A 288358-nucleotide genomic window follows, 5' to 3' on the forward strand; every position below is an offset into this window, starting at 1 on the left:
GGCGTTCGATACAGTTCCTCACTGTCGCCTGATAAACAAAGTAAGAGCCTACGGAATATCAGACCAGCTGTGTGGCTGGATTGAAGAGTTTTTAGCAAACAGAACACAGCATGTTGTTATCAATGGAGAGACGTGATGCTGTAGTATACAGAGAAGTTGCAGCATTAGAAAATTGCAGCGAAATGCAGGAAGATCTGCAGCAGATAGACACTTGGTGCAGGGAGTGGCAACTGACCATTAACATAGACAAATGTAATGTATTGCGAATTGATAGAAAGAAGGATCCTTTATTGTATGATTATATGATAGTGGAACAAACACTGGTAGCAGTTACTTCTGTAAAATATCTGGAAGTATGCGTGCGGAACGATTTAAAGTGGAATGATCATATAAAATTAATTGTTGGTAAGGCGTGTGCCAGGTTGAGATTCATTGGGAGAGTCCTTAGAAAATGTAGTCCATCAACAAAGGAGGTGGCTTACAAAACACTCGTTCGACCTATACTTGAGTATTGCTCATCAGTGTGGGATCCATACCAGATCGGGTTGACGGAGGAGATAGAGAAGATTCAAAGAAGAGCAGCGCGTTTCGCCACAGGGTTATTTGGTAACTATGATAGTGTTACGGAGATGTTTAGCAAACTCAAGTGGCAGACTCTGCAAGAGAGGCGCTCTGCATCGCGGTGTAGCTTGCTTGCCAGGTTTTGAGAGGGTGCGTTTCTGGGTGAGGTATTGAATATATTGCTTCCACTTTCTTATACCTCCCGAGGAGATCACGAATGTAAAATTAGAGAGATACGAGGGCGCACGGAGGCTTTCAGACAGTCGTTCTTCCCGCGAACCATACGTGACTGGAACAGAAAAGGGAGGTAATGACAGTGGCATGTAAAGTGCCCTGTGCCGCACACCGATGGGTGGCTCGCGGAGTATAAATGTAGATGTAGATCCTTAACAGATAGGAATGATGCAGGGCATAAAAAAATTCAAAGGGCAGCTTGTTTTGAATTTTTACAAAATAGAGAAGAGTCTATAATAGATATTGTAAGAGAGTGAGGGTGGTAATCATTAAAACAAAGGAATTTTTCATTGTAACAAGATCTTTTCATGAAATTTCAATCCCCAACTGTCTTTTCCAAATGCCAAAATATTTTGTTGACATAGGAAGAAGTCACATCTCACACAGAAAGATTTAGGTGTTAATTTTTCACATGCTCTACTTGAGGGTGGAAGGCTAGTAGAGAAATAGTCAAAAAGTGGTTCTGTGCTCCCTCTACCCACTTAAATGTAAACCACAGAGTAATCATGCATATGTAGATTATTTTCCACTTTGTTCACTTTTGGAGTAAATTTCTCCCTTGTGTAACACAAATATATAAAAAAAGGAATAGAACAGGCTTCCATCACAACAGATATTTGGGAAAGCCATGAAAGTAAGAGAAACTAAAGTTTTACAGTCTGTATCCCACTTTTTAATAATTTAACTACCTTCTGCATTTGATACTTTCATCAGCATGTGGGGCTGGTATGAATTTAAAATTGTTTACCAAGTATTACACAATAAAAGCTGCAACACACTGACTGAATGCTAGTCTGGTTTTACCCAATATTCAATGGCCACATTTTCCTGAGACACTGCATTGGAAATATTTTGGTGTGTCTGTGAAAGATCTTTATTTTAACTTCATAACCCTTCTACAGTGTCTGTTGCCATATATTGATGGGATGGAAGTTAAGAGACAGGAATTTAATAATGTGTAGAACATTCTCTGACTTCAATTACAGAAACTCTGCATGACATTTGAAAAAGGGGGCACACACGGCAGGAGGTGGAAACATGTAATGCATCCAGGAACATTGTCAAATATGACTGTTTTGGTGGTCGACATTTTATAGTGTGAGGAGGCATAATGTTGGATGGGTGTACTGATCTCCAAATCTTTGAACACTGCACACTCACTGGTCAAAATTATTGTGACACTGTACTCCATTCTCATGTACATGTTTGCAGGGGTGCATTTGACCCCAATTACATTTTTACAGATTACAATGCATAACTGCATCAAATAATGCAGGCAGAACAGCTCTTTGAAGTAGCCAGTCTGTTCCCCCCAAGTTAATCTCATCAAGCATGTGTGGGATGTGTTGGGGGGTCTATTGCAGCAAATCCACATGCACCAATGACATACACCAATTGTCAACAGCATTGGTGGAGGATGGAATGACTTACTAAAAGGTCTCTTTATCAACCTTGTCACCAGCCTGGGAGCACGTTACAGAGCTTGCATTGCCATCTGTGGTAATCACATCCCCTACTATGAACCATGTCCCATCCTTTGTAATGTCCAGGGTACTGAATTGCAGTGGCTTAATTGTAATTATTGTCATTGAAAAAAAAGTATCATTTCTGTTTGTTTCTTTACATATTTCTTTCTGTTTCATTTTGTACTCTACTGTAGATGTTCTTTCCATGTGCTGTACAAGTTATTCGGCAGTGGCACATCACACAAAAGCTTCTTTCATCCTTAAGTTTTGCATACCAGTGTATTTAGCCAATTTTTGTTGGCTGAACCTAACACCTGCGCCATTGCTTTCAGCTATCAAAACTGCATTAAGGTGATGAATTTCCAAGCAGGCTTTTTAACAGTTAACACCATCTAGTATGAGTAGAAAGGTCGTTAGAGGCAATTTATGCCTCAAGAAACTATTAAGCACCTTGAATGCCTCAGTGACAAACATAATTTATGTTCTCATACAATTTAAATTCCATTATCAGCTCAAAAAAAGGTAATGAGTTATTTTATATTGGGAAATACAATGAGTCCTATTCTGAGGCTTTAGGAGATGCACTTTGGTGGAGCATACCCAACCAAAGTTCAAAAAACTTGATTAATACTCAATGTGAATTGTGAATTGTGTTTTATTCATCTCATGATGTACATTTGCAGTCCATGTGGTTTGCATACAGGAGACATGTCAAAAATTTATAAAACAATTACAATGATTTTTACATTAATAAATAATAGCACCATAATAAATAATGACATTATACGGATTACACATTGTACCCAGCTCAAGTTTCCAGTTTGTCCTGCATAAATTCATCCACTGAGTAATAACACTTCAGTGTTTGTACCTCACATAGCTTCCTTTTAAGTGAACCTAAATTCATCTGTATCAATTTGTTCCCTTTTAATTTATTACAAATTTTCATTCCCATGTATTGAGGTCCCTGGGCATACAGTCTGAGGCAGTGGGTGTGGGGAGCATAAAATTTTCTTTGTTTCTGGTATCACGTGAATGGACAAAATGGTTTCCCTCAAATAATTCATGTCTGGTGTACAAAAATATAATAATCTCAGAAATGTATAAAGATGGCAGAGTTAATATTTTAAGATTTCCAAATAATGGTCAATGTGGTTCTTTGTGATTTGCAGTGCACATATTTCGTATGATTTTTTTCTATATTTTTAGTATCCGCACTATATTTGTCGAGTTACCCCAAAAAACAGTACCATACCTAATAATGGATTCGAAGTAGCTTGTATATGCTACTTTTTGTGTGTCCATGTCAGTTGCAGTTGACAATATTTGCATTGCAAATGTAAAGCTGCTCAGTTTGTTTGCCAGATATTCAATGTGTGCCTGCCAGCTCAAATTTTTATCTACATTTAAACCTAAGAATTTGACTGGGTCATCTTCTTCTATACCTTGATTGTTTTTTACAATCTTAATCTGCTCACATTTTGACTAAATGGTTCTGAACTGCATCATGTGAGTCTTAGATATGTTTAAATTCAACCCATTTAGCTGAAACCAAGTTTCTAAGATACTGAGGGTACTGATCACAGTTTTGGGAATCTAACACAGAGGTATCATCTGTGAACAGAACTGATGGGGAGTTGATACTTAATGGTAAGTCATTAACATAAAAGAGTAACAGGACTGGGCCTAATATGGATCCTTGTGGAACACCATGAGATATTTTTTTCCAGTCAGAAAAATAATATGTGCTACTTGCAGAAATGCTAACTCTTTGCTTTCTGTTGGATAAGTAGGATTTAATCCATTGTAGGGCACTGCCGCTAATGCCATACTTTTCAAGTTTATAAACAAGCAGTGCATGGTTTACGGAATCAAACGTCTTTGTGAGGTCACAGAAAATTCCTGCCACCTTATTTAATTTGTCTAATGATGTACTTATTTTCTCATTGAAACTGTTTACTGCATTGATGGTGTTTTTACCCTGCTGAAAACGAAATTGATTGTTTAGAATAACAGAATATTTTGCAATAAAGTTTTGGATATGTGCAACAGCAAATTTTTCAAATATTTTAGATAGGACTGGGAGAATCGAGATAGGAGAATAATTTCCCATGATCTCTCTTGACCCTTCTTGAAGACTGGTTTGACTTAAGCATATTTCAGTAGCTCTGGGAAACAGCCCTCTTCAAAACATTGATTTATCATCTGAGCTAGTGGGTTTGCAATTCTATTGTGTACTACTTTAATAACTTTGGTAGGTATTCCATCCCAACCTGCAGATTTTCTGTTTCTTAATGTTAGAATAACATTTTCTACACCCTCCACAGAAACTTTTGAGAATTTTGTAAAGTTTTCAGAGTTTTGGTTCAAATGGCTCTGAGCCATAAGGGACTTAACATCTGAGGTCATCAGTCCCCTAGAACTTAGCACTATTTAAACCTAATTAACCTAAGGACATCACACACATCCATGCCCGAGGCAGGATTCGAACCTGCGACTGTAGTAGTCACGTGGTTCAGGACTGAAGTGCCTAGAACCGCTCGGCCACCACAGCCGGCTTCAGAGTTTTTGCCTAGGCCAAAGGGATTTACTTTGTTGTGATAATCTGTTGCATTTACATCAGACTTTGCTACATTTGTAAAGAATTCATTAAAGTACTCTGGTATTTGAGTTGGATTTCCAATAGTACTTCAATGTCAACTTTTGGAATTTCTTGGTTACAGGCTTTAACACCTAACTCAGATTTAATGACTGACCACACAGCCTTTGTCTTATTTTTATGATTTAAAATTATCCTGTTATTTGCCAGTTGTTTTGCTTCTTCAACAACTCTTTTAAATATGGTTTTATAGAGTCTAACATATTTAATGAAATCAATATCTTTATCATATTTTAGTTCTCTGTGCAGTTGCCTTTTCCTTACACTGGAAATTTTTATGCCATGGGTAATCCACTTTACTGTATTTGTTATTTAATTGCTGCAGAGTCTAGGTGGAAATGTTTCATTAAAGTCTCCAAGAAAACTATTTAGGAATTTCTCAAGCTTTTTGTCACTTGAGTTACAATAATCAAAAGGCCATGTTTTATCTCTTTGCTTCTCACTAAATGTTAGCAAGTTTTCTTTGCTAAAGTTCCTGCTCATATGGGTTCTCATACGTGAAATGTTCCTGTCTGTCTGTGGCAGCTCAATGAACAATGCACAATGATCTAAAATACCTAGATCTAGACAAAATTTATACACATCTTCATGCACATAATTAGTTAGAACATTGTCAATGCATGTTGGTGATTGCCCATTGTCTCTGGTAGATTCAAAGAAATTAAATTTGAAACCATATTTCTTTAGTAAGTCAGTGAAACTTGAAGCATGACTACTATCACATGTGGTATCAATATTAAAATCAGCAGCTATTACAACTTTTTTTCTTTTTTTTCTCTGCAAAGGTCTTCTAGTATAATTTGAAGCTTAAATTAGAATAGTTCTGTTGTTGATGTTCCTGGAATTCTGTATATTGAGATTATTATAGCATTTGCTAGTGAGTCCACTATTTCTACACAACACCTCTCAAACACACATTCTTCATTTAAATAATTAAAACAGTTTCTGATCTCATAATTTATATCACTATGTAGAAGTATACATGAGCCTCCATGTGACTTGTTTCTTCTACAAAAGCTACTTGCTAATCTGAAGTTCCCTATTTCGTTTGGAATTTTAATTGTGTCTTCATAAACCAGTGCTCATTTAAACAAACAAATTTAATATTTGCACATTGTAACAGAACGATTTCTAATTCATCTATTTATGAGTTTTTATTGTTAGAAGCATCAGTGTTTAAGCCATTTATATTCCAATGGATAACATACCTACTTTGACTACCACTTACAGGCTTTAGCACATTTCCTGCCAGATAATGGTTTGGTTCTGTCTTTCTTAATGCTACACAAGTTTTTTCACACCCATCACTACTTATAAGTTTCCCTTATTTTTTATGATCTGACAAGTATCTATGAAAATCTTACTGAATATTTTTGAGCCCAACCTATTCAGATGTAGACCATCTTTGACAAGACATTTTGTTCTTAGAAATTTGTTGGGATCAATGAAAATGACTCCTAGTTTATTGCACTGTTCTTCAATATTGCTGCTTATTCTCTGCACATAGCTGTCACTCACTGATCTTCTGTACACAATGCCACTTATTATTAATATGTATGTTTTTGGATAGGGTCTGCCTTTAGCAAAACACAATTTTGTTTTTTTAACCCAAACATGTTTCACTGCAGTTGCAGCATCTTCAGTGGGCGTTTATTTTCCATTTGTTAAAGATAATGAGTGTTCTTTGTTGTTTGTATACATGTAGCTATTAGTTTTTAAATTGTAATTACAGATATTTGAAAAAACACATAAATTATGAATTCACACTATTTACCACATGGTGTGGTAAAGGTATGAATTCATAATTTATGTGTTTTTTCAAAAAGGTATGAATTCGTAATGTATGTGTTTTTTTAAATATCTGTCATTATGATTTAAAAATTAATAGCTACATGTATACGAACAACAAAGAACACTCTTTATCTTTAATAGATGGAAAATAGAAGCCCACTGAAGATGCTGCAACTGCAGTGAAACATGTTTGGGTTAAAAAACAAAATTGTGTTTTGCTAAAGGCGGACCCTATCCAGAAACATACGTATTGTTAAAGCAAACATATGAGAAAAGAGCTTCAACCCCAAGATGGCCACTTATTATTATTCTGGAATTCAGGTAGAGTCTTCTGGCCAGTCGGATGAGGTTCCTTGTGTGGTATACAATTTCTTCCTTGTTGTTTTGAAGCAAATTTCTTCCCACATGGATAAAAACACCTTTTAGATTTCTGCTATGTTTAACTGCTGTGTTCTCTCTTGAGTTTGAGACTTCGTTTAGGTGCTGTCAAGTAAACTTCCCATAACTCCAGGACTTACATATAATTTGTATTTAATTGGTGAAAGAAGAAGATATAAAGATGCAGGAAATGAAAAATTGCTTAATTAAGCAATTAATAATTTTTCTTCAAAAGTAACAAACTTTTAAGATTAACAGTCCCAAGTACTTGCTCTCTCCTGCTCAAATTTTCAGGTTGTCATTTATGAATTCTACTGAATAGTAACATTTCCGCACTAGGATCTCAGATAAGGTTTTTTGTTTTTCAGTGTTTCTACATTTATGCTGAGCAATTCTCTTCCTTTCGCTTTGTTATAAATTTTCATACCCACATAATGTGAAGATTGAGCATAAAGTTTTAAATGGTAGGTGGGCAGCATAAAATGATTTTGATTTCTGGTGTTGTAATTATATCGAAAATGATTTGCTAAAAATAAATCACGGTTACTGTGTACAAAGATAATCAGTTCATATATGTATAATGAGGGAACACTTAGTATACTCAGATATTTTAAGAGTAAATGACATGATTTTATTCACCGTACATTGTGCATATTTATAATGACAGTTTTCTGAAGTTTTAGTATTCGACACACATGGTTCAAGTTACCCCAAAATACAATTGCATAACTTATTACTGACTCAAAGTTGCTGTGATATACTACTATTCTTATGCCCATACTGGTAGCATTGTATAATATTCTCATTGCATATGCTAGGCTATTTAATTTATTTGCAAGATACTGTATGTGTAACCCCCATGATATATTTTTAGCTAGTTGCATTCCTAGGAATTTCGCACAGCTAGCTTCCTGCAAATCCTGGTTTCTGTGACTGATCTGAATATCATTTAATTTTGCTTGTTTTGTTTTAAATTGCATTAACTGAGTCTTTTTGTTGTTTAATTTTATCCCATTTAAGTCAAACCAGTTATCCAAGTTTTCTAAAGTATTTAATACAGTTTGTGGAATTTGATCTGTAATGTTACTTTCACTGATTAAAGATGTCATATCTGCAAATAAAACTGAGTGACACTCAATATTAAGTGGCAGATCATTTATATGAAACAAAAAACAGAATGGGACCTAATACAGAATTTGGGGTTACTCCGTGTGAATTGGTTTTCCATTTTGAAGTATAAGTTCCTCTCTCTGATGTTATAACCACTCTTTGCCTTCGGTTGGTTAGACAGGATTTAAACCACCCCTAATTCCATACTTTTCCAGTTTACAGAGTAGCAAGGAGCGATTCACACTATCAAAGGCCTTTGATAGGTAACAAAAAATTCCTGTGGCATGCAATGAGTTGTCTTGAGACGAACTAATTTTATCAACAAAATTATTTATAGCAGACATTGTGGTTTTGCCTTTTTGAAATCCATAGTGATTTTTTGAGGTTATTTTAAATTTTTCTATGAACTTTTGAACTCGTATGGTGACTACATTCTCAAGTGTTTTTGACAGTGATGGAAGAAGAGAGACTGGATGATAGTTTCCCATGTGTTCTTTTGTGCCTTTTTTGAATAATGGCTTAACTACTGCGTACTTCAGTGTGCCTGGGAAATAACCTTCTTGAAGGGACTGGTTAACTATTGTAGTTAGTGTCTGGGCAATAATTTTAGAGACTGTTTTTAACACTTTTGTTGGTATCCCATCCCATCCTGCTGATGATTTACTTTTTAGTGACAGTATCACATTTTCTATATCTTTTAGAGTAGTTTTTGTAAATGTACCTAAACATTCACCGTCAAGTTGCTCACCATTGAAGAAATGTACCTTCCTCAACAAAAAGATGCTTTTCTTCCATAATTTGTAGTGGCACTCTTGTAACAAAAGACATAGAAAAAAATCATATTTTGAGACAAAGTTTTGCTCGTGTTTCTCCACATTATCATGTTGCGCAATATGAGATCGGAATCCACTGTCAACTGAAAAAGTGCTTTTATGCAATGTGCAAATTAACTTCTTAATTTGTTATTCTAGTTTCAGACATGGAAACTCAGCTTTAATTTCATCAGTAAATGTACACTTTCTTTTTGGGATTTCTGTGAAAAGTTTGCACTATATCACATCAAGAAATGTAACCTATCATTCTACCAGCCTAAACCTACACTTCCAAATCTGATGACCGGAAGCAATAGGCAATGCACAAAGAAAATGCTTGTGACAAACTGCTCATCATGTGAAAATGTTATGTAGTACCAATCAATGGACTTCAAAAATTGTGCCTCATTTAATTTTGTTTAGACACAAAATGTACTTCCATTAGTCATTGGATATTTCAAAATTTTACTTATGCTACACTTTGCTTACATACACGTGGCTCGACTGAAACTAGCAGGCGATATAAAAGTATATGTGATGCGGCACAAGAAATTGTGAAATACTCAATCTTTCCAGGATTTGCAGTGACTAGTGGATCATTAAGAAAGAAAGAAAGAAAGAAAGAAAACATCTTGATACTACTGGAAACAACTTAGAGGGGTAACTCAGAAATGGTAATCTGTCGAGAGCTCTGTGGATTGCATAAAGAAAAGAAATAATTAATACATATGAATTGCTACATGATGAAAACGACAATTTTGCGGGAGGCAGAACAAAGACCACTGAATGCATTTTTGTGGGGCTTGCCTCCTGAGGTGTCACATATAGTGTACATAGAGTTTCCACAAACTTAAAACAAGATTGTAACAGCCAAAGCAGTTTTGGCTGAGACTGATGCAGTGACCAAGCTGAGAGAGAGGAAGTAGTTTTTAATGCTGAGACTGTGTGTTACAAATGTTGTCAGCTGGGACACATTCTACAGTCTTGTAGGAAGTCGTAATGTAATAAATGTAAACAGGTTGGCACTCCAAATGGGATTGCCAGCAAGGAACATGTAAATACAAGGGTGGGGCTCACAGGACAGATATCTCACAGCAATGTTAAATGAAAGAGGGAGCAGTGTAGCCACAGTGCACAGTTTCCAGCGGATATTAGCTCTCTGTGTCCCCTTGTAGAATCAGACAGTCTATTGTTTAAATGACTATTTTGGAGGAAGACAAATTTTTTGCTACATACCACATTTTAAGTGTCTGAAGCCAATTAGGGTGTACTCCATATAAGGAATTTGTACCCACCTAATTGTAAGCTAAGTTGTGTAGGTGGAGGCATTATTCACTTGCTTTGTTCAGCATTATTGGGTTTATGATGGGGGGGGGGGGGGGGGGGGGCTCCCAGGCTTGCACCGAAGTTCTTTCTAGCATGGCTCTAAGCTGTGACATCATACTTGGGCTCAATTTCCTGACTAAACATCACGCCAAAGTTGATCTACAACAGCACATAGTTTAACTGGATGGGACATTGTTCCGTCTCAGTTTTACTGCTGACAGTACCGAACAGATGCAAGGCACACCCAAGATACTAGGGAAGCCAATGAAACTCCATATAAAGTCTCTTAGATTCAAGTCGTGAGATGTAATACTGAAAGGTATAGGAGATAGACTGGGTGGATGTAGGAGTGGACAAGCCAGTTAGTATCTTGTGTGTGTACAGTTGAGCTCTTGACAGAAAATGAAGAACTGGCTAAGGCATAGTGTCTTATTCACCAAGATTATACCACATACAAGAGGCAGACAGCAATCGTGTCTTAGTTTGCTAGACCATCCAGTGACCTTAGGGCATATCCATATGTCACTATAATCACTGAGGTATCTCGTTTCTTTCGCTCTTCCTTACCATTTCCCACTTCGCTTTCAAAGGTGCTGCTGGCAACTGAGACTGTGCTTCATGGCTGTCTTTTAATGGGCAGAATCACTCTGCACGTACAACTATGGTGCAAGTCAGGAGTTGCAGTGTTATAAACTTTATTTCAACCACGCAAAGACTTCTTCACATTCCATAATCCATTAAATCTGCAGCCCCTTCCTTAAATGTGTTGGGTGTGTGTGATGTCACCTTACACTCAACCCCTCTAGCCTTCCTGGACCAGATACTACCCTCTCATCATTGCCATGGGAACTGCCATGTTGATGCCATTCAGCATTTTAGTGACCGTAGGCACTGTTTATTGTAGGCACTGTGTGTTGCCTGCCACTGTGAGGCTGTCAGTGTTGTTCTGCTATCTCGACGGGATCTCAAACTGAGATTCAGCCACAGCCTGGATGAGCTAATGTCCTGAGCCACTGTAGTTCAACCATACCAGCCACTGCTCTCTAGTCACTGGCCCTGTGTCCTGACCCTTGGCTACCGACAAGGCCACAAACTAAATTGTTCTGACTGCAGTTATGAGAACAGAGTCACGGCCACAGAACCCAACAATGAGGTACAATGACGCACTGATAAGCTCGCCACTGAGCCATTCCGACAAAAAGGATGCATCCCCACCAGGCCGTGCTGGCCCAAGCTCACCAAACTTCACTGCCGCCTCTGGGTGTTGTATTTACACCTGTCCAACTTATTTTCCAAAATAATAAGGCATGGTGTACAAACAAAATAGATTTATTTACTTTACAATAAGTTAAGACATTGAGCTCCCTACTTACTTACTTACTGAAGAAAAAATAATTCTTCATGTTATCCACTGTTGTTGCTATAAAATAAAAAAAATTAAGATAACTTCTTTGTTAAAAGATTTACCTAGGTTGTCTGGAAAATGTTTGCAGAATATTATGCACAGAAGATTTAAAGAAACACCCTCACAAATCAAACACATCAATTCAAAAAATAAAAATAGGTTAACTAATTATTACAAGTGGTTGTAAAAATGGTGAACCACACAACAGTTCTAAAAATGTACATATTATACTTAGTTGGTGTTTTGCTTACCATAATAATATACTTTGATGTTTGTTGCATAAAAGGAACAGGTGACAACACAAGGTAACACAAAAAAAGGCGGCCTATGATTCAAATAACTCTGTTTATTCACTCCGTGGTGCAAGACAAGTTCCTGCTTTTGCACATTTCCATTAAAGTTTAGAATAGGCGACAGTTGTCATGGGCAGTATGATTGTAACCAAGTTATTAACTGTTTTTCTCATGTGGTGGCTTCCACAAAATTGATTCAAGGATCATTACTTCATAGTCATGAAATCAGACACACACTCAGTATGAACACATGAAACATAAAAAGCCAAACTAAATACTGTTGTTTCACTTTTTTTTTGTCTTTTACTAAATGCAAAGTTATTTTGAAGCTTCCAAATTAAAATGGAAGTGATTAACTGATACCAGCACCAACTCATAACAGTTGCAAGAAATGTATACATATATGTACGTACATAAATATTTATCAAAGACTGTCTCAGTATATGGTTCTTATATGTCTTAAAACATTAATAATAATAATTTTATTATTATTATTATAATAAATTATTTTTGAGGAAATCATGGATTCACAATATACAAAACAACACTAACACAAATTTTAAATACAAATGAAAAGAGCTGCAACAGTCACGACGATGATTGATGATGATGATGATGATGATGATAATATAATAATAATAATAATAATAATAATAATAATAATAATAATAATACCAAGCCTAGTCATTTAAATTTTTATTACTATTTTGAATTAGTGAAGTTCCCACAGTAGAAATAACTTGACACAAATAACAGAGTCAAGGTAACAGGAATAAAACATCCCATCTCCAGTTTAATGATGGCTGTCCTTTTATCACAAGATCCTCAAACAATTTTTGTGCCATGTAGCAGCTGTACAATTCTTTGTTCAGTTTGCATCTTACGATCTCAAAAAGGAATCTTTAAATTTATATTCAAAAATACTGCAGAATAAAAATAATGATTGCACCATGAATAACTTTTGCTACTTTAGGAACTTTCCACATAAAATGTCAATACCATTTGAAAGTTTTCATATCCGTGTTCTAGTTATGGATCACAAATTTTTGTAGCAGTTATTAATTTTGGTCATCTTCGAACCTGCATGCACATAATTTTTTTAATCACAAAGTGTCAGTATATATAAAAATGGTGCAGTAAAACTAATAAGCAAGACAAGCTTAGTCATATTTATATAAAATGTAAGATGCTTCGTAGAGACAACATATCCTGCTAGAACTATGTATGCGGTACTTAGATTTTATACAAAATTGGCAAAACTTATTTTAGCTATTAATTTCACTGTGGCATTTTTACATACACTGACATGATCTGATTAGAAAAGTTTGTGTACTGAGATCTGAAAATGGTGATTAGTCACAAACTAATAACCTGGTATAAAATTTTTGAGAAGTGTATAACAATGCTTGAAATATTAAATGGCATGGTGCCTATCCCTATTTTTCTGCAGAGAGAATTTAAAATAAAGGAACAGACAATATTCCTTTCGGAACAAGGTATATGTATAAAGTGCCACTATAAAAAGCAAATTTAAGCTTAAAGCCTTAAGAGGAAATAATAGCGCAAAACCAAGTTTGGGGTGGAGAGGTACTAGCAAGAGAGGAATTTGTAAACATTTGTAGTGTATGTCTTAACCACATCAAGATAATGTAACTATTTATACTGAGTTATTTATGTTCCTCTTCATTTTATGAAATCTGTGGCTCATGAACTACCATGTTTTAAGCTAAATTGTGTGTGTGTGTGTGTGTGTGTGTGGGGGGGGGGGGGGGGGGTGGCGGCAGAGAATGAGGGAGTGTATGCACATCATCTGTTATCAATTCACAATTTTTAAAGCACATTTAGTCCTTTCAGGTATGCTATGTACAGCCCGTGCATGAAGTGCTCAAAACCTTAACTATAACAAAGACGGTTTCATAAAGCAGTTTATTATATGCACAGTCAAAGAATGAATGAATGAATGAATGAATGAATGAATTGGTAGTTGTTTGCGAACACTACTTTACATCTGGTGTTACTTATTATTAGTGTTCAAAGATGTAAATATTTTTGTTCTTACATTGCACTTTTGATAAGAAAGTCAATAAAATGGTAAGTGCACCAATTACAATTTCATGTGGGAAATTTTTACTGCATGACAAGACACTGTGAATGTTTTAAATAAAATTTGGAGTTTTAAAATCTTCACTGAACCATACCACTGAGTTTGCTCTGGGAACATAAACATAATATCAGACACGGAAATGAAGAGCTATAGATTTACTAACTAACTGTGTTTCAAAACCCTAGTTCTGAAATTACCTATAATGCTCACTGTCATAAGAAACTGGGTATCATGACATTTTACAGTGTAGCACATCATTTTCAATTTGTTCCAAATGAATGCACATATTTGAAAATTAAATAATGTGAAATTCAAACTGAATTATACCTGTTCACATGCACGTTGCCACCCCCCCCCCCCCCCCCCCCACATGCACACACACGAAAACAGACTGTCTATTCCACAGCCCCCAAACACGTAAAGTGATATTTAATGAGAAATGTTGATTGTTACTTCAAAATGGTACAGAATTAAACAATACACTAACTGTTTGCAAAGAAAAAATGCAACCATGAAAGGTTTTTGCTGTACATAGATGTAAACAAAGTAATGACCAAGTAAATAGTTTTTAAGCATTTGCTATGCTCCACATGAAAATTATCATAACCATAGCCAGTGTTTGCTGAGTAAGAATTCAGGAAGTACATTTTTGCAGCATAAATGTCTCTTATATTTTCAAAAATTAGCCATTATTACATACATTTTCTTCTGTGATAGGACCTGCCTCATTGAACAGTCACAAACAATACATAACATCACAAGGAATATACAACAGAGCTCAAAATAATGCCAAGTAAAATACCCAAAATGCAAAGAAACAAACAACATTGTAACCTGTGCAGTATATGTTTGTGCTCTAATTAATTAATATTTCAAATAATTAACACAAACATAACAGCTTGCCATCTCTGACTTTTTTTACTTGTATCAGCTTGTTCAAGTTTAATAAATCATCTCTCACTTCCCTGACCAAGCAATTCTTGGCTTTCAAAGCCAAGATACTTTAGTTACTGTTTCATTCAGCCATAGTTCTCACTAGAGTTACAAACAAGATTGATTACTCCATTAAACACTTCATTTTTGCACAAAGTCTGCTCAAGTGCTGGAAGTGAGAGAATGTTAAACAAAAATGTCCACCACTTAATTACTTACAAAATTATCGAAGACATAGTTATACCCATGAGTTGTTATTTACAATTTTGATTAAGGAAATGGCAAAATCATGACACCTTATTTGAGAGACTATACATGAAGATGGTTTTAAAGCAGTGATAGCTTCTGCATGATCTGGAAAAGATACCAGCTGTTTACAGTGAAGTGTGTAACATGAACACACAACATTGAAATTGGAGGGCTACATTAAATGTTGATGCTGCAGATGAATACAAAAATCACTTTACAGACATTTAGCAATTTCTTTGAAGAGCCTGAGCAATACAGTTTATACACTAATATCTTTCCGTGCACCACAGGCAAGGTTCCAGCAACTACAGTACTTTAAACGATACTATTCCTCTGAACCAAACAACCTTCTTTGAAGTCAAGCACTTTGGGCTGAATGTGTGACTCTTCACAGAATGTTTCTTCCTAATGAAATCACTTTCAGAACCTTTGATGTCACTTTGGTTTTAAGTGGTTCAATACATCTGCAATCTCTTGTAGGTAAATATAAAAGTAAAAGTTATTGATGATGAACCATCAAAAAATTCTTAATTAAATGTCCAAAACTGATTTCACTTTATAAAAGTAGCAATACTGGGTACACACCGCCAGTGCAATTCAATATGAATCATAGAACAATGTTAAGTGTAATATGGTATATATTGGAACAATGGCCCAGGTATTGACTGAAGTGAGGGATTTCCTTTTATATTGAAAGCATTAGGGTCATTAGGCTCAAATTGATTTTATACATATTCTTTTAATTGGAGAGGTTAAAGTGCATTGATGAAATATTTGTATAACTAACCTCCAGACTTTGTAATCACTTAAAAGTATGGATAAGTTACTTTGGTGACAGCTAATTGTAAAAAAAAAAAAAAAAAAAAAAAAAAAAAAAAAAAAAAAAAATAATCACCTACAGTATCCATAGTGACTTAGATCATAACTACAGTTAAGTAATCATGATCAACAATTGGAAAGATATGAAATTATTGTGCTAGGAAAGGATGATATGCTAATTCTTAGAAATGTAAGAAACTACTGTGAATGGACAGTCCCAGATCTTGTTTTATTTAAAACATAATTATCTACCACAGCTACTGGCACAGGAGATCTCAGGAAAGCACACACATATTTATAACTAAGATATGGGGTAGATACAAAGAATGACAGTTACACTCTTTCTGTTAGCTGAAAGTAGAACTGAATGGTCAGGTTCACTGTTCACAATAAACTCCCAAGTAAAAACTTTGGAAACAACAGTCACGTAGGTTCAAATGATCATGTTTATTTGAAGCTGATAGTGTCATCTGGGAATTCTTAAATTATGGTAAAGTACTACCAGTTTTAGAATGGCTATCGATTAAAGTAAGTATAGCAATAGCAATAGCAAGCAAGGCAAACAGAAGACCTGGAATCACTTATCTATACTACACTCTGTAGTACAGGGATACACAATGGATTTCACTAGTAATGTATTGCATAACTAATGTTGACATTGTTTGCAAATGCTGCCATTGTGAGCATACTGTTAGTTTGGTGGAAAAGGGAAGAAGATCAATAATGATTGCCAGGATAGTGAATTACCTGTTACGTGTCTTGAACAAAGCTAATTTCCAAATGTTGCAGAGAGCACCTGCAATGAAGATACTGGAAAAATGCTGTAATTGTCTATGTGCCTTCAGGCAAATCAGTATTAAAATGCTCTGGCTTGCTTAATGAAAGCCGCAGATCTGTTAGAACTCTAATGACAAGCAAACACTTTGGTAGTTGGACATGATGCGATTTGAAAGCATTGAAAGTTTCACTTATGCAAGGTGATCCATGATTTTTCCATTTCTTTACAGCAAAAGTGAACATTTTCTTATGATAATTTCATGTATATAATAAACACATTCATATTAATGGAAAAGGTTACAAAAAACGTCAAGGAAACGCAGGAGGCTATGTAAAATAATTTGAAGTTGTTAGCCTGAATCATCTCTTAGGAAAACAAAAATAGCTCAGATTCATTTCTTACATTTTATTGAAGCAAAACAGAACCTAGATTGTGTGTTTTACCTCTCAGTTAATGACTCAAAACAATTATAATTATGACTTTATGTTTCTAAATAACTATCACAAATATTACACAAAAAAGGGAAAAAAGCATTAATTATCAATAAAATACTACTTGTTTTGCGAGTCTCATTTTCTTATGTTGCACAAACCTAGAGGCTATGTAACTTAAAATTAAAGTGGTCACAGATGAAATTTAGCTACATGAAGTAGCCCAAAAATCAGACACACAGTGTGAAGAACATACCATCATTTTCTTTGCTGAGCATTCTTCAAAATACCAAGAAAATAATTACAGCCACAGAAAATATGTTATAATTATTGACAGAACAAAGCGAAACATGCATGTCGATTTTGTAATTCACTTATACAATGGGGAAATTAATTATTTACAGGTAAATACAAAAAGGTTTGATCTGTATACAAATAAATGTCTGAACGTAAAAAGAGTTCAAACAAAATTACCAGCACAGTTGCAATAATTAGATTCAGGTTTTATTATATAATTTCGTTTTGTGTGAAGAGCAATTTGACTGTGGTATAGCAAATCAAACTGCTAGGTTACTAAGTACAATCTGTACCACAACAAACATCACAATATAACACCAGTTACCAAATTACAAAATACAATATGCAAACAAAGTCGAACGTATGTGGTAACAGAAAGGACGAAAGTCACAGGAAGATGTCACAGTTTAGACAATTATAAAAATAAACCTCACGTTGCACAAATCACTTTAACTATAAAAGACAGTAATCACTCTCTCACAGTTATGACTATACTGTTTAACAACCTTAACGCATAAGCTGTAAATAAAATGTCACTAGAAACAGTGCAAAAGTATTTTATAACACAATTATATCAACATATAGAAATTACTTAATTTATTAAAGTTCCACATTAACTCAAACAGTTGCTTTGTACATTGAATAACAGAACAGGTATCTGAAACTGCCTGCAGTTGCAGAGAGAGGTGTAAAACTTAGTTTTACAAATCTGTGAAATTCTTCAATGTGTACAAATATTTAATTTAATTTTGAGGGCCTTAATTAACATACGGTACAAAGTAAAAACAGATATTTAGAAGAACTGAAAAGAATGACAACATTTCAAGAATCTTATTTTCACAAGGAACAGAGCCCAATAAGATCATGAATTTCCTGCTAACGAACAAATTCACAGTCTTTCTTATGTCTCTTACAGTATGTACCAAAAAATAGAGTGTTGCAATTTTGATATCAGAAACAAATCCATTCTGTCATTACTTACAAAGCATTACAATGAAGCACCAACAAGTCATTACAGCACTGTATCAAATAAAATTAAATATCCTTTTACACTGTTTCTTTGTGACATGTACAATTCTTGATGTTCGATTAACACTGGTACACTTTCTTAATATCTACTTCTGTCAGATAACTTGCACTGCTAATTAACATATCACTTTCAAAATATCTGAGCAAAATAAAATTTAATAACTTAAGGAAAAAGTATATGCCTCTTCAAAGTATCTGAGCAAAAGAAAATTTATAACTGAAGAAAATATGCCAAAAAACAAATGGAACAGTTGCAGTTACCCATTTATTTCATTCGGAACAGAATAAATGTACATAGATTAATAAGGCACTTCACCAAGTGATCTGGCAAAGCAAGAGTTGTTCTTTGGTAAACTATTTTGAAATTTTAACATTCTTGGTAAGAAAAATATAGAAAGAAAAGAAACAATTGGACAATGTGGTACCATGCCACAGAAACAAGATGGTGTATCAAGAAAACTTCTGTTTGTCACACACACACACACACACACACACACACACACACACACACACACACACACACACACACACACACACAGAGAGAGAGAGAGAGAGAGAGAGAGAGAGAGAGAGAGAGAGAGAGAGAGAGAGAGAGAGAGAGAGAGAGGGGGGGGGGGGAGAATTTCATTTTTTACTTTTGTAAAGGTCACAAAAGTTATCAAAATCAATCACAGGAGCTATTATGTTACTTTTTCAATTTCTCAACTTTCTCCCAAAAACAGTCTTTTCTTAGAGAGTACATGAAAGCCAACACACAATTCTTTTAAACTCTGGAAACATTATTGCTTTTTTTAAAAATATGTAATGATATATTAGTGCATTTTGATCTCACACACAGTCTTGGTAATCCTGAGCAGCACACAAGCATAAATACTGTAAAACAAAAATCATAATCCAGTTCCTAGATATATGCAAGCAGCTACCAAAGCAGCACCTCAAATGGCATGCACTTCGTTGTACTCACAGCCCATTTTCAACCTAAAACAGCAAATGGGTATAAATGAGAATAATTTACTTTGACTAAATGGAAGAATAACATTAAAAACAATTTCTTAACACTGAGGTGGACAATCAACAGAACATTGGGTGATGTGTGTTTTCTAAAGAAACTATACTGAATGACACTGTGTTGTTTTGTGTAAGTTGATTTTTGTTTAAATGGTGGCAGGATGTGTCCTCTGACACTGTCAAACAAAAATTAAACACAAGAAATACCTATGACTGACTGAATGTGTAACAGTCAATGATATAAAAGCTACTTACTTTCAACTCTTTGAAACCTCATGCAGTGGTGATTTGCTGCTGTGATTTCTTGTGACATGTCGGTGCCCAAACCCAGGTGGTGGTGGAGGTACAGGCTGCGACATGGAGCTCCAGTCCGAAGGGGCTGGAGGCAGAGGCGGAGGTGGAGGAGCAGAAGTATAGACAGGAACATTCTGCACCCATGATTGACCATGATTTGAACTGCCTGGCCGTGATGATGTTACTATTGCAGGGTCTAGAGCATCCCAATCTGATCCCGTCCACCCTAAAAAACACCAGGAATGTGCATTTACCTGTTTAGCAAGTTCTAAACAATTTATATTGGAGTATGACTGTGGAGCTTTTAGAGGTAGCAAGCAATAATAAAAAAGTTCTTGGGGCATAAACCACATTAAATTGAAGTTAAAAATTGAGCTTATGAGGATAATAGCCATTTTTTCTCACCATCATATAAAATCAAACTGTCCCCTCTAATATTCACACTGGCTTTTGATATCATGTGTGGCTTTCACAAAATGTTTGGAAAGTGGCCAATCAGTAATCATCAATTGTGTTCACATCTGGCTTGAGGGAATTGATATTTACGTCAAGGTGGGAGCAGGGAGGCTTGTAATTATGCTACTGCATCTACGTTGTCCTCTATTTCAATGTTCAACGGCCTTTTGGAGTGAGGAATTTGAGTAAGCAAAGACACATGTGTCTTACAAATATATATCACACACACAAAATGGCTGTATCCCAAGTTTGACGATGACAGGATCTATGCAGTAGAATAACAGCAGAGAAGTCAACGTCAACACCTGAAGTGTTTGTGGTGGCTAGACTCCAACCTTAACTTCATGTAAGTGACCACAGTTGGGCAGAGACATAACAGTCCATTTCTGGGAAACATTTTGACTGGCTATTGCAGAAAACCTACAAGTAACAGCAGAAGTTCTTTCAAATATAAGGTAGTCAAATAAAGTGGACATATTTTTAGCTCTCGACAATGGTGAACATGGATATGATACCCAGAAATTTGAGTTTTAACTTTTTAGTAAAGTTGTCAGTGCATTAAGTCAAAGGAAACCAACAATTTACAATTATTTACATAATCAGATATTTTCTGTACAAATTACAAAGGCAAATGTATGAAATAACAAATGCAAAAAATTATTTTAACTGTCCAATACACAAACAACACTGGAAAATAAAGGTTTTTCCCTTCTCACAAAATCAAATGGCTACCCACAGCTGTAGATACTTAATATTCCATGTGACTGCATCACAGTGTTTCACGTTGTTATTTAACAGTTTCTCTTTAATCAAATGAAAATTTAATGTGTTATGGAGTACATGCAAGACTTTTCAGCAAACATAAATTTTGAACACTCTTAGTGTGTGTTGTCATTCTCTACATCTTCATTGACACACAAGTCGCTGAAGTGCCGTCAAATAGAAAGAGATGCATCAGGTGGCCAAACAATCCCAGATGGGGTCTCCTAGCGAATAATGGCATACAATAATTTCATTTTTTTGTAGCTATGTAATTTAAATCAAAATTATTGTCTTTCCTCATTGAAATTTGGGATTGTTTCTCAATAGTCAAGTGGATGTCAGACTACAAATCCAAAGATTCAGTGCTATACCCATGGTCAGTCAAAGGAATTTTTTTATCCGTCACTTCACAATACTTTCGTATCTGGCAATGATTTGTATGTGTGGAAAAAGTCACTAGCGTTCAGATTCAGTGTGCATCACTAACTGGATATGTCAATACAAAGGTCATAGAAAGACAAGTACACACACCATTCCTTCCATGGACCTGTGCCCAACAAAACTGTGGCATTACAACCAGTCTTCAAGCTGAGGACAGTATTACTTACTGCAGTTTAAAAGAGTGTATACAAAGTATATCTACATTTTCCTTTTCTCTAAATAGGGTGTTTATGCATAATTGTATATACAGGGTGTTTCAATATGTTTGTCTCTCTAAGTTACAAAATAACTGAATGGATTATTTATTTAGAAAGGTAAACATAAGAAATGTTACTTTTTCTGCAGGGTTGTGAACATAGTTTATTTAGTTATTTCCTGAGAGGTATAACAATGAGTAATAAATTTTTAAATAAAACATTATTTTCTTCTATAACATAGCTGATGTATTTAAATCAACTGTGCATCAATCAGTTTAAATCATATTTCTGTCAGTTTTAGTTACAGAGATGGAAACATTTAAAGTTTTAGGAGGGGATGTAAAATGCTGTACACAACTGAGTGTGTTCCAGTGGCGGACTGTTCATTTAACTGAAGTGTTCAAATGGATGCCCAATTTTCTTGAATGCACAACTCAATGTGCTTTCTAAAATACCTGTGGACAAGATGTGCAGAACTTGCCAGCATCATAGAACAACAAGTTTCCTGGATGTGCTGTTTTAAGTCATCTGGGATTGTGGTTTCGGTGACAAAAATGATTTTTTAGATATCCCAACAAAGAAAAATCTTGTGGTGTTAAGTCATGCAACCTTGTGGTCTATTCCTAGGGAGTACTTATGTCCTAACCATTTTCCAGGAAATATTTGATCAGTTTTTGTGCAACATCATCCATAGAATCAACTAGGTGAGCATTGTGTTGAATCTACATGTTGCCTCCAATGTCTAAATTTTCAACATGAGCATCTAAATTGTTGATGGCAAAAGCTTGATATAGCTCACCTCTCAGGGTACGCTTGAAGGAGCTGATGATTTCATCTCTAAGAATTCCATACCACAAATTAATAGACCACCTTCTCTTATCAGCAACATGACAAACCCACCTACGGTTTTCTGTGCCTCACATTAGCATATATGATGATGATTCAGCACACAATAATTCATGAACGTAGGTTTCCTCAAAGGACACTATACTTCATGAAGCTTCTAGAGTGAAATTATTCATGGTTCCAGAATGAAATTTTCACTCTGCACCAGAGTGTGCACTGCTATCAAACTTCCTGGCAGATTAAAACTGTGTACTGGTCTGAGAGCACTTCTCCACAAAAGGTCGAGGTCCCCGGTTTGAGTCTTGGTCTGGCACACAGTTTTAATCTGCCCGGAAGTTTCATATTCATGGCTTATTCACAGAGAGAAACTGATTGAACTGATTTTCGTTCACCTCCTGTCTCAGTGACAGGTGGTAGGGATGTAACTTAGAACCATATAATAACTGCCACACAGAAGTTGGGCTGATACCAGTGGCTGCAGCAACTTCTCATAAGCTGAAATGAAGACTGTATTGTACTGCAGTTAAATAAACATTTTGATATCCTCACTTCTTGCTGCTCTTTGTCTGCTAGCCTCTTACATTCTCAAACTACTTGTACACTTATTAGTAGACATTACATATACATCTACATCTACACCGATACTCTGCAAATCACATTTAAGTGCCTGGCAGAAGGTTCAAACGAACCACCTTCACAATTCTCTATTATTCCAATCTTGTATAGTGCGTGGAAAGAATGAACACCTATATCTTTCCGTACAAGCTCTGATTTCCCTTCTTTTATCTTGGTGGTCGTTCCTCCCTACGTAGGTCGGTGCCAAAAAAATATTTTCGCGTTCGGAGGAGAAAGTTGGTGATTGGAATTTCGTGAGAAGATTCCGTTGCAACATAAAACGCCTTTCTTTTAATGATGTTCAGCCCAAATCCTGTATCATTTCTGTGACTCTCTCTTGCACATTTTGCGATAATACAAAACGTGCTGCCTTTCTTTGAACTTTTTCGATGTACTCCATCAGTCCTATCTGGAAAGTATCCCATGCCGCGCAGCAGTATTCTAAAAGAAGACGGACAAGTTTAGTGTAGGCAGTCTCCTTAGTAGGTCTGTTACATTTTCTAAGTGTCCTGCCAATAAAATGCAGTCTTTGGTTAGCCTCCCGCACAACATTTTCTATGTGTTCTTTCCAATTTAAGTTGTTCGTAATTGTAGTACCTAGGTATTTAGTTGAATTTACGGCTTTTAAATTAGACTGATTTATAGTGTAACTGAAGTTTAAAGAGTTCCTTTTAGCACTCATGTGGATGACCTCACACTTTTCGTTATTTAGAGTCAACTGCCACTTTTCACACCATTCGGATATTTTTTTAATATGGGATACATCCACCCTTCACTGTTATGTTGGCTTTAAGTCTGTTGGGGAGGAATGGCAGCCCACTGTTCCTCAAGAGCCAAAACCAGAGTAGGTAGTGAGGCTGGATGCTGCGGTCTGGAACTAAGTCAACATTCCAACTCATCCCAAAGGTGTTCCAACAGAGTTCAGGTTGGGGCTCTGGGCAGGCCAGTCCATTTCAGGAATGTTACTGCCCACAAACCATTGCTTCACAAATGCTGCTTCACGAAAGGGTGTCATAAAAATACAATCACCATCTTCATATAGTTTCTCTACTGTACACAGTACACAATGCAGTAAATCGCATTCACACCCTTCCACATTTAGCATTTCATAAGTGCAATGAGGAAACCACACCATAACCACCACAGCAGCGCCATACCAAACCACTACCTCTTCTGTTCTTCACTGTTTACACATGATGTCATGTAACATTGTTAAGGCATTTTCCAAACTCAAAGCCTTCCATCAGATTACCACAGTGTATAGCATAATTCATCACTCCACATAACTCATTTGCAGTCATGTACTGTTTACTGGCATCACTATGTACACTACCTCAAACGTTGCTTAGTGTTGGCTACAGGAATGTGTGGATCACAAGGGCCAGCTAGACTATTTTTAACCACCTATGCAGAGTCACTGTGCTAGCTGGGCTGCTGGTATCACTTTGGAACTGAAAAATATTCCTTTTGTTGATTATATGCAATTTTTTAATACCAGCCTCTGCAATACTCGACAATACCTGGCCGGCAATACATGAGGTTTGTCTGGGTTTGCTTTAGCTATGGTTCGTCCTTCATGTTTTTAGCTCACAATCAGATCACAAACAGTTGAGTTTGGCTGCTTTTGAAGGGTTGAAATTTGCCTATTGGATTTAGTACATAGGTAAAATAGAATGACTAATCCACGTTCGAAGTCTCTGAGCTCTCCTGGCTGACCCACTCTGCTGCTGCTGCTGCTGCTGCTGCTGCAGCTGCGGGTCTACTGACACGATACTCCTGTCTGCCTTTTATACTGGTGGGTTCATCTCTCATGACATCTAGTCAATACATAGGTGTGTCCAGATATTTTTTATCAGGTAGTGTGTTTTCATAATTCTGCAGAAAGAGTAACATTTCTTACATTCACCTTGTCCACTTATTATTTTGTAAGTTACAGAGAAATGTATTTCTAAAACAGTCTGCACATGGAATTATGAAACCTTTCACATAGCATGTCCCACCTCTACTAATTTGACATAGTATCTTATCTCACCAATTCATATTGGTCATCTCTTGAATTTTGGCTGTTAAATACATATTCTACTTCATTATACATAAAAAAAACTTCTCTGTTGTTTGAAAATAGTTTTGAAGAAGAAAATTACAAAATGTGCGTAAGAGTTATTGGAGTAATGGCACTCTATTCAAATTTCACAGGAAAATTATGATGCTACTGAAGGTTTTACACTAGCTGTCATTGGGTGAAAGCTAAAATACTTTTTAGGGCAATATTTAAATGTAAAACAATACAGGTACAAATGAAGAAACAAAACAAGGAATGTTGAAGAGATCTGGAAAAGTAAAAAATACAAAAGCACTAACAAACAATACAGAATGACAAATTTTTTCTGAAGGTCCATGACAGAATTGTATCACTTTACATTTGAAGGCCCTTTTTAGGTTCTCCACACTGAATTACTCTGCAACAGTATTTAAGCACTTGTGTGACCTCCTCATACAGCGAATTGGACAGCGGGCTAGCTTCCAGGACAGGAAGGTGAGCCAGACCCGTACTGAATCCACAGTGCAGATTAGCGACCATGGCTGGGGCACTGGCCAGTGTGGTTTTTGGGCAGCTTTCCATGGTCATTTACATAAGTATTGGGCTGGTCTCCACTTTCCGCCTCAGAAAATATGAAACACAAACAGCTAAAACATAATCAAATGAAGTTCACACAGCTGGCACACATGACTTCCCTCCCTTAGGTAACTGATGACTGCAATAACAGAAAGATCATCCAGCCGCAAAGTTTAAAAATGTATTTGTCAAAACTCTAGTATAGTAGAGCCTTGACTAGGTAAAAAAGAAGTTGTATTTGAACTCTTGTGTAGTGAGTGCACTAGCAGTGATGGTCTACATTGCTGAGTGACAATATCTGTTCAATCAACTGCAGTAGAATTACAAATGTCTGCAGATACACAATAATAAGCAAAGTAAAATCATAACAACAATGCTAGGTGCAACAATGCTTGTCCTTTGATGGTCTGTAGAATCCGGAAGAAGTTCCATTTAAAACAAAATGTCTCATGGTGTAACAGTGGATGATGTAAATATGTAATTTTAGCCATTATTGCAGTTTACTAGGGCCACTGGCAAGTCATAATACTCATATACCAACTTCTGGCTAATACAGTGGCTGCTATTGGCTGATCTGTATCGATTAACACAGTAAACAGATACTTTATGGGTGTGGAAACCAGAATTAAGAATTAAACAAAATAATCACCTTCGAAGCTCCTACAGGAGCCAGGCACGCAGACTAAGTTATGGGAACTGGGTTCAATCTAATATTGGAAAAAAAAGTTGTGTTTCCCACACATATTACGTCAGGGTCAATCGATATGAAGTGACCGTTTTTAACCCTTTCACGGCTACGGGCATACATGTATGCCCGGCAGTTAGAAGACCAGACGGCTACGGGCGTAGATGTATGCCCAGCCGGCGGGAAGTCCAGGCGGCTACGGGCATACATCTACGCCCGGCAGGCGGGAATACCAGACGGCTAATGGCATACCTATACGCCCGGGCTCGGGAACAGGTAAACGTTCACAATAGAGCGGCTGCTGGCTGTTGTCCACTTTTTCAGACAACACTTTCATTGTCTGGTCTTCTTTGTAAAGTGAGAAAGCACTTTAGTTTTCCCCTCCCCTGCACACTTTCTGCTTACGAGTCTAACAATCGGCCAGTCCGTTTTTCGCTTCTGGTGAGACGACAGCGTTCGCGTGTGTAGACTTTGCCATGTCGGGACACAGTTTATCGGACAAGGAAATCATGGATATCCTCATGAATAGCAGTGACGAAGATTGTAGTGATACTTCGGAGCTTTCTTCCGATGAAGAGTTGGATGCTCCTGGACTTATTGCTGAATCCTCGGTATCACGAACAGAAGATTCTTCCTCTGAAGACGGAAAAGAAGATAGAGTAAGTGAAACTTCGTCAGGAAAAAGAAAGTATGACTGGACGGAGAATCATCCTGTGACGAAACGACACCGTTTTGTGAACACATTTAGCGGGTTAAAGGTGGACTTCGAAGAGTCAGCAAGTCATTTAGATTTCTTTTTGTACTTCATGTCCATGGAATTTGTTTCTGCCATTTGTACACAGATCAATAATTATTATAAATTTATTACTGAAAAAATGACGACAGTGCCCAGTAGATTAGCACGCTGGAAGCATATAGAGCCATCAGAATTTTATTGTTTCCTAGCATGTTCTCTGCTTATGCCTAGAAGTAAAAAGTTAGAAGTGAATGAATATTGGTCGACAGATTCTTTGCTTCAGACACCAATATTTTCTAACATAATGGCCAGGGACCGGTACAAATTGATTCTGCGTTTATTGCACTTCTGTGACAATTCCACCGCGTCTCAAGATATTCTTGTAAAGATACGTCTCATTGTAGGTCACACAAGAAATAAATTCCGCGAGGCAGTAGTACCCTTTGAAAACCTAGTGATCGACGAAAGTTTGCTACTTTTCAAGGGAAGGCTCCGATTCAAGCAGTACATACCAAATAAACGTAGTCGTTTTGGCATTAAAATTTTCGTCCTTTGTGACGTAGAAACGAATTATATTCTGGATTATATTATCTACACTGGTGCTGCCACGGAAATAGAATCTGGAAATTCTGATTGGGGAAAATTAGGCGATGTTGTTGTGAGTTTGTTATTGCCATACCTCAACAAAGGTCATACCATTTATTTGGACAATTGGTACTCGAGCCCAGAATTATTTCTATGGCTCCACAAAAAATGTACAAACGCCGTCGGAACAGTACGAAAAAACAGGAAACATCTACCACCGTTACCAGACAAGCTGAAAAAAGGGGAAGTACAGTTCAAATCTTGTGGAACATTAATGGCACTAAAATGGATGGACAAGAAAGAAGTGTGGATGCTTTCGACCGTAAATGGACCAGAGTTTGTGGAGACACAGAAGAAAGAACATAGAACAGGCCAAAACAAATTGAAACCCACCTGTGTCGTCAGCTATAATAAGTCAATGGGTGCAGTGGATAAGACAGACATGCTATTATCTTCTGTACAGTGCATCCGAAAGACACTGAAGTGGTACAAGAAAGTATTCTTTCATTTGATTGACTTGTGTGTGCTGAACGCAAAAACTGTTTTTGAAATACAAAAGCAACAGAAGATACCACTAGCGAAATACCACTTGGAGCTAATCCGTCAATTGCTTGACAGATTTCATAGTCAAACGTGTAAAAGTGCGATCCCACGGACAACCAAAGAAGAAAGCCCTTTCCGACTGCAGAATAAAGAGGGACATTATCCAGGGTTCCTCGTAGCAACGGAGAAAAAGGAGATTCCCCAGAGACGCTGTGTAGTATGCACTGCTCATTCACAACGAAAAATGACACGCATAAGATGCAAAAAGTGCGATGTGGCTCTCCGCATGGTGCCATGTTTCGAAAATTACCACACGCTAAAGAAATATTAGCACGTTTTAGTAACTTTGTACGTTTCAAATAGATAAAAGTAAAAAATAAAAAAATAAAAATAAAAAGCAGATGATGATGATGAGTCCCATACTCCGTTTACCGAGCGTAGGGGAGCGACGCGGGAGACCCGCGCCGCCATACTAGGCAAGGTCCTAGTGGAGGTGGTTTGCCATTGCCTTCCTCCGACCGTAATGGGGATGATTGATGATGATGATGAAGACGACACAAACACCCAGTCATCACGAGGCAGGTGAAAAATCCCTGACCCCGCCGGGAATCGAACCCGGGACCCCGTGCTCGGGAAGCGAGAACGCTACCGCGAGACCACGAGCTGCGGACAAAAAAAAGCAGATAAAAGTAAAAAAAATGGTTTTTAACTCAGCCAGCGGCAGTCCAAAGCCTGCGTCGAAAATGAGGATGGGAAACCATTAAAGTAAACCGTACTGAACGTGACGGGCTGAAAAAGAAGACAGCGAGCTAGAAGAAGGTAGGCGTTTACTATCCAATTTCTTACTGTGGAGAATCGACTTTAGGTTTTAATTACAAACGAAGGCAAGGGCCTATCGCAAAATGAGTTATGCAGATATATTCCTTGTTTAACTTTTAGTCCGATTGCATGACAAAATTAGGTTTTAAATTTCTGTAATTATTATCTATTTAAGACCGTAGTAAGAATATTGTTCGAGATTTGGGCGTTTTCGCTACGCACAACTCTATTTAAAACTATATATCTTGAAATACATTCATGTGATGATAGTGGAATTTTAATATGTTTTAGGCACATACATCGACGGTGTAAATCTCTAGTTAGAGGATTTTGGAATTACTATTAAAAAAGTTCCTATCATTTTTCTAAACCAACCATTTTTCAGCCCATAATAAACATATAACTGAAAGTGTTGGCTATTTTCGAAGCTCTCTTTCGTTGTTATCAGAAACTATAACCAAAGTGACCATACAGAGTATAGTGTTTTTTTAAGGCGCTGCTGAACAGTGGTTCTGTGCACGCGGCAACACGCGGGAAGCCTGCGGCGGCCGTAGCCTGCAGCGGCCACAGGGCTGCGACAGCCGCCGCCGGCCAGGCGCGCAGTGCGCTCGTCCCTGTCACCCGGCCAGGCAGGCAGGACGCTCAGCCTTCCAGCCGCGAAAGGGTTAAATATTTTAATTTTTTTATATGTGATTGTCCTATATTTGAGGAGTTCAAAACAGTTTTTTTAAATAATTTATCTAGCACCTTTCCTGGATGGCAGCAATTTTTATTTGTAGGCGCGTAATGATTTTTCAGTCTGAAGACATTAGCGAAAATTTGAGTATATCTGCAATGGGTTAAGTTACAACACTGCAATTGACATGATTGTTTTTAGAAAAGTGTCCTCTACAACATTGTCTATTACACAAAATACCCTAAATTCAAAAATAAACAGTCAAAATGACCTCAAAAATGTAGTATCAAATTTTTCAAAAATCCACTTTTTAGGCCCAAAAATAACAAACAAGGAGTGAGTTATGAGAGTATTTTTTTCCTATAGTTAGATACACACTACTAGCCTCATATAGAGCAATAACTCTTACAAATGTTTCCTTAATTTTTTATGAATTTTTGAAACTTGAAAATTTTCATTTTTTAAAGTTAGGGGTTAGTTATCTCAGGTGAGACTGGATATATAAAATATGATTTTTTCACAGCTTGTACACCTATATGATAGCAATGTACTGCAAAAATTTCAACGCTCTTATCTGACTGTGAACAAAGATTTGAAGTTTTGAAAATGAGGAAATAGTTCACATTACTCTACAGCTGATCTTATGGCTGTTGCCTATTTAAATGGTTTATTGTTTTATTGTCAAAATTTAATTGTGACGCATATTTAGTTAACACTATCACCCTATATTCATTTAATTTATTTATTTTTAATATGCAATATTAAAAAATAGTAGCTTTTGCTTTGGTTCTATGGTAATAAAAATACTCATCTGCATTTAAGTTTATTGTCAATAAAGAAGTACATTACTGCTGGGTGTGGCATTGTTGTAATCAGTCTGTTCTGAAACCTCTGTTAGAGTGGATGTACATACTTCATCGAGAGTGTAAAAGGTGGTATCTGCTTTGTTCTGTGTGTAATTAGTAATTAATTTTGAGAGATTAACTGGAATGCAATAACATGGATGAACAGTGCTCTGTTTGACAGATAGCAAGTGAAGTGTATCACAAAACAGTTTATGGTTCAGTTTCAAAAACTTTGATGAAGTTAGACAAACTTTGTTTAAATTTCGAGTAATTTCTTCTGTAACATCAGTGTGCGAGTATCATGAGAAGAAATATATTCTGAGGTACAACCACATTTTTGGAAGAAAGTGCTGTGGTCCACTTGAAGTTCATAAAAAGCCTATTACTAAAGGTTTGAGGGAACTAAAACTTGAACATTTGTCCTTGTTATGTGAGAGTGAAACAGCTTCCCCAGTGATACACAATGTGATTCCTGGGAATTTCCTGTGCCCAAATTGTTACTAAAAAATATTTGTTGTGAAATCCAGAACCAGAATCCTCTAACCTTGTTAATGACATTTATATTCCTAATGAGGAAGCTGTTAGCATATTGGGTTATGCTTGTTCTAAGGTAGACCTATCTCCAGCTTTGAAAATAATAAAATTAAGTACCAGAAAAAGAAAAGCAGCTATTAAAAATAAGGCGCAACAAATTTCAGACAAAATTAGAAAAGACTGACTCATGCTTTAATAATACAGATACCAACATTATTTCTAAAGAAGAAGAAAATCTACCACCAGCATCAACTGACACTGAATATTTGAGCTTAATAGATAAATTAAAAATTAAATGTTCTGTGACATCTAAAGAGGAAAAATTTAAAATTTTGAGTTTGCTACCTTACTCATGATCAAGAGAAAAAATAGTTAATGAATTCAACATTTCTCATCATTTGGTTAAACTAACCCGAAACTTAGTGAAAGAGCAAGGCATTCTTCCAGTTTTAGGAAAGAAGAAAGGAGTAGGTATAAGTGAAGAAACAATTAAAAAGATAAAAGCAGTTTTCCAAGATGATGAAAACATTAGAATGTGCCCAGGTTGCAAAGATAGCTAAAGAGTTGTTATAAATGGAGTTAAAGAAGAAAGCAGAAATGACTAGTGCTGTCAAATTTAAATGAACTTTATGTAGCTTTCACAATTGTCATTCTGAATGCAAAATTGGAAGGTCAAAATTTTGTGACCTTCGCCCTAAGTGGTTTTATTTTGGCTGGATCCTCGGGGACAAACTCTGTATGTGTTTGTTTATATCATAATGATGTCAAACTGATGATTGTGGGTGCATTTTTACCAACCTGCTGGTCCAAGAAAATCATTCAAGAAATCTGCTAGTGACAAAGTTTGAATACCAATGAAAAATGTTTTAAGGAAACTTTCAGTGCTTGAACTTACCACAGCAACTGGGAGGTCTTATTCTATGTCACAGAAGCTGTCTGAATAAATAAGTGTTCTTAAAATTCACCACCAGGTTTAGGAACAGTCGCATCTCTAAGGATGTTAATTGAAAATATTTATTATAAGTATGTCAAGATAATATAAATGTTAATTTCACTGATGTTTAAACTTTTTGTATATAATTCAGTACCTTGCTTTAATAATAATTGATTACATCCTGCAAATATCACACATGAATAGGCAACAGCCTAAGATCAGTTGTAGAGTAATGTAAATACTCTCCTCATTTTCAAAAATTCATATCTTTGTTCACAGTCAGATATCAGTGTTGAAATTTTTACAGTACATCACTCTCATATAGGTGTACAAATTGTGCAAAAATCATATTTTTATATTGAGTCCAAACTTCACAAAAATGAAAATTTTAAAATTTTAAAAATTCATACAAAATTAAGGAAACATTTGTAAGGGTTCTTGCTCTATATGAAGCTAGTAGGGTATGATATCTAACTATAGGAAAAAAAAACAGACTTTCATAACTCAATCCTCGCTTGTTATTTTTGGGCCTAAAAAGTGGGTTTTTGTAAATTTGGATACTACATTTTTGAGGTCTTTTGACTGGTTACTTTTTAATTTAGTGTATTTTGTGTAATAGACAATGTTGTAGAGGACACTTTTCTAAAAACAATCATGTCAATTGCAGTGTTGTAACTTAACCCATTGCAGATATACCCAAATTTTCGCTAATGTCTCCAGAAAAAAAAAAAAAAATTTAAAAATGGTCAAGCAACCAACTTAATTTTTACTGGACCACTTCATTTGGATTGAACCATCACATTTGTGCTATCATCAGTGGGTCATATTTTATTCAGTGTCTAGAAGGGCACATTTTTAAGGACTTTCTTTTAAATGGTCACACACCTTGCCAGACAAAAATAGTACATCCTTTTAGAGATTTCAAATTCACTCAAGATTTATTGTTGCAACAGTGCATATCGAGAATATGAAATGATTAAATGTACAGATCAATAGCACAAGAGGTTCTGAAGTACCAGGTATCAAACTATGCTGAAAAACCCATATTAGTACACAGTGTACAGCCTCCACGGGCAGCAATGTAGGCACTGACGGGCATCCAGTTGATCATACAGATGGGGGATACTGTCCTGGGATATGTTATACCACTCCTGCTCGACCTGCTCACATAGTTCTGTAAGAGTTGTTGGCTGAGGAGTCGCATGAGTCACTTTTTGTCCCATTGTATCCCATACATGTTCTACAGGACACAAGTCTGGGGATTGTGCTGGCCACAGAAGTTGCTGCACATTCAGTTTCATGAGCAATGTGTGGGCAAGCATTATCCTGTTGGAACAACAAATGATCTTCCTGTTGCAGAAACAGCAAAAGAATGGGCCTAACAACATTCTGCACATACCAAGCACTGTAGCGTCCCCTCCAGAACCACCAAAGTTGAAAGAGAGTTGTAGCAACACACCTCAGACCATAAGGCCTGGATGAATGTACTCTAAACAGACAGCGCTCGCCGGGTCTATGTCGCACAGCAAACACCCGTCCAGGCAGAAACTGCTTTCATTGCTGAAGACACGGGTGTGCCATTCAGCCTTCTAAATGATCCTCTGACAGCACCAGTTAGTCCATGTGCATCGATGCTCTGGAGTAGTGGAAGATTGGCTAGAGATGTGCATGCCCATAATCGCACGAGTAATAACCGGTTCACAACAGTTCATGTTGGCACATCTGGGCTCACAAACCCTCTTATCTGAACTGTGAATCTGTACAACCTGCCACAGCTGCCCTTACAATACGAAGATCCTGATGGGCGTCTGTGCTGCATGGGTGTACAGAACCTCGTCTATGGTTGAAAAAATGTTCATGTGATCAATGATACCAGCAGTGTTGCACAACTGACGCAGCACATCCAGCTTGTGTGGCAATTCTCTGACAGGACCACCCTGCCACTTGGAAGGCCACAATTTGACCCTTTTCAAACTCTCTCAGTTTGCTGTAGGAAACGTGTGTGTGTGTGTGTGTGTGTGTGTGTGTGTGTGTGTGTGTGTGTGTGTGTGTGTGTGTGTGTGTGGCATGGTTGCCTGCTTGCTTCTTAGATTTGCATCATCCTAAGCCTTCTGACAGAGCACTTGCTATTGAAGGGTAGACATAAACAGTGTTCTGGTAGCTATGCCACTACACTATCTGTTGGCGGATGATGCAGAAACCCTTGTCAGTGCATCTACTATCCCCCCAGGAGGCATACGCCATCATCGTACCAAAATCGATCTTGTCTTCCCAGGCACGATTTTTTTTTCAGGCAGTGTAGTTTTTCTCATTGTTCTAGTCTTCATACATATGCTCTTCTCTAGCACACAGTGTCCCAGAAACATGACAGATTATTTTAGTGAACACACTCAAAACCAGAGCTGATTCATGGTCATGTCGATTCCACAGTACTCTGATGGACTGTGGGGCCTCTATTTAACAAATAGCATTAGCATTTTTTAACGTGGCTTTAGTTCCACATAATATATGTGGATAATATTTAATGACAGTTATTTTACTACACTAAAAGGTAACTTTGATTTTTTTAAAGCGTTATCTGACCAACACAATAAATATAACGAAGACATTTAAAACCCAAAAATCTCAACTGACTTTATTAATTCCTTTCATGTAGCAAGGAAAAACCTAAGTAAGTTAAATTTCACCATGTGTTTCATGTTCCTCCCTAATTAGGAAATGTTACCCCTCTAATGTGGTTATACAGTAACCCGTAAGGTGTCAGGATTGTCAGATCACAAAGGCCAGTGGTATCTCAAGTTGACCACAGCTCAGTCTGCCACAGAGTGGTTTTCTGGTGATTACCTGCACACACATGCTGATCAACCAGAACATTATGACCACCAACCTACTACTGATATAAACCCACTCAGGTGATAGCAGCATCACCTACTAGTCACACACAACACACAATGCATGTAATATCACTGAGCACGTTGTCCTTTTGTAAAATTGGGAAGGCACGTGATCTATCCGAGTTTGACAGAGAGCACATTGTGATGGCCCAGAGACTCAGCACGAGCAGTTTGGAAACTGTATGACCTGTCAGGTGTTCTAGGAGTGCTGTGGTGAGTGTCTTCAACATGTGGTGAAACCATGATTTTAATCATACCAAACATTTTCAGCACTGTGTTTATCAATATACAACATTTCTGTAAATGCTGAAGAAAACTACCGTTTTTGCTCACCCCTTTTTTCAGTTTTATCAGCACTGACAACCTGCCAAAAATTTTTTTTCAGCATGCCTTTCAGGAACAATAATTATCTACATCATAAAACTGAAACAATAATTTATGGCGACTACCTGTTACTTCAACTTACACTATGTATACACAGAAAAAGGCCTACAGACAAGGGAATTCTTACTTCCATTTTCTCCAAGTGTGAAGAGTAAAGTAACCAATGTTGCATGTTTATACAATTGCTGGAATTACTGGCAGGCAAAAACAGTCACTGTAGGTGCTAATTTGTCCAGATTGGATCAGAGAAATATCACTAAGTGAGAAAGAATATCACTAAGTGAGAAAGAATATCACTAAGTGAGAAAGAATATCACTAACCTTAATTCAAATGAATAGTTGTCAGACTTAAGGATTATTCTGGTAGGTTTTTTTTTTTTTTTCACTTAGTGGCCTATCATTTGACATGTGGGGGGAATCGTAAATGGTTTTTAAGTGAGCTTACTTAAGAGTGTCAAGCGAACTTTCTCTGTCAACAATATTGTGATTCAAAAGACAATAATGCACTGTAGACCAGACTGGAAAAGAAAATGTTAATAAAATTCTTGTGACAATTTGTTACACATACCATGTTGTTTAACAAAGTAGAACTACAACAAATGTATTCTTCAAATGTTAAAACAATACACACAATTTGGTGTATATGATTTGTTACTTCCAGAGCTTTAAAAATACTGTATAATCATGCACACACACGATCCAAAATAATAGTATATCCAATTCAGAACTACTACCGCCTAATTCTTCCCTATAAAAAAGGTTAGTGAGATTGCAGGGCCCAACCTATAGCTCGTGTTACATTTCCATTAAGTTCTCTATTTCAGCTTGTGTGTAATGTCCACTAAAACAACATGTATTCATGTTTCTATTCCTGTATATGCACAGGAGGAAAAATGTGGACAAGAGAAACTATTAGAAGTTATATGACCATTTAATATGTGTCCTACGAATCCTAACCTTCAAGACATTAAGACTAGAATAAAACGTGACCCACTGATTAAGACACACTGTGCAGACACATGTTTTGTTGTTCACATAATCAAGCAGAAGCCAATACCCATAAGTGAATGAACCATGTAGGGTTGAGAAGTATGTGTTTATATGTAAACTGGTCCCAAGAGCAATGGCTGTGAAGTCTCCACAAATATTTTGGTATATATGTGGTGTAGAATTACAACATAAAAATTAGAATCAAGTTAGGAGCAAAAAACAACAGGATATTCTGCTGTTAAATAACAGTTCTGAGAGCGATGCAGTTTAGTAAGAAATGCAATTATATCAAATTTTGTACAGTTGAGTGTTCAATAAAATAAAGTGACAAAAGACACAACGGAAATAGACCCACTGAGAAATTAGTTTGGCAAAGAGGACATAGTGATGATAGAATGTGATGCTGGAAATGGTCAGGATATGGATATATTGGAGAAAGCCAACCTATGAGAGTTTAAATTATGGTTTCAACTTAACACTAAATCCACAAGCAGGTCCACTGGACATTTCCACACTTCTGTGTTTATAACACAGTTCCCATTAATAAATCAGTGTCATTGCAAAATTTGCACTATGTGTCCCGCAATCATCACAAGTTTCAAGCACACAAATAAAGAATGTACATGATGATAAACTATGTAGGAAAGAACTGTCATCAAACTGATAGCCTGCTTTTTCAGGACAATAATTCAAGCATGTCAGAGCCAAAAGACAACTATATAAAATAAGAAAGGCAATGTTGTGTGTGTCCAATAGGAAGGAAGGAAGATTAGAATTTAACATCCCACTGGTGATGTCATTACAGATGGAGCACTACCTCAGATTGGACAAGGATGGAGAAAAAAACTGATAGCACATTTTTCAAAGGAACCATTTCAATGTTCGCCTTAAATGATTTGGGGAAGCCATAGAAAATGCAAATCAGGATGGGTGGACCAAGATTTTACCCTGTGCCAACTGAATGAGAGTCCACTGTTAACAACACACACAAGGATCAAATATGAAGTCAATCGAAAGTTCCAGGAATGATTTTAGTTATGGAAAGACTACATGTACAGGACAGAAACACTGTACATGTAAAAGCAGACCACCAAACAAAAGATTTTAATGCACTGAAGAGAACAGTGTGTGTGTGTGTGTGTGTGTGTGTGGGGGGGGGGGGGGGGGGGGGGGGGGAGGGAACCCAGTAAGATCCATGTTTCTCAATTTTAACAGCCATAGCCACCTACAGGCTTATGTCCTTGATAACAAAAATGGATATACTGTACTTTTAGTGGCTAAAATGCATAAATTGTCTCTTATTCATGACAGTTAATTTCCATCATCACATAAGAGTGATAGATGGTGAAGAGGATATAACTCACACCTTTGAAGATTGAACTTTTTCTAAAGAGATTGCTCTAAATTATCTCCCATGTTGGATATCAAGATCATAAGTTACTACTGTTCTTCACAATTACAGATGTTTTACAGACAGTATTAATCTTTTCACATGTGGTTGTAATAGGATATTGCAGAAAACAACGAATCTTCAGGGTGAAACTTCCTGGCAGATTAAAACAGTGTGCTAGACTGAGAATCTAACTCAGAACCTACACCTTTCATGGGCAAATGTTCTACTGAATGAGCTACCCAAGCCCGACTGATGACCTTTCCTCACAGTTTTACTTCTGCCAGCAGCTTGTCTCCTACTTTCCAAACTTCATAGAAGCTCTCCTGTGAAACTTGCAAGACTAGCACTGCTGGAAGAAAGACTATTGCAGGGACATGGCTTAGCCACAGCCTTGGGGATGTCTCCAGAATAAAATTTTTACACTGCAGCAGAGTGTAATTCTGTGAAGTTTGGAAGGCAGAAGCAAAGCTGTGAGGAAGGTTTGTGAGTCGTGCTTGTACAGGTCAGGCAGTACAACACTTGCCTTCAAAAGGCAAAGGTGCCAAGTTCAAGTCTCAGTCCAGCACACAGTTTTAATCTGCCATGAAGTTTCACGAATGTGCATACTCTACTGCAGAGTGATAATTTCATTATGGTATCTTTAGGGCATTACTCAAAAATAACTACCATCTTGAAAAATTACTACTATCTCCACAGCACTCATCCAAGATGAGACCAAATTCTTCAGTCAACACACAGTATTCTGTTCATCTTCAATTCAAATGAACAGTACTGAATAAAACTGATAACTGAAGTTGATGTAGGAAGAAACAGGCAGAAGGCCCAGAATCTTAAGATACCTGAGAAAGAGGCTTTTCAAAACTGATATTCATCATGAAGCCACATCAAACAGCACATAGCCTGAGCCTTTCACAGTAAATAAAATGGACCTGACAAAAACAAGAATACAAAAGCAGTTGACCCTGATGTTCTACAGATGGTATAGGTCAAACACTTTGGTCAGAGTTAGATGCTGATTGATGACCTGTTGAACAGCTGACTTAAATGTTATCACAGTCATAAAAACTAGAGAAAAGCAAGTGTTGCATCTATTTCAAAAGAAGGGAAGACTGTAGCGACCTTAAAAGTTATAAACTATTGCCTTGCTCAGCCATCATTATAAATTTTAGCAGTCTCATTTTGCAGAAGATGGCAGAAAAAAACCACTTACGATTCTATAATGATCTGTATTCACGAAAGGGAAAACTCTATACTTTAAACTTAAATTACCTGAACTCATATGGACTGTCTTTGAAGAGAAATCATATCTCAAGAGCTGAAGAGTAGATTCCTCAGTAACTTACGACATTATGGAGCTCTGAAATAAGATAAATGACCATGACCCCTACAAAAACAAACATAAAACAACAACAGTATCATGTTGGGATAGCATCTTGCATGCCTCTTCAGAAATCTTTTTTAGTATAAGATTTTCTTGGTTACTTGCGAGAGCAAAGAAGAAGATGACAGAAGAATGAACTACTTCATGTGAGTACAATGCCTCCTTACTGTTCAACATGTAAGTGAATGATCATCCTCTACCAGGAGGTATAGAGATTGGTCAAGCATGTCAATAACTGTGATATTACCACTGAAGCAAGGAGTTTTTAAATGGTTGAATAGAAGCTGCCCAAAGGACTAGATGTCTTTGCTGCTTTTATTGTAAAAACATATTATATACCTACAGCTTCGAAGATCACCTCTGAAAGAACCCGCTGAGTACTTAAGTATGGTAAATTGTATGGGTGTTACTCAAGACTTAGAGCTGTTAAGGAAAAAAAAAGAGTTGCTAAAAATAAAATTGTGTGAAAAATGACTGAAAAATTGCAAATCGTGATATGGAGCACTGTGTGTCTAGTAAATGTATTAAGAACAGAAAGACCCACCATGCTTTAACAAGAAAATTTGTAAGATGCTGAGGAAGCAAAGGCTGTTGCACTAATGGTTCAAAAGAGGATACGCAAAGGTAGTAGAGATTCGGACATGTTTGAAAAGATCCATGCATGAAGCATAGAACAACTGCCACAATCATGCCTTAGCAAAAGATCTGGGTGGGAACCCAAGGAAATTCTGGTCCTACATAAAACTGCTAAGCAGGTCTAAGGCTTCCATCCACTCATTCATTGACCAGTCTGGTGTGGCAGTTGAAGACAGCAAATGAAAGCTAAATTTTAAAATTCACATTTAAGAACTTTTTCATGCGGCAGAATTGTACAAAACTTACAATTGTTTGTACCATCAAACAGACTCCCATATGAATGACACAGTAATAAGCACCTCTGGCATAGACAGACAACTGAAAGAGTTGAAAACAAGTAAGCCACCAGGTAAAGATGAAATCCCAAATTGGTTTTACAAGGGGTACTCTATGGCATTTGTCCCTTACTTCGCTTGCATTTATTGTTAATCTCTCATCCAGCGAAAAGTCCCAGGCAACTGGAAAAAAGCGCAGGTGGCTCCTGTATATAAGAGGGGTAAAAGAATGGACCCGAAAAATACAGACCAATAGCCGTGACACTGGTTTGCTGCACAATCCTTGAATATAGTCTCAGTTTCAATATAATAAATTTTCTTGAGACCGAGAGCCTTATGTCTGCAAATAAGCACGGTGTTAGAAAACCTCACCTGTCTGAAACTCGGGTTACCCTTTTCTCACATGATATACTCCAAACTATGGGTGATGGCCAACAGGCAGATTTCATATTTCTAAATTTTCAGGAAGTATTTGATATGGTGCCCCAATGCAGACTGTTAACGAAGTTATAAACACTTGAAACAGGTTCCTAGAGATGTGAGTGGCTCGAAGACTTCTGAAGTAACAGAACCCAGTATGTTGTTCTCAAAGGCAAGTGTTCATACCATCTGGAGTGACCCAGGGAAGTGTGACAGGATCCCTCTTGTTTTCTATAAATGAACAGAGCGGGCGAGTGGCATTCTGTGACTTTTTGTTGACAGCACTGTAGTATATGGGAAAGTATTGTCACTGAGTGACTGTAGAAGGCTATGGGATGACTTAAGAAAGAATTTCTACTTGGGGTGATGAATGGCAGCTTGCTATAAATGTATAAAAATATAGGTTTTGTGGGTGAGTGGGACAGAGAAACTCATAATGTTCGGATACAGCATTAGTGGGGCCTGCTTGACACAGTCACGTTGTTTAAATATCTGGGCATAAAGTTGCAAAGTGATACAAAAAGGAATAAACATGTGAGGATTGTGGTAAGGGAGATAAATGGTTGAGCTTGGTTTGTAGAGAAAATTTTGGGAAAGTGTTGTTCATCTGTGGAGACCACATTTAGGAACAGCAGCATGACTTATTCCTGAGTACTGCTTGAGTTTTTGGGATCCATACCAGGTCAGATTAAAGGAAGACATCAAAGCAATCCAAAGGCGGTAGGTACAAGCAACTTGCAACTGTTATGGAGATGCTTCATGAACTTAAATGGGAATCCCTGGAGGGAAGGTGAAATTCTTTTCAAGGAACACTACTGAGGAAATTTAGAGAAGCAGCATTTGAAGCTGATTCCACAAAGACTGCAATGCTGCCAATATACATTTCGCTTAAGGGCCATGAAGATACGAGAAATTGGAGCTCATACGATGGCATATAGACAGTTGTGTTTACCTCGTTTTATTTGCAAATGTATAGGGAAGGATATGACTAGTAGTGGTACAGGGTGCCCTCTGGAAAGCACCGTACAGTGGCTTGCGGAGTGTGTGTGTGTTTGTGTTTGTGTGTGTTTGTGTGTGTGTGTGTGTGTGTGTGTGTGTGTGTGTGTGTGTAGATGTATATGTATAGCCTGGGGATCATGACCAGACACAGTAAGGATATTAGTCCTTGCTCTCTGTTACTCTGAAATAGAATACACTGTATTTACCAGACTATAAAATGCCCCTGAATATAAGATGACCCTGAATACATGGCAACTTGCTCTTTTTTTCCCCTAACAAGGCTCCTTGAGAAAAAAATGGTTTTGACATATTCTTACTGATCAATCTTAGAAACTGTTGTATTGACATTAAATATCTGCCAAAAAGTTAACATTACATCTGCTCTAAACTTACGTCATTTATTAATTGTTTACATTTCAATAATACTACGACAAATAAAATAAACAAAAAGAAATGGTTTATATTAATTTTCAGACCTTTTATATTCTACCTTTTTTGTTTACTAACCCTGTAGGTCTGTGATATCACTATCAATCATATATCTTAGTTGTCACAAATATTTGACTGTTTCATTTAAACACAATACTATTTCTGTGGCTGTCTTTCAAGTGGTACCTGAGAACATAGCCGTTTTTTTTTCCGAATGCATATCAGATTTCATTTCTACACTGCCATGTCAATGTTAAAAAGTCTTGTATGTCATGGCAAATATCAACAACATCGCAGCAAGAAACATGTATGTACAGCATTGACATCAATCTAGACTTTTACCATCTCCTGCAGAAATGAAAGCTATTGTTGAGTATTTGTCCATTTTTGAAGTCAGTTTGACTACGATTACGTATTGATTTGGCAAACTGCAGTTTAAATGTGGTTGATGTTGATAAAAAGTACGTGGTATAGATTCGCATGGTTGGCAACGTGATGAAATTTGCTGCTTCCTCACCGCTCTCCTCCCAGCAATCACTCTATTTCTCTGTCAAACTGGTGTCTCTGTTCCCCCTCCATCTCTTCTGTAGTGCTGTGCTCGAGCAACTGTGAAAAACTGACTGCAATATCTTCTAGTTTACAGCTAACAAATCCAACTAATACATAAACAAAGGATCACAATTACGGTTCAGTCCCACTCTCGAATTTTCACTCATCCCAAGATCTAGTGATGACTTGCTACTACCTCCATGACGGGTCTTGCTGCTGAAATTTACCCTCACGATAACAATTATAGTCAGTTCAATATGATTTATTTCCTTTGTTAGATATTTAATTTTGGATTAAGAATCCTTCTTGTTTGATCTGAATGTCACCATCATGTTCTCAAGCTAGTAACTTTTTACCCGGTATTCTAATATGTGAACAGTGACCGACTTCGACATTTGCAATCCACTTAGTAAAACATTGCAGTCTCTCATAACCAAATAAAATATTGGTCTGGATTCTGAATCAACTAATGTTTCTTGAAGGACATTTCCCTTTTTGAAAGTTACCTTTTCTTAAAAAGTGGCATTAATGTTTGTACTGGGCCCCACAAGCCTACATGTATGAGAATGTTTATTGAAAACCAGTTAAAATACAAAAAACGTTTTTAGATGATGGAATTTAATACTATTTCCTCCATTGTTTCACAAAATTGTCATATTTGAATCAGAGCATTAGACTGTTGTAGTGACTAGTGCATAGTTTCTCACGTATCTCTTGCACTAGCACTGTGTGACTCAATGTCACATGAGTTTTCAAGCAATGTCAATACTGTATCAAGTGCTTCGGCATATCAGGAAATCTTGAGCCTGATGGAGCACTGATATCATTTGCTGAGCCCTGCTCTTTCGAATTCTTCAAAATAATTCTGCCTGTGACCTCAACAGCCAAATTTTCATCTCCAAATATAAGAAAACCCATATAAATGTGAGACTACTCATATATACTCTACTAAACAACATACAAATGTTGACCTCAGCAGCAATAGTTTAATCTGTGAATATAAGATAACCTTATATCTTTATAATGATGAATTTGAGGAATAAACCTCACCATCTAATTGGGTGAAAACGGCACATGCTCAATGTAGACACAACCTTACACTTTTTATGAAGTACATCTGGAGGACCAGCAGTAATATTTCTACAACACTCAATACTTCCAGATAAACTGGCTATAATATTAGTATGTAAAACAAGCTTTCGAGCATCACATAACTGAGTCATGTGTCTTCCAATACAGCAAAGCTGTACAGAGCAGACACCTTGCCTGTCCACTATTCAAAACAGTATAAAATGAAACTTACTCTATCATTATCCTGGTACACACACAGGTTCAACCATATGTTATTTCAATCATAAACAATATACTCCAGATCCTGTCCAATTAACTCTTTCCTGGTCATGTCCCTTGCAGCTGCCATGAACTTTTCCATGTTTGTGAATCCAGGTACTTCCTTTTGCCTTGCTATTTCATCATTAATCTGAGAGTGGACTTGTTTTCGTTTCTTTGCCTGTTCACTGTTATATAATGGCTGTCACTATCATTTTCCTTTTTGTAAAAAATGTCTTATTTGAGTTGCCTGGTCACAGATACTAAGTCTACTTATGCAAAGCCTGGGTCAGTCGATAGTTAATTACACACTAGACTATTAAATTTGATCCTCATATTATAGCAGAATAAGCAAAACACACACATCATATGCAAATTCACTTCAACAAAGGTGATCTTAGCACAATACCCTCTTTGTTTCAAATGCTGCACACTTCATATTAACATGCAAGAAATATATGCTGTGTTGACAATGAGTAAGATATATGTTGCACAAAAGTAAACTCCTTCAGAAAAAGTACATGTTATCCTCTGTCATTGAGAATGGACTGCACAAATGAGAGAGCGCACCCAACATTTTACTCTCTTTACCTGCTGTGAAACAGCATGTAAGGTCGATAAAGGCATGCAAATGCTACTGTCCTTAAAGAATTTAAATACTTTCTATCTTTACTTTATACATAAATACAGGAATGTATACTTTGAAGAAAGCTTGTGTTAAGATTAATGGTACTTTTTTCCTTCAAAATAGCCAGTAAACCAAAACCAATAACCATCTTCACATTCTTGCTTCCTGCATGTAAATATTGCCTACTTCACAAATTCCTTATTCAAGTTCACATTCATCACATTATGACACGGCTCCCTGACACAAGACGATATCAAAGAGCCTTTCTCGACTTCAATGTACGGATGTACCTATCAGTTCGAAGTAGTGTGTTTCATATTGCAACGAAATTATTCAGTTGTTTAGGCACCTACTGTGACTGTTTGTTTATAATGTTGAAGTCATTCCACCAAACAACAACAGAAGAATAAACTAAAATGTCCGTAGATGCACAAAAAATAAGCAATGCACTGAATAACAGCATTAAATTCACGAGTTGCACTAATTACTACACATACCTTTTGAAGTATTGTTCTTTGTATTTGTGGCACTAGGAAAAACTGGTGGATGTGTTGGACTTCCATGTTCTGACCATTCATGTGTATTGTAGCAGTCCTCCAGTCCAAAGGAGTTAGAGTTGTCTGGAGCAGGTGGACCAGATGCCTGGCCACTGTTGCACGTGCTGCTGCTACTGCTGCTGCTGCTGCTACTGCTGGTGGTGGTGGTGGTGGTCGTCGTCGTGGTCGTGCTGGTGGTGGTTGAGCTGCTGCCACCACTGCCACCATTGTTGCCACCACCACCACTGCTGCTGGTGGTGCTTGTGCTGCTGCTACTGCTGCTGCTGCTGCTACTGCTACTGCTGGCACCGCCACCACCATTGGCACTGCTATTACTCAGTCCCATGAATGGCAGAATTTTGCTACCTAGAATATTAATTTAAGATTGTAAGGCTATGTTTAACTTCACTTGCCAGTGTTTAAAGTGATGTCTGCATTTTGCAGAAAGTTTTTGAATTATTTATGCAAGACATGTTATTGACAAATTCAAGCTGTAACATGCAGTAGTACAAAAAATGTTACACTGCTACACGCTGAAATGTGTGTTGTTCAAACATGTTAGGAAAGAAAGGCAACTGTAAAAGAAACTTAATATTACATAACTTTTGTTTCTCCTATTAACATTTTCCTTCCTTTCTATTCATTTCTATTATTCTTTCACTAAGACACTGTACATCACTACTCATTTCTAGTCAGCCTTCGTCCGCAATCACAGTGTGAACAATCTACCATATTCTTCCTTACAGAGTGACAGTAACTAGCAGCACATTGAACACATTTTGTAAACATACTATCTCTGTCAACATACAATAAATGTTATCCCCGCCACTCACCCACCAACCTACCCTGCCTCCCACCCACCCAGCCACCCTCCTACCCATCCAGTCTGTTACAGGACTCTTTGAATTTTCATTTTTTGTAGTTACTTTATAATAAGCTAATTTCTGGTTCTAGTGGTCTCAAACAGTGTTGTTTACTGTTCATCTCTCATCATGATCATCCACTTATCACTAACATAATAGTTCAATCTACATCATCTATTTTGTAGATGCATGTGAAGGGCACAAAAAGATGAAATGGCATACCTGTTAAGAAATGGGCTTATAAATGAACATATGTCAATCCTTGAAATGTTTACAATGTCGAAAGAGCAATAATACGTAGAAGTTACAAAACACTAGTTCTTTGACATTAAAACAGGGAACAGACAGTAGTGATTTCCTGTCTCTGGTTATCTACAACTGCATTTTGGAGAAGATCACCCACATATAGGAAAAAGAAGTAAACAAGAAAGGGTTGCTCAATCAAGTATGCAATGGAGGAACCAGAAGCAGTACCATGGTCAACTACCTGGCATTTGCAATACTATCTAACACTAACACAGCTTCCAAAAGAACAGGCAGACAAAGCTGGAATCTAAACTTACTTGAGAGAGAGAGAGAGAGAGAGAGAGAGAGAGAGAGAGAGAGAGAGACACGAAATCCGCCCCTTCCCATTACCCAGAAAACTGCACAGAGTAACATGAAAAGAATTGACTGCTTTAAATATATTGAGCAAATTGGACAATTGAAAAATTGCTTTCCAAAGAAAACAATTATTAAAATTTTACATCTTTATTGCTCATGCCTCCATATTTGCAGTCCTCTGCCACAAGAGGGCTCCAAATTTTAGTAGTCATAACATGTATCCCTTCTGTAGCATCTTCTCCATTTCAAAGACAAAAAAATGCGATAGAGAGAAAAATTTTATAAAAATTATAAATCATGGTCCAGCCTCAGTTGTGCACTTGTGGTTGGGTAACTACACTGGTGTCCAAAATTAAAACAATAAATAACTATTTCCCCATCCTTTGTCCAATTTACGATATAGCAACACACACTGTCAACAGATGTCCCTACGACCATATTCTGCTCTTAAGATGGTCTGCACTTAAGATGGCATTCTGGTCTACGGACAACCATGCCACTGGAGATGTCAGGCCACCAATTAACTTTGGTAGTGATTATTTTCACGGGTGGGCAGCCGGGTTCCATCGTCCTGACGACAACACGATATTTCGGCGCACCATATGCCCGCCATCTTCAGGTGAGATTGAGTGCACAAGCACACCAGAACTGAAGAGACCTCAGATTCGGCAACTCCTTTATATCGCGGGTACTGGCCGTTGCGAGTGCGCAAGCAATGGAAGAGCTGCCCTCTGTGAGGCGAAGAATTGCAGCGGCGCCAGCGGCAACGTCAACAGCAGATTTTTCCGGATGGAGGAGATGTGTATGCCGTTGATGTTCCACACATCGATCTTGAACTGTACGAATAGTCTGTCCAATGTAGGCCTTGCCGCAGTGACAAGGAATCTTGTGTAACCCAGGCTTCCTCAGTCCCAAATCATCTTTCACCAATCCAAGAAGGGATCTAGTTTTGGCCAAAGGCATAAGGACGCTTTTAATATCATATTTCCTGAGGATCCTTGAAATTTTCGAAGAAATGCTTACCACTAAGTGTAGAAAAGCTACAGATTTGGAAGTGTCTACCATTGGTTCTCGTGAAGGTCCAAATTGAAAAGCATGAGTAACTTGGTGATCAGAATGTCTTAATACATAAGAAAGAAAATGGGACTTTCGGCCACAGTGTATACTGAAAACCTACGCATACGGTCTGCTACCTCCATGCCACAAGTTGTCATCCACAACATCAACGCTTGGGTGTTTTACGCACACTGGTCAAGAGGGCTTATGCTGTTTCGGATTCCGATAACTTTAAACAGGAGTTGGATCACCTCAAGGTTGTCTTCAGGCAGAATGGGTATTCTGATCACCAAATTACTCATGCTTTTCAATTTGGACCCCCATGAGAACCAACAGTTGAAACTTCCAAATCTGTTGCTTTTTTACCCTTCGTGGGAAGTATTTCTTCGAAAATTTCAAGGATCCTCAGGAAATATATTAAAAGCGTCCTTATGCCTTTGGCCAAAACTAGATCCCTTCTTGGATCGGTGAAAGATGATTTGGGACTGAGGAAGCTTGGGGTATACAAGATTCGATCTATGTGTGGAACATCAACGGCATACACGTCTGCCCCAGCCGGAAAAGTCAGCCGTTGCCGAACACTGTCTTAATGAAGGGCACAATATATCCTTCAAAGAGACGCAAATTACTGCCTCGGCTTTCCGTTACTGGGACTGTGTATTGAAAGAATCAATTGAAATAAGTCTGTCTGATGATATTATTAATAGAGACAAAGGTTTTCCTTTAAGCAAGACGTGGAATCCTATTTTATCACAGATTAAACAACAACGGTCTGGTTTTCGACCGGCTGCATTTTAATTTTGCGATTCCTCACTTTTGACAGTTTTCACCGCTGGTGCCGCTGCAATTCTTCGTCTCACAGAGGGCAGCTCTTTTCACAGATGACTTCCAATTCAGTCTAGAGAGTGATTCCCAATGAATTTGCATATGGAAGGAATGTGGAACACAATTTCACAACCCAAGCATTGTGAAAAAAGCCTGATATCGAAGATGCTTCCTAATGGTATGGGCAGAGATTACATTGACCACTCTAAGGTTTAACTGCTATCAGGTATCATGATGAGCTCTTCAGACCTCGTGTGTGATTGTTGCGAGCTACTATGGGCAACTTCTTATTGATGGAAGATGATGCTCGACCTCATATAGCACGGGTGGTTGATGGTTTTTATGAAATCGAAAATATTGCATGCGTGGTGTGGCCCTCTCCAAGGCTTTCGAGCAGCTCTTCAGGAAGAATGAGCATTACTGCCGCAATATGAGATTGATGACATCATTCACAGCATGCCCCATCATTGTCAGTCCTATTGCTGCCACAGGTGGTCACACACAATACTAAGCACATTAAACAGTTGTCAGAACATGTTGCAAATCCATTAAGTTCAGGGTGTGGGGGAAAAGAGAAGAGAGAGAGAGAGAGAGAGAGAGAGAGAGAGAGAGAGAGAGAGAGAGAGAGAGAGAGAGTGTCATTTTTGTCTACTGTTAAGCATTCTGTATCTATATTGTTGCAGAAGAAGCTGAGAAGCACAGTCACTGTGGTGTAGTGGTTATGATACTAGACTGTTGGGTGGAGGATCATGAGTTCAAAACTCACCTGAACTGTACAATTTTATTTTCTATATTCAGTTTGAGTCCATTGTAGAAGTATCCACAAATGTCAAGAATCATTGTACCGTAACGATCTGTAACTCTATATATACTGGCTGTGTTCTGGCCGCAGGCCAGGCATCTGGTGGAGACGCTGGGTATTGGAACATAGGATAGTGCAAATTGTCGACGTCACAGTGGCTCCCATCAGGCCACGACAGAGCTGCTGTTAATGTGGTGAAAAACCTGAGTTAGAGGCATATTCAACAGATCGCAATCTATTGGAGACAGAAGAAGAAGAAGAAGAAGAAGAAGAAGACGACGACATTACGATGACAGAAATGGTGTACCATCACATGACACATCTGTCTAGGTTGTCTGGTGACGATGGCCAAGATCCAAACAAGTGGCTGAAGGTATATGAGCGTGTAGCCAAATTTATCAAATGGGATGACACTGTGCGTTTGGCTAATGTATTTTTCTACTTTGAGGGCACTGTCAAGCAATGGTATGAGAACAATAAAGAGAAGTTCACAAGCTGGGAAGTATTCCAGGCTGAACTGCGCAAGTATTTCGGCGACACACAATGACAGACGTGCAAGGCTGAAGACAAATTATAGTGCAGGGCACAGCGTCCAGGAGAAACTACAGCATCCTACATTCAAGACATCTTAGAGCTGTGTAAAATAGTAGATCCTAGAATGGAGGAGGAAGATAAGGTTGCACATCTCATGAAGGGTGTTGCTGAGGAAATGTATCAAGCTCTACTCCTAAAGGAGGTTTCGACAGCAGGTGACTTCATAAAATGGTGCCAGTATATCGAGACAATGCATCAAAAAAGAATTACTAGCAAGAAGTTTGAACAGCTGCCAAACATTGTATCAATGTCTGTGATGGAGGAAGAAACTCGTTTCACACGTGTTCGTCAGATAGTGAGAGGAACATCAGAAGGCACCTGGATTGCACGGTGAGCAAAAGACTGAGATGCATCAAGAGGTCATAAGGGAGGAAGTGGAACAGACAATGAAGCCACTCTTTAGTCCTTCATTTCCCTTTAAAGCAGTGAAAAAGTCAAGACCCAGGTGGAGTTATGTTCCTACTATGCCACATGAGGACCCCGTTTGGGCACCAAGGAAGACTGGCATCTGGAGGACTCAGGATAACCAACCAGTATGTTTTCACTGCAGACAACCGGGACATGTGGTGCACTATTGTTGAGAAAGGTGGTGGATATTTGATGACGCCCGTGTCATAAGACAGTAGATCACCCTTAGCAAACGCCAACTCTGGGATGACGAAGATGAGCAAGATGTGGATGAAGGACGACGTAGGGCACCATCGCTGCAAGCTAGGTGCTGGAGAGGACACTCCCCAACATGCCGATCAAGGTCTTCACAAGTTCCAACCAATCACCTAGCCGCCGCAACCTGAAAAACTATAGGGTGCAACCTTCCTTGGAAATGAGGCCACCGAAGAGAAAATTACTCCACCATCGATCACTACAAAAACAATAGGAAACTATATCGATATCCTCATGGATGGCCAACCAGCCCAAGCTCTTGTGGACTCGCATCATATTCAGTCATTTTGGAGAAGTACTGTCGCCAGTTGCAGAAAACCGTATTCGTCAACAACGAAACATCTCTGCTGAAGGTGGCGAATGGGAAATATGTAAAACCTATAGGAAGATGTGTCTTTCGTGTGGGTGTAAGTGGCCATACACAGCCCTTACAATTCATTGTCTTACAAGAGTGTAGTCATGACATCATTCACAGATGGGACTTTTTGAAAGCCTCTCAGGCAATTATAGATTGTGATTGCTAAACATTATGCTAGACGAGATGAGATACTGTGAACAGGAAGATGCGCATCCAAGTGCATGGAGACTGTGTGTGCTGGATGAAGTGATCATTACTGCAGTCAGCGCTAAAAAGGTAACTGTTATGTATCATGCCATGCATCAACCCATGGATCTTGTAGTGAAATGTAAGAGAAGCATATCACTGAAGAATACCTTGGTCATCCCAGACTCTGTTGTCTCGTTTATGAACAGATTCAGTGAATTTTGGATAGTTAACTGTCACCGAGAACCGCAGAGTTCCTTCTATGGTGCGAATGCATAGCAAATGCTAAGCTGTTAATTGCAGAACAGCTGAGCGTCACAGAAATCTCCCATGCCAATTCTGTGGGCGAAATTGGCACCAACCACTACGAGATAAGATCTTCTAGCTTGACTATCACCAGACCCCACAAAGGAACAACATAAGAAGCTACTTGCCATTCTTCGAGAGTTCTCTGAATGCTTCAATCCACAGGTGAAGAGCAAATTAGACAAATCGATGGTGAAGCACCGGATTAGCACTGGAGATCATCAACCAATAAGCCAGAGAGCATACCATGTGTCAGCAACAGAACGTCGAATAATTTATGATGAGATAGAGAAAATGATGAAGAATGACATCATTCAGCCTTCACAGAGCCCATCGTTGTCACCAATGGTTCTCATCAAGAAGAAGGATGGCAGTCGGCGTTTTTGTGTTGATTACAGGAAGCTTAATAAGATAACTAAAAAGGACGTTTACCCTCTTCCACGAATTGACAATACGAATTGACAATACACTAGATTGTCTGAAAGTGGCTAAGTGTTTCTCAATCATGGACATGTACTCTGGATATTGGCAAATCAAAGTACATGAGGCTGATCGTGAGAAAACTGCATTCATCACCCCTGAGGGCCTGTATGAGTTTACGGTAATGCCGTTTGGTTTGTGTAATGCACCAGCAACTTTTGGCCGGATCATGGATAATCTTCTAGGGCACCTGAAGTGGACGATGTGTCTTTGTTATTTAGATGACATCACAGTGTTCTCAGAGACATTTGATGAACGTATAAAAAGACTTAGGGCCATTCGTAAGTATCTCCAACAAGGTGGACTAAAACTCAATCCAAGAAAGTCTCTCTTCGAAACAAAAGAAATCAAAATACTTTGACACCTTGTGTCAAATGAAGGTGTGCGGCCAGACCCAGAAAAGGTGAGATCTATAATGGAATTTTCTATTCCAAAAAGTAGTAGAGATGTGAGAAGCTTCCTTGGATTATGTTCTTATTACTGTCGTTTTATCAAAGATTTTTGTACCAAATCCAGGCCACTCCAAGAGTTGTTAAATGCTGATGCTAAATTTATGTGGGGTGGTGCTTAACAAGATTCTTTCGATGTGCTGCGAAAAGCTCTGACGACTGAACCTGTACTTGGTCTGTTGAGAGTTCAAAAATCACCTGAACTGTACAATTTTAATTTCTATATTCGGTTTGATTACATTCTAGAAGTATCCACAAATGTCAAGAATTATTGTACTGGAATGTTCTGTAACTGTATGTATACTGTATGTGTTATGATCAGAGGCAGTTCGCTTTGCGCTCTTGTATGCACAAGTGCTGAATAAACTTTCGTTATGTGAAGTCAGTATTCGTCATTCATCTAATTACACCTTCTTCTATGTGACAACATTGTTTCTACATTATCATCACCCGTCCCAACTGTTTTGTGGCAAAATAAATCCAACCTTGCAAAATCTCCATTTGTTTCTTTGCTTTAGTTTTGGACACCAATATACATGTGAAAGACAATAAATTTAAGACAAAATTTTAAAATAAACATCCTTATGCACCAATAACAATAGGAGTTAAGGCAAAAACTCTACTCATATAGCTGAGGTATTACAAAGAGGCACCCCCCCCCCCCCCCCCCCCACCACACACGCACACACAGGGGGGAGAGAGGGAGAGAGAGAGAGAGAGAGAGAGAGAGAGAGAGAGAGAGAGAGAGAGAGAGAGAGAGAGAGAGAGAGATCACACAGGACTTTCTTTTCTTATGTTCTTATATAGCAATAATTAAGTTCACATGTACAAGGCACCAAGTTATGAGCCTTGGAATAAATAACTGAATGATCTTAAATGCACTGACATTCTTAAGTTTTGGATGCAGCTCTCTTCTGAAAATGACCTAAACTTGTATAAAATTAGTTTGCTTAGTTTTATGTCGCACAGACCATTTTGCATGATAAATCTTAACGATGTGGAACAAGTCATTATACATTCACATCACAAATTAATTTGTGAATATGGCTACATGCTGAACATTTAAATTTTTTAAAATATATGGATGTGAGTCATTAATTCAAACACATCACCATTTACACATTGCAATAACAAAAATTGTTCTATGGAATAGGAGTAGTCACCAAGGAGAAACTTTTTTGGTTTGTTTTCAATTTTACTTTGCTATCTATCAGAAATTTTATATCACTTGATAAGTGATAAAAAATTTTATTTGCACAATTGTGCATCCTTTTTGTGCTAAAGACAACCTTAATGTGGAGTAATTAATGTCTTTTTCCTTCTGGTATTATAATTATTTATATCATTGTTCCTTTTTAACTGCAGTGGATTATTTAAAATGAACTTCATGAGGAAATAAATATACTGTGAATCGGGAGTCAAAATGCCCAACTCCTTAGACAGGCATCTGCAAGGTGATCATTAGTGAGCACCACATTACAGCATGATTCTGAGAAATGAAAGCTTTTTTTCCTTAAAGATGAGTTACCCCAGCACATCATTTCATCAAAATGTGTCAACTTATTGACGCATCTGTCTGCAGGACCTCAATAAATCTAAGTGCAAATGTGGCTGCACTAAGCTGTTTTGGGAGTTAAAAATGTGTTGTTTTTTTCAGTTTAAAATCTCATCAAAATCTCATCAATATGGACACCTAAGAATTTTGAAGTTTCCACTCTATTTATTATTTCCTCATCACGGGTTACAGTTACCATTGGTGTTACACTTAGCATAGGTGTAGTACTTCTAGATTTTGATAACTGAATATGTTGTGTCTTTTTAAAATTGGGGGTGAGATCATTTGCAGAAAACCAGTCAGTGATACTTTAAAAAATATTGTTTACCATTTCCTCTATTCTACATCTACATCCACATCCATACTCCGCAAGCCACCTGACGGTGTGTGGCGGAGGGTACCCTGAGTACCTCTATCGGTTCTCCCTTCTATTTCTGTACGTACCCTTGGATTGATTACAATACTAGTGTCACATGCAAAAATTACTCATTCTACTTGTTTTATATTAGATGGAAGCTTGTTTTCATATATGAAGAACAATAGTGGACCTAAGACTGAGCCTTTGGGAGCCCCATACATGACTTTTCCCTAGTGGGAATGATGTCCCTGTGCCACATTCTCTCAATTACTAAGTAAACCTTTCTGCATGCTTTTGGTTAGATATGACATTATCTATTGTTTGGCTATACCAAAATCCCATAAAACTGCAATTTGTCTAGGAGAATACCGAGATTTACAGACTCAAGTTGCTGAAAATGCCAACTGGCACTGTTTTATTACTTAATGCTTGTGAAATTTGTTCAATGAGTACATAAATGGCATTCTCATTACAGTAACTCTTCTGAAAGCCAAACTGTGATTTGTTGAGGATATTATTGTCACTCAGGTGACATACTATTCTAGAGTTCGTCACCTTCTCAAAAATTCTGTAAAATGGTGTCAGCTGTGAAACACATCAGTAGTTATTGATATCTCCCCTATCACCTTTCTTAAATAGGGATTTGAAAAAAGCATATTTCAGTCTCTCTGGAAAAGTGCCCCGAGTTAGTGATTATTATATATTTCAGGTAAGATCAGTCTGGCTTATTATACAGTAACAAATCTTTATTACTGTATTGGAAACACCATCAAAACCAGATGAACTTTCATTTTTGAGTGAATATATAATTTTCTTGATTTTAGAAGGAGAAGTTGGTGATACATTTATACTATGGAATTTTTTGAGAATTGCTTTTTCAACATACCGTTGAGATTTCTCTCTTTAACTGTTCATACCCAAACTTTTTAATATATTTAAGAAATTATTATTAAATATATTTTCTATCTGTGGCTTATCATTTATAGCCCTCCCATTCTATAACTACAATGATACTCTGCAAGCCACTTTTTGGTGAGTGGTGGAGGGGATCCTGTACCACTACTTGTCATTTCCTTTCCTGTTCCACTCACAAATAGCGAGAGAAAAATGACTGTCTATATGCCTTCATGTGAGCCCTAATTTCTCGTATCTTATTTTTGTGGTCCTTACGCACAGTGTATGCTGGTGGCAGTAGAATCATTTGGCAGTCAGCTTCAAATGTCCCATTCGAGTTCCCAAAGCATCGTCACAACACTTACACATTGTTCGAACCTATCGGTAACAAATGTAGCAGCCTGCCTCTGAATTGCTTCCCTGTCTACCTTCACTCCGACCTGGTATGGATCCCAAACACTCGAACGGTACTCAAGAATAGGTTCCACCAGCATCCTATATGTGGCTTCCTTTACAGGTGAGCCACTCTTTCCTAAAATTCTCCCAATAAAATGAAGTCTACCACTGACCTCCTCTAACACAGTTCTCACATGCTCGTTCCATCTTTTATCGCTTTGCAACCTTACGTCCAAATATTTAAATGACTTGACTGTGTCAAGCAGGACGCTACTAATACTGTTTCCGAACATTACAGGTTAAATATGTTGTTATCCTGTTTGTGGTTGTTTGTTTTGTCTTGTTTCACTACATTCCATATAGTCTTAAGTCTGATGGCAGTATTACTGATTTCTGACATTATGCGCTTGTGCCTTGATTTTTTAAAATAATTTTTCTTAGTAATTCTGAGTAGTGTATGTTGTGTGCAACTACTGCAGTATATCTACTTGTTCTTGCCAACACACATTTTGCTTTTGCTTTCACAAGATACTTTAATCTCTCTAATGACCCTCTTTTCTTTTACATGGCTGTTTAATGTCCTTACTCATAAGCTTATGCAGAAAGCTATTTTCAAATATGATTCAAATTTATCATGGAATAGATTAAATTTTATGTTAGCATTTGGTCCAATATAAATTTCACATCAGGTCGTGTCTTACTATTCTTAAAAACATCTGTCCTGGATCATTAATTATTGCAACTTATTCCCACTGCGGAGTATCCATCCTGTAAGGCATTTTGTTAGTTATCCAAACCAACTATGCATTGTGATCAGGTAGAGCATTTGTTACTGGGTGAGCAGTTATTTTCTTGCTTTGAGCTTTACTAAAGGAAACATGATCAATTAGGGTCCTACTGTCTTTATCCACCCGCATTAGAAAGTTAGCTACTGAAATCAAATTATAGGATCCAAATTAGGTTTCCATATATTTTTTCTATCAAAATCCTTTACAGAATCTATTCTGATGTCACCAAGACTATTAACTACTTGCTGATGTATGACCGATAGCATAGTAAGGCATCCAAGATTCCTCAAACAGTTCAAAATTTTCCTGTGGGGATCTATATAAAGTTACAATTGAAAGTGGCCTATTTTTCAGTATCAATTCACAAGCACACACTTCTGTGTGTTGATCACTATAAAATGTACTTGTCTGAATGGTTCTGAACTTGAGTTCTTTCTTAATATGTGTAACAACACCTCCCCTTCCTATATTAATGCTGTGTGAGTAAGCTGCTGGAGAGAAATGGGTCTAGTTATTTCCAAACTTCGGTGGACAGTTCTCTCTTTAACTCATTAATGACAGCTAAAACATAAGTTGTGAGATCATTGCTAGTTCTTTATAACAGTGACCTTTGAAACCTATGACAAGGTATCTAATAAGTCTCCAGTACAATACAGGCAGTAGATTGAAGCAGTGGACATTAAGCAGAAGTTAAAAAAGAATTAATTAATTAATTCATGAGAGAGAGAGAGAGAGAGAGAGAGAGAGAGAGAGAGAGAGAGAGAGAGAGAGAGAGAGAGAATTGCTTTTCCCCCTACTGACGTAAGTATTTGGAATCCATCACCAATGAACACACCAGTGAGTGAGTGACAGGAGTCAAGAAGTTTTCAGAGTTGCACTATGTTCTGTAAATGTCTCTAAAGAAACATGACATGTTAAAAAGATGAAACTTCTAATAATTTGATATAAGAGCTTCAATGCATTAAAAATAATGGCCAACCAATTGCAAAATACAGGTTTATTAAACCTTGACCATGGTTTCAACAGTTTTAAAACTATCTCTATTTGTGGAAATACAACTATATATACTATGTCACTTGAAGGATTTGTATAAAATAGACATTTAAATATAAAACACGGCATCAGATTCTATACAGCATCAATATGTCATGTTCAGAGCTAGCAACATGCACTGACTGGCTGAAGAGTAGAGGCACTAGCCTGAAGTTATCTCTGGTAGGTGCTGCTCCTGTAATCAGTGGTGTGTGAGATTCCACTTGTACACATTATTAAAAGAATTAACAGATTAACTAAATAGTTGAGAAGAGGGAGAGGAGAGGACGTAAAAAAAAGAGTATAATTACAAGGAGCCCGCAGGCTCAGGTAAACAGAGCAGACTCTTTACAAAATGAGCAGACCACACAAGAAGCACTTGGGCGTGAATACGCAACCATAATAATATCATGCTACAAGGAGTGGTTGTACTGATAAAGCACGCTATATGAACAAATATACTACAAAGTGGGGACAACAAAATAACCAGAAAAATAGTGAACAAAGCCTCACTAGCCAGTGTATATGCATAGAAATCACAATATTATAGATAGAATTAAACACACTAGAAATTAACAGAATGTGGGGATTACATTATGAAACAACAAGAAATGTATTCTTACTGAACACAGAATTTTTTGGAAGACAAACACTATGTGGAGGCCAGCACTGAGTTGTCAACTCGGCTACTTGGCCAGAAGTAGAGGCTTAAAGGCTTCCAGGAAATGTCTACCTGCAAGTTGAAGGCAATTGTAGTCATTGTTTTTCTCTATGTATTCGAAAATTTCAATCTCTTCCCATAAATCTAGTCTATACCATTTTACTTCTTTGTGTAAAATTACAGTATCCTCTAAACCGTGCAGAATACGACCAGCAATGAACAAATGCTCTGCGAAAGTGGAATTGTGTACTATCTTTCTTCCCCGATAGGCGTTCTTTATATCTCACCTTGATTGCTCTACCAGTTTGTGTGATATAGTAACTACGACAATTACTGTAGATCATTTTGTAAATGCCAGAATCTGAGAACAGAGCCTCAGCATTTTTGATACCATGCCCAAGATGCTTCTTTAGGTTATTATTAATAGAGAAAGTTACCTTGCATTTATATTTATTCACCAAAAGGCATTTAATCTTATGGGACACGTTGCCTAAAAATGGGATGGAAATGAATTTATTATTTCCTCTTTCCTGTAAGTGGGTCTGTTACCTTCTAGAGCTGAAAATCTTTTGGTGGTTTTGTTACTGAGGATACAATCTGCTCCATCTTGCTTATTTCCATTGTTAGTAGCAATGGATTTTATCACATTAATTTCATTTTGTACATTACTAAGGGACAGAGGCATTGTTATGGCACGACTGATAGCGGAAGAGAATTGCTAATTTGTGCGCTTGTGGATGAGAAGAATTATCTGGGATAATTTTATCTGAATAAGTTGGTTTACAGGAAACATTAAAGCTGAAGCGGTTATGTACTATAAATATTTTAAGATCAAGGAAGTGTAGCTCCACATTTTTCATTGTGAATTTCTTTTGTGAAGCATATTTTATCGTGGAAACTATTGAATATGCAGAACAAGTGTTCTCATTATTGGTCATCGCTGCCAATGACAATAATTCTATGCCTACATAATGAGAATAAAAGTGTATTTTTCTTTATAATTCTGAGTGAGAAATTCACAGATTCACAAAGTTAGCTATGATTCCAGTGAGAGGACTACCCATTGCTAGGCCATATGATTGTATGTAAAATTTACTATTTAATGTGAAATAATTATATTTAAGTACCATCTCTAACAAATTAATAAGCTCAGTAATTTTTATCGCAGTTAATTTTTTATACTGTAATAAATTCTTCTCGATAAAGCTGAGAGTCAAATCAGTAGGTACATTCGTGCAAAGACCTTCTGTGTCAAACGAGACCAATCTAGTGACTGGTATACATTGTCGTGTTTTTATTTTGTTGACTAAGTCAGCTCTATTTTTGACTGAAAAGTTGCATTTGAAAATGAACAAGTCTTTGATTTTGTAACGAAGCTGCCTAGTTTAACTGTAGCATGCGTTCCCTATGCTGTTGACTAAAGGACGGATCAAGTGGTTTTGTTTATGTAATTTAAACTGAGTCCTACAAACTGGTGGCTTCAGATTCATGTTGACAAGGCACTTCTTTTGACACTTCTGAAACATGCTATTAGTGTTAGCTAAATAGTGCCATATTTCCTTTTGCAGGTTAACAGTAGGATTCATGGTGACCTAAACAATGTTGTTTTGTCCAAAAACCTTCACAGGTTTGTCTATATATTCTTTTATGTAGGCAGTAACAACAGAGTTACCTTTGTCACACTTAGTTATTAAAGCATCATTTTCTTTCAATTTGAGATTAATACCGACAATAAGTTTTCGTTCTTTTGTACAAAAGTTGGCTTTTAATTTCTTTTTCTATAATATTATTATACCCATGTGCAATCTTGGCCTGTTTGGCCTTGTCAAATCTGAAGGCATCTACACCTCTTTTGAAATTGATAACAAAATTGTTAACAACGGACAGATTATTAAGATTGGAGGGGGGGGGGGGCAACACTGTACTTGATACTTTTAAGTAACATTGTATTTTCCTCTTGAGGAAACTAATTTCAATTTTGTTTAATATTCTGTCAAAAAATGATGCTTAATACTAGTATCTGCAGTAATCTTAATGTTATTAATAACCTGTGTCCTGCTTTTAAATATTGACATTTCTATTGATATCTAATTTGTGACTTATGATTATAAGGCCATTCATTTGTACCATTCTAGATGAAGTCAATTTGATAATTGAATAGTTCTTTAAATGCTTCTGTTAGAAAAGGCATGAACAGTACGCTTCCACATTCAAACTTTCTTTTTTCTTATGGCATTCTATGGCCCCATCTGATATGATTTGCTGGACTAATTTCTTCGTAATGGAAAGCATTTTGTTGCACTGTTTTATATTTATGTAAGATTTCACATAATCTGGCATTATGGCCAGTTTTAAACACTGTGTTAAAATTGATGGCCATCCCTGTTTTCACGATTTTCAGCTTAAGGTTCATATACAGGGTGTTACAAAAAGGTACGGCCAAACTTTCAGGAAACATTCCTCACACACAAATAAAGAAAAGATGTTATGTGGGCATGGGTCCGGAAATGCTTAATTTCCATGTTAGAGCTCATTTTAGTTTTGTCAGTATGTACTGTACTTCCTCGATTCGTCGCCAGTTGGCCCAATTGAAAGAAGGTAATGTTGACTTCGGTGCTTGTGTTGACATGCAACTCATTGCTCTACAGTACTAGCATCAAGCACATCAGTACGTAGCATCAACAGGTTAGTGTTCAGCATGAACGTGGTTTTGCAGTCAGTGCAATGTTTACAAATGCGGGGTTGGCAGATGCCCATTTGATGTATGGATTAGCACGGGGCAATAGCCGTTGCGTGGTACGTTTGTATCGAGACAGATGTGCAAAACAAAGGTGTCCCGACAGGAAGACATTCAAAGCAATTGATCGGCGTCTTAGGGAGCATGGAACATTCCAGCCTATGACTTGCAACTGGGGAAGACCTAGAATGACGAGGACACCTGCAATGGATGAGGCAATTCTTCGTGTAGTTGACGATAACACTAATGTCAGCATCAGAGAAGATGCTGCTGTACAAGGTAACGTTGACCACCTTACTGTATGGAGAGTGCTACGGGAGAACCAGTTGTTTCCGTACCATGTACTGCGTGTGCAGGCACTATCAGCAGCTGATTGGCCTCCACGGGTACACTTCTGCGAATGGTTCATCCAACAATTTGTCAATCCTCATTTCAGTGCAAATGTTCTCTTTACGGATGAGGCTTCAGTCCAACGTGATCAAATTGTAAATTTTCACAATCAACATGTTTGGGCTGACGAGAATCCGCACACAACTGTGCAATCATGTCATCAACACAGATTTTCTGTGAACGTTTGGGCAGGCATTGTTGGTGACGTGTTGACTGGGCCCCATGTTCTTCCACCTACGCTCAATGGAGCACGATTTCATGATTTAATATTGGATACTCTACCTGTGCTGCTAGAATATGTGCCTTTACAAGTACGACATGACATGTGGTTCATGCATGATGTACCTCCTGCACATTTCAGTCGAAGTGTTCGTACGTTTCTCAACAACAGATTCGGTGACCGATGGATTGGTAGAGGCGGACCAATTCCATGGGCTCCACGCTCTCCTGACCTAAACCCTCTTGACTTTCATTTATGGGGGCATTTGAAAGCTCTTGTCTGCGCAACCCCGGTACCAAATGTAGAGACTCTTCGTGCACATATTGGAGACGGCTGTGATACAATACGCCATTCTGCAGGACTGCATCAGCACATCAGGGATTCCATGCTACGGAGGGTGGATGCATGTATCCTCACTAACGGAGGACATTTTGAACATTTCCTGTAACAAAGTGTTACTGGTACGTTCTGTTGCTGTGTGTTTCCATTCGATGATTAATGTGATTTGAAGAGGAGTAATAAAATGAGCTCTAACATGGAAAGTAAGTGTTTCTGGACACATGTCCACATTACATATTTTCTTTCTTTGCGTGTGAGGAATGTTTCCTGAAAGTTTGGCCATACCTTTTTGTAACACCCTGTATTTAGATGCAGCTCTGGATACCTGGGCAGGCATAAATTTCAAGATTTTGAACACGGCTGCATTTCAGCAGATGTACATGCAAGAGCTTCAATGCATTAGAAATAAAATCCAACCTGTTGCAAAATGCAGTTTTTAATAAACCTTGACTATAGGTTTGACAGTTTTAAAACAGTTTTCTTCAAAAAAATGTAGGACATAAAATCACATTATCCATAGTCAATGTTGGAGTCATTGAGACAGTCTAGTGCATGTCATCCACTTAATCACCATTTAAAACTAGTAGCCATCTAACGTAGTGCTTTGTCCAAAATGAACTGAAGCTCTTGTATGCCCAGTTGCTGAAGTGCAGCCATGAACAAAACCTTTTAAAATTAAATCTCGTGATTGTACATAACTGCATGTTCAATCATTACAAGGACATATTGTAATGCACGGTATTTCTGGAGGGATAGTAAATATTTTAAGAGGTGGTAGTGTAGACGAACTAAAATAGAACATTCCACATTGCATGTTTCCTACTTTTATTAGTTACAGAGACAAGTTTTCATTTTGCATATTGGTAATCCAGTTACTATGACCTTATTTATTGATTGTTATTTTTGTTCTGAAGCAGTGTGCTTCAGTTTACATGATTGAATATTTCAACTGTGACTGATCTATTGGCCAATTCTACTGTATAATTTCAGCATGCCAAACATATTTACAAATGACAGATATGCTTATATGGCATTTGTGTATGGCTTTTGTAATGAAAACACTGCTGCCTGAAGAGAATATGGCAGATGATTACAGAGTGCCATATTCCAGAATGTGTACTAATGTTTTCACTAAACTGTGTTGAGACTGATGCTGTGCCCATCAGTCATATTTCATCTGAAAATGCAAATAAATACAGTGTGGACGAAGTAGAAGACATCATTCAGTTGGTATAATATAGTCTCAACAAGTACACGAAAAATTTCTATACCTATCTGTGTTCCATAAGAGTGTATGGTGGACATTAAGAAAGCACATGATCTATCCGTATCATTTATGAAGTGGGTTAAACACCGCTGAGAAAGAGATGATGCAAGACGGTTTGAATTTTGTCATCAGCTAGTTACGAATCTCCCAGTAATCCCAGTACTACTGTTTACTGATGAAGCCATTTTCACTTGTGACAGTATATAACAATGTTAACTTACACTGGTGGTCTGATGAAAACCCATATGCATTTGTAAAGACACGGTTTCAAGAACATTTTTCTGTTAATGTGTGGTGTGGTATGATAGACAATTTGTTTATTGGGACTGTTGTGTTATCATGCCATTTTATAGGACACTTTTATGATAAACGTGTCTTGAAAATGAATCATTTTTAGAGGAGGTTTCTTTGGCTATGATAATGGTATGTTCTTCCAGCATGACAGGGTGCCTACACAATATAGTCATCAAGTGACACTTCACCTAACCTAGTCTTTTCTGAATGATGTACTGGTAAAAACAGTCATGAGTCTCAGCCACCAAGGTATCCGAAACTAACGTTTCGGATTTTTGCCATTGGGGATGGATGAGAGGCAAAGTCTACAAAGAAAATGTAAACACAAGAGAAGAAATCACCATCTCGATCGATTATGGATTATGAATAATGCTGCCCTCATAAATGAATACCAAGACTACCCTAGCAGAGCTATATGTGATGATGTCAAGAGATTTCAAATGTGTGTTGAAGTTGGAGGAGGAAATTATGAAAATCAACTGAGAGCTTAATCATTTGCCTTTGCTTATCATCATCATCATCATCATCATCATCATCATCATCATCATCATCATCATCATCAGTTAATATTTATTTGGGTTAGAATGTAAGAGATGTTTGTAACCAGCAAAAACTAAACACACATTTATGTAACATTTTATTCAAATTAGTCTATACTACCACCTCCTCAACAATTTTTCTTCTTTAGGGCCAGCAGTATAATATATGTCTGATAACGACATGATTATTAGAATAGATGCAGCAAAATAGCTGCTTGTAATAACAAATCTTTATTTACGACAGACTGTTTCGGTATTTATCGCCATTGTCAAGTATGTCTAGTCTGATGTGATATCAATATTGTGTAGTTAGTGAATTGTCTTATATCTCTCACCGTTTTAATAGGGTGGTGAATGACATAAATGTTAATAATGTTAATAATGATGTGACAGTACTTTAACAGAAGAGTGGAACTGTCAAACTACTGTCACATCAAAATCAACGTTTTACTTCCGATACATTACTATTTATCACTTTAATAAAACAGTGACAGTTATACGACAGTTCACCGAAGTCTAGACGTATTTGAAAACAGCGATAAATGTTGAAACAGCGTGTCAAAAATAAAGATTTGTTATTACAAGCACCTATGTTGTTGCATCTATTCTAATAACCACCTAAACAACATATCAGTTCTCCTGAAACACTCTGTATATATCCAGAAACGGTTCCAGACTTGGAATGCAAGCTTTTTCTTCACCAGCTGACATAACTTCCTTTTCATTAATTTTTATCTTATCAAAAGAATGGATGTAGTAGCAATCAATATGACATGTGACAGTATTACAAGCTGTCTACAACCACCCATCTGGAGAAGTTATATTAGCCTTATTGAAATTTCTCCTATTGAGATTTCATGGGAAGTAGCAGCTACCAACAACATGACCAAAGCCGAATATCCAACATTTTTCCTCAGTTTGCTTGTCAGTAAGCATGTTTATGACTGAAGTTGAGAGAGAGTTATCTTACAGCATGCAAGATCCTTACAGCACTACCAGAGTAAAAACAAACAGGGTGCATTAGAATACTTCACCTGGAAATATGACTGATGCATGAAGAACTCCATCACAGTCATACAGGAGAGGCGGCTACCTAGAAGTCACTCGACCAAATCCTTTCTGGAGCATAAGGAATAAAATCAGTCGCCAGAGGTGGGGTTTCAGTGTGGAGTTTGTTCTTTTGACTGTAAGGTTAAACATACCTCACAATGTCACTTATGTCCACCATGGGAGACTTCGTAAAAGTTACTATCAGTGCTATGGAAGTTGCCAAATTCTGGCCTGTGGCTGTCTGAGATCTACAGTCTTTATATTCTGATTTTAGTTATATGTGTACAACTGTGTTTCATGTGGTTTGCTTCTGAAACCACAAGCCATAACTGAAAACAAATGTTTCCACAATATGAAGCAAGGAAGAATAATGGCATTAAAGCCTATCAAACTACATAAACAGCTGATGTAAAACCCACCACTCCTGCTGAAATAAAATTTTTTCACAAGAAAGCAAAACTACTTCAGTTATGACTGAACTGATTTATTTAGAAATATACAAACCTGATGTCGTGGGAGCGCGAGGGATCCCAAGACCAAAGGCATTCATATGATTGGGTCCAGCTGAGAAGCCTGGAGGAGGCAGCCTTGCATTGGTGTTACTTCTAGCAGGAGAATTTTGTGAAACCCTGAAAAGCAAGTTATTTAAATTGGCCTGAGCTGACACAAATTTTCACTTGCAAAAAAAGTTGGTAATAATCAGTTCAAATACTTAATACAAACTTTTTTTCTCAAATATACCCTAAGAAAAAACTGTTGCACTGCGAAGTAGTTACACAAATTGGTCACAAATTGAAATTCATACAGGTATCAACAGAAAATGCAGAACTGTAAACTTTGGCAGCTGATGGATAAATGTGTGTGACTGCAGTGCAATTTCACTGTGCAGCTGGCAAAGATCATAAACAGAGGACATGGTGATACCAGGGCATAAAGTCTTCGCAAATTTCTTTCTGTATACCCCAGTGGACAGTATGAGATAACAGGTGACAGTATGAGATAACAGGTGACAGTATGAGATAACAGGTGACAGTATGAGATAACAGGTGACAGTGTTATGTAATGTGACAGCTTCGACAATGACTGTGCTGTGTCATCTCTTGTTGAGCAGTAAATGTAGATGGCGAGAGCGGGCCAACCTGAAGTTGCTGGGAATTTCTGATTAGGGGGAGGGGGGGGAACTGAAGAACTGCCAAGCTACATCGTGTTAAAATGAAGAGATTTTGACTGGATTTGAAGCTGAAACACAAAAACATAAAATAGTAAAATCACATGATAAAAACAGTCCCTAGAAAAATCACCATGTTTGCACCAATTTACAGAATAAGCTGTTAACAACTGTTTATAAAAAGAATCGCCTGACAACTATAATGATACACAACACCACATTGCTCATGCACGAGAAATAGCAAGTGTCTAGCATGAAATCCTCTAACAAATGAATGTTTGGCATAAAGATAAATACAACTACTGATTAACTATAAATAAAATTCTTTGATTAAGACAGGTGTGTGCCCAAAACAAAATTATCCACATGTATGAAACATAGCGCCTCTTTGTGGACAATTGACACTCATATTTATTTTTATGGGTTTATTTGATGATAAATTTTCATATTAATATTTGTAAGAAAAGATTTAAGTATTGTAGCTTGGAAATGGTGAAAATAAAGGAGCACGCCTGACTAATAATGGCTGTTCATATTTGTCCAATGTTGAAAATGAAATAAGAAAGTGAATTATAGGACAAAGTGTAATCCAATGTTGAAAATGAAATAAGAAAGTGAATTATAGGACAAAGTGTAATCCAATGTTGAAAATGAAATAAGAAAGTGAATTATAGGACAAAGTGTTCTCATTTGTTTGTGTGTACATGTGCATCACATCTACTGATTTCCATCTCATTCAGACAATTCCTTAGCGGTGTGTCTTTTTCTCATTTGTTTTAGAGTGTATCTAAGTGGCAGTGATATATAACAACCCTGAAACACAAGAAGCAATTGTTGTTGTTGATAATAATAATAATAATAATAATAATAATAATAATAATAATAATAATAATAATACAAAGAAGGCCAGTTCAGCAAGTGAAGCTGATTACTTCAAAATTCAAAGAAGTGTTCCATGTTAAAAGAATGGAAATTTGAATTGCCCACAATGGACCCATGGAAAATAAGACAGAAGCACATTATTTTTAGTGATGTGTTGCTACTGAGATCATCAGCAATTGAATAAATTAGGAAGTCAATAACTGTGGGTTTGTCTGAAGAAGCGTTCTTGTTGACTGACTTTGGAAAATTATGGAAAACACTGTCAGGATTCCATTGTTAACTGAACTGACAAAATTGGCACTGGAGAATGAGACGAGAAAAGTGGCTACAGATAATATAAAAGAATACACCACCTAAAAACATAACCAAATAGAACTCGTCCTGTCAAATTTAGATTTTCTCAAGGAAATTAGCTTACACATCCATGCAAAGAGAAGAATAAGCCTGCCTGCTTGGCTAAAGATTTGATATGATTTACTATGGGTGGTAACATGACTATTAATAAAAGTTCACGTAGTCTATTAATAATCTCTCTCTCGTCACAAATGCAGCTAAGTATATCCTAGAAATGTACTCTCTACGTAAACACTGATGTCTAGAAGTTCAAAAGCATGAATCCATTCAGTTACCTTGACACGTAGATTTCAGGATCTCATGTGTGAAGAATGAGAGTTGGGGGTTCAAAAGATTTATTTTTTTAGAAACTACATTAATTCTATGTTTGGCAATTTTTAACTAATTGGGCCCTTTTGTTTCATCACAAAATAAATTTCAGTGTTCTGCAGCAGATAGAAATCTGTGATGCTGGGCAGCAATTATGTGGTACGTTCTGCTGTTGGTCTTTCAGGCAGCTGTGACTTTTATTGTCCTGCAATCACAGGGACAAAATTTACTTTTCTAATCATCTGTAGTAAATTTTATTTACAAGTGACACTAATGCACCTATCACATCTGTGTAAAATGTGACACAAATTGCATTGGGCCTTTGGGGCATTGTTGAGTTGTCAGCTTTCATTTTACTTGTGTATTATTAAGTATGTACTATTGGCTGCCTCAAAACTACAACTTTCATTGAAGACATATTGTACTTCTGACAGACAGACATGTTTCGATAAACTGATTGCGTTTAGGCACTTTTACGCTACAATTCTCCACTTTCCTTCAAAACCTTTATGCAACAATCACTATTCCTTTTGGAGCTTTGTACACTGTCCTTGTGCTGTGGAGGGTCTTCATCATTTTTAGCTGTTCCACCTGTTTTTCTATAAGACTCAAGCTATTTTCCAAAACTTGATTGAGGCCACCTTGGTTATTGCCACAGTGAAATGTTTAAGCTTTTGTTTGAGAAGGCTTGGCTGGCAACATGCCCAGTTTGCTGGACATGAAGATGTTTTATGTACCCTACATAAAGTTCTGCATTCTGGCCCTAGACGGGTCAGTTGGGCGACTGACTGCCCTGACAACATCTGTCAATGGCATCATCACATGCGGTATGAAGGAGCATGTGGTCAGCACACAGCTAATCTGGTTGCTGTCATGTTTCTTGAGCATGTAATCATTACCAATTGGTTAAGAAGCTCCTCACTTGGACTTGAGAGGATGACTGCACACCCTGTACCAGTCCTCCCACCATGGAAAAATCCCTGGCAATACCAGGAATCGAATCCAGGTCCCTGGCATGGCTGTCAGTATTGCTAACTATTCAGCTCCCATGGCAGATAGTTGTCCTTCATATCATGGAAATAATTTTTTCTACAACTGCCTCGCAATCTCTTAGTCCAGTGTTGGTGTAAATGGCTTCAAAGATGGGAGTTATATTTTACACTAGTAAAACTATCCTACTGCTCAGAAAATCTTAAGTGTTTTCATGTCAGATAGACTTTCAAACTAATTCTCAAAGTAGTTGGCTGGTAATGCTTTTAGAACAGAGTAAATTTTGTCTTGTGTGTCACTTGTATAACTGTAAAGTTCCTAGTCCACTGTTGGGTGGTTGCAACTTTCAACTAGAATGTTACAGCTGATAAACATGTGCACAAGGGAACTGGATGTTTTCGTAAGTGTGCATTTATTTCTCTGGTTATACCATATGGTGATAGAGTGTTTCATTTCACTCTCAACAGTCAGTCTCATTGTAAAACCTCTTTTGTAGACTGACATTCTACTTAAGTGGATCAAGTTTCTTGTAACTATCGTTCTGTTAACTATAATTTTGACAAACTGTATTTTATCAAAGATCTCACTACTGCTGAATTTAGTTGACTTACATTTGCTATTGTGTGAATTCCACAGTGGTTCTAAAGTGTGCAATTTTCATCACCTTTAGTGGTTCACTCAAAAGTGGTACATGAAATCAGACAAAATAAAAATGAACTATAGATGATCTAACCCGGGCTTCAATTGATCAATGTATTAACAGAACAGCACATAAGATTTATTTATTGAAAGATTTTACTTTTATTGTGAGTTCGCCATAGAAAAAATAGCAGTTTTCAAGATGTTAACTGAACAATACTACACTACTGGCCATTAAAATTGCTACACCACAAAGATTATGTGCTACAGATGCGAAATCTAACAGACAGGAAGAAGATGCTGTGATATGCAAATGATTAGCTTTTCAGAGCATTCACACAAGGCTGGCACTGGTGGCAACAACGTGCTGACATGAGGAAAGTTTCTGACCGATTTCTCACACACAAACAGTAGTTGACCGGCGCTGCCTGGTGAAACGTAGTTGTGATGCCTCATATAAGGAGGAGAAATGCGTACCATCATGTTTCCAACTTTGATAAAGGTCAAATTGTAGCCTATCGCGATTGCGGTTTATCGTATCGCGACACTGCTGCTTGCGTTGGTCGAGATCCAGTGATTGTTAGCACAATATGGAATTGGTAGGTTCAGTAGGGTAATACGGAACACCGTGCTGGATCCTAACGGCCTCATATCACTAGCAGTCGAGATGACAGACATCTTATTTGCGTGGCTGTAACAGATCGTGCAGACACGTCTCGATCCCTGAGTCAACAGATGGGGACCGTTGCAAGACAATAATTACCCGCACAAACAGTTCGATGACGTTTGCAGCAGCACGGACTATCAGCTCGGAGACCGTGGCTGCGATTACCCTTGATGCTGCATCACAGACAGGAGCGCTTGCGATGGTGTACTCAACGACGAACCTGGGTGCACGAATGGCAAAACTTCATTTTTTCAGACGAATCCAGGTTCTGTTTACAGCATCATGATGGTCGCATCCGTGTTTGGCGACATCACGGTGAACGCACAGTGGAAGCATGTATTCGTCATCGCCATACTGGCGTATCACCCAGCGTGATGGTACGGAGTGGCGTGGGTTACACGTCTCAGTCACCTCTTGTTCGCATTGATGGCTCTTTGAACAGTGGTCATTACATTTCAGATGTGTTACGACCTGTGGTTCTTCCCGTCATTCGATCCCTGCGAAACACTACATTTCAGCAGGATAATGCACGACCACATATTGCAGGCCCTGCACGGGCCTTTCTGGATACAGAAAATGTTCAACTGCTGCCCTGGATAGCACATTCTCCAGATCTCTCACCAACTGAAAACGTCTGGTCAATGGTGGCTGAGTAAATGGCTCATCACAATACGCCAGTCACTACTCTTGATGAACTGTGGTATCGTGTTCAAACTGCATGGGCAGCTGTACCTGTACACGCCATCCAATCTCTGACTCAATGCCCAGGCGTATCAAAGTCGTTATTACGGTCAGAGGTGGTTGTTCTGGTTACTGATTTCTCAGGATCAATGCACCCAAATTGCGTGAAAATGTAATCACATTTCAGTTCTAGTATAATATATTTGTCCAGTGAATACCCGTTTATCATCTGCATTTCTTCTTGGTGTAGCAATTTTAATGGCCAGTAGTGTATAATACTTAAAAGAGAACCACTGACATTTTAATCTACACACTAATACTGAAAGATACCTTTTAGGTTCACAGTAGTGGCATTGATCACATAACTGACATGACTTGTTTGATATTGTACCATTACACTATATAGGAAACAATGAAGATCTTTATAAACAATGTCACAGAAGTCAGGCAGTTTATGGAAAGTAATGACAAATATGGTGTAAACAAATAAAGAGACACTGCTGTTTGCCTATTTTTTTGTGTGTGCTGATAAGATGATGAAATAGGAAATATGGTGTAAACAGAATGGAGCTGAAGGAAAGTTATTAAACCTAAGTGATTGGCTAAACTGAAATTGACTGCTGCAATACCTGTGGCACAGGACAAATGCATTGAGAAACAAAGAGCAGAATGAGGGCAGTTAACCAAACAATTATTATTATTATTATTATTATTATTATTATTATTATTATTATTGATGATGATTTAAAATCCTGAAGAGTGGTGTAAAGAGCAATTTTAAGATAATAGTACAACACAGGTTTATCAGAATGTACTTCAAGGGTTATAATTAAATTGTGTCATGAAACTAGTTGGCTGATTTCTTCATGCTTTCCAAAATGATGATGATGATGATGATGATGACAATGATGATGACAATGACGACAATAATTTCACAGAAGAACAGTTGCACCAAGTTGTGCAGCTAAACATTTTTGCAGTATGCTATACTTCGATTAAAATTACTTTACGACTTACAGAATGCACTGGTGTGAAGCATAGTTGCCAACTCATGCAACATGCCACGTGCTCATGTGATCAACAGTTGCACAAGCACCAAAAGAGAAATAAGTTGTTTGTTTACAGACTGCTGCTAATGTCTTAGTAGGTAGTGGGGAAGGCAGTGGTGGGAAGTGCTGCTGCTGTAGGACCAGCAATGTGTAATGACACAATAAGCACATGTTATATGTGAATAACAGCAAAAAGATTTGCATTCGGCCACACATGTCACGAAGTACCCAATAATTTAAGTACAATACACTAAAATGAATGCAGCATTGCGCATATGGACAATTTTGACTTTGGTGCTAAGCATTATACAGCAACCATGTACATTTTGTGTACTCCACATTGCAGTGAGATATGGCCTTCCTTCCACTATAAAGTGTTTGTTTATGAATGGCTGTTAAAGACTGTGAATTTGACATTGCTCTTTTATATATTTATGTGCAGAAACTAAAATGTTTATCTGAGAACTAAATTCAGCAGTACATACAGTTTTGTCTTATTTGCAAATTCTATTTTTGTAGTGGCACTACAAAACACGTAAAAAATCACTACATATTAGGCAGTACCCCCCCCCCCCCCCCCCCCCCTACGCTTCCAGTCTGTCCTGCCAGCCTCTCCCAACTCCTGCAGTCCACATCACCTGGCAAGACTTGTATCTTCAGAACAGGCAATACAATGAGCATGTGGAGCCCAAGATCACTGTGTGTGATTTTATAATGGACAAGATCTGCAAGCAACAATGCAGCAAAACAGAACAGATTTGGTCATGAACAATTAATTTCAAGAAATTAATGGCATTTGTCACAGCCTGAATAAAATAATAAATTCTGTGTAACAGAATTTAAAACAACAGAAAATACTATGTGGAATACAAACAATTGTCTGAGACAAAACAACCACTCAGCATACTGAAAATTTGTTGAAAACTAGCCATGTACAGTAATACTGTACTGTGCACTAAAGGCCAATTCATACTGGCTGTCACATCATGTCAAAACATTCTGCAACTCATTTCAAATAGCAGCAATCTGTGCTGGCCATCATGTCATATCACTGTCAAGGTTTCTCGGGAAAGAAGTTATGATGGCCAATGTTATCATCCGTTGTTGATCCTGTAACCCCCAACTTCATCTCCTCCTGATACACAGCCACGGACTCATCTCCATATTTTGTTTCTTCGTGGTTTTTGGGTTGACATCACTTATTATTTTTAGTGTTTGTATTTTGTTGGTTATAATTTTTTTTGTTTTATTATTTCTTTTGTTGAAATTTATAATTTTATAATCAATCACAAAAGATTGATAAAAGCAGTCAGGCAGCAATCTGAACCATACGACTTGACTACACTAAATTACTTGCCCTTTATTACATTTATAAAGTGGGTTTTTATACATACCAGTGCCGTATTTAATATTCTACAATGAAATGGATTGCAATATGGCTGCAATTTGAAGTGAAAAAAACTACTGTGGGCAGAATAAAATTGACAAGTAAGTGGAATTTATTTCTATTTTCTCAGGTATTTGTAATGTTTCACACAGAAATGGAATATCACCTTCAGAAACTGTAACAGTGGCAAAATGCTTGTTTTGAAGTAGTACCCATCAAGTAATGTACATTATGTGATTAAAAGTATCTGCTACACGCTCTGAAACAATCTGCCACATCTCACCTTTATTTCCGACCACAGCGCTCTCTGGCTGCAGTTGTTGGTACACTGTGATCAGAAGTATCCTGACACCTGGCTGAAAATGACTTACATGTTCGTGGCACCCTCCATCGGTAATGCAGGAATTCATTGTGGTGTTGGCCCACCTTTAGCCTTGATGACAGCTTCTACTCTCACAGGCATAGGTTCAATCAGGTGCAGGAAGGTTTCTTGGGGAATAGCAGCCCATTCTTCACTGAGTGCTACACTGAGGAGAGGTACTGACGTCGATCGGTGAGGCCTGGCACGAAGTTGGCTCTTCAAAACATGCCAAACGTGTTCTATACGATTCAGGTCATGACTTTGTGCAAGCCAGTCCATTACAGGAATGTTATTGTCATGTAACCTCTCCATCACACGCCATGCATTAAGAACAGGTGCTCAATCATGTTGAAAGATGCAATCGCCATCCTCGAATTGCTCTTCAACTGTGGAAAGCAAGAAGATGCTTAAAATATTAGTGTAGGCCTATGCTGTGATAGTGCCATGCAAAACAAAAAGGGGTGCAAGTTCCCTTCGTGGAAAACACGACCACACCATAACACCACCGCCTCTGAATTTTACTGACGGCACTACTCATGCTGGCAGATAACGTTCACCGAGCATTCACCATGCCCACACCCTGCCATCGGATAGCCACATTGTGTACCGTGATTTGTCACTCCACATAATGTTTTTCCACTGTTCAATTCCCCAATGTTTACACTCCCTACACACCAGGCGAGGCGTCATTTGGCATTTACTGGCGCGATGTGTGAGTTATGAGCAGCCGCTCAACCATGAAATCCCAGATTTCTCACCTCCCGCCAAACTGTCTTAATACTTGCAGTGGATCCTGGTGCAGTTTGGAATTCCTGTGTGATGGTCTGGATAGATGTCTGGCTATTACACATTACGACCCTCTTCAACTGTCAGCGGTCTCTGTCAGTCAGAAGATGAGGTCGACCTGTACGCTTTAGTGCTGTATGTGTCCCTTCACGTTTCCATTCACTATCACATAAGAAACAGTGGACCTACAGATGTTTAGGAGTGTGTAAATCTCGCATGCAGTAATATGACGCAAGTGACACCCAATCACTTGACCACGTTCGAAGTCCGTGAGTTCCGTGCAGCACCCCATTCTGCTCTGACGATGTCGATTGACTACTGAGGTCACTGAGATGGAGTACCTGCCAGTAGGTGGCAGCAAAATGCACCTAATGTGAAAAATGTATGTTTTTGGGAGTGTCCAGGTACTAGTGTAATAGTCACCTAGTGTAATAGAGTTGTTCATTTCAATGTGTGTTTGTGGTAGGCTTATTTATTGTGTTTTAGCCCTCTGGATTGCGTGTGAAACAGCTTTGCAAGCCCCAATGGTCAATAATTATTCGATTTCCCTAGCTAACCCCAGCACAGTAAGGCACTTTTAACTATTAACACTAAGTGTCAAGCCTGTAGATTCTATGCACCGTGCATCCTTCCAAAAGCACCAAGCCCGTAGGTTCTACGCGTGTGTACTGTGTTGATTAAAAAGCACTGTGTGTTGTTTTCACACTTCTGACTATTGATATATGATGTTTATACTGTAGTTACTAGTTGTGCGGTCAGATGACATGAATGTGTATCATGTTTTCATGCTACTTCATTCATTATGAGTTTTATTTTCGACTGAGAATAGAGCACATTATTAGTATACTTTGTAACAGATGCAGCATGTTTTGGTTTATCTGATGAAGAAATTGTCAATTTGCTGAATTTTGGTGACATTCTCTATATTCTTAATGCTGAAGATGACTTGGGTGTCTTCTGGAGTATGTTTTTTGTAAAATTCTACAACAAAACATTTTTACTGCATTTGACAAAAGTAGATAAATAGCATGTGTAAGTTCACAAAATTAGTATTTTTTATGTCTCTTCCCATTTTTTTAGTTGAAGAATCAGCCGAAAGCAGTTCATAAGAAAACTATAGTAGTGATAATGACATTACATATGGTGCTACTGTTTCTTCCATGTCAGAAATTGGTGAATGAAGTGAATGTGAGGTTGCTCCAGAAATACCACTGAACACCTGAGTTCGAGTTCAGTGCTAGTTTTGTAAGCGTATTTACATAACTGACAAGGATACGAAATGACTGAAGTCTCAAACAAATCTCTATGCATCACAAACAATTCAAAGAAAGATCTGGAAAAATAAACCGAAACCGCAATCAGTACTCAGTTCCTGGAAGCCAGTATCTCTAGCTGAAATTAGATGGCTTTTTGAGCATTGTGCTTCATGTGTGTGTGTGTGTGTGTGTGTGTGTGTGTGTGTGTGTGTGTGTGTGTGTGTGTGTGTGTCACATAGGCCAAAATTATCAGATCACTGGAGCACTAACAATGTAGTCGGTCGTAATTTTTGTCTGCAAATAATGAGTCATTTACATTTCCTGCAAATGTTTTTATATCATCATACTGTTGATAACACTGACCAAAAGAAACCAGCAGAAGAAGGCTTTCATCCACTTTTCAAAGTGCTTCCTCACTACAGTAATTTGAAAGAGCAATACGTTCAAGCTTATGGCTTTCTGAAAAATTGATCAATGTATATGCCCATTCTGTGGCCATGTCAGTTTTCATATTTACATGCAAAATAAACCACAGAAGTATGGACTGAAGTTATACATGCTGACACTAACAGTAGCTATGTTGCAAACTTAAAAGTTTATACGGGAAAGCACAACAATGACAATTCATCATCAGCAGTTGTTATAAGGTTGCTTTCTAGTAGCAGTTGCTTGAATGAGGACATGCTATTTAGTTATTCGATAGATCCTATTCTAGTCCAGAAGTCTTTGAGCAGTTATCTCGCGAAGGTAATGCTGTTGTAGGACTGTAAATAAGAAGAGAGAGTCAGTGCCTGAACATTTGATTACAGCTAAATTGAAGAAGGGCGAAATGACAAACAGACAAAAAGTAAATGTCCTGGCAATGGAGTGGAAGGACAAAAAGGATGCACATTCATTGTTCACAAGACATGTCGCCCCTTCACATCTTAATTAATTGAAGTGAACACGGCTGGAGTGGACCTTGGAGACCAGTGACTGCAGTACAGTGAGTTCAGGCGCAGAACTGTAAAATGGTGGTGGAAGCTGTATTTTCATTTGCTCCTTCTACGAGTCTAAAATGCATTTTGGTTACACAGTTCATTACAGACCAAGAAAATTATAGTAACTGATTTCATTACCAATCTTGCTATGAAGATGGCTCAAGATCATGTGCAATCAGCTCCAAATACCAGAAACAGATCTGTAGGCAGACTGACACACAGACATTTCCTGAAACATTTACCATCCACAAGAAAAAAGTATGCCTCTCATGTGTCATGTTCCTTTTTTCGAAATCAATGGAAATGGGAAAGCATATCGCAAGGAGACAAAGTATCAATATGGACAGAGCTGTGTGGGGTTATGTATGGAACCCTGTTTTAAAATATTCCATACCAAAATGGAGTAAGATTCCATGCAACAAGTGATATTGCATTTAAATTCTACATTCAGCACTGATCATCATGTATTTATGAACTCATTTACTCTACTTATACGAATGTATGACTCTTAATTTTACAAAAACAATGTTATTTAAATAATATAATTTGTCCATGTCATACCAGACTGGATTATGTTCATAGACAAACTGGGCTTAAACTGTTGTTAATTTTGTGTTTATACATTTACATGTTTACAACTTTCCAAGACATAATTTTTAGGACACAGCTAAAATTGCCTGGATTCTGCAAACATTGACAAGTATTGGGGCTGTACTGAGAATGCTGAAAGCCAAAAATAAGATGTAAAGAAAACTTATAAATCTTGAAGGGAAAGATATTGAGAGAGATTTCACTACGGCAGCCCATAACACTGTCTTCCTTGTAGTAATTATGGGTGCAATTTGACTTAACAAATGAAAAAGATTTGACTTTCTCAAATATTTATAAAACATAGATTCTTCCTCCTCGAGCTTCTTGTATAATGTGTGAAATTTCCCTTCTGTAATGATATTTTTCAGTCCCACACTCTTTTTTTGCATTGTTCTGCACTTCTGTCTTCCTTCTCTAATATACAAGATAAGTCTGCAAGCTGCAAAACACTTGAGTCCAATAAATGCCACTTTTGCTCAGATGTGGTCTCCAGCATACACATATATACACTGAGGTGACAAAAACCATGGGAGACCTTGTAATACCATGTCAGACCTCCTTTTCCCTGGCATAGTGCAGCAGCTCGACATGGCATGGACTCAACAAGTTGTTGGAAATTTCCTGCAGAAATACTGAGCCATGCTGCCTCTATAGCCATCCATAATTGTGAAAGTACTGCAGGTGCAGGATTTTGTCCATAAACTAGCCTCTCAATATGTCCCATAATTATTCAATGGGATTCATGTCAGGCAGTCAGGGGGCCAAATCATTCACTCAAATTGTCCAGAATGTTCTTCAAGTCAATTAAATTCCATTGCTCTTTGGGAACAAGAAGTCCACGAATGGCTGCAAATCGTCTCCAAGTGGGCGAACATAACCATTTTGAGTCAATGATTAGTTCAGTTGATGGAGTCACCATTAGCTTGCACAGTGCCTTGTTGACAACTTAGGTCAACGGCTTCAAGGGGTCTATGCCGCACTCTAACCCTACCATCAGCTCTTAACAACTGAGATCAGGACTCATCTGACCAGGCCATGGTTTTCCAGTCATCTAGGGTCCAACCAATATGGTCACAAGCCCAGGAGAGGCACTGCTGGTGACAACGTGCTTTTAGCAAAGGCACTTTTACACATCATCTGCTGACGTAGCCTGTTAAAGCCAAATTTCACTGGACTGTCCTAACAGATATGTTTGCCATATGTCCCACATTGATTTCTGTGATTATTTCAATCACTGTTGCTTCTCTGTTAGTACTGCCAACTCTATGCAAACACCACTGCTCTCAGCTCGTAAATGAAGGCTGTTGGCCACTGCACTACCTGTGGTGAGAGGTAGTGACTGAAATTCGGTATTGTCAGCACACTCTTGACACTGTGGATCATGGAGTATTGAATTTCCTAATTATTTCCAAAGTGGAAGGTTCCATGAATCTAGCTCCAACTACCATTCTGTGTACAAAGATTGTTAACTTTTCACATGAATCACCTGAGTACAAATGACAGCTCTGCCAATGCACTGTCCTTTTATACCTTGTGTAGGTGACACTATCGCCATCTGTATATGTGCATATTGCTATCCCATGACTTTCACCTTAGCGTAAGCTATTGCTTTTTGTGTGTGCACTTTGCACATAGAAACAGTTGAAAGTAATCTCGCGAAGATAGCAACTCGCACAAAAAAACAGTTGAGGACAGCCATGTGTATTGATATCACATGACTTTAATTGACTTTACACACTGTGATGTGACTGACAGTGTGAATACACCTTGACGAGATGGTGCCATGTCCTGGCGGCCAATGTGAATTGGCCTTAACTTGGATATCCAACTTGTGTGCTTCACTTCAGTGGTTGTGCGTTTATTTAGTGCTCAGCCTTTTCTGCATTTCAATTAACAGCAATAAGTTCTCAAAAGTGCAAAGTTATACAAAATTACATATAAAAAAATCTCTATTTCTTTTACCTTTGATTATGAAGGAGATATGAACTTGCACCATTAGTGTATGGTGGAAGTATCTTCCCTCCATACAGAAACTGCTGTTGTGCACTGGCTGATCCATGGAAACTGTGTCCCCCATGCTGGTAATGTTGTTGTTGCTGCTGCTGTTGATGATGTTGATGTTGCTGCTGCTGGTGTTGTTGGTGGTGGTGTTGCCGTTGCTGCTGTTGTTGCTGCTGGTGGTGGTGGTGGCTATGGTGGTGGTGATGGTGGTGGTGATGGTGGTGGTGGTGGTAGTGGTGATGCTGTTGTTGGTGGTGTTGCCGCTGATGCTGTTTCAGATGGATGTGCTGCACTTGGTCATTCCCACAACTTTCCTGCTGCCTAACAGACAACATCATTGTCTCTTTCTCAATCATTTCTGCCAAGGCCTTCTGGGTTTCATGGAAAGGATCGAAGTCCAGTTCATCATCTGGGGCACGTATATTGTCTTCTTGTCTGATTTCTTCTTTGACCCTTTCACAAAACTCATCCTCTCTATCTACATCCCCGCAGCTGTCTGAAGAGTCATTACCGTTTCTCTGTCTTTCCGAGCCACCGTAGCTTGAAAAACGATCATCTTCCAAAGAAGAATCATTCGTGTCACAACTGTGGTGTGGCAGTTCACTAACCGTAGCACTATGATTGTTCTTCCTAGATTGTTTCACAACTCCTCTGTTACTATTAGACACACAACCTTGCTTTTCTTTACGGTGTTCCCGCCTCCTGTGAATATCGGGGTAACGTTTGTCTACACTCTTTGAAGAGAATCCATTGCGCACATGTTGCATCGAGCCATTCTGGAGACCTGAGAATTCATGACGACTGCTACCTATCACATATACTGTTGGATCTTCAACAAACCCATTAGAAAGCACCTTGTGGAAAACATACCCATTTCCTGAAGCAATTTTTGTAGTTTCACAGTTAACAATAACACTGCTGTCCACACCATTTACTTCACTGAAAGGGAGCTTGTGCATTTTGCGTATAATATGTTCAATATTATTAATTCTGTAGCCCCCTTGCATATTTTTAAATCGTTCTGAAGCAATTCTTACTGATCTTTCACCATTTTCACCCCCCTCCTCCTCCTCCTCATCCTCTTCCTCCTCCTCCTCCTCCTCTTCTTCTTCTTCTTCCTCTTCATCTTCCACCTCCTCATCTTCATCCTCTTCCTCCTCTTCTTCCTCTTCCTCCTCATCATCATCATCGTCATCCATACTATCTTCACGGACACACTTATCTTGTGAAGTTGTGGTTTCTTTTGTCCGGTTTGAAAATCCAAATGCTGCTTGCCAGTCTTCTGAAGAGTGTACCGGAGGCAGCACATCTGGTATGTGTGCCACAGAAAGCCCATTAGAGGACCAATCCGAACCCCCTGAAAATCATGAAGTTACTGTCTGTTCATTAATAGTTTTTACATGAGCTGAATATAAAGAATAAACACTATCTCTGCAAACATAATTACAGTTCTCTGTGTTCACTGTTCATAATATCTATAAGGGTGAGGTTACCAAGGTGCTCCTCAACAATAAACTTAACCATGAAACAGTCACCAATGCCCACACAGTAAATAATAAAAATATTAAAATTAAAATGGTGAACAGTGCTGCTGACAAACTGACTACCCTATTGTGTAATAGTCTGCCTCAAGATTAAACTTTCCGCTGTTATCAGTATGCAAGTAATTTTTGAAAGGAATTTTGCAAACAGAGACCATAGTTGCAGTAAGACAACTCATTGCTCCTTCAGCAAAACAGGATATCTGCTCACTTCTAAACTTCAATTCATGAGTTTTGTGCTTAAAAAAAGTTGACTGTCTTCTCCTAGGCACTTTCCGTGACTTTCCCCTTGATCCAAAATTAATACTGGTGTGAAAGGACACTACTTAGAAACTTTTATGATATTAAGGAGTGTCCATAATGGGCCCTTGAGAAAATTCCAAAAGAAGTTTTGGCAAAACTGCATAACCAAGTGGACACACTGCTAAGACAATGTGCGCATAACGTGTACATGCTACATGTACAGACAGATTGGGATGAAAAAATCTCAAAATGGTATGGGTTAAACTGAGTTTAATATAACTGCCAGAGTTACGAGTATTAAGTGTATAACCAAAAGAACATACAATGCTTGGATTTAACAAAGCTACAAGCCTAAAATCTACAGGCTAAGAACATGATCCCATTTTTCTCCTCATATTCATAATCACATTGTTACTGGTTATGAGTGCAGTGAAATGCGGAAACAACCTTGTCTACAGTATGAGCATAATGATCCTGCAGAGATGGTAAGCGGTTAATGCTACACGAATATGGCAGTACCTGTTATGATCTTTTGACTGATTTTCAGAGTAGGGTTGTACATGCTGGTATTGGTAATACTGAATCTTTTACAAGCAACTGACAAATGTTGATAACTGTAGGATTGTTATGGCACAGGTAACAAAATCCTGCATTACACCAGGCTGTCATGTATGGATTGAGCCAAACTTGGGGGGAAAGAAGGAAAGAGGGGGGGACGGGGGGAGGGGAGGGGAACTGGTAGTAAAGGGCAGTGGAGATAAAGATGCATAGGCTGTACTACTAGTCACCTTCACCAATACAGTTCTATCCTAGTCTACAAATTCACTTGATAATACATGCAAATCATTGCAGTACTGTGAAGCCTTTTTACATATGTGTATCAGCAATTTTCTGAGATTGTCTGACTAGAATATGTCAGTGTCTAGGGAGGTGAGGAATACTACTCATCATTAACGTTGTACCGCCAGGGAGAGCAAACTGCCCCAACCATCACCAATGCCAACACTGACTGTACTGCTGATGGCTGCCCATGTTAGATTAAGTCCACAGCTTAGTCTTTTTAACAGTACAAAAATAATTTTAACAATGTCAGGATGATAGTTAAGTAGAGTATGTTACCAAGAGGGGGCTAAAAAACTACAGGCAAGAAGATGGAGTAAATATATCATCTCATAACACCTATTATTAAAGAATAAATTTACAGTAAAAAAAAAATACTAAAATTACACCACAAACTAGTGTAGCATGTTGATTGTCAATGAAAGCCAGTACATGTGCCAGACGAAGACAGTCATACACTGGATGATAACAACAAACCTGCCAAAAGTGGGGTATTGCGAACATTAGAGAAGCATTCTCTCCTTTTGAGAAGGTGAGAGGAAGAAGGCAGGAAGTAAGACTGGTGTTTAACACATCACCAATCATGACGTTACTAGAAATGGAGCACATGCTCAGTTTGGACATAAATGGGATGGGAAATAATCAATGTTGTCTTTGCAGGAACCATCCGAGCACTCTCTTTAACTCATTCAGGAAAACCCTGCCCATCCCCCCCCCCCCCCCTCCCAAAAAAAAGGAAGGGGCCAAGATGATGATTATTTTAAAATCACACTTAAGTATACAAAATTTTCAAATAATAGAGATAAATTTATGTAGAAATTGTTTCAAACGACCAGTACTCTTCTAACAAAGGGAGGACACGATGTTTGGAATGCGGATTTACTGCGAACTTCGTACACACTTAGTACTCCATGAGGACAACAAAATGTGTAAGCATTAGCACGTACTTCTCAAGCATTATTGAGACTATCGCAAGATAATTTCGCTCATCAAATATATACCTGTGTGTGGCACTTTATTCCATGAAGCGGTGGGAGCCGAATGGTTAGCATTCAAGCCCCGTGATCGCTGGATCGAGTCCCATTGGTCAGATTTTTTTTTTTTAATTTATTTTCAGCACAGTCATTTTCTTTAATATTTATATTACAATTGATATAATGGGAAAAATACTTGTAATCGTATGAACTTTTGATAAATTTACAATGTTACTTGGCAGTCTGCATATTTTTATTGTCACAAATAATATAATATTCATAACTACCGACTCATAAATGACCAAACGCATGAAGTGATACTGAAAATGTATTCTTGTCCGTGATTTAAGAAATCCCTTATACCGGGAAGGAGCCCGAAACAACTTGTTACCTGCAAGTTTTGACCAGCACAGATGGCTTGTGAAAGACTTACAATTAATAGTCGCTTTCCACATTACGAGTACAAGTTGCAGGATGACATTTTTCGTAACAACATGGAAAACATAAAGTTAAACGGCACCAGTTGCATCGAATAAATGCTATGTTTCTGCATATGCAAGGTCTTTTGAGGTTTTCCGTGGAAAAACAAACACTGTTAACATTTTTAAAAACATCTCTTTCAGCTGATAATTTGGAAGCAAACCATGCATAGCGGGGTACTTCCTTAAATATTGGCACTGATAATTGGTCATGCAGTATCGAGTGTATTTTAATAGCGTCTTCACGAGAAGCAATTTCTCCTTCTCTTTCAATTAAATACGAACAATTTTGAAGACACGGACAAGCATACATTTTCAGTATCACTTTATGCGCATGGTCGTTTACTAGTTTATAGTTATAAATATTATATTATTTGTGATAATAAAAATTTGTAGACTGCCAAATAACGTCGTAAATTGAATAAAAGTCCATCCGATTACACGTATTTTTCCCATTATATCAATTGTAATGGAAAAAAAAGGACACTGTTAAAAACTGACGAACGGGACTCGATCCCGCCATTACGGGGTTTGAACGCTGAAAACTTTTTTGTTGTTGATATTATTTTGTTCTATATTGTTCGTTGAATTTGTTCATGGCGGACGTCCAATGACACTTGTTCAGGCTGTTCGTTGATCCGTTCACAAAGTTTTTTTTTTTTTATATTACAGAGGGTAGCTCAACCGTCTGACTAAACACGCTGAGCTACCGTGCCGGCTTCCACTTAGCTGCCGCCGCTTCATGGTAAAAATGGTCACACACAGGTATATATTTGACGACCAAAATTATCTTGCGATTTTCTCAATAACACTTGAGAAGTACACGCTACTGCTTACACATTTTGTTTTGCTAATGGAGTACTACGAGTGTTCGGAGTCTGAAGTAAATCCGTGTTTCAAACATCGTGGCCTCCCCTTGTAAGAACAACATTAAACTAAATATTCATAAAATATAACTCAGGACATCATTAAACTAAATATTCATAAAATATAAGTCAGAACCTACAACAAATCCCATCCACCATTAAGTTTTTCCTGGATGAGGACACGCAATACTTCACACTCTCTCTCTCTCTCTCTCTCTCTCTCTCACACACACACACACACACACACACACACACACACACACACACACACACACACACACACACACACACACACACACACACATTTTCTAAGGAAATTAACTGTAATTTTATTTTATATTTGACACACCTAAAGAGAATACTTTTAAATGTCATCTGCAAACATACCACTTTTACTTTTCAGGCATTTTAATGGCCTGTAATATACATCTGCAACCTATTATATGCACTAAGTATGTGAAGACTTTATTCTGAAGTTTATTTAACATGATGATTTTTAGTGATAACCTCTTTTCCAGGTTATAAACAACTCTTGGTATGCTGATGTAATATAGCCATTCTAAATTGTATTCCACATATCTATAAAACACAGTACACTGACAAAAATTATATATATAGCAACCCCAAGGAGGAGTTGTGTGACAAATGAATGTTAGTAGGCATGTTTCTACATCTGAAAGATGATATCTATTCCAATTTCGCACTAGTTGCATAAGATAGGTGCTAGTAGTGCCATGGCGAGGATGTAAATCAGGTTTGCTTCAAAAACACAATGCAATGGTTGTGAGCATTAGTTACCTTTGAGACTGGGCGTGGTGAGTTGATGTTAGTCAGTGATGCCTTTAAGGCAAAAAATATGCCATTCTCAACACTTCATTGAATTTGAACAAGGTCGTGTAATATAGCTACGATAAGCTAGATGTTCCTTTGAGAAGTGTCAGTTTTTTGTTCCTCAAGCTGAGTATTTGGGACATATCTTCAGTGCTGCATGTATCTGGCTGATGCTGGAATATGTCCAGGCTATGCAGAACTTGCTACCTTGGACAAATGCGAATCAACTTCAGTCCATATTAGGCCAACTGAATTACTGTATTAAATTCATCCACCATGCTGCCACAATTGCAGAATCACTGCACTGTCTCATACGTAAAAATATGGCATGGAATTTGGACAACACCTTCCTGGACCTTAAACAGTTGTTACTTCCACCCATGTCTGATGGCTCACATTCCCTTGCTCACTGTGGCTATTGCAGCAGACGAATCTGATTATGGATTAGAATCTATCCTCCCTCATATCATTGATGGCGCGGAACAGTCTGTCGCTTTTGTCTCAAAAACATTGAGATCGTTGCAGTGCAACTATGGACAACTATGGACACATTGAAAAGGAGGCTCTGGGTATGTTCTTCACTTTACAAATTCCACGACTACGTGTATAGGCGTCATTTTATTCTGTTGACAGACCATATGACCTTATTTCAATCTGACATGAACAATCCCACAGAATCGGCTTGTCACCTTCAACTATGGGCTTTGTTTCTCGCCAGTTATTCCTACGATATCCAGTCCCATTCTATGTATTATCATGTCAATGCTGACTTACTTTTAAGATTGCCTGTGGGTCAGGACTTCTCTTTTGATTCCAATCCAGATTTATGCTGCCACCATTATGAAGAAGTCATTGTCTCCTATTGATGCTAAACTGGTGGCTCAGCATTTGGCAGAAGACTCAATTCTTCGCGAGCTGCTCCTCATGGCCCAACAGGGATGGCCGTCAGAACACTGGAAGGTGCTCAACCCAGGTGTTCAATGTTCTTGGCATTGCAGGTACGAATTCTCTGTCCTCAATGGTATCGTGCTGCTCTGGGGCGAAAATGGCTGGACTTGGATCATAATTCCAACTTCTCTCCAGCACTGTCTGTATCTTACACCTGCCTCACCTTGGCCGTTGAGGAATCATGCTAATTTAAGGCCTGGCATGTCAACAATCGTATTTGAAAGGGATTGAAGCAGATATTGTCAACATGGTGGCAGCCTACACATACTGGCAAAGCAAATAAGCAGTCCCATGGCTGGAAGTATCAACATGGAAGTCGCAGCTCCATTTGGATATCATGGGTCTTTTCCTGGGCCATTAGTGGTTCACTGTGTTTGATGCCAGAGTTGGTTTTCTCTATGTCTCTCTGATGTTCTTTATGTAATCAATGCATGTGATCCAAGCCATGATATGGGTATTTGTGACTGAAGGTCTTCCCTAAACAACTCGGACAGATAACAGACCTCAATTTATGTCTGCCGAGTTTAAATCCTTTTGTGTGTCCAACGGAATCTTTCTTGTGCACACAGCACACATGCCACCACACGTCCAATGGTCTGGCAAAGCGTTTGGTCCTAACATTTAAACATCAGCTGTCTAAGCTCCATCATCACCACACTGAACAATGCACTCTCCATCTTTCTGGTCTCTTCTCAGGCAACCCCATAGGAGAGGGGCCGGTTCAGCTGAACGACCCAGTGATCAAAGATCTTCCTTCTACACCCATGCTGGTGGCCGGAGTCTCCTCCATGGGGTCATGAGCACTATTTTTCTATCCACAATGATATCTGGGTCCTGAAATTCTCTCAATGCGGTCAGAGTCTGGCTGGAGTCACCACCATGGGATTTCGGACCTCTCCAACGTTGCCTCTGAGAAGCTGCTGTTGAGTAAACTCTCCTTCCTTCCCGTGGGAAACTTTTTGTTGGATTAGTCCTTACATCCCTTCACCTTAATTAACTTTTTTTCCCAGGTAAACACCTGACAGAAGTCCCTGAAAGTTTGGTATTAACTTTCGTAGGAGGGGCGTTTGAAAATTCTGCGCAAAGTCCGAGAGATGGCACCACCAGTACATATCGCGGTCATGTTTAGTTAGTATCATCTTTTGAAAGAATGCGCACCAAGTTTCAGTCATATTGGTCTATTTCTTTGTGTTTGGCATTCGTGTGAATCAAGGAAGTCGAAGGATTGTCAAAAAATGAACAAAAAAAGAGTTTCGTGTGGTGATTAAACGTTACTTTATGAAAGGCAAAATGCCTCACGAGACTAAAGAGAAGCTTGATAAACATTATGGTGACTCTGCACCTTCGATTAGAGCTGTTTATAAGTGGTTTCAAACTTTTCGGAGTGGCCATTTGGGCACAAGTGATGCTGAACATTCTGGACACCCTGAGGAGGTTACAACTCCAAAAATCATTGATAAAAATCCATGATATGGCGACCTATGACAGAAGAGTTAAGGTGCCTGAGATTGCTAGTACTGTGGGCATCTCAAATGAATGGGTACATAACATTTTGCATAAACACTTGGACACGAGAAAGCTATCCATAAGATGGATTCCGTGATTGCTTGACCATAAACAGAATCGTGTGAAGTGTTGCAGTGATGGTTTGCAACTGTTCAGGAAGAATCCGCAGGGCCTTTAAGCATTGTTTCATCACTGTGGATGAAACATGGATACATTCCTGAGAACAAACAACAATCTAAATAATGGATTACCAAGGGAGAATCTGCACCAAAAAAGGCGAAGACCATTCCTTCGGCCGGAAAGGTTATGGTGACTGTCTTTTGGGATTCACAAGGGATACTCCTCATTGACTATCTGGAAAAGGGTAAAACTATTACAGGTGCATATTATTCATCGTTATTGGACTGTCTGAAAACTGAGCTGCATGAAAAACGCTGGCGATTGGACTGCAAAAAAAGTCCTTTTCTATCACAACAATGTACCAGCACACACCTCAGCAGTTGTGGTTGCAAAATTAATGGAAATAGGATTCCAACTCATTTCACCCCCCCCCCCCCCCCCCCCCCCTATTCTTCAGACTTGGCTTCCTTGGACTGCTATTTGTTCCTAAATTTGAAGAAATGGCTGGCAGGATGAAGATTTTATTCAAACAAGGAGGTGATTGCAGCAACTAATAACTATTTTGCAGACTTGTACAATTCCTATTATTCAGAAGCGATCGACAAATTAGAACAGTGTTGGATGAAGTGCATATGTCTAAAAGGAGACTATGTTGAAAAATAAGAAAGGTTTACCCCAAACACGTAAGTAGTTTTTATTTTTGCATGGACTTTTCAAATGCCCCTCGTAAGTAGTTTTTGTTTAGCTAATATCCTGTTGTGTTGTACTAAACCTCTCTCTTACAGATTTTGGACATTGTTTCTCAGATATCTCACGACATGAGATATAGCATTAATCACTTAAATATGTTACCTAAACAAATGTATTCCAGAAATTTCATCATTGTACATTAATTTGGTGTTGCAATTATTTTTCCACAAGTGTAGGAACATGTATCACAGACCAATGAAATACTTTAACAGTAAAAAGAAGTGAAATGCACATGGCTAACATTTTAAGAGACTTTTGTTTGGTTGCACAGAGGGACCAAATGTAAAAGACAATCTCAGTTAGTTTCGGCCAACTAAATCTCTCATAGCAAACATACAATATGGTGACACAAAGTACACCTTGAAAGTAACTGTAAAAAAAAATTTAGTCAGATGCAACCACATTATTGGCTATGTACTAAAATTTAGATACAAATTTATGTTTTTACCTGTGCCAGAAACTGTTGTGGACACTTTGGTGAATGTATTCGATGAAAAGAAAGAGTTGTTATCTTGCTCAAACAAGGCCGCAGCTCTCACAGCAGGCAATCTACCAGAATTCTTGTGGAACCTTCCTGCTGGCAAATTACTAGGCACATCATTAGCTGAACTACAGCTCACACCACCACTATTTCTTTCTTTGGACCGTGTACGACATGCGCGATTGAAATTTACTGATGATTTTCGAGATGGGTCCTTAGATACACCATTGGCAGGGCGTTCACTATTTGATGAGTTTATCTTGCTACGAGTCGGTTTGCTTTGGCGATCCTCTCCAGTTGCATTCTGAAGTTTATCACGCAGTCTCCTATCAACAAGAAAAGAAAGTAATACATATTACAAAAACAACATATATATCTATTACCAAACTGAACAAAGCATTAACAATGAAATATTCTACACATGCCATTTGATAACCTATTGTGCAAAAGGTGTGTTTTTCTTCTTACTACTATGGTTTGATGCCTGAGATGCAAGTAACCAAAGTCCCATTCTCCAAGACCAAAAACATCATCAGTAAAGAAAGAGTAAAACGTGAGGGCACAGTCATAAATTGACATAGTATCTGTTTTCATGGCAACGGCCAAACCATTACTATTTGCATATCATGTCATACAGCACAATGTTGTCAACTGCCATTTTCGTCCAACCTCCAAAGTTTGATTACACGATGAGCAGAAAAATATATTATACTGGCATCTAAACAGTTGACACTGTGTGCCACCACCAAAAGGTGTCAAGCGCAAACAGATCAAGGGACTTCGCTTTCCTATGTCCTACCAACATAAGTAACTGAAAACACACTGTTAGAAATAATGGAATAAATTCTGGGAGATTTCTTCTTGTTCATCAATTTTATAAATATGACAGAACTCCATAATGTAATGATTCACTTGCCATCTTTTACCTAATCACATTTCTCTCTGACTCCAAACAATACCACACAGCAAATACACTGCCCGACAAAAGAAGTGACGCACTCAAAAGGAAAGGAGGAATCGAAATGAAACTTGAGAGGGTCTGTGATGATATGTCAGTGATTACAAAACAGAGTCCTATTCACAGCAAACTTGGCAGTGTGAGCCCATTTATCAGCATGATGTTGCACTTCCTTTGGTATGGATCCATACACTGATTCAAATGGGAAAAGTGTCAAAGCCATTGCACCCTCTTCTTAAGTGAGCTGGCCCAGTTTCGTGGCATCACTCCAAACACAGCTGTTTGTGGTGTGGCAGTAATTCCCTAGTATGGCAGCTGCTAGTCTCTGACTAAAGGGGTGGGATGACACAGAATGTTGCATAGAGTCCACTGCTTGTTCTCTGTTGGCAGCCACAAATGTGAATGGGTGACGATGTGCTCGATGCACAATACAGTTATTCTCGCAGTGGTCGGACGCAGTTGTATGCCCTGCCCTCACCTTCCCATGCAGTTCGACATCGGAACACTGTCACATCTGAATGCCCAACAAATCTGGAATTGCACGATTCAATCAGCTGGTCAAATGGAAACCCATGACGATGCCCCTTTTAGACTCTTGTCTGGTGTCTCACACAAGAACATGGAATTCCGTGTCCTTCACAGTTAACAGTCAACATTTGACGCCACTCTAGCCTCTTATATACCCTATCGAGCATGGTAACGACACTGTTTGTCATTCTGCCCATTACAAAGAATTGCAACTTTTATCATTTATATACCTGCTGACAGTGTATATGTGTACAAAGTTTCATTGACATCTGAATATGTCATCTGGCTGATTCACAGTTTTCATTAGGCAGAGTATACAGTTATAAATATGCGTGACATACTGCCTATGTTGAGATTTATATAGACAGAGAACTTTTTCATTTTGAGAATTATGAAGCACAGATTGGGCCACGATCTTGTTTAACAAGCAGTATTGCGTTTACCTTTCCAGGATCTGGCAGAAACAAAAGTGACAGAGTGTCTCCCAGGCCATTGATAGAAAACAAAAACTCTCTTCAGTCCTGCTTTGTTCCTACTTTTTTAACTACAGTACTAGTACTTACTTATCTAAAATTGGAACTGTGGAAGCCATGGTGTTTATTAGATTAATCCTATGCTAGTGTGTGTCAGAAGTCTTATCTGCAAAGGGTACATTCTCTTTCTTATCTAGTCTTACACTGACACAAACATGCAGTGTGGGCAGAAACAAGTACTGGATACGTCTAGTTACGAAAAGCAGCATTGCAGCCTGTCAATTCAGCATTAAGATTTGAGTGAAATCAGCACCAAACCTACAATAAGTTAAGCTAATTATCTGCACTATTATTTAACGTGCCACAATTGACACATCATCATCATCATCATCATCATCATCATCATCATAGGTCATCGTCGTCATCATTTCCATTATCGTTTCTGGATATACTGGGTATATTGGACAGAAACCATGATGACAGGTTAAATGGCTGGTAATGTACTCAAAGCATGTGCAATCAATCTGCAATTATGTGCAGTCCCATTCATGCTTCAAATTTTCTAGTACTGTTCCATAATTAAAGGTGAGACTAGTTGCAGTTATCCTCCTGTCTTTAAATACTGTGACTTCCAATTTAATTGGTTTTTATCTTATCACTGCCTGTGGCCTTTTTACTACCATTCTCACCAATAAATACTTCCCACAATGTCTAATTTTATTTTGGATCATTAAAATTGTTGTCACTATTGCTTACTTTATTGATAATCCCTGTAGTTCTCAGCACATCCAAACTTGTGCTAGTACGTATAGTTTTTTTTACACAATTCTAATATTAACATGGAATCCATCTTTGTGTAGCTTTTTGTTTTTAATCTTGTTACAGACAGCATTAAAGTAGCATTAATATTTTACAAATACTATTATTATTATCATTATCATTATTATTATTATTATTATTAGTGCTCTGAGGAGGTAGTGTCTGAAATAGATATTTCTTCCTCAGTCTCCCTTAGTGGGTGCTCAGTCACATTGTTCTTAGTAAGGACCTGACTTCTCTTTTCATCTGGTTCCACCCTACTACTGATCTGAAGAAAGTGCTTCCAATGAGCAGAAATTTCAATAAGAAAAGTGCTACCTCATCTGAATTTCTAATTTGTTGGTGACTTTTGTTAAGTTATCAAGCAGAATTTCTGTAAGGTCACTATCCCCTTAACACCCATTATTGATAGGGAAGATGAAGAGAGAATAAAATGAACTGATCATTAGCATGAATACCCAAAATACTGTTGAGCATATAAATATATAATTTCATAAATCTGCTTATCAACTATTAACTGTCAACAAACATTAATGAACTTGACTCAGTAAACAAGGATGCAAACAGTCATTGACAAAAATGTCATTTCAGAACTATGCTAACAAAAGCTTCATCACAGTTTTTATGCTGATGGAAAATTACCACAATGTTGTTTTTTTTTGACCAAATTGCTGAGGTCAACGGTCCCTAGACTTACACACTACTTAATCTAACTTAAAATAACTTAGGCTAAGGACAACACACACACACACACACACACACACACGCACACGAGGGAGGATTCTAACCAGGGGGTTTTGCAAACTATCAATATGTAACAACAATTTTAAAGTTAGAAAATAAAAAAATAACCCACTGAAGAGGCACAAAAAGTGCTGGAACATGTCTGGGTAAAACAAAACAGAAAAAAAAGGTATTTTGCAATAAGGCATAATTCCTGGTCCTATTTGAACTTTAATCATCTGATCTTACTAGTGATTTATGTACTCGGATTGCAATTTACGCTTTCCGCCCCCCCCCCCCCCCCTCTCTCTCTCTCTCTCTCTCTCTCTCTCTCTGTCTGTCTGTCTGTCTGTCTGTCTGTCTGTCTGTCTCTGTGTGTGTGTGTGTGTGTGTTTTCCCTCCTTTTCTGAAAAAGGCTTTGACTAAAAGCTAATTTGTTAGTGTTGCAATTTGCAGAGCCTCTGCTTGTATTAGTGTTACTCTTAAAAGAAATTGATACACCCCTAGCTTTGGTTATCAACAGAATTGAAACATTTCACAGCTCAGCATATCTTCTAGTACCCAATTTCTAACATGTCAGTGTCCCTTGGCTAGCTGTGTAAACTCCTTTTTCCATTTGATAAAAACATCATTTCTTTACATGGATGATGTTCCGTGAACCCCTCATGCGTATGTCTGTAAGGAGTGGAAAGAACTTGTACCTTTATTCAAATGTGACATAACTAAATGATTAAATTTATGAAATTTTATAACATTAATTAAACTATAGCCTAACAATAATTTTAAGATTGTGTGTGAAAATGCTCCTTAGCCTCAAAGTGCAAATCTGTAATTACATTTTATCGCAGCTGGAGGATGGGTGGACCATAGCTGTAAATCAGAAATGTGAAAATTCCAGCATCAAGTTGTTAACAATAGCCAACACTTTCCCTCATGCTACCTTGTAAGTCACCCATTGCCAACTGACAAGCTGTTTCAAGCTTCCTGCAGCTTCTCTTATTTCATGTCTCCATCAGACACAGTGCATCTCATTTAGAAAAGTTTTTTAAAGCTTGATATGAAAATGCATTTTATAGAAGTATGTGATTTAATTGCAAAAGGTTTTACACACAAATAGTTTTACATGGGAGTGTCCTGGTTGAGTGTTTTACTTCATGGACATTACTGTGACGGAAAGAAAGCATTTATTGTTTTGCCACCTTTATCTTTTATACTCTCCCCTTTACTTTCATGACCTATGGTCGCTCAACACTGCACTCTCTCATGATTTTTCAAAATATAGGCAGAGTTTTTGAAAAATCATGAGAAAGAATAGCTCACAAAATCAGCCTATTCACTTCGCCAACAACGTATGAGGAAACACCACAATATCAAAACCATAAGTTACACGTAAAAAACGTGATATATGCTCACTTTCATTTGTAAATGCATAAGCAGGGTGTATATGTGGACAATGGAAAAAAAAAAAAATTATGGATTTTTCCTGGATTTCCCGGTTAAAATACACAAACTCCCGGATGAAAATACACTTATTCTGTGTTAAGTGAAAGTATACTCTTCCTCGGCACTGAATAACACGTCAATCCTTTGGTTGCTTATGGTTTCATATACCGACGTAGAATTTCCTGGCACTTCAGAAAACTAAACTTGAGGGGGGGGGGGGGGGGGGGGGAGGAGTTTTGAAAGACCTTTGATGTGCAGCAACATGTACACTGCATATGTTCGCATTATGAAGGTATAAATTCGGATTCCACCAAACACCGCATGTTACTTTCTGAAGCACTGAAATCGAGATTGTGCTGCGCTTTTGTAAGCCACCCATAGCTCATGTCACTTGATCTTGTCAGCTCATGACAGCACACAACACGTGATGTAGTCAGCCAATAGCAACATCGCTCTTAAGTAGCATGAACACACACACATAAGAAAAGTTAATGGTTTAAATTCATATACATAGCATTCACATATAATATTGGTCTCTAAGATTAATAAGCTGCAAGAGAAGCTAAGCTTGCACATATAACGTTGATCATCTTTGCGCGTGTTACACTTAAAGACACATCACACAAATGTGCCAGTAAAATTTTTAATAATGACCTAAATGTCTGATTTTCTGGGCTTGAAGTTCTTCTAAATGGTCCTCCTCAAAGAGTTGATTTTTAAATGAGAGTCAAACGCTTTGTGATTTAGGAAATTCATCGTACATTCTCGCACATAGTTCATCTTGCGTAAAAGGAAATTTGCTTTGAATGTAACGCTTTTCAAACCACCATTCGCAATATTTTCCCGTGACCTGTTAGAAATAGGTTCGTTTTGGCAGTTGGCAGAGAGCGCCAAACAACAGGCGTCACCGCGCTTGTGCAGCTACGATGACGCAGGAAGCCCAATGTTTCTACATATAAAACATTAAAGATCTTACATTATGTCATAAAGGAAACAAGACATCAGAGGATACTTCAAGAGCATCGGAATTTGGTGCACCATACTAAAATGCATAATTCGGCTTAAAGTGCACAATCATATGCCCAGATTCGGATGTAAATTTTCTTGAGTACCAGTACTGTATTATCTCATGTTTGGTTCTTTATTACGGCATACTGCCATATGAGCTAGAAGATGGAAAAGTGAACTTGAAATGCAGCAAACAGTTGAAACTAGCCAACAGTGCGAAATTAAACACTTTGTTTCAAATAAATTGACTGCCTCAGCAAAAAATATTAATAAAAGCTAAATCTTTTTAGCAGAACGACAAAAATAACTTCATTGTTCTGCAAGGTGATTAATGTTTGACTGTCAGAACAGTGGAAATAAAACCTGAAACTAAGCCTTCCGTAATTATGCGAATGTATTTTAATTCATTTGGTAGCTCCCGGCCCAAGAAATCCGTCTTCTTTTCATTTAATGTGAGAGCAATAAACAAAGAGGAAATAGCAAAATCACTGAACATAAACACAGGTCACATGGAGGCTACCCACCTTCCCACTACAACTCAGACTGCTCTGTGCATCAGCCCTGGATCTACGATATTTCCGAAACGGAGCAGTTTAGATAGTGGCGCCCAGCCACACATCTGTAGCCAGAAGCGAGAGAAGGTACTACTCATAGGCGACTCAACTGTGCATACACAAGAGCCCGCCCGCAACTGCTCAAATGAATCAAATGTGAACAGTTGTCATGTCATGCTTATCGGATTCAATTTGTTGTCAGGCAGCACCGCATATTCTTGGCTAAAGCCTTTGACGCACTTTGGTTGGCAGACACTTGCATGAGCACTGCATTTTGTTGTTGTATATGGCACATTACCTTTGCAACTTACATTCTATTTTAGTTTTTTTCTCTCTCATTCATGTTTTTTTGCTGCAGCATTATTCTGCAGAAGCGGGATTTGCTAATATCCTTCGTTAGAGTATTGGTTCTTACCAGTCAAAATCACAAAAATTTAACTGGTGACTAAAACAAGGAAAACTTCCCGGAATTCTAAGAAATTCCTGGGTTTTTCCCAGTTTTCTCCCAGACGAAAAAATCCCAGGTTTTTTTCCCGGTTCTCCCGGGTCGTGTACACCCTGAAACAATTCCTGGGTTTTTCCCGGTTTTCTCCCGGATGAAAATATTCCCAGGTCTTTTCCAGATCTCCCGGTTGTCCCAGATCATATACATCGTGATAATAAACATAAAAATAAAAAAAAATACGTTTTGCTGTTTGCATGTTAGAGGTTTTATGTTGGGTAGTAGAATAGCTACCAAAATAAACGCCGAATAGCATCATGTAAGGTATGTAAAGTAAGGCACACATCCACTCTTTTTGCCAGTTAAGCTATAAACAAAATTTTGACATAATGTTATAAACAAGACACAGTGCATCAGGTCGTTGGTAGAACTATGAACAAACGATGTACAATATTTTACAACAATTATTCATTCACAATTGTAAATATTATGTACCAAAAGTTTCACTATAAATCAATACGTAAAAACAATCTTACAGTTAGAAAATAAAAAATAACCCACTGAAGATGGAACAATAAGTGCTGAAATGTGTCTGGGTAAAACAAAACAGAAAAAAAGGTGTCTTGCATGAGGCAGAATTCCTAGTCCTATTTTCGTAGCAAATACGGACATAACATGAAGAACTGCAACACCACAAGATTAAATTCAAATAGTTACATCAATGTTTTCCTAAAAGTAAACCACAATATCCTGTTTCTTGTAGGCAACTATATTGCCTCTTGAAAAGACATTTTCCTACAAAAATGGCTCTTCCTTTCCTTTCTCCCATTACAACTACTAAATATCATTCCACGAAATTTCTAAAACTCAGAAAACAGTTTTATCATAAGTGCCTTGTTCAACAGTTTCTACAACACACTCAAGTATAGGAATTTGTGAAGCCAATAGACTTCGCTGTATCAGGTTTTATTACTGGGGTGTGGCATGTCAAGAAACATCAAAGTAATCAAAAACAGTCTCGAATAACTCGAGTTTTTGAGGTGAGTATCAGTATTTTTGGATTTTCTGATACAAACTGAACTGCTCACGGCTGCCGGTATGCAACTTTTGTTATGGCCATCAAGCAGGGTGAATATTAAAGCAAATGATTATGATGCTTAGAGCTGGCTGGCAGGTAATATCTCCTCTCGTCTTGGTAATGATCTTAGTTCTGCAAGAAGTGTCCACTCTTCAGGTATGCCATATCTAGCTGAAGCCATTCATTGATTATTAGATTACACAGTTACCAAAATGTGGGGATGTCGATTGCTACATTTCACCCACTCTTCCAAACAGTTCCAGGCATCTTGTATGGGATTATGATCAGGTGATTTTGCAGACCACTCAGGGAGTGCTAGGATATCTCGAGTGTTTGTCAAACTACGAATGTATGAATGCAGCCTTGTAAAAACAGCTGTTATCTTCAAAGGTGGGAGGTAAACAGCATACCCATCTTGAACATGTCGAAGAAAGCGTAACATCTGATGACTGAGGATGTTCAAATAAACATCTCCATTCACGATAATTCGATTTAGTGGGTCCTAAGCATAGCATGAAAAACACTCCAAATCATCAAGAACCACCCTTGATCTGAATTACACTTTCCACACACTGTGGGTTAAATCTACAACTGGCCAGTCTGTGCATCAACACTTCACTGTGCAAAACCAGACCATAGAACATTCCTCTAGTCACCTACTTCCCAATTTCTGTGTTGTTTGACCCTATGAAGCCATGCAAGCTTTATATACTGCTGTTACCAATAGCCTAAATGTCCACTCCACACAGTTCCCTTCACAATGCTCACTTGGCAACTGGTCAAGAGGGACCTGCATTCACCGACAACTGAAATTCCTGTTGGGTTTGATGACAACTCTCATTGAGAAGTCATGACACTTGTCTCTGGTGCTCGTCAGTTAAGCTCTTTTGTGACCACTGTTTCTAAGTAGTGTTAAATGCCTGCAAGTGGTACACTATTTGTTGTAGAGATGTTGGACATTCCTTGTCGGTACACCAACAAATCTGGTTTGGTAATCTACAGGTCCAAACACTGTAACTTCTTTCTGCCATTCTGTCACACACTTATGTCAATCAATCTCTCACTACTGATTCCATACAACCTATTTGCACATACACATCAACTCACTGAAATGACTTATTGCAGCAGTGGAGGGTCATATGAAGGTCTGGTACCAGTTCAGTGGTACATATAGCACTCCAAAGTGACCACTGTACTCTTTTAGGGTGCATCTAGTATTTTGTCCAGTGATCATCTTATTCCCAGAACTGGTGCACCTGTTACACTTTAGCAATTCTACTGTAAAATTTACATAAGTGTTCTGATGACAGCAATTAATGCTTAAACCTAATGGTGAAATATCAATTTTAAATGTAACATTTGAAGCCTTCCGGCAGACTGGAATATTCACAAGTTGAGATGCAGACATAAAATGTGAAACCCACAGCATAAACAAACAACATAAAACTACAAAAACACAACACAACAGGGATGTACATGAGCTTACACATGCGTCCCCTGGGGCATACCGATAGTCATTCACTTCCACGTCATTTGTCCGACATATTGCCAGCGTCAGAGATGAATCCTACCGTGACAATCATATATGCCAGCTCAAGTGAAAGCTCAGAGTGCCAACACTTTTAGTTTTAGAGGAACATCAGTCGGATATTTAATGGCATTACATAGTATATGCGCGATCTCTTTTAATGGAGAGGTGTGTGTTCTTTTTTTTATGTACACATTTTTTTGAAACCAATTGGGTCTTACCCAGGTAACAGAAAATGTAGGAAAAATGTGAAAGGATTTTAACAAACAAGGTACAAGGTCAGCTGTTGACATATGGGGAGCTAGAAACGTCTTTCCTAAAAACGAAAAATATAGTGCTGGGATGACCTGTCAATATAGGAGCAGCTACTGAGCACAAGAATGAACGTTTAATGGATTTTCTCTGGCACCACGACCAGCCCTGGGAAAACTCTGCTGCAAAGTGTGTAAACACAGAGTTGAGAGGGCTCCTTAAAATGGATGCGAAACCTCATATCTACAGTATCAAAGTGATATCTCAGGACCCGGCACCAGTTGTAGCGTGGGAGTAACACAAATTCAATTTTCAATATTTCACGTGATTACAGGCTGAACTAAAAAACTTAGAATGCTGTCAATCTACTGATTAAGAGGCATAATCTTAACACAATAAAACAAATCTTAAATTTTATTTATGGATTCTTCAGTTATTCTAGGTAGAACAAATCTATATTTAAGGCTGAATAAGAAGCACACTGTTTTTGTTCTACTGATCTGAAATAAACGAAAATCCTCCCTTTCCAATATATTCAATAAAAGCTAATTAGTTGTCATTCTATGCCTACACACCCTTTGTCATCAGGTAGCGCATGCCTTTTCTTGTGAGAATCCTTTGAACGTCTCTGGTTTCCACCACCAGTTGATCGACCCATGGAATTGCTGCAGCCACTGCTGACACTTGATATTGGGCTGTTGCTTCCTGCAACTAAAAGAAACATAAATGATGCACGCAATAACTGAAATGGGGCAAAAATATCCTCTAATACACTCCCATCTCTAGAAGGCTCTGATACACTCCAACTACTGACAGTATGAAAATGTGAAAATATTTCTTATGAGATTGAACAAAAACATTAAATTAAGGACTATTCTACACATAAGTACTGAATTTTTTCTACTTATCAATTATTTACTTAGCATATATACACTGCATTAGCGAAAAATCAGAGAAACAATGTGTGATTTTAAAGACTACTTATGAAGTTTATTACAGAGAGAGAGCTTAAAGTCCCTTTTGCAGGAGACACTTTCCTGAAACAAGTATTCATAGCAAGCAAGTCTATTGCGCTGTCCTTGGTGTGTTATTCCTATATGGAGACACAATTGGTCATAGATATTTACACATTGATATCAGAATTAAATGTGTTTGGAGTGCTGTATGATCTTTAAACTAGTTCTGCAGAGTGAAAAACGGGTCGTAAGGTATCAGTTCTCACACAGCAATTTGTAGTACAGGAGTAGTATTAAGAAATAGCAATAACATACGATTTCTTTAATCATCTAAGCAAAATTTGTAATGTATTTTCTTGAGGAAGGTCAAATGTTAAACTCTCCACACTGCTGAGAACTAAAAGAATAGGAAAAGTGTAGACAAAACATTTCCAAACATCTAAATTTGTCTCATCAGTAGAATATACAGGGTGTTACAAAAAGGTACGGCCAAACTTTCAGGAAACATTCCTCACACACAAATAAAGAAAAGATGTTATGTGGACATGTGTCCGGAAACACTTAATTTCCATGTTAGAGCTCATTTTAGTTTCATCAGTATGTACTGTGCTTCCTCGATTCACCGTCAGTTGGCCCAATTGAAGGAAGGTAATGTTGACTTCGGTGCTTGTGTTGATATGCGACTCATTGCACTACAGTACTAGCATCAAGCACATCAGTACGTAGCATCAACAGGTTAGTGTTCATCACGAACGTGGTTTTGCAGTCAGTGCAATGTTTACAAATGCGGAGTTGGCAGATGCCCATTTGATGTATGGATTAGCACGGGGCAATAGCCGTTGCGTGGTACGTTTGTATCGAGACAGATGTGCAAAACAAAGGTGTTCCGACAGGAAGACATTCAAAGCAATTGATCGGCGTCTTAGGGAGCACGGAACATTCCAGCCTATGACTTGCAACTGGGGAAGACCTAGAATGACGAGGACACCTGCAATGCATGAGGCAATTCTTCGTGCAGTTGACGATAACCCTAATTTCAGCATCAGAGAAGTTGCTGCTGTACAAGTTAACGTCGACCACCTTACTGTATGGAGAGTGCTACGGGAGAATCAGTTGTTTCCATACCATGTACTGCGTGTGCAGGCACTATCAGCAGCTGATTGGCCTCCACGGGTACACTTCTGCGAATGGTTCATCCAACAATGTGTCAATCCTAATTTCAATGCAAATGTTCTCTTTATGGATGAGGCTTCATTCCAATGTGATCAAATTGTAAATTTTCACAATCAACATGTGTGGGCTGACGAGAATCCGCACGCAATTGTGCAATCACGTCATCAACACAGATTTTCTGTGAACGTTTGGGCAAGCATTGTTGGTGATGTGTTGATTGGGCCCCATGTTCTTCCGCCTATGCTCAATGGAGCATGTTATCATGATTTCATACGGGATACTCTACCTGTGCGGCTAGAACATGTGCCTTTAAAAGTACGACACATGTGGTTCATGCATGATGGAGCTCCTACACATTTCAGTCAAAGTGTTCGTATGCTTCTCAACAACAGATTCGGTCATCGATGGTTTGTAGAGGTGGACCAACTCCGTGGTCTCCTCGCTCTCCTGGCCTAAACCCTCTCGACTTTCATTTACGGGGGCATTTGAAAGCTCTTGACTGCGCAACCCCGGTACCAAATGTAGAGACTCTTCGTGCTCATATTGTGGACAGCTGTGATACAAAATGCCATTCTACAGGGCTGCATCAGCGCATCAGGGATTCCATGCGACAGAAGGTGGATGCATGTATCCTCGCTAACGGAGGACATTTTGAACATTTCCTGTAACAAAGTGTTTGAAGTCACGTTGGTACGTTCTGTTGCTGTGTGTTTCCATTCCGTGATTAATGTGATTTGAAGAGAAGTAATAAAATGAGCTCTAACATGGAAAGTAAGCGTTTCCGGACATGTCCACATAACATCTTTTCTTTCTTTGTGTGTGAGGAATGTTTCCTGAAAGTTTGGCCGTATCTTTTTGTAACACCCTGTATACATAGGAAAACATCAAACACTGTTTAGAGGGCCATTCATATTGTCTTTTTACTTTATCCTTTGTTTCTTTTAAGCGCAACGTCCAAAATCTTTTTTCCTTCTATACAGCTGACCGTTACTCCATTGAAACAATGTTCGTTAAAAAACATTTTTTTCTCTTTATATTATTATTTTTGCGGAATGTAGGCTATTTCTGTGTCGAAGTACTGTAAAACTGAAATAATCGTTTGCTTTCAGGTATTCGGTATCTCTTCTGTGAGAATATTCATTGGCAAAGTATCATTTCCACTTAACGCTCAATGCATCACAAAGTCGGCAAATGGCAAGACTGTGCCCAGTTTCTGCACATATGCACTCTTTAATTTACTCAGGATTTTAAACTATATACTCCACACAATCAATCTCTCACTGACATTATGGACCCTTGTGCAACATGGCTAGCACTTAAAGCACTGAATTCTCTCTCTGTGATAATGTACCTGTACACACATCTGTTAACAGTTTCTCTTCATAAAGTACAACTAACAGATCAATTGGGGGATACTCAAGAGCAAAGAAATAATACCAGTCAAAACAAACTGCTGTTGTTGCTGAATCTAATATATTTTTTAGTAAGTCTGGAAAAATGCTGGCTATGAACAGACATAGGTGGCAATTATGATGGGATCCAAACTGACTATCAGTAGAATTTTTTTAAGTCACAGAAATATCAGTTACTCCCCAAATACCAAATTCCTTAAAATTTCTGTTTAGCATACTTCAAAACTAAATTTTCAACTAGGACAAAATAGGCTTCAATCGATCCAGCCATTAATTGCACTAAAATAATGTTAATAGATATCCCTTCACTTCTTTTCATTAAAGCCTAATTTCATACAAAAGAAGCACCTGAACATCTTTTGAGCATTGAAGTGACAATTAGAGAAGGTAATTTTCTGCCCCCACCCCCCCCCCCCCCCCCCCCCACACACACACCCCTTTTGTTCACTGAACAATTTTCCATCAAAATACTCACCATTGGCAGAAGCATGTTGCCAGCCTTGTTTATTCACTTGTGACTGGGACGATGTAGATGCAGAGCCTGAAGACAATGGAGAATTTGAAGATGCACATACAGAACTCTGTGTGCTACGAGGTGGTGAGGATCCCGGTTTTCTGGACAGAATTCAAAGAATAATATTATTATTGCAGAATACACCATTGATGTGCAAGGACGAAATTCTAACTAATGCACAAGATTAATTATTGAATCAGTTCCACCACTGAAGAAATAAATGCTGAATCCTGGTTTACACACCTGGTGTAACAGAATAGTGGCTAGTACCAAGTCAACTTAATGTTTATTGTATTATATTATTTTAAGGAGAACTATTACTGGGTAGTTTGTTGAAATGAAACTTTCTCACAAAATCCTCCAGCACTGCTGAACTGGACCAACACTCTACTATCAGGGATCATCTGACCACTGTCTCCAATTCTAGTACCAAGTTTCATTTCAGCCAGCTACCTGTTGAGTTTTTTTTTTTTTTTAAATAAACAGAACTTTAATATTTCTTACCCGGAACATGGCCTAGACCGGGCCACATCTGGACCGACCTGCCCTTTTTTAGTTTGAGACTGTCTGTAGCGAGTGTTATGCTGATTACTGACTAACATTCTTCTTTTTTTTCCTTTCCTTCTATTCCCGTGTGGAAGCTTAGGATCTCTTGAGTTTTCCTGATCTGTGTGCCACTGAGTATGAAGCTGATCCCAGAGTACCCTTAGCACACAAGGGAAATAATTAGGAATTGAGAGGAAGCAGCTGTGGCCTCTGAATATGGTACAATGCTAGTATTGAAATGGAATGAAGAGGAAGCCACAAAGTAAAGCAAAGCAAAAGCACAGTAAGCAAAGGTCAGAAAAAATCCAAAAATCCCCCAAAAAACCACACCCAAGGTAGTTAATATTTTAACTTACAATAATCATTGTCCACAATAACCAAGATAGGAAATGTGTGGTCACTAGACAACACAAACTAAAGCCGTGACAGATTAGTTTAAAATATAACATGCTCAGAACCATTATTAATGTATTTTCCCAATTCAAAATCAGTCTTAACTGTACATGCACAATAATCACATTTACTTTACAAGTTTCATCTTAGTTCACTTATGATAAATATAAATATATTGTTGTGTCTTCTCCCATCCCATTCTTTTAAACTAATGGCTATCATGAACTTGAAGAATGTACAAATTGGGAAAATAGGTCTGAAATATTCTTTGCAGATCTGACACAGTTTATGCCTGTAGAGCAACTACGAGTAACTTGGAAATCAATGAAGTACATAACTGATGGTGAATCTACAACTCACTTTTAACTTATCTAATCTATGCAAATATATATCATCCTATTAACGTTCTATAATGACAATGTTATGAAAAGGATAGATTTCTACTCACCATATAGAGGAAATGTTGAGCCGCAGATTCACACAACAAAAAGATTGCTAAATAGCAAGCTTTTGGCTTTGGAAGTCTTTTTGTTGTGTGTGCCTGCGATTCAACATCTCCACTATATGGTGAGTAGCAATTGGATTTTCCACTGTTTTACTATTAACATTCTTTCTTCTGATAACAGGATTAACCACAAAGTAGCCTGCTCATACTTTGGACAAGATAGTCAATTTTTACCTTAAATTTATTTTTACTGTATGTTATTTTTCGATTAAGCCACCAATGTGTACAGCTAACCTCCAGTAATTTCAATCCATGTTTCTCCCATTGCTCATTGCTGCTATAAAACCATTAACACTAAAATAATTTATTTTAACTCATTCATGAGTTAATAAAATTATGTCACTTCAACAACAAAGACACTGATCTCCCATTTCACGAGAGGAAATACAATAATATTATAATGTGATAAAAATCTGATACATCAGCTAAAAATGAAAATATGTATATTGACAAAAACATTTTCTTTGTATAACCCATACAACAATTTATGATTTTCTTTGTACTTCCAAGCATTCCACATAATTTTTAATTCAGAAACTGTATTTTGTTACATTTGTTTGAGAATTGTATTTAGTGTCATTCTTTGCAATATTACAGAACTACAATAAACATCAGTTACAAAAGTTTGAACCTCAAACACTGACATGTAAGTGTAATAACTATTAGTAGCCTTAGAGGCACTTCATATATAACATCAAACTTTGTTATCTATCATATTATTTCTAAAAGCATAATGAATGCTCAGCACTCTGTTAAGTAGTAATACAGAGAAGCATACTACACACCAAAGTTACTGCACAGACATGGAACTGGACCCACAACCAAACATTAGTTTAGGCTACAGCAGCAACATGCTTCATGTATATTCTGAATCCAACAGATGTACAAAGAGACTAATGGAAAAAAGCTTTCAGAGCTAGCAACACTGCAAATGAAAATTCCATACACGAAAGTTTTTGCAAAGGTTTGCAAAGGTTTGATTCTACAATGCAGACAAAATTTGGCTTCTTTCTTTTTATGTATAGATTTGAAAACTGCCAAGAAAGCAAGCAATTATTCAGAGCAAACTCATGTTTTCTTGGGAGTTATTATTTCAAGTACAAGAATGCATGTTCAGATTGTCACAGAACAAGTAAAGCATGTACACGATAATTATCAGCCACTGCAAAATCAACAATAGAGGAAACATTCATAAGCAATATGATTTCAAGGCACTCAGTGATGTGGTTGTTGCTACTCTTTGATAAAATAATGGTAAATAGTGTAACAAGTTACATTTATGTTTTTGAAACCTTTCATGTGAATATAATACAAACACACAACCCACAAATAGATACTGCAACAAATTCTATCCAAATTAAATTGAAGTTCAGCAGGATAAAAGTGACTACAGTGATAAAGAGGGGAAAAGATTACCCATTTCAGAATACCAGGTAACATAAGCAACACAATATGCACCATAAAATACACATATTTACAGCCACAAAAATCAAGCATATTGCACTCACACCCAGAAAAAGAAGCAGAAGTAAATTAAACTGAATATAACCAGTAAAATACAAGACTTGGAATGGAGAAGGAACTGGGTTGGCTACAAGATCTTACAAATCATGCCACACAATAATAAAGAGAAAGTGAAAGATAAGAATTTAATGATTTCCTTATAAGCTAGATTAAAGAGAACTGCAATAACGTCTTCAAAAGTAAAAGGTCTTTCATTAAAGGCAATACATTTTTAAAATGTAACCTTTTTTTGCACTTCTAAGTGTGAAGATACCCATTGCAACCTGCAATTCCACCACAGCGACTTGTGCATCCCGAACATTTACAAGTCATTAAATATTTTTACCGAAGTGACAGCTCAGTTGTGGGTGCTCATTGCTGATTCACCAGAGAATTGATCATCGAAGTTTCTCTGTTCAGGCTCTACACCATACTGTGAGCAAGCCTGAGTGAGATTTCACTCTACACGACCAGAAGCCACCAATGTGAAGCATGAAGTGAGGACAATATCACAGCAGTAGTGGCCAGTGTTGAGGAAGAGCTGAATGTGTCTGTTTTAAGACGATCTCAATAAATGTGGCTATCTGAGACATCAACTGGGCAAATCCTGCTAAAGGATTTGGGTCTGCAACCATAAAAAGTTAACTGACTCAAGAGTTGAAGCCAAACAATCACAGATTGTATCATGAGTTCACTGTTTGAGCACTGCAGAAGTTGGAAGATGATCCTGATTTCTGTGGAAAAATCATTGTGTCAGACAAGGCGCATTTTTATCTTAGTGGCTTCATCTATATGCAAAATTCTCACTAAAGGAGTGAGAAGAATCCACAAGTGATTCACGAGACGAGATTGCATTTAGGAAAACACCCTGTGTCGTACAATTTATGATTTGGCAATGTCATTTGGCCTTATTTCTTTCGAGATGAAGGAAGAACCATTATCATCAATGGCAACAACTACAGATCCATGTTACGCAAATTTCTATGGCTAGAAATTTTGTATAACATGGATCTGTAGCAGTTGGCTGATGAATGTTTATCTCAAAATCTTCAAAAGTTTGTGCCTTGTCAGCATAGACCTGTCATCACACCTGTGATGACCAATTCACAGGTACCCATCTTGAAATGATCCATTCACCAGACTTCTCCCTCAACAAATGAAGTGTAGCATCAGCTATGTGGCATGTAGTGCCATCCTGGTGAAATCACATTTTCAATATATGTGGTCTCACATTCTACGGCTAGAACGTGAGACACATATATTTTTCTTTCAAATTTTAAAAAGTATCACTCTGAGTGAAAGACCCTTTATATACATAAAATGTTACAGCAAGTTAAAATAACCAAGGTACCAAAGAGTCTATGGGAACAACACAATAGCTCTGTAATTTGTAACATACTACAATTACAACCTCTGTGTAGTAAAGAGACAGGACCGAGGAAGTGGATATCTGAAGTAATTCTTAAGATTCTGTGTGATATAAACATACTGGAAGAAGAGTATACCTGCACCCCTTTCCAATGGAGGCACTACAGACAACTTCCAGCTATACTTATGAAACAAATTCTCCTGTAATACTTTATGTTTTTCATGGCTAAATTAATGTGAATGGATCACACTGGAAACAGTGGCCACAAGTGTGTATAGTCTGGGACTTAAGAGAAATTATCAAAAGCAACAAACTCTGAAGTCAAGCTTAAAAATCCTGAAAACTGACACTAATTCCAGTTTCGTTCTGTACTGTTCCTGCCCTTAAACCAGGCACAATAACTGACTTATTGTTAATGGGAACTGAAACACAGGTAAAGAATACTATTGGGCACACATTGCAGAGCACACAGTGAGAGAAATTTTCGAAGGACTATTAAGAGGCTTCTTGCATCGCATCTATTGACATCATACAACTTCATGGCACAAAGCTACTAATTAATGGCATATTGACTGTTGGCTTTTGTGTTGGGATCTTCAACTGATGGTTGATTTTGCGATTTTTCTGATATTTGACCACAACATTGATTGAAGATCCTGAGATGAAACCTGACAGGTTTAAGTCAACAAGTGGCCATGGTAGCCTCAACAATTTTTCACAACTAATTTATTGTTTTGTGCACAGCTTATTACAATAGCTTACATAATCCTGCCATAAGTTACTATTCCACAGAGCTGAATACATATTAATAGTTATCACAACAATCTCCCAAACAATGGTATCAATATGAGTGTGTACTGAAGGTTTCAACTGCATTTACTGCAACCCTTTATATTAACTAACCTATGTTGTAAAGGAGGATGAGTTGTGAAAATTTTAGACAGGTTCCTGATACATATTCAGTGAGAGTATGTACATGACAAAAGTGCAAAGCACTGCCCCCAATAATAATAAATATTTGTGCTGCAGATAGCATTTCGAAAGTTGGAGTAGTTTTATCTAACTTTCACAATATGGATCTTATGAAGCGTCACACTTCCTTTTGCCTCACTAAGTCATGCATTACTTATGGAACTGCTGTATCTTTCTCACTAAAATTCATTAATATATTCTACAGATAAATCTAGCAATTATTAAATACACCGTCAAACAATCTCTGAATTCTGAATCAGTAATTTCATACAAAAACATGATAGGTTGCTTCTACTGCGGCAGTTATCAGGAATGAAATAATTTTTTAGTGCTCAAATGATTTCTTTGTGAAACTGATCATAGTGGAAAACACTTCACCATATATGTACAATCACATGCCAGAGTGAAAATAGCAGCCAACTGTTTACATTATTTTGGTAAAAAATCACATTCATAATGGCAACTGTTTTACAAACAGCCAAGAGAGCAAAACTAAAATGTTGCTGCAAGAGAATTATTGAAGATTAATATACCGTTGATATCAGTCATTAAGGATAGAGCACTAGTTCTGTTGAGGAAGGTGAGAAGTAAAAAGTCTTAATTATTTTTAATGAATCCTACCAAAATTTACAAGATTTAATTTACAGAAACCACAGAAAACCTAAATATGAGGCCAGCCCCTCACTCACAGAGCCAATCAATGCATTTTTTCGAAAATTCCATGCTGACGCTATTTGTGCAAATGCACTTTAGCAAGCAAATGATAAAAATAGATGGACAATATGGCAATAAACTGTAGAATTCTAAGCTAGCAGTCATTTCAGCAGGAATATTTGAACCTTCATTTTTAAATTGGTCAGAGCAGAAAACAGTTTAGTGAATATAAAAAGAAAATCAACGATGACTATCGGTCTAAACATAAAATCTCCTCGCATTTATGACTACATGGGGAAAAAAGCTTCACATGGGAAATAAAAAAGGATCTTGAGTACCAAAAATTACTAAAACAACAAAAAATTGAGGGGGAGGGAGGGAGTTTGGGTAATGTGAGAATTGAGACCCTGAATCAACTGAAGGCATTATCAGATTGCTAATAAGAAACAGATTTACCTGATATTGGCAAAGATAAGGATTTGACTCCAGGTCTGGCACACAGTTGTCAGGAAGGTCCATCTTAGAAAAGTAGAGTTCATCAAAGTGTGTAGCTACTATCCTACTCTAATTCTTCATGAAACATTGGAACTCACAGACAAGTTAAACATGATCAATATCCATCTATTACTGTAACTACCTGCATTTTGGCCAGAAAACTGTTATGACCTAAGTCTAACAGCTTTGACCAGTGTGTTCCATCTTGAGTGTCCAAGCACAAGCAGCAGCGTGGTTATGTGCAGAAGTGGACAAAATGCTCATGCACAGGCTGTCAGGCAGCTAGGCTATAGCCTTCATAACCAATGGCTCAGTCAAGACCCTAGAGGGGTGGGCAAATGGCTCATGGACACGACAGAATCAAATGTGAACTTGGTGCAATAAGGTCCCATAGTGGGTAACCTGGCCCTCCTGCACCTACCCGTTGCTGAGCTGTCAGGCACCCTTGCTTCATGGGGACAGCACTGGAACAGCCTCATTTAGACTTAACACAGTCATTAAGAAGCAACTCCTAAGCACTGATGAACCAGTACCAGTACACAAAATGAAAGAGGTGGTAACATGGCCTGATTCCCCACTCAAAGTTAGGCCCTAGTGGAGATGATATGCAACTGTCTAATTGCAACACATTTATTGAGTATATCTATAAAGTTTGAATGATTGTAATGAACACTTTGGAAAATATGTGTGTGTGTGTGTGTGTGTGTGTGTGTGTGTTTTAATAGAAATGACACTGGATGCCACCAAATCATCTATCTCTCTCCCTGTGTGCCAAGGGGATCACTGAAGTTTCTACCAACACAAAGTTGGTTCATTAACATTGTCCTCAACTTAGAACTTTGTTTTGAATAAACTATGCTTTAATCTCTTGAGTAGAAAGATATACTACTATCTCTACCCTTCCTGAATACCACATCATAGTGACTAAAATATGTTCCAGTATAAAGATTTAATCCGACTAACATGAACTGAACTGCAAAACATACACAAGTAAGATAAAATAATCCTTTAATATACTGAAGTCATTTTAAGACAAGCTTCTATATCTGTTACTATTATGCGTCTTATAAGTGCCGTTAAACTGCAGCAACACAAAAGCATATTGGAGATGGTATCTTTTTACTCTTTAATGTAGTTTTTCTCAACCTTTCAGCATTCGTGACTCAATTTTCAACCATAATTTTCATCCTCCTCCCTCCCCCCCCCCCCCCCCCCCCCCCCACCTCATTCCTCATACGATAACAATATACATGTGCCGAGTATACTGATGCTAAAGCTATGAAAGTTACAAACCTTACAAATTAAAAAGAGTTACTAAATTTATTGTTATTTCACAACACCCATCTGGTACACCGAAAAAACCAGACTTGATGGCCATTTACTCCTCTCTGTCTTAAAGGTAGCACGCAAAAATACTCCCGAAGGTCTCCCAACTGCCGAAGAAGAAATCTTCATAGACTTCACGGCAAGTGGTGAAATCAAAAGACAATTTAGGAAGAAATCTTTCTTTTAATTTTGGGCTGGCATGGATGATTATCTTCTGCATTGGAAACAAGAGCATTTCTTATGCTATTTTCAACATCCTACCTTTGCAAAATTGGATTTTTTGCATTGACTGCTTTCAAGACAAAAGACAAATTTCAGCTAAACATAGACAATGAACTTACACTGTCTATTTCTAATATCAAACCCTCTTTCACAAATCTTTGCTCAGCAGGCCAGGCCCAAGGGAGTCACTGACAGTTAGTAAAGTTATTTTTAATTTAGTACTGAAATGTTAATTATTAAACTATTTTGTGGTTCTGACACAATTCTATTTTCTTTTCCATAACCTGCCCTCCCCCGTGTGTGTGTGTGTGTGTGTGTGTGTGTGTGTGTGTGTGTGTGTGTGTGTGTGTGTAGGGAAGGGGGGGCTGGAGGGAGCAGCACCCTGCAGATTGAGAACTACTACTTTCGTGGTTAAATGGAGGGAAACAAGAGACCAGCTGATAAAAGTGTCTCTCTCTGTTGGGTGTGTCTGAGAAGTGCAACTACACTAGTTCTAGCATGCAACTTTAACTTGTCACACATGTTCAAAAGCACATTAATTAAAAATATAGAACCACAAATATTTTGGCTACTTTCCTTACAGGTCAACTTGCATGGTATCCCTGAAATTAAACATGGGAAAGTCATTGACCCAGGGGTCACTGGTAAATAACCAAACCATTCTAAAACAGATTCATTCATTTTCCATTTCAACTCCTCATTCACTGATGGCCTTTTATACACTAGCACTATTGCATTTCTAATAATCCACTCTCACTGAAAACCAGAGAGCTCTTCTAGTTTGTTTCACACATGTCAAACCACTGTGTGGACGGAGGAGGAGGAGGAGGAGGAGGAGATTAGTGTTTAACGCCCTGTCAACAATGAGTTTATTAGGGATGGAGTGTAAGCTCAGATGGGGAAAGAATGGAAAAGGAAATCACCTGAGCCCTTTCACAGAAACCATCCCGGCATTTGCCTTATGTGATTTCAGGAAATCACAGAAAACCTAAATCTGGATGGCCTGACATTGGTTTGAACTATCATCCTTCAAATTTCGAGTTCCATGTGCTAACCTGTGTGGACAAAAATTTAACACACTATCTAATGTTGCTGTCATCTCAGATGAGAGCAAGAGTTTCAAAATGTAGATGTTAGAAATATTTTAAGAGTTATTGGTATATTTGCAATTTCTTTATTGCAGTCCTTTGTTATTGCATACTATCAGTACTGTTGTCTATTACAGTGGGTTTGTTCAATGGTCTCAAACAACATACTCCAAAAACATTTTGCATGATCCAGAAGTGTAGCAAGTTGAAACTCTCTAAAGTGTGTGACATGCTAATGTATATGCATCCAACAATGAAAAGCATAGTGAATGAACTGAAAAAATCAGTTTTTGATATCAAAAGTAAGTTGCTCAAAAACTAATTCTAGATGATGTAGATAATATATCAAGTAATTAAATTCACTTTTTTGTGTAAAACTTTTCTAGTGATCTGCATTTGTTGTTTTCCTCCATCCATCATGTTCTGGTTACCTAAGAAACTATTTCTCAGTGGTCAAACACAGTTCATGCCTTACAAAGACAGGAAATGCATTTAACCACATCTAAATTTCTAACATTTACAAACTGCCTGTGCTATGCAAGTAGGAAGTGGTTTATGAGTTTAACATTCTGTTACTGGTGTGGTTATTGGATACAGAGTACTCCAGCAATTGGAAAAGACTGAGGAACCATTCTAGAATTTACATGATATGACTTCGGGAAAACACACAAATATAAATCTAGATGGCCAGGTGGGGCTGGGAACACCATTACTGAACAGCAGCCCAGTGTCTTAATAGTGTGCTACATTTACCTAATAGGGTTGACTTCCTAAGCAGCCTGGTTGATGATGTTGGCTGCTGATGCTAAGGTTCTGGGTCTGATTATCACTGACTACCTCAAGAGGTTTTTGGGGTGGATAGCTATGGAACAGAATTTATTGAGCCTTATGAAACAATGTGAAAAAGCCCTCAAATAAATAACGCACTGACATGACATGTACACTGCGGGGGGAGGGGAGGGGAGTATCTTGAAAGGCAACATTAATTTTGATCGGATGATGGCATATGCCACCACTAGTACTTGGTGTACTGAGAATTGTTTCAACGTTGTCCACCAACAAATAGCATAGTGACGATCTGTCTCTACCCTTTAACAGGGGATGAGTGTGGTGTAAACATGTGAAGCACGTGGGCAACCACACTATGGAGACACACTTGTGCTTTCTGCAGCCAAATGAGCAAGTTTGAAAGGGGTCAAATTGTGGCCTTCCAAGTGGTGGGATGGCAGTTTTGAAGAATTGCAAGACAAATTGGATGTGCTGCATCAGCTGTTCAATGATGCTGATATCAGTGGTCATGTGAACATTCTCTCACTAGAAAACGAGGTTCTGGACATTCAAGAAGCACAGACACCCGCCAGTCAGGGTATTGTACGGTTAGATGTGGTAGAACATGCAACTACCACAGCACACATAAGAGAACTTGTGACCCCCCAGACATGTCAACATGACTATTTTCAGCTCATCTTCCACTCACGCCACAGCATTGACGTGCATGGCTCAACTGATGCCGTCAGAGGATCACTTGGAAGATGGAATGCTGCACTGAAAGCAATGAAAGGAGGAGGAGGAGGAGGAGATTAGTGTTTAAAGTCCAGTCGACAACGAGGTCATTAAAGACGGAGCGCAAGCTGGGGTGAGGGAAGTATGGGGAAGGAAATCGGCCGTGCCCTTTCAAAGGAACCATCCCGGCATTTGTCTGAAGTGATTTAGGGAAATCACGGAAAACCTAAATCAGGATGGCCGGAGACGGGATTGAACCGTCGTCCAGCATGCAAAGTATGGTCATTTGTGCATGTGACATAGATCTGGTGAGTGCTGTCTTGTAGACTGCATCGGATCAAGACAAAGCTACAACTCTTGTTCACTTTAAGTGTTTCTGGAGGGGATGTTAAGCAGCACTCAGTACATCCAGAATGTTGTTAGAGCCATTTTTTGCCATTCTTGCAACAGGAAGGTGATGTGTTGTGCTAACATGGTATACCCACCCACATGCTGTCCATTAAATGCAGCGCAATCTCCAGACCTGTCTCCAATTGAACGTGTGTGAGATATGAAGGGGCAAAAAGAGACTCATGCAGCTCGTCAACTAACAACTCTTACAGAACTACGTGAAAAGGTTGAGCAGGTGTCACACAACGTATCCCAGGGCAGTATTCACCATTTGTACTATCAACTGGATGCCAGAGACAGCACCAGGACCACTGCCTGTGGAGGCTACGACATGTATTAATATGGGCATTTCAGCATATTCATGTTGACATGTCTTTGGGTCAGAAGTTCTCTTATGTGTCCTGTGGTAGTTTTATGTTCTATCATGTCTAACCGTACAATACCCTGACTGGCGGGTGTCTGTACTACTTGAATGTCCAGAACCTCATTTTCTAGTGCGAGAATGTTCACATGCTAACTCAGAATTGCTTCTCCTATTGATCTGCAAATGTAATCATTTCATGTACTCCACATGCACTGTGACAACAATAAATATGCAGTGAATTAGAAACCTTTATGGGACTGTAAGTATTTTGGTTTTTTCCCCACAGCTGTGCAATATGCTGAAATGGGATCAAATACGTGTCAAATCGAAAGGCGTGCAATAAGCAGGGACACACAATATCTGTTGTACTTATTTGGTGCACCTTCTAGTATAGAACACAAGTGTATTAGCTGAAGTATTATGTTCAAGTTCTTATCTATGAGCCTAGCTATTACACAATACCATTACTACGTGGTACATTGTGATCTTTATTAATTCCACTTTTGCAGTCCACCCAATATTTTCTGCTGGTGAATAAAAAAACTGAAAGATCTGTACTGAATGCATTTTTAATGCGAATTTCGTAAGGTATGAATGGAGGAAGATTCCTGTGATATGCCAACAGTGAATTTTCTATCTTTAATGTGGAAACACTGGAAAAACAGTGCTACTGATAAAAAATAGTTGCCTGAAACAGTAACACAAAAAAATAGTTCAAATGGCTCTGAGCACTATGGTACTTAACATCTGAGGTCATCAGTCCCTTAGAACTTAGATCTACTTAAACCTAATGAACCTAAGGACATCACACACATCCATGCTCGAGGCAGGATTCGAACCTGAGACTGTAGCGGTAGCGCACTTCCAGACTGAAGTGCCTAGAACCGCTCAGCCACTCCGGCCGCCAAACAGCAATACAACTAAAGGCTGACCTTTAGTATGTATTTATTGCAACACTTACTATGCACATCACATTTTGTCTTCACACCAAGTGTGATCTCTAGTTAACATTATAAGAACGAGCAAAAGTTTATGGAATTGCCAATTGTGTGATCTCTAGTTAATGTTGCAAGAAAGAGCGAAAATGGAAAAACGGTTGGGACCTAAAATGAAAGTATTTACAAATCTTGAATATAATAGTAGATTATTGCGAGTGCATTATTAGAGTGTCATTAATGTTTGTAATGCTGTCTACACAAAAACTGTCACTGTTTCCTCTTTGTCCAAGACATTTCACCAGTTGGATTCATTTAATCAATCACTGAAATTTAGACATACTGTGACTGAATGGCATCACTACATATTTTCAGAACATCTGCTAAACAAAAAGACAATTATACAGTTTTCAATTTACGTAAACTGTGGAAATTGCAGGATGGAGATTACTGATAGTGTGGTGGGCAGGGCATTTGTATTATAACCAATGAAAGATGACGATGTCCTAATGGGTAGGAAAATTGTAAGTAAAAGATGGCATTCCAGTATCTGCAATGTCTATATCTGATAAAATCACGTGTAATTTTTCGTTTTGCTTTTTGTTTTAACTGAAGTTGTAACATGGTGTATAACCATAACTCTGTTTTTGGTGGTCCATGCAACAACAGTTTTTAAAGGTTTTTGTTGATCTTACTACTCAACATGAACATAAAATAATCTCAGTCACAAACTAAAATACATCCCATTTATCGCTTTGAAGTAAGTAGTGCAGAAACATGTTTTGAACCCTGACTGCCAGTTCAGACATTCTTATCTTAAAACTCTTCAGGATAGCCAATTATAACTTTTCCCAATAGAAACCTCCCATTAATGGTTTTCAATTATCTTAATATTAATCAATAATTTTTGGGTGGCATGCATTTCTAAATTAGTCTTTTAATAAAACTGGAAACATGAAAAATTTTATGAGCTACCAAGAAATAGTGTAAAGCACGCACGCACGCAAAATTACAGTGTATTATTTAAAACCTAATTTACTTAGGCGAATAAAAGTACCAAGAAGAGTCATGCAAGTTTGACTACACAACACAAAAATAGAAAGAACAAAACGCATGATAGAACTAAGTTGTTGTTATATGGAGCAACCTTCAATATGAAGCTTGAAAAATAGTTTATTTGCAGTTACATTAAACGAGACTCCAAAATATTAGCTATTTCAGGGTTTTTTCACCGCTTAATCTAACATGTTGCTCGCTGTGTGTTTTAGCAGGTGGTAGGAGCAATCAAAGGAGATACTATGCCATACATATGGAATTACGGCTGTGTCACCATTTCCTTCAGTACAATATGGTTGAGGAAAACAAATCCTTCTGTGGGATGAATTATCCCTGATGCCACAGATATGTGCAAGATGTTTTGATAATGTAGTGAAGGAAACAATAAAGCAGGAGAGGAGAAAAAATAAAAAAAGTAAAAACCTTTTGATGTGTGAAATAGTGGTCTAGGTACCAGTAATGTAACTTGGGCAGAGGAACTCTGCAGTGAGCGATATATGGACAAGAACCCACCTTTCCACTTTATTGCAATTGCTGTTCTGCTCAGTTAAATTCTCTATAGTTGAGTAGCATCTCTACCTTGTGGTACATTGTACTTGTATAAACCTTCAACTGAAGATGGTTGACTAAATGACTGGTATGCTATTTCTTTGTGTTTCCATTTGCTTACTGTCAACTCCAGCAAGTGGACAAGTTACATTATCACGTTTACCTTCACTGTGTGCTGGTACAGGGCAGTCAAAATCAATTTTGTGTTATATTTCAATAACATCATGTTTATATGAATAATCTCCCTTTGAAGCGTTCTACTCTGAGGTTGGTTTGCAGCAGTTTGCCATTCCCCCCCACTCACCCTTTCTGTCTGCCTTCTCCTTCATTTCCATGTACTTAGTGCATCCCATACCATTCATACTCTGCTACGTGTATGACATCCTTGGTCGTCCCCAGTGACTCCTTCCCTCTATAGCTCCTTCTGCTATCATTCCAGTGATATTGTGCCTTAAAGTGTCTCCTCTTCTTTGGATGTCTCTCCACACATTGTTCTTCAGCAATGCATACCATTACTTTAGTATTTTGCTTGTTTATTCTTATACCATATTGATTATGGAACATCTATTCCATTGTGCAGAGGACCTTCTGTACATCATCTTTCATCTCGGTTACTGCAGCAGTATCATTTGCATGAAGCAGCACATCTAGCTTCTGCTCCTTAATTTTGATTACCACCTCACCAGTTTCACGAACTTGATCTGTAGTTTCCTGGATGTAAGCACTGAATATGAGGTGAAAGAGCACATCCTAGTCTCATGCCTTTTCTAATTTTTGCTTCTTGTTCCTGATGAAAATTTCTAACTGCAACCATTTCGTTCTTGGGCCATTCTTGTTTGACCATCTAAGAAAAATTTGATATTTGTTAGCTGAAGTCCCTAATGTTCAGTGGACTAAAAAATATTTTTATTGTCTATCATTTAGAAATGGCAGCCATTTTTGTTTCAGGCCACATGTTTTTTTTTTTGCATCTGCAAGTGTCTGTATTTTTTTAATTATTGAATTATGGGTTGCCATAGGTCTTTCAAATAAAAAAGCATTAGTTTGGTATACTCTGGTCTGCAAATTAGAAATATTACCACCTACCTGAAGTATTGCTTAGTATGTTTTTAACAGCTCAAAGTTATTGGTTGCAAATTAAAAAACTCAATTTGTGAACAGTAGTTAGTTACATGTTACATGTTCCATGAATCATTTTGCACGACACATCATAATGATGTGGAACACATCATTTTACATTCACATCACAAATAATTTGTTCATATGGTTACATACTGAACATTTCTAATTTTTTTTAATACCAAAAGAAGGAAGATATATAGATAAGAGTCAGTAACTCTTACCCAGCACCTTGAACACATTACAGTAACACAAATTAATCTCCACAATAGAAGCAGTTGTCAAGGAGGAATTTCATCAGTTTGTTTTCAAATTTTACTTTGCTGTTTGTCAGACATTTTAGACTGAAGAGCCAAAGAAGCTAGTACACCTGCATAATATTGTGTAGGGCCTCTGCGAGCAAGCAGAAGGGCTGTAACACAAGATGGCACGGACTCTACTAATGTCTGAAGTAGTGCTGGAGGTAACTGATACCATGAATCTTGCAGGGCTGTCCATAAATCTGTAAGAGTATGAGGGGTTAGAGAGCTCTTCTGAACAGCACATTGCAAGGCATCACAGATATGCTCAATAATGTTCTTGTCCTGGGAGTCTGGTGGCCAGTGGAAGTGTTTAAACTTTGAAGACTGTTCCTGTAGCACTCTGCACCCAATTCTGGATGTGTGTGGTGTCACATTGTCCTGCAGGAATTACCCAAGTCTGCTGGAATGCACAATGGACATGAATGGATGCAGGTCATCAGAAACAATGCTTACATATGTGTCACCTGTCAGAGTAGTACCCTGCCATATCAGGAATCCCATATCACTCCCATATCACACTTTTTCCAGCCTCAGCGATGTCCGAGATTTTATGTCTTACCGGAGTCCTGATATTCACAGTACATTCATGAAATGGTCATAACGGAAAATCCCTACTTCATTGGTACCACGGAGATACTGTGTAACATCACTCGTGTGCTGACTGCAACACCACGTCCAAATTCACTTAAATTTTTATAAACTGCCACGGTAGCAATCTAACAACTACAACAGACACTTGTTGTCTTATATAGGCATTGCCGACTGCAGCACCATACTCTACCTGTTTACACGTGCCTACACCAGTTTCCTTGGCGCTTCAGTGTATATCAATGGGCAAGTTGTAACGAAGCAGGGTTGCCCACTGCTATCCTGCTTTGGTTTTACACTCCTTCAGTAACTTAGTTAAGCAATGAACTTTTACTTTTTATTTCATTTTCACTACTCAGATTCAGACTACAGATTCTGTGGCCTTCAGCTTCACAGAATTCAGAAATATTTTAAATAAAATTCCACTACTAAAATCTATTATTTCAGTACATTCTAATATCTATTCTGAAAGTAATGAGCTAATCAGTTTTATTGGAAATGCATACTATTAACAGTTATGGACAACGACGTATATTGTGCAATACATATTAAGTAAAATTTGGGTGAGCTAATAGATCAAATTCAGCTATAAGGCTGCATCCAAAAGAAAGCCTAAATTTTACTGATTCCAGCAAAGTGTTTAAATTAACCTAAAGACTGTTAGTTAAATAGATATTAAGACTTAAAATCTGTAGCCTGTATGACTTTCAGTGCCAATTGTGACCAAACTACTAATAATAATTCCGAGATCTGTTTTGATACTTTTGCTACCTTTATTTTTCTATGTAAAATGACTCGTCTCAACTTTGTAAGTGCATTAATTAAGAATTAAGTAAATTTGATTATGTAAAAATTATTGTTCAAAAGGGCTGCCATGGTTATAAGTCAGGAATTCCCACGGCGGATGCATAAGTTAGTTCCGCGTATTTAAATTGATATAGCTCACTCATGTTATTTAAATAATAAAACCCAATAGTTAACTTCAAAACCAGTTAGAAAGGATCATTTTAACCCAGGGAAATTATAAACTATAATATATTAAAAGAAATAGTCAAATATTCTAGCACTCGTCTATATAAGATCCGAGCTAGTGCATCTCTAGTTAGTTCTCGGTCAGATTCTCTTGGGGCAAAAGTGCGGCAAGTTGGTTAATTTTTCGGTAACTGTAATTGTGGACTTTGTTAAAGACTGGAAGTTTTTGACCTACCTATTGTGACAAGTGTAAGAGGCCTGGTCACATGAATATTGTGTGTGCGAGTGATAACAAATAAATCGCACTGTGGTTGGCATAAATGTTCAACAATGAATACAATCTTGGCTTTTGATTTTGGAAAACTTCACCTAGGATTCTGGCTTCTTAATTTCAGCGTGATTTAGGTGAGACGGACACAGCTACCGGGAAGACAATATTGAATAAACAAAGCAAGGTAGGTCGAGAACACTGCGCACTATCTACTGGGTGAGGAAATGTTTCAATACCGGTACATCCGGTTGTGACATGAACTTCAAGTGGTACTAATAAATAAGGACGTGTCCCGGCACGTTACCAAGTGATCAAAAATTTTTGTTGCAACATTGTGCACCCCTCTTTGTGCTAAAGACAATCTTAATGTGGAATAATGAATGTCATATTTCCTTCTGGTATTGTAATTATGTACATAATTGTTCCTTTTGAACTGTACTGGATTATTTACAATAAACTTCAAGATGGATTAAATATACTGAGTGTCAGTAGTCAGAATGCCCAACTGCTTAAACAGATGATTGTGGGTGAGCACCACACATTATTCTTACAGAATGTTTTTGAGGAACGAAGACTTATTTTCTTACAGATGAGTTACCCCAAAACATTATTCCACATGACATCATTGAATGAAAATATGCAAAATATGCCAACTTAGTGATTTGTCTTTCCTCAAGATTTGCAATGACTAAGTGCAAATGTGGCTGAAGTTTTCGGAGCTCCAAAATGTAGTTTTTCAATTTTATATTCTCGTCAAAGGAGGAGTTACTTCTCAGTCTTAATATTTTTTGTGCTATTACACTAACTAGTACAGTTACTTTGTATTCGGCACCAATGGCGAGAAGCTAACACTTAAAAATAACAATATTTTAAAAACAGATTTTTGAATTTTTCATTTTTTTGTCTACAGGATTGTTGTTACAGGACCAGATAAAAATCAAAATTTAACACATAGTAGTCTCTTATGATATCAAACTTCTGTATAAATTTTAACTTTAAGATTCAATTGGAAGTTACGAAAAAAATTACAAATATAAGTAAAAAAACTTTACCATCTGCAATATCTAGGCTAATGGAATAAAGTATAAAATTATATAATTTAAACACATCAAATTAAAGTAACTAATGATTATTTGAGGAGGCAATCCTCTTCTGAAAGTTTCAGCAGGTTTGCAGGTAGCATCTGCAAGTCTGTACAAGCTCACAGACAAACCTGTACAATCCTGTGCACTGTCGTCCCCCTTCCATCAACATATCTCCACTCGCACACAGTTAACAATGAGCTCTCGAAGTGTGCAGTTTAAAAATGGAATCTCAGTGTTCTACTGGTGTTGTTAACAAAACTTGTCATAAAAGTGTATAATGACATGTTTCCTAATGACATTACTTGAAGATTATGGTGAAGAAGAAAAAGAGTTGACTCAGAGGTTAAATCAACTTGCAACTACTATGAAATGAAATACTTACAAAAATGTAATCACTTCTTTCTCCAGTCTTGCTTGAAACCTTTTAAGAAATGTAAGAAGCTTATAACAAATGGTTATTATAAAAATAAAAGCTCTCATCAATATGATACCAGGAAATTTATCATATCCTACACATTATTCTAAGACGTTTTTAATTAATGCAGAAAGGGGTGGTGATAGTTCAGAAAAAGAATTTTGTGACTTAATAGGAACTATAAAAAAGTAGATTCAGCTTGCAAAATCACAGGTGTATTGGCAGCTAGTACAGTTATAAACTAACTGAAGAAAAAAGAACTTTATCCTTGAATGCAAAAAGTGAGAAACTGGCAACTACAGTCAACAAGAATTTGGAAGTTTCATTTCAAAAGCAAATTTGTATTAAACAAGATGAAAACTCTAAAAATTCACCAACCAAATATTATGATTTGATATGAGAACTAAACAGCAAATACTGTATTTCAAACAATGTGTATAAGTGTGAGATTATTAGTTTACTGCCGAATTCTTGGACTCTAGCAAAAGTTAGTGATTATTGTGTCAGAATGTGTAGTTATATTAACAAGGCATTTAGTAAAAGAACAGGGAATTTTATCTGCATTACAAAAGAAAAATGCATCTGACCTGACAGATGGTATCAAGGTTAAAAGGTTTTACGAAGATGACAAAATAGCTATTTGATGCCTGGCAAGAAAGATTGTGTTTCTGTGAAAGAAAATAGTACTAAGATTCAAAGCCAAGACAGGTTGATGCTGTGTAATTTAAATGAACTATTTACTGAATTCTAAAACGAAAATCCTGAAATTACAAACTGTAAGGATGAAATTTTGCACCACGTTTAGAAATAAATGGTACGCTGTTGCAGGGCCATCTGGCACCCATAAATTTACCTTTGTTTGTATCATCAGAATGGCAAGTTGTTGATAGATGGAGCTAATCTTAGAGTTAACTATAAATATCTTTAGGAAATTCTGGTATGCCATATTGGAAGTTACAATTGTATGACTTGAGGGGGGGGGGGGGGGATGTAAAGATTGTCCAGGCAAACAAGCTTTACTTAACATGCCTGAAGAATCTGAAGACTACAATTTGACGTCTGACAATATAGAATACAAACAATGGGTTATGCTAACTGCACACTTTTCAACTGCAAATATACATTTTCTCCTTTCACAAAGAAGATTTAGGACTTTATGTAACATGGCACTTTTTCACATCATGTCCAGAGAATACAACAAAGCGAGCTGTCACATAAGTTAGTCTGCAGCACACCTATGAGAACCGAATTTGGTGGTTGTTGTTGTTGTTGTTGTCGTCTTCAGTCCAGAGACTGGTTTGATGAAGCTCTCCATGCTACTCTATCCTGTTCAAGCTGCTTCGTCTCCCAGTACCTACTGCAACTTACATCCTTCTGTATATGTTTAGAGTATTCACCCCTTGGTCTCCCTCTACGACTGTTACCCTCCACGCTACCCTCCAATACTAAATTGTCGATCCCTCGATGCATCGGAACATGTCTAACCAACCGATACCTTCTTTTAGTCAAGTTGTGCCACAAATTTCTCTTCTCGCCAATCCTATTCAATACCTCCTCATTAGTTATATGATCTATCCATCTAATCTTCAGCATTCGTCTGAAGCACCACATTTCGAAAGCTTCTATTCTCTTCTTGTCCAAACTATTTATCGTCTATGTTTCACTTCCATACATGGCTACACTCCATACAAATACTTTCAGAAATGACTTCCTCACACTTAAATCAATACTCATGTTAACAAATTTCTCTTTTTCAGAAATGCTTTCCTTGCCATTGCCAGTATACATTTTACATCCTCTCTACTTTGACCATCATCAGTTATTTTGCTCCCCAAATAGCAAAACAACTTTACTACTTTAAGTGTCATTTCCTAATCTAATTCTCTCAGCATCACCCGACATAATTCCACTACATTCAATTACCCTCGTTTTGCTTTTGTTGATGTTCATCTTACATCCTCCTTTCAAGACACTATCCGTTTCGTTCAACTGCTCTTCCAAGTCCTTTGCTCTGTCTGACAGAATTACAGTATCGTCAGTGAACCTCAATTTTTTATTTCTTCCCCATGGATTTTAATACCTACTCTGAATTTTTCTTTTGTTTCCTTCACTGCTTGCTCAATGTACAAATTGAATAACATCGGGGAGAGGTTACAACCCTGCCTCACTCCCTTCCCAACCACGGCTTCCCTTTCGTGTCCCTCGACTCTTATAACTGCCATCTGCTTTCTGTACAAATTGTAAATAGCATTTCTCTCCCTCTATTTTACCCCTGCCACCTTCAGAATTTGAAAGAGAGTGTTCCAGTCAACATTGTCAAAAGCTTTCTCTAAGTCTACAAATTCTAGAAACGTAGGTTTGCCTTTCCTTAATCTAGCTTCTAAGATAAGTCGTAGGGTCAGTATTGCCTCACCTGTTCCAATATTTCTACGGAATCCAAACTGATCTTCCCCGAAGTCGGCCTCTACCAGTTTTTCAACTCATCTGTAAAGAATTCGTGTTAGTATTTTGCAGCTGTGACTTATTAAACTGATAGTTCGGTAATTTTCACATCTGTCAACACCTGCTTTCTTTGGGATTGGAATTATTATGTTCTTCTTGAAGTCTGAGGGTACTTCACCTGTCTCATACATGTTGCTCACCAGATGGTAGAGTTTTGTCAGGACTGGCTCTCCTTAGGCCGTCAGTAGCTCTAATGGAATGTTCTCTACTCCCGGGGCCTTGTTTCGACTCAGGTCTTTCAGTGCTCTGTCAAACTCTTTACGCAGTATCCTATCTCCCATTTCATCTTCATCTACATCCTCTTCCATTTCCATAACATTGTCCTCAAGTACATCACCCTTGTATAGACCCTCTATATGCTCCTTCCACCTTTCTGTTTTCCCTTCTTTGCTTAGAACTGAGTTCTTGATATTCATACAAGTGGTTCTCTTTTCTCCAAAGGTCTCTTATTTTCCTGTAGACAGTATTTATCTCACCCCTAATGAGATAAGCCTCTACATCCTTAAATTTGTCCTCTAGCCATCCCTGCTTAGCCATTTTGCACTTCCTGTCGATCTCATTTTTGAGATGTTTGTACTCCTTTTTGCCTGCTTCATTTACTGCATTTTTATAATTTCTCCTTTCATCAATTAAATTCAATATTTCTGTTACCCGAGGATTTCTACTAGCCCTCGTCTTTTTACTTACTTGATCCTCTGCTGCCTCCACTACTTCATCTCTCAAAGCTACCCATTCTTCTTCTACTGTATTTCTTTCCCCCGTTACTGTCAATTTTTCCCTTATGCTCTCCCTGAAACTATGTACAACCTCAGGTTTAGTCAGTTTATCCACATCCCATCTCCTTAAATTCACACCTTTTTGCAGTTTCTTCAGTTTTAATCTACAAGTCATTACCAATAAATTGTGGGCAGAGTCCACATCTGCCCCTGGAAATGTCTTACAATTTAAAACCTGGTTCCTAAATCTCTGTCTTACCATTATATAATCTATGTGAAACCTGTCAGTATCTCCAGGCTTCTTCCATGTATACAACCTTCTTTCATGATTCTTGAACCAAGTGTTAGCTATGATTAAGTTGTGCTCTGTGCAAAATTCTACCAGACAGCTTCGTCTTCCATTTCTTACCCCCAATCCATATTCACCTACTATGTTTCCTTCTCTCCCTTTTCCTACTCTCGAATTCCAGTCACCCATGATTATTAAATTTTCATCTCCCTTCAGTACCTGAATAATTTCTTTTATCTCACCATACATTTCATCAATTTCTTCACCATCTGCAGAGCTAGTTGGCATATAAACTTTTACTACTGTAGTAGGTGTGGGCTTCGTGTGTATCTTGGCCACAATAAGGCATTCAGTATGCTCTTTGTAGTAGCTTACCCACACTCCTATTTTTTTATTCATTATTAAGCCTACTCCTGCATTATCCCTATTTGATTTTGTACTTATAACCCTGTATTCACCTAACCAAAAGTCTTGTTCCTTCTGCCAGCGAACTTCACTAATTCCCACTAAATTTAACTTTAACCTATCCATTTCCCTTTTTATATTTTCTAATCTACCTGCCCGATTAAGGGATCGGGCATTCTACACTCCGATCCGTAGAACGCCAGTTTTCTTTCTCTTGATAACGACGCTCTCCTGAGTAGTCCCCGGCCGGAGATCCGAATGGGGAACTGTTTTACCTCCAGAATATTTTACTCAGGACAATGCTATCATCATTTAACCGAATTTGGATACCTCAAAAAAATGTCTAACTTCTGTAAAGAACAGGTGAAAAGAGTTACCTATGTTTCTGTAAAATGTGAGGAAATACAAGAACGCTATACCAATGTCTTAGAGGAAAAATCCAACACTTATCAGAAGATTAAAGGTACTCTGTGTTTTCATCATTTTATACTGCAGTCACACAACTTGCTTAAGTGTGGTTTCACATTCACATCCCATTACAGTGAACTTAATCACTGTCGAAAACTTGTTACCTTGCACTTCAAAATAACAACACAGTGGCTTGTGTTTAGCATAAACAGCTGTGGATTGTTGAGCTTAATAATAGCAATTGACAAAACCAAGATGCGCATGTTACATGTTACCATCCACCATGACCAAGGACATCATTTAAAAAAGTTGAGAAGTAGTAAGTTTGGACACAAATTAAAAATGTATTTAAGAAGCTGTCTCCCCTGAAATTTACAACTGTGACTGGCTGAACATTTAACCTAACACCTCAAATGAGTGAAGAAATTTCCGAGATGCTCAATGAAGAACATAGTAAAAACAAATAAGACAAAGATAATATAATTAGACAGCTCATTTTCAGTAAAATAACAAGTAGTCATGGATATGCTTAAATTACATAACTGATATACTTTATTGCACACTGCAGATGTTAAAAACATATTTTTGACTCACATTTGTTATTTTTTTCATACCTTCCAACAGAAAGTTGGAATTTATACTGCAATCTGATGACATAAATGTCTATCAAGTGTGTAATTTTCTGATTTTTATCTGGTCTCCTTAAACAATGAAAGGCAAAAAACTACAAAATTCCCAAATCTGTCTTTTAAATATTTTTTTAAATGTAAGCTTCTCACAATTGGTACTCTACAAAAAAACTAAAATATATAGCATAATAACACAACAAATATTAATGCTGAGAAATTACTACTACTATGGGGAACTACTGTTCAAAAATTGAGGTTTTTTTTCCTTAATTGCAACCAATAACTTTGCACTATTAAAAATATATTAAGGGAATACATTCAGCTGGGTGATAATGGTTTTAATTCGTAAGTCAGTGCATGCTGAACTAAATGCTTTTTATTTGAAATGTCCCAGGTAACCCATCACTGAAAAGGGTCTGGGGCCCATAACAAAAATGGCTGCCGTTTCTAAATGATAAACAATAAAATTTTTAAAATATCTTTGAGTCTACTAAACATTAGGGAAATCACCTAGCAAATATATTTTTCCGCAAAGGTCAAGGAACCAGTGCTGATGGACCACTTGGTATCAATTTAAAGCTGTGTATCATCTGCACGTCTTTGTAGTTTAGACTTTAATGAAGAGTACATTGTGATATGTTTTTGAACATGTCTTGAAGAGAAGTGGACTGGGAAGAATAGATAAGAAAAGGATGCTACTAGAAGAGGCACACTGCTGTTCATATCTTTGTAACAAACAAAGTTACATGAAAGAAAATAACTCTGGATAATGTTCACCTGGTTGCTACACATCATTTGCTTCACACATTTTTATTTTTATTTTGTTTCTGAACAAAAGTTATTTATGGTGGTCAGATAAATGGGACTGACGAATTGACAGTTCATTGTCTCCGAATAGAAATTTGAAGTTATTAGAATAAATATTTTAAAAATCTTTCAACATTATTTGGGTGCACTGGATGCAAATTTATTTGTTCTTTAATCAAATGAGTGAGGTAGTGCAGTGGGTGGCACACTGGACGCACATTCCAGAAATGACAGTTCAAATCCCTGTCCGGCCATTCAGAGAGTTTTCTGTTATTTCTTTAAATCACTAAAGGCAAATTTTGGAATGACTCCTTTCAAAGGGCACAGCCAATTTCCTTCCTCATCCTTCTCTTAACTGTGCTTGTGCTTCTCTAATAACCTTATTGTCGACAGGACATTAAACTCAGATGTTCCTTTTTCTTTAATTGGTTATTTTCAACAGATTTTATGTAACGTTTTCTTTCTTTTTTTTAATGAGATAAGTCTGCTCAATAAATATAACTGATAAGCATTGCTTATATGCAATCCAAGACTGAAAAACAATGGAATATGACAAATATAAAGATCATAATTGAAGATACGCAATCAGAAAGATACACCAACATTTGCATAAAATTGCACCAAAATTGGCCAAAAAATATGATTTTTTTTCCTGTCAATAGTTCTAAGTATAGTCCCAAGACACCTCAGAAAATGAGAAAGTATCTCATAATTATGATGTGGATTATATTCTTTAATTTAAAAAGATATGACAGCAACAGTACATCTGGAGAGAATGAACATGCTGCAAAAAAGTTATTGCGCAGGAGCTATGTCATTGCCTGCTGTGTAGTAGCTGTGTCTGGATTATCATAAATCATATTTTTAGGTGAAATGGTGGTATGGTTACAACTATGGTTGTGAATGTTATTCAATAACCTCTTTCAATTTAAACAGATGGGATAAGGTTTTACACAGCCAGTAAACAAATGATTTTATCAAATAATTCTGCAGGAATAAATGGTGTGATCTAAGTGACATCTTTTAACACATCCCATCAGAAAATGTAACGTTCTTGGGTTTCCCACATATGGCATCGCAGACTTTTTGTCCAGTATCTCTCAACTTACATGTTAACAACGATTGCTGATGCTTTAACTAAATATAAAAGAATCGGTGTAGCCATGTCACCACTTAACTGTGGATAAATATTGAGATTTGAATGAATTCTACAGAGAAGATGAATAAAAAAAAAACCAGTTGCTTAAGGTACTAATTTATAAATTTATTATGAATTCATTTGCAGCATACAGGTACAGACCAACTGCACAAGAAACCATGCTGAATGCCGTAGAAAAGCTTCCATTGCATGCAAGTGGAAATGCAAAAACTGGATAAGTAAAAACTTTAATTCAAACTGAATAAACTAAACAATTGATACGAACACTGGTAACCGAATCCACATGTTGCTATACAGTGTATCATTTGTGACAATTAGAAACATGAGGCACCAGGAACATTTGTTTTGATTTTGGAGCACATGGTTCATAGAACATCAGTTACTCATTTTATCACTAGAGCTTTACATTTCTGCTGGGAATATGATAAAGGCTGAGTATTCTTCACAAACATCAGAAATATTGGTGAACTTATTTATGGCAGAACACCAAAACCTTCAATACCGAGTAAAACTTTTTTCCTTCCTCAATAATTATTGCAATCATAAACAAAGGGAAGGGCTGTTTCTTGACACCAAATACAAATGGTAAGGTCTCCCTGTAAAGCTGGATGTCTGATAATTTGATAGTTATTCATGATGTAAATGCTTTGCGTATATCTTGTAGAAAGAAAAGGGTACAAAAAGATTTCACTTGGATTAATGTGGAAATTAAATCTAAATATCTTCATCTGGGTGAGGACAACTGTAACTGTGGAAGACTATACAATTGCATTCATAGCCAGCATGCATAAAAAAGACAAGAACATAAAAGAAATAACAAAAACTTTGAGGAGGATCAGTGATTACTCATGATAATTAGAATTTCTGCAGAGTAATGTAGCATAACAACAGAATACAACAAAGTGGAAGCAAACCTTGGCTGAACTACCACGAGTGCTCCTTATACAATGAAGCCTCTGCTTGTAACAAATGATATTAATGCCTATACATTTCTTTTTCCCATCTACCACTATCATGAACAAACATGTTAGCTGTGGGTGATACTGGTGGTGGTAGAGGGGACAGTGTGTTCTACAGAACTGAAAGGGCGGCATCATATGCGATTTCACACTGCTTATCATGCTTTGTATGAGGTCTTTTTCAATTCATGTATGTTAAGACATTGGTTACTCCACTGAATGGGGATAGGGGATGAATACCAATGTCATGAACCAAAGTGTAGCCACTTTATCTGGAACTCTGCCAATGCTATCCCCTGCAAACAACAACGCATAAGAAAGGCATTTTTCCCCTTTTGATTGACTTTGACAGAGTTTACCTATTACCTCAAATTTTCATGACTGCGACATTCTTGAAGCAGCCCTTATCAGCTATTTGATATGATTTTAGAGAAATTGTGGAAGACATAAATCGGGAAAGTGAAAGGGGAATTTGAATCCAGTTTAACTTAAATACACGTCTAGTATTTGAGACACATCTACTTTCCTCTGTGCAGTTTTAAGATCCTGTTTGAGACCCAGTACTGCCAAAATACAGTATGATGTTTTAAGACATGTCACCCCAGTATCCCAGAGCAGAACTGAGTCAATCTGAAGCATCTGCCTTGATTGAACTGTAGACTGTATGCCAGTAGAAGAAACATTAGAGAGAGAGATTAGAGTTTTAACATCCCATCGACAATGAGGTCATTAGAAATGGAGCACAAGCTCAGATTAGAAAAAGACCAGGGAAGAAGTTGGCCATGTCCTTCACAGAGGAACAATTCCAGCATTTGCCTTAAGTGGTTTAGGGAAATCTAGAAGGCCAGACAGGAAGAGGAACCTTTGTCCTCCTGAATGGGAGTTTAGTACACTAACCTCTATGCCATATTGCTCGGAGCAGTAAATGCAGGGAACATTATTTAGAATCGGGACATCTACGTGCTTTTGCTTCAACATGTTGCTCAATTGCTGCATGCAGGTTATGGGTGTGCAACACTGTTGAATTGCCTATACATTTGCTTCTGTGTATCTCTATCTGCCTTTGTATTGCATTTTTGAAGTATATCTATGGCCATCCCATTTTCCAGTAACTTGTGGGCTGGACAGCTATGGATTCCATCGAACCTGTCATTCCAGTGTCTTGATACAGGGCCAGATGCAGTGAACTTCTTAAACAGGCATTTAAAATGGAGTTGTGTATACAAATCTCAGCGTACGCATCGGTGGCACAGGTATATCAATAGTTCATCCACTTTTTGAGCTGGCTTTTTTAGTACTGAGGTATTAGTTGTCAATATGCCAGAAGCTGCAACATTTTTTGCCCACAGAACAACAAAGATACGGGCTTCATCAATTTCATCTCTAGCTAACACAGTCACCACTCCCTCACAAACATCCAGTCACTGCACAAATTTTCTGATGTCCGTCAGTGTCAGCCAGTTTGCCATGGCATACGGAGCTCCATCGCAGTCTTTAACACTGGTAGTATGCCGCGACAGCGTGGACGTGAACCGTATGTGCAGTTGCCGGACTTTGAGCGAGGGCATGCGGGAGGCTGGGTGGACGTACCGCTGAATTGCTCAACACGTGGGGCGTGAGGTCTCCACAGTACATCGATGTTGTCGCCAGTGGTCGGCGGAAGCTGCACGTGCCCGTCGACCTGGGACCGGACCGCAGTGACGCACGGATGCACGCCAAGACTGTAGGATCCTACGCAGTGCCGTAGGGGACCGCACCGCCACTTCCCAGCAAATTAGGGACACTGTTGCTCCTGGGGTATCGCAACCATCTCCATGAAGCTGGGCTACGGTACCGCACATCGTTAGGCCGTCTTCCACTCACGCCCCAACATCGTGCAGCCCGCCTCCAGTGGTGTCGCGACAGGCGTGAATGGAGGGACGAATGGAGACGTGTCGTCTTCAGCGATGAGAGTCGCTTCTGCCTTGGTGCCAATGATGGTCGTATGCGTGTTTGGCGCCGTGCAGGTGAGCGCCACAATCAGGACTGCATACGACCGAGGCACACAGGGCCAACACCCGGCATCATGGTGTGGGGAGCGATCTCCTACACTGGCCGTACACCTCTGGTGATCGTCGAGGGGGACACTGAATAGTGCACGGTACATCCAAACCGTCATCGAACCCATCGTTCTACCATTCCTAGACCGGCAAGGGAACTTGCTGTTCCAACAGGACAATGCACGTCCGCATGTATCCCGTGCCACCCAACGTGCTCTAGAAGGTGTAAGTCAACTACCCTGGCCAGCAAGATCTCCGGATCTGTCGCCCATTGAGCATGTTTGGGACTGGATGAAGCGTCGTCTCACGTGGTCTGCACGTCCAGCACGAACGCTGGTCCAACTGAGGCGCCAGGTGGAAATGGCATGGCAAACCGTTCCACAGGACTACATCCAGCATCTCTACGATCGTCTCCATGGGAGAATAGCAGCCTGCATTGCTGCAAAAGGTGGATATACACTGTACTAGTGCCGACATTGTGCATGCTATGTTGCCTGTGTCTATGTGCCTGTGGTTCTGTCAGTGTGATCATGTGATGTATCTGACCCCAGGAATGTGTCAAAGTTTCCCCTTCCTGGGACAATGAATTCACGGTGTTCTTATTTCAATTTCCAGGAGTGTATTTCGCATAGTTCACTTTGTCAATGACAACACTCAATGGATAGTTACATACAAATTTACATGTATATGAATTTTCATGATAATATATTTTTTCCCTAATTTTTTTTTCCTATTCTGAAACTGAAGGCATAAATAGAACATTGTGGAAAACACTTCCAAGGAGATAATATTCTTCAAAATGCGGCCCTCGTGCATCAATAATGAACTGATAGTAATAGTTTTTAGTCATCATATGCGTACAAGAAATCAACAACTGCAAAGACTGTTCATGAACCCTGTCACAGTTGATCCCCTCAATAATCTGGAAACAACATCCTCTGTAGCTCCTTTTCATTTGAGGTAATAAAGAGAAACCTGGACAAGCTGAATATGGAGTACAGGGAGGTTGGGGCAGTGTTGCTACATTGCACTTAGCCAGTACGACCGTTACAATTAATGACGAGTGACTGGTCATTATGGCTTGAATTGTTCTTTCTTCAGGCTGTGTACCACCCATCAGAAAAAAAGATGATTAACTTAGAATAAGGATTAGTCAAGAGAATCAAATGAAAGATAAGCATTTGCCATTCAACATCAAAATAATGCTGAAGCCTAATAGAAAAGCATTACTTTGTGTCCTGATGCCCAGCACATTGCAGTTAGTGCCTATAAGCCTGATGTTTACAGAATGCCCATCCATTATGACATACTTTCCAATAGGTGTATGTTTCTAGCCAAAACAAACAAACAAACTAACACACACACACACACACACACACACACACACACACACACACACATTTTCATGACCGTATGTGTGTTTTGTTTTAAGTGAGATGGAGGATGGCACATAAGCTATAGCTAAAAGAAGAGTGGCCACTAGGTGCAATATTTTGTTGTAAGTGCAGCTACACATCACTAAACGTTAATCTGCAGGTGTTTTATGGTTATGTGTCTTCAATTTCATTTATTTATTTTCAGATAGCAAATCAAATGAAGAGCTATTTGGTCTCTGCACGAGTTGACAAGTTTCCAGTTAAGTAAATCCTGTCACCAATGGTATCATCATCTGCTTACAATAAAAGATTCTCAGACAGTATAAAGAAAGTTTTTCTTTGTATCCAAATACCGCACTTACTAACACATACATTGGTCAAGAATGAATCTTTCACTCTGTAGCAAAGTGAACACTGTTTTGAAACTTCCTGATAAATTCAAACTGCGTGTTGGACCAAGCCTTGAACTCAGAAACATGCCATTTGCATGAAATGCTTTGACTGGTTAGAGCATTGCCCATGAAAGGCAAGGTTTTGGTTTCAGGCGCCAGTCTGGCACATTGCTCTAATACAACAGGAAGTCCCATGTATCTGTCTAGTTTATTCCAGATTTGATACACTGACATAATACCCATTCATTTCTTTTGGGATGAAAATTTGTTGTCAATACCGCTGAAAACACTGTTACATAACAGTTAAAAGTTTTCCCCCTTCCTCTGCTTTCTCAAATTCAGCCTCCTCCTCATAATTCATCTGTAATCCCCAACCAATCAAAAGATAGAAATACTATGTAAATTATATGCATGACATGTACACTCCAGAAAAACAGGTAGAAGTGACTAATTAATGGATTTAGGTTATTTCACCACCACCACCACCACCACCACCACCACCACCACCAGAAGCAGCAGCAATTCTGTCACCTGGTGATATGGCCTACTTGAGTTGGTGTGCAACATAGCAGCCCTGCAGGTTCTTCCATTTGTGTTTATCTTGAGCTTCCTATTCCATCCAGTTGTCTTTTTTAAGTCTCTGTCCCATCTGTCCAGTGATCTCCCCCTTTGTCCATTTCCATTCCAAGGAATTTATTCATTGCATTATGTCACTGACCTTTGTTGTCCATCTGATATCAACTGATTTCTTTCTTTCTGTCTTTTTTTGTGTCACCCAACACTGACCTTCCCATTCCTCTTTGGGCTATTACTAGTTTTTTTAACAATGAATCCATTCAGTGTCTATGTCTCACAGCTGTGAGTTGTTATTGGCAGTCTATATGGCTCAAAAACTGTTTTATTCAGCTCATGCAACATCTTAGACTTCAAAACTGAAGTGTGTCTTCCATAAGCGTACTAGCCTAATTTAATACACCAAAATATTTCTGGTTATAGGTCGTCTTTCAAACTAACAACTTGATACAAATAGACATATTCTGTGGTCCTTTCCAGATGCGCACTTGGGTAAATAATTACAAACAAATGACTGAAAACCTAATAAATCATTTTCAATGTTCTGCACAAACATTTTCTGAACAAACTGTAATATACAATATATAAACAGAAATCTTTACGAATGTTTACTCATTATGGTAATCACAATTACCTTGCATTTGTAAATACCCAAGTCTATTTCAGTTATGTGCTAACAATACACTCAACTACAGACCATAACTAAAACATAGAGGATTCATCTGATACAGAGGAGACAACAACAAGAAACATTTCTGACAGAAATGTACAACAGAGATATATAAGAGGACATGCTGAAAAGTCATACCGCCATTTTTGTTTTTGTTTTTTTTTTGTCACTCTTAAATGTTTTTAAATAAAAGAAACTTTACTAACAATCTACATCTTTATTCTTTATGTCTACATATTTGCAGCCCTCTGTACTGGAGGGCTATGAATTACAGTGTGTAACACAGCTGTGCATAGTTTAACTATGTTCATGTGTGAGAAACAGAAGAGTGTTATTTGGACTGTGGAATGCAAAGAAAACATTTCAGGACCTATCTATTCTCACATTAAGCTAATACTTATAAAACATACGTTAGCTACATTCCTCAGAATGATCCTGATATTAATACATTTTATGAGCTTGGATGGCAACTTTTTTATGGTAGCACAGCAAAAGTTCTCTCTCTCAGCTCCTTTATTGCTGCTCAAAACCTTATCTGCAAATGTCCATTCACAGAGGCATTGACACACAGTAGCAAAAATCTCAGTGTTCTGAACCAACACAATCTTGTAATCCCGAGTCAATTTTCACTCTGCAATGGAGTATGCACAAATATGAAACTTCCTGGCATATTAAAACTGTGTGCCAGACCGTGAATTGAATCTGAGACCCTTGCCCCTCACAGGCAAGCACTCTGACGGAGCTATCCAGGCACTACTCACTCCCCACTTTTACAGCTTCTCTTCCACAATTATCTCATCTCCTGTCTTACAAACCTCACAGAATTTCTTCTGTGTACATTGTGGGAACAGCACTCCAGGAAAGAAGGATAGTGGAGAAACATGGTTTAGTCACAGCCTGGGGGACTGTTTCCAGAATTAATTTTCACTATGAGTGGAGTGTGCACATATTTGAAACTTTGTCTGGTATAACCACATGGCTGGGTGTCCTAAGGGAAGTTATGGAGGTTCCAGCTCTGTACAGATCATACAGTAGATTGTAGAAATTGGTGATGAGTACTGCATCTCAAGGAATTATTGCACACAAGAAATTTCTGGGTTGGAAGAGTTTAGACCTGTTGTAGAACCCACTACACTGGTGTCAGTTCTTCGGTGAAATCTGCCTTCCTTAGCTGAGTGGTCAGCGCATCTGACTGCCATGCAGTGGGCCAAGGTTCGATTCCCTGCCAGGATGGAGATTTTCTCCACTCTGGGACTGGGTGTTGTATTTGCCTCAATACCATTTTGCAATCAATGATATGCAAGTCATCCGATGTGGTGTCAGCTGAGAAGACTTGCACCTCAGCACCTGAACTTCCCCAGGTGGCAATTCCCAGCCATCAATGCCATATGCTCATTTCATTTCTTTGGTGAATATGCTGCCCACATTTGGTAGAGTGTTGCTTGTTGCCACTCGTGTGCATGTAGGCATAAACCAACATCATGACCGTCAATTGAGCTTTCTGCATAAATGATTCAAAATGTGGATAATTGTGAAGGACTGAATAGAATATGTGACTGTAAATGGTGGGACAGTGTTTTCCTTGGGACCACGTCCATTCAAACTATTGGACAGTAGACACATAATGGGAGAGTCTGACACAGTTTTGTGTATATATGCAAGCATAGTGATATTGGAACTCACTGTATACATCCTTAAATAGCACCTCAGAGGGTCTGTCTAGAGATGTAGTGCAATTCTCTGTTTTTGGAACAGAGCAGGATAACAATGGTGTTTGGGCTTCTAGTTGATCGTGATTGCGCAGTTTACCAGGAGTTACAGGTGTTGTGGACTCTCAAAGGTGGTACATCTGCTTCTTTAAGGAAACTGTTTAATGGATTTACATCGAAAGCTCCAGTTCTTAGTCTCATTCCACTATAGTATATGATGTCTAACAACTGAAGTATGAATGGTGCTGCTGAACCACTGACAAGATAAAATTAAAGTTTTATGACACCATAATAAAATCATCTGATCCACATCTCAGATGGCGTTTTTTCCTGAATACAGTTAGCTTTCATTTGTTGTACATCTGGTAACCATGTCAGTCTGCTATCAAATAGTAAACCAAAAAGTAGAGTTGCTCAACTAGTTGTTGGAAGGATAGCTTAACCACAGCCTGAGGGATTATTTACAGAATGAAATTTCACTCTTTTGTTTTAAATATATGCTATAACCGTTGTGAGCATAAATTACTTTTGAGATAAGACATAGTGAGTTGATATTAGGCATGAAGGCCTTTAAGACGACCAATATACCACTATCAACAGCTCTAGGATTTTTATTGTGGTCGTGCAACAAGGCCACAAGAAGCTGAATGTTACTTCTGTGAAAAGAAAGACTTGGCAGGAATGCAGTCACTGCCTGCACTTGCTGGCGGATGTGGTCACAGGAAGACAACCAGTATCTGGGTGGCCGCGGGGTAGATTTTCCATATATGGTGATTGGTTGTGTGCTGCATCGGCAGCAGCAATTCAAGCAGCAGCCACCATAGTGACATTACAAAATGTTACTATCAACTGCTTAAAGAACAGCTCCAAGCCAGTTGCACTGTAGTGTGCGTTCCACTGACGCCAAACCAGCACTGTCTGCGACTTCAGTGGTGTCAACTGACAGCTCACTGGAAGGTGGAGTGGAGGTCTGTTTTCTGATGAAAGCCAGTTCTGCCTCAGTGCCAGTGATGGCTGGGTGTGTGTTAGGAGGCGGCCAGAAGAGCACCTGCAACCAACTTGTCTGCAGCCTATGGACCTATACCTGGAGTTGTGGTCTGGAGTATGATTTCACATAACAGGAATGCACTTGTAGTTATTTTATGCATCCCTAGCACTAATTTGTACATCAGTCTGGTGATGTGACGTATTGTGCTGTCATTCATGAACAGTGATCATAAGGCCGTTGCAGCATCCCTGAATATGGAAGTTAATAGGAATATAAAAAAAGGGAGGAAGGTTTATCTGTTTAGCAAGAGTAATAGAAGGCAGATTTCAGACTACCTAACAGATCAAAACGAAAATTTCTGTTCCGACACTGACAATGTTGAGTGTTTATGGAAAAAGTTTAAGGCAATTGTAAAATGCGTTTTAGACAGGTATGTGCCAAGTAAAACTGTGAGGGACGGGAAAAACCCACCGTGGTTCAACAACAAAGTTAGGAAACTACTGCGAAAGCAAAGAGAGCTTCACTCCAAGTTTAAACGCATCCAAAACCTCTCAGACAAACAGAAGCTAAACGATGTCAAAGTTAGCGTAAGGAGGGCTATGCGTGAAGCATTCAGTGAATTCGAAAGTAAAATTCTATGTACCGACTTGACAGAAAATCCTAGCAAGTTCTGGTCTTAAACTAAATCAGTAAGTGGCTCGAAACAGCATATCCAGACACTCCGGGATGATGATGGCATTGAAACAGAGGATGACACGTGTAAAGCTGAAATACTAAACACCTTTTTCCAAAGCTGTTTCACAGAGGAAGACCGCACTGCAGTTCCTTCTCTAAATCCTCGCACAAATGAAAAATGGCTGACATCGAAATAAGTATCCAAGGAATAGAAAAGCAACTGGAATCACTCAACAGAGGAAAGTCCACTGGACCTGACAGGATACCAATTCGATTCTACACAGAGTACGCGAAAGAACTTGCCCCCCTTCTAACAGCCGTGTACCGCAAGTCTCTAGAGGAACGGAAGGTTCCAAATGATTGGAAAAGAGCACAGGTAGTCCCAGTCTTCAAGAAGGGTCGTCGAGCAGATGCGCAAAACTATAGACCTATATCTCTAACATTGATCTGTTGTAGAATTTTAGAACATGTTTTTTGCTCACATATCATGTCGTTTTTGGAAACCCAGAATCTAATCTGTAGGAATCAACATGGATTCCGGAAACAGCGATCGTGTGAGACCCAACTCACTTTATTTGTTCATGAGAGCCAGAAAATATTAGATACAGGCTCCCATGTAGATGCTATTTTCCTTGACTTCCGAAAGGCGTTCGATACAGTTCTGCACTGTCGCCTGATAAACAAAGTAAGAGCCTACGGAATATCAGACCAGCTGTGTGGCTGGATTGAAGAGTTCTTAGCAAACAGAACACAGCATGTTGTTATCAATGGAAAGACGTCTACAGACGTTAAAGTAACCTCTGGCGTGCCACAGGGGAGTGTTATGGGACCATTGCTTTTCACAATATATATAAATGACCTAGTAGATAGTGTTGGAAGTTCCATGTGGCTTTTCGCGGATGATGCTGTAGTATACAGAGAAGATGCAGCATTAGAAAATTGTAGCGAAATGCAGGAAGATCTGCAGCGGATAGGCACTTGGTGCAGGGAGTGGCAAGTGACCCTTAACATAGATAAATGTAATGTATTGCAAATACATAGAAAGAAGGATCCTTTATTGTACGATTATATGATAGCGGAACAAACACTGGTAGCAGTTACTTCTGTAAAATATCTGGGAGTATGCTTGCAGACCGATTTGAAGTGGAATGATCACATAAAATTAATTGTTGGTAAGGCAGGTACCAGGTTGAGACTCATTGGGAGAGTCTTAAGAAAATGTAGTCCATCAACAAAGGAGGTGGCTTACAAAACACTCGTTCGACCTATACTTGAGTATTGCTCATCAGTGTGGGATACGTACCAGATCGGGTTGATGGAGGAAAGAGAGAAGATCCAAAGAAGAGCGGCGGGTTTCGTCAAAGGGTTATTTGGTAACCGTGATAGCGTTACGGAGATGTTTAGCAAACTCAAGTGGCAGACTCTGCAAGAGCGGCGCTCTGCATCATGGTGTAGCTTGCTTGCCAGGTTTCGAGAGGTTGCGTTTCTGGATGAGGTATCTAATATATTGCTTACCCCTACTTATATGTCCCAAGGAGATCACGAATGCAAAATTAGAGAGATTTGAGCGTGCATGGAGGCTTTGAGACAGTCGTTCTTCCTGCGAACCATACACGACTGGAACAGAAAAGGGAGGTAATGACAATGGCACGTAAAGTGTCCTCCGCCACACACCGTTGGGTGGCTTGCAGAGTATAAATGTAGATGTAGCATTTCATATGATGCCTTCCAACAGGATAACACTCACCCACATACCATTGTCGTAACTCAACTTGCTCTACAGAGTATCAACACTTTGCCTTGGCCTGCTCAATCAGCAGATGCCTCCAATTGAGCATGTGTGGGGCATCATCAGATGACAACTCCATCCTAATGCACAACTAGCATGAACTGTCCCCATACTGATCGACAAGGTGCAACAGGAATGGGACTACATTCTCTGAACTGATATCTGGCACCTGTATGAGACACTGAATGCATGTTTGCATGCTTGCATTCCAACATTCTGGCAGTTCCACCAGTTATTAATGTACCAGAATTTCACACTTGCATTGGCTTTTCGCACACTTGTATTAACATGAGGAACTTGCAACATTAAACACTTAAATAATATGTTATCTAGATAAATGTTTTCCCAAAATTTCATTATTCTAAATTATTTATTTTTGGTGTTGGTTTTTTTTTTCCCCATCAGTGTATAACACAGAAGTTCACTGGTGAGAAACATTACCCTTGATTCTGAATATTGTCACGTGTGTAATGTGAAGTTTGCTGAAGTTGACTTTCTTTAGTGCAATGCTGTGAGGCTGTAAGGTAAGCAGAAACCGCCAATGTACGATGTTACAGGCAGCAATTATGATATTGTTCATTGCTACCCCTGTAGGACCCTGCTGCCCTAGATGTGTCAACTACTAAGGGCTGTGCTCACTCAGACCTGAAACAATGGAACTGATTAGAAGTCCTCTATAAATACTGGCAGTGTGTCCCAATAGCTCAATTTATTTAATGTGGATAAAACATGATAGTACCATGTTGCATAATATGCCTTTAGAAGATGAAACAACACAGCGACAAGCTGCAGGCAGTTTGCAAAAGCATCACAAATTGCAAATTCTAGGTACAGGTGTACATCAGTCGTGCACTCATCTCAGAAACCATACAGAAACTGAGATGGAAGATTTCTGGTTTTCAAGGACTAATGCAGTCACTTATTAAGCATTCTTCCAAACAATTCACACAGGCTGACTGGTGAGCAAATCTGAAATTACCTACATTTTGTGCATATTTTCCTGGTTTCGAGATGGCTACTATGATGCTCTCCTCCAATAGGGAGGGAAATTCTCCTAGGCACAGTCAATTAAAATTCTCTGATATTTTCTTTTTACTCTTATTGCTGAGGTATTGTAGCATTTGATTATGTACCTTCTTGCGTCTTGGTTAAGTGTCTGGATACAAAGCTGAATTGCTTCGAGTTCCCATCCATTAAAAGGACATTGTAAGTTTTTAGGTGTTGAGAGCAGAAGGATAAAGTGTTGTGTTCTTTCAGGTGTCAGCAATTTATAAAGGCACAATGGTAACTGCTGGATACAGACATTTCTGTAACGTGTGTCTCTAGAAGTTTGGTGATATTCTTAGGGGCAGTGCAAAAGGCTCCATTTGCAGAGTAAACCAATGATTCTTGCCGGCAAATGCTGACTACAAAAGTGACACAGTTTATACCATACTTGAGGGTACAGTGGTATATAACCTCATAGGGAAGACATATTGCTCCAATATTCTTTTCTTAATTTTTAATTAAAAAATACATTTTCACCTGTGGTTATTAATCAAAGTTAAGTTGTTCATTGATGACCAGTATTTATGCTGTTGGGGCACTCTTCTATAATCTTTAATGGCCTCTACTACCTCTTCAGATTATCACTGCACAGGCTTCTGGCAGGAAGGACACAAGGAGAAGGGAATTGTTGCGCCTCCAGTACATATGATAGTAGCACCTAATCAACTGCTTTCTCCTGCCCGATATTGAACAGCACTTCAGAGGAGAAGGTTTGCCAGGCTGCTAATCTTAGAGAGAGACAAACATGGTGCGAATTTGCTATTTCTTCAGTCTGGTAGTGATAATGTGGGGGTGTACTGAAGAGTAATGCCTCTGAATTTCTTTAGATGAAAACTTCAAAAGCATTTTAAATAAGACAAACATTATTAACTTTCTACATATTTATTTTTCAACATAGTCACCCTGACAATGAACACATTTCTCCCAATGGCAGACCAGTTTGTTGATACCATCTGACTTTGTTGTTGGAGCCACAACCTCACCTCTATTTGCACTGCTTCATCACTATCTAAGTGAAGTCCTCTATAATGTTCTTTAAGTCTTGGAAACAGATGAAAATCTGATGAAGCCAAGTCAGGACTGAATAGAGGATGACAGATGTCAGTGAACACAAGGCATAAGACTGCTGCAGATATTGCACTGAGCTTATGTGGTCTGGAATTGTCATACTGAAGGAGAGGGTGCACCATGTGTGGACGAACTCTTTCTGCAGTTAGAAAGTCAATTGCAGCATGATGTTTCTCACACACTGACATAGTTATGTTACACACAGTCATGTTACATGCTACAATTCAGAGCCTTCTAGTGGCAGAGGGCTGCAAATGTGTGGACATGAAGAGTAAAAATATAGAATGTTAATAATGTGTATTTTATTTAAATAGCTTTATGAGTTTTCACATAAAAATTTCAGAGGCATTACTTTTCAGCATGTCCTCGTATAACTGGATAAAAGGAGTGGGGAAGGAGGGGATATACTTATTTGATCTGTTGTCTAGGAAGAAATCACTTTTTCAACAATGTCTTTGGCATTTATTGGAATTTTGTGCACACTTCTTTCTTCAAAAAACTGAGAATTATTTCCATCCTGGTTGCTGCATGTTATTCCACTATCATAATGTTTTATCATTTTGAAACAAATATTTATGAGAATATGAATGAGCACTACATGTGTGCAAATAACAGATCTGCCAAGCATTACATGGCACTGATGTAAGTACTATGCTGGAATGGTCCTGTTGGAAGTGCCTTCCTCCTACCTTTGGTCTGATTTAACCAGCCAATTAAAGGAGGATCTACAGTTCATTGTGCTATCTGAACCATGGAGCAACTTAGCATTTTTCACATTAAATAATTGTTGCCAGAAAAGAAAGAAACAGTAAGTGACAAAAAAATTGTAGGACTGACTGGGGATTGATCCCTGGACCGTTTGACTTTTAGTCTAGCACACACCAACAAATCAATCCAATTAATCCATAATAAACAGAAATCACTAGGCTTCTTAACCAATTCTAATCAACTGCCAACAGCAATTTATGTGATAGATTGCTAAACTTTCTCTTAACTTTGCAAGTAAACTCCATTTTGTTTTGTAAAAAGTGTAAAAACAATAGGTTTTCTAATTAAATATTTCCTCAATAATATACATACATTTAAAATTATTTTTCTGATTTGTAATGTAGTTTCCATCATTATGTATGCAAGTTATCAACCAAACTATATATGAATATTCAGGCAGCAGACCTAAGCACTGTACAGTGGGGCATGTAACTAAAACACACACACACACACACACACACACACACACACACACACACACACACAAATTAGAAGTCTAAAAAAGTTGAAGTACTGAGTAATGAAAATTATTATAATACTACAATCCACATGAAACAAAATAAGGTATTCAGCATTTGCGACTAGCTTGCACTATTCCAAGCAAAAGTATTTTTTCCCTCCTTCCTAAACTACAAAATAAACAACAGATAACAAACCCAAAGAACACATGCCCGAAATTTCTTTATACTAACAAAACAAGGAAAGGTATGGCCACACCCATTTTGATACACAGAAGGTAATAATTAAGTTAGGTGCTCTACTCAGCATAATCGAAAGGTACATGCGAAACATGGCATGCTGTTAAGTGCATAAGCATGCAAATCAAATTGGGGGGGGGGGGGGGGGGGGAGTATGTACTATCTATATGTATTACTAAACTGAAGTCCTGTGATTTTCTGTTTGTATGAGGGATTTTGATACAGTTTTCAGCATTAGATAGTGTTAATTTAACTAACTGTCGCAGGTATCAGGGTGTCTGACAAATGATAAATGGTCAGTAGGCAAATGGTTCAGTAACATTGCTTGAATGTTGTATTCTATGTACAAACAGGTAAATGAAACAGAGAAAATATCTGACTGGCAGTCTGCATTTTTAGTGGCATAGCCGAAAAATACCATGTTTGCCTGTTTGGGGCATTATGCAATCTCAACTCCTACATATTAAGAGCAGTCTGAACAGCACATATAGTTAGTTTTAGAGTTCTCTGTTCATCCTTCAGGCAGTTTGATATGCTATATTTCAGCAGGATATGCTTGTCCACATTTGGTGATTAATGTGGATGACTTCTTGAAAGACTGGCACTGCTACTCTGCCTTGCATGTTTGATTGATTAGTCATCCATCAAAGATGTTTAAAATATGGTTACTTGGCAACTCTTTCATCACAGACCACCTTGATACTTCCTGTTCTACCATACAAACAAATCCATGCCCTATTTAATTCTATAACATGGTGTTTTTAAACTCTGATTGCACTCTAAAGGGACTTCACAACATACTGTATCATTTAAGCTGGAAGTAATGTACAACTTTTATCCACTAATCATTTATGTGTTGCCATACCTTATCTGTGGTACAAAGTTCATTTCAGACACATGCCTTATTCTGTATGCAGTAGATTTCGCAAATGTTAGTGTGTATAGTTGACAATGTTAAAAATGCTTAATTTTTTGAGTATTCAGAGTATACTTTGTTTGGACAGAAGGAAGAAGCATTAAGGGTTATGTTTCCAGACTAGTACAAAAAGAATACTGAATAAATGGTTGACTAATCACAGCACTGACAAGATACAACAAACACTAAAAGCAAAGTGTTTGAGGAGAAAAGAAGAGAGGGAGGCAGAGAAGAAGAGATGGAAAACTGACAGAGTAAATTGACAAGAGAAAATAGTAAAAAATTTCTAGAAAAGACCAAGTTGGTAGTCTGTGCTCTAAAGAATGTTCTCACTCCTCTAATCATGAAATGGCAATTTTAAAATAAGTATCTAGGCAACACAAAAGGTGAAGCAAGTACCTAGACCACTACTTCTGTGCTGCACAGTGTGTTCTACTACAGGGCACAGTGTGTACACCCACAAGCAAATTTAAATCAATACAATCTCTGAGTTAGAAATTGATCCTGATACAATGCAAAATGAAACATCTTGTTTTTAAGGTGATTGGGATGTTTTTAGGTCTTTTATTGACCATTGGCAAGACAACTAAATGCAGGATGCACAAAATGCAAGATATTATATATATATATATATATATATATATATATATATATATATATATATATATATATATATATATATATATATGATCGAAGCCAGACCCTGGGTACCTGAGCATAACAGTGGCAAGAAGAGCTATGGTGAAATGAAGCATTCACTCATTCAATAATGGATTTAAAAAAAAACCATTACCAGCCATATTATTCAGAATCACAAAATTTTTAAGGGGTAAAGAGGCCCACACTCCTTCCCTCTCACCAACACAAGTCACAGAAGGCAGCACTGCCTTGCCTGCTGCTGCTGCTTCTTAACCACCTTCCCACTTGTTGCACAGTTCTGCTACCCCCTTCATTTTAAATAAAGATTACCACTTTTAGCAAGCTATTTGTTTACAACATGGTACGAATGACAGGGAATGGCTCTGAGGCCAGTTACCTTTTGGTGGTGATCCATTAAAAAGAAACTTTAACACCTGAGGTTGCATCTTCTAGTGGCATGAAACCAGTCATGTCATTTTAATAAAAGTATTCTACAGCCAAAGTGGATTATTTCCTTCAAAATTTGGAAGTCTGGCTGTGGTTGCCTGCAATTTAAAATAAAAATCGTTTGTATGCCTACATTCCCTTGCAGATGACCTGTACCTTCAGCAAAACAACATGCCACACCATTGCTTCACAGTCTGTCATAATGGCTCGAAGAATACCCCAATGGCACAAGGGTGTTTCTATGGCTTCAGGTCACATGACCTCAATCCTTTTGAGCAGACACAGGATGCCAGTGAGACAGACATGCACTGAACTGAGATCTAAACAATTTCCATGAGTTGAGGCAGTGTTGAATGGTCATGGATCAGAATGACACCCAAAACATTCAGTGTTTCGTGGTTGCCACATCATGAGCAATTACTGCTGTCGTCAGCAGGAAGGGTTGTGCTGCATGCAATTTAAGTGGGTGGATCCAATTCAATTGTTCCCGAGTGTATTATCTTTCTGGCAGTCATCATCATGTTTGGGTAAATACTCATTTCAGACAATACTGATCCTTCTATATACTGGTTTGGTTCTTCTAAGTTCATTTTCATCCTTTCCCTCTTTAGTTTTACTTTCTTCTTTCATTCTCTTCTACTTTATTCCTTGCCCATATTCTCCTGTCCACTTCCAGTTCAACCATTAACTACACTGTATAGTTTTTTCCTAATTAGTAGTGTTTTTGAAATTTCTCAGCAATTAAAATATCTTGCAATGTTTTAGTGTGTTGAGGTCTTTTTCCACCTCTTGTAGATACCACCAACACACAATCTTGCATATTTTCCACTTGAAGTTTTATCTTTCTCTATCCTCTCCTCAACTCGCAATGCCAAGACTAGGCTGAAAGTTCTAATATTCATAATGCTACATGCCAGTATTTACCCCCCCCCCCCCCCTCCCCCCCACACACACACACACACACACACACAAAGTACAGTTTAACCTTCTGCTGACTATGTTTTTCACACACTCCCCTATTCTGCAAAATATATTATTCTTCATCTTCTGCCAACATTTCCCCATTTGAGCACATAAGATATGCAATTAATAATTTCTTGTTACACACGTTTTACTTTGTTTTTGCGACATCACACGTACAACAAAAGTAGTAGCAGGTGATCTAGAAAACGTTCAAAATAATAGACGTGACTACTACAAGTTTCAAATTTCACAACTGCGACTGAGAAACAGTGAAAAATCTACTTTCATTCTTATAATAGCTATTCCAGGAAAGTGAAGTTTCAGAGAACAAGTAAATTTTGTAGTTACTGGTCTGGACGTAAACTACAAAGTTCTCCATCAATTTGCCTCAAGGTTTTGACTCATTTTTATTGCACATGCAAAGCTTTGTGTATCCTTTAAAATTTAATATTCAACAAAATGGTGCCACAAATGTTCAACATTCAAACTGAGCTGCTTCCTCTGCCACAAAAAATTTGCTACATCCAAATGTATTGAAATGCTCCCAATCACCTCTACACAACTATTCAACAGGTCAATAACCAGTGAAGAACTCTCTTCCTATACAAAGAAATGCTCACTGTGCAGTATAGGTCGCAATTTTAGGAACATGTCAAAGGCTGCCGAATTCACGTCTAAACTGGTGATTCTGCAACTTCTGACTGTATATCATAAAAATTCATGGGGACATAATCATCACAGTGGGGGCAGGTGAGTCCACACAAATTCTTGATATTTTTTTAAACATTTCTCTTGAATTTGTGCCTTATTACTTCAAATATTGTAAAAACAGCTCGGAATGAAACACAGTAAAAATCATATTGCTCGCTATCCTGTGTATTATTATCACAGTTCACAAATGTTCATGAAAATTACGATGATGTAAGAGGTAACTTCTGTCTTCTTGATGTTTTCCCTCTTTTTGTCTTTTGGAAGTTTTGTGTGTGTGTGTATTCACTGCACTGATATTTGAAATAACACACAAAACAATGAAATCGCGTCACCAGTAAGAATAATTTTTCCCAGGAAAGCACTAATTTCTTTGCTGAGTATGTAATAATGGCTGTGCAGTTTCTGAATTTCACTTAACTGAATATGAAAGCACATGTACCAAACAACTGTATATAACGATTTCTCCATTAGATTTTCCATGGCCTGCTATAAAAGTATAATCTAAAATTAAGTAAGAATATTCAAAATTTTAAAATTCTTTAAAAGATGAAAAAAGTGAATCAAAAGAGAACTGAAGTGTAATGAAACACAACACATAAGCTATGTTCACTTCTATTGCAAAGCAGGAAAGATTTAAGCACGCAAATGTGATGTGATGAATGACACAGAAACACAAGGAACATCCACTTCACTTATAGGCAGGGAATAATTTTCAGATCCAATGATCAATAAGTTGAAAGGAAATTTTAAACAGATGACTATAGCGAAAAAAAAGATGTGGACTTCCAATTCAAAATGGCACACTGCCAAAAATAATGCTTCTGAAAAGAATTCCCCATTACCACAAAATATTTATGATCGGTAACAGTCTTATTAATATGGTTGAAATCTAGAATATCTCAACAATTTCACACTTGCCGTGAAGTATCATCCTCCTCTTTCCTGTATTCATTTTTGTGTAAACTGATAAAACGTCAACATCCTTTCTGTCCTTCCAATTGAGATCCAGCATTACATTTCCTCCTAAAATTAAAGAAAGTTTACTTTCAGACCTACAGTCAATTCTATTTTGCACTAACTGGAGAATTTATCATGTGTAACTTTTTATTCTTTTTGAATCCATTAATTAAAGTGGTTTTAAAGTCTACACCCACTGAATCTTCACAGCCAGAAAATGTTTTAGGCAATACTGCTATTGAATTCAACTGGTTCCAAAATTTCAGGTAGACACACATCACCTCCATAATAGTTACGTCTTATAGCAAGCACATTTTTCAGTTATGGTAACAAAACGTGTTCCGGCACTTCATTTGGTCCCTAGTGACTTCATGAGTGTTTTCTATCTGACTTCTGCTCTTTCCATTACTTCAGCAGCTAATGTGGATTTAGGTTTTGTACAAAAATAACATCTTTAGATTTAACATTTGCCATAAACACTATGAACATATGATTATAATATGTGTAAGAAACAACAGAAGTATTCATATATTGATGCCAAGTCGAATGTAGACTTACAAAATGAATAAATAAATAAAGATAGAAAAGAGGAAGGAATGAACTGATATACATTATCAACTGATTTACATACTCCCAAACAGCTGGTTGAAGTGGTGTCTGAGACATCATTGGAGAAATCAGAATCTACCAAAATAATGCCATATGGCAAAGAAAAATTTTTAAAAGGAAAAAAAGTGTGTGTGTGTGTGTTTGTGTGTGTGTGTGTGTGTGTGTGTGTGTGTGTTTATATAAATTGTTGTGCAACTGAAGCTTCTAAATTTATTGCTCAAATTAAAAGTATTTCAGAACCAACTACTTTACAGTGTTGTTCATATGTTTTACTCAAAATACATACTCTTACAGACGATGACAAATTTTATACTTTGTGACAATATGAAACTTATTATCACCTACTCCACCACCCATTCATCCACACAACATACCCAATTCCATTTCTGTTTATCCATTCATTCAAAGCTGATTACTAAGTCTACAACTTTTGGATACTGAAAAATGTGCTCCAGCACTAACACACTGTCACTTTATGTACATACAAATATAAGCCAGACAATGTGATTTCAAATTATAAAAAGCAGTGACATGTTTAGTTAGAAAAATGTAGTATGAGAAACTAATTTGTAGCAACATGCAGAGTAAGTAGGAGCCCATAACATTTTTCTTCAAAAGTAAATGTTAATTGGAAACAACTTCATATTTTAAAACACAAATTAGTAAAGAACACCTTGAAAGCCACAACTTCTAGGATCAGGTACCAAAGCTCAGTGTGTGAAAACTTTGAAATAAAGGCAGGAGTTTGTCAAGGAGATGGGTTGTCATTGATTCTGTTCAACTTGTTGCTGGATGAAATGGTCCAACAGTGAAGACAGATGAACCAAGCCATAGTTACTGATGGTGTACAAATAGGGTACAAAATAAAACATAACACCACAGTAGATGGCTTAGTCTTTGCTGCTGATATGGAATTTCTACATGAGAACAAAGATGATGCAAAATGGCACTGAAATATCTTGCTGTAGTTACAGCAGTCAGCCCTCAAGACAATGTACAGTACGACCAGTGGTGGAGAATATGAACAGCCTCTACCATCTTGGGGAAAAAATATAACAAGTTAGTTACAGACCCATAAAAATATAACAGACAGGTGCCAAATGCTGCAGAAACTATGATATGTAGTAAAGATAGCATCTGGAAAGAGAAACCTGTTTAGAAATGTCAAACTGGGACACAGTATTTCAACAACTAGAAATACTGGATTATATGCAATGGAGATAACATCTTTTGGCAAGAGAGCCTGTATCCATCTGGAAAAAAGGAGGAAAGCTAGATGTTGAGAGACTTGTGAAGGGGGAGGGGGGGGGGGGGGGGGAGGTGAAGACTGGATATACAGATCAAGGCAGGAACTTTATGAGTGTGTTGAACTTATTTCAAGCATGATATGTAGGAGAAGATTTGCTGGGCACATCACGAGCATGAACGAAAAAACATTTACCAACAAGAACCTGAATGCATGAAAGAAGTCTGGGGGAGGGGGGGGGGGGGGGGGGGAGTGTTGGAGGACCAAGTCATCCATGATCCTGAATGGTCAAAATGAACCAAATAAACATACAAATTCCGTGATCAGTGCTTTCAGTACTACGAGTTTCAAGAACCAAATAAAAGAACTTCAAATGCGCTTCTATGCAGACGCAAACAAAGATTATCTGTTGGCAAAGACAGATAATGACAATTTTTCACAATAAATACTTCATAAATACAAATTTAACTAGATAACAAAAATGCAGTATGGCCAATGAAAAACATTTTTACTGACAAAATTACACGTATAATTTCCCCACACAAGTTACATTTCACTAGAATGATATGAACTGCTACAGTTCTTATCCTTCTGTCAGCTACAGATGATTGATTTAAGATAACAGCAAACAAACAAAATACCTAACAGTGTACTTACCTGTGACGTCTATAAAGATATTTCTAAATGTGAAAATCTTTTGTCGGAACAAATTACTTTATGAGAATCAGCATCTAAAAGTAGAACTGTCTATTTCTTATTTCCCTAAAATGGACTACACCATCTAGAGTGCAAAGTGTATGAAACATTCTTTCAAATAACTGATATAAATACAATCACAAAGTAAATATCAAGAAATAGAAATATCAGATTTGAGATCCTTCCCCTCCCCCCAAAAAAGGAAAGAATTACAACTGAAGATGATATATGCGTTTTAAAAAACTGCAAGATACAATAACAGATAATCATAATTTACATGTGGTCTTTCTCCTCACAAGGAACATAAAAAGTTAAATTTAGGTTATCGTGCTCACACACAAGCAGAATCATAATGAAGCTACTGAAGTATTACATGAGTGTGTCAATGATAAAAGTAATGTACAAGTGAATATTCTACGGGAAGTAATGCATACTAAATCTAACAATACCTGTCTTTGTTGTAGCCATTCAGAAGCTGCTCATGTAGCTTTTTTTCATACTCTTGATGTTTCCCCTGCTGCATTTCTTCTTTTGTAAAGCTCGCTTCTGGATCACCTTTAAAAGAATAGGCAAAAAAAAAAAAAAATGGTCAGCAAAAGTATTTCAATTTTATTTGTGGCGCTGGCCAGCAGAATGACATTATAAAAGATTAATTCCCATTTCATGAAGGTGTCCAAACAAACTTAGTAATAATTACAGAGCTATGTGTAATACGCAATTAGGTGACAAAAGTCATAGGAGACGTCCGAATATCATGTTGGACCTAATTTTGCTCAGGATAGCGCAGCAACTCAGTGTGGCGTGGACTCAATAAGTCGTTAGAAGTCCCCTGCAGAAATATTAAACCATGCTGCCCCTACAGCCATCCATAAATGCGAAAGTGTTGTCAGTGCAAGATTTTGTGTACAAATTGACCTCTTGATTATGTCCCTTAAATGTCTGATGGGATTCACGTCAGGTGATCTGTGTGGCCAAATCGTTCACTCAAACTGTCCAGAACAATCTTCAAACAAATTGCAAACAACTGTGTCCTGGTGACATGACCCATTGTCATCTATAAAAATTCCATTGTTGTTTGGGAACATGAAGCCCATGAATGGCTGCAAGTGGTCTCCAAGTAGCCGAACATAACCACTTCCAATCAATGATTGGTTCAGATCTACCAGAGGACCCAGCCCAATCAATGATTGGTTCAGGTCTACCAGAGGACCCAGTCCATTCCATGTGAAGACAACCCACACCACTGTCGAACCACCACAAGCTTGCACTGTGCCTTGTTGATAACTTGGGTCCATGGCTTCATGGGATCTGCACCACACTTCAACCCTGCCATCAACTCTTACCAAGCAAACTCTGAAATCATCTGACCAGGACATGGTTTTCCAGTTGTCTAGGGTCCAACCAATATGGTCACGAGCCCATGGAGGTATTGCAGGTGATTTCGTGCTGTTAGTAAAGGCACTCGCATCTGTCATCTGCTGCCATAGCCCATTAAAGCCAAATTTTGTCACACAGTTTTAACCAATACATTCGTTGTATGTGCCTCATTGATTTTTGCAGTTATTGCACGCAATGTTGCTTGTCTGTTAGCACTGACAACTCTACACAAATGCAACTGCTCTTGATTGTTAAGTGAAGGTCATCAGCCACTGTCTTGTTCGTGGTGAGAGGTAAGGCCTGAGATTTGGTATTCTCAGCACATTCTTGATGCTGTGGTTCTCAGGATATTGAATACCCTAATGATTTTCAAAACGGAATGTCCCATGTGTTTAGCTCCAACTACCATCCTGCATTCAAAGTCTGCTAATTCCCTTCGTGTGGCCATACTCATGTTGGCAATATTTTCACATGGATCAACTGAGTACAAATAACTGCTCCGCCAATCCACTGCCCTCGTGTATGTGATACTACTGCCATCTGTATGAGTGCACATTGCTATCCCACGACTTTTGCCACCTCTGTGTAGTGAATAGTTTGAGGATTGTCGTATAAAATTTTATTTCAGTCATCATTTACATTCACCTCAAACTATACATTTAAACACTGAACCTGTTTAAAATATTCAGCATAGAGAAAAACCTGGTATAAAATTACAGCACACAAAATAAAGTGGTACTCAATATTCTCAATGGCACTTTCACTAAATTATATATGGTGTTGCAAGACCACTTAGAAGTGGAATATAAAGCTCAGAATTACACTAGGTACAGTATTTAAACAATCGAAACTCCAGGTCAGAGTAATAACAATAACATAAAGAAAACACGGATTGCCATTCACCATAAGGAAAACATGTAGATTTGCAGACAGGCACAATGAGACGACACAAATTAGCTTTCGGTTGAAACCACACACACACACGCACACACACACACACACACACACACACACACACACACACACACACACACACACACACACGTGCAACTTTACATGTCATCTTTATGGTCAGTCGTATCTATCTTTTCCTTATATTGTAGGTTTAGTACTTATTAGACAAACGCTCAGGACTTACAGGAACCAAAAGTATCCGGACAACCTCAAAACCTTCCTTTTTCATAGTAGGTGCATTGTGCTGCCACCTACTGCCAGGTACTCTGCCTCAGTGACCTCAGTAGTCATTAGACATCGTGAGGAAGCATAATGGGATACTTCACGGAACTCATTGTCTTCGAACACAGATGATTGGGTATCACTTGTGTCATACATCTGTATGCGATATTTCCACACTCCTAAACCTCTCTAGGTCCACTGTCTCCAATGTGATATTGAAGTGGAAATGTGAAGGGACATGTACAGCACAAAAGTGTACAGGTCAATCTAATCTGTTGACTGACAGAGGCCGCCGACTGTTGAAGATGGTCGTAATGTGTGATAGGCAGACATCTATCCAGACCATCACACAGGAATTACAAACTGCATCAGGTTCCACTGCAAGTACTATGACAGTTAGGTGGGAGGTGAAAAAACTTGGATTTCATGGTCGAGTGGCTTCTCATAAGCCACACATCACACCAGTAAATGCCAAATGATGCCTATCTTGGTGTAAGGAGCGTTAACGATTAAACAGTGGAAAAACATTATGTGCAGTGATGAATCACGGTACACAATGTGGTGATCCAATGGCAGGGTGTACATATGGCGAATGCCCGGTTAACGTCATCTGCCAGCATGTGTAGAGCCAACAGTAAAATTCGGAAGCTGTCAAGTTTTTCAAGGAGGGGGCTTGCACCCCTTGTTTTGTGTGACATCATCACAGCACAGGCTTACATTGATGTTTTAAGCACCTTCTTGCTTCCCACTGTTGAAGAGCAATTCAGGGATGGCGATTGCATCTTTCAACATGATCGAGCACCTGTTCATAATGAACGGCCTGCCTGATGTGAATCCTCCAGAACACCTTTGGAATGTTTTGGAATGCCGACTATGTGCCAGGCCTCAGCGACTGACATCGATATCTCTCCTCAGTACAGCATTCCGCTAAGACTGGGCTGCCATTCCCCAAGAAACCTTCCAGCACCTGACTGAACATATGCCTGCGAGAGTGGGTGGGTCAACACCATATTGAATTCCAGCATTACCAATGGAGGGTGCCAGAAACTTAAGTCATTTTCAGCCAAGTGTTGGGATACTTTTGATCACAGTGTATGTGCATGTGAGGCAGGTTCTTATTAAAACAAATTTTATTTTTCTGGTTGATCTAGCAAGCAAAATGTTGAAACCACTGACTTTTTAAGCTGTTGGGGATGTGTTTCATAAATGGTCTTTTTTAAAATTATTTCTTTACATTATGTATCACAATTAACTTGCTCACACTTCTGTTGTTTATCAAAATACAGACCCTGTCAGGTTAAATTAAACTGTGTGATAAATTACGTAAACAACCATGGTTCAGCTTATTATATAGATGGTAAGTTCATTAGTGATGGAGCATGAGCTTAGATTGGAAAAGAAGCGGCAGTCGACCTGGCTGTCTCTTTTTCAAATGAACTCTTCTGGCATTCCACATGAATGATACACAGCAACAGAAAACCTACATCTTGTTGGCCTCACAAGGAATTTGAAACCTATTGGTCACAAAATGTTAGTCCAGTGCCCTAATTACTTTGTCACCACACTTTATAGTTTCAAGAGTTATTTGAAGAAATTATGCAACCACAGGGTGTATATGTACTGGGACAACCGGGAAATCTGAGAATTTTGTCATCTGGGAAAAACCAAGGAATTCTACAGAACTCCAGGACTTTTCCATTGTTTCAGTTTTCAATTACCTTTTTTAAATTTTGACTAGTAAGGACTAATACTCTAACAAAGACTTTAACTTTAGCCGGCTACTGCAACAATAATATGTTGAGTAAGAAATTTACTACAGATTTTAAAGTTATCCAGGGACCATGAATTACTTTGCGAAGTGAAATGGAAGCCGGGATTGCCATTTACACTCCTGGAAATGGAAAAAAGAACACATTGACACCGGTGTGTCAGACCCACCATACTTGCTCCGGACACTGCGAGAGGGCTGTACAAGCAATGATCACACGCACGGCACAGCGGACACACCAGGAACCGCGGTGTTGGCCGTCGAATGGCGCTAGCTGCGCAGCATTTGTGCACCACCGCCGTCAGTGTCAGCCAGTTTGCCGTGGCATACGGAGCTCCATCGCAGTCTTTAACACTGGTAGTATGCCGCGACAGCGTGGACGTGAACCGTATGTGCAGTTGACGGACTTTGAGCGAGGGCGTATAGTGGGCATGCGGGAGGCCGGATCGACGTACCGCCGAAATGCTCAACACGTGTGGTGTGAGGTCTCCACAGTACATCGAAGTTGTCGCCAGTGGTCGGCGGAAGGTGCACGTGCCCGTCGACCTGGGACCGGACCACAGCGACGCACGGATGCACGCCAAGACCGTAGGATCCTACGCAGTGCCGTAGGGGACCGCACCGCCACTTCCCAGCAAATTAGGGACACTGTTGCTCCTGGGGTATCGGCGAGGACCATTCGCAACCGTCTCCATGAAGCTGGGCTACGGTCCTGCACACCGTTAGGCCGTCTTCCACTCACGCCCCAACATTGTGCAGCCCGCCTCCAGTGGTGTCGCGACAGGCGTGAATGGAGGGACGAATGGAGACGTGTCGTCTTCAGCGATGAGAGTCGCTTCTGCCTTGGTGCCAATGATGGTCGTATGCGTGTTTGGCGCCGTGCAGGTGAGCGCCACAATCAGGACTGCATACGACCGAGGCACACAGGGCCAACACCCGGCATCATGGTGTGGGGAGCGATCTCCTACACTGGCCGTACACCTCTGGTGATCGTCGAGGGGACACTGAATAGTGCACGGTACATCCAAACCGTCATCGAACCCATCGTTATACCATTCCTAGACCGGCAAGGGAACTTGCTGTTCCAACAGGACAATGCACGTCCGCATGTATCCCGTGCCACCCAACGTGCTCTAGAAGGTGTAAGTCAATTACCCTGGCTAGCAAGATCTCCGGATCTGTCCCCCATTGAGCATGTTTGGGACTGGATGAAGCGTCGTCTCACGCGGTCTGCACGTCCAGCACGAACGCTGGTCCAACTGAGGCGCCAGGTGGAAATGGCATGGCAAGCCGTTCCACAGGACTACATCCAGCATCTCTATGATCGTCTCCATGGGAGAATAGCAGCCTGCATTGCTGCGAAAGGTGGATATACATTGTACTAGTGCCGACATTGTGCATGCTCTGTTGCCTGTGTCTATGTGCCTGTGGTTCTGTCAGTGTGATCATGTGATGTATCTGACCCCAGGAATGTGTCAAAGTTTCCCCTTCCTGGGACAATGAATTCACGGTGTTCTTATTTCAATTTCCAGGAGTGTATATCAAGAAGTAATACAAAATATACCCTCAAATTTTGCAGTGATTAGCATTTTGAGGCTTCTGCTATAGCAGCAGAACCAATGGGACATTCACAGTTGTGATGCAATGGGCTCCCTCTTATGATTTTGTGTTATTTATGAAATAATTACATGCATTATTGAAGTTTTTTAACTTCTAAACAGAATGACATACATTCCTACTGTAACGTTAAGAGGACATTTTAATTTAAATGTTCAAGGTAATTATAATGGAGAGCTATAATGAAACACCTTATCATTTTATACGCACTAAGTCTCCTTCATACAATTTATAGAAAGAGATACAGTAATTAGTAGTGCTACTACTGACAACATCTCTATAGGAATACTTAAATTGAGTAAATACATGCAGTTAAATTATAAGACTAACGAATAAAAAGGAGTTCAGGGCTAATAAATGTAACATGAACTGTATTGGCACACTGGAAAGAGGTATGCAACACATTTGGCATCAGTAAAAATGGAATATATTGTGTTAAGTAATGTGCAGTTCCCAAGAAAAGCATTTCAAAGAAAGTTTAACAAATTACGAGGTTGAGTCAAATGAAAACCTTAAATATTTTTTTAAAATATTATTTATTGTGCAGAAGTGGTACAAAGCTGTATCATTTTTCAACATAATCTCCCCATGCTCATGTTCAATGCAAGTCCTCCAGCGCTTACAAAGCGCATAAATTCCTTTAGAAAAAAATTCTTTTGGTAGTCCGCGCAACCACTCACGCATCGCGTGGCATACCTCTTCATCAGAATGGAACTTCTTTCCTTCCATTGCATCTCTGAGTGGTCCAAACACATGGAAATCACTTGGGGCAAGGTCTGGGTTGCTCGCTCCCTTCGTTTCCGGTTGGTGGAAGTGAACCCAGACTTCATTCACAGTAACGATTCTTGCAAGGAAGCCATCACTTCTCATTCAAAGTGCTGAAGAAGTTCTTCACAAGCATCAACACATCGTTTTTTTCATTTCAGGAGTCAGTTGCCGTGGCACCCACCTTGCAGACACTTTGTGAAACTGGAGCACATCATGCACAATGTGGTATGCTGACCCATGACATGTAAACATGCTGCAATGTCATTCGGTGTCACTTGGCGCTTTTCCTTCACTATGGCTTCAACTGCTGCAATGTTCTGTGGAGTCACAACTCGTTGTGTCTGACCTGGACGAGGAGCACCTTCCACTGAAATCACACCATTTGCGAACTTCCTACTCCATTCATAGACTTGCTGCTGTGACAAACATGCACCGCCATACTGAACCTTCTTTTGTCGATAAATTTAAATAGGTTTCACACCTTCACTACACAAAAACCAAACAACAGAACACTGTTCTTCCCTGGTCCAAATCACAAGTGGGGCAGCCAGTTTTATACTGATACTTCAATGGTGTGTGTGCATCTGCACTATGCTGCCACCTACAGGCCATTCTGCACACTGTTTGTAGCATGCTTACCAACTTACTGGATAACGGCACGAAATTTCGATTTGTTATTACAAATTTAAGGCTTTCATTTGACTCACCATCGTACAATTCTCATTTATTTCAAATTTATGTTTTCCAAGTATTCCTGGGGATACGGAAATCAGCTGCAACTGCTGCTAAATATAGCAGTTCATTTTCCATAGCAGAACTTCTCAACACTGTGACGTTCGTAATACTGACTAAAATTGCTTGTGTGCTAAGTGTCAGGGTGAGTGACCGATTACAGGCAATATCACATTTGACGGATCACTGCAATCCATCACTTACACGTGGGACCCATAACAGGTCACAGGAAAATATTGCAAATGGCAGTTTGAAATGTGTTACTTTCACAGTAAACTTCCTTTCTCACAATATGAATTATGTTACAGTTTTCTTAAATCACCCTGTAGACCAGCCGCATAAAAAAAAAAGTTTTGGACCCAGAAGACCAGCCATCTATGTCATTATTTAAAATTTTACGGGTAACACATGCTAAAAAAGACTTATGTTATATGTGAAAACTTAACTTTTCTTGTAGCTATACTGTATGTATATTAATTCAAAACAATTTTTCCAATTTGTGTGTTCACACTAGTCAACAGTGATGCTGCTACTGGCTGACTGCTCTGAATATCTGCTGTCACTGGCGGACATGAGCACATTCCAAATCTTGATTCCAGTGCTTCGGAAGCTACCAGGCTGTATTTGGTGGAATTCATATTTATACTATCATAACATGAAAAATATGCACTGAATATGTCACTGTGCACCACAGATATTTCAAAACGTGTGTTTTTCATTTCCTAAAGTTCCGGGAAGTTCTACATCAGTGTTTGAATGAGAGTCGAATGCTCTGTGATTTAAGAAAATCAGTCCTTTGCATGGTAAAGAGTTTACATCTCCCAGGGAAGTATATTGTCACTCAACATGGGAAAAGAGTATTTTCACCTGGGAAAAAGTGTATTTTCAACCAGGAAATCCAGGTTTTTTGGTCAGCTTATGCACTCTGAACCAGTAACTTTCATAAAACTTTATTTGCGCCAAGGCACATTAATGTATTTCTTCAAGTAATTTAATCCAAAGCCACAGACATCAACTTCCATTATCATGGATCAATTACAGTTTAAACAGTAACATGCATAAATATGATGTAATGGTTGGCAACCAGAGATAACTAAGTTTAAAGTAATTAAAAATAATTTAACAGTGTGTGTCAATACAGACACTGAGTAGTTGACCATTAGGTCAACATTAATGATACAGTATGTCATGTACACTCTGCGAACGACAAACATGTGCACTGGGTATGGGAAAATGATGGGTTACACACATCTATATGAGTTGTTGTTAGTCTACTTTCATCTACACAGGCTCTGCTGAAGAGAGAGAAGGCTGAAGAATATTAACAGGTTCTGCCTTGGAAACCAGTTCTTGAAATTTTCTGACAAATTTATAACCCATCAGAAATCTGCTACCAGCGAATGAAATTGCAGGCCAAATATTTATAACTATCAGGTTGAAAGAACCCAAGGCTAATGTAGTTATTACAAAATTTACACAGTGTGATATGCAGGTCAGGCCGATTACGAAAACCAATGCCAATGCTCAAACAATAATTTCACAACTTATGAAAAATCCAAAGCAAAAACACAGCTGATAAGCTGCTCTGATGATTTTATTGCATTTTGCAGACATAACAGTGGCCAATAAGAATTTCTGTCAATGTGAATACATGAATATGTTACACAACTCATCTAAACATTTGCCATAAGTTAGACAGAGCAAAACCATCATGGGAACAGCACAAGCCGCTCCCACTGTTTTGAGTCTGACACTAAATATCCTAAAAATGGTGTGCCATCCAACACAAAATAATTGTCACTGCTGAGAGAGAGAGAGAGAGAGAGAGAGAGAGAGAGAGAGAGAGAGAGAGAGAGAGAGAGAAATGGGGGGGTGCTCTTTCCTCTAAAGTAAGTGGCCTTATGTGCTCATTATTTTGGGGGACATTCTGCCGTTCTCATTACATAAATTAAGCATTATCCACACCAAAAATTTTAGCCAAATGCTGTGGAAATGAAATACACATGCAACATCATCTCTGTCCCTACTCTCAACTGCATCATATTAATAGATTAACATCTAATCATTAGGAAAACTTCCAAACATGTCTCCATTGAGAATAAGTGAAACTCTGACCTGTGTCTAATCTAGACGTGAATCACCATTTCCTATCAGTACAGAAATCAAACAGCTTTTGGCCATCTAATTTTCAAACTGTTATTTTGTTTGGCTACCAGATTCGGCAATTTACTACACCATCTGCGGGCCCCATGAGCAATGTGGAGGAAGATTCCAACCTCAGTTCCAGTCAAAACAAGGGCCAGCATTCAAATACTGTTTTCTGTAGATACTTCAATCATCTTCTGACAGAAGGTAGATGATAGTTGAAGTGATCACTGTATCAAGCAGAAATCTACAGATACCAGTATTTGAATGCTGGCCCCATATTTTGACACGAACTGAGGTTGGTATCTTCCTACACATCAGCCAGAGGACCTGAAGATGAGGTAGTCAATGCCAGAACTGGCAGCCAAATAAAATAACAGTTTGGAAATTAGACGGCTGAAAGGTGTTTGATTTGACATTCTGTACTGGACAGCTGAGTCCTGCAACCATCTCTAAAAAGATGGATATACAGATACTTTCCTATCAGTGGTGCCAGTATAACATAGTTGAAATCATCTCCAAATATTCATTGCCTTTTTAGTTCCTCAATTATATTTTTTATATATTTCATAAGGAACTCTTAGTGTAGCTCCAGAATTCAATTATTATAATTTTATTTATTTTTCTGGTAATAAGTGACAAAAGGAACATTACAAATGTAAAATATTTCTGATGTATCACTTTTGCCTCAGGCTCTTTGGCTGACATTTACTAGGTGACATTTCTGATGTTTCACTAGCAGGAGTAGCTGGCTGTCAGAGGTTCACCTTCCACTGCTGATCCAGTCTACTATCAGTAATGGAGGGTGAACCTTTCACAATGAAAGCCACTACTGCTACCGAAACATCAGAAAAATTATTGATCAGATGTTGGTTAAAGATCCCAAGATAAATGCAAACAGGCAATATTTTCAACAAGCATTCACAAAAACCTGAACAAGTTAACAAAATATTGTATTAGGATTCTTCTAGCTAACTGTGCAACAACAAATTTCAACAGTCAAATTGAAATACAAATGCAGCCATTGCTAGAATGTGTAAAAATAGTTACGTTACAGATTTGAGAGAAAAATTAATATCTGCAATTGCAGTCACATATTTCTGACAGGCATGCACGAATGCAACATTCCTCCCATAAAAAAAGAATAATAAGAATATTGAGTACTCACTTTCCCATTCTGCATCTCTTGCAAAAATATATATACACACATTTTTGAGAACAATTCACAAGGATGAGTTTGAAGGTAAAAAATTAACTATAAGTGCAAGGCTCTGTGTGTCTCGTGTTACACGAGGACTGATTTTAAAACAGCAACTTCAACAAATCTCTCATTCCATTTTTTTGTTCTCTTGCTCAACCACTGCAGCATGAAAGATAAGAGTACGTAATAAGATAACAACAGTCCATTGATTTCAGAAATTACCTAAATCATGAAGGTACATGCAGTCTGGTTTAGGGCATGGCTGATTCTTCATAAAGTGAGAGCAGTATTTTGTAGTGCCTAATGATGTTTTTATAGTCCTACCATCTACAGAAATGTTGTTAACTGCCTGAATAGCCCTCAAGGCATCATCAGCTTTATGGTACGTTACATATGCACTTGCACTAGGACCCTGTAAAGCAAAACAGAAGCATATTTATTTTATGGATGTGAATCAATTTGTCAAAAAGATAGAGAAATACAAATAATTACTTGATAGCTTTATTCAACAACAACAACAACAACAGTAACAGTGAAATTTTATTGTACAAAGATAGTCAGTCAGTCAAGTCAAGCATTTTAAATCCCTAAGACTGAGGATTGATGGAAGGCATTCTGGGAAGCACTATGTTCACGATCTTGTGCTGAGGCTGAACACTGCTATCTTCACTATAATAAAGATCTCCATTATCTTTGACATTGAATCACAAGGCTCATCTGCTTACTTTCACTTTATTATCTTGTATGGTGCCACACTTTGAGGTAATTCATGCACTCAAATAGAAATGGGTGGACACACTGATCTGCAGTGTTAGTTAACGAACTTCATATACACCGTTTTTAAGATGTGTGTCAATTCTAACTCTGCATCCTTGTACAAATATTGCATCATGGGAAACGTTGTTGACAACAGTGACACTTTCAGGAGAAACTGTAACAATCACTCAGGAAACACTAGACAGAAAACAATGCATACTTTGATAACTTCCTTCAGCACTGTACAGGAAAGTGTGCACTACTCAGTGGGTTGCACTTTCAATAGGCTTCCAGCAAAACCAAAAAGCTGAGTGAAACTCCAAGTACTCAAATCCTATTTGAAAGCTTTCCTTGTGGCACACTACTACTATTCTGTACAAGAGTTCCTCACCATAGTTGAGAACTTTTCTCTGTAATGTGTTATTTATTCCTATACTCTCTATCATACTTTAGTAATTATTTGATTCTTTGTTCATGTATTTTCTAATCATCATTCTGTCAACTATTTACATACTCATTTCGTGACCGAGTAGCTTTGACTCTCTTGGTCCCATTACGTGTGGTTGGGATGACTAATGGCCACAGTATTGCAATGTGGAAATGTGGAAGACAATGGGGAACCACCATATTTTCTTTCCCTCGTACTTGCAGTTTCTTTGCTAAAAATATAATGATGGCTTAGTTCTGGGTGAAACAGGCCAGAGATAAAATAGACAAGTCATACGGGTATCCAGATGGTGTAGAGTTGCCAAACAGAAGAAGAATGCTAAGCATGGTCAGATACACTGAATGTGTGGGAAACTAGAGAATCTAATGGTATACAGGGAAAAGGTGCAGACAGATATTTTAAGAATTGAGAATGAAAACACTGTCCAGGTGGGCTGTATTACTTCTTTTTTATTATCTATGTGACTGGCCAATTTCGACATTTGGTCATTTTCAAGTACGTATCTTAAACTTCCAGCTTCATTTTACATAATAATATATTGGCGGTACATGTGGACTGGAATATATTTTACTTCTCTGTGCATGCAACACAAAAATAATACATTATTGTCCATGGTTACAGCTATTAGCCAACACAAACAAAAAGATGTCATCTTTCTGTTTGTGTCTGCTAATAGATTTATCAATGCGCAATGGTATATTATTTTTGTGTCACATATACAAAGAAGTAAAATATATTCCAATCCACATGTACCACCAATATATTACTATGTAAAATGAAGCTGGACTATTTTTTCATTCTAAAAATAATTGAGGCCATGAACCCCCACTAAACAAAATTTTAAAATTTTAAGAAACAGTGACTTGTGAGGGCTAGAGGTTTTCTTTCTTGAGAGGATTATAGGCTTATTCATACTTAATGAAATAATGATACATCAATATCAGGAATAATAACTGGAGAGTTAGACTCTTATCAAACAAAATTAGAGGGGAGGAAAATTAATACAATTCCATGCCAAGAGTGAGTGAGCTGCTTTGATTCCAGTTTTAAAGAAACCGCTGAGAAAGTATTCATGGAGAATGACAGGGGATCAAGGAAGCTATCAGATTGATTGTATTTTGGTAAACCAAAGATTCAGGGCTTGAAGACTTACCCATGTGCTGGCACCGATAGTGACTGTAACATTGTACTAATGGAATGCCACTTGAAATTCAAATAAAAGAGAAAGCAGTTAAAATATATTATAACCTCAACAAGCTAAACGAATCAGAACTCTTGACAGTATTGTAACAGAGTTTTCAGTGTGGAAAACCAATGGAGCTTACTTTACAAGATATATAATAAATGCAACAGAATAAGTGCAAAGACACACAGATCACAACAAGGCAGCCACGGATAACAAATAAAACACTGGAATTAAAGAAATGACAAAAATGTTGAACATGGAAGTAACAATACAGATCACTCAGAAATGAACTTAACCAGTTACTAAAAGTATGGAAGGTAGGCATCACAAAGTTCAAAAATAATTGTAAGACGTTAAAATGAATACTGTGCACATACTAATAAACAATTACTTTATGGAGAACATAGCCCAAAGATGGAAAAGTTAATTGGGTAATCAAAGCAGAAAATAATGGGAGAAAACAGGGGGAAAATACTTTTATAACCATAACAAATGTCAAAAAGAAATGAGTGTGATTGGAAATGAGGATACAATGCATCAAGGTGGCAAATTTCAAAAAACTTTGAAACCAGAAGGAATAAATGTCCTGATAATGATGAAGTACCAGTGGAACTGTTATGGACATCAAATTAACAGTGGGCCACACACTATACAAGATCAAGAGAAAAAAAATTACGAAAGTGAGGAAGTTCCATCACATTTTGAAAAGAATGTAATTATTACACTTCCAAAGAAAGCAAAAGTGATCAGATGCAAAAACTGTTTAACAAACAGTCTATTATCACACATGTCAAAAACACACACACACACACACACACACACACACACACACACACACACTAGCGCTTTATCAAAGAATGGAAGGAAAAATTGGAAGTAGACGAGAAGAGAATCTGTTCATAATCTTTCAGGCTTTATTGACTAAACTGATAATTTACTACAAGTTTTTAAGCTTGCAATCAAGCTGCCATTTTTTTTACATGACATTTCAAAAAATGCTGAATTATTTTTCACAGGTGTCAGGCAATGAAATCTGCACTCAATGCCTAAATAACATCTACACCTAAATAAGTACTTTGCAATTTGCACTAAAGTGCCTTGCAGAGGGTTCATCGAACCACCTCCATACTTTTCCCTCTACCATTTCACTCTTGAACAGCACTTAGAAAAAATGAACATTTAAATCTTTCTGTATGAAAGTCTGATTTCTCTTGGATGATCATTTCTTCCTATGTGTGTTGTCATCAAATAAATATTCTCACATTGAGAGGACAAAGTTGGTGACTGAAATTTTGTAAATGGATCTGGCCACCACAAAATACACCTTTGTGATGAACACCAAAACTCACTCTTCCCACCCTGTTTCACAATGATACAAAATTACCTGCCTTCTTTGAAATTTTTTTATGTCCTGTGTCAATCTTATCTGGTAAGGATCCCTGTGCAGTAATACTCTAGCCAAGCAAAGGATGGACAAGACTAGTGCAGGCAGTGTCTTTAGTATATGTGATCCCATCATCTGTGGCTTCTGCCAATTATCACAGTCTTCGCTTTGCTTTCCCCACAACATTATCTATGTGACTTTTCCAATTTAAGTTGTTTGTAACTGTAATTCCTAAGTACTTAGTTGAAGTGACAGCCTTTAGATTTGTGTGATTTATCATGTAACCAGAATTTAGTGGATTTCTTTTTGTACTCATGTGCATGATCCCACTCTTTTTCTAGTTGAGAATCATCTGCCACTTTTTGCACCATACAGATATGGCCTAAGTCACTTTTCAATTGGTTTTAATCTTCTGATGACTTTACTAGATTGTAAATTGTAGCATCATATGCAAACAATTTAAGAGGGCTGTTCAGATCGTCTCCTAAATCATTTATATAAATTAGCACCAGCAGAAGGCTTAAACACCTCATTGGGGAACACCAGATATTACTTCTGTTTTATTTGATGGCTTTCCGTCGATTTGCTATGAACTGTGACCTTCTTGACAGGAAATCATGAATCCAACTAGGGAAGCTGTCAAAATATTATGGTGCAAAATGGAAGGTGTAAGGCAGGATTGCTCATTCTTACCACTGACAAACTGAATACTGAAGAAGTAATGAAAGTAGTAAAACAGCTCTATGTCAGAGTTGTTTGTCACACAAAGTCAGCAGAACATGATTCACTAATGGTATAGCAGCAATTGCTGGAAGTGAACAGAAATGAAATTTGTGTCTAACTGATGGCTATAATATGCACACAAATACAAAGAAAACGAAACAGATTGAGATGAAAGACAGCTAATATTAAACATGGACAAAAGACACTCGAAGGGGTGAACAAAATTAGCTCTCTCAGAAGTAGAAGAGAGAAAGAATGATGATACAAGAAAGTAATTGCAGCAAAGATTGTACCACGAGAAAAAGCTTCTTACAGAAAGGAACAGCTGTTAACAAACAACATAAACTTTGAGGCCACAAAATAAATCATGAAAGCTGTGTTTGGAGCACAGCTCTGTATGCGTACAAAATATGGACAATGGGGAAGACAAAAATGAAACAACTAAAAGCCATTGAAACAGTGTTACAGGCGACCCTTGCAGAACAGACCCATTGATCAGTAAAGAATGAAGATTTCTTGCACCAAATCAATACCTAGTAAATACTATAATGAACAGATGTGACAGAATGGTTGAGCACACATTACAACATGACTTGTTGCTGAAAAGTGTAATTGATGTGATGGTGAAAGGAAATTATTGCAGGGATAGGTATGAGTAAATGAGGCAAGTCATTGATATTATAGGATGCAGCAGTTAAGACAAAAGGAATAACTACCAAATGATGACCAAAAACAACATAAATTCTCTGACATGTTACCATGTCTTGGCAGTTACTTTGCTGGGACTGATTTTCTTCCCATGCAAGGAACTGACCAGGTTTTCTGGCTGAGTTGCTGCATCTCCTGCCTCATTTACAAATCTCTTGTGTCAGAAAATTAATGTAAGAGTACAAAATGATCATCATCTCAGCTTACACACAAGTTTAAGTGTTGGATATACAGCAACTAAATTGTTATTTTTCTTTAATTATTCATAACTGGTCTGCTTGTCATCATCATATACATTAGTTTGCATCTGCAGTTTCACTTGCTGAATGTACTCTGTAAACCATTATTATTCTGTTACTACTCAATCCATCTACTGAAGATGTCACTCAGTTTTACAACACTACTGTGAACCTAGAACAGGCTGTGCATTATATAGCTCCTGGTTTATTAAGAGTGACTGCTGTACAAACCTTCACTCTATACTTTCTGAATCTCCAATTTCTTCGGCAGCAATGATAGTTTACAGACAATGCAAAGTTTACTGTATAGTCTCCATCTGGCCTTAATCTGAGAACTCAATCAACTTTGGAAATAGTATTACAGAGCAAGGATAGTAATTTTAACGCCCTATGGAAGATATCAGTATTCACCATTTAAGCTACATTTCGGAAAAACCAATGTGAACATCTGTGTTGGACTAACACTATGTGCAAGATGAAGACTCAACAGATATGCACAGGCAGTTTTCTTGACTTTGAGCACATCTTCCACACTGAACAGAACTTGTATATGCCCCAAAAAGATTAAAAGATTGAACTCCAGGAACAAATACAATTTCAAAAGCAAAGTTATTATCATTGCAATTGCAAACAATGGCCATCATTAACCTAAAATTTATCCAGCACTCTGATTATTTTCAATCATCTGTTTTTAGGGAAATAAATTTTAGATCATAAAATCATAACCTTTTATTACTATCAAAATTCGTTCTTTGCAACACTGAGTACATGAGGGGAAGAATTTTATTAGTTTTATTCAAAACTGGACTGTGTGTGAAATATGTCTAATGTTATACTGTCTGCAATATAAATGTCGTTGATTCTACTTACCTGGGTCCTCGCAAGCATCAATAAGAAAACAGGAATGCTAGCATAAATCTCAATGTGAATATATTTACAATGCATTAAATGAGCCAAAGGTTTTTCATTATTTACCTATGCTTTTATTTAGCAATGATCACACAAAGTAATGTAGGTCATACATACCACCAGTTACCAAAGGTTATAGCCACTTTCTGATGTGGCAGTTAACTGTTGTAATGTGGTTCATGAAAATGTAGTAAATAATTTTGCTGCAGCTATTTATATCAGACATACTGACATGGTGTTATACGGTATACATGGTATTTTGCTGCCCTTGAAAAATCATGTTGTGACATTTTGTGTAACAATGAAATATATGACAGCTATAAACATCCTAAATGTATTATGCTTACAGAATATTGTAGAATAGTTATTAGATAAATACATTTGTTAACTGTTTTAATCAGATTCTGTTTCTCCATTAGACAATATGTCAGTGTATATTTCTCATAATAAGACATTACGCTAACTATAATACTCCAGTTCAACAGTAAACTGAACATCACTATGATTGGATGAAATATATAAATTCCAGGTTCATTGTTTTCTGCAACTTCCAAGATACAAAGATTTTGAAAGTGAAGACTCAAGAACCTTGCCCTCCATATCCTCTGTTCACAAAGGATGGCAAGCAAGAGGAGCAGGGTAGGCTTAATCAAGACCACCTGTCTTTATTGAGTAATACATAACAAAGTGGACAATGAAAACATTTTTGAAAAAGTGCAGACATATGTCTCTGAAAGCATGTCTAATTTGTGAGTGTTCAACAGAAACCATTGTGAAGAGGAAGACAACATGAAAGTTCACCAACAAATTTTAGTCTCTAACCTGGGGATATGTAAAGTCATTAAAAGAAGTAGCTGAAATAGTGTAGGAAAATTATGTGAGCAATATTTCTGGATGTGCTTATAAGTAATACAAAGGCAATCCTATAACTTAACAATGTAGTAGTAGTAGTAGTAGTAGTAGTAGTAGTATACATATAAAAAGAACTAGAAAGTGGACTGAAATATAAGTGCACTGACTAGACTTTGAGCAAATTCTTATTCAACAATGGTGAAGAAGTGCCTAGGTGGGGGGGGGGGGGGAAATCATGGTAAATGTCATGTGGATGACATAACAATTGTTTGATAACATGAAATTCTGTTACACCACCATTATTCAAAAATGCATTTAACTTACTGGTCACTGAAAGTGAGCTTTGTTCTCACACTATGTCCACTGTATTATTATTTTATTGGTTGCAAGTCGCAACCACTCCTGACTGTGCACACAAGAAGGCGGGTGATCAGTTACTGAGCAATGGCATGAGGTACCATGTGGCACTACAGCCAACAGTGTCATCCCGCCACATCTGTCTGTAGCACAAGCTCTTTGGGTTACATGTACAAAATTTAGCATTGAGTTTCATGTTAGTTTAGGTACTTGGCCATTGTATAGTTCATTATGGGCAATGTAAAGCAAAAATGACAAATCCTACTTTAAGAAGCAAAAGCAACAGTTTTATGAGGATATAAATCCTTCTGGATGACAGTCAAAAGCAAATACACTTGCCCAATGTGGTGCTTATCCCAGAATTGATAGTTACTGGGGTAGGTAATGAGTGGAGAGTGTGGCTTAGGAAAGAGACAGAGCACACTGGCATTGCCATGAAATATGCCCTCTCCCTCTGTGTGCTGACCACGACACACATCTGCCTTCTTACTAGCACACCACTACAGCATATTGCCATGCCTATTATGTGGCTCCCTGCTAGGGATAAAGGCAGCTGGCAAAACTAGTGTGAGCTATTACTTGTAGACCATGCTCGTCTTGACTAAGATCTTCACATATTATACACATACTGTGGGAAAATATAAAAAGGACACTCAGCTAAATATATGCAGACAGAGTTGTGCATGGTGCTATGCAAATATTGGGAGAACTTGTGATATTTGGTGAGTAGGTGATCATAATCTTCTTCTGACTTTCCTTGTTGCACAGATACATATATTTTTTAACTTTATCCATATTTCACATTTGTGAATGTGACTGCATCCAGTGCATAGGAAATTTGAATAAAAATACCTCCAGTCACAATTTTTTGTGTTTTATTAAATTACACGGTGCGCTTTGGACCCTATGGATCCATCTTCAGATACAAATCATCTAATACATAATTTATATTTGATCTTGATTGGGGGACATGTATTTTCCTGGTATGAGAAAGTCAGACATTAGGTTTTGTATTTCGTTAATTGAGTACGGAAATATGTGATGAATAGTGGAAATAGCAGAGAAAAACTTACCGAGCATACAAGGAAGAACATTTTTAACCTTTTGAGTTCAGCATACATTGGTTTATTCAGACTTATCGCACATCACTTCACTCAAGGCACGCCTTTGTTTACAACTGTTTAAACACACTTCACAGATGTAGTTTAAGCTGATCAAAGACAAACTTTACCACATAGTGTCATATATGAGTTTTAAGAAGCTGATACATGCAAGGAATGATTAAATAACTCTTTAAAATTACTCAAATAACTATAGCTACCAAAATCTGCTCGTTCATTTAACATAGATTCAGGCTTTCTGATTTTGTGGAAATATACTTCGATCTGTTGTAACAGATTTAGGATCTTACCATTGGCTTCACTGTATAGTAATACCAAACTGTTTTCTATCTTCTATGAAATGTACAATATGCAGTGGAGTGTGCATTGAGATGAAACTTCCTGGTAGATTAAAACTGTGTGCTGGACGAAGACTCAAACTCAGAATATTTGCCTTTCACTGGTAAGTGCTCTACTGACTGAGTTACCAAAGCATGACTCACGGCCCATCCTCACAGCTTTACTTCTGCCAGCACCTTGTCTCCTACTTTCCAAACTTCACAGAAGTTCTCCTGCTAAACTTGCAAGATTGGCACTCCTGGAATATCACATGTTTGGTTTCTAGCATATGCTGTGCAATAATTGATTTTTCCAAATGGTTGAGTCTGAAAGCATTTGTGTGTTCTTGGAAATGGGTTTTAAAATTTCAGCCTGTTTTCCCTATATAGTAGTAGGGCAAATGGGGCGTGATACTTTATACACTACACTTATTTTGAACTATTGGTCCCTTTTTTATGCTGTGGACTAGTAAGTGTCCGAACTTATTATTAGTGGAGAATGCAATTTTGTGTGTGTGTGTGTGTGTGTGTGTGTGTGTGTGTGTGTGTGTCCAAATTATCAGTTGTTTTGGCTGTGCATCCACTGTATATCGCAAAACTTTTATTGTGTCCAATTCTGTCCTAGAGGCTGTTTTCGTCTAAGTCAAGTGAGTGTGCTGTATGTAGTATGCTCCTGAAGGCAGCATGTTTCTGTGCAGTGGGATGGCATGATGAGTTCTCAGTTGTTATATCTGTATAAGTGTGTGTTCTGTGTAGTAGCGTATCACATTATCTGGCAGATCTATTTCTCAATGATCTGGAAAATAATTCTTTTTAAGAAATCAGAGGGCTCAAATGTAAAATAGAATATTGCTGGAGGCATGTTCATGATGCATTGCAACTATATGATGGCAAAAAAGGGAAGATTGAAGGTTGGGTTGTTTGGGGGAGGAAATCAAATAGCAAGGTCACCAGTCTCATCGGATTAGAGAAGGTCAAGGAAGTCTGTCATGCCCTTTCAAAGGAACCATTCCAGCATTTATGTGGAGTGATTTAGGGGAATCACGGAAAACCTAAATCAAGATGGCCGGATGCGGGATTGAACCGTCGACACTGTGCGAGTCCTGTGTGCCAACCACTGTGCCACCTCGCTTGGTGGGTAAGATTGAAGAACTACCTGCAGAAGTACAAAATTTACAGCAGATTATAAGGACAACAAAAGCATAAATTTCCTGGATCTCAAAATGATCAACCTCCAACAAAAACACACACAGGATACACATATATAACAATTGACAACTCATCATGCCATCCCATTGCACACTAACACGTTGCCCTTAGGGCCATGCTACGCAGAGCACACTTGCCTGACTTAGAAGAAAACAGACTTTAGGACAGAATTGGAAAAAACAAAAACTACTGCCATATTCAATGGACACAGAGCAAAAACTACTGATAATTTGGACACACAAAACAAAAATAAGACTACAAAATGTCACACTAAGAAAGAAGAAAAAATATGTGTCAGCATCCCACACCTAGGCCCCATATCACAAAAAACTTAAAAACAAGTGCATTTTCCACTAACAATAAATAACATTAGTCCACAACAAAAAAACAGACGTAAAAATGCAACAGAAATGCAGTGTATAAAGTATCATGCCCCAGTTGCCCTGCCTACTATGTAGAGAAACAGGCCAAAATTTTCATGAACACACAAATGCTTTCAGACTCAACTACATAGAAAAATCAGTTATTGGACAGCATCAACAAGATAGAAACCAATTTGGTAATACTACACAATGAAGCCAATGGCAAGATCCAAAATCTTGTTACAATATTCGAAATATACAACCACAAAATCAAAAAGCATGAATCTATGTTAAATGAACAAGCATATTTTGATAGCCATAGGTATTTTAGCAGTTTTAAAGGCTTATTTTAAATTTATTCCTTTAATATAACAATTTCTTACATCTAATATTTCTCATACTATGAGACAAAATTTATCTTTGATCACATAAGATTAAACTACGCCTGTGAAATGTATTTAAACAGTTGTAAACAAATGTGTGTCTTAAGAGAAGTGATGTGCAATGATAGTACACTACTGGCCATTAAAATTGCTACACTACAAAGATGACATACTACAGATGCGAAATCTACTCGACAGGAAGAAGATGCTGCGATATGCAAATAATTTAGCTTTTCAGAGCATTCACACATTGTTGGCGCCAGTGGTGACACCTACAACATGCTCACATGAGGAAAGTTTCCAACCAATTTCTCATACACAAACAGCAGTTGACCGGCGTTGCCTGGTGAAACGGTGTTGTGATGCCTCGCGTAAGGAGGAGAAATGCGTAACATCACGTTTCCGACTTCGATAAAGGTCAGATTGTAGCCTATCTCAATTGCGGTTTATCGTATCGCGACATTGCTGCTCGCGTTGCATGAGATCCAATGACTGTTAGCAGAATGTGGAATCGGTGGGTTCAGGAGGGTAATAAGGAACACCATGCTGGATCCCAATGGCCTCATATCACTAGCAGTCGAGATGACAAGCATCTTATCCACATGGCTGTAACAGATCGTGCAGCCACGTCTCAATCCCCGAGTCAATAGATGGGGACGTTTGCAAGACAACAACCATCTGCACGAACCGTTTGACGACGTTTGCAGCAGCATGGACTATCAGCTTGAAGACCATAGCTGCGGTTACCCTCGACACTGCATCAAGACAGGAGTGCCTGTGATGATGTACTCAACGACAACCTGGGTGCACGAATGGCAAAACGTCATTTTTACGGAGGAGTCCAGGTTCTGTTTACAGCATCATGATGGTCGCCTCCAGTTTGGCAACATCACAGTGAACGCACATCGGAAGCGTGTATTCGTCATCGTCATACTGGCGTATCACCTGGCGTGATGGGTTGAGGTGCCATTGGTTACACGTATCAGTCACTTCTTGTTCGCATTGACGGCACTTTGAACAGTGGATGTTACATTTCAGTTGTGTTACGGCCCGTGGCTCTACCCTTCATTCGATCCCTGCGAAACCCTACACTTCAGCAGGATAATGCACGACCGAATGTTGCAGATCCTGTATGGGCCTTTCTGGATACAGAAAATGTGCGACTGCTGCCCTGGCCAGCACACCCTACGGATCTCTCACCAATTGAAAATGTCCGGTCAATGGTGGCCGAACAACTGGCTCGTCACAATATGCCAGTCACTACTATTGATGAAATGTGGTATCATGTTGACGCTGCATGGGCAGCTGTACTTGTACACACCATCCAAGCTCTGTTTGACTCAATGCCCAGGCAATTCAAAGCCCTTATTACGGCCAGAGGTGGTTGTTCTGGGTAATGATTTCTCAGGATCTATGCATCCAAATTGCATGAAAATGTAATCACATGTCAGTTCTAGTATAATATATTTGTCCAATGAATACCTGTTTATCCATTGCATTTCTTCTTGTGTATCAATTTTAATGGCCAGTAGTTTAGGCCTATGAATAAACCAATGTATGCTGAACTCTAAAGATTTGAAATTTTTTTTCCTTGTGTGTTCAGTAATTTTTTTTCTGTTATTTCCACTGTTTCTCACATATTTCTGCACTCAATTCACGAAGTATGAAACCTACGATCTAACTTTCTCACACCAGGAAAATGCATTTCACCTAAGTCGAGACCAAATGTAAATTTTGGATTAGACGATTTGTGCCTGAAGATGGATCCACAGAGTCCGAAATGCATTGTGTGTTATATTAAAACACAAAAAATTGTGACTTCAGGTGTTTTAATTAAAACTGCCTGTGTACAAACAAATGTATCACTGAAATAATTCATCAAATACCACTGCTGTGAAAATTAGCAAAATATTTCTTGATTGATAACACTTCATTCAGTTTTACATCTAGCAATTGCACCTACCTGAGAGCCTGCATATGTAGTGCTCTGGTTAATAACAACTTTGTGAATTTTCCCGAACTTTCCAAAATATTCATGCTTTTTCAATATCTGTGAAATATGAAGATTAGAACACTTTAGCATAAACATTTTATTAGCCATCACACATCCAGTTTTATAAATACATAAACATATTTTGGACAGTCACTTACTTTATGAATGTATTAATGTCTATGGTAGAAGTTACCATAATGTACATAAAGTTCTTTATTTCTCTCAAAATGTCTGTTAAAACTAATCTAACTTAGCACATACTGAATATCTTCACACCAACATACACACAACTACAAAATTAGGTGAAATGAGCAATCAACAGAACAGTATCAACCAGGATCATATTACTTTCATTAAAACAATTAATGATGAACCAATTATTTTCATCAGTTTTAGCATATGATTGTGGGGAAAGCTTGGGATTATGTGAATGTGACATTATTTCTCATGTACAAAAAAGCAGTGTCCCTAAGCAAATAGTTCTCAATTACTGTTCTTTGTGTGAAGCATGATACATTTAGAGAATGCATCCTCAAGAAATATGGGGTTCTCAATAGCCAGGAACTGTATTTTACACTACGCCCCATCTTTGTTTCAACAAAATGTGACGAAAAGTCTAACTGGCTAATGAATAATTCAAAATATGTTCTGCGTACCATCACATAAAACAAACATTGTCTCCAGTTTGAAATAAATACAATAAAGGAAACTGGAAGAGCAAAAGAGATTCCCAACACTATGATACAATGCAAATTTGGCTCAAGCTAGATACAAATAATGTACACAAAGTAGTGCAATACGCATCACAGTAAAGAGTATTCACTACATACGTTAACTCCTTCAATGAAAGAGTGTGAACTTGTAACAGCCACAAATATAAAACAAGATCTTAGGATACTGCACTGGTTAAACAAAGTTCACATTATTGGATCTTCTAGATTAATTAGATAAACTGTAGCACTAGGAAAAAAATCAGGTAGCAAAGTAGTCAATGAAAAAGATGGCAAGTGACTTCTTTCATGCCACCCCCCCCCCCCCCCCCAAACCCCGTCCCAAAAATATACTGTAATGCCACCCCCCTTTTGACATTCATGTGTTTTTACTGAATATTTGCACTGCATAATAATAGTGAGTATGAATAAATCAAGATTAAAGGTTACTGTACTGTTGGCAATGCAGTCCTTAGAGATGGAGTACAAATTCTGATTGGAAAAGGATGAGGAAGGAAATAATCTTATCTGCTGTATCCCACTACTAGTGCATGCGAGAGTGAGTGAGTGTGAGTGTGTCGAGTGTCAGTCGCTGTGCATGTGTGCTCAAATCAGCCGCCAACTGTATCAGTGTGAATCGGCCACTAGAGGCCGCCTGTAGGAAGCGTGCATATGGTATGGTGTGTCGTTCCGTCTACCAGTGGCCCACACCTGTATATGCACAGAGCAGCACTGACGAAATGAATCTCTTTTTTCATTTCTTGTGTGTATTGCACACACAAGCGTTCTGTGTCTTGTGGAGCCCCGAGTGACTTAATGTTCAGAAGTTATGAATAAACCCACATTTGCATGAGTTGGATCGGCTTTGTGTATTAGTTGGTTACTACACAACTGGCAACAAGGATGGGATCCAGTTGTGTAGTAAGCAAGTAATACATAAAAGTGATCCAAGTCACACAAACAGAACTTTATTCATAACCTCTGAACATTAAGTCTCTAGGAACTCCACATGACACAGAACACTGGTGTGATCGATACAGACAAGAAAACTTTTACTCCTTTTTGCCTGCTTCATTTACTGCATGTTTGTATTTCATTCCTTTGCCAATATAATTCCATATCTCACCTGTTAAATAAGGATTTCTATTGGGCCTTGTCTTTTTGACTATTTGAGCCTCTCCTTCTAACAATACTTCACTCCCAAACTATTCATTTGTCTTCTATTGTATTCCTTTCTCCTATTAAGTCATTTACAACCTAATGATTCCTTCAAAACTCTCAACGACCTCTGGTACTTTCAACTTATTCAATCCAATTCAATTTTCCTAATTCCCTACCTTTCTGCAACTTCTTTCCTGCCCTTACACTTCACTAATTCCCACGATATCTAACTTCTGCTTATCCATCTCTTTTTTCGAAGTCTCCAATCTACCTACCTGATTAATGAATATAATAGTTTATTCCAACCCGCAAGGTGGCATTCCCCCCCCCCCCCCCCACCCCCGTTACAAAAAACACTACCAATTATTCTCAATCCGGAAATCTGAATGGTGGACTATTTTACCCCTGAAATATTTTACCACACATGCTATCTGTATCACTATGAAAGACACACAACCATAGCATGTTCTGTGGTTGATAAAAATGGCTAAAAGAAGGCAAACTGCCACTCAGCCACAATAACACACTGTATTCAGCTCCTTACATGCAATCTGTGGGACTGGCTAAATGACAAAGTAATTAGTTCTAAGAACTTTTTGATCACTTCCTGTTGATTTCATCTTCCAGCTTCTACATAAAACTTTAGGTCCCTATATAACTATTTCCAATAGGACCTTGCCTCAGCACTCAAAAAATAAATCCAAAATCTTTGGGTTGAGAACAACTATACAGCTGCCTTACAAGCAGTTTAGCTCATGCTTCTCTTATCATAAGATAGTGTTTATCACCCTGAAGAAGTAGGATGAGTACCTTTATTCCATTCCCTGAGGTAGTACTCTACATTATTATGATATGAGTGAGGATTCAATAAAGAATATACTTGGGTATAGACAAGTGGTTAGAGAAATGTAAGGTGCCAGTCGACAAAATTCAGTGATGTGTGTGTTTAAAACTCTAGTAACACTCATGAGACTGTACTAGTAGCACAACAAACTATACTAATGAAATACATTTATAACACATATTTGATTATTTATTTCAGCTGTGCATCAAAAATTTTATATCAGGTTATTAATTTCAATCAGTCACAACGGTCTTCAGACCTATGCAACACATAGGCATCTGGTACAAAGTACACCAAATATACAAAGCAAGGCACCAGAAATAAATTTAAGCATAAAAGACACAATGAAATACCTGGGTACACACAATTTTCTAATCACTCTGAGCCAGCAGATATAAAAATAGTTCAGCCAAAGAAATAAGCCAAACAAGCATTGTAGTGCTTTCGACATGTTGACTATGAATCATCTTAGACTTCTGTGCTTTGGCGACTGATATGCCTGCTGTATTTCATGCTACATATTGCTACTGTGTGGCAGTACATATTAATTGTACATCAGCCATTTTTAGAATAAACGAATACTCAAAACCATTTCAGTAGGTTTTAATAAAGTTAATATAACTGCACTCATCAGAACACTAAAATATTATAATTACACACATGGGGGCTGCCTTTATTTAATGTAAGTAATAAATAATAAAAATTAGATATAAAAAGTAACATGGCATTGTTTAAAACAGTAATTGAACTAACCCAGCCTAAAGCAAAAATTCTAATATACTGTTGGCATATGTACATGCATAACACGATAATATAATACATACTTTAACAAACAGAGATAGACAACGAGTTGCATGATGGAATGGAGAGGCTGCTGTCATACAGAATATATTTATCAACGCTGTCTTACATATCAACTGTCTGTAGTAACTATAAAAAAATTCATCATAAACAGATTGTAGCTCTGATAAAATAAATAAAACAATTATGAAATACAAATGGGTAAGACCATGAAATGTTCAGTTAAATACTCAATATTCATAAATCTGCCAATCAGAATTGTAGTATAAAACAAAATATGACAAAAATATATTACAAATTACAATTATCTAGAAGCATATGACATTTGCCTTGCTTTACAGTCAAACATTATTTTGTACTATGCCATTGACAACATAGCAGTTGAAAAACCAAACATTCATATGCAATAAGTACTGTATGCATTAGTTAACATTAATATAAAACACGTGGCTATCTATTGAACATATATGGATTGAGGCTCTGATAAAACAAGTAAAACAGTTGTAAAATATGAATGAGTGAACTCCACCCATGCAAAGTACTGTTGGAGCTTCAATAAGCTTGCACTCTACTCATCAGAGATGTAGAATAAAACAAAGTATGCATTAAATTGGATTACAACAGACAATCAAATATAACATCTGATATTTGCCACACATCGTATTCGGCCTATCACTATTTTGGTAGACAAAATAGTAGCTGAAGACAAATTTCCATGTGTTAAATGCTGTATGCATTATTTTACAATAATATGAAACTTAAGACTCAAAAATACGAAAAGAAGATTGGCTAAAAGCAATAAAATGTATAAACTGTGACAACATAAGGTTCAAGCATATAATCCAAAAGCCTATGAGACACGAGTAACAAAAATGGCTTTAGAAAGCTGTACTCATTCGACCATCATTATTTAAACCTTATCCATACACACATCACAAAGCAGTCCCAGTTGAGGGAATTGAGAAGTGGACAAGCTATATTAAATGTCATACAATACTTCACATAATTTATGTCACTAATACAACCTATAAAATGTGGAGCCCTGGTACGAGAGAAACAGCACAGTTATCAATAAAAGTCTAAGCAGTCAAGATAGAAACAGATACGGCAGGTGTTTATCTAAGGATTACTACATAGTCGATATAACTCCAATGGTAAAAGAACAGAAGAGGAGAATTCTTCATAGAAAGCTACTGAATAGGGCAAACTTTGCAGTATGTGAAAAATCAATCTGTTGGTTAAGGCCAATTCTTAGATTTATAGATCTCTAACGCCTCCAGTGGATCAAAGGTATATCCTTTCTGGCATGTTGCAAAAGATGTGCATACTCTTTTACAAAGGTATGCTGAATGCGAACCCATTCTGTGACCACAAGTGTTCCTTAAACCTTACATCGAATGTATCTGCCATTTTAGTCTATATAGTAATGGTCACATTGGCAACAGTCAGTCTTGTGTACCTCTGACACTGAAAATCTGTTTTTCTTTTCTACGATGTGTGTAATTCTATTCTATACAGAACTGACTGTGGCCAATGTGATCATTATTATATGGGCAAAACTTGTAGTTCATTTGATGGAAGGTTTAATGAATACTTGTAACTGAAGAATGGGCCTGCATACAGCGTACATTTGTCTAAAAGTGGACATCAATTAGATCATACAAGAAAGAGAACGCACATTCTCCACAATGCACTTAGTCTACTGGAGCCATTAGCTCTACAAATGTCAAAAAACTAAACGACAGAATGCTTAATGATCAAATTTTTTTGCACATGCTGTATATTTCACCACATTTGATAGCTTTCTGGGGAAAAAACTACCTCTTTGCTTTGTGGGAGTCATATGAAGCACATAGTAAAGCTTAGACAGACACCTGCAGTTTCATTTCTTAGATCTTTCATTGACCACTGTGCTGTTTCTCTCCTTCCATCTGGGTCACAAATTTCATGAGCTGTATTAATAATTATTATATATTCATGAAATTGACAGTATGGGGGCGATCTGCAGTGTATGGTAACAAAAAATTTCACAAGTAGACATGGCTAAAAACACATTTTATTGGATAACCAGTTTTGACAGCTATGCTGCCATCATTAGATCTTACGCTTTACAATATTACAACGTATTGTCGATCAGTCATTTCACATTGCATATATGCTTCCTGGTATCAGCAGCAAAATGCATAAATGCTTTGTGAAATGTTTCGGGCATTCTGTAATGCACTCAAAAACTGTTGTTAGTCTTGACCACTGTAATTATTAACTTTATACTGCCTTACACATTTCGGACTTATACCACTCTCAAAGACTCAAAATATCCTAACCCCATTCTCAGGTAAAATGAAAATCTGTCGTGCATGAATACAAAATATCTTGTCTACATTATTTGATGTCACCTAAGTTTGCACTCTGATGTCATCAAATAATATACACCAGATACTCTGTATCCATGTGTGACAGTTTGGAGGCCTAAATGCTTAAGGCAGTGTAAAATTAATAAATACAGTGGTCACAAGTAATATCAGTTTTTGAGTGACTTCCCAGTATCATGAAGATCACTACAAATCAGCATGTCAAATGTAAAATTACTAAGTACAAACAAATATAACTCTATTGTGCAAATTATAAGTGTTCATGTTCCCCAGCAGCTAGTGATGGACATTTGTGTTTCTACACATGCCACTTTGAAGTGATCTTCATGATACTGTGAAGTATATATGCAATGTGGAATGACTTGCAGCACCGATAGACAATATGTTTTAATATTTTAAAGCATAAGATCTGTTGATAACAGCATAGTTGTGTTGAAACTTGTCGTCCAATAAAATACCTTTTTGTGATCTTGGCTTGTGAAGTTTCTACACTTACCTTTGTGTTAATAACATACACAGTGTAGGGATTCATATGACATTCAACGCAACTCTGCCAATTTTTGCTTCCCTCAACCAAGGCTGCTTCGGGAGGCATGTATGGATGAATAGGTACAGCTTTTTAAAACCATGTTCATATCTCATGTTTCATGGGCTTTTGGATTATCTGTATCAACCTTGTATTGTCACAGTTCATATATATTATCACTTTTAGCCATTCAGCTTATATTTCTATTTCAGTATAAAGTCTGTTTTATACTGATGTAAACTAATGTACACATCTTTGAACGCATATAAAAGTTTGTCCTTTCAGTGACTATTCTGCCTACCACTTCATTAAGAACAATGATTGGCTAATTAAAATGTGTGGTAAATAGTCAATGCTATATTTGATTGCCCCCTTATAACATAATTTAATCCAGTGTTGAAACTCAAACAATACTTTGCATGGCACATTTAGGTGTTCATATTTTATAACTGCTTTATTTTATGGGAGCCTTGATCTACATACGTTACCTAAATTTCCACATTTTATATTGATGTAAGCTAACATATACAGCACTTAATACATATGAAAGTTTCTTTTTTCAACTACTATCTCGTCTGTGATGTAAGGCAGAAAAATATTTAACTGACCATGGTATATGGCAAGTTTCAAATGCTTATATGTAATAACCATTTGTACTATCTTTTACTGACGCTTTCTGTTTTACACTACAACTTCAATGAGCATATTATATACATACTGAAGTAGTACGGACACACATTATACCCGTTCTTATTTTATAGTTGTTCCATTTATTTTATCAGATCTCTAATTTATATTTCATGAATTTTATTGAGTTGCTACAAACAGCTGATATGTAAGGCAGTTTTGCTAAATATGTTTTGTTCAACAGGACCTCTTTCATTCCATCATGTGCATAGCTGGTTGTCTATCACTGTATGTACTATAATGCTGCATTCGTCCTGGATGGAACACCTTTTTCTTTTGCACTGCCATCTCTTTGTTATGATGTGAAATCTGTCTGATGCATTTTCTCGTAAGGTACGAAAAGTATTCATTTCACAGGTTTGTAGTAGCAGGACATTAATTTCCAGACAGTGGATTAGGATTTTTGCTTCAGGTTGGTTCTGTTTAAAATAATGCAGTGTTACTTTTTAAAATATCTTGTGTAATATTTATTACTTACATTAAATAAAGCCTCTGCTCTTTTTGTAACTATGTAAGAAAGGATGGATGTTGTTAGAACAGATAGTATTCAGGCTCAAGCAGTAAGAGTGGGGAGGGGGACTGATGTGGTCACATGTTTGGCAGCTCCTGCCATTTCGTTTAGTCGAAGTCATGGAGCCACGGACTGTGCAACATCGTACGTTTGCTTATGATAGTTTTGTTCATAATAATGAGTTTATCATTGCAGATCAGCATGAGTTTCATAGCCATTTCAATCTTGCAAGATATGATGGTGTATCCAATCTTAATACCATTTTATGTTGGTCTGAATATTTTACAAGGAACAATGATGAATAGAAAACCGCCAGGGGCTCCTCGCTGAGTACGCACTGCAGAAAATGTTGTAAGAGCTCAGCAAGCCAAACTCCACAGTCCTGGTGAGTCTGCTAGGAGACATTCTGCTAAACTGCACCTCAGTAATCATCCAGTAAGGCATATTTTGCGCATTGATCTAGCATTTCATCCCTACAAAATGGTCACGGTGCGACAGTTCAACCCTAGATTACATACAGTGGCTAAATTTTGCTCGAGACGACAATGTCATACTTGAGCAAAATGACATTATTTTGTTTATGAGTGATGAAGCTTTTTCATTTGAATGACATGGTAAATCAGAAGAACTGCCGTTACTGGACCCATGAAAATCCAAAACTAATGCTTGAGACACCATTACTTAGTCCCAATGTGACTAATGTGCTGTTAACTGGTGCAGATGTTAGTGGTCCATACTTTTTCCAAGACAATAATGGGAACACTGTAACTGCAACCTCGCAACACTATAGGCAGATGATCATTGAATTCTTCCTACCTGAACTAAGAAGAAAATTTATTCCTGTCTGGGGAGTTCGATTTCAGTATGACGAGTTCACAGCTCACACAGCAAGAATGTCAATGGAATCTTTTCGGACTGTTTTTCATGGTTGCGTCATTTCCCGGCTTGGTGACATTAATTGCCCGCCTCATTCCCCAGACCTCTCCATGTGTAAGTACTTTTTGTGGAGTTACATCAAGTCAAGTGTATAGAAACATCAGCCATATACACTTGAAGAACTGAAGGGAGCAATTCGTGTGGAAGTCGTTCAAATTGACAGAGCGATGTTGGAGAGAGTGCGAGCCAAAATCTGAGAGCAGCTTGAGAAGCACATTGCTAAAAACTGCCATCAATATATATAGGCATATCAGTTAATGCTGCTTCATTGAGTCAAAATGTCTGCCAGAACTGTGTATGTGCTATTTACATCCATACATATTGCAAAAAAATGGACATATGTATGTATGTACATACGTGCCTTGTCGAAGGCTCTCGCCTAATACACTGGCAACCCTCTGGGCAGCTCCATCACGTTGGCAGCTACCACTGCCCCTGCACACCTCAGCATTGTAAGTACAACAAAACGCCATCAACACTGGTCACCTGGACGAGAAGCTGGCACCTGTCAACATGGAACCTAGCTGCATTTGCGTACCATGTCACATGGTGATAGTTCCAACAGTATTCCGCTGCAGGGAGATATATAAGGCAGTGACAGGGCAGCATGAGTCAGATCATGCTTCAAGAGCCTCTTCTGGTCCAGGTGATTGGTGCTACTCACCTCATCAAACAGGGCAGCTCTCAAAGTCCCTGATTAGGGACAAAAGTTACAGTCAGATGTCAACATTATTCCTTCTTCCAGACTCTCACACCAGCTGATATCCAGGGATGTTGGCTTCTACAGCAGCACAATGTATTCATCATTAGTGACATTATTCTGAATTGTACATTCAGGCCTTCAGCCTCCAACTCAACGTGCTATCCTACTGCACCTAAACCAGAACAGCCATCATTCTTGGACTCAGACTTACAGGCCACAAACTTAGCATCCAGCCAGTGTTCATTGCTGAACTTTGTGTCCAGCAAGTGCTCATTCCTGACTTTCCCCCAAGCATTGTTTAGTTCTGAATGGAGCATTCTGCCAGTGTTTTCTCTGTGAACTTAAGTCTCCAACCAGTGCTCTGGCTCTTAGTGCCAGTCTGACTTTTTTGTGATCCACAGTTAATTTTGTACCTATTGTGCTACTCTTGTTACTGTATTCTTGGCTTTCATTTCCATACTGTTGAAGCAGACTATTTTGCTCAATAAACTTGTTATGTCCTGGACACTGTTTTCCTGTGTTGCAGAGTGTGACATCAGTATGTAGGTTCCACATCTGCTCCTAAACCACTGAACTGATTTAAACCGAACTTCGTACACATATCACTTATTGTCAGGAAAGAGCCACTTTGGGAGTAAGAGCTATCTTCTCATCAAACAGATGCTGGTTGGAGTGAAAAAGAAGTGCAGCCCACAATGCGCTAATACCAGACTTTATTCATCTCATATTTGTAAATGAGAGCACTTAGTGATTTGCAACAAACTTTACACAATTTCAAATTTTTTTAATACATTTTCACTGTTCAGGCAATACAAATGCCACATCAGGCATGCTGTTTTAATTTATTACTTCTTTACAACTAATTGCATTCACAACACATTTTGCAGACTGTTGTTACATATATTCCTGAATACACCTGCATAATTATATCACTGCACTGCACTGTACACAGCTCATGAGATATGACATTACAAACATTTGTATGCACAAATAACTGCCGCAATGTGCAGGATGTTTAAAATTATTACTTCTTTGCTACTACCTATTTGCAATATGATGATATAAACACTGAACAGTTTGAAAACAAAAGTGCGGGGCAAAAGTTGCTAGACCCACAAGTGAAATTTTTGTGCAAAAATGTGTGTGAAATATTTTAAATATACCTGAAATATATGTGTCGCGAGTATCCAGGCAAAGCCACAAGTGAGAAACTACTACTAATGCCCTGGTCTGATTTCAGCCAAACTTGGTACACATATTCCTATCTGGGAAGAAATACTCTGGGGGTAAGGAACTAGCAACCTCCTATTGCGCTGGTGGGGTTATAACATGCAGTTAGAGAAGGGGGAGAAAGAGATGGACAGACAGGGAGGGGGAAGGAGGACATCACCAAAGATTTGGGGGAGGAGGAAATGGACAGAAAAAGGGAAGAGGGGGAGAGGGGGAGAGGGAAGATGGACAGAGAGAGAGAGAGAGAGAGAGAGAGAGAGAGAGAGAGAGAGAGAGAGAGAGAGAGAGAGGGAGTTGGAGGCAGGCACAGAAAGAGGAGGAAAGGAGAAGAGATGGACACAGAAAATGGAAAGAGAGAAGGGGAAGCAGATGCACTAATGGAGCTGGAATAAATACATGTCCTGGCAATGCTGGGTACTCAGCTAGTTTTAAGTAAATATGACAGAGCACGCTTGACTGATTACTTTGACTATATCATTTTTATATCTGCCGACTGGGAGTGATTAGAAAATTGTGTGTACTCAGGTTTGTGACTTATCTTATGCTTAAACTGATTTCTGATACTTTGTTTTGTAAACTTTGTGTACTTTGTATGACAAGATGCCCCTGCTTCATAGGTCTGAAGATGGTCATTACTGACTGAAATTAATGAAGTGGTATTAAAAAATTGTGATTTGTAACTGGAATAAGTATATAAATACGTTCCTAGATCACAATGGATTTTGTTGCGACTAAGTTATAACTTGGTAAAATATATACCAACTAAATTATTTCTTATATAATAACTTTCCTTACAAAGTGAATGGCTGAATTACAGTAGCACTCAAATTTAAGTCACTCTATAATTTATCCTGATCACATGTAGAGAATCAAAGGGTATTATTTGGTAAGTGTAATGCAAAATACTTAAATTTGAGGCAGTGAAAACACGTGGCAGCGCAGATTTAGAAATATCCAAAAAGGAGATTGATGTCGAGCCTCTATCATTGTTGAGGTGGTGCTAAGAATGATTCATTATAAATGTGTGGCGTGACATCACAGGTGATAACTTCACTTAGCTAGATTGTGTTCCTATTATCAATGAGTTGTGTCAACACATTAATTCTGTGAACACACACTATCACTGGACATGAAATATATGTGCTCATTACATACTGGGATACATTTAATGCATGATAAATGCTTACAATGGATGAAATGTTTAAGTATTTCTGCATCTCTCATATGATGTTAGATAGGTACAGATGTTGCCCACTTTGACTGAATGAACAGTGTCTAATTATTTTATATGTTGCTAAGCTAAATTATTCTAAATATGTACAAAATAAGAGAACTTTATATTATGTACAACTGCTCAAGATAGTGCATTTATTAAGACACTGGCCTCAGATTTGGGAGGATGAAGATTCATACTCTGTCCAGAAATTTCAATCTAGCTTTTCTGGGGCTTTGCTAAATTACTTCAGACAAATGCTGTGATGGTTCTTTGAATATGGCTGTGGTTGGCCAGCAGTCCTGACCCCATTAAACACATGTATAAGACTTACCCATTCCTTTTAGAAAGCTGACACCCTATGTTATTGTAAAATTATCCTTCGATGAATAAATTACTAATACTTGGGGACTTGAAAAATTTGCAGTTTGTGATAAACGAGAATACATATGCAAGTTCTGCCGAAAAATGTGAAAACAGGAAATTATCTAACAGATGAAATATTTTGCCAGAAATAGTTTGAAGCAGATTTGTTTTCTGCAGATAAATATCGAAAATGTAATGAATTTTCACTTACAAAACAGAGAGCAAAATGGAAAGTGCATAAAAGCAATGACCTATCGTTGTTTCTGATGCTCTGGCCCCACATCGACTACGGGTGGTTGAATGGTCTGTATAATATACATGTCACATAATACAATGTAATACTTGGCTGTGGGACCTAACATCTTATAACAAAGAAACGCAGAAATCCGTCTGCTAGCTAAAGTCCGAAAGTTGCTACAATGCGGACACTTTAACACAGCAGTTTTAGATGGTGCGTGTAGTATTTTGAACTGTGGCTGCATTAAATACTAGTAAAGGCTGGGGCTGAACTACCTCATGTATGACACTACCAACTTCACCATTACTGAATGCTTTGGTTGTACATTTCTGCAGATCAATTGTTGAAAGCTTAAATACAACCAAACAAAGAGAACAAAAGCAATTTTGGAAAAAAAACTGCTGAAGTTATTGCAAAAGCAAACACCCAATTCAAAAAGTTCCCCAATCACCACTTTTTTTTTTTTTTAAGTAAATTTCAAAGCACTAAGGCTTAAGCATCACACTAGTAGTGTGACTATCTTTTAAACTTGACTATCCACTAAAACACACACACACACACACACACACACACACACACACACACACACACACACACACACACAGTGAATTTCACCAAAAATTTATGATTTTTTTTCCAAAAATAGGTGCAAAATTTTCAGTCTGTTCTAATAGTAATAAATCTGTTGATTTTTTCCATTAAAATGTTTGTTCAGATGAGAATAGAATGGCAACTGAGCATGTTTTCCTAACAATTCACAGCAACACAGTCATCTTTGAAATCGTCTACTGATTGCTGGACATTTATTATATTCCTTAAAGTTATTTCTGGGGTCGAGATATTAAGTACTTTGTGTGGTATCTACAACCTTACAATATGCCCTGTATCAAAACCGTACACACAAGTATGCACACATCAAAATCTATTTCATCCAACTGGTAGTGTAGCATAAATTATTACTCATGTGCCAAATAACTCAGCCTTTTCACTTTCTTGGCAAACAATGTATGAAATTCCAAATCACAGTAAAAATTATTTGTGTGTCCAAAGCATCAAGTGTTGATATAAGAACAGGATCTCTCCCTCCTGGTAGTTAAAGAAGGGTAGATATCAATTTTGATGACTTAATGAAATAATAATAGCACTTGTAGAAACAGGCTACTGTTGTTAATAAAAACAAATGAAGGTGTTCGATCTAGAGTTATAATTTCTAATCATATACAAATTGATGTTGTAATAAAATTAATTGCACTGATGACTTTATGAGAACCCTGCTACTTGGAAATAAGTAACAAACAAAAAAAGTATTGTTTACAGGATGACGCAATGATGCATATACGAATTCTGAAGTGATATTCACTATACCAAACTGGAGAAGGGGGTGGGGGAGGATGAAGTGATTGTATTTAATTGTGGGAATGTCATTACGTATATGAAGAGAGACTGAGGGCAAAGGAAGAAGAGTGTTGGGCACAAAAACTGTGGAGGCAGACTAAGCTACAGTATGATTGAAAACCAGAAAAGTACATAAGAGGGTTGAGGTTGTCAGACAGGAGAGAGAAGGGTAGGAAGAAATTGTAAGAAAGTATTTTCATAATTTCCTATTAAAATCGTTTTTGGCAATGTTTTCCAACTGATGTAAACAGTGATTTGCTTGATAAGTTCACCTGGTCATATGGGAAGAGTAAATTTTTGTGGTGTGTATGGCTGTGTAAGACGTATGTTTCCTAGCTTTATTTTATTTCATTTTGTTACTTACTTTTGCAACTAAATTACCAATGTATCTACTGCTTGTGGCTATCTGCATCATACTATCTAGTGAACAGATCTGCAGACAAAACTATGACACTTCTTGCAGTACAGAAAGTGTTTTACCACAGCACCAAACTGTTCGGTACTGACTATGAAGTATAAGAAAACAAACAATTTCAGCATGAATGGGCAGAAATTGCTGGCAGGTTCCAGTTTGAATGTGGATCAATAGGAGATAATGCTAATAACAAAGAGAAAGACTCCAATAGTATCCAACAACAGGCTCTGGATTATCAAAGTCACATATGTATGTAATAGTTTCTCTATTACTTCAACATACTTAACTGCTGTTTTTCTTGGAGTTTAATATCCCACTGACATTCAGGTCACTGAAGTACTAACACAAATTAGGAATTTACTGGAAGAGTCTTCCTATCAGTAACCTGAAGTTGCTGCACTACTTATTTGTAGTTCATTATTTCATACAGTAGGTAATATATAATGATTCTTAATGCACACTGAGCACAAAAACCTGTAATTAGTCAATGAAAATGGTCATTCATGTGCCCTATTGGGCAGTACATTAAGAGGTTAGGTGGGAGCTCTGATTGCATGAGAAGTAGAGCTCACCCAGTATCAGCAATTACAGATTTGGGATTTATGAAGTTTGCCTGCCAAACCTACAACAACAACAACAACAACAACAACAACAACAATAATAATAATGTATTTGCTACAATCAAACCGCTAATAACCACCTGGAGAAACCTCTTTTACGAATCAACTTTCAACTGATACATTTTTCAATTTTTGATCCAAAACTGGAAACAAAAGACACTATACGCACATTGCGAAGAAGGCAAATTATGGTCATTAATGCACAACCTTTCATTTTTACAACTGTATGTGAACTCCTAGTGAATCAGCACAATTACCTTATCAATACAACACCTCTGGATACAGTGTAGAAAGAGTGATACCTTTTTACTATGTATACAAAATAGCTGTTGCTGTGCTATTCTCCAGAAGACTGTTTCAGGGAGCACAAGGTTACAGGAAACATGTCTGAGTAAGGGATTATCATAAGCAGTAATTTTCACAGCATAATTCCCACATGGTACGCATACCCACCAGTGATTATTGTGTGACAAGTATGTCTTCATTGAGTGAGCTGGCTGTTGTAATTAGTGATCAGTTTGCCATTTACAGACTATTGAAAAAAAAGATATGAAAACAACAAAAAATGAAATTAGACTGGCAGGGTAAAATCAAACACTTTCTTACAGAATAATTGTCAATCACTGTTTCATCTCACTTATTTGGTGCACATTTTTGGAAGGAACAGTTTTTTGGTCTAAGGTAGCTAGTAACACGACAAACCATTACTTACCTCCGCATCTGCAAGTCTCATTGGTAAGCCAACAACGAACACTAAGTTTTTTTGCACTACACGGACATTTGCTAGATGCTTTCTGTTCTCAGTTATCTTCTGCTTTCGTTGTTGATCTCTCTGTCGTTTCTCTGCTTTCAGTTTCTGTACTTCTTCCTGTGTGAGAGGTTTGAAATCCGCAGGATTCTCTGGATAGGCTTTGCGACATGCTGGGCACAGCCCATTTTCATCAGTCCTGATTCGATGCCAACAAAATCGGCAGATCTGCAAGTGAGTTGAACTTTCCTTTTATATTTGCCTCAACAAGCCAAAGAAAAACAAATACAGACAAGAAATAATTCATCCATAAAAAAGTGGAGTGAGTGGGAGAGGGGCAGAGGGGCAGAGGGGCAGAGGGGCAGAGGGGCAGAGGGGCAGAGGGGCAGAGGGGCAGAGGGGCAGAGGGGCAGAGGGGCAGAGGGGCAGAGGGGGAGAGGGGGAGAGGGGGAGAGGGGGAGAGGGGGAGAGGGGGAGAGGGGGAGAGGGGGAGAGGGGGAGAGGGGGGGAGGGGGGGAGGGGGGGAGGGGGAGAGGGGGGGAGGGGGGGAGGGGGGAGGGGGGGGGGGAGAGAGAGAGAGAGAGAGAGAGAGAGAGAGAGAGAGAGAGAGAGAGAGAGAGAGAGAGAGAGAGAGAATATTAATTATTTGAAACCACAGTAGAGATGCTTATTTAAAAAACATCCCTCTCAAATTACAACTGCTAGACTGAATGTAACTGTATGTTCAATATTTTACAGAATGCAACAATCTCAAAGGATGGTGGAAGTATTCTGATGTGGAAGAGTGAACATGGGATGAAATGAGGACCCTGATATTATCTGCCAATGTTTGCCACTGGAACATAGTAAAGGAAGCTACTATCTAATCATGTGCATCTATTTGTTCACTCAACTGTTATCTTTAGCAGACAATGCACCACCCAACTGCCTCTAAATTGGTTTCCGGAACATACTATACACGTGAGGGTACTTTTGTGCTGTCCCCTCCCAACGTTACTGACATCACACACACTGATCATTTAAGCTAGGGGACATGTTCATAGTTTCATCACAATAAAACAAAACAAAACAAATAGAATCAAACCTGGTAGCCACATGTGCATGGGAAGAAATTTATGTCATCAACTTCCAGTGGTTCCATACACAATGGGCATTCTACTTGTTCTTCTCCACTTTGGTTTAAAACCGACATTGTTAACAACTGAATTTTTATCGCAAATGCCTGAAAACAAAAACCATTTAATTAGTGACAATACCTTGTTTTCGTTTTGTTTAACTACTAAGTAGTGACCCTAAAAAGAAACAGAAATACATGATACACCTCAGTCTTATCTGTACAATGACTTCTAAAACTCTTCACAGCACAGAGTAAATTTACTTAAAACAAGTTTGTCAGAAAACAATGTTCACAGTTTAGCATTCCCATTCCATACTGAATGTTGGCAGACCCTGCAAGAAGTTGAGTATATCATACAGCAGTAAACTTACCAATCTCGTGTTCGTGAAGTGTTATAAACACACCTCCACAATAAGTTAACAGTGTAATAAATTTGCCATCAATTTCAATGAGACCTGTATTTCAACAACAACCATGTTAAACATACTTCATATCTGAATATTGTGTTCATGTTACTAAACATGACATGGAACTTTCAATTAGCACAGGGTCTTTCTTTCAGGTTAACACTTGAGAAGGGGTTAGGGTTATAAAGTCATCATTCTTTCCAGCTCCCAATATTCCTTTCATGTAAATTAAATCGCGTATCTAAATCTTAGGTTAAACATGCATTTTACACATTGAAACTGTTGTGTGTCTTAGACATAAACACTGTGATAATGTTAATGTAAGTAAAGAAAACAGCTTTCCTCTGTGTCACTACTCCTAACGAAGGCCAAAACTCATAGTGGTAACTATGGGCAAGCATGACAAGCCCAAGTAATAACTAGATACAATGTCCATGACATTTAGTAAATCTAACAAAAGATGTTTATCCATATTGCGTTGTTCATGAAGCACTTACAGTTCTTGTAAGCACATTAATTTCAGAATTTTATTTGATATGGGATTAGTCTCATTGAATTATTTGAAACACACGTTCACCACTGACTGCATATATTTATTGTAATTCTCTCAATTGTAATTTTTTTAGTGTTTTATGTACATACTATAAGTATACAACAAATAGAAATGATTCTCGGGGAACTGGATTTATCATACACTACATTGGCAAAAATGTTTATGTAAGAAAATCCACTCATTTTAAGTCTAACTTTAGATGTGTATGGACAACTAAACTATTATTTTCTTTACAGAGGCCTAACATTATAATGTGCCCTACTGAAAAACCCTCTATAAGACATTATATTTTATACTGTACTGGCATAATCTAAAAATAACAATTAATACCCCATAAAAGTAAAAACTTTTAGAAATTTTCAAAATACAGCTTTGAAAGCCAATTTTGTGATTCTTATGTAACTTCCCACATCACACTCCAAAATGGACATGAAAGTAAGAATAATAATAGCTAACAATGAACCATAATTCCAGTCAATATGCAGACACTGCACATAGGAAATTTGTTAAAAAATATAGATTTGGTATTAGTTTTGGGGTGAAATGATGCAATGTCTCATCATTTTCCAAAAAGTCTATAGTTAATCTACTTTGCATCAATAAAACACCCATGCCATTATTTGGTACACAATGTTGCATCTGGAAACAATTTTCTGGCCTTTTTTTATGGGTAGTATTCTTAGTTTCTAGATTTTTTTTTAAAGGTCTAAACACATGTTCAATTATCTGTGTTTGATGCTCACTGAATAGAGGTTACTGACTTTGACTGCTATAAACAGGTTGTCAATAACTTTATAGGACTGATTTTAAAGTAACTAAACCGTCCAGTTATATGGCCAAATGTATACAATTATAAGTTAATGCAGATGAGTAGGAAAAACAATCCCTTAATTTTCGAATATAGCTTTAGTAGTGTACTGTTTGACACAGTCATGTCAATGAAATGTCTAAGCCTATCATTACAAAGTGATATGAAATGGAATGAGCACATGAGGATGATAGTAGGGAAAGTGAACAGTTGGCTACAGTTTATTGGGAGAATTTTAGGAAACTGTGGTTCATCTGTAAAGGAGATCATATATAGGACACAAGTGTGACCGACTGAGTACCTTTCAAGTGCTTGGGATCACCATCAGGTGAGTTTTAAGGAAGATATTGATGCAATTCAGAGACAGTCGGCCAGATTTTTCACCATCATAATTTATGTTTTCCGTGATTTCCCTAAATTACTTCAGGCAAATGCTTCGTGGTTCCTTTGAAAGGGCACGGCCAACTTCTTTCCCCGTCGTTCCATAATCCGAAGGGACTGATGACCTCCCTGTATGTTCCCTTTCCCCAAATCAATGATGATTTAATTACAAAACAGTAGCAATCTTTTATATGACTGGTCTTGTGAACATTGTCAATATTTTCAAAGCTGAAACATGCCTTTATACAAAATCAGAGCACAGCTTTCCTGTCAGAAAGGCCACAGTTCGTCGTCGTCGTCGTAGTAGTAGTAGTATGCTACCCTATCCTGTGAAAGCTGCTTCATCTCCCAGTACTTACTGCAACCTAAATCATCCTGAATCTGCTTAGTGTATTCATCTCTTGGTCTCCCTCTACGATTTTTACCCTCCACGCTGCCCTCCAATGCTAAATTTGTGATCCCTTGATGCCTCAGAACATGTCCTACCAATTGGTCCCTTCTTCTTGTAAAACTGTGCCACAAACTTCTCTGCTCCCCAATTCTATTCAATTCAATACTTCATCAGTTTTGTGATCTACCCATATAATCTTCAGCATTTTTCTGTAGCACCATATTTCAAAAGCTTCCACTCTATTCTTGTCTAAACTATTTATCAACCACGTTTCACTTCCGTACATGGCTAAATTCCATACAAATACTTTCAGAAATGATTCCCGACACTTAAATCTATAATCGATCTTAACAAATTTCTCTTTTTTGAAACACTTTCCTTGCCACTGCCAGTCTACATTTTATATCCTCTCTACTTCGACCATCATCAGTTATTTTGCTCCCCAAATAGCAAAACTCCTTTACTACTTTAAGTGTCTCATTTCCTAATCTAATTCCCTCAGCATCACCCGACTTAATTCCACTACATTCCACTATCCTTGTTTTGCTTTTGTTGATGTTCATCTTATATCCTCCTTTCAAGACACTATCCATTTCGTTCAACTGCTCTTCTAAGTCCTTTGCTGTCTCTGACAGAATTACAGTATCGTCAGTGAACCTCAAAGTTTTTATTTCTTCTCTGTGGATTTTAATACCTACTCTGAATTTTTCTTTTGTTCCCTTCACTGCTTGCTCAATATACAGATTGAATAACATCGGCGAGAGGCTACAACCCTGTCTCACTCCCTTCCCAACCACTACTTCCCTTTCATGCCCCTCGACTCTTATTACTGCCATCCGGTTTCTGTACAAATTGTAAATAGTGTTTTGCTCCCTGTATTTTACCCCTGCCAACTTTAGAATTTGAAAGAGAGTATTCCAGTCAACATTGTCAAAAGCTTTCTCTAAGTCTACAAATGCTAGAAACGTAGGTTTGCCTTTCCTTAATCTTTCTTCTAAGATAAGGCGTAAGGTCAGTATTGCCTCACGTGTTCCAGTATTTCTACGGAATCCAAACTGATCTTCCCCGAGGTCGGCTTCCACTAGTTTTTCCATTCGTCTGTAAAGAATTCGTTTTAGTATTTTGCATCTGTGGCTTATTAAACTGATTGTTCGGTAATTTTCACATCTGTCAACACCTGCTTTCTTTGGGATTGGAATTATTATATTCTTCTTGAAGTCTGAGGGTATTTCGCCTGTCTCATACATCTTGCTCACCAGATGGTAGAGGTTTGTTAGGTCTGGCTCTCCCAAGGCTGTCAGTAGTGCTAATGGAATGTTGTCTACTCTCGGGGCCTTGTTTCGACTCAGGTCTTTCAGTGCTCTGTCAAACTCTTTACGCAGAATCCTATCTCCCACTTCATCTTCATCTACATCCTCTTCCATTTCCATAACATTGTCCTCAAGTACATCACCCTTGTATAGACCCTCTATATACTCCTTCCACCTTTCTGCTTTCCCTTCTTTGCTTAGAACTGAGTTCTTGATATTCATACAAGTGGTTCTCTTTTCTCCAAAGGTCTCTTTTATTTTCCTGTAGACAGTATTTATCTCACCCCTAATGAGATAAGCCTCTACATCCTTAAATTTGTCCTCTAGCCATCCCTGCTTAGCCATTTTGCACTTCCTGCCGATCTCATTTTTGAGACGGTTGTACTCCTTTTTGCCTGCTTCATTTACTGCATTTTTATAATTTCTCCTTTCATCAATTAAATTCAATATTTCTTCTGTTACCTGAGGATTTCTACTAACCCTCGTCTTTTTACCTACTTCATCCTCTGCTGCCTTCACTATTTCATCCCTCAAAGATACCCATTCTTCTTCTACTGTATTTCTTTCCCCCATTACTGTCAATTGTTCCCTTATGCTCTCCCTGAAACACTCTACAACCTCTGGTTTAGTCAGTTTATCCAGGCCCCATCTCCTTAAATTCACACCTTTTTGCAGTTTCTTCAGTTTTAATCTACAGTTCATAACCAATAGATTGTGGTCAGAGTCCACATCTGCCCCTGGAAATGTCTTACAATTTAAAACCTGGTTCCTAAATCTCTGTCTTACCATTATATAATCTATGTGAAACCTGTCAGTATCTCCAGGCTTCTCCCATGTATACAACCTTCTTTCATGATTCTTGAACCAAGTGTTAGCTATGATTAAGTTGTGCTCTGTGCAAAATTCTACCGGACCACTTCCTCTCATTTCTTACCCCCAATCCATATTCACCTACTATGTATGTTTCCTTCCCTCCCTTTTCCTACTCTCCACTTCCAGTCACCCATGACTATTAAATTTTCATCTCCCTTCACTACCTGAATAATTTCTTTTATCTCACCATACATTTCTTCAATTTCTTCGTCATCTGCAGAGCTAGTTGGCATATAAACTTGTACTACTGTAGTAGGCGTGGGCTTCGTGTGTATCTTGGCCACAATAAGGCATTCACTATGCTCTTTGTAGTAGCTTACCCACACTCCTATTTTTTTATCCATTATTAAGCCTACTCCTGCATTACCCCTATTTGATTTTTTGTTTATAACTCTGTATTCACCTGACCAGAAGTCTTGTTCCTCCTGCCAGCGAACTTCACTAATTCCCACTATATCTAACTTTAACCTATCCATTTCCCCTTTTAAATTTTCTGACCTACCTGCCCGATTAAGGGATCTGACATTCCACGCTCCAATCCGTAGAATGCCAGTTTTCTTTCTCCTGATAACGACGTTCTCCTGAGTAGTCCCTGGCCGGAGATCCGAATGGGGAACTGTTTTACCTCCGGAATATTTTACCCAGGTGGACGCCATGATCATTTAACCATACAATAAAGCTGCATACCCCGGGAAAAATTACAGCTATAGCTTCACGTTGCTTTCAGCCGTTCGCAGTACCAGCACAGCAAGGCCGCTTCGGTTAGTGTTACAAGGGCAGATCAGTCAATCATCCAGACTGTTGCCCCTGCAACTACTGAGAAGGCTGCTGCCCCTCTTCAGGAACCACACATTTGTCTGGCCTCTCAACAGATAAACCTCCAGTGTGGTTGCACCTACGGTACGACCACCTGTATCAGTGAGGCACGCAAGCCTCCCCACCAATGGCAAGGTCCATGGTTCATGGGGTACAATACAGTTTGTAGTAATACACAGAAAGTGATAGAGTAAAACAGAAGTTCAAAAAATCTTCGGCATTCCCCAAGGAAGCGTTATAGGCCCTCTATTCTTCCTGATCTACATTAACGAGATAGGAGACAATCTGAGTAGCAGTCTTCGATTGTTTGGAGATGATGCTGTCATTTACCGTCTTGTAAAGTCATCAGTTGGTCAAAACGACTTGCAAAATGATTTACATAAGATATCTGTGTGGTGCAAAAAGTGGCAATTGATCCTGAATAAAGAAAAAGTTTGAAGTTATTCACATGAGTACTAAAAGAGATCAGCTAAATTTCTATTACGCGATAAGTCACACAAATCTGAAGGCTGTAAATTCACCTTAATACTTAGGGATTACAATTACAAATAACCTAAACTGGAACAATCACATACATAATATTGTGGGTAGAGCGAACCAAACACTGTGATTCATTGGCAGAACACTTAGAAGGTGCAACAGGTCTACTAAAGAGATTGCTTACACCACGCTTGTCTGCCCTTTTCTGGAGTATTGCTGTGCGGTGTGGGATCCCCATCAGGTGGGACTAACGGATGACATCGAAAAAGTACAAAGAAGGGCTGCTCGTTTTGTACTATTGCAAAATAGGGGAGATAGTGTCTCAGCCATGATATGTGAATTGGAGTATCAATCATTAAAACAAAGGCATTTTTCATTGCGACAGGATCTTCTCATGAAATTTCAGTCACCAGTTTTCTCCTCCAATTGCGAAAACATTATGTTGGCACCTACCTAAATAGGGAGAAATGATCATCACAACAAAATAAGAGAAATCAGGGCTCGCACAGAGAAATTTAATTGCTTGTTTTTCCCGTGTGCTGTTCGAGAGTGGAACAGTAGAGAGACAGCATGGAGGTGGTTCATTGAACCCTCTGCCAGGCACTTTATTGTGAATAGCAGAGATGTAGAATTGGAGATGGGCATGGGAAGGGGCACAGGAGGGCAGCAGGGAGGGGGGGGGGGGGGGGGGGGAGATGGGTAGGGTCAACAACTGTAAGACAAAACATACCCACAAAGCTCTTTTTCGACCAAAGTGTCCTGCATTAGGTAGTGCTAAAATTGGCCTTTATTATTATTTTTTTAAAAATGTCTATGAGATGAGGATCCTAAAACATAAGCTTGGGGAAACCCTTAAAAGGACATAAATGTTTGTAAATTATGTTTGCACCAGGGCCAGGTGCAGCTGAAGGTCCCTCAGGCCCTATACTGAGGTGTTTGTTTATCTGATACTCCGAGGAGCGTAGGGGACAACCTGCACCACAGTACTAGGCAAGGTCTTGGTGGAGGTGGCTTGCCATTGCCTTCCTCCGACAGTAATGGGGATGGATGGATGGATGATGATGATGATGATGGACACAATAACACCCCGTCATCTCGAGGCAGGGAAAATCCCTGACCCCGCCGGGAATCAAACCTGGGACCTCGTGCGCGGGAAACGAGAACGCTACCGCAAGACCACAAGCTGCGAACTTGTTTATACCTACATCCATATTCTGAAGGCCACTATGCAGTGCATGGCAGACAGTTCCTTGTACCACTACTTGTCATTCCCTTTCCTGATCCACTTGTGAATGGAGTGAGGGAAAAACAAATATCTACATGCCTGCGTACAAGCCCTAATACCCTTTATCTTGCCTTCATGAACCTTGTGCGAGAACTATGGTGGTGGCAGTACAATCATTCTGCACTCAGTCAAAAATGCTGGTACTTTAAGCTCTCTCAATAATGTTTTTCGGGATTCACCTACCAGCAGCGTGCCTCTGGATTGTCTCAATTTCTTTCTTTAATCCAACCTGCAACTGACATTATACTGTAACAGTTGTTGATTTTTATAATTACAGTCACTCTTTCTTACAAATAATAAGACCAAACTTGCTACTTGTATGCCACCAACAAGTCACTTAACTTTAGTTACATCTCCATTTATTTAAAGTGGTACAAGCAACATGAATACAAGCCATCATCATATGAATACAGTGGTGGTTCCCCTAATCCTAAGATGTAGCTGTGGGCGGGCCTAGTGTGTGTCCAATACGCAACTGACATAGTGTGATTGAGTCCTTTAAGGATGTTCAGAAAGTGTATCACCAAGTAGCAGTGGTCCTCTCAGTTATTCCTAGCTTATTTTGGATGATACTGACTTCCTATTACCTATTCCTTTCTTTCAAAAATACACCACACAATTGTGATCGTAGATGAGTGCCCATCTCTCCTCATCTCTAGTGCTTCCATTGTAGTTTTGTCTTTGACTCATTGCTCAATAAATGTTAACCAGTATTATGTGATACCTGAAATCCAGATAAATGTGTGAAGGTCAAAAATTAAATCTTTAAAATATGTAGACTAGTGAATACTAGGGGGATAACACTGGTCTGTCACTTGTAGACTACTGAGCTGCAGCTCACAATGAAAAGTTTCACAGGAATGTTGATATGTTGTTTTAAGAGTAAAAGAATAAAATATAGTGTGCCTTTAGTGAACAGACTTATGAAAATTACAAACCGGTGTCAGAAACGCAAGCAGCAGAATTGTGAAATTGGAAGGAAGGAAGGTAGGTATGGATTAAACTTCGTATCCATGACGACGACATTAACAAGAGGCAAGTAGTACTGAAATTGTGTGTAGCAGAATTGTTTGCCTGGTAAAAGTTAAGAACAAGGGCACTGCTGTTACCGATTTGTTTGACATAGCAATATTTGCAGTACTTGCTGCAGCTAGTTTTAAGCACGTAACTGTCACTGTGACAGCTAAAATTTATGCTGCCCATTCATGTTCCAACTTAACCAGAACCTCCAAACATGCAATGTGTTTAAAAAATGGCTACCTGCAAATGCACAGAACTACTAAATATGCTACACCACATATTCTGACAATTGGTGGAGGGTGAGGAGAAAACTTAGTTACGTGTCCCATACTCCATCTGCATCATTTTTGTCACAATGATAAAGTATGAACAATACTGAAACCTACAATTTAAACCACAAAAGCGTATCACTTATCTCCTTGCCTCTCACTGTAACCTAAAACTATCCTCCTTTTGACTATGCAAAACTAATATATTGCCACCTACATCCTGTAGAAGAAAAGTGTCCAGGATGGCACTACACCTATTTTTAATTACAGCTATTCACTTCCAACCAAAACTGCTGCTTGTGATTGAACTTTCAAAATACAGACTACCAAGAATATTTACATAAGAATCTTTGACGTAATTTCAGACATGATTGCAATTCAGCTGACTAATTGAGTGGAAAGAGGTACCAAATTTTTAAAAAAAGTATAGTAAACGAGTTGAGAATAATAGCTGGGATGACTCCTGTTAATGTAATTGCAGATACTGGCATCACAATTTAAAGCAACATTTATCTTAGTAATCTGTGGAGAAGCCAGTGTTCCATATAAACAACAATACAAGCAAAAAGTAAGCAGACTTGATACTGGAAAAACTACACGACAAAACTGAACAAACTACCAGCAAATAAAGCTATGGATTTATCACAATATGAGTCTTTATCTATGGATTTTTTCATCATGCCTTGGTAGAAAAATTCTATATTTAAGGTTGAACAACAAGCTAACTGTTTTTGTTTATTTCTAACTAATTTGTGGTTTATTGGACCGTCGTCAGGAAGCAACTGACTTATGGATGCTAGTCAGTTGTTTCCTTACAGTGGCCCAATAAGCCAAAAACTAGTTAGAAATAAACAACAAGCAGTAAAACAAAATCAGTTTACTAGTTATACAACCTTAAACACAATGAATATTACACTGCACAAGTAGCTTTCAAATGAGATGACTCGAGGCAAATCACATTTTAGTACTACTAAGTTAAGCAAAGAGAATTCCTTATGTGGAAGCTCATTATATGTTAGAAATAAGTCCATACATTTAAATAGACTTGTATATTAATTTAAACATATATTACAAATGCTTTAATGGATCTTCCGGCTGTAGATTTAATTCACAGCTGATAGGGAGCAAGATATTATGTACTACAAAAGTAACAAGTGTACCTAAATGGGGGAAAGAAGTACTGTAAGGATACTTCAATATAACAGAAATAAATGAACTTCTGTAGAATCAGTGGATTCATAAATATCTAGTAACAAACTAAGGCAACAGAAGATATGTTAAACAGGATTTATGTTGCGTTTTTCAAAGCTTTCTTAGTAGACAGAATATCCCATCACCTTTTGGGCATGCATCTGAGACAGAAGTATTTCTGCTGCCAATATTTCAGCCAATAACCATACAGCCATCTTCAGTAAACTATCAGAAGGGATACAGACTGTCCACATGCAAACCTGTAAGATGATGGGATAGGCTTTGTAGTAATAATATTGTCTGGAAACAAGGATATAGAAGCATGTTCAATACGAGTCATCAGCTTTGACCAGCAACATGCGACAAATGGTGTAAACAACATGGCAACAGTAATATGATGATATTAGCATATTTTTTTTTTTCAAACGGACTGAACAACAAATCAGTTTGTCACCACAAGCACATCTTTTTAGTCTCACATGCATTGGCTTCATCAACTCTCAACAAAACCATTACCTTCCAATCTAAACTATACCCCAGGCTAAGCTACAGATCAATCTTCCACCAAAACCAGTTTTTCCCATTAATTTTCATTGGCTTCACCAACTAACACCAAAACAGAATATACGCACAAAAAAGTGGTGCGACAGCAGCCATTAACATTATGTCGCTGGCCAAAGCCAACGACTCCTATTGAACATTCCTCTTGACCCAGAAACAAACCTTCTTACTGTAGTGTATACAAACATAGTTAAATACATAACATAAAGGACATACACCCTTAAAGCTGCATAGACTGACATCAACCACCAAAACATTTTATGAATGGATAAAGACAGGAAAAAAGGATTGTCATTTAATAATATGACAACAGTGATGTCATTCAAAATAGAGCAGATACTTGCCAGGAACAGTTAATAGAGTTAATCAGGGCCTGTTAAAGGAATCATCCTTTGCATACACAGAAGTTAAATTAAGAGAAGCACATGCTTTGAGTGGTAACTGTCCCAAATAGCACCATAGGGCCTTAACCATTGCACCATCTTGCATAGGGAAAATATTACAGGCCTATGTGACACAATAAACTGAAATCAAAGTCACAAGAGTCTAAAGCTTTACAACTGGCAAATGTTTAAATTCTCTTTCTACTGTCTATGGAAATAACATTGATTTAAGTGCATTCCTACACAAAAATAATTCAACTGTAGAGTTTCATTTGTCACAGAAATTCCATTATAACATGAAGCACTATATTATACATACTGACCATACAGACAGATTGGGGACATAACCTACTTAGCAGAAAATGTTTTACGAGTCTGCTAGTCACAAGACTATAAGTTTTAAACGTCAGGTAATTAGTGTGGATGAAAAGATGTGAGTTTTCACTGAATGCTCTATGTAAAGAATGGTCTGCCAGTTCTCAGGCAATAACAAGTAGACCAAGGTATCAAGTCTCTTAATGACACTTTTCACTAAAAACGATTCACCAGCAACTGCAGAATACATTATTTAACATTCACGTCTATAACTACTATTGGAACAGAACTGCTACATCACAAATGTAACAGATCTTCACTGGATTCCAAAAGTTCCTTGGGACACACACAGGTCTATCCATCGTCCCATTAGGCATAGAAATGTTTAAATTAATTTTATTTTGCTTAAAAGGGCAGTTGTGTCATGCACCTGCACCTAACAAAGAAATACAATGTCACAAAGTAGTATGCACAAATTATGTTGTCTTTGGCATTCTTCGACGATTTCGAGTAGTAACCGAATTATAAATAAGTTAGCGGTACTGCTTGTAATATAAAATAATGAAAATGAGGGTCTTGGGCTCTTAGCACCGTAAATTTCATTAAATTTGCTAAACACAATTACCACCAAGACGCATATGGTGTTGCACGAACAACTCACCTATAAAACTAGTTTTTAAGTTTCTGACTGCTCTCACAATGTCTGCGGGAAATAGGCACATACCCAGTTGCTTTATGGGCTAGAAAGAAACATTTATAAAGCTGAGAGATTAAAGAATCACAAAACCTCTCCAATGGTAACAAATTATAAACACACAGAAACGCACTAAGTCAAACTCAGCGTCTATGTAATGTTTGCCGAGTATGTGAGAAAAATTTAACGAGTAAACATAAGTGGAAATTACAATGTGGGAAGTATCACTCATCACCTGATGTATCATAGAATTCTTCCTGTACTGTCAAACTGCCATGTTGGTTATTACAAGATTTTTTATAGCACTTCCGTTCTGTATTCAAGATGTTAACATAATTTTTAGAGTCATTAGTATCATCCAGATATTCTTCGAAGTTAGATATCCCGTCAAGACTGACCAATATTTACGTCACTGAGTTACGATTCCTGACGTCCGAAAGTTAGTACAGTAACAACAGTCATTGCGAGCGATTTCCCATACAAAATGACTTCAAACATATCGTTTACCTTTCACAGTATCAATTCAACCTATAAACACAATTTCGTCGTTTCCGTTTCACGTAATGATAGTGTTTACTGAATTCCACAATCAACAACGAAGCCTACCACGAATTTCACAGTCGACAAAATCGAGACTCTGCGCAGATGTTCGACGCAGTTCACTACATGTATGTAGTTGATGTTGTACTGTTAGAACAGAAATTTTTAAAAGATTGATTATAGCTCACATACTGTCATATTTTACAATAATACTATGTTAGTTCAATGTTTTGTTGAGAAAGGTTGGCACAGAATATATTCTTTTGTCATTGCAGACATAGCTTTGACTCCGTTTGTACCACAGTTCGTGAAAGCAGAACTTACCATACCAATAGTGTTACAAGAAGCTATTTGCTTACGCTTATTTGTTACTGCTTTCAAGTTAACAGCTGTCATCGAACGAAATATATTACAGTATATTTACAAAAATGCATTTTCTTTTCTACAAGCTCAAAATAGATAATAAAATAAGTAAACAGTTGTGTAGCTACGTAGAAAGCAAGTAGATCGCATTTGCCTTGTTATATTTCTAATTTTCAGGTGATAAAATAATTGTTCGAACTACTGACTTCATCTTCCTTCAATGGTGGCATCCGCCACAGAACTCGTTTATAATTGTCATACTGCGCTTCCAAATGTTAATCAGGAAATCGATTGTCAAATTTTGGTTTACGAAAATCAAAAATATACTTTTTGCGCAGTGTGATGCCTTTTGAACAGATTGTTGGTGTATTCTCATCAATTCTTGTTTCTTGCGACACCTAAATGAGCAAATGTTTTCATGTCGCCGTGAATTTCACGCGTGTTGCATCGGGCCCATGTCACTTATATGTTCCTGGTGATTAATACAAGAGTTGATGTATTATTGCGAAGACTCAGATATTTACTCGTCAGAACTGGATGGTGATCATCCGCCAGAGTGATCTGACGATGAAAATAGCGATACAGGAACTGCCTTCAGTAGATGTCTCCTCATCTCAGTTCTTTTCACAACAATCGAATCAATTGTCGCAACAGTGAAGATGACGAGTAAAGATGGAGTGGACTGGAAGGTCCCTGATTCGTCCTCTTCGATGAGAAGTCATCCCGAGTTTATCACATCCCTGCTGACAAGCTCGTTCTTATTTCTGAAAAAAAGTTCGTGCAAAACTGCCTCCGCTGTTACCACCCTGGTGAAAATATTGCAAATGATGAGCAGTTACTTCCAAATAAAGCAAGATACAGGTTTACCCACTTTCTTCTAAACCAGCTTGGTAAATGCGGACTCAAGTTTTGGATAGCTGCAGACTAATTAAATTTTCAATGGCTTTCCATACCTACGTAAGGAGAAATGCCGATCAGCCAGCTAGTGGGAGCGTATGTCCTTCTTAGCCTCATGGAGCCATTTCTAAACGAAGAAAGGAACGTGACAACAGACAACTTCTTCACATCCCTTCAGCTTGCCAAGGAATTGCAACCGAAGAAAACGTCATTAGTGAGAACACTGAACAAGATTTTCCGATAAACGCCTGGTTAGCACACTGGACTCGCATTTGGGAGGACGACGGTTCATTCCCGTCTCCGGCCATCCTGATTTAGGTTTTCCGTGATTTCCCTAAATCGTTTCAGGCAAATGCCGGGATGGTTCCTTTGAAAGGGCACGGCCGATTTCCTTCCCCATCCTTCCCTACACCGAGTTTGCGCTCCGTCTCTAATGACCTCGTTGTCGACGGGACTTTAAACACTAACCACCACCACCTCCGATAAACGCCCAACTGCATGAAGAAGAACAATTCTGACTTATCTTCGAAAATCATACTGAAAAAGACTGATAAGTCAGAGTGCACTTGACAATCTACCAAGGGAAGAAGAATGAGAATGTCATAATTCTTAGCAAACAAGATCCTGATGCAGCAATGAGCGAAAAATGAAAGAAGAAAACGGAAACTGTTACCTTCTGCAACCGCCACAAAGTGGAGTGTGGACGTCGTTCATTAAATGACTCGTAAATATCCCACTAAAGTTGCTTGCAAGATATGGCCGGTGTATGTCTCTTTACAATACCCTAGACATGTCAGAAATGAATGCGTGGATCATCTGCAATCAAATAAATAAAAATATCCTGAAGGGTAAAGCGTTCATTCCTCTGTTGATAAATAAACTCACGAACGGGAAACAAAAAGAGCAGGACAGGAGCAAGAATGCCAATCGACCAGACAAATCGAAAAAGCGAAAGAAGTTTCAAACTGGGATGTGCGAAGGATCAAAGACTAGCGGCATATATGAGAAATGAAAAAAAACTATTGAAAATGATGAGCAGTTACTTCCAAATAAAGCAAGATACAGGTTTACCCACTTTCTTCTAAACCATCTTGGTAAATGCGGACTCAAGTTTTGGATAGCTGCAGAGTGTGCTCAAAGTGCGATATCAATTTGTAGAAACAAAAAAGTGAAATAAATGAAAAAAAATGTTAGGAATATTAAGAATAGGTCAGATTTCTGGGTGAAAATGCAACAGTTTTGTGTCCAACAGAAGGTTCTTCAGTTCCTTTTGTGTTTCGTGTTAACTCTCAACAAGAATATATGTCGTTTTAGGGTTTAGTTATTTCGGTATTTATTTATTTCTTCTTTCTCAGCAAGTTCTTGAAGTAGATTAACGAAAATTAAGCCAAAACACTATGAAACAGGTAATTAAATTCCAGTATTAATATTCAGTTCAGGGAAAATTCTTCGAAAACTATACCAGTATTAAAGACCTGAATGTAATAATTGCAGTTTCGATTTAGAGAATGACACTCTTTACCGAAGTGCCTACGCTGTGAAATTGCAGCCTCAATAGACAATCAGAGACGAAAATAACTTTTTAATTAATTTTATTGGTTTTTTTGGACGAAAATAAAAACAACGGAAACTCAGTAAGACTTAATATCATTGAAAGAACGTAAAGTATTTGTGACAACAAAGGCATCAGTACAAGTATTTACGGCCGGCCGCGGTGGTCTCGCGGTTCTAGGCGCGCAGTCCGGAACCGTGCGATTGCTACGGTCGCAGGTTCGAATCCTGCCTCTGGCGTGGATGTGTGTGATGTCCTTAGGTTAGTTAAGTTTAAGTAGTTCTAAGTTCTAGGGGACTGATGACCACAGCAGTTTAGTCCCATAGTGCTCAGAGCCATTTGAACCATTTTGAACAAGTATTTACGCAACTAGGTTGACGTGGATTTAGCTTAGAACAAAGTGAACGGGCATGGATTACGATGACGAAGAGAAATCGACTAGTTACAGCGCACAGATGTACGCTGTCCATAGGTCCTTTACAGTTTTCTTCTTGAGACCATCGAATTCTGAGCGGTCTACAGAGTAACAATGTAATTCCGACTAACTTGTCTGTTACTCCAGTAATCTTTATTTGTGTGAAAATACTTTCACAAGAATGAAAAATCCTGCAATATATTATCACAAAAACATGGAAGAATGCGGTATCTCGCAGGCGCCTATAGGCCTCACACATTTACTTGACCGTCTCTGAGATCGGCGGAAGGTTGTGTTTGTGCCACTCCGGAATATTTTCACTCTTTGTCAACCTTAGCTACTAGCAGTATTGTGCCCCGTAACAATAAATAGCAGTTATGAGTATAGTGTTGTAAATATCATTTACAAAAATGAGGGAATAGGCGGTACCTGGTGCTTCCAGCGACTAGTCGTAAACTTCCGCGTCAGTTCCGCGACGCATTAACCCATTACACGTTGGTTTCTTTTAAACGGTATGAGCTGGCTGCTCTGGGAAAATAAGGCAGGGGTCGTATCAGCAGACAACGTGCTACGAGCCGATCGCGAGTTTCTGCTCCCAGCAGCAACCGCTCAGGGGCGAAGAAGAAGTGTTCGATCAGTATTTACAAAAATGTAAAAGGACAATGATGTGGTTGCCATCGCTGCGGGAACAGCTCAGCATAACGTCGCTATGCTGCTCTTCCCTCGTATTCAGTGAACCCATGCACGCGGTGCGTGTCGACCAACTCTTCATCAGTATCAAAATATTCAGAAAATATCCCTGAACAGCCTGTGACATTTTTCCTGTGGAACTGAGATTCACCCTGTAGAAGGACTTCCACAAAGAAATAGCAGATAACAACACTTCCTTATGTATCGAATAGAAATTACTGTTTCTTTGGCCAATTCACTCTATGCTTTCTCTTAAAGAATTTTTTCAAGTATTTCCCCGACTTTTTATGGCATTGTCCGCCCCGGTAGCTGAGTGGTGAGCGCGGCGGTCTGTCACGCCAAGGGGCCCGGTTTCGATTCCCGGCTGGATCGGAGATTTTCTCCGCTCAGGGACTGGGTGTTGTGTTGTCCTTATTATCATTTCATCACAATCAGTGGAAGGCAACGGGAAACCACCACTGGAACCACTTCCCTAGACGCTCATGCGGAGGACCTCTCTGACAATACCTGCCGTAAGGCAGAACACAAAGTTTCAAGTTTATGGGAGTAGTGACCTACTGTCCGTTGTGCAGACAACTGTACGCATCCTCGCACGTGAGGAAAGAATTAACTGGCAGCTAGCTTCTTATGTCATCCGGACGCAGCATGCCTGTAAGGGCATCTACTGTTTCGTTAGGAACTGAAACCTACTCGAAACGCCGTGCAGGCAGCCAGAAATGTAGAAACAACACTTGGAGCCAAAAGAGTAAATGAAATAACGACATGGCGAACTCTCGAAAATGATGTGGATGGGCTCTCAACTAACCGTAATTAAGTTCTGAGGGTACGGAAAATGCAGGTTAAAATTTGAAATCCCGTCAACGGCGTCGTCGTTTAAGTGGAACGCTTAACGGATGGGCAAGGATAGCGAAGGACATCATCTGTTTCGTATTTAATGGAATCATCGCAGAATTCGCCAGATGTTACTACAGGAAACCACTGAAAATCTAAATATGAACGACCGAACGGCGTTTCAGCCCTGCCCTTCCCGAATCCGTGCGAAACTTCTCTTGGTCAGGCGGTTAGTAGGAGAGTTTTGCAATACAGCCTCAAAAATTTAGTTTTTCTAAGTAATTTTTATAGTTGTAAGTGGTTTTTTGTCTTCAAAGCAACTCTTTTTTCAAGTGACTTCTGGGAGATATGAAAATTTATCCATTGCCGAAGCTATCTGGCAGCTTTCCATCCCTAGCAAATCGCCGTATTTGCAACAGAGTCCTCAGTTTTGGAAACAAGATAGTCATACGGAGCAAGCTCAATGCTGTACCTAAGGCGATCAAGTACTTTGAATAATACTGCAGCTAGATAATTATTTTTTGTTGGCATTTTGGAGTATTGTCACAGCGAAGGAAGAAACTGATGGGTCTGGGTTGTCTTCAAGTGATTTCGGGTCCTGTTTTCTTTTACAGCTGAGCACCACGTGGCTCAACTCACCATTTATGGTGAAGAAAACTGGTATTATCCTCTCCTCAACAGATCAGGAGTTTAGAGATCTGACAGGTGTGTTCTCATTCACAGAGATTCTCTTCCTAATTTATGATATAGTTTGTACATTTAGGGATAATGCTAGGGAAGGATACAAAGTGGGATGAACATGTGGAATGAGTAGTAAGGAAGGTGATTGGGAGACTTACATTTGTCGGAGGTTTTTTGCAAAGTGTGGTGCATCTTTAAAAGAAGCAGTGTACAAGACGATAGTCGGACCAGTTATAGAAACCTTCTATAATCTGCATGACAACAGATTTCGAACGGATTCAGAGACTTGTTGCAAGGATTATAACTCTCTCTCTCTCTCTCTCTCTCTCTCTCTCTCTCTCTCTCTCTTTCTCTTTTTCTCTCTCTCCAGTTGAACAGGCCTCGGAAGGCCCAACGGTACCGACCGACCGCCTTATCATCCTCAGCCGACAAGTGTGACTGGTGACTGAATGCATAGATGGAGGGGCATGTAGTCAGCACACTGCTCTCCTGGCCATTGTCAGTTTTTGTGATAGGAGCTACTAATTCCAAATCAAGTAGCTCCTCAATTGGTCTCACAATGGCTGAGATACCCTTCTTGTCAAAAGTGCTCGGCAGACCTGGACAGTTACACATCCAAGTGCTTGCTAAGCCCAACAACATTTAACTTCGCCAATCTGACAGGAACCGGTGTTACTGCTGCGGTATGGCTGTTGGCCACTAGTACTATAACAAATCGCTATTATTCGTACGAAAGTGTTACAGAGCAGAGAGGTGAGCAGTTTCGTGAAACCCTGTATACTAAATTTAGAGACTCGACAATGGAGGAAAACTGTGAGCCAGTTCTGATTCCTCCAACATACACGGACTAGACACACTAATTTGACCACCAACTATGTTAGACGCCAATGTGCAGTAATCACTCACAGAAGGTGGGTGGGACACTAGCAGTGGAAGGCATATAAACCGTGTAGAGGGGACGTGGAAAACAATGCAGTCGTTGTTGTAATACGGAAATGGAGTGCTTTATCTGAGGTCCAGAAGGGCACGATCATCGACTTTCGGGGCGTGAGAGGAAGCATTTCCGAAACAGCTAAGTTTGTAAACTGATCGTGTGCCGCTGTGATTATAGTATACTGTGCATGACAAAAGAGCGCTAACCAAAACTGGCGCAGAGGCAACTGTGGTGCACCACAGGCCATAGATGACAGGGATGAAGGATGGCTGCGGAGATGTGTGTACAGGCGAACAGCTGAACAACTGCTGAGCAACTGACCGACCAGATAAACGAAGGGCTACTAACAGTGCCTTCTCAACGACTGTTCAGCGTACGTTGCTGTGTATGGGACTCTGCAGCAGGCAGCTGGCTCGTGCACCTCTCGTACCGTGCTCCGCGGAATTTGAATCTGCGCCAGACGTCATGGACGTCGAAGACCCATTGAGGTCTCTGCACCATCGCGCCGCAAGCTGTAGCGGCGCTCGCCTCCTGGCCCACTTTTAGTGTGGGGGTGCCACAGCGGAACACGTAGTCCCAGCGGCCAATAGCGGCGCCCCCAATAGCGTACTTAAGCCCTGGCCACTCGCTCAGCCATTACCTCCCGCCACCTTGATCCCCCTCACCCCCTGGTTGCTCCTCTCCTCTCCCATCCCCGCCCCTTGCCACGTCTTCACTGTTGTTTCCCCCCTACCCTCCATCTCTACACCCTTCACTCCTTTCCCAAGGTGGCTTCCATCAACTCCCCCTCCTGGATGATGCCCTCTCTCCCTCCATTTATCCCTCCTATCAACTCTGATCCTCACTCCCCCTACTTTCCTCTGTTCTTTTCCCAGGCTCCCTCTCCTCCCCTTCCATCCTCTTTTTTCCCCACCTCCCCTCTCTCTGCCCCCTTCTCTCCCCCGAGTCCTTTTACATTTCCCTCCTCGGCCTTTTCTTATTCCCTCTCGCATCTGCCCTGCCCCTCTCCCCCTTATGAGTCCTCTCCCTCCTTGGTTCCCCCCCTTTGCGTTTTTACTCTCCTCCATCCTTGTTTTTTCCCCCTCCTCCAGGTCCTCCCCCCCCCCCCCCCACCCACCCATCTGCCCTTGGCTCGGGAGTGTCATCTTTGTACCGCCATTTTCGTGCAGGGTTTTACAGTGAGTGCTCGTGTTGTGTGTCTTTTGGGAAGTGTTGCGAACAGCCATCATATTGTAGCTGGGTGTAATTTTTTATCTCGTGTGAACAGAAACCAGACTGTCACTTTTTTTTTAATTGTGTGTCCACTATGTTACTTGTCTGATTCTTGTGTATTTTATTAACATTGCCAACCTCTTTGCTTTCTGTTTTAAATTTCCGCATTTTTCCGCCATTTTACACTTTAAGTCACCGTTTTATCGCCTGTTTTTCTTGTTTCTTTTGTTCTACCATTTAAAAAAAAAGTCTGTAGGCTGTAGAGCAGCGTACTAAGCTGCTGCCAGCCCATCCCCTTCAGGGGGAATTGAAAATCAATAAAGGAAAAAAAAAGAAGCTCAGCCAGTCAGTTTAATCTCTTTTACGTCGTTTACACTTCGCTTGTGCTAAACTGCTTACTTCCTGGTTCGTGTACGAGTTTCTTTCCTTGTTGTTCGGTGTTGTTGCATTCGTTCTGTCCTATGTTGGTCGTGTCCGTCCTTTTCCGTTGTTGTTCGCTGGCCTCTCCGCGGATCCCGCCGCGCCTTCCGCCAGTGCTGCCCCGTGACTGTCCTGGTTGCAGTTACAACAGCACCCATGCTGACTGCTGCTCATCAGCGATGAACGTTAAAATTTGCGCCCCAGTGCCATAACTAGACCCACTGAGAGGCGACAGGTGACTTTTCAGATGAATCATTTTTTATGCTCCATCGAACATATAGCCGTTGTGTACGGCGTGAAACGTCTGAAAGCAAACAACCTACAACAATCATTGAAAGGGTCAGTGCCAGAAGTGGGAGTGTTATGGTATGGCGAATGTTTTTGTGACATTCCCTCGATGATCTCATCATTCTGGAAGGCATACTGGATCAACACAAGTATGCATCTATCTTTGGGGACCATGTCTACTCCTGCATACAGTTTGTTTCTCCTCAGCACAGCGACATCTAGTAACAGGAAAATGCAACATGTCACATATCTCGCAGTGTGAGTGTGTGGTTTGAAGAATACCAGGATGCATTTACCGTACTACCCTGGTCACCAAACACACAGGATTTTAAACCCAATCCAGACTCTGTTTCACCAGCTCGAACGTGCTGTTCGTGTCACGGACCCTCAACCAACAAAAACAGTGCAACGGACTATGGCACTGGTGTCGGCACGGTACCACATTCCTGTCGATACCTTCCAGAACCTCTCTCTCTTCCCTCACGTCTCGCAGTGGTTTGCACTGCAAATGGTGGTTATTCAAGCTTTCTAGCTGGCTGAAGTGGCCGAGCAGTTCTAGGCACTTCAGTCTGGAACCGCGCGACCGCTGCGGTCGTAGGTTCGAAACCTGCCTCGGGCATGTATGTGTGTGATGTCCTTAGGTTAGATAGGTTTAAGTGGTTCTAAGTTCTAGGGGACTGATGACGTCAGCTGTTAAGTCCCATAGGGCTCAGAGCCATTTGAACCAAGCTTTCTACTAGTGGTCACATTAATGTGACTGAACAGTTTATATCTCGCCAAGGGATCAGATGTATAAGATACGAGAGATTAAGTTGCGTAGTAACAATGAGAAGTACATGAGCGTCATAGCAAAGGTCCCAGGACTAGTTTCACTTGTTGTTGTGGTCTTCAGTCCTGAGACTGGTTTCATGCAGCTCTCCATGCTACTCTATCCTGTGCAAGCTTCTTCATCTCCCAGTACCTACTGCAGCCTACATCCTTCTGAATCTGTTTAGTGTATTCATCTCTTGATCTCCCTCTACGATTTTTACCCTCCACGCTGCCCTCCAATACTAAATTAGTGATCTCTTGATGCCTCAGAACATGTCCTACCAACCGATCCCTTCTTCTAGTCAAGTTGTGCCACAAACTCCTCTTCTCCCCAATTCTATTCAATACCTCCTCATTAGTTATATGATCTACCCATCTAATCTTCAGAATTCTTCTGTAGCACCACATTTCGAAAGCTTCCATTCTCTTCTTGTTCAAACTATTTATCGTCCATGTTTCACTTCCATACATGGCTACACTCCATACAAATACTTTCAGAAACGACTTCCTGACACTTAAATCTATAATCGATGTTAACAAATTTCTCTTTTTCAGAAACACTTTCCTTGCCATTGCCAGTCTACATTTTATATCCTCTCTGCTTCGACCATTATCAATTATTTTGCTCCCCGAACAGCAAAACTCCTCTACTACTTTACGTGTATCATTTCCTAACCTAATTCCCTCGGGATCACCCGACTTAATTCGACTCCATTCCATTATCCTCGTTTTGCTTTTAGTTTCGCATATGAACAGTAATAAGGCACACACATACTACTAGCGACAGAATGCTGGTGAAACCAGATGCTAATAGCAGTGCAATTCTACATTCCAACAGGAATGAATATCGCAAAGATAGGCTATAAACCGATAGTGGAGCGTTTTTATAGCTGCAAAGTATTACTATAATATCGACTGAGTTTTTTACAGATTCTGAATGCAAAATCATTTGGGTAAAGATTATTGTTAAAGGTACAGAGCAGATCAGTGAAGACATGTCGAAAGATGTCCATAAATTTTCTCGTCACATTGTAGTTCTAGATCTCAACTTGCGCTTCAACCACATTTAACAAGAACGATGAAAATAGGATTTTTCATCCAGCACCAAGATGCACTGACACTTCCATGCAAGAGCTTCGTATATCTAGGGGAGTCATTCAAGAAAACCAACGGCAGCGATACAGTGGGATCCAAGGTTACACATAACGCTTTAGCATTCCTGTTCCAAGAGATACACTATGAACTCAATGGGTCTGAGATCGACCGTACATGCAGTGTCAGCATAACATTAATCCTTAAAACATATGTCTCTGTTTTTATCACCTGCGGATCTGCATAGTTTCGAAAATGTGGAATGGTTCATAGACGATCCAGAGGATATAGAACAGTTGCAGAGTACAAGCGATTTACTGCATTTATACCTCTAAAATGCTTGTGGGTAACTTGAAGGACATGAGGCAGATTATTATGAACGCTAAACAGGAACTCATTCTGGTAGGGACTGGGACGGATAATAATTCATATGTTCAAGGAGCTCAAGAGGAAAATATGATCACAATCAGCAAGATAACATGGAAAATACCTCACATCAGTGTACCAGACGAGCTTCATTTGAAGCTTTTAAAAGTGGAAAATTCCGGTACATTTCTGTCACTGACATTTCACTCATACGAGGTTTTCGAGTACCCAGTGTTACCGACTGCGAGGAGACAAACGTGGGCTATTAAGACCTCTTCGCAGCTAGAGACACCTAGATTCATAATACCTGCGTTTCATACTGATAGAAGATGGAACATAGCAAATGATTCCGCCGTGTTAGAACAACTGCAAGTTAACTAATGCCAAAGTCTACCTGAATTCAGAATTCTACCCGTATGACAATTTACACCTGCAGTGGGATGAAAATACACTCCTGGAATTGGAAAAAAGAACACATTGACACCGGTGTGTCAGACCCACCATACTTACTCCGGACACTGCGAGAGGGCTGTACAAGCAATGATCACACGCACGGCACAGCGGACACACTAGGAACCGCGGTGTTGGCCGTCGAATGGCGCTAGCTGCGCAGCATTTGTGCACCGCCGCCGTCAGTGTCAGCCAGTTTGCCGTGGCATACGGAGCTCCATCCCAGTCTTTAACACTGGTAGCATGCTGCGACAGCGTGGACGTGAACCGTATGTGCAGTTGACGGACTTTGAGCGAGGGCGTATAGTGGGCATGCGGGAGGCCGGGTGGACGTACCGCCGAATTGCTCAACATGTGGGGCGTGAGGTCTCCACAGTGCATCGATGTTGTCGCCAGTGGTCGGCGGAAGGTGCACGTGCCCGTCGACCTGGGACCGGACCGCAGCGACGCACGGATGCACGCCAAGACCGTAGGATCTTACGCAGTGCCGTAGGGGACCGCACCGCCACTTCCCAGCAAATTAGGGACACTGTTGCTCCTGGGGTATCGGCGAGGACCATTCGCAACCGTCTCCATGAAGCTGGGCTACGGTCCCGCACACCGTTAGGCCGTCTTCCTCTCACGCCCCAACATCGTGCAGCCCTCCTCCAGTGGTGTCGCGACAGGCGTGAATGGAGGGACGAATGGAGACGTGTCGTCTTCAGCGATGAGAGTCGCTTCTGCCTTGGTGCCAATGATGGTCGTATGCGTGTTTGGCGCCGTGCAGGTGAGCGCCACAATCAGGACTGCATACGACCGAGGCACACCGGGCCAACACCCGGCATCATGGTGTGGGGAGCGATCTCCTACACAGGCCGTACACCTCTGGTGATCGTCGAGGGGACACTGAATAGTGCACGGTACATCCAAACCGTCATCGAACCCATCGTTCTACCATTCCTAGACCGGCAAGGGAACTTGCTGTTCCAACAGGACAATGCACGTCCGCATGTATCCAGTGCCACCCAACGTGCTCTAGAAGGTGTAAGTCAACTACCCTGGCCAGCAAGATCTCCGGATCTGTCCCCCATTGAGCATGTTTGGGACTGGATGAAGCGTCGTCTCACGCGGTCTGCACGTCCAGCACGAACGCTGGTCCAACTGAGGCGCCAGGTGGAAATGGCATGGCAAGCCGTTCCACAGGACTACATCCAGCATCTCTACGATCGTCTCCATGGGAGAATAGCAGCCTGCATTGCTGCGAAAGGTGGATATACACTGTACTAGTGCCGACATTGTACATGCTCTGTTGCCTGTGTCTATGTGCCTGTGGTTCTGTCAGTGTGATCATGTGATGTATCTGACCCCAGGAATGTGTCAATAAAGTTTCCCCTTCCTGGGACAATGAATTCACGGTGTTCTTATTTCAATTTCCAGGAGTGTATATACAGTCTAGCATATGACACTAGTGCAAGGTTTGTGCTTCTTACTATGAAAGTGCTGAAGAAGAAGGAGGAGGGGGAGGGTGTCACCTCAGTCATGGAAGTTCAAGGAGCTATCACCGATAATCTTAATAGACTGCTCGAAACAGAACGAGATAATTAAGTCTGGACTTATAGATGTGCGAATTGAATTTGAATCTTTGACAAATTTCCCAGAACACACTGCCGCATACGCCCTAGTTCTACATGACCGTGTGATCAACTACTGCCCACTCACCGGTATTGTGCAACGAGCTGTATAAATGAACAGGTGATGCACCATACCTAGAGTATTCCACAGTGGCATCTCAAGGCGTTAACATCATTGCAGACGCTCAGGGTTTCTATGATGGTGAGCATAGACAGTTCATATTTAAAGATGGTGCATTTGTAGCGTACACAGAAGATGCAGGAATAGTAGAGACATTCTCAGCAAACATTGCATCACTGAAGTCTGAAGTCTTTCAAGTTTGTGAAGTGCGCTAAGACACGGAGGAGTGCAAAGTAGTTATCACATTTCTACCATGGAATTTACTTGGATGATCCTGCCATACCCTACAAAGATATGGTGACGTCGCTTCAATTATTCGACCACACGGACACCACATCTATGTGAAGGGAAGGAGAAGATCTCATGGACACGTCGAATCTTTAAGTTTGCTGCTATTCGAGACCTGGAATTCTACAGGTGTCCTTCTCTCCATCGACTCGTGAAGAAGGAGAACATGTATGAAAATAGTGTTGCTGTGTCTCCTTATGAAAATGTAGAATTACTTTTAAGTTGAATGAGAAATAAAAGAATTTACCTCTTTTTCTTTTTCTTCAACCCTCTTCACGCTTTGACTGTGTACAGTTTTAACCACATGCTATGTCTGTGGTTTTCTTCAATCACAGGAGATATAATTTTAGACATGTGTACTATATATCTTTGGAAGCAGACACAGTCACGTGCCTCCTGCTCCCATACTCTAGTTCATGCTGCACGATAGGCGTAATTCAATGAAACCATTCTTACTGCACAGCTTTTATGTATACATATACATACATAATGCAAACAGGAAATAGGTTTTTAGTAAACGACAACAACAAAGACGTATGGTGAAGAATTTTTTACGTCGTTTTATTCAGTTCACACAAATATAATATAGTTCTTGAGGTACAATATATTTCTTCAGGTACAATGTAGTTTTTGAGGTACAATATAGTTTTCTTGACGTATAAATTGACTCTGCTATTCCAATGCAGAAATACTTTTAGCCTACGCGCTACAACAGTAACACCGGTCAGAATTTGTTTTATAAATCTACGCTAAAAGCTAATGCAGAGATACTTTCTTTACTACAACTAAATTCCACAGCCCCAGTAACATGGTTTTTACAGTAATTCTGATGGACTGTGCATGCTTAGAATCTAATTTCAACAGTCCCAGTAGCAAAGGTTTTTACAGTAACAATTCTGATAGACTGTGAGCTATATAAATACAAATACACATAAAACTATTCTGACATTGACGGCTAGCGGCAGGAGAAAAACGTAAAAGCTATTCTACTTATAAGGGGCACACAGAAGCGTAGATATAAATATTTACAGGCCACACATACATTGCGTAAGAACAAATAAATAAATATACAATTTTTTCTGTTTATGCTTTTTAATATTTTTTTACTCTTTTTCTTTCTTTCACACACGTGGTGTGCAGCCAAATATTTTCTTCTTCTTTTTTTATCCTTTGTTTACACACATGCCCTCTATGTATGTATATACACAAGTACATAGTACACATAAATATTTCACCACACACACACACACAAACTACTTAAACTATGATAAAAGGGTCATACTACTACCCTGCAGACTCTCTCTCTCTCTCTCTCTCTCTCTCACACACACTCACTCTCGCTCAGAGTCCCCCACCCCTCCTCTCGCTACAAGTGAGTAGTGTGAGTACGGGAGAGTTTTAGTCCCATCATCACAAATGACTCTGTTATCGTCATGAGGCGACAGGCCGATTTTAGACTGCAGCACAGTGTATACCCCGTGTCTTCTCGATCGAATACTGGTCTGCCGTACTGTATGCGTGGCTGCAGTGCAGCACCGCAAACACCACTGCACAGGCACCGCAAATAGCCTTCGATAGAGAGTCTCTATGCCATACGATTCAAACCCTTAGTCCGCCTCTAGGTAGTACCTTCCAACGTGCGACAGACATACAGTTTTAAGTGCCGACCTACAAACTCCACAATCGGGAATCCGTTCGCTTCGTCCTTCATAAGACCTATAACCTTCTTGTTCTGTGGAGTAATACCATAAGGATTATTGGCTGTGTATGAGGACGTGTCGAATTTCATTACCGTGGCACCTCATTACTTCATATTGATTGCAGTTCTTCACCCATTAGATGAAGCTATCTGTACCCATATAAAGTAACTTAGGATCTGCAAAATTAGTTTTCGCAAACTCATAATGAAAGCGGTGCATCTGGGGTTCAGACAGGTCTGGTATGCACATCCCCACATAAATAGGTTTTTTAAACTCTACTGCAGTCTCCGCCATCTCCACTGCAACAAAGTTCTTATTGAGTATGGTGACACACTTAAAATTTGGTCTGGCAATTCATTTTCTCACACCATAACGCTCATCTCATTCGGTTCTAATTAAAATTTCACGTCGTTCCCATAAATTCTCCATTGTTCTACCAAAAATTGAATTATTCATTATTTTGTAAAAATCTTTTTCAAAGTCACATGTCGTGGAAGCTTTCTGTCTAATATTCAAATTAATATACTCTTTCAACCAGGACAACTGCTTGAAGGATGATTCTAACCAGCTCCATACCCAAGTTGAGACACTGCTGGAGATTACGATAATGAGTAATGTATCTCCGCTTATCCCCCAGTGCTGTCAACAGTTTTGGTGTGGAGCCTCCTCACAGAACTAGTTGCTCTGGACACAGCGGCAAATCGGTGTCTGCATCATGCCAACTAATAGAGTATGTGAGTTCTGCCTCCACCACATACCCTACATCAGAACCAGCTGCCATACTCCCCATGATTTTTCCACCTAGTCCCTTGCATTCGTCTTTGGGCAGCCATCGAAACTCATCAATCGGCAGTGATTGCTGCATAGCGTGCCCGTATAAGTTATTTATGTCGAGGTACATTATGTAACTCGAATCAAGAGGTGCATTGAACCTGTCACGCATCCGCAGGTTATTTGCCTTCGAGTGCCTATGGACACATTGGTAAAGTCCCCCACGGATCCCTCGCTCAAAGAAATGAAGCATATCAGCATTGGTCAATAATTCAATGCTGCATTTCTTTTTCTTGAGCATTGAGTCCCAAGCCAACCCAGGCGCCGTTTAATAAAAGGCGGATCCAGAAAATATATGGCCATGCATAGACTCCAGAATTTCTCAAAAATGACAGCAAGCAAGTGTACATCGGTGTCCATGTAAAGCCGTACGTACTCTCCTAAAGTGGAGATATTGAATTCCCACCAGACATTCACAGCATGCTCATACTCTGCATTCATTATGACATCGCCAGTAAGGTTGATGGAGTATGCAGTTATGTCAGGTAGCCTGGTTTCGTTTAGTTTAGCCATACTATCCACATACTCGTATGGGAAAACCCCCTTCCAAGTGACAAGTTGAAACTTTTCCTCGTTGGGAAATGCAGCTCGAGTGATATGCATATCTCCCTAGGCAGAGTTTCAACGAGCTTATGGAGTTGCGCCTGCAGAAAATGTAGCTATCAAGGTAGCGGAGCATAATTCTTGCAGTTCATTCATTTGGAGAATGAAATGTATTTCTTAACCCTCTCGGGTATGACACTGACCTGATCTTTCTCCAACCCGAAATCAGCCAAGTGCTCAACTAGAAAGTGAGTGACTTATCCGCTTAAATTATGGAAGAAAACGGGTATGTGCCTTGGTAGCTGGTACTTCAAATTGCACCCATTGTGAGCTGCCTCATGGAACTTTCCCGTAAGATGACAGTGGTCCCTAAGAGGAGTTTCTGCTTTTCTCTTTAACTTTGGCCCACAAATATGACAATCAACAGTGTTATTCCACAAATCTTCATTCTCCTTCGATTTGGTCATGGGAGCGTTGTCACTGTACAGCTTATCAACCTCCTATGAAAGTTTTTCGAGCTCAGTGAGCAGCCAAACCGCAGGATTATCCCTGACATAAGATTTGTAACGGTTTAGACTGGAATCATATGACGATACAATTTGGTACGCTGCCAAATATGTTACGTGTTTTTCTGTAAAGGTGGTAAGTGAAGCCGTAGGGTCACCTTCACAGTGGGTCACAGGAGTGAGAACGTTGTTTTCCTCAACAGGCATAATAACACGTACCGGGTCTTTGGAAGCACAGTCTACTAGATACGCCGTCAATAACATGTCTGAGGAGAAATAATTCAGGCACCTTAAGCAAATATGTTTCACATGATGATTAGTTGATAGTTGAGCAGAAAGGAGTCGGGACATGCCTTGATCCAAACATAGTGATAATTATCACCTTCAGAGAAGAGCAGCATGTTTACATGCAGCTCACACTCACTGGAAAATTTTGAGAAATGGAGGGGCCCGACGACAATATGCTTGTCTTGCTCATCTGACTTGCTTTTCCTCTCCAGGCCATAAAACATGAACGGATATTCCAGTATTCCATGCCTCAAATTTAGGTATGTCCTGGATCTTGACAGGGAAATCGATATCATCAAAGTTATAACAGCCACGAATATTATCACCTATGTGGTATGTACTAGGACGCTCAGCATCATCCCTGTAATTGTAATTTCCCTCGCAAGCCAGGACTGGCCATGTGAAACAAGACTAATCAGTTTTATTTTCAACATTAATGCATGCCCTCTTTTGGCTATATCTTTAGGGAGCTTGATATAGCGTGATCCTCCATTTACCAGACCATAGACATGTGTATGGATGTCCAGGTGTACTATTCGGCTGAGTGCGTTAGCTCACTCTCTGACCGCAATCTCGGAAAACTGGGCCAGTATAGCACACAAGGTGGATTTTCGAAACCACCCGGCGATTGACATGCTCCGCGTTATCACGCCATCCCCCCCCCCCCCCCCAAAAAGATAATGAAGAGTTGTCTCCTCAACACCAGAATCGACTTTGGAGAGGTGCGATAGTTTGATGCAGAGCACCGCACTGCATTTAATGGCGGGATATCGCGGATCATTGACTACTTTGTGAAACTCCATTTCCACAACAGGAAGGCACACCCTTAGAAAACCAACAGGATCCCAGTGCCCTCCTGCAGGGTTCTCGATCCTTGTGAACGAGATTCGCTCCTCATAGGCGTCTGCAATCACTGAGTATTCTAACTGTGATATGGTGTCACTGACCTGATGTCCTTCACTAAAATGACGGGAGAGAGAAGTGCTAATAGCTACAGGATTTTCTCTGTTACTATTAATGGTATTCTCAGTCCACTTCGTTGGTGATGGTGTTGGAGAGGGGCAAGTTGGTATGCACTGAGGCACACATATCTTGCGTTTACGTCGATTCTGATGAAATTGATATGATGATGAAGAAGATGATGAAGGAGGATACTGCGGTGCTACTGGATCAGATCGATGGGAGCAGCCGGGCTGCAGTGATGGTTCCTGATGCTGTCGTTACTGTTGCTACAGACCCGACCCGGTAACTTGAGGGGTGGTGGTTCGTTGCTCGGCCAACAGACGCCAAAGTGGCGATGCCGGGTCGGCGGCGGCGGCGGAGGCAGCGGCTTCCCGCGCGGCGATTAGCGGCGCTCTTGTAGGCGATGCGTGCCTTACCGGGCGCCGCTTTGGGGAAGAAGTTTTAGCCACCACCACTATGTGGCTCCACACCGTGTTGCGGCTGCGGAGACGCGACCGCTGTGGAAGAAGAGATAAACAAATAATACTTACATAAAGTACATTGTTTACAGCTACTCGCGCAGTGAGAGAAAGAATTCAGACGATCACAAGGTTATAAGCAGAGTGCGTAATTACTTTTTACGCTCTGGCTCCAAGGCTTTAACACTTCTTCTGGCGACTCCACCGCACCCTCGAAGAAGTCATCATCATCATCATCTAATAGGGCCAGATCACAGCGCGTTTCCTCCTTGTCTAGTTCAGTGGCCCTTTCTCTGACCCATTCAAGCACGTTATCGTCCCCGTCAGAATCGACATCTAGCATTTGGTATGTCTCGCCTACAACAACAACAAACATTATATAAACTGAATAAACAAGTACGAAATACGAAAATTTTAAATCGCTACGGTACAAGAACAAATTACAGTGAAAATTATACACACATGGGAATCCTAGCTGTGAACCCACCACAGGAGAATGGACTTCGAGAGTCTGCCACGGTCCACCCCCCCTCCTGTCTCTCCTCATACTCCAAGCTAAAGTCGTGGAGTTGTACTATAACAAGGAGACGGAATTAATAAGATGAATGTAACATACATGCGAAAATTTACACTCAAAATACAAATTATTTACTGACTTGGTAATCCTGTCCCCAGAACTCTACGCCTCTTGCTACTACTCTCTGAATCCTTGCTGCTGTTACCTCTCTTCATCTTCGGCAGAAAAAAAAAAAAACGTACACACAGAGATGGCGGTACGCACAATAAGACGGACAGCAGCAGACTGAGGACGATAAGGGTTGGTTGTGGGCTTATATTATACCGAGAGCTTCATTTGAATGTTCAGAAAATGAGAAGCTTTTATGGAACGCCACTATTTCTGGAAGGGCTTGATGCAACCATCGTCTCTCTTTCCAAATAACAAGAATACTTTTCGGATTAACAATGTTTTTGCAAGCGTGCACATACATGATGAAGAATTTTAGGAGTGAGAAGTTTACCATTTCGGAGATGTGTGCTTAAAGCAGGAGATTACAATTTCTGGGAAGGGTAACATGTGATGCCTCTAGAATGCAAGCGATGTTATTCTGGACTATTTTTGCGAACAGGTCCTGTTAGAACAAGAATTTTCATGAATACAAGCTGAGACATCACAAAAGCTTATTCAAAAACAACAAAAGTGAAGGTTAACTATTTCTGTGACACTTTATGATTTCCATGAGGGGCTGACATGTGATGGACGGGCTCTGCCATTAGGATCATCAGGAAGAATGCATTCAGTGTTATTCTGGACTATTTTCGTTAACAGTTTATGAAAGCAGTGCAGATTTCTATAGGGTGTCCAGAGGGAGACTAGGCTGTTATTTACATAGACATGAGACATCAGTATAACAGTGACAGCCTTTTAGCTGTGCCTGCACGTATGCGTCACTATGCAGGCATTTCTCGCTTGCCAATTAGGCCTGCACTGGACTGACAGGTACGTGTGGTGGCTGGGTAAACATGTACGTGGCCGGAGGCATCTCGCATGTCCCATTAGGATCACTAGGGAGAATGCACCCTGTGCTACTCTGGGAAGCATTGCAACGGATTTCTATAGTGCATTCAGAGGGAGACTTGGCTGTTATCTACATTGACATGGACGTCAGTATAACACTGAGAACCTTTTAGCTGCGTTTGTGAGGGTGAAAACATGTCTTTCTCTGTGCCGGACCCGCAGCTTTGCATCAGCCGCAGTAGTTAGGCGAACACGTGTGCATCCAGAGGGAGACTTGACTCTTATTTACAGACATGGGACTTCAGAGTAACACTCAAAGAATTCTAACTTTATACCCAAAAACAGAATCAACTTTCACCTGCTTGGTGCAGGTGGCAGCAGCGTGAGAGCAATGGCTTGCAGCCCTGTGTTCGAGTCTCCTGTGGTGGTTTGCATCCGGAGTCGGCGGCGTCGGTGCATGCACAAGTTGGAACCCCTGTAGGGAACAGTTTACTGACATGTCGCGGTCGAATTTCTTAACAATAGTTCTAAACCGATTTTGTGTGCAATGAGTGTTTGTGCACTACAATATTTTCAGCTGTTTAACCGTTGTGAGAGTGTTGGCAGAGCGTTATACAGGGTGTTACAAAAAGGTACGGCCAAACTTTCAGGAAACATTCCTCACACACAAAGAAAGAAAATATGTTATGTGGACATGTGTCCGGAAACGCTTACTTTCCATGTTAGAGCTCACTTTATTACTTCTCTTCAAATCACATTAATCATGGAATGGAAACACACAGCAACAGAACGTACCAGCGTGACTTCAAACACTTTGTTACAGGAAATGTTCAAAATGTCCTCCGTTAGCGAGGATACATGCATGCACCTTCCGTCGCATGGAATCCCTGATGCGCTGATGCAGCCCTGGAGAACGGCGTATTGTATCACAGCCGTCCACAATACGAGCACGAAGAGTCTCTACATTTGGTACCGGGGTTGCGTAGACAAGAGCTTTCAAATGCCCCCATAAATGAAAGTCAAGAGGGTTGAGGTCAGGAGAGCGTGGACGCCATGGAATTGGTCCGCCTCTACCAATCCATCAGTCACCGAATCTGTTGTTGAGAAGCATACGAACAATTCGACTGAAATGTGCAGGAGCTCCATCGTGCATGGTGTGTCGTACTTGTAAAGGCACATGCTCTAGAAGCACAGGTAGAGTATCCCGTATGAAATCATGATAACGTGCTCCATTGAGCGTAGGTGGAAGAACATGGGGCCCAATCAAAACATCACCAACAATGCCTGCCCAAACGTTCACAGAAAATCTGTGTTGATGACATGATTGCACAATTGCGTGCGGATTCTCGCCAGCCCACACATGTTGATAGTGAAAATTTACAATTTGATCACGTTGGAATGCAGCCTCATCCGTAAAGAGAACATTTGCACTGAAATGAGGATTGACACATTGTTGGATGAACCATTCGCAGAAGTGTACCCGTGGAGGCCAGTCAGCTGCTGATAGTGCCTGCACACGTTGTACATGGTACGGAAACAACTGGTTCTTCCGTAGCACTTTCCATACAGTGACGTGGTCAACGTTCTTTTGTACAGCAGCAACTTCTCTGACGCTGAAATTAGGGTTATCGTCAACTACACGAAGAATTGCCTCGTCCATTGCAGGTGTTCTTGTCGCTCTAGGTCTTCCCCAGTCGCGAGTCATAGGCTGGAATGTTCCGTGCTCCCTAAGACGGTGATCAATTGCTTCGAACGTCTTCCTGTCGGGACACTTTCGTTCTGGAAATCTGTCTCGATACAAACGTACCGCGCCACGGCTATTGCCCCGTGCTAATCCATACATCAAATGGGCATCGGCCAACTCCGCATTTGTAAACATTGCACTGACTGCGAAGCCACGTTTGTGATGTTCACTAACCTGTTGATGCTACGCACTAATGTGCTTGATGCTAGTACTGTAGAGCAATGAGTCGCATGTCAACACAAGCACCGAAGTCAACATTACCTTCCTTCAATTGGGCCAACTGGCGGTGAATCGAGGAAGTACAGTACATACTGACGAAACTAAAATGAGCTCTAACATGGAAATTAAGCGTTTCCGGACACATGTCCACATAACATCTTTCCCTTATTTGTGCGTGAGGAATGTTTCCTGAAAGTTTGGCGTACCTTTCTGTAACACCCTGTATATGCATTATTTTGACAATTTTATGCATAGTGAATGTGTGTGTTGCATTATTCTGTAAACAGGTCTGTAGTCTGTGCTATGCCTTATTTCAGTAATTTACAAGTTGTTTGGTTGTCTGTACATCAGTGTACTGCATTATTTCGATAACTTACGAGTAGTTTGTTGGTCTGTAGGCTGTGTATTGTGACCCTAAGCATGTCATAGTGATTGTTTTGTATTATTATAATAAATAAACAGCGTGAAATCCATCCTTAAATAAACTGTTACAAAATAAATAAAGTACAGTCTTTCCTCTCTCCAGCAGCCCAGCACAGGCTGAGTACTTTACCCGCCATTTTAGTGAACACACTGGATGGATCTCCTGCCTATAACAACTCTGTTTAAATAAACACTGAAAATAAATAAAGTACACTCCTTCCTCTCCCCTTCAACTAGACACAGGCTGAGTCCTTTTCCTGCCAAGTCTATGGAGAGGTGGTGGTCGGATGACTTAGATTAGTGGAAGTAGCCCAAGTGACCTATTTTTCTTCCAAAATTTTCTCACCATTTTTCTTAGGTTAGTCACGGTAGCCAAAGTGACCTTTTTTCTGCCAAAATTTGAACTTCCCACCATTTTCTGGGGGAGGGGAGAGGAGGTGGTTAGGTTGGTGGAGGTAGCCCAATTGACCTATTTTCCCGCCAAAATTTGAACTTCCCACCATGACGGTGTACTGTAGGTCTCTAGCAGAGCGTAGCGTTCCAAAGGATTGGAAAAGGGGCACAGGTTACCCCAGTTTTCAAGAAGGGACGTCGAACAGATGTGCAGTACTATAGACCTATATATCTAACGTCGATCAGTTGTAGAATATTGGAACACGTATTATGTTCGAGTATAAAGACTTTTCTGGAACTAGAAATCTATTCTGTAGAAATCAGCATGGGTTTCGAAAAAAACGGTCGTGTTAAATCCAGCTTGCGCTATTTGTCCACGAGACTCAGAGGGGCCATAGACACGGGTTCACAGGTAGATGCCGCGTTTCTTGACTTCCGCAAGGTATTCGATACAGTCCCCCACAGTCGTTTAATGAACAAAGTAAGAGCATATGGACTATCACACCAATTGTGTGATTGGATTCAAGAGTTCCTAGATAACAGAACACAGCATGTTATTATCAATGAAGAGAAGTCTTCTGAAGTAAGAGTGATTTCAGGTGTGCCGCAGGGGAGTGTCATAGGACCGTTGCTATTCCCAATATACATAAATGACCTTGTGGATGACATGGGACGTTCACTGACGCTTTTTGCAGATGATGCTGTGGTGTATCAAGAGGTTGTAACAATGGAAAATTGTACTGAAATGCAGGAAGATCTGCAGCGAACTGACGCATGGTGCAGGGAATGGCAATTCAATCTCAATGTAGACAAGTGTAATGTGCTGCAAATACATAGAAAGATAGATCCCTTATCATTTAGCTACAAAATAGCAGGTCAGCAACTGGAAGCAGTTAATTCCATAAATTATCTGGGAGTACGCATTAGGAGTGATTTAAAATGGAATGCTCATATAAAGTTGATTGTTGGTAAAGCAGATGCCAGACTGAGATTCATTGGAAGAATCCTAAGGAAATGCAATCCGAAAACAAAGGAAGTAGGTTACAGTGCGCTTGTTCGCCCACTGCTTGAATACTGTTCAGTAGTGTGGGATCCGTACCAGATAGAGTTGATAGAAGAGATAGAGAAGATCCAACGGAGAGCAGCGCGCTTTGTTACAGGATCATTTAGTAATCGTGAAAGCGTTACGGAGATGATAGATAAACTCCAGTGGAAGACCCTGCAGGAGAGATGCTCAGTAGCTCGGTATGGGCTTATGTTAAAGTTTCAAGAACATACCTTCACCGAAGAGTTAAGCAGTATATTGCTCCCTCCTACGTATATCTCGCAAGGAGAACATGAGGATAAAATCAGAGAGATTAGAGCCCACACAGAAGCATACCGACAATCCTTCTTTCCACGAACAATATGAGACTGGAATAGAAGGGAGAACCGATGGAGGTACTCAAGGTACCCTCCGCCACACACCGTCAGGTGGCTTGCGGAGTATGGATGTAGATATAGATGTAGATGAATTCGTTGCGACATTGCCATATGTACTGCTGCCATCTTAGATCCGCCATCTTGAATATATTTGGCAACAGTGCAGAGTGGGGTGACACTAACATTGTCTCACTACTTGTGTGTGTGTGATGTGTGTGTGTGTGTTTTGTACATGTGAGTGAAATAAAAAGTTTTGCAAAGAAGAACATTGACTTTCTTTAACGTGAACACCAACTTCATGTCTTGTGAGTGCATTTGCTCTTTTAGAGAGAGAAGACACTTCCAGAATACAAATGAACGATGGAGATTACGCCGAAGCTCCCCACAGGCGAGTAATAAGAGATTCTTGTTATAATTGGACTTCTAGTCTGTGTGTCTAATACTTTACCTCTAGCTTCTTCACCGAAGGTTTTTATAATAGCTGGGATGGACAACAGCACCCTAGGTTACAGAGAGACAACCGCTTGGGGAGCCACGCTAATAATTGTCAGGACTTAATTTAATGTGTGGACTTAGACCAGGTTGGAAAATTAAACCAGTTACCGACATAAAGCTGTTTTGGCAGATCGCTCTCGTGATATTGAGGCACCCTGGCGCCTACAGCCGTCTGGAATCGAGAGAGAGAGAAATACAGGGGATAGGTAAAAATAATATGGACAGTTGTAGTAATGGGATGGTTGTGTGTGACGGTCAACAACGCGGGTAAGGCACGAGTCACGTTGGACTGTGCATATTCAGCACTGACTAAGCATCAGTGCAGGTTGTTTACGAGTAGTGCACACTTCGTATTTGCATTCAGAGGCCGAGGTCGACATGCAATGAAAGACTTAACTGAGTTCCAAAGAGGGCAGATTGTGGGGGCCTGATTAGCTGGAGCATCAGTAACCAAGACAGCCACCTTATTGAATGTTTCAAGAGCAATTGTCTCAACAGTCATGACAGCCTACATAAAACATGGAAGGACATCATTGTGTAAACGTAATAGTGAGCGCAAATCAAAACTAAATGACTGAGATCGTCGTACGCTAACATGAATTGTGTCAAAACAACACAAAACTACGGCGGCTAAAGTGACTGCAGAGCTAAACAGCCATCTCCGAGACCTCGTATCTATCGATATTGTCCTCCGAGAACTCCATAAAGCGAATAATCATGGACGAGCTGCTATGCCGAAACCATTAGTAACGACAACCAAAATAAAGAAGCGTAAAACATGGTGTCAGGAGCATGGATACTGGACGACTGATCAGTTGTAACCCGTCATTTGGTCCTAAGAGTCATTGTTTTCATTATTTCCAATATCAGTCCGGTTTACATCTGGACAGCGCCAAAAGAAGCCTACAGTCCTGATTGCTTGATTCTAGTGGTTAAGCGTATATTAAAAGTGTGATGGTGTGGTAAGCATGGAGGAAAAGTTTAATGGTATGGACAGCATGGTATTCTGACGGGCCCATCACTACTCTGAAAGGCCGTGTTACAGCCAATGATTATATGAACATTTTAGGTAATCTGGTGCACCCCATGATTCAAATGTTTTCCCCCAACAATGATGTCATATTTCAAGACGGTAATGCACCTATTCACATAGCCAGGACAGTAAAATCTTGGTATGAGGAGCATGCAACTGAACTGCAGCGTCTTCCCTGGCTAGCACAGTCCCCAGACTTGTGGGTGGTATTGGAGCACAGACTCCAGAGCAGGTTTCCGCCTCCTTCGTCACTACAGGAGTTAGGAGAGATTCTGATCGAAGAGTGGCATAACATTCCATTGGAGACTATACAATCATTATATGCCAGTATTCCGAAAAGTATCGCAGTTGTATTACAGACAAATGGGAGTCCAACCCCTTAATAATAAATCATTCCCAAGTAACTACAGGTGTTCACATTATTTTGCCTATTCCCTGTATACAGAGTGGTCCACTGATAGTGACCGGGCCAAATATCTCACGAAATAAGCATTAAACGAAAAAACTACAAAGAACGAAACTCGTCTAGGGGAAACCAGATGGCGCTATGGTTGGCTCGCTAGATGGCGCTGCCATAGTTCAAACGGATATCAACTGCGTTTTTTAAAATAGGAACCCCCATTTTTATCACATATTCGTGTAGTACGTCAATAAATATTAATGTTTTAGTTGGACCACTTTTTTCGCCTTGTGATAGATGGCGCTGTAATAGTCACAAACGTGTAAGTATGTGGTATTAAGTAACATTCCGGTAGTGCGGACGGTATTTGCTTCGTGATACCTTATCCGTGTTAAAATGGACCGTTTACCAACTGCAGAAAAGGTCGATATCGTGTTGATCTATGGCTATTGTGATCAAAATGCCCAACGGGCGTGTGTTATGTATGCTGCTCGGTATCCTGGACGACATCATCCAATTGTCCGGATCGTTCGCCGGATAGTTACGTTATTTAAGGAAACAGGAAGTATTCAGCCACATGTGAAGCGTCAACCACGATCTGCAAGAAATGATGATGCCCAAGTAGGTGTTTTAGCTGCTGTCACGGCTAATCCGCACATTAGTAACAGACAAATTGCGCGAGAATCGGGAATCTCAAAAACGTCGGTGTTGAGAATGCTACATCAACATCGATTGCACCTGTACCATATTTCTATGCACCAGGAATTGCATGGCGACGACTTTGAACGTCGTGTACAGTTCTGTCACTGGGCACAAGAGAAATTACGGGACGATGACAGAGTTTTTGCACGCGTTCTATTTAGCGATGAAGCGTCATTCACCAACAGCGGTAGCGTAAACCGGCATAATATGCACTATCGGGCAACGGAAAATCCACGATGGCTGCGACAAGTGGAACATCAGCGACCTTGGCGGGTTAATGTATGGTGCGGAATTATGGGAGGAAGGATAATTGGCACCCATTTTATCGATGGCAATCTAAATGGTGCAATGTATGCTGATTTCCTACGTAATGTTCTACCGATGTTACTACACGGTGTTTCACTGCATGACAGAATGGCGATGTACTTCCAATATGATGGATGTCCGGCACATAGCTCGCGTGCGGTTGAAGCGGTATTGAATAGCATATTTCATGACAGGTGGAGTGGTCGTCGAAGCACCATGACATGGCCCGCACGTTCCCCGGAACTGACGTCCCAGGATTTATTTCTGAGGGGCAAGTTGAAGGATATTTGCGGTCGTAATCCACCGACAATGGCTGACAACATGTGTCAGCGCATTGTCAATGCATTTGAGAACATTACGGAAGGCGAACTACTTGCTGTTGGGAGGAATGTCGTTACACGCATTGCCAAAGGCATTGAGGTTGACGGACATCATTTTCAGCATTTATTGCATTAATGTGGTATTTACAGGTAATCACGCTGTAAGAGCATGCGTTCTCAAATGGTTCAAATGGCTCTTGAGCACTATGGGACTTAACGTCTATGGTCATCAGTCCCCTAGAACTTAGAACTACTTAAACCTAACTAACCTAAGGACAGCACACAACACCCAGTCATTACGAGGCAGGGAAAATCCCTGATCCCGCCGGGAATCGAACCCGGGAACCCGGGCGCCATGCCTTCTCAGAAATGATAAGTTCACAAAGGTACATGTATCACATTGGAACAACCGAAATAAAATATTCAAACGTACATACGTTCTGTATTTTAATTTGAAAAACCTACCTGTTACCAACTGTTCGTCTAAAATTGTGAGCCATATGTTTGTAACTATTACAGCGCCATCTATCACATAGTGAAAAAAGTGGTCCAACTGAAACATTCATATTTCTTTACGTACTACACGAATATGTAATAAAAATGGTGTTCCTATTTAAAAAAAAACGCAGTTGATATCCGTTTGACCTATGGCAGCGCCATCTAGCGGGCCAACTATAGCGCCATCTGGTTTCCCCCTTCAAGCTAGACAAGTTTCGTTCTCTTTAGTTTTTTTCGTTTGACGCTTATTTCGTGAGATATTTGGCCCGGCCACGATCAATGGACCACCCTGTATTTACAATATGAACAACACTGAGAACCCCAGATGAGCTAAAGGCAATACCTGGAGCTGTTACTTCGTAAAAATCGGTTGCTGTTACAGCTACATATACACTGCTGGGAAAAAATTAGCACACCTGGAAGGACGACCGATTTTGGTCTGATTACGACATATGCCACCTGGAGGATAATGGATGTACTGATAACGGTCAGCCAACAGATAGTGTTGTGACATAACTACCAGATCGCCATCTGTGTCTGCCCTTCAACAGCGAATGCTCACAGCTAGGAGGCTCAGTATAGTGCAAACGTGCAAGCAAGCAGGCAACCGTGTAACAGAGATGCACTCGTGCTTCCTAAGGTCAACTGACAGAGTTTGAAATCGGTCAGATCGTCGCCTTACGAGTCGCGGCATGGTCGTTTCGGAGATTTTCCACACAAGTTGGACGTTCAGCGTCAGTTGCGCAACGATGCTGATCTCGGTGGTCACGTGAACGTTCTCATAACTGAAGACGAGGCTATGGACGTCCACGCAGCACAGGCGCCGTCAGTATCGTCGTATTGCAGACCACACAGCTGCCACTGCAGAGATAAGAGAGCTTGTGAGCCCAGATTCGTCAACACGAACCGTTGCTAACTGGTGGGACTAGGGGCACGCACATCTCTAGCCCGTCTGCCACTTACGCCACGGCTCGACTGGTGCCTTCAGATAATCACTTAGTAATGGTTATTTATTTACGTGACCGTTACGGCACTCCGACCCCAGTTCTCGATACCAGTAATATCGCACTACTTTTCTGCGAAGTAACAGACATATTTTTGTGACAATATTCCCATTTGGTTTTATTAATATGCAGGTACTCCGATGTATCGATATATTACAATATGGTTCTTGTGTGTATTCATTTCTGTGAGATTGTTATAATCTTTGACTTATTTGTAACTGTTTCGGCGAGAATGCGCACAGAGCAGTCTTTGTTTCACTTTGCAGAAGTTAAGTTGTTATTTCGCCTTGTAAAAGAACAGTCAAGTCTTGTGTTTGGTTAAAGTGGAAATTAAGATTGATACAAAACTGTTTTCTTGATGATGTGACAATTAAGAAGAAGTATATGTGAATTTACAAGAAGTTTAATAAAAATGTGGATTGTGAACACCAAGTCAAAAATTATTTCTACCATACCATTGTTCTGATCTGGGATTGTTTGATCATTAAGAATTTCCTGAAAAATGCAGTTGTCAGGTCTTCAAATATTGCTAAAATACAGATCTGTACCTTCTAGCAGTCAAAGTGGAATCGCCCTAGAATCAACAAGATGAGCCATAACAACTTCGACGAAATCTACGTGGTAATTCATTCAAGGTAAGTGCCAAAATTAATGACTTTTTTACAGTGACTTCATTATTTCCATTCTGACGATACCATCTACAGTCAATAACTTTGTCGTTGTCCGATAAAGGGAACATATGCTGCGTGAGCAACATTATTAATCTGATTTCCATTCTACTTTGCAAGTGGTGGTATTGTTAGAACTTCCAAGATGGAATGGTGACCTGTGGTCTTCAGCAATGAAAACAGATTCTGCATACACGCAAGTGATAGTCGTTTGTGTGTACAACATAGACTTAATGAGCGCTGTCTCGTATAGTGCATTAGTCTGAGATCCACTGGCCCCACTGCAGCCTTTATGGGCTGGGGTGTTTAAGATACAACCCTCGTTCAGCTTTGGTGACGGTAACCAGCTCTGAGTACATGCATAATGTCGTTAGACACGTTCTTTTGCGGTTCTTGCAACAGGAGGGTGGACCGAGCGATGTGGTGCAGTGGTTCACACACTGGACTAGCATTCGGGAGGACGAATCCGGCCATCCTGATTTAGGTTTTCCGTGATTTCCCTAAATCGCTCCAGGAAAATGCTGGGATGGTTCCTTTGCAAGGGCACGGTCGACTTCCTTTTCCGTCCTTCCCTGATGCGATGAGACCGATGACCTCGCTGTTTGGTCTCTTCCCCCAAAACGACCAAACCAACAGGAGGGTGACGTGTTGTTGCAACAGGATACCGCTCATCCACAAACTGCTCGTGAAACTCAACGTGTTCGGCAAGACGTGCAGAAAGTTCCCTGGTCAGCACTATCTGTGGACTTGTCTCCAATCGAGCACGTCTGAGATATGATAGGACGAGAAATGACTCGTGCGACTCGTCTACCAACAATTCTTACAGAACTACGTGAACAGGTCGAGCAGCCGTGGAATAACGTATCCCATGTCAGTATTCGCCAACTGTACGGTCGACTGGATGCCAAAGTCAGCTTCTGCATTGCCACGTTTGGAGGTTACACCATGTATTAATATGGGTGCATCAGCATGGGTCGATACCTGGTACCTCAGAACAGCTAGTGCTATTGATTTGTAAACGTAATCATTTCATGTTTTCCACATGCATTTTGGAGTAATAAATCTTGAGTGAGTTAGAAATCTTGAAAATGATGTACTAATTTTTTCCAGCAGTGTATATGCCCTAAAGTGTAGGGTAATCTGTATGTGGGCATTATAGCTCAATTGGTATAATACTAGAATCATATGCAGACGCTAAGATCAATTTTATCTATGCTGCTCAAACATTTTTATAAAAAACACATGTAATAAGAATTTTCTTTTATTGATTACTTTCTTTTCTACAGCCTGCACAACTCAGTCTCATGGGTGGTGGCCCGTCAATTTGACATGGACCATTTGAATCATAATGTTTAAAGCAGAGTTGATAATTTGAAAGAACAGGCAGCTTGAACACTTGACGTAGCAAATGAAAACCGTGTGAGATATCACACAGTCGTGGTATAAGTTGCGTTGGGAATAAGCGGTAATCCAGTTAATTGACGAATATCCGCCTTTTTATAAGCTTTTCATATTCATCAGTAAGCACTTTACACACTGTTTTTGTTTTTACTAAAAAAGTACATATAAAACACATCGAAGCAATCCTCGTGAGCTGTGTAGCCATAACCTTTAAGTGGAATCAGAGTTTGGCTTTGCGGAATAATAATTTGTTGTAGAACAGTTAACATGTCACTGTTAAGATGGTTCTGTGAGTACAGCAGCAATGATTCCATTCCGCTGGATGTTAGATCCCCTCTCACAACACCAACAATATGTTCACTGCCTTTACACAAGTTAACTGTGAAACCAAATGACGTTACTGATAGCTACTGCAGGCACAAACTGAGTGCTGTGCTCCGTGTGTGCTTATGTTTATATGCTTCAAATATTCCAACAGTGCTAGTAAAATGCCGCGCCTTGCTACGGTTCGCGCGGCTCTCCCCCCCCCCCCCCCCCCTCCCTCCCCCCCTCCCCGTCGGAGGTTCGAGTCCTCCCTCGGGCATGGGTGTGTGTGCGTTGTCCTTAGCGAAAGCTAGTTTACGTTAGATTAAGTAGTGTATAAGCCTAGGGACCGATGACCTCAGCAGTTTGGTCCCTTAGGAACTTACCACAAATTTCCCAAATAAAAAGAAATGCTAGTGAAGTCTATAAATAAGCAGCTAACGTCAGTTCGAGCTCTCAGTCAAGCTTCAGTATGTCATGTCAGTAAGTATTAGTACTCATGAACGTGTAGATAATCGGAAAAATTAGAACTATGCATATTCTTTCAGGTGTGGTGAAATCAGTACTGACGTGCAAATACTGCTATTAAACACTACATACAAGTTAAATACAAGTAAGCGCGTCAGTGCAAGGATGTCTTCAGACTGTGAGTTCTTTCCAGTGGTGATATTCGAAAATCCTACATATAGTAACTAGTGAGACCTAAGTAGCGCTTTCCAGAGACGGATGGAACTGTCTGTGCGGTAACTCAATGCAGACTGCGTCATTGTTCCGTGGGAGTATCTAGTCACCACCACTGGAGTTGGGCAGCCATGCAGTTACAACATGAACCTTCCGAACAATGAAAATCTATAATGAGAGCGAGTGTGTGTGGATGCAAAAATGTACCTTCAGAAACTAAATGTATGCTACTCATGTGATCCAGCGGGCACTAGACCACATACTCAGTTGTCAAACAGTTCTCAACAGTTTCTATGAGAAATTATGGATCAATTTACTGGAGCTAGTGCAGCAAACACGCTTCTACCCATTGGAGGAAATGCTTGCTCAACTGTACAACACCTGCTGCTTATCAATGGATGGAACTGTATATGATGCAACAGTGCCAGATACTAGCGTGGAGTTAAGTTAATATTTAAGTGCATTTGTATATCCAGCAACATGTAGCAGCTTATAAACAGCAAGTAAGTCTATTGTGTATCTACACTCCTGGAAATTGAAATAAGAACACCGTGAATTCATTGTCCCAGGAAGGGGAAACTTTATTGACACATTCCTGGGGTCAGATACATCACATGATCACACTGACAGAACCACAGACACATCGACACAGGCAACAGAGCATGCACAATGTTGGCACTAGTACAGTGTATATCCACCTTTCGCAGCAATGCAGGCTGCTATTCTCCCATGGAGACGATCGTAGAGATGCTGGATGTAGTCCTGTGGAACGGCTTGCCATGCCATTTCCACCTGGCGCCTCAGATGGACCAGCGTTCGTGCTGGACGTGCAGACCGCGTGAGACGACGCTTCATCCAGTCCCAAACATGCTCAATGGGGGACAGATCCGGAGATCTTGCTGGCCAGGGTAGTTGACTTACACCTTCTAGAGCACGTTGGGTGGCACGGGATACATGCGGACGTGCATTGTCCTGTTGGAACAGCAAGTTCCCTTGCCGGTCTAGGAATGGTAGAACGATGGGTTCGATGACGGTTTGGATGTACCATGCACTATTCAGTGTCCCCTCGACGATCACCAGAGGTGTACGGCCAGTGTAGGAGATCGCTCCCCACACCATGATGCCGGGTGTTGGCCCTGTGTGCCTCGGTCGTATGCAGTCCTGATTGTGGCGCTCACCTGCACGGCGCAAAACACGCCTACGACCATCATTGGCACCAAGGCAGAAGCGACTCTCATCGCTGAAGACGACACGTCTCCATTCGTCCCTTCATTCACGCCTGTCGCGACACCACTGGAGGCGGGCTGCACGATGTTAGGGCGTGAGCGGAAGACGGCCTAACGGTGTGAGGGACCGTAGACCAGCTTCATGGAGACGGTTGCGAATGGTCCTCGCCGATACCCCAGGACAAACTCTGTGCCTAATTTGCTGGGAAGTGGCGGTGCGGTCCCCTATGGCACTGCGTAGGATCCTACAGTCTTGGCGTGCATCCGTGCGTCGCTGCGGTCCGGTCCCAGGTCAACGGGCACGTGCACCTTCCGCCGACCACTGGCGACAACATCGATGTACTGTGGAGACCTCACGCCCCATGTGTTGAGCAATTCGGCGGTACGTCCACCCGGCCTCCCGCATGCCCACTATACGCCCTCGCTCAAAGTCCGTCAACTGAACATACGGTTCACGTCCACGCTATCGCGGCATGCTACCGGTGTTAAAGACTGCGATGGAGCTCCGTATGCCACGGCAAACTGGCTGACACTGACGGCGGCGGTGCACAAATGCTGCGCAGCTAGTGCCATTCGACGGCCAACACCGCGGTTCCTGCTGTGTCCGCTGTGCTGTGCGTGTGATCATTGCTTGTACAGCCCTCTCGCAATGTCCGGAGCAAGTATGGTGGGTCTGACACACCGGTGTCAATGTGTTCTTTTTTCCATTTCCAGGAGTGTATAAAAACCTCAGTACACTAATGTAAATGCATAGTCGTCGCCATGGCTGAGTGAATGAAGCACTCACGTCATAAGAAGTTTTTTTTTTCACCACCAGAAAACTTGTCCACCTCGATAGCTGAGTGGTCAGCGTGACGGATTGCCGTCCTACGGGCCCGGGTTGGATTCTCGGTTGGGTCGGGGATTTTCTCCGCTCAGGGACTAGGTGTTGTGTTGTCTTCATCATTTCAAAATGATGAAGACAACATCCGCCCAGGTCGGCCAGTGTGCCGTCGAATGTAATAAGACCTGCACCAAGGCGGCCGGACCTGGCCCGTAAGGGGCCTCACGGCCGATGACGGCAAACGCTCATTTCCGTTTACCAGAAAACTTGAAACCCAACTCAGTATTTATATTCAGTAATGTCACCATGGAGAAACTGGATGAGATACGCAGAATATGTAGAAGTAGACTATTTTTATTTGAGCGACACATATTCCCGGATTCCAAAGCAGTTATTGATAGTGCTAACTACATTATCACTTTTAAACAGGACAATATGAATTTAAAGCATATTTACCAGGCGCATATAGGTACTGGCATGACATTCAGTGACTTTATAAACATCTGTGCAGATTACTGGAATTACACGGGTAATGGGTTTATGGTTATTGACAAAATTAGAAAACTGAATGACAGGAGGTATAATTTACAATATGAAAGCAAGTATTGTAAAACATTTTAAAAGTCCGATAAAGTCACATGCGTGGTGGCAATTCGATCTTCATGGTTCACACAGATGGTTAGATATTCTCCTGCAAATAATCCATCAGTATAACTGTGCTCAAGCTGAAACACCCATATTAGCATGTGGTGTAGCCTTCATGGCTAGCAATGCAGGTGCTGACTCAGGCATCCAGTCGATCGTACAGATGACGGTAACTGTCGCGGGATATGTTATGCTTCGCCTGCTCGATCTGTTCATGTAGTTTTGTAAGAGCTGTTGGTTGACGAGTGACATGAGTCACTTCTCGTCACATCATATACAACACGTGCTCGATTAGAGATAAGTTTGGATATTGCGCTGGCCAGCAAAGTTGCTGCACGTCTCACAGAGCACTTTTAGTTTCACGGGCGGTGTGTGAGCGAGCATTCTTCTGTTGCAACAACACGTCACCTTCCTGTTGCAAGAACGGCAAAAGAAGGGATCTAACATTTTGCGCATGCCGAATGCAGGTTAACGTCCCCTCCGGAAACACCAAAGATGAATGAGAGTTGTAGCTTATCGCACTGCAAACCATAAGGCCTGAGGTGGGGCCAATGTGTCTCGGAAGAATACGCTCTACGAGACAGTGCTCACCAGGTTTATACCGCACGCGAGAACGGCCATCACTTGCATGCAGACATAATCTGGTGTCATCGCTGAAGACCACAGCGCGCCATTCAATCTTGCAAGTGATGCTCTGACGACACCACTCGAGCCGTGCTTGTCGATGCTGTGGCCTGAGCGGAAGATGGGCTAGAGGTAGTCCCACTGCTAATAACAGCGTTGCAACATTTTGTGTTGACACCTCTGGGCTCACAAGCCCTGTTACGTGAGCTGTGGTAGCTGTACGATCTGCTACTGCTACCCCAAAGTGCCCAGTGGTAGCAGCATCGTTGCACAGTTTATGTAGCATATCCAACATATGTGGCAGTTCTCCGAAAAGACCATCCCATCACTCGGAAGCCCGCAAATTAGAGGAGGAGGAGGAGACTAGTGTTTAACGTCCCGTCGACAACGAGGTCATTAGAGACGGAGCACAAGCTCGGGGGAGGGAAGGATGGGGAAGGAAATCGGCCGTGCCCTTTCAAAGGAACCGTCCCAGCATTTGCCTGAAGCGATTTAGGGAAACCACGGAAAACCTAAATCAGGATGGCCGGAGATGGGATTGAACCATCGTCCTCCCGAATGGCCGCAAATTGACCCCTTTCAGGCTTGCTCAGTTGGCTGCAGGAAGCATAAGTGGATCTCAGTGGCATGGTTGCCTGCTTGCTTCACACGTTTGCATCATACCGAGTCTTCTGGCTGTGAGCATTCTTTATTAAAGAGTAGACATAGATGGCGCTCTGGTAGGTATGTCACTATGTTATCTGTTGGAGGACGACATTGAAAGCATTACGAATACATATGCTATTCCGCAGGAGGCAAATGCTGTCATCGGATCAAAATAGACGTCGTCTTTCCAGGTGCACATTTTTTTTTCCGGTAGTGTATGTGAGACACTTGCAGGAATTTTTTTAAAGTCTAACATTCATGTGTGAATTCATATGCATTATGTATAACATTCTATGTGAATTTTATGTACAGAGAAACCACATTGTGAAACCACATATGTACCATCATTGATAGTATTGTTCACTGTCCTTACGCCACCAATGGTTTAAATGGCTCTGAGCACTATGGGACTTGACTGCTGAGATCATCAGTCCCTTAGCACTTAGAACTACTTAAACCTAACTAACCTAAGGACATCACACACATCCATGCCCGAGGCAGGATTCGAACCTGCGACCGTACCGGTCGCACGGCTCCACACTGTAGCGCCTAGAACCGCTCGGCCACTCCGGCCGGCACGTCATCAATGTTTTTTACTTGATTGGTGTTTACTGTCATTATTGCCCTTATGTTATTACTGTGTTCATTGTTTTTCATATGATACTGGATCTAAGACGTCGTATATAGGGTTTCTTTCCTTTCCTGGCCTCAAAATAAATTTCCTTGCACATGCTCCTCTATACCTCTATACATGTTACACCCCTAGTTATATCGTAATAAGCCAGTCTCGCGTTTTCTCTGCACATGTAACAATTACATTCTTGTTTCTTTATAAAAAAAAGTTAAAAAAGTTATTACTGTCAATTCAACGTCATGTGATCCAAGTCGCACAGTAGAGTCCACTGCAAAATGATTTTAGACTGTTATATGATTATGCTGCAATTAGAGTGTTTAAAGAGGGAAATAACTGATTCACGGTAAAAACTAATGGGTAAAAGAAGAGCTATTGAATTGAATTCATGAAAGGAGAAAATATAAAAATGCAGTAAATGAAGCAGGCAAAAAGGAATACAGACGTCGCAAAAATTAGATAGACAGGAAGTGCAAAATGGCTAAGCAGCGATGGCTAGAGGACAAATGTAAGGATGTAGATGCTTATCTCACTAGTGGGCGAACATGTTTACTTTGTAATGCGCTGCACGCGAGATCCACTTTGACTTTTAATGTTGACTAAGATGTTTTAAACTCCGACTAGCTACTGTGTATCCATAAGGTTTATTATCAATTTAAGCGCCACCACAATCATTATAAACGTTGTTTACATAAGTTTTTTCCATCCTTTCAATGTTAGTTCTCTATAATACAAACATGATCTAAAGAGAAATACGTAATCAGGGTCAATAATAAATAAAAAATATAGTGACAAAGATAGGAGCTTACTATTCAGCCAAACACGGTCGCAGATGCACTAAAAGGCTTTTTGTCTTAGTAATGCTGTACACATCCGCCGATAGTGTGCAAACGTCCGATTTTACATTGTCATGCGACCATGTCTTCAGGGAGCTTCACTTTTTTTTCACGCAATGTATATCGCAAGTTGCTGCGACGTGTCGTGTGTTTATTCCTACAAAATGCGTTATTTCTGCTCGTGAGTATGAGTAAACACTGGTCTGTGTGGATCCACCGGGTCCTATCTCAGTAACAGAACGAAAAATCATCTGTTGTTGTTGTTGTTGTGGTCTTCAGTCCTGAGACTGGTTTGATGCAGCTCTCAATGCTACTCAATGCTAGCTTCTTTATCTCCCAGTACTTACTGCAACCTACATCCTTCTGAATCTGTTTAGTGTATTCATCTCTTGATGTCCCTCTACGATTTTTACCCTCCGCGCTGCCCTCCAATACTAAATTAGTGATCCCTTGATGCCTCAGAATATGCCCTACCAATCGATCCCTTCTTCTAGACAAATTGTGCCACAGATCTCTCTTCTCTCCAGTTTTATTCAATACCTCCTCATTAGTTATGTGATCTACCCATCTAATCTTCAGCATTCTTCTGTAGCACCACATTTCGAAAACTTCTATTCTCTTCTTGTCTAAACTATTTATCGTCCACGTTTCACTTCCATACATAGCTACACTCCATACAAATGCTTTCAGAAACAATTTCCTGACACTTAAATCTATACTCGATGTTAACAAATTTCTCTTCTTCAGAAACGCTTTCCTTGGCATTGCCAGTCTACATTTTATATCCTCTCTACTTAGACCATCATCAGTTATTTTGCTCCCCAAATAGCAAAACTCATTTACTAGTTTAAGTGTCTCATTTCCTAATTTAATTCCCGCAGCATCACCCGACTTAATGTGACTTCATTCCATTATTCTCGTTTTGCTTTTGTTGATGTTCATATTACATCCTCCTTTCAAGACACGGTCCATTCCGTTCAGCTGCTCTTCCAGGTCCTTTGCTGTCTGTGACAGAATTACGTCATCGGCGAACTTCAAATTTTTCATTTCTTCTCCATGGATTTTAATTCCAACTCTGAATTTTTCTTTGGTTTCCTTTACTGATTGCTCAATATACAGATTGAATAACATCGGGGGAGGCTACAACACTGTCTCACTCCCTTCCCAACCACTGCTTCCCTTTCATACCCCTCGACTCTTATAACTGCCATCTGCTTTCTGTACAAATTGTAAATAGCCTTTTGCTCCCTGCATTTTACCCCTGCCACCTTCAAAATTTGAAAGAGAGTATTCCACTCAACATTGTCAAAGGCTTTCTCTAAGTCTACAAATGCTGGAGACGTAGCTTTGCCTTTCCTTAATCTATTTTCTAAGATAATTCGTAGGGTCAGTATTGCCTCACGTGTTCCAACATTTCTGCAGAATCCAAACTGATCTTCCCGAGTTCGGCTTCTACCAGGTTTCCAATCGTCTGTAAAGAATTCGCGTTAGTATTTTGCATCTGTGACTTATTAAACTGATAGTTCGGTAATTTTCACATCTGTCAACACCTGCTTTCTTTGGGATTGGACTTATTATATTCTTCTTGAAGTCTGAGGGTATTTCGCCTGTCTCATACATCTTGCTCACCAGATGGTAGAGGTTTGTTAGGTCTGGCTCTCCCAAGGCTGTCAGTAGTTCTAATGGAATGTTGTCTACTCCCGGGGCTTTGTTTCGACTTAGGTCTTTCAGTGCTCTGTCAAACTCTTCACGCAGTATCATATCTCCTATTTCAACTTCATCTACGGTCTCTTCCATTTCTGTACTATTGTCCTCAAGAAAATCGCCTTTGTATAGAAACTCAATATACTCTTTCCACCTTTCTGCTTTCCCTTCTTTGTTTAGAACTGGGTTTCCATCTGAGCTCTTGATATTCATACAAGTGGTTCTCTATTCTCCAAAGGTCTCTCTAATTTTCCTGTAGGCAGTATCTATCTTATCCCTAGTGAGATAAGCCTCTACATCCTTACATTTGTCCTCTAGCCATCACTGCTTAGCCATTTTGCACTTCCTGTCGATCTAATTTTTGCGACGTTTGTATTCCTTTTTGCCTGCTTCATTTAGTGCATTTTTATATTTTCTCCTTTCATGAATTCAATTCAGTATCTCTTCTTTTACCCAAGGATTTCTATTAGCCCTCGTCTTTTTACCTACTTGATCCTCTGCTACCTGCACTATTTCGTCTCTCAAAGCTACCCATTCTTCTTCCACTGTATTTCTTTTTCCCCCATTCCTGTCAATTGTTCCCTTATGCTCTCCCTGAAACTCTTAACAACCTCTGGTTTAGTCAGTTTATTCAGGTCCCATATCCTTAAATTCACATCTTTTTGCAGTTTCTTCAGTTTTAATCTACAGTTCATAACCAAGAGGTTGTGGTCAGAGTCCACATCTGCCCCCGGAAAAACCTTACAATTTAAAACCTGGTTCCTAAATCTCTGTCTTACCATTATATAATCTATCTGATACCTTCTAGCATCTACAGGATTCTTCCATGTATACAACCTTCTTTTATGATTCTTGAACCAAGTGTTAGCTATGATTAAGTTATGCTCTGTGCAAAATTTTACCAGGTGGCTTCCTGTTTCATTTCTTCCCACCAATCCATATTCACCTACTATGTTTCCTTCTCTCCCTTTTCCTACTATCGAATTCCAGTCACGCATGACTATCAAATTTTCGCCTCCCTTCACTATCTGAATAATTTCTTTTATCTCATCATACATTTCATAAATTTCTTCGTCATCTGCTGAGCTAATTGGCATATAAACTTGCACTACTGTAGTAGGCGTGGACTTCGTATCTATCTTGGCCACAATAATGCGTTCACTATGTTGTTTGTAGTAGCTTACCAGCATTCCTATTTTCCTATTCATTATTAAACGTACTCCTGCATTAACCCTAGTTGATTTTGTATTTATAATCCTGTATTCACCTGACCAGAAGTCTTGTTCCTCCTGCCAGCGAACTTCATTAATTCCCACTATATCTAACTTTAACCTATCCATTCCGCTTTTTAAATTTTCTGACCTACCTGCCCGATTAAGGGATCTGACATTCCACGCTCCAATCCGTAGAACGCCAGTTTTCTTTCTCCTGATAACGACGTTCTCCTGAGTAGTCCCAGTTTCCCCTTGCTTTCAGCCGTTCGCAGTACCAGCACAGCAAGGCCGTTTTGGTTAGTGTTACAAGGCCAGATCAGTCAATCATCCAGACTGTTGCCCCTGCAACTATTGGAAAGGCTGCTGCTCCTCTTCAGGAACCACACATTTGTCTGGCCTCTCAACAGATACTCTCCGTTGTGGTTGCACCTACGGTACGGCTATCTGTATCGCTGAAGCACGCAAGCTTCCCCACCAACAGCGAGGTCCATGGATCATGAGGGTGGGGGCGGGGAATCAGCTAATGTTGGATAATTCAACTGTCTTCTGTCTGAAACTCGTTTTGATACATCCATACTGTCATTCAGTTCGCATCCATGCCCAATTGCGAGGCCAGACGTGAAAGTGACACCTCTCAGCTTTATCAGGTAACACACATCAAATGTCAATGACAGACTAACGTCACCTTTACACAAATGTCAAATAGAAACCTTCCTCTACAACAAAATATCGGAATCGAGCTTATTATAACTGCAGCAATAGCGTGACTCTTTTGGACTTTACAGCTCGAACATCCAACAAAATAATACTTTATTTTTGGGTACGAACACCAGTTGTTATGTTTTACCTTGAACACATTGATCTTAAAATTTCATTGTAACTAAAAAAATGACACATTTTTGGTCATGTACTTCTATGTATTTTTTAATTAGGCAGGTGTGACAAATTTTCACACGTTGTTGTAAAAGTATTTCGAATGCACCTTGCATGTGGCATTAAAATAAAAATAAAACGCGTTTTAAAATGGATATCCTGCTTCTCCATATTTGAGGAGTACTATAGTCAGATTAAATTCACTTGATAGTTGACGTGGCACTTGCCGCTACAGTGTTGCCACATCGCTATGTTATAGGTGACACACAAACACGGCGGGTCACTGCACAAATGTTGTTAATATGTAACACGGAGCACTGTTGGAAGCGGCTGCCGCGGGATAAGTCGGAAATGCAAGATGCCCTGTCGACTGCTGATTTCAAGTGACCAATGACTGAACTGCGCAGTCGACGAGTTTTGTACCCCTGAATGTCCTACACAAGCTCATGATGTGTAATACACTCCAGAAAGCAGTGGTGAACGATCTGTGGCAGAACTAAAATCACGGTCGCTTTTTTCACGATAATTGAAGCTAATCTTTACGAGCAAACTAAAGACCGGAAAAAATTAGTTTCAGCGATAAAAGCAAACTGTAATCCCTCACTTCATTGCTTACCTGAAACTATCCTCACACTAGCTACTCGAGCTGCCGCAATACCAACCGATGAGCAGTCCTCGCTGGCACTTGGTTGAAAATTATAGGGGACACAGGCCGATAAAAAATACCGAAAAAACAAACAAAAAACAGTACGATGAAGTAAAATTACGTGGGAAATAATTATATATAAAAATTGTATTTAAACCAGTTAACTGAATGAAACTAATAAACTCTTTTTGTTACATTCAGAAATAAAGAAATTTTGCTACCCCTCACAAGTTTCGAACCTACAACCCTCTGCCCAGGAGGCTAATAAGGTAACCAATGCGCTATACCACATAATTACACATACTGCTTATATTTATCACAGTCGCAACGATGTAGTGCAACCTTAAAAAAATTCAGCTTCACGCAATGTTGTGTGTAGCTTACCTAATGTAAACCGATCTCTGTGATTATGATAACTTTATACGTGACGCTGAACCGCGTCTTGTGCGGGAGTATCCAGCAGTGTTTGGTTAGTGCTGTGTATGAAACGTGTATATCTTATTAGCGTCGTTGTCTGTGTGTGTTGTTTTTGATGTGGTTATCATGTCTGACGAAACACAAAATAAAAGTATCAGACCCATGATTCGGGTTCCAAACACGTCAAGAAAGAATGCCGGACAAGGAATTGTAAGGAACTGTTGTAGCAGTTTGGCACCAGTGAACAATTTGGGCTTGACATTGGACGCTCTGACTGGAGGAAACCAGCTCCAACGCATGAAGTATCAAGTAATTTTAATCGGACTACAGTTACAGTACACTTTATCCTAGATGCAAATTAGTAAGTGTACTATTTTCTGGTATTAAGCGAACATGATCGTGTCTCTAAAGGACTAAAGCAGACTTCGTTTTCTAAAACACAGCATTGTATTAAAAAGAGACAATAAAGCTGTAAATAGCATTCGAACCCAAGTTCATTAAGCAACGGGGAAGTACGCAACTGAATAAACAAAAATGCACGCCAGTCCACATCGGACACATAATTTCAGAATAGTTGTCTATAAATATATGAAGATGGTATCTGTTCTCTCGGACATTTCCGAGAGAACAGATACCATCGGTGACCGTGCAGCTCATTAGAGCGAAATTACACTTTAGTCAATAAAATGAAATGAATACCCTTAGCTGCATACAGGCTTTAATATACGTCAACAGGGAAAGTTGAAAATGTGTGCCCCGACCGGGACTCGCACCCTGGATCTCGTGCTTACATGGCAGACGCTCTATCAATCTGAGCCACCGAGGACACAGAGGATAGTGCGAATGAAGGGACTTATCTCTGGTACCCCCCCCCCCCCCCCCCCGTGAGACCCACATTCCCAACGTATTGTACCGCACTATATTCGTAGTGCCCCTGCCCATTAAATTTATTACTGGCGGCTTTACCGATTTCCATAAGAGTTCGTGCAATGTGTGTGCATCCGCATAGAAGATGGTCAAATGGCCGGTGAGCCTTAACTATATATCTGAAAGAACAGATACCATTGATGACCGTGCAGCTTCTCTAGAATGAAATGATACTTAAGTCGGAAACCTTAGCTGCCGACAGGTGTTGTTGTCATACATCAATGGGGACAGTTGAAAATGTATCCCCCGAACGGGACTCGAACTCGGGATCCCTTGCTTACATGGCAGACGCTCTATCCAACTGAGCCACCGGCAGCACAGAGGATAGTACTCCTAATAGAAGTATGCCTATTCCATCCCCCTTCGACGCGCAAGTCGCCGAAGTGGCGTCGAATCGAAAGACTTGCACACGGCGAAGAGTCTACCCGACGGGAGGCCCTAGTCATACTACCTGATGACTGCTTATTATTATTAATACAAATCCCGATTATCTCAGTTGTTTAAATGTTTTCCTGTTTTAAAACTTTTTACTTAAATTATCAACGTTAATGGCATACAGACAGAAACATCCAACGTGAATGTTTTCTAAGTTTGGTTTCTAGCTTACAGCTCATTTTGATGGATACTTACTTCATTTAATCATACGACACTACTATTAATCTAAAAATATTGAAATCTATATGAGTATTAAAATTATAAAAAATGCACATAGTATATCTTAGTACAATAACATCTATCTTTTACGTATCATACATACAAAAAAATATTTAGTGGGTAACTGTCGATCTTCGAACTCGGTGGCCATGATGTATAAAAAAAATGGAAAGTTTAGAATTTTGCCTCTCCTCACCTTTGTTTATAATTTTGTGGATGCCTATGGCATAATGTTAAGAACGTAAAATTGTGCATTTCATAAAAAGAAAAAAGTAGTATCCTATGGCTACAATACCAATGTATCCCAATGGGGAGGTCCACTCATACAAATACCTGGGTACAAGAATTTGTAGAGATATGAGATGGAACGATCGCATAGGCACAGACGTAGCTAAAACGTGTGGCAGATTTCATTTCGTTGATAGGATAATAGAAAAATGAAATCATTGCTCAAAGGAGATTGCTTAGAAAACAATAGCTTGCCTTTCCTGGAATACTGCTCAAGAATTATGACGTTCTTAAAAATGAACAGCTCCTCTATAAAAATCAACATGGATTCCACAGATATCATGCGAAACTCAGCTCGCTCTGTTCCTCCATGAGATCCACAGCGCAGTGGACAACGGCGCTCAGGTTGATGCTGTGTTCCCTGATTTCAGTAAGGCATTTGACACCGTCCCGCATTGTCATTTGATGAGAAAATACGAGCTTACGGAGTATCGGAGCAGACCTGCGATTAGATTCAAGACTTTCTTGCAGATAGAACTCAACATGTCGCTCTTAACGGAACTAAATGGACAGATGTAAAAGTAATATCCAATGTACCACAGGGAAGTGTGATAGGATCGTTGCTGTTCACAATATATGTAAATGATCTAGAAGAAAGCGTCGGATGCTCTTTGAATGTATTCGTAGATGATGCAGTTGTTTATACCAAAGTAGCAACGCCAGAAGATAGTAAGAATTTGCAGAACGACCTGCAGAGAATTGATGAATGGTGCAGACTCTGTCAGTTGACTCTGAATGTAAATGAATGTAACGTATTGCGCATACATAGGAAAAGAAATCCACTACTGTACAGTTACACCATTCATGACAAACAGCTGGAGACAGCGTCTGCCGTAAAATATCTAGGCGTACTATCCAGAGCGACCTTAAGTGGAATGACCATATAAAACGTCGTGCGAAAAGCAGACACAAGAGCCATATTCATCGCAAGAATGTTAAGGAAATGTAGCTCATCCACGAAAGAAGTGACTTATAAGGCGCTTGTTCGACCGATTCTTGAGTATTGTTCATCTATCTGGGATCCCTATCAGCTGGACTGATAGAGAAGATCCAACGAAGAGCGTCGCGTTTCGGCACGACGTTACAAGAGAGACGTTGTGCATCACGGAGAGATATACTATTGAAATTTCGCGACAGCGCTTTTCAGGAGGAGTCTGTAAATATAATACCCCCCTCCCCCCCGCACATCTCACGTATTAACCACTAGGAGAAAATTCGAGAAATTGGAGCCAATACAGACGCTTACCTACAATCATTCTTCCCACGCACTATTCGCAAGTGGAACAGGGTTGAAGGGATCAGATAGTGGTACCGAAAGCACCCTCCACCACACACCATTAGGTGGCTTGCGGAGTACGATGTAGATATGGATGAAGTGTGTGGGAGCTGTACCAAATAGGATGGTCACAGGTTTGTTTGACCCTAGGGGCAGCGTCACGGAGATGCTGGAAGAAATTGAACTGACACGGGCTTGATGGCAGACGTAAACTATGCCGTGAAAGCCAACCTACAAAGTTTTGAAGGAGAAGCTTTAAGTGAAAAAACCAAGAATGGACTACAAAGCGTACGTTCCGCTCCCGATAGGAGCTCCTTACTTGAATGGAACGGGAACAATCCCCTAATATCTTCTACAATGAAAAGTACTTTTTGCCATGCTGTTCACACTGGTTTGAAGAGTATAGATGTGCCTGTATATGTAAGTTATGAAAACATTATAATATGTCTGACAACTAACTAAAAGTAATGAAGTCCAAACGTGTAGCCAATACACATGGATCCGCCTTCATTGACACTAAAATGGTGTGTCGATGGGCGTGAAAAGAAACAGTACAAACACTATTACCATAATTATGCATGGTCGAACGGACATGGATTTAAGTTCTATTTCGCATACGTGGAGAAAAAAAAACACAATGAACAGGGTGCTTCACGTCTGCTGTGCAGCGAGCTACCTTAATTTAAGTATTATCTGTATTTTTCTTACTTGTCACTTCTTCTTCTGCGTGTTTTTGCTTTTAGGAAGCTTTAATAGTAGAGTGCTATTAAGTGTTCCATAGATCTCGTGTGTGTTTCGAATACAGTCAGAGAGTCCCTTTAGTCAGCCATAGTGCTCGTAGTGCTACTGTTTGTTTTCAATACCGTCCAGAGACAGGTAGTGCTATTTTCCTTGTTTCTACAAGAAGTGGTTAGCAATCGCAGTTTAGTCAATAATCAACCGCCTTTAGTGAATTAGCAGTCTAGTTAAAAGCTGATTAAGACTCTATAGTAAATTGATTTCTTAGGATGGCTAGGATGTGTGGCTGCTGTGTACGGACGCAGGAGGAGCTGGCCACTCTTCGCGAACAGCTGAGCGTGTTGATGGCCGCGGTCAGCCGTCTTCAGGCTGCTGCCTCGGAGTGTAGCGGCAGTGGGGAGTCTGGTGCGTCGCATGGTGCACCCCAGGTGTTAGATGCTTCACCCACTGTCCCTGCTGTCGAGACATCTTCGCGGGTACCGGGCGCGGTTGGGCCACCCTCTCCCCAAGGGGAGTGGCGGGTTCAGCGGCGTTCGCGGCGCACGAGGCGGAGGGTCAATGTGGAGGCTGGCCGTGTGGCATCGCCCGCTCTGCCTGTGAGTGGACATGTGGCTGCTCCTTCAGCAAGGTCCGAGCAGGCACACGGGGGGAGGGGTTTATTAGTTATTGGGAGCTCCAACGTTAGGCGGGTGATGGAGCCCCTTAGGGAAATAGCGGAAAGGTCGGGGAAGAAGGCCAGTGTTCACTCTGTCTGCTTGCCGGGGGGTCTCATCCGAGATGTGGAGGAGGCCCTACCGGCGGCGATAGAGAGCACTGGGTGCACCCGACTGCAAATTGTTGCTCATGTCGGCACCAATGACTCTTGCCGTCTGGGTTCAGAGGTCATCCTCAGTTCGTACAGGCGGTTGGCGGAGTTGGTGAAGGTGGAAAGCCTCGCTCGCGGGGTGGAATCAGAGCTAACTATTTGTAGTATCGTTCCGAGAACCAATCGCGGTCCTCTGGTTTGGAGCCGAGTGGAAGGCTTAAACCAGAGGCTCAGACGATTCTGCGGAGAGCTGGGGTGCAAATTTCTCGACCTCCGCTATCGGGTGGAGAAATGTAGGGTCCCCCTGAATAGGTCAGGCGTGCACTACACGCCGGAAGCGGCTACGAGGGTAGCGGAGTACGTGTGGAGTGCACATGGGGTTTTTTTAGGTTAGAGAATTCCCTCCCTAGGCCCGACAAGACGCCTCCTGAGACGCGGCAAGGCAGGAGTAGGCAAAATGCAACAAGGAATAACAATATTAATGTGCTAATAGTAAACTGCAGAAGCGTCTATAGAAAGGTCCCAGAACTGCTCTCATTAATAAACGGTCACAACGCCCATATAGTACTAGGAACAGAAAGTTGGCTGAAACCAGACGTAAACAGTAATGAAATCCTAAACTCTGATTGGAATGTATACCGCAGAGATAGGCTGGACAGTGAAGGGGGAGGCGTGTTTATAGCGATAAGAAGTGCAATAGTATCGAAGGAAATTGACGGAGATTCGAATTGTGAAATGATTTGGGTGAAGGTCACGGTTAAAGCAGGCTCAGACATGGTAATTGGATGTCTCTATAGGCCCCCGGGCTCAGCAGCTGTTGTGGCTCAGCACCTGAAGAATAATTTGGAAAATATTTCGAGTAGATTTCCCCACCATGTTATAGTTCTGGGTGGAGATTTTAATTTGCCGGATATAGACTGGGAGACTCAAACGTTCATAACGGGTGGCAGGGACAAAGAATCCAGTGAAATATTTTTAAGTGCTTTATCTGAAAACTACCTTGAGCAGTTAAACAGAAAACCGACTCGTGGCGATAATATATTAGACCTTCTGGTGACAAACAGACCCGAACTATTTGAATCAGTTAATGCAAAACAGGGAATCAGCGATCATAAAGCGGTTACTGCGTCGATGATTTCAGCCGTAAATAGAAATATTAAAAAAGGTAGGAAGATTTTTCTGTTTAGCAAAAGTGACAAAAAGCAGATTACAGAGTACCTGACGGCTCAACACAAAAGTTTTGTCTCAAGTGCAGATAGTGTTGAGGATCAGTGGACAAAGTTCAAAACCATGGTACAATATGCGTTAGATGAGTATGTGCCAAGCAAGATCGTAAGAGATGGAAAAGAGCCACCGTGGTACAACAACCGAGTTAGAAAACTGCTGCGGAAGCAAAGGGAACTTCACAGCAAACATAAACATAGCCAAAGCCTTGCAGACAAACAAAAATTACGCGAAGCGAAATGTAGTGTGAGGAGGGCTATGCGAGAGGCTTTCAATGAATTCGAAAGTAACGTTCTATGTACTGACTTGGCAGAAAATCCTAAGAAATTTTGGTCCTATGTCAAAGCGGTAGGTGGATCAAAACAAAATGTCCAGACACTCTGTGACCAAAATGGTACTGAAACAGAGGATGACAGACTAAAGGCCGAATTACTAAATGTCTTCTTCCAAAGCTGTTTCACAGAGGAAGACTGCACTGTGCTTCTTTCTCTAGATTGTCGCACAGTTGACAAAATGGTAGATATCGAAGTAGACGACAGAGGGATAGAGAAACAATTAAAATCGCTCAAAAGAGGAAAGGCCGCTGGTCCTGATGGGATACCAGTTCGATTTTACACAGAGTACGCGAAGGAACTTGCCCCCCTTCTTGCAGCGGTGTACCGTAGGTCTCTAGAAGAGCGAAGCGTTCCAAAGGATTGGAAAAGGGCACAGGTCATCCCCGTTCTCAAGAAGGGACGTCGAACAGATGTGCAGAACTATAGACCTATATCTCTAACGTCGATCAGTTGTAGAATTTTGGAACACGTATTATGTTCGAGTATAATGTCTTTTCTGGAGACTAGAAATCTACTCTGTAGGAATCAGCATGGGTTTCGAAAAAGACGATCGTGTGAAACCCAGCTCGCGCTATTCGTCCACGAGACTCAGAGGGCCTTAGACACGGGTTCACAGGTAGATGCCGTGTTTCTTGACTTCCGCAAGGCGTTTGACACAGTTCCCCATAGTCGTTTAATGAACAAAGTAAGAGCATACGGACTATCAGATCAATTGTGTGATTGGATTGAGGAGTTCCTAGATAACAGAACGCAGCACGTCATTCTCAATGGAGAGAAGTCTTCCGAAGTAAGAGTGATTTCGGGTGTGCCGCAGGGGAGTGTCATAGGACCGTTGCTATTCACAATATACATGAATGACCTGGTGGATGACATCGGAAGTTCACTGAGGCTTTTTGCAGATGATGCTGTGGTGTATCGAGAGGTTGCAACAATGAAAAATTGTACTGAAATGCAGGAGGATCTGCAGCGCATTGACGCATGGTGCACGGAATGGCAATTGAATCTCAATGTAGCGAAGTGTAATGTGATGCGAATACATAGAAAGATAGGTCCCTTATCATTTAGCTACAAAATAGCAGGTCAGCAACTGGAAGCAGTTAATTCCATAAATTATCTGGGAGTACGCATTAGGAGTGATTTAAAATGGAATGATCATATAAAGTTGATCGTCGGTAAAGCAGATGCCAGACTGAGATTCATTGGAAGAATCCTAAGGAAATGCAATCCGACAACAAAGGAAGTAGGTTACAGTACGCTTGTTCGCCCAATGCTTGAATACTGCTCAGCAGTGTGGGATCCGCACCAGGTAGGGTTGATAGAAGAGATAGAGAAGATCCAACGGAGAGCAGCGCGCTTCGTTACAGGATCATTTAGTAATTGCGAAAGCGTTACGGAGATGATAGATAAACTCCAGTGGAAGACTCTGCAGGAGAGACGCTCAGTAGCTCGGTACGGGCTTTTGTTGAAGTTTCGAGAACATACCTTCACCGAAGAGTCAAGCAGTATATTGCTCCCTCCTACGTATATCTCGCGAAGAGACCATGAGGATAAAATCAGAGAGATTAGAGCCCACACAGAAGCATACCGACAATCCTTCTTTCCACGTACAATACGAGACTGGAATAGAAGGGAGAACCGATAGAGGTACTCAGGGTACCCTCCGCCACACACCGTCAGGTGGCTTGCGGAGTACGGATGTAGATGTAGATGTAGATGTAGATGTAATTTATGACGAGTATTTTAAAGAGCGACTGAAGTGGCCTCCGAGCAGCGTATTGCATATTCTCTTTCAACCCGATGACGGCAGCGACACGTCGGCTCCGGGACTCCACGAGCCACCGGAAGCACTGAGAAGTCGATGGTTACTCAAAACTAAAATCAAAAGCAGGCCACTGTTCACGGCAGGTAATCGAAACCGGGCCCATGGTAGTTATCTCTCTCGACAGCGTGTCGTATGTGTTCTACCTGATGTAGCGTAACGGAGAGGGCCTTGCGATTACTCGGGAGCCAATGGTATCATAGGGGCGCACTGAATCACTCTTACTCATTTCTTGTATCAGGAGAGAGATACAGCTAAAGTGAACCGGAGTTGTGAGTGGATAGCTGCATGAAAGAAGGAAGGAAGATTTTAGTTTAATTTACCGTCGACAACGAGGTCATTTTGAGACGGGGCACAATCTCTGATTGGTCAAGGATGGGGAAAAAAATCGGCTGCGCCCTTTCAAAGGCCCGTAAGTTGTCCGGTCTTTGGGATGGAGGTTCTTACCACCGTAGCTGAATGGTCAACACGGCCAACTGGATGCGGAGGTTCTGTGTTCGATTCTTGGTACTGCTAGGGATTTTTCCTTGGTGGGAGGACTGGTATGGAGTGCACTCTGGATCGTGAGGCCAACTGCCAAGATTAGGAAACCCAACAAAGGGATGACAGAATGGTCCGAAGGACCCGATCGGCCCGTATAGGGCCAGAACGCGAAACTTTACCTTTTTGTTGATTCGAAGTCGGACTAGTAGTAGACAATATTTGAGGAAAATCTAATCCCAAGGTACACATACACCCATAATAAATTCCGTAGCCAAGTGCCTATGTGACATATGTCCTCCCAATTTACAACATCCTCTCTTCAGTTAGGATAGAGAGACTTTTAGCTTAAGCAGTTTATAAATAACACTGGGTTTATGAAGTCTTACAATCACGAAAAATGTCCCTACGTCGATGTAAAGTTCACCGTGAGTACATGCACAAATACAATATTCACATTGTCACTTGAGGCAGGCATTGCCCTTTAGGATTCCGTTGAAGAAAAATGCACTGATTCATATTTCACGATAGTGAATATAAAATAAACTCTAAGACAAAAAAAACAACAAAAGAATGGGATGGAAATCGGTAGATGCAATGTACATGTAAAGGCTAACAAATGATTACAATTTCAGAAAAACTGATAATTTATTCAAGAGAAAGAGCTTCGCAAATCGAGCAAGTCAACAATGCGTTGATCCATTTCTGGCCCTTATGCGAGCGGTTATTCGGCATTGACTGATGGTTTTGCTGGATGTTTACCTGAGGGATATCGTGCCAAATTCTATCCAATTGGTACTTAAGTCTGTGAAAATACCGAAATGATTCGAGGGTCCTATACACAATGCTCCAAACGTTCCCAATTGGGGAGAGATTGTCGACCTTGCTGGCCAGGTTGGGGTTTGGCAAACACGAAGGCATGCAGTAGAAACTCTTGCCGTGTGCGGGCGGGCATTGTCTTGCAGAAATGTAAGCCAAGGGTGACTTGCCATGGAGGGCAACAAAACTGGACGCAGAGCATCGTCGACGTACCACTGTGCTGTAAGGGTGCTTATAACAACTAGAGCGACCCTGCTTGAAAAGAAATGGCACCCCAAACCATCACTCCTGGTTGTCGAGCCATATGGCCGGTGACAGTCAGGTTGGTATGCCACCGCAGCCCAGGGCGACTCCCGACACGTCTTCTCCCTGGAATCTCATTGACTCCTCGGCCGAGAACGTTTGAAGTGTTATGGACAGGGCCCTCCAACCAGCTTAGGATTTTTGCTGTCTGACTCGCCAATTGGACACAATTTGGCACGATATCCCCCAGGAGGGCATCCAACAACTCTGTCAGTCAATGTCAAGCCGAATGCCTGCTTGCGTAAGGGCCAGATGTGGACCAAAGAGTTATTGACTTGCCCAATTTCTCCTAAATGGATCATCGAGTTTTTTTCTGAAATTGCTATCGTCTGTCTGTACATGTACATCACATCTATCGATTTGCGTCTCATTCGGATAATTCTTTCGTGATGCATCTTTTTTGTCTTAGAGTGTACCGAACGCTCCTATTCGCGCCAACGGGGACCGCGACCCGACTTCTTATTGTTCGTTCCATGAGGCGATCTCGCGGTCTGACTCCTTACTCGCCTTTTCTGTAGGCGCAGAAAAACTCACCCCACTCCCTAGCTAAGGGGGCATACCCACTTCATACACTATGTGATCAAAAGTTTCCGGACACTCTCAAAAACATACGTTTTTCATATTAGGTGGAATGTGCTGCCACCTACTGCCAGGTACTCCATATCAGCGACCTCAGTAGTCATGAGGCATCGCGAAAGAGCAGAATGGGGCAGTCCGCGGAACTTATGGACTTCGAACGTGGTCAGGTGATTGGGTGTCACTTGTGTCATACGTCTGTACGTGAGATTTCCACTCTCCTCAACATCCCTAGGTCCACTGTTCCCGATGTGATAGTGAAGTGGAAACGTGAAGGGACACATACAGCACAAAAGCGACAGACCTCGTCTGTTGACTGACAGAGGCCGCGACAGTTGAAGAGGGTCATAATGTGTAATAGGCAGACATGTATCCAGACCATCAGACAGGAATTCCAAACTGCATCAGGATCCACTGCAAGTACTATGACAGTTAGGCGGGAGGTGAGAAAACTTGGATTTCATGTTTGAGCGGCTGCTCATAAGCCACAAATCATGCCGGTAAATGCCAAACGTCGCCTCGCTTGGTGTAGGGAGTGTAAACACTGGACGATTTAACAGTGGAAAAACATTGTGTGGAGTGACTTATCACGGTACACAATGTGGCGATCCGATTGCAGGGTGTGGGTATGGCGAATGCTCGGTGAACATCATCTGCTAGCATGTGTAGTGCCAACAGTAAAATTTGGAGGCGATGGTATTATTGTGTGGTAGTGTTTTTCATGGGGTTCGGGGGGGAGGGGGAGGTGGGGGGGGGGCGTGCACCCCTTGTTGTTTTGCGTGGCACTATCACAGCATAGGCCTACATTGATGTTTTAAGCACCTTCTTGCTTTCCACTGTTGAAGAGCTATTCGGAGATGGCGATTCCATCTTTCAACACGATCGATCTCCTGTTCATAATGCACTGCCTGTGGCGGAGTGATTACACGACAGTAACATGCCTGTAATGGACTGACCTGCACAGATTTCTGACCTGAATCCTATAGAGCACCTTTGGGATGTTTTGGAACGCCAGGCCTCACCGACCGAATCGATACCTCTCCTCAGTGCAGCACTCCGTGGAGAATGGGCTGCCATTTCTCAAGAAACCGTCCAGCACCTGACTGAACGCATGCCTGCGAGAGTGGAAGCTGTAATCAAGGCCAACACCATATTGGGTACCAGCATTACCAATGATGGGCGCCACAAACTTGTAAGTCATTTTCAGCCAGGTGTCCGGATACATTTTATCACATAGTGTATGTGTTCTTGGCTCTACTGGAGATTGGTAAGTGTAAGATTCGATACCCCGTAGAAACATCGATAATTGCACTCTTACAAGTTCTGCCATTAGTATTAAGCGATATGTTGAAATAACGGAAAACATGAATTTGGATGGCAAGACGGGGATTTGAACAGCCGTCCTGAATATGAGTCCTGTGTCTTACCACTGCGGGAGGAGCTTTGTCCGTGAGTGGCACAAAAGCAGTTTTTAGTCCTATTCTAATGCACAGTTTGTAATCTATCATCACGAATCATAAACGCGCTCTAGGCGCTTCAGTCTGGAACGGCGCGACCGCCACTGTCGCAGGTTCGAATCCTGCCTCGGGCATGGATGTGCGTGATGTCCTTAGGTTAGTTAGGTTTAAGTAGTTCTAAGGTCTAGGGGACTGATGAACTCAGATGTTGAGTCCCATAGTGCTCAGAGTCATAAATGTGCGCAGCCACCTACAGAGTGTAATGTTAATTCTGCACTTGGATAGAGTTCAGGTGCGACAGAATATTGTCTCGTACTGCTAAGTGTACATATGATTTACCATAAATTCAATATATGATTCAGCCATCAGGGATAGGGTTCTGATCTCATTTCCCTGCGAAATTCGGATAACAAATATCTCCTTTGCCTTGATGGCGTCTGTAGCCCACGAAGTTTCTGTCGTATGGATTCTGACTGACGAGTGACTCGGTAAACTGTAAACTGTGACCCGTCTGTCTGCTGTTGAGGCCAGGTGTAATCGATTTTGGCCTCATACGTCTGTATGTATTGACCATTGCAGGAAGTTGGCGATGGGGAATTACCCTGAACTGCTCTACCCGTAGTAGAATCTACAAGATTTCGAAGATGGAGTGGCCATTGCAAATGGTTGAAATGGCTCTGAGCACTATGGGTCTCAACTTCTGAGGTCATTAGTCCCCAAGAACTTAGAACTAGTTCAACCTAACTAACCTAAGGACATCACACACATCCATGCCTGAGGCAGGATTCGAACCTGCGACCGTAGCGGTCTCGCGGTTCCAGACTGCAGCGCCTAGAACCGCACGGCCACCTCGGCCGGCAGTGGCCATTGCATCTGACCCTGATCAGGTACGCTGAGATAGTGCCCATCTGTCACTTTGATGACCAGTATAAGGTCTGATGACAACATGCTCCCACGCTACGCTGAGCCACGTTAAATTTTGTGAGAACTGTAGTGTCGCGGAATCGTAAAGACTTGGAAACGTTTAATATCGTCAAAGTTTCGTTGCTTATGCTGAGAGCCAGATGCAGTAGGTTAGCCAAGAGATAAGAGGGTTGCACATGTATCGGAATGTGTCGTCACGCAGAGCCAATGGCCTGGTTACACACAACAGGTGAGAGAGAATCGCTTAGCACGCGGGTTTGTGTTAGATGGAGACTTTCGTAGAGGGGAAGACAGAGGTATAGCATCAGCTGTACTGCACTGCACAACTTCGCCTAAGTCTGCCGTAACAACACGTAACTCTGTCGCAAGAACACCTAAGGTGCGAGTATGATAGATGAATCAGCAGTATAAGTGGAACGAATGCGTTCATTACAAACGAGCATGACGTCAGGACGTCGCTCGTGCTTCCTTTAAATACGCCAGCTTTGATAGCAACAAGGCACTCTCAGTCAGACTTGCAGTTAGATGTGTACTGGGTCACTGCGTAGCGCTCAGCTCGGTGATCGACATGTTAATCTTTATTAAGGAGATGTTGCAGTAAGGGTGGCCCATCCAGCAGCAGACGTGAGGAGACAGTACCAGCTCTGATCCTCTCTGCTGCCGCTGTCGATCATCAATCCAGGATTAGCAGACATCGCGGCAGACTCGCTCGCCGCCAATGCTGACCACATCAGTGAGCCATCGTCGAGATCGTGCGGGGCCTAGGCCCTGTGCATCCACCGTCACAACTGGGTGAGCCGACGATGCTGGGGGACTCCAGCTCGTTCCACCCGTCCACTGCGGTCGAGCCACCAGGAGGAGCAGAGAAGAAGACGGGGTGGGATAGAGTACAGTCCGCACTACGAGAACGCTTCTCGTGCCGACAGCGACGGGACTCCAACCCGGAGCCTCCTACGCACAGCCGGGCGCCGCCAGTCACGCGCGGCCGAAGTAAGGGCATTCCAATGCTACGTCACTGCACGCGGCGCTGCTCTAGCAAGACCGGTGTGGCCCGGAGCTGGTGTCATCGCTCCGAGTCAGCGAGGACTCGGCGAAGGTCGTTGGTATCACCAAGCTCAGCCAGCCTGTGTTACGCGGGCCACATTGTACTCGGCAGGAATATAGGTGTCATGAATTAATAATGTTTCTTTGGCGTTTCTGACGCGTCCACAGTTAATTCCCAGCATCCTGACAACTGGAGAGGTCACCACACGGCTTCCAGTCCACCGTAGGCTACTGGGACCACCAGGGCGCCTACAGAACTACAACAGCCAGAAGGAATGGTTCGAACGAACCCATACCTAGATTGTGCATAGAACAAAGTGATAGCAGTGAGGGAGGGAGGTTGCAGAGGTATGGAGTTCACACAGGCACAGTAGCATCTTCTTATGTGGGGTTGGAAAAGACAGTAATACGCCTTTATCATTTAAAAAGAGCGGTCACACAGCGTTTAAGGCGCTGGACGTGCATGAGCAACAAGTATGAAGAAGTAAGTACTTATCATTTCAGACAATGCTTAAAAGTGGGAAAGAAGGAAGCTTAGGGTTTAACGTCTAGGAAGTGCCTTCCTGGAACATTGTAGAACGGCTGACAACTGGGTGGCATAGACTGACGTATTCGCTGGAAGATCTCTTGTTATGGCAATCTCACTGCAGTCTTCAGGTAGTATTCAGTTACTAGTATTGATAGAACATAGTGGAAAATAGGTGTTCATGTTGCACATCGTTGCAGCGCAAGCTGACTGTTGTCTAGAAACAGCTAAATGGTTCAAATGACTCTGAGCGCTATGGGACTTAACATCTGAGGTCATCAGTCCCCTAGAACGTAGAACTTCTTAAACCTAACTAACCTAAGGACATCACACACATCCATGCCCGAGGCAGGATTCGAACCTGCGACCGTAGTGGTCGCGCGGTTCCGGACTGAACCACCTAGAACCGCTTGGCCACCGCGGCCGGCAAAACAGCTAAATATTGAAGCTGCATTGGTCACAGCTACATGCTGCTGCTGAAGGCGGCGGCGGGGTTGTTACTCGTGAGTGAAGGCTATGACACCTCGGGAGCCTCTGGCGTCGTATGGGATTCCTGACTGTACTGTACTTTCCGATGCATATAGCCTGGCTGGTTGTCCCTACCTGAAGGTGAATGGCGTACTATGGCGGGTTTGCGAGTATCTAGAAGGAAGGGGTGACTGTGGGTACTGAGTGTACGAACGTTGCTTTACACCCTAGCAACAGACACGAGAGGCTATCTACTGCTGAGAATACACCCGAACCAGGGTGACGGTCTACATTTGTTGCAACTATCGCACTTCTCCTGATAGTTGCGAACGTGTTCAGTGTGTGGATGCATTGGTAACTGGGAGTTAGAGCATAAGGCTGGTAAAGGAGCCTCCTAACAAAATAACTGCTAGGTCAAAAAGCAAAGCCGGTGTGAGCTCGGTATGCTGCTAAATTAAGTCAGATAGGATTCGTTCCCTCAGTGTAAAAAGAGAAAATGTTAATATGGTATTCGCTAACCACAGGAGGACCACGAAAAGTCCTAACCTCATAAAAATGACCACATAGTACTGGGAACAGAAAGCTGAGGGAAGCCAGAAATGAACAGTAGCGAAACCTTAGTTTTCGATTCGAATATATAAGGGGCGGTCAAAGGAAAACGAGACAAAAGGCAAAAAGTAAGTAAACTGTTTCTTATTTCAAAAGTAATTGCCGTTACTGGTAATACACTTACCCCACTCTGAGACAAGACTGTCAATGCCTTCATAATTGTGTAGAAAAATGTTTACAGTTCTCTACGGACCCACACGAACATGCCCACATATTGCCACGGTTGTTTAGACTACGCAGCAGAAGTATCACGGGAAAGCCTTTACACATCCTCCATACAGCTCTAATCTCTCCCTACGAGATTTCCATGTTCTTGGAGCCCTGAAGAAAAGTATTCGTGGCCATATATGTGCTCCAGACAAAGAAGTGCACCCCTCGGTACAGTCACGGTCCTATAGGCACCTGCGAACGTTTTCCATGAGGGCACTGACCATCTTGCCTGACTTAACAATTGAAGATGGCGACCACTTCGCATTTAAATGCAGTATCCATGAAAACCAATGACTTCACAAGCCATGTCCCCTTATCTACGACGTCATCACCCCATATCAATGCAATAATAATCGTGTTGTTACTAGCCATGTAATTTCTTCCATGACATCACGTTGGCAGAAAAAGAATACTGACGAACTGCATAAAATGGCGCCATGTTGAAAACGTATGTGAGCGATTTGAATTTTTTTATATCAAAATTGTGCAAGTGCGCGTGCGCGCACACACACACACACACACACACACACACACACACACACACATCTGAGAAAAATGATATGCACACATTTTCAGGTTCGAGTGCAGCAGTGGTTTGATGCGAGGGAGATAGGAGGGAGAGGGAGAGAGAGAGAGAGAGAGAGAGAGAGAGAGAGAGAGAGGGGGGGGCAATGATGGTCAGTTTATGTGGTGCCTGCCATTACCCTTCCCCTCTCCCAGGTAAATGGCTCTAAGCACTATGGGACTTGACATCTTAGGTCATCAGTCCCCTACACTTAGAACTACTTAAACCTAACTAACCTAAGGACATCACATACAACCATGCCCGAGGCAGGATTCGAACCAGCGACCGATGGGCCAATAGTTGTCAACTTACAGGGTGCGGCGGAGATGGACAGTTTACAAGGATACTGCCATTAACCCTCCCACTTCCAGATACTGTTAGCCAGAGGCAATGATGGTGAGTTCACCAGATGGGGTAATGATAGTTCAATTTACAGAGTGGGGCAATGATGATCAGTTTATAAGGATACCGCCATAACCTATGCTGTTGAGTGAGGCAATGATGGTGAGTTCAGTGGTTGAGGTTACGATGATTCAACTCACAGGCTGGGACAATGATAGTCAGTTTACAGGATGCTGCAATAATGGTCAGTTTCCAGAGTGGGGCAATGTGGGTCAATTTAAATAGCGACTGCCATTACCCTGGATACTATTGGATGGGACAACGATGGCCAGCTTACAGGGTGAGGCAATGCTGGTCTGTTTACAGAGTGACTGGTTCAAATGGTTCATACGGGACTTAACTTCTGAGGTCTAGAACTTAAACTACTTAAACCTAACACACCCATGCCCGAGGCAGGATTCGAACCTGCGACCGTAGCGGTCGCGCGGTACCAGACTGAAGCGCCTAGAACCGCTCGACCACTGCGGCCGCACAGAGTGAGTGACATTGTCCCTGGATGTTACTGGGTAGAGCAATGATAGTCAGTTAATGGTGTGAGGCACTGATGATCACTTCACAGGGTGAGGAAATGATTAATTTCCCGCCAACGTGCTGTCATAGGAAAAAGGGGCATGGCTTAGACATCATAACAGGTAAGTTATTGATTAGGAGTAATGACGTAATAGATAAGAGGATTGTAACGTAAGTATTATCGCACATTTCAGTGCTGTAATTGAGTGCAAAGTGGCCCAGAACATACACAGCCCTCCTATTGTGGGTCAAACGTTGCAATAGATTGCTTCCATAGACCACCTGAAGCAAAGATTGTAACATCAAAACGATTCAGGGAGAGCTTGGAGAATGTAGCGTGGAAATTAACTGGCCATGCTACAAGGCAATGGGGGAAGATTTCAACTTACAAGCAATACTTTGTGAGACTCAAGACATTAGAAGAGGCACAAGGAACAAGATTCTTCTGATACTGTCGTAAATGTCTTACCAAAAAATTGCACGGAGAGCAAGTGAAAGAACCTATTCTTGAGCGTAACGCCATAGATGTGCTTGTGAGGAAGAGACTCGAACTATTGCACCGGTTAACGTAAAGGTGATAAACAGTGGCATTAAGTAAGCTACAGAACCAGATGTTAAAATAAAAACTACGAAAGACTGTAAAATATTTCTGCTACCACAGAAGAGTAAATACACACATAAAAAAGTTTTGCATCACCTCGGTTCTGAGAGTTCCGGAACCTGAACAGAAAATTGGAATAGAGATCAACATAAACATCATTTTCGCCCTTTATATTGCTCATGAAAACCACACATTGCATGTTGTCCCATCATACAGCGAGACCTTCAAAGGTGGCGGTCCAGATGGCTGCACACACTGGTATCTCTAACTCCCAGTAGCACGTCCTCTTGCATTGATGCATGCCTGTATTCGTCGTGGCATACATTCCACAAGTTCATCAAGGCACTGTTGGTCCATATTGTCCCACTCCTCAACAGAGATTCGGCGTAGATCCCTCAGAGTGCTTCGTGAGTCACGTCGTCCATAAACAGCCCGTTTCATCTTATCCCAGGTATGTTCGATAGGGTCTGGATAACACGCTGGCCACTGTAGTCGAGCGAAGTCGTTATTCTGAAGGAAGTCATTCACAAGAGGTGCACGATGGGGGCTCAAATTGCCGTCCATGAAGACGAATGTCTCGCCAACGTGTTGCCGATATGGTTGAACTGTCGGTCGGAGGATGGCATTCACATATCGTACAGCTGTTATGGCGCTCTCTATGGCCACTAGCGGCGTACATGAGCCCCACATAATGGCATCCCAAAACAGCAGGGAACCTCCAACTTGCTGCACTCATAGGACAGTTTGTCTAAGGCGTTCAGCCTGACCAGGTTGCCTCCAAACACGTCTCCAACGATTGTCTGGTTGAAGGCATATGCGACACTCATCGGTGAAGAGAACATAATGTCAGTCCTGAACGGTCCATTCGACATGTTGTTGGGTCCATCTGTACCGGACTGCATGGTGTCGTGGTTGCAATGATAGAACTCGCCATGGGTGTCGTGACTGAAGTTGCGCATCATGCAGCCTATTGCGCACAGTATGAGTCATAACACGACATTCTGTATCTGCACGAAAAGCATTATTTAACGTGGTGGCGTTGCTGTCAGGGTTCCTCCGAGCCATAATCCGTAGGTAGTGGTCATCCACTGCAGTAATAGCCCTTGGGCGGCCTGAGTGAGGCATGTCATCGACAGTTCCTGTCTCTCTGTATCTCCTCCATATCCGAACAACATCGCTTTGATTCACTGCGAGACGCCTGGACACTTCCCTTGTTGAGAACTCTTCCTGGCACCAAGTAACAATGCGGACCCGATCGAACCGCGTATTGACCGTCTAGGCATGGTTGAACTACAGGCAACACGAGCCATGTACAGTCGTGGACAAAACGAGCGAGACCCCGCGCCTTTTCGTTATGCTGATCCGCACAGCTTTAAAGTCTGCTACACAGCATAACAGGCAAGGCGACGAAGTGCTACCAACCTACTATGCACAGGTGTGAAATTGAAAAATTATCTGAACTTTGTCAGACTGTTTTCAATCATGTGTAAGACTATACTAATGCTGATTAGTGTGTTAATCACAACACGTAAATATAAGATATAAATGAAAGAAGACTGCAACTAGAACATTTCGAATAAAGAGTAGGGGGAATTATTTATGCGGCCCTCATCTTCAGTAACTGTCGTAGCTATTTTCGTTGTTAGGATTTCGTCACCTAAATCGGTAAAAATGGAACCCTACTAGTCTCACTTTCTTGACCGTCTATCTTTCTACCCAACCCATAAAACCCATTTACCTTGAGTATGGGTAGACATGGTAAGCGGAAATTTATCGCACTTCCTGCAGTATACGATCCCTTGGTGGTGCAAAAAGAGAGCTTCTATGTCAACGCAATCTATTGATACGATTGTTTGTTAAGAAAATTTACGCAACGGTAATCCATTATGACTGGTCTGAACGTTGACACAGACCATTTCGCGGTCGAATGCGCATAATATTTTGCTAATTCCTAACGATCTTGGGTACTTTGTCTTACTAAAACAGTTATGTTATCTCGATAAGTCGAAATTCAGTTTTATTTGTACAGTTCATACTAACTAGCGTTTCTTCTTTCATTTATATCTTATATTTACGTGTTGTGTTTAATACACTAATCAGCGTTAATACAGTCTTACACATGACTGAAAACAGTCTGACAAAGTTCGGATAGTTTTTCAATTTCACGCCTGTGCATAGTAGGTTGGTAGCACTTCGTCGCCTTGCCTGTTATGCTGTGGAGCAGACTTTAAAGCTGTGCGGATCAGCATAACGAAAAGGCGAGGGGTCTCGTTCGCTTTGTCCACGGCTGTACCTCCTTCCTGGTGGAATGACTGGAACTGATCGCTGTTGGACCCCCTCCGTCTAATAGGCGCTGTTCGTGCATGGTTGTTTACACCTTTGGACGAGTTTAGTGACATCTCTGAACAGCCAAAAGGACTGTGTCTGTGATACAATATCCACAGTCAACGCCTGTCTTCAGGAGTTCTAGGAACCGGGGTGATGCAAAACTTTTTTTGATGTGTGTAATAGAGGTAAGCGATTGCGGAAGAGAAAGTCATTTAACTTCACTCAGGAGGGGAAGGCCGACTCGAACAGATGGGAAATTTATACAGTTATATGGACAACAGGAACTAATCCATAAAGCAGCAGTTTTCGGGTTGCTTGCTGACGCAACGCAGCGGTCGAAGCGATGGGTAAAACGTGCATTTCTTACTCATTTTCACGAGTACGGACGTATCTGCGAAATTGTCAGCCTACATCGCTGGCGTCAGTCTGTTCCAGAGTTATAGAATACCTTTTGAGTTCACGTATTATAACTTTAATGGAGAGCGGAAATTTTATGGTTCAAATGGTTCAAATGACTCTGAGCACTATAGGACTTAACATCTATGGTCATCAGTCCCCTAGAACTTAGAACTACTTAAACCTAACTAACCTAAGAACATCACACAACACCGAACCATCACGAGACAGAGAAAATCACTAACCCCACCGGGAATCGAACCCGTGAACCCGTGGAAATTTTATCTCTAGGAATCAACATTGATTTTGTAAATTTTCTAACAGCGGTCTTGTTAAACTCAGCTGGTTCTCTTTGACCGTGATTGAAAAAAGAATCGTACTTCCGCTTTGTGAACAAAACACAACCCTTCGAAAAATCGATTTAGCTTTGTGACTCGACTGACAACTTCCTAGGGATCTAGAACTCAGCATGTCATTGTTAACAAGAAAAAGTTGTCAGATGTGAAAGCAAATTCGGGAGTGCACCGAGGGAGAGCTATAGGATGATGATGATGTTTAGTTTGGGGGGCACTCAACTGCGCGGTCATCAGCACCCGTAGAAAGTTCCAATTTTTACACAGTCCAATTTTTTTCACAGTCCAATATAGCCTCTGTCACGAATGATGATGATAACAACACAAACACCCAGTCCCCAGGCAGAGAAAATCCCCAACATGGCCTGGAATCGAATCCGGAACCCCGTGATCCAGTGGCAGGAACGCTAGCCACTAGACCACGAGCTGTGGACGAGAGCTATAGGACCGTTACTGTGCACGTTATATATGAATGATCCGATGGATAACATCGGAAGCTGCGGGTGATAATAATGCTTGAGAGATAGGAAACACAAACGGAGATCAGTAGATTTCGTCACTGGTTCGTTTAGTAAGTGCGGGTGCTTCACTGAGATGTTTATCAGCTGTGGTAACAAGAGACGCGTTGTGCACCACTAAGAAGTTTACTGTCCAAATTCCGAGACCGTGGTTTTCAGGAAGAGTCAAGAAACATGTTACTTCCTCTCGCATACGCCTTGCGGAACGACAGCGATAAAGAAGTCAGGCATTCGGGCTCATACACATTATTATTGACAATTATTCTTCGCGCACACCATTCGAGAATGGAAAAAGAAGGAGAGAAACGGCTAGTGGCACTCCAGGTACCATCCGACACATACCATAGACTGGCTTGCCAAGCACAGATATGTAAGTATCTGGCCGGCTTAGATGAAAATTTTCACAACTTTATGTGTACTGATAATTTAATTCTTATCTTACCTTGATGTTTTCATACAACACACTCTTCAGATGTTCTTGATTAAGGAAATCAAACAGGTTTATGCCAGAAACTGGAGGCGGCTCCAATTCGTCGGTGCTATGCGCAGTCGTTGGATGAGCTATCCAGATTTGGGTTTCTGTCATTAGTTTGTTCCTGTGTACACCCTCTAAATTACCTCGAAGATTTTCGACATCATTTTAAGGAACCCTACAGATAGTAACAAAAAGTTAAGGACATCACGGCATTGAACAACCAGTAAAAAGTGGCAGTATCTTTATGGAAGAGGAAGTAGTCAATGTATCATGAAAGACGTTTAAACAGAAACATACGACGTGAAGAGAGCAGTTTCACCTCAAATAATTCGATGGTCCAAAACTCATTAGTGTGCCAGTTCCAGCATTCGAACGATTCATCAGCAAAATACTGATAGATAATCAAATGTCAGGCCTATATTCACGGACAATCGCTATTTAGGAAACGAGTGCTTGTAGGGGTCATGACATCGACTGAGAATCTTCGTGTATACTCCTGGCTTTAGCATTCAGGTTGCAACATCCAAGTCCATATTTTTGTAGCCATTGGTAGAGCAGTTACTGCGCCAGTATAGACACTAGGTATTCATATAGTAACATGTCTGTCGAATGATGAGAGAAGATAGGAAGCGTGTCAACTGTGCTTCAAGAAGGGCATTGGAGACGAAGAGAATTTGGTAAGAAAAGGGAAGGATATCAGTGTATGGAAATCATGGAAAACCTAACTCTGGATGGCCGGAAGAGAATTTGAATCGTCATACTCCAGAAACCAGTGTGCTAACTATAGCGCCACCTCGCTCGGTGTAACTCTCCAATATTGACTTATGGGGGAAGAAAGCGAGCAAGGTCTTGGCAGAAAGGAATATCTCCGTAACCTGCTAAACCGTTTTCACACATACTGCTCTGGATTCCCAAGGGCGCTACGGCCTCCTGGACTTACGCCTGCCCATCACGACGTCCCTGGATGTTCAGTGGTATTTGACAGTCTGCACAGTTTTAGCTACTGTGTATTAGCCACTTATCACAGCTTAACTTGGAAAGAAACTTGAAAACAAGGCACATGTGCTGTGAGTTAGCCAATGCTTTCCTCAATTCGAGTATAGTGGACCGAAAAATAGTAATCTCCTTTCTTCATGTGAGAAGAACCTGTGCCATGTCGACCAACTGGATTTGTAGGCTCCCCCAACGTATGACGGTGGTTTGAAAAGTTCTCGGAATCATCACGAGAGGTCAGTGCTAACGCGTCGAGTTGTTCAAGTGATATTCATTGGACTGTTGCCTGTAACACGTGCCACGACAGTGCTCTTGGAAGAGAGCTGTGGCGGTGATGTGGCTCTGTTGTTCCCGTGTAATGATTTTCGAAGATGGAAAAAATCGAGATTCGAGCAGTGATTAAGTACTTCATAAAGAAAGGTATGAAGCAAAGGACATTCATGCCAATTTCCAGAATACATTGGGGGACTCTGCTCCTTCATATTCAACTGTTACCAAGTGTCACTACTCCAGAAATCACTGCAAAAGTGCACAACATGGTCATGGAGTATCGCCGATTGAAAGTGCGTGAAATTCCTCACACTTGCCAGAAGTCTTCTGAAAGGGTGGCTGAAGTGGCTGCAGAGTGAGTCACTAACGGCACACCAACAACCCTCGCTGACGGCTAACTGCAAGTACGCGCTAAATCTCTCTTAGTCCGTCAATACATCTGCTCTGGAGGTTTACATTGGCGGTTAAAACTCTTGGAAGTGAAGCGATGATTGCTCCCTACGAAGAAGAAGTCAGAAGAAGACGTGTTGAAGGCTTTCTCCAAAGAAGACACTAGAAGAAATCTCTCTTTAAAAAGTCTTAAGAAGAAACAACGTACCCAAAGTTCGCTTAAGGGAAGACTCACATTTCTATGTTTTCGCTCTTTAGTCTATTCAAATTAGTTGGTCTATGGTTCTTCCGAGTGCCGACCGGTAAAATTTAATAAACGCTGCTCCCTGGCCTTTCTTTTAAGTGTTTAACCAGTATTGTGCATCGTATCATTTAACACTGAAAACCAACATATCACTCTCTTTCCATCTCTCTCTATGACCAGCAAATTTCTCTGTCTAACCTCTCGTTTATTCATATTAGCCAATCCTGGCAGTTCTCATGTTACATAAGCATTTGGTTTTTGTGAAATCAACGTCCAGTGGTGTTTCACAGCTTCAAAGCATCACAAAACTATAGATTTCTACTCCATTTTTGTGATAGCTTCTGTAGCATACAGTGCTTTTTGGAGAAAACACAGCTTTCTACGTTTTGTGCACAAAAGTGCTTTCTTGGACTTCGCTGAAAACAGATTACTTCTCAATTCACTTCTGGGTTTAAAACTGGTTGCGGCTGGGGCCTAGGGCCAAAGGGCATTTTATCTGTGGTTGCCTGGTGTGCTTCAGGCGCCCAGAAGTAGAACTATTAAAGATCGTCTGGTGGCTTGCGGGCCACTGACCTGCCCGCCTCCTGGCACTGCCTTTTAAGAAGAGCTGCTTCAAGGATACTGGTCTAAGTGGGTCTATGGCCCTGTCACCTCATTCCATGTTGTATTCTCGTACCAGATCCCTAGATCAAGGGAGAGGATGTTGTTTGGTGGCTGGAATTCTCTGTCTACAACACAACTGCACACATGTATTATCAGGGTTATTTATTTACATAAACAGGAAGCTACTTACCTTTAAGAGAGTCCATGTGCTGTGGTAAAAGCTCTACAGTATTAACCCACGTCATCCACACTGCTCGTGAAGTACAAGTCCTGTTATGTACACTAATCTGGTCGCAATGTGCTGACAGACACCAACTTGGAGCTCGAGTTAGTGCGTCAGTGACTGGCTGAGCTAGTAAGTGAGCTAGTGAATGAGTTAGTGAGCCAGTGGCAGAGTTTGACTGACTGAGGCCTCTGGTCAGCGGCGGTGATCTAAATACTTGCGGTAGAGAGGGCGTTGGCAGCACATTGCTTGCAAGTCTGTCTTTGGCCTCTCTCCTGATAGGCGCACGTGATCCAGCGCCTACTACCGATCTTCTTGCAACATCTGTGCCAACCAGTGTGCTCGCGACAGCTTGCACCAACCGTTGTCGTGTAGGGAGGCTGGAAGCAACAATGGGGAGGGAGGCAGGATGCTGGACATTGAGACGAGCCGAGAGCGGTGACTGTCGAGGACAGTGTACTCCCGATCATACCCCACTAACTTGCTTATGAGGCAACAGGAAAATCCACCTGAAAACTGCTGCCAGAGGCGCATGTCCAAGCCTGAAGAAGTGTCCTGGGGTGATGGTAGCGACGGCGATGGCGGGTCCAGGTCCATTGGAATGGCGAGTGGGGATGGCGGGGGCGAGGTCGCAACGTCCATCCGCTCCTCCTTGGATGTCCTGGTGGAACCGGCGGGCGGCCGCGAAGGCTGTGGGGTCCCGTGAGGCTGTGAATCTGGGGGGAAGAAGCAGAATAACAGACAAGTGACATTCACGAATTTGGTTCTGGTGGTGGCGGTGCAAACCATCGGGACCTGCTATCAAGTACATAGTAGAGTCCATGTTTTCGTGTATCACGCCTCTTTCCCACCGGCCACGGTTGCCATTATCCCTGAAAAGAATAAGATCGCGTGGCTCAAAGCGGTACTCGCGGACAATTGACGGCGTCAGATGCTGTGGTGGGTGTAGCAAGTGTAGCAGCGTCGGATAGCGGCGGCCATGCAAAAGTTTCGCCTCTGATAGTCCGTCTCGTAGGTAGGAGCGACAGGAGGCGAGAAAGAGTTGCAGCGCCGGGTCCCGTGTGTGGGTGGTGCAAAGCTCGGCCATGTGTTTGAAAGTGCGTACGAAGCGTTCTGCTTCTCCACTGGACTGGGGTGAAATGGAGCACTTGTTAGATGACGAATGCCATTTCGTTTACAGAATAGTTCAAAATCACATGAAGTGAACTGTGGTCCATTGTCGGACACAAGTATTTCTGGCAAACCTTCTATGCAAAATATGGAGGACAAAGCTTGAATGGTGCTACGTGATGTGGTGGAAGCCATAGGGTCCACAGCTTGTGGTCTAGAAGCTAGCATTGCTGCCTCTGGATCATGGGGTCCTGAGTTCGATTCCCAGGCGGGTTGCGGATTTTCTCTGCCTGGGGACTGCGTGTTTGTGTTGTCCTCATCATTTCATCGTCATCATCATTCGTGACAGTGGCAAAAATGGGTAATGAAAAAATAGGGACTTTTATGGGCGCTGATGACCACGCATTTGAGCGCCCCACAAATCAAACATCGTCAAAAGCCATAGGCACTGCAAATGGGAACATGCTAAAAGACTCTACCACTATGAGCCAACTAGCGTTCCAAAATGGTCCTCCAAAGTCTATATGCACTCGTTGCAATGGGAATTGAGTATTAGGCCAAGCTGAGAATGCATGTGATCGAGCGGATGGTCTTAGGCACATGTACGACACAGTGACATCATCTGTTCAATGTAGGTGGCCAAGCCCTGCCAAGTACAGTGCCGTCGCTCTAACTGTTTAGTGCGAACATTTCCCCAATGTCATTGGTGGAGCAATCGCACCACATCCTTTTGCAACACTTTGGGAATAAGCACACACCGACTGTCCCCCGTCATTTTGAACTAGAATCACCCCCTGTTGAACTGAAAGGTTATGCCGACGTGCAAAATATCGGCTCACAACTGAGTTCTAGATATTGTTCAATGAACAAGGCCAAGACGTGCGAATATAATGCAACAAAACCGTGAGGTCTGGGTCTGCTTCTGTAGCCTGTGCAATTTTTCTGTAGTGCAAGGGAAAAGATTTCAGGAATTCAGAGCCCTGTGTATTGATCTGGCAACAAGATGCGGCAGTTGCATCAAAATCAGAGTCTGGGCCAATCGGAAGGCGAGACAGGATGTCTGCATTGCCATGCTTTGCCGCATGTCTGTACACAATTTCATTCTGATACTGTCCAACGCTGCAATTTTTGAGCAGTGCGTGTAGGAACAGACTTTGACGGATGAAACAAGGACTGCAAAGGTTTGTGATCTGTCACTAAATAGAACTTGCGACCATCTTTTTCAGTTTGTGAATAATTGCACTGAGGTTGAGTTAACAACTTTGAGGCAAAAGCAAAAGTATTGTGCATCAAGTCTACGCGAAAGCATAGCGCCGATTGCGTAGGAAGCAGCGTCGACTTGCAAAACAATTGGCATGGCAGGATCAAAATGCACTAAACATCTGTCATTAAGCAAGGCATTTTTCAGTTTTTGAGTTTAGTCCTCATAGAAGGTACATTTTTGCTAAGCAAGCGATACAATTGAGCGGCGATCTGAGTGGCATTCGGTATGTGTCATCTTTCCTAGTACTACTGCATTTCAGGCACATTGCGAGGAACAGGCAGGTCACGGATTGCAAGCAAATGAGATTGGGGGGCGTGCACACCCTGACTGTTTATCACATGACCTAAGTACTGTAGTTCTGTCTGAAAAAAGTCACACTTTTCGAGACGAACCTTGAGTCCTGCTTTTGACAACACTCGAAAAAGAATACGCGAATTGGCGATGTGTTCTTCCTCTGGTGTAGGGCCTGAGACGACAATATCGTCAAGGTAGTTGGAACAAAATGGCACTTTTGCAATCAGCTGTTCCAAGTAACGTCGAAAAATGGCGATTGGAGAAGCACTGCCGAAGAGCAACCGCAAATATTTGAACAGTCCTAAGTGTGTATTTACAACAAACACTTTCTGTGATTCTTCATCCAATGGAATTTGCAAGTTGGCATCACACAAATCTGTCTTAGAAAAGTAACGTCCTGCACCAAGCCTGTCCATGAGTTCCTCAGGGCGAGGTAACGGGTAAGTGTCAACTATTGTCTGTGGGTTGACTGTAGACTTGAAGTCAACACAAATGCGAATGTCACTAGAAGCCTTAGACAACAAAACGAGAGGACTTGCCAATTGGCTAGCTTGAATGGGAGCCATTACACCATTATCATGCAATTCTTTCAATTCACTGGCTACTTTGTCTCTTAAGGGGGTAGGACGTCAAACGGGCCGACTTGGAGTAGGAGAGGCACCACAGGACATTTTATTTTCTACTGTCTTTACTTTTACAAATAAATTCATAAAACTTTGTCAGCATGACCAGAAGGATTCAGGATTCACACTCATAGCAGTGGAAGTGCAAAAACATAACAAAATAATTTTTTTTAGATATGAAATTTCATCATTTTTTCACTTACTGTTGGCTGCATTTGTTACTATAGGTACACTTTTCTTCATAAGTAAGAGAGACTGTTCGATGAATTTTGCACAGCATACAAACCATACTTACAGGTGTCTGAAACTCTAGAATCTCTTTAATTTATGAAAAAAACGAATGAGGTGTTACGTTTTAAATTTTATGTTTAGAAAAATCCTTCCTGGTCATGCTGACAAAGTTTTATGAATTTATTTGTAAAAGTATAGACAGTAGAAAATAAATGTCCTGTGGTGCCTCTCCTGCTCCAAGTCAGCCCGTTTGACGTCCTACCCTCATTAAAGCAATTGGAACGGGGCAGGCGCGGAAAAACTTAGGCTGTGCATTTTCTTTCAACGTTAAATGCGCTACAAAGTTATTAGATTTTCCCATTCCTTCTGAAAATAGTCCAGGAAATTCTTTAAGTTAGCTAGCGACACTGTCTTTTGGTGCAAAAGCCGAAATTGAATGTACATTAGCTTGGATGCTAAGTCCAACAAATCAAAGGCATCTAAACCGAATATGTTCTCACTGTCTTTTGATTTCAACACAGTAAAATTCACTCTCCTAGTGTGAGATTTGTAAGTGGCAGGCAAACTACTCTGCCCAAGGACGGATATTTCCTTCCCGTTGTAAGCAGTGAGGTGCCTGCTAGATTTAGAAAGGCGTAGTGAGCCTAAATGTCCGTACGTGGAACGCTTAAGCAAGATTACTGAGGCACCTGTGTCTAACTGAGAGTTCACACGACGGCCAGCAATTCGTAATGACACAAATAGTGTGTTAGAACGTCATTGCACAGCGCTAGGGCGAGAAGGAGGCAATCTTACTTTTGTCAGAACCTGTTGTAGGTTTTAAAAACACTGCATTCACTGCATGTTCACGAGCCTGTTTTCCTGGGATCGGCCAAAATTGGCGTTTTGTGATGTTTGCAAACAAACTGCTTGGACATGGCCTTTTGTTTCCACACGTGGAACAAGTTGTGTTACATGATGGGCAGTCCTGTCTTTTATGGCGAGCAAAACGCCTAGGGTAAGACTTCACCAAATTCACAGGGCCTGTTCACACATTTACGTGGCTGTCTGCGGGGCTGTGTACGCGCTCGTTGTAGTTGTTTGGTGGTGGTGGTGGTTAGTGTTTAAAGTCCCGTAGACAACGAGGTCATTAGAGACGGAGCTGAAGCTCGGGTTAGGGAAGGATTGGGAAGGAAATCGGCCGTGCCCTTTCAAAGGAACCATCCCGGTATTTGCCTGAAACGATTTAGGGAAATCACGGAAAACCTAAATCAGGATGGCTGGAGACAGGATTGAACCGTCGTCCTCCCGAATGTGAGTCCAGTGTGCTAACCACTGCGCCACCTCGCTCGGTGTAGTTGTTTGGGGCGGTCGCGAGCAAGGGGCGACTCGACCCGACAGAAAGGGACATTGTCAAACTTATCGGCACCTATGGCACCCGAATCATATTGCTCTAAGATTGTCAATACTTGGGGAAGTGATAGATCAAAGTACTTTAGGATCTGTTCCCATATTTTGCTGCCTGGGACATTGAATGTTATTGCACCCCTAATCGTTAAATCACTATTAAAGTTGTCACAACTACACTTGAATTTACACTTCCTAGTCATGCTCGTTAATTCTGTTTACCACTGACGGTACGTCTGTTTCGGATTTTTCTGCAAGTGAAATAACTGATGTCTGGCTGCAGCAGCCGCGCGGAGTTAGCCGAGCTGTCTCAGGCGCTGCAGTCATGGACTGTGCGGCTGGTCCCGACGGAGGTTGGAGTCCTCCCTCGGGCATGGGTGTGTGTGTTTGTCCTTAGGATAATTTAGGTTAAGTAGTGTGTAGGCTTAGGGACTTATGACCTTAGCAGTTAAGTCTCATGAGATTTCACACACATTTGAACATTTTTTTTTCTGGCTGCAGCTACTTGACCTTTCTGGACATAGTACTGAGTTAATGCAGTGATTACTTCGTCATAACTGAGTTCGTCGGGAGACCCGCTTGGGAATACTTTTTTGTATTAACCTGAACACGGGGACCCCACAATCGAAAGAACGCATTGTAGCTTTACAGTACCTTGAACACGATGAACTGGGTTATGTTCTTGGAACTGGGTCAGGTATTTGAGCCATTCCTCTTCTGTGTCGTTAAATTGCCGGAACGTTTGTATGCTGGTTGGCGGCGCTTGTTGGGCTGGTTGGTTGTTTGGTTGTGCGGCTGACGGAACTTGTACAGCCAGTAGTTGTACCACCGGCAGCAAGGTAGCAATTTATTGGTTGTGAAACTGAAAAGCTTGTGTCAGATCCATCAAATTCGCCGTCTGCGGCTGAGGAGCGGGGGCAGGGGTTGAAGGGGCAGGTAGCCACGGTTTACACAAATACGTTACATCAAAAACCAAGCAGAGCCTCTGGAAAGAGAAATTTGATTAGTTCTGCGTTCCCCCTTCTGGAATACATGCAAGAACACAACAACAAATTAATAAAATGATCACCCCTGCAACATAAAACACAAGATAAGCAAACAAAATCTTTGGCCAAGTTGATGAACTTCGATCGCCATTGAATTATTCTCGTAGCCACTATTTGTTCTTGTACCATAGGGTCCAAGGGAGAGGATGTTGATTGGTGGCCAGTAGCCTATTGCTACAACACAACTGCACACACGTATTAACAGGGTTCTTTATTTAAATAAACGGAAAGCTACATATATTTAAGAGAGTCCGTGTGTTGTGGTACAAGCTCTTCAATTTTAGTCCATGTTAGTCTCGCAGCTGGTGAAGTACAAGTTCCGTTATGTACAATAACCTGGTCGCAATGTAGTGACTGACGCCAGACAAATGAGCGCTCCAGTGACTGAGGTAGTGACTGAGATAGCGAGCTAGTGACAGAGATTGACTGACTGAGCCCTCGGTCAGCGGCGGCGATCTAAATACTTGCGACAGAGAGGGCGTTGGCGGCACATTGTTTGCGAGTCTGTCTTTGGCCCTTCTCCTGATAGGTGCGCTTGATCCAGCGCCTAATACAAATCTTCTTGTTACATCTGTGCCGACCGGTGTGCTCGCGACAACCTACACCAGCACATCCTAATCTGCATTCAAAGTGTTCTTATTAATATAAGACATGCAAAATCCAATGAAAGAGTAAGTGAAAACTAAATGAGAGTAGTCAGCTATCTACAGTCACTAGCACTGTTATGTATCACATTTCTCAGTGTCTATTAGTTATTCAAATCGAATGTATCTTTGCATTATGATTTCACCTATGTAGGGGACTGTTGCTGGAAAACGGGGAGGGAGGAGATAGTGGTGTTCCAAATACCCTTCGGCACACTTGAAAGGTGTTTTTGTAGATGTGGAAGCGATAAAAGATTCATACTTCTGCATAATTTGATTATTTTTATGACAGAGTAAGGTTAAATCACGAATAATGGCAGTTGTTTTTATTCCTAGTGCTGTATGAAGGTGTGTCATTGTGGTTCAGAAACACTAATCCATTGCCTTGTGGACGTTGTAACTATTTTTTATTTGCATAGTTGCAAAGTAATATTGAACAGCAAGTAATAACACACTCAAGGTTCCAAGTAAGCTGCTGGTAAATGTGTAAATGAAGTAAAAATACAGAATGAATGTTCACCCTGCAGGAGACTGTATGCTGATTTGAACCGTCCTGACAGATTTAAACTGTGTTCCAGTCCAGGTCTCAAACCTGCGACCTTTGCCCCTTATGGGCAAAGTTTTATGAAAGGCACAGGTCCCAGGTTTGAGTCATGGTCTGGCAAATAGTTTAAATCTGCTAGGACATTTCAAATCAGTGCACATTCCGCTGAACATTTGTTCTGGGGACAATGCCCCAGGCTATGTGTGTCTGCAACATCCTTTCTTCCATGAGTATGGTAAGGTATGCAGGAGAATGGCTGTGCCGTGTGGAATGTAGGAAATGTGGTGTTGGCGGAAATAAAGGTGTGAGGGTGGAATGTGAGTCGTGCTGCGATAGCTCAGTTAGACAGTTGCTCAGAACGTCCAGTCAGTGTCTGGCCATCCCATGTAATAAAAATAAATTAGTGAGAGTCTCACTGATGAAATTTTAAAGATGTCACACGCGCACAGAACTACTGACAAATAGCAACGAAGAAACAAATCGAAAGAACGAAGGCAAAAAAAGTTTGCAAAGCATTTGCCCACGAAAGGCAAAGGTCCCACACTCGAGTCTAGGTCTGGCACACAGTTTTAATCTACCAGGAGGTTTAGAAGTAAAAATGAGTAAGTTTGGCTCGCTCAAGGTTCCAGTCTCCTCAGTCAGCCTATAAAATTAGCGATTTTTACGATTTTGTTTTGCAAAAACTAGCGAACCAATTAATGTAAATCATTGTGCGTGGTATTTACTGATTCTTGAACAACAATTTCTGATTCATTTTGAAGACATTCAGTCATAAATAAGCCCCAAAACCGAGGAGTTAACACTGTTCTGTCTAAAATGAGGTGTGTCCATGACAGAAGTCCTGCACTTACAAATCTTATCTGAAATCAAAAGACAAAGCAATTTATTAATCTATAGGATATGGTGCACGAGCAATAGCATAGTTCTCTTGAAATTTGATAAATAAGAAGAATAGCAGATGTTTGTAACAATGATGTACTTAAGTCGTGTGTTTTTGGTCACATTTTCTGTAATAACTAATAGATGAATTAAAATAAAAAATTAACCTATTACTCCTTACAAACATGCCCAAGGAATAATTCACCCAAATTTCAGAACGACATCTTTATTAGTGGGCCTGCAATCCATTCTGTCAGCGTATGATACAGTGTGATGAGATTTAGCCAAAGTGTAGAAAGCACGTAACTGCAGGTGGCTTCAGTGAAAGGCAGCTGCAAATGTAACAATTTCTTTTATTGACGCATCTGCACTGCTTGATTCACTAGGTCAGCGGCCAGCTGGCCAGTGAATTCTGCTGAGCTGGCTGCCTGTACACCACACGTTGCTCATACAACTGCACCGCACCAGCAGCCCCATTACGTAAGCCAGCTGCGCAGACCCAGCGCCAGTGGTATGCAGACTCGATGCTGATTTGGCTGAAGCAGCCTCTGAAGCCACCAGGACACGGCGGGGATACCAACCGCGGTGAGACTCCCGTCCGGCGGTGGCGGATGGCGGATGGTGTGCACGGCAAGTGACCCGCTGCCCCCTTGCATGAGTCTGCCATGCTATTGGTGATGACTTGGTGTGGCCAGCCGCGCCGCACTGCTAACTACGCAGAGGGAATTAGGCTCAAATGGCTCTTGAGCACTATGGGACTTAACGTCTATGGTCATCAGTCCCCTAGAACTTAGAACTACTTAAACCTAACTAACCTAAGGACATCACACAACACCCAGCCATCACAAGGCAGAGAAAATCCCTGACCCCGCCGGGAATCGAACCCGGGAACCCAGGCGTGGGAAGCGAGAACTCTACCGCACGACCACGAGATGCGGGCCGAGGGAATTAGTGTGCAGAGCTGTTCCACTACTATGGGCTCTAAGCGGCGACTTCTACTGGCAGGTCTACAGTGGTGGAAACATTTATTGCATCACCTCTAACAATTAACAATTTTTGTTACAATCATTGAATAACTGAGCTAAATATGCCTGATTTCTCTTGATTTCTATCAGAAATGAATACACACAATAATTTTTGTCAATTTGTTTTTATTCTTAATTTTTGTTTCCATAAAAATGTTTGTTTTTTTATAATTTAACACTTTCTTGAAAAATGAGTGTAAGTGGATATCTCAGCTATTCTGTTTGCTATTCTGAAATATGAATACTAATGTTGAAAGAAACACTGCATATTAATGTTGTAACACAACAGTGATGGATTTTTAGTGTTTGTGTTGCCTCATATGAACACACTGTTGCATATAATACTCTGTTGCTCCACCATGCGCCTTAATCACCGCTTGGAATCGTGAAGGCATTGAAAGAATTAACTTTTTAATGCACTCCTCACTCAGTTCATGAAACCACACACACACACACACACACACAAGGATCTCCAACAGCTACCGTTTATTCCATGGCTTCTTTTTGGCGATAGCATTTCCCATAAACTTCCAACAGTTCTCAATAGGATTGAGATCAGGGCTGTTCCCAGGCCACTCCAATACTCGAACCCCGTTGTTTCGAAGGAAAGAAGGTTTTACCTGAAATGTAGAAGTACGTGATAATTAATCAATAAAGTAATCTGCTTCGTGTTTGGTGCAAATATTAGTCATCTATGACAAGGAGCGGAGTCATCCTGAAAAATGCAATGTCTCCAAACTGGTTTCTAACGGATGGCATAAGCTTCCTTCCAAGGATGTTTATGTAGGCATCTGCGTTGACAGTGCCATTGATGAAGTCCAGACGACCTACTCCGTGACTGGAAATACACCCCCAGACCATCTGTCCTTGTGGGTATTTGACTGTACGTGTTATGCATGATGGCAAGCCGGCCGGTGTGGCCAAGCGGTTCTAGGTGCTTCAGTCTGGAACTGCGCGACCGCTACGGCCGCAGGTTCGAATCTTGCTTCGGGCATGGATGTGTGTGATGTCCTTAGGTTAGTTAGGTTTAAGTAGTTCTAAGTTCTAGGGGACTAATGACCTGAGATGTTAAGTCCCATAGTGCTCAGAATCATTTTTGAACCCATAGTGCTCAGAGCCATTTGAACCATTTTGAACTATGATTGCAAAAGTTCTTCACCTTTTCTTCGACGCACAAACACTTTTCCATCTGAGCCATGCAGATTAAATTTGGACTCGTCTGAAAAGATTACTTTGTTCCACATCTTTGGTGTCCATGTTGCATGTGCCTTTGCCCATTGCAGTCTCTGTTGTCACATTATCTTGGTCTATAAAGGCTCCCTTCTAGGAGGATGGGCTGAGAGTCCAGCCTCCAGTAGTCTATTTCTTACAGTTCTGCTGGTTACTGAGATGTCGCAAATTTCTTCCCAATCTCGCTTTAGTTCAGTTGATGACAGGCAACAATGGTTGAGCGAAAGCCTTTTCAATACCCTGTGCTGCTTGGCAGTAGACGCTCTTTTACGACCTCTTCCTTTCTCACGATCAACATTTCCTTTTTCCCTATTTTTTTCAGAAACCTCGAAATCGTAGACTGATTAAATCCTGTCTTAGAGGCTATCTCTCTAGTATAGAGGCCAACAGGCGAAAAAACAAGTATAGCAGCTTTCTCTTCTGGAGTTAATTCAACTGACCTGCCCATCTTCTCACTGCAGTCTCAACTCAAATTGGCAGTATAAACACTGGTTTCATCGTAAAACCAAACGACAACAACAAAGAGTTGTGTATTGTTGGAAACATGCATGAAGAAGTCTGATTATTAAGGCAAGAATATGTCAACAAAGCTTAGAAGCAAACTGCTGCAAAAGACAAAAAGACGAAGTAATTCATGGTGATGCAATAAATATTTCCACCACTGTATGTTGCGTTATTGTCCTTGTTGGGCTGCGAGACTGAGCACAACTCTATAACAAAAAATTCTATAGTCGCCGGTGGGGCGCTTGTTGTGCATATATACCAGTACTAGGCACGTGCGTTAAATCACTGTTGTGTCACTGCCTTGCTTCTTGCTGCACTAGTCGGTACAGTACCGCTGAGCTCGTTGTTGCAGCAAGCTAACCTGCCTTGCAACATTGCACTGGCCTTGTTGAACTGTTAAGTGACAATATTCCACACTCGCTAACCGTCAGTACTACTGCAGTACACTGCACACGCTAATATGCCGAGGTATGATCGTTACGCTACAATTGAATTTGTGCACTTGATCCTTTTGTCGTATGTTCATATCGATAACAGAAGTCTCGTCACTCGTGATGATTTTTTGCGGAAAGAATTGTCCTCGTTTTGCATTTCAATCAAGTCGCGGCAGACGTCCATGCATCGTTGTTTTTGCGCAGACTTTGCACACATTTTTCTCTTCTTCAAAACATTCAGGAAAATGCTTTGAACACTTGATTTAGACATGTTGTTTCATTGTGATTTGAAACACGACATTGTTGACACATTTCAGCCACAAGTCTACTGTTTAATACTGCCGGCTCACAACTGACTGATCGAATGCACATCTCCTGTTTACAGTTTTTAGTTCAAGCTGCCACTGTAGTTCCTGCACTGACGTCCCTTATACGCCGAGAATAAATCCGATCTCGCAAATTTTTTGATGAACAGTGTATATCAGCTCCATAGAATTCGAGAGCCATGCTTTTTACAGAGCTGCTCTCAGTGGGTAGGGTGTGGGAGTTGGGTTCCAAGCACCAACACCTCCAGTGAGCATCCGGAGCATGGTCTGTATAATTCAAGCCACGATGCCAAGAAGAGCACTCAACAGGCTGAACTGTTTGTCATTAAAGGTACAGCCCACAAAATAAGTTATGTGTCGTCGTCTATATCATGAAATCATAAGCACCATATCTGCGCACCAACATGAAAACTTACGTAAGCATCAGGCATGTTATCTTCAGAGGCCTGAGCAATCATAGCTCACTTTGAAAAGGCAGGGGTACCTGCACATCCACTTACAGATGTACCACTCTGCTTCGTTTGAAGGTATTGCTCTCATGTTTGGTTGACGAGAACTGCCCAAAAACAATGTGGAGCACCTACATATTTGCGAACATGTGTGGGCTTAGATTCGAGTGTAGCAGGGAATTAAAGAGTAATCCTGATGAAACTAATATATTACGAAATGGATTCGTATTTTCGAATCTGGATTGACGTCTGCTGTTTGTAGCACATGAACGTTCGTACCGGATTAGGACTCGAACCCAGATTTCCCGCGTATCGCGAGCAGTAGCTTTAACAATTTCGACTATTCGAGCATACCTCCAAGACCGATTCAAACTTCCATATTTCATAGAGTCCTCAACATTTAGACTTCGTGACCTCCGCACGGAAGTAGACGTATTTGATCGTCATTTGAGGCCCCGAAGGCATGGATACATTATTGATACAACGTTCATGTTTATACAGTGTGTGTATCTTCGTATTACAATATTCGTCAGACATGCATGGAATGACTGCATGTGTAAAGGACATTGTAATGTGAATATCCAGACACTGTATAAAAACAGACATTGAAAGCATCAATAATGAAACTAAAATAGAGACTTTACCACAGTTCAAATGGCTCTGAGCACTATGGGACTTCTGAGGTCATCAGTCCCCTAGACTTAGAACTACTTAAACATAACTAACCTATGGACATCACACACATTCATGCCCGAGGCAGGATTCGAACCTACGACTGTAGCAGCCGCGTGGTTCCGGACTGAAGCGCTTAGAGCCGAGCGGCCACCTCGGCCGGCTCTAACACAGTAAAAGGCAGTTTGTTCGATAGTGCACATCTGCGAAATCAAAATCTGCTGCTGGATAAAATTCAGTGTTGTGTTGCTCCAATACATACGTTGTATTATGCCTGGATCCTCCTCCATATGCTGCCCGCAAGGTGGTCGAGACGTTGCCACTCCAGCCTGACCCAGTTTTGGACGACATCCCACATAAGGTCCTTCAGTGTGTGAGGATGGTTTGGGCTAAATTGGAATCAGTATGTTAGTGTATTATCACCTTTAAGGACAAACGTATCGCCAAAATGGTGACTGTAGAGCAAAATCCGGTCCCGATTCTACATAGCCCTAAATTTACCATCAATATCGGTTAGAGGATACTAACAACTGTGACTGATACTAGTCCAACGTGTTACAGACATACCTCCCTGATGAACCAGTGGGGGTGCAGGCCAGAAATATGCATTGATATATGGCAGCATTCACAGTGTTCTTCGAGTATCATAAGGTGTCAGACAAATCCTGCATTCCCGTGTGAAGAGAACCTGTCATCGTATATCCTGGTTGCATTCCAGGTATTTGCTTACTCTAATTATGCCTGCAACATAGTGATGGTGGGTGTGTATTCTTGGTCGTAAAGGACACCGAGAGGACATACTGATCGTGTGGAGATAGTTACGGACTGTGTAGGTCGACATAGCTCTCCCACTTGCCTCCAAAAGGCAGAGCACAGTTCTTTTCCAGCAAGTGATGGTACAAGTCAAACCTTCAATATTTTGGAATGTTGGCGTGACGGCTTTGAGGTATTCGCCATTTCGGTGAGTAGCTTCCCGTGCCGGCAACCCTTCTTGCCCTAAAGTGACAATGCACGCATGACATAAACTTCAAGTGACCGTTAGAAGCATGTTGACTGACTGAAAGGGAAATGCATGCCACACTGTCCTATGACACAGGTGGTTGTACGTTGCGATTTCCTATCGTCAAGAGAAGATTGAGAAAGAGATTACGGATAAAACAAAAAACTATGAAAGTGTCGAGGGAGTTGTGGTTTTTATTTTGTTCAAGCAATGGTTTTTCGACAAATGTACTCGCATGACGCCTCGACGTCAATCTACAAAAACGGTCAATGTTTGTGTTTCTTTTCTGTCTCAGCTTCTAGTACTGCTCTAGTCTCCAACATGCAGTTTCCTATGACATACAAATGACACAAGTGGACTGCAGGATTGGTCGCTTACATGTGGCACCTAAATTCAGCAGTACTTAGGTAGAATTAAACTCAACATTTATGTCGATTGCTTTCTGTTTTCTCGAGCTACAGCTGTTTTGTGAGTTATTCTTAAGTCTTGTGAAAGTAGTCCCCAGGTTTGAGTACATGCTGTGACGTACTCGTATTATCCGTATTCGTCATTTCACGCAATGTGCACTTTTTTAAAAGCTGCATATTTTATGAGCGAGGAAAACACAAAGCATCTGCATACCACATAATTCTTTGCGTTCTCATAGTTGATGTATGCAACTAAATGTAATATGTAGTAGTTAAATAAGCCTCGCATGGAACAGTGAAGGAACTCTTATAATTGTGGGAGGGGGGTTTCTCGTATGATTGACAAATGGCTTAGTGTGACAGTAGTAAGATAAAGTAGAGGTTAAGCTCTCTTTCTTCTCTGAATCCTCTTTATCTCTCCTTCTCTTCTATGTGCTAACTCATATTCTTATCTGCCTCTTTCTTTTTTCTCTCCCACTAATCTCAGAACTTCTCATCTTTCTTTCCTGCCTCCCTCTCTTCCCTCCCCCCCCCCCCCTCCCCAATCTCTCTCTTCCTTCTACTCCGTCTTGTTCTTTAGCAGCCTCCCTCGCCTTTCTCTCCCATTCTTCCAACTACTAGCCCTATTTTTCCTCCTCCTCTGTCTCCTTCCTCTTCTTCTTCTTCTTCTTCTCTTCTTCCTTCTGATTCCTCACTTTGTCTTCAACCACCTTCTCCTTTCCCCTGTTCACTTCCTACTGTTTATGTCTTCCTTCTCCACCTTCCTCTCTTTGTTTTCTTTCTGCTGTCTCTCTTTCTCCTATACCTCCACTCCCTCTCTTCCTTCATCTGTCTCTCTTTCTCTTCCACCCCCTCTTTGCTCTTTTCTCTCTTCCTACTGCTCCATTTCTTTCTTCTCCCCTCACTTCTCCTTCCAGCCCCTCTCTTCTATCTGCTACCTTTCTTTCTTCTTCGTCCCTCTTTGTTTCCTATCGGACTCCACCCGTTTAAAAGAATAATCCGATTTGGCATCTCTTTGTTTCCGAAACTAATAAACACGTGCAATGAATTTTGTTTTTTGATGAACGGGAAACTCAAAAGGTTTCTTTTCATGCCTTTTCATTGATGTTCAATATGCCTCTGTTGAGATGCACGGTATATGTCAATGGGGTATTCAGATTGTTCCCACACTGCAGCGATCATGTCTTGAGTTACAGCTTCCACAGATGCTGTAATGCGATGTCTCAGTTCATTCATAGTTGTTGGTAGTGGAGGCACATAAAGAGAATCTTTTATAACCCCCCCCCCCCCCACAAGGAATAATCACATACAGTCAGGTCAGTGGACCTTGGAGGCCAGCAATGTACGGTTGAATCATTTGGTCCAGTGCGACCGATCTATCGTTCACTAATCCTTTGATTTAAAAATTCCCGAACTTCCAGATTCCAATGTGGTGGGGCCCCATTCTGATGGTAAATGAAGTCGTTCGAATCAGTCTCCAACTGTGGGAAAAGGAAAGTTCTCAAGTATATCAAGATATGTACTTCATGTAACAATGTTCTCGGCAAAGAAAAGTGGACAACACACCTTTTCCCGTGAAACTGCACAAAACACAACAGATTTTGGAAACTCCCTCTCATATTGTACACTTTCATGTTATTGTTCCGTAGCCCATATTGTCACATTACGACTGTTCACCTTTCAATTTAAATGGAATGTTGCCTCATCACTAAACACTAAGCATCGAAGAAAACTGTCATCCTCCATCTTGCCAAGAACGAAATTAAAAACTCCACACTTTGTTGTTTTCACCGTCACGAAGAGCTTGCAGTAGCTGAATTTTGTACGGTTTCAAGTGTAAACATCGACGCAACACACGCCAGACAGACGTCGGAGCTATGTTGAGCTGTCGAGCTGCACGGCGAACGGATTTCTGCGGACTTCTTGTGAAACTATGACGTGTGTGTCAGACACTCGGGGACGGACCAGTGATTTGCCTTTACACAAACAACCTGTTTCTCGGAATTTTTCATGCCATCATCTAATGCTCTGTGCTGTAAGAGGGCCCATACCATATCTAGTATGAGCGTCGCGCTGAACAGTTACTACTGACCCACACTGCGCAAAACGTAGAACACAAAGCGTTTTCTGTCCTCCCGACGCCATTTTTACTACAACTGAAGTGGGCGCACACTGCTGCTGCCATGTAAAACTCGAGAGTATGCTCTTTTCCACAGTACGTTGTTCACGGACATACACTACGTGATCAAAAGTATCCGTATACCCCCAAAAACATACGTTTTTCATATCAGGTGCATTGTGCTGCCACCTACTGCCAGGTACTCAATATCAACGACCTCAGTAGTCATTAGACATCGTCACAGAAAGGAATGGGGCGATCCTCGGAACTCACGGACTTCGAACGTGGTCAGATGTTTGGGTGTCACTTGTGTCATATTTACGTACGCGAGATTTCCACATTCCTAAACATCCCTAGATTCACTGTTTCCGATGCGATAGTGAAATGGAAACGTGAATGGACACGTACAGCACAAAAGCGTTCAGGCTGACCTCGTCTGTTGATTGACAGAGACTGCCGACAGTTGAAGAAGGCGTAATGTGTAATAGGCAGACATCTATCCAGACCATCACACAGGAATTACAAACTGCATCAGGATCTACTGCAGTTAGGCAGGAGGTGAGAAAACTTGGATTTCATGATTGAACGGCTGCTCATAAGCCATACATCGCGCCGTTAAATGCCAAACGATGCCTCGCTTGTTATAAGGAGTGTAAACATTGGACGATTGAACAGTGGAAAAACGGTGTGTGGAGTGACGTATCACGGTACACAACGTGGCGATCCGATGGCAGGGTGAGGGTATGGCGAATGTCCGGTGAACGTTATCTGCCAGCATGTGTAGTGCTAACAGTAAAATTCGGAAGCGGCGGTATTATGGTGCAGTCATGGTTTTCATGGATGGGGCTTGCACCCCTTGTTATTTTGCATGGCACTATCACAGAATAGGCCTACACTGATGTTTTAAGCACTTTTTTGCTTCCCACTGTTGAAGAGCGATTCGGGGATGGCGATTGCATCTTTTAACACTATCGAGCACCTGTTCATAATGCACGGCCTGTGACGGAGTGGTTACACGACATTTACATGCCTGTAATGGACTGGTCTGCACAGAGTCCTGACCTGAATCCTATACAACGCCTTTGGGATGTTTTGGAACGTCGACTTCATGCCAGGCCTCACCGACCGACATCAGTGCACCACGCCGTGGAGAATGGGCCGCCATTCCCCAAGAAATCTTCCATCACTTGATTAAACGTATGCCTGCAAGAGTGGAAGCTATCATTACGGCTGAGGGTGGGCCAACACCATATTGAATTGCAGTATTACCGATGGAGGACGCCACGAACTAGCAAGTAATTTTCAGCCAGGTGTCCGGATATTTTTGATCACATAGTGTATCTCAAATAACATAATAATTAAGATTTTTTAAAATCGGATGATTGTTTTTCATACACCATGTATTATTCATCTGCTCTATTTTGTCTATACTAGTTTCTAATGGTGCTACTTCCTTACTTATTTCTCTATTCATATCTTCGGAGGAAGAAATATTCGCCTGGGTACAATCATGGCTCTGTAGACAACCGAAAACTTTTTTCCGTGAAGGCATTGACTGCCTTGTCTCACAGTTGGATAACTATGTTAACACTTATGGCGGTAACTTTTGAAATAATTAACCGCTTACTTTTTTCCACCTGTCTCGTTTTCATTTGACTGCTCCCTGTATGTAACAATAATTCAGGGAATGAAAAGGATACACTAAGTACAGAGAAGAAACAAATGAGCAGAAACAGAACTACAAAACGTAAACGGCACTCACCACTTCGATCTGTTCCGACTGCCCGACTGTTGCTTACAAGGCAGTACGAAAAGCGTTCTATGATCGTGGGACATGTGACCAGCATGTCTCCAGATGTTACTGCCAGCAGATGAATCCCAATGATGCCTCTGCTTCTATATTCAAGCAGTTCCTCACTTGGCCCCACAAGAGCTCAGTTACCCCCGTACCAGACCTCGCAGCCTCAGAAATAATGTGTGGAGGTATTAGAAATCAAATCCGTGTCCTTCTGCGCCAAAGGCAGCGACGCTAACAATTAGGCTTCGGAGGCAGTCGTAGAACTACAAAATACACATTATTTACTTTAATACACCTGATTTATGTCCACTAAGAAAAATGAAGTTGTCTTCACATCAACGAACGCCATCTCAGTATTGGAAATTAATTTCAATTGCAGTGCATTCCCCTCAAGTCTGCATTCGAAAATGTTATTTTATTTTCTAGTACTACATCCTTCCCTATGCTACAATACCTCAGTATTTTCCATCCAACCACACTTAAGCCAATACATTATAATAATAGATTGATGTATAAGTTCGTAGCGTTTTTGTTTTGTATGTTGGTGTTCCGGTTGCAATGGGTTTATTTATCGAGTGTCAATTTTTATTTGTAGTTCACTTTTGCTATTTGATTTTACATATTATCATCTTGCTATCTGGAGATAGTGACTTGAGCTGTGGACACTAGAAAATCAAGTGCTAAGTGGAAAAATCAGAACATATCCTAGATATTCTCCTGTTTGAGTTTAGTAGAGTGGTGACAGCAGCGGAGGCAGCCAGAAACATTTGCACCATGTATGGGGGTAATGACATTGGACAGAGCACGGCAAAAAACTGGTTTTCTCGTTTTAAGGAGGATCGTTTTGACATTAGTGACCCTCCACGTTCAATGTACTCGAGAGCTGGCAGAGGTGACGAACTGCGATAATTCCATCAGCGTGCGACATTTGCATGCGAAGGGGAAGGTTCAAAAATTGGTTGTATGGGTACAATATGCTCTAAGCCAAAATTATTAAAGTCAATGGGTGGCCTTATGTACATCTCTCCTTGTTCGTCATCAATTGGCTAGTGAACAACACCGACCATTCCTATCCTGTATCGTACTAATAACGATAAATGGTGACTTTATGCTAAAATAAGGAAGAGAAACGAATGGTTGAGCCCAAACAAAGCAGGAACTCTCCTTACAACGACTTGCACGCTTTAACAAAAGATGATGTTATGCATCAGGTGGTGTGTACGAGCCGATTCCCCGAGGTGTAACATTCACTGCTGACATTTATCGTCAACAACTGAGACGTCTTGCAGACTCAATCCAAGAACAACTTCAGGAAGAATGCGTGATTAACTCCCTCCCACAAAAAAAAAAAAAAAAAAAAAAAAAAAAAAAAAACACTACACAGGAGCTGGGTTGGGAAGTCATTTCGCACCCACCTTATTCACTTATTCACCTGATATTGCGCCCTCAGATTTTCATCTTTTCCGCTC

At 40.0% G+C, this 288358-nt stretch overlaps 1 protein-coding gene across 5 annotated transcripts; it reads right to left on the reverse strand.

Annotated features, from left to right (window-relative positions):
- Positions 1-14139: 14139 nt before the first annotated feature.
- On the reverse strand, positions 14140-202539 carry LOC126297449 (alpha-protein kinase 1-like). 5 transcript variants are annotated; one of them, XM_049988305.1, is made up of 16 exons: positions 202398-202539; positions 201858-201936; positions 190121-190258; positions 189001-189264; positions 173531-173617; positions 160836-161025; positions 150279-150384; positions 102862-103062; positions 102319-102458; positions 98878-99013; positions 88464-88822; positions 78879-80274; positions 65321-65445; positions 45073-45477; positions 19939-20203; positions 14140-19653 (listed from the first exon to the last, which is right to left on the reverse strand). In XM_049988305.1, exons 3-15 carry the CDS (start codon positions 190226-190228, stop codon positions 19941-19943), a joined length of 3780 nt encoding a protein of 1259 aa, XP_049844262.1. In that variant the 5' UTR covers positions 190229-190258; positions 201858-201936; positions 202398-202539; the 3' UTR covers positions 14140-19653; positions 19939-19940. The 5 variants fall into 5 exon arrangements, with proteins under 5 accessions (XP_049844262.1, XP_049844261.1, XP_049844260.1 ...); XM_049988304.1 differs by having other exon boundaries at positions 202126-202539; XM_049988303.1 differs by lacking the exon at positions 201858-201936.
- Positions 202540-288358: the final 85819 nt, after the last annotated feature.

Source organism: Schistocerca gregaria, chromosome X (genome assembly GCF_023897955.1).
Source record: "Schistocerca gregaria isolate iqSchGreg1 chromosome X, iqSchGreg1.2, whole genome shotgun sequence".
Taxonomy (NCBI): domain Eukaryota; kingdom Metazoa; phylum Arthropoda; class Insecta; order Orthoptera; family Acrididae; genus Schistocerca; species Schistocerca gregaria.

Excerpts from the sequence above, each read along its gene's own strand:
- LOC126297449 (XM_049988302.1), bottom strand. Across the intron at positions 65,446-78,878 it reads TATCTCCTTCATAATCAAAG|GGTTTCACAAAATTCTCCTG; the intron begins GTAAAAGAAATA and ends CTTGCTTTTCAG. Across the intron at positions 20,204-45,072 it reads AAAGAACAATACTTCAAAAG|GGTGGACGGGATCAGATTGG; the intron begins GTATGTGTAGTA and ends GGTGTTTTTTAG.